Genomic DNA, 218,875 nt, shown 5'->3' with positions numbered 1-218,875 from the left:
GATAGTGGCATAGTTTTCCATTGTGGGGATGTACCTTGGTTTAACTAGTCTGCTATAGATGGAAGTTGTTTCTAGTCTTTTGCCACTGCAAATCAAGTTACAATTGGTAACCTAATTTATACCTATGCAGATATGTCTGTAGGATACACTTTCTGAAGTGGGATTTCCAGCTCAAAGGGTAAACTCATTTGTGATGCTGGTATTGCCAGATTTCCTTCAAAGGGTTATAGCATTCTTCACTCCCATCAGCAATGAGTGAAAGGGCATTTTCCTCACACCCTAGCAAGAGAGTGTGTTGTCTAACTTAGTTGATGTCTGAATTCTAATGGTTTCAGTGATAATCCTTTTTAGGGAATCAGGTGGGAGCTAGGAAAAGAACAGTGCTTAAAAAGTCTGCAAAGAAGCATAGCACAGGGAGATCAGCTCTGTGCTTTGAGATAACCTAGAGGGGTTGGGATAGGATGGGAGGGAGGCTCAAAAGGGAGGGGACATGGGCACATGTGTATGCATACGGCTGATTCTCTTTGTTGTGCAACAGAAACTAACACAGTACTGTGAAGCAATTGTACTCCAATAAAGATCTATTTAAAAAAAAAAAAAAAAAAAAAAAAAAGTCTGCAAAGAACCACCGAGGAATGCTAAAATTAGCAGGTGAAAGTCTGATGAAAAACGATGTATCTTATATACTCAAAGTACCTTCTTTCAGGATACTTGTTTAACAAAAAGGGAAATATTGTAATTTTACAGCAGAGAAAGAAACTCGGCAGTCCTGATCTTAACCAAGTGATCAAAATTAACATCACCAGTAATGGGGCAAATTGATATCATGTGCTTCCTGATACGATGCACTAAGAAGGATACAATGTTATTTCTTTAGTATTCCTACCAAAAAAAGTATAACTTGAATCTAATCCTGAGGAAACCTCAGATATACTCAAATTGAGAGACGTTCTTTAAAAATAACTGGCCCAGGGACTTCCCTGGTGGTGCAGTGGTTAAGAATCCGCCTGCCAATGCGGGGGACACAGGTTCGAACCCTGGTCCAGGAAGATCCCACATGCCGTGGAGCAACTAAGCCCGTGCACCACAACTACTGAGCCTGCGTTCTAGAGCCCAGAGCCACAACTACTGAGTCTGCGTGCCACAACTACTGAAGCCCACGCGCCTAGAGCCAGTGCTCTGTAACAAAGAGAAGCCACCGCAATGAGAAGCCCGCACACCACATTGAAGAGTAGCCCACGCTCGCCGCAACTAGAGAAAGCCTGCACGCAGCAACGAAGACCCAACGGAGCCATAAATTAATTAATAAATTTATTTAAAAAATAAAAATAACTGGCCCGTACTCTTAAAAAATTCCACAGTCATGAAAGACAAAATAGAGCAACTCTTCCAAACTAGAGGAGACCAAAGAGACATGACAATTAAATGCAATGTGACCCTGGACCAGGAAATGGGGGGTGGGGGGGAATGGACTTTTGGGGGCTATGAAATGTTTCCCAGTGTGTGATCCAGGGATCCAAGGAGGTTCACAAAACCTTTCAGTGTATTCATGAAGTCATAACTATTTTATATAAACTATTTAAATAATTAGATGTAATTTAGCAAGACTATAAAGAGATCCTGAGACCAAAAATTTTGAGAACAACTGCTATAAAGAACATTAGTGGGACACTTGGCAAATTTAGAATAAGATTTATGGATTTGAAAATGGTACTATATTACTGTCAATTTCCTATCTTTGATCTTATACTGTGGTCATATAAGGGAATATCCTGGTTTTTAGGAACCTCAGTCTTCATAAGGGTAAAAAGGCATTATATCTGCAAATTATTCTCAAACAGTACAGAAAAATAATAGGGAGAGGGAGTCAGAGAGAGGGAGAGGGAGAGAGAAAGAAGAATACCAAAAGCAAAGCAAAAAGCAAATGTGGTAAAATGTTAACAATGTGAGCATTTGGGGAATCTGGGTGAAGAGTATACAAGAATATTTTGTACTATTTTTGCAACTTTTTTATTACTTTAAAATTATGTTAAAATAAAAAGACTTTGTGTCTTAGTCTTGCAAATTAAGAAATTTTTACATTATCACCTCCTGATCTTTCCCTCTCCTGACCCCAGTTCCATGGACACCCACCTGTCTGCCCTTCCCCTTCCCCTATACACACTTTAGTCAGATGGCCAGTAGCATTGATTGGGATGTTTATCTTCATGTCTGGGGTCTGCTGTGAAGCACGGTGCTCCTTGAGGACAAAGTCATCTTTATAACCCCGGGCCCAGCACCAACCATGCCCGGTACGTATTGGCATTTATTAAACATTTGTTAATTAAATGATCATATGACTCAATGAATGGATGAAGAAATTAAACACAACCCCTGATGTATAGTTCTTCACTACCTGGCCAGGTGGTATCTGCACCCTTATCTCTTTTCCCACAGATGTTCACCAGACCCCCTTTACCCCTTGGGCAGGGTCCCCTCACCTGCCTTCCTCCAAGGACCTTCTTTACAAGGCACAAGTCTCACAACTCCTACAAGCTAGAACAATAGGTCTGAACAGCATATTCCCCCCTCAGGATCTTTGTATCTCCTGTTTCTTCTGTGTGAAAAGCTCTTCCCAAAGATATCTGACTCCCTCCCTCATTTTACTCTGGTCCCTTAGTGTCAGTTTATTAGGGAGGCCTTTCCCACCTCCTTTCTACAACAGTAGCCTCCTTACCTCCTCTCATCACTTTCTATCCCATTGCCCTGTTGTATTTTCCTCTGTAACCCTTATTAACACCTGACTGACATGTTATAGATCTATTTTTTATATACTGATTCTTTATGTGATCACTGCATGTCTTCCTGTCTGGAACTCCCAGCCCCTAGAACAGTGCCTGCTGACTCAGGTAGTGCTCCTGTGTTTGCTGAACACAAGTGGTTGAATAGGAGACTTTCCACTTGTCTTTAATCTGGAGTGACAAGGAGCCTCCAACCATTCTGGGGCTTTTTAGGACAGTTCCTTGTAATTTCATACTGTACACGGGCCCTCGAGATGTCCAGGGTCTAAATCAGTCAAGAACTTAGACGCAGCTTCAGTCTAGGTAGAGATTTCCTGTCTAATGAATAAAGAACTCTTTAGAATGCCTGTGACTGTACCAACTTCAAGAAGTCTTCAGTCACACAGAAGGTGGCATACTTGTATCCTGTGAATACAGTTGCAGCAATCCTTATGATACTGTTTTTGGCTATTTAGGAAGAGGGAAATAAACATAAACCTGCCCTTTATCTCCATTAGTTTGACTCCATTTCCCCAATAACTAAAATAAGTAAAAATAACAATATGAATAAATAAAAATACTTCGTTCTGTTTGCTTCTTAGAAGTATGTCAGTAGTTGCATGTATGTTTTTCACCTGCCCCACCCTGTCTCCTGATCCCCCAAGAGAATTTTTCGAAGTATTTCCCACCCAGCTCATCCACCCTAGAAATGTCCTTGGCAGCACCCTGAGGCCCTTGCTCCTGTGCCCCCTCCCACCACTTCAAGGCTGAATAGGGAATGAGTCCACTGTACACGCAGGTGTAACCATTGTGTATCCTTGACTGGGTCACTGACACATCAGCTCTTAGAGGCCTGAAAGTAGCACCTGTTTCAGAATATTTCTCTTCTCTCCCCTATGATTAGATAACGTGGGCTCTTTTTCTCTCTCTTTCCCTAAAAACCTGTGAGAAAGAGGATATTGCACTGAGAGGTAGAAGACTACCTCTCATTCTGGACATTCAACTTGGCTAGTTATATACTATTTTATTTATGTAGAAAATAGATTATCTTCTACCTCCTGGTTTAGTTAACCAGGAAAAAAGAAAAAAATTCCTGCAAAGTTCTCATCAGCTAGGTATTTTCTAAGTTTGAATTTGTGAACATGTTCTCCTTTTCCTTTTCTATAAAGATGAAGAAGAAAGTGAGGGAGTATGGGTAGGAAAGGTGGACCTTCTTTCTCTGGACCTGACTGAACTTTAAAACTTCTATACTAATTAACCAGCACTGGGCTCTACACTTTGCTTAACCCTGGGAGCATGTCATCAGCCTTTGACCTCATGCCTCCCCTCCTCACCAGCTCCATCCCCCATCCTAGCCTCTGGAACCTCATCCAGATTTAGAGGAAAGAACCAGTTCAGAGGGATTGCCTCAAACCACACTATCTCCACTCGCCCAGACCTGTGGAAGATTAGCAACCATGCTTTCCAATGGGATAGGAACTGTAGCTGCTGGAAAAAGGTAAGAGGGGTGAGCTTTCCCTTTGCATGCCCTCACTGGGTTTTCTGACCTCTGAAGGGACTCACCAGGATGACCTCGACACCTTCGAGAAGACCAGGCCCTCTCCCTGGTAGTTTTAATCAGACTTGTTTGGAAGACGTCATTCCAAGTGCCCTCCCTCCCACTCCCTTCTAGGGGTAAGGCCTTACCCTAAGCCACACCTTGGATTCTTAACCCAAGAAACAGGGGATGTCTTCCCTTGTACAGAGATGCTGCATCAGTGTCAGCCCTCACAGCAGTCCAGGAGATGCTCCAAGGGGAATTGCTGGGCCTTCCATACATCTGAAAAGAGGACAAATTTAATCTATGAGGACCTCCTAACTCCCTTTTTGCTCCTCCTTCCACTCAATTCCCCCCTGCCCCACCCCCGTCACATCCCCCATCCCCCCACCCAAGGTCTCAGTGACCTTTGACAAAGGACTGCAGCCCTCAACATCACACACATTCCCTTCTTGATCTGGTTTTTTACAGGAAGCTAGAAATGAGGCTGTGGCTTGACCACCTTGGTTTTTCTTTGTGCTTAACAGAACTCCTAGGGCCCCCTCAGCCTCCACTTGTATTTCCAAATGTAGCTGAGGGACAAAATGGGAAACAGAGGCAAGCAAGCTGAGGAGAAGAATGGCAAGATTCTCTCTGCTTCCTCACCCTGCCTTCCATGGCTCCCTCAGTGCCTCTGCTCTCCCATTCTGTGCCTCTGTTCTTAAAAGGACTGCAGGGTTCACTTCAGATCATGCAAGAAGCCAAGTACCCCTCAGCTGCCCCCAGCTTCCAGCCAGCCCCACGCTTGCCCAGCAGACCACTTTGGTGAGTCCTTTCTTCACTGCGTGCATAACCTGCTTTTCTGCTGGGGGAAGATTGAGAAGACTCAGTACCCTCATGCAGACTCCCCTCTCTAGACCTAAGGGCCCCAAGTCAGCCACAGGAAGTTCCTGGCCCCTCATGTCTTATCTACAAAAACATTACAAGAGAGTTTATCTCTTGGTTTACTTAATTGGGTGTCCCAATTCTCCTAATTTGCCAATTTCATGATCTCATTTTTTAAAAAGAGAAATTAGTTTTATTTACTTTAGCGAATACACGTTGGAAGTTACTAAAACTTCTAGGAATCAGAAAATGCTGAGGGCCTGAACTAAGGCAGTGAGAGAACAAGGAAACAGAATGCATAGAATCTAGGGTGTGACTAATGAGAAGGGTAAGAGGGAGAAATCCAGAGTGGCTCTCAGGTAACTGTGGGTCCCATTTGCTGAGTTGAAGGACACAGAAGGAGAAACGTGTGTGGGTGAGAGTTATGAGTTCAGTTTGTTCGTATTTCACTAAGGAATCTGCAGGACATCCAGGTGGAATTGTCCAGCAAACAACTGGTCTGGAACTCAGTGGAAGGATTAGGCTGGAGCTAGAGACTTCCGGTGTTTTCAGCACATTGATTGTGGCTAAAGTAAATAAAACTAATTTCCCTTCTTAAAAAATGAGATCATGAAATTGACAAATTAGGAGAATTCATTTCTTCTTAACCCTCTCATGTTGCTGAAATCCATCTGCTGAATCAATCAAAATCCTCCCAATCCTTTAACATCCAGGTTAAAAATCCATCTATTTCTGAGTCCTTCCCTAATCAGCTTCTGTTAATGTCTCCTCCAACTGACCTAAGTTTTCATTGGGCACTAAAGTTCTCTGCCATTTTTCTTGTGTGCATGTCCCATCTCACCAATTGGAAACTTTGCATTCTTTATATCTTCCAGCATGAGGCCTTGGGCACACAATACTTTTAATAACCTCAGTTGCTTCAATAGTTGATTCTAATTTCAGCATGACTATGGCCAGGCAAGTGAAACTATCCACTTGTAAGGAGTCCAGGACTGGACTTGTCCCGGGCCCTTGTACTTTTCAAAGATTTTGGCCCTCCTCCTGGCCACAGCAGGTGGGATGGTAATCTATGCTTTACTGGGGCAAATCTGTGGTGGGCAGTGGGACGGGTGATTTCTCAGCCTAGCTTAACTCGGCTTTCTGTCCCCCTATAGGAGTGTATGTCTTCTCTCCTTGCTGCTTATTGGCCTCTGGAGCTGCGTGACCTGTCATTGGAGCCCTGGGGAAGACATCTGCACAGCCAAGCCTCGGGACATTCCCATGAATCCCATGTGCATTTACCGTGCCCCAGAGAAGAAAGCAACCGAGGGCGAGGGTTCAGAGCAGAAGATCCCCGGGGCCACCAACCGGCGGGTTTGGGAACTGTCCAAGGCCAATTCCCACTTTGCCGCCACCTTCTATCAGCATCTGGCAGACAACAAGAATGACAAGGACAACATTTTCCTGTCACCCCTGAGTATCTCCACAGCTTTTGCTATGACCAAGCTGGGTGCCTGTGACAACACCCTCAAGCAGCTGATGGAGGTACAACCCAAAGCCCTTCTGCCTAACCTCCTTGCTGGTACACCCAGGAGAACATCTATGTGTTGGCCTAGAGCCCTTTAGAGACTTTGGGTGGTATCCCAGTCTCTTTATGTTTCTTTTTCTCTTTCTCCTTCCTACCCTTTATTCTTCTTTTATCCATTTATTCATCTAGAAAGCATGAGCTGAGCATTTATGCTGTGCCAGGCACTGTGTTTGAAGGGACTCACAACTATTGGTCAGGGGCTGAGTGGCACTGTGCTCACCACCCATGTTAGCCAGACTTCTTTACCAGACCCACCGCTGTTTTCTTTTGGCTTCTACAGGTTTTTAAGTTTGATACCATCTCTGAGAAGACATCTGATCAGATCCACTTTTTCTTTGCCAAACTGAACTGCCGACTCTATCGAAAAGCCAATAAATCCTCTGAGTTGGTATCAGCCAACCGTCTTTTTGGAGACAAATCCCTTACCTTCAATGAGACCTACCAGGACATCAGTGAGATGGTATATGGAGCCAAGCTCCAGCCCCTGGACTTCAAGGTGAGTTGCAGATGTCATCCCTGACCTCAGAGTTCTTCTCCTCCACTCAGAAATTAAAGAGATAGAGAAGCAGGATCCAAATTAACACTGCTATGGTAGTTGAAGGCAGGTGGAGGTGTTATAATACTATAAGTCAGAGCCCCTGGGATATGTATTCTTGCTTGAAACCTGAGAAATCAGTGTAATCTCTGGATTGTAGAGGCTGCTCTGAAAAAGTTATATAAAAGTCCTGCAACAAAGAAATCTACTTACTTTATTCAATCAGTATTTCTCAAACTTTTTGGACCACATGGGCATCTCTCCTGCCCACCCCCCAACTCCTATGTCACTCATTAGCTTCCCATAGAACATATCTCATGAATACTTATAAGAGTTCGAATTTCCAGAGTCAGAGAAGATAATATTTTGTTTTCTTTTCTCAGACTATATTTCTCCTCTTCTGTTTCTTTATTTCTTCCTCTTTTCTTTCCTTTCTTTCTCTTTCTTCTGTTACCATTTATTAACGATGTGGAAGATTCACGACACTACACGAGATATGTGAGGTTTCCCCAATCTGGGTTAGAGAGATGGCTTAACCAAATGGTGGGAAAGAGCAGAGGGATGATGGACAAAATAAAGTGCTTCACAGGGAAATGGAGAAGCCAATTGAATAGCACAGTTGCGTAGGTTTGTTTCCTGTTCTCCTCAGGGAAATGCAGAGCAGTCCAGAGTGACCATCAACCAATGGATATCCAATAAGACTGATGGGCGTATCACTGATGTCATTCCCCCAGAAGCCATCAATGAGTTCACTGTGCTGGTGCTGGTCAACACCATTTACTTCAAGGTACTCAAAATGTCCCTGGAGAGACCTCAGGGATGACTTGTTTTCCCTCCAGCTTACCTTCTTTCATACCATTGGGCATGTGTCAGTAGATCTTTTTGAGAAATGGTACATGCATGGTCTGGGTAAAATACAAATTTGCTGAGTCTATAGTCATGTCTAGGGCTGTGGCTACTGGCCTGAGGTCCAAAGGGGACCTGGTAGTGTCTCTGGGCCCAAGCAAGGTGTGCGTGGTAATAAATTCTCATATATATGTGACGATTTCTCCTGTCCCTAATTAACTCCATTTTGAAATCTGGAACAAAATGACAGAGTCTATAGACAATCCTCAGTGGTGAGATTTTCTCCATCATCTAGAGCAGCTTCTGCAGTGACTCAAAATTCCTCTTGCCTGAAGCTTCTGAACCTCCTGATGCCAGACTAACGTCAAACTTAGCAGAAGCCTTGTTACATGATCATGCAGACGGCTTTGTCTTTCTCAGAGAGTCAAGAGTTCTAAAGACTGTTCCAACTTTATTACATTTAGGAAGGATGAGGGAGAAGGTCCTGGGAATAAACAGACCATTGATACTCAGGAGGGCCTCCAGCTTAATGCAGGTTGAATTGTGCCCTTCCCAGGTCATGCTCCAGATACACTCTTCTCCCCGACTGGGCCCAGGGGGTTAGCCAGTCACTGCTGTTGGCAATTACTCTGTTGCTTAGGGGGTCCCTCACCCTAAGAATGGAGTAGGTTGCATTTCTACAATGTGTACTTCCCTTTACAATTTATGGAACACTTTGCCTTTTATTAGTCCTCCTGACCTTCATAACATCACAAATGTGAACTTGGGCTGCTCAGACAGATTACTTAATTTAAATTCTGACTCTTCCATTTCTGACTGCAAACTTGAGTAAGTTACTTGAGACTCTTCTATGCCCCAACTTCTGCATCTATAAAATGGTAATAATGATACATCTACCTTACACGGTTACTGAAGGGATTAAGTTAATGCACATAAAATGCTTGGAGCAGTGCCGGGCACACAGCAAGCATCCTACAAATATTAGTGATAACCAGCTCCTAATCTTACAGATGAAGAGCCACCACTCAAAGAGTTAAATGACTTGTCCCAAAATCAAAGAGCCAGAAGATGACAGGGAATGATAATTACAACTCAGAAATGTCAAAGGAGTGTCTTGTATCCCCTCCTTCTTTGAACAGAAAGTTGGCCAGGCCTCACTCTCTGCCCAGCAGGACTCCCAGATGACCCCCTGGGGTTATTACCTCTGTCTGGCTTTATTCATCAGGAACAGAGCCCAGCATTTTGGAGGATGTCCTTTGAGAAAGAGGCTGGTGGGAGGCAGAAAGCAAAAGGCAATTAGATTTAAACTCTAGAAGAGACTTGCAAAGAGGCCAGTAGGTTGTTCTTGTTTTTATTTTTCTTGTTATAAAAGCATATAGTCACTGCTGAAAATCTAGGAAATACAGAAAAGTTCACAGAAAAAAAGCGACTCATGATTCTATCACTCTGACAGTCAGTGTTAAGACGTTTGCATGCATATCCCTCTAGCCTTTGTTCTTAACAATTACACTTACATATTAATGTAATAAAATATTGTGACTACTTCCCATGTCAATATTCTCCTACGGATGTTTTTGGTCTTCTTGCTTTGTGATTCTCCCACCTGGCGTCTTCTTCCAGGGCCTGTGGAAGTCAAAGTTCAGCCCTGAGAACACAAGGAAGGAACTTTTCTACAAGGCCGATGGGGAGTCGTGTTCGGTATTCATGATGTACCAGGAAGGCAAGTTCCGCTATCGGCGCGTGGCAGAGGGCACCCAGGTGCTTGAGTTGCCCTTCAAGGGTGATGACATCACCATGGTGCTCATCCTGCCCAAGCTTGAGAAGAGCCTGACCAAGGTGGAACAGGAACTCACCCCAGAGGTGCTGCAGGAGTGGCTAGATGAGCTGGCAGAGACACTGCTGGTGGTCCACATGCCCCGCTTCCGCATCGAGGACAGCTTCAGCGTGAAAGAGCGGCTGCAAGACATGGGCCTTGAGGACCTCTTCAGCCCTGAGAAGTCCAAGCTCCCAGGTGAGTGCAGGAAGGACTTTCCTCCTCTCTCTGTCCCCAAAGAAGTCTGACCAAAGGTGGAAGAGATGGGGAAAGAGTAGAAAAGGGCGAATCAGGACACCTGGATTCTAATCCCAGTTCTACTGCTAACTCAGGGAAATCCCTTCCCTCTCAAGATGTCAGTTTTCTCTTCTGTAAAATGGGACGTTGGCTCTTGGATCTCCACAGGCCCATATGGCACTGGAACCTTTTGAGTCTGTAACTGATAGAAGAGATGGGACCAGGTAGAAAAGAACTTGAAAAGCATCAGAAAATTCAGAGCAAGGAGACAGATATGATTAAGAGCCAGGGACATCCGGGTCCCACAGAATAGGCATAGCTGACATGTAATAGCCCTTCTTCACCTGATATTCCAAAGGGCTCATGTGAATTCTAAGGTCACATGGACAGATACAGTCACCCCCTTCCCAGTTTTGATACTTTGATAACGGTGTTAAGTTGGTTTGGTTCTTCCAACCCACCATCCTTTAAAAAATATGCATTAAAATCTCTCTCTTTTTTTTTTTTGGCTGCACTATGTGTCTTGTGGGACCTTAGTTCCCGACCAGGGATTGAACCCTTGGCAGTGAGAGCACGGAGTCCTAACCACTGGACTGCCAGGGAATTCCCTAAAATATCTCTTTTTTAAAAAGGAGCTTACAACGTTAGTTAATTGGATTTACCTTTAATGGTCTGTCTTTAAACTAAGTCTGAAAACCACTCCCAAAGTGTTGCTACACTGGAAGGGAAGACATTCCTACCAGATGGAGTGAGTTTTTCTTTAAGAACAGAGTCCTCACCCCCCCACCCCAACCCCCCCATGAGCTGAAGCAGGAGATTAAATTCACGGGAGCCAGGCTGAATAAACCCAAAGTACTTTATTATTTTTAACATGTATTTATTGTTCAGGGTATCATTAAGTGAGGGTCCAGGATTTCTTTCTATTTTTCAAAAAAGCCCCAAAGGACATCTTAATTTAAACTGAATTCCTTTCTGTGGGTTGAAGTCAACCTTCTTCCATTTCACAGAGCTTTCTCTGGTCTTCCTTCTAGGTATTGTTGCAGAAGGCCCGAGGGACCTCTATGTCTCAGATGCATTCCACAAGGCATTTCTTGAGGTGAGTACACCTCTCTTCGCTCTCTATTCTTCTGCTGCTTTTTTTATTCAATACATCAATATCTCATGTGATTAGTAACTTTGGAGTTGTTCCTCCACTGGCTCTTACAGTGTAGACAGCAGATGTGTGAACACTAGAAGACAGCTGTGGAAAAAGGCATGATTGCAGTGTCCCTCAAACCCCAAATCTGTAGTGCCCTCCTCCACGAGGACTGCTACAATATAGCCCTGACTTGAAGCCCTCATGGTCTAATTGTTCCACCCTCCATCCTCTACCTCTCCTGGGAACATAGACATTAAGGGGAAGGTGACACAGGAAAAGCAGCCAGCAAAGGCATTCAGAGGAGGAGAACCAGGAGAGGATGAGCTAATGGAAACCCAGGAAGGAGTGTTAAGACAATGGAAAGCATTTAGTAAGAAGATTTTTTGAAAAGTGACCGAGGTGACTTTTCCCTGAGGAATTTGGACAGAGCAGTAGGGGCACATGCCTAGTTGTAATGGCTGAAGAGCAAATGGAAAGTAAGAAAGGGGAGCTGGTGAGTGTAGATTGTGTCCTAGAGTGTGTTCCAGAAAACCAGAGCTCTAGACTATACTGCAGGTAACAGAAAGTTAGATGGTCAAATAAATGTACATCCTCTTCTTGGGAAATTAACAAGAATTAATGCACATTGGAGTGCCGACATCTGAGCAGTTCCATAGTGAAGAAGATGGTTCAGTATTGCTTCACCTAGTGTTGCCCCAACTAAGATGCCCATGGAAACCTTTACTAGAGTAAGAGTTGTATAAAGCCTTTAGAACTTCTGGTTCTCAAACACTGAGCTATATAGATCAATGGCATTAGCTTTCTGGGGAGCTTGACTCAGGATGGGGTCTGAGAATCTGTATATTTACAAAGTTCCTCAAGGAATTTTGATGCACAACCAGGTTTGGGAACCATTTATACAGATTATTCTTTGGGAGAACCAGGCTACGAGGGAAATGTGATGGGGCAATGTTAGAGAAGGTCACAGGATTGAGGAAATTGCAAAGAAAGAAGATTGTGGTCAGAGAGGAAGGTTTCAGGGCATCGTGCTAGTAAATATAGTTGCAGAGTCCAAGCTCAGTGGGAAATATGTAGTTAGGAGGAAAGTGGAGGGATCAAGGGGCAGGAGGAGGTCAGAGTAATTGTAATGGGAGTGAGGAAGTGTGATAGCTTAAAAATACCGAAGGTTATACAGTCTGAGAGAAGGATAATGTAATTATAATCTCAAAAGTCCAGATGTTCTGAGAGATGGCAAGTTCAAGGTGTAGCCATGGACTGGTTTCCTTAAGTGAAGGTAATGCTCATTGGGTTTGATGAGATGAAAGACGTGGGAGGTTAGAGTATTGAATGGGTCTCCTACCACGATATTTTAATTGTCTAGGTCACATGATATCAGGAGTTAGGATAGACAGAAAGGCTATGGGCTAGGCAACAAAATCCTCAATGTGGGAATATAATCCATAGGACAATAGATGTTAGTGACCTGTAGGACAACAGCAAGAGTAGAGGGATATATCTTAAAGATACTGAGCTCAGAACAGGGGATTTTACATGAGTACTGGATTCATGGTTTTGGAAGTAAAAACAACACCGATACCATATGGATTATGGAAGAAAGAGCACTTAGAAAGGCTGCAAGGGAAGATGAGTCCTCAGGGTTTTAACTATGATTGAGAATCTTCTTCCAAGGACCCCAAATAGAAGTGGTCAGCTCAGACCTCCTTGAGGGCCTTGAGTAACTGTTAAGAAGAAGCAGAAGTTTACATTCATTTTGTCTACTTGAGCCAACTAAACAATGATGCAAGGCTCCTCCATGGCTCTTGGGAACCCAATACACACACCCCAACTGATTGTAGATCTCCTGAGAAGCCATTAAATAAACCAGAATCTGATTCGAATAAAAGGATCCTGGTCTTACAAAAGCTCCAGTCTGCTCATAACTTTAGTACTAGAATGATCATGAAATAGATAGTGTGGCCAGAAGGGAGGTGGTAAGGAAGGAGGGAGGGAGAGAACAGCATCAACCAGCTCCTCAAGACTCAGGAATCTGAAGTGCTTTCATTAGAGGCAGGGACAGAGTTTTAGTGACATTCTGGGTCCCCAAACAAAGTTTTCTAAAGATATCTCCCTCCAGACCTGTGCAGTTCTACTTATCAGCAAGTTCAGATACCATCACTTCAGTCTGTTACTCGAAGAAGTACTCATCTCATCCAGCCAGAGGACCCTCCTCTCTTCATAGGCCCTAGTTCCTGAGTGGCTGCTTACAGTAGTTGTATCTGGGATCTTGATGCTCCAGGAGTGAAACTATCTCAACTATAGTGCTCTAATCTGGAGTCAAAATGTCTTTTAGTATCTAGTACAATACCATATACAATGGTGCCAGCCAGAAATGTGACAACCTCGTATACATCCAGATTTCTGGTTCAGAGATGATCTGAATGGACCCTGGCACTTATTATTCAGCACAAGGCTTGGATGAATACAAGTGCTTACGTCAATATTCAGTGGATGAAAGAAAGACTAAAAGTAGGGTTCCAGAGGGAACCCAACCCGACCCAAGTGTACTTTCACATGGAAAACAAATGGCATTTTGAGGAATTGCTGTGTCGATGGATGATTCACCTGCCTGTAATGAGCTGCAGAGTAGCTAATGTAGCAGTTTGTTTCCTATTTGACCTGCAGGTAAACGAGGAAGGCAGTGAAGCAGCAGCAAGTACCGTCATTGGCATTGCTGGCCGTTCGCTGAACCCCAGCAGAGTGACCTTCAAGGCCAACAGGCCCTTCCTGGTTCTTATCAGGGAAGTTGCTCTGAACACTATTATCTTCATGGGCAGAGTAGCCAACCCTTGTGTTAACTAAAATGTTATCCTTTATAGTTCTTCCTATTTTGGTTTGTGAATAGAAGTAAAAATAAATACAACTACTCCCATATCTCACAATTACGAATGGACTTTGCCACCTGAAACGAAGACAAGGAAAGGAGAAATGGATAGAGATGCTGTTGGGCATTTGGTAAAATAGGCTTTCAATTGTTCTCTACCAGCGAACACATCTGGGTCAAGAAAGTGAAGAAGGGAGATATGTCACTGCTTCATCTTGAAAGATGGTAGGCATCCTGAGAGGGCAGGGGGAGCTTGAAATCTAGGTAATCCCCTCATACTAAAAAAATCCAAAAATTTAAAACGAATTAATCTCTATACAGAAAAGACAGAGATTCAAATCTGAATATTAAATCATTTAATTCTCAAACCACTCACATGCATAATGTTCTTTTACACAGTGTTAAAATAAAGAGGAAAATGTATTTTTATACAAACAGAATTTCAAGTATACATTAATAGACTTTTCAAATTACTAACCAAGTTGCTAAGATTTCATTCACATTGTTCTTAAAGCTGTTCAACGAGAAAGCTTTTGCTAAACTGCTTTAAATATGTTTATATAAACCCATATATTTTCACTTTCTCTGAATCTCCCTCCCCCAACCCAAGTCTCTGCCCACCCTCCTGCCCTCCCCCCTCCCCCTCCCCCTCCCCCGACACAACAGGGCTCCTGGGGCTCTAGGAGGCATGCAACCCCACCAAGAACTATTGGCTTGTCATCAGGGGAAGGACAGAATCTACAGGAGGAGAGACTGAGAACGCCTGTCAAATTAAGGGAGAGAACAGATCTGATACTTAGAAAGGACACAAATCAGGATCATATTTTGTAGCCTGTGATCCACTTGCCTTTTATTAAAAAAAAAAAAAGTCTCAGCCTCCCACAAAACCACCCACAAGTTTCTGATAATTTGGTAGCTGAGAAAATAATTTAACATTGGGTATTTTCCCCAGTGAAACTTCCAAAATCAAGGTAGGCATTTTGAACTTTTTCATTTGGTTGTTTCTTTTTCCCTTTGGCTGGGGGTGGGGGGCAGCTTAAAAATGGTTGATTTCTGTGTTTACCTTATGGAATTTAGTTAATTTCACGAGGTCCACCAAGAGTTCTCCCTCCTCAACTCTCCTCCTGAAGTAATCTGGCTTCAGGGCGAGGAACAGCCACTCTCCTTAGGAATTAAAGTGCATATTTTCAGTAAAAGTGGGGTGGGGGAGGTGTGGTTTACACTTAAGTGATAACGATTAAAAGAGGGTGGGATGAGAGAAAATCCTATTCCTATATATAGGTATTTATAGTTAAGGTCATAATAAAAACAGATATTCTCTAAGGAAATAAGATGTACAAACCCAGTCCAGCACCCTCAGAGGTGCAAGAGTGCTAGCCTGGCTCACCGACTTTTCTGAGGCATCTTTATTAATAGAATAATCGCTTCAGATGAAAGACACAAACCTCAAATGTTAGTTTTTTCAAAGGGAAAAAACAGACCGGTAGGTTCTTCTAGTTAAAAACTCTATCTCATTCCCTTTCAGGGATAACAACATTTTAGAAATTGATTGTCTGTTTTAATATGAATCCTAGATTAACAAGTTGTGAAAAAATGTTAGATAAGTTTGTTGCTTAGAAATATTATGGTAGCCTTTAGAAACTCAGGATGAGGAGGCATAGTTGGTCCTTGCTATCAATAAATATCAGCTGAGGGGAAGTTAAAATTTTCCTGTAATCTCTTTATTTGATAGCTACCACCAGAATCTTACTTTCTGTTTTCCTATAAATGCTTTACTATTTCTTGGGGGACAAACCCAAGAATTTTCCAAAGAGAAGTAAATGCTACATTATTAGCTGTATGAAGAAGTGATGAGAAGGGGGAAATTGTCCTGGATTCTGGCCTCTGAGTCCAGTGTGATCTGCTTTTCACAGTGACCAGTGGGAAGGCACAGTGCCAGGGACAGGTGGATGGGAGACAGCTGTCACCCACCATATAAGCACCATTGAGAACAGGTGGACAGATTTCTTTCCGACTATATCCATCTGAAGGAAACCATATTTCAGCTACATCGACTTTTCTACCTTAGAACCCTCTGTCTTGTCTTGTCTTCTCAGAGACAGAGCATAAGTGGGTCCCACCTGAAATTATGAGAAGCCAGGATATCTAAGGGAAATCTAAGTGGCTTTGCGGGATCTTATTAGTTCTCTGACCAGGGATTGCACCCAGGCCTTTGGCAGTGAAAGCGCCAAGGACCCACTAACCGCCAGGGAATTCCCTAAGTGCTCTTTCAACCTACTTCTCCCTTTACTCACTTATGCTGACGTGCCAAAAATTGAGAGTTCTGATTTTAAGATTTCTTAAAGGAGGAGCCATTGATTCCTGACTCATCTGGCAGATCTATTTAAGTTCTGCCATTAGATCACAAAATAATTCAACAGGCTAAAACAGTGAACATAGACCATAGAGGATGAAAAGTTAACGGACTGAGACATTTCTTTTGCCTCTAGTTTGGGAATGTTTTTCTTTTGTTGTGAATAGGGGGGATGGGACAGGGTGGTGAAACTGCAGTCAGACCAGCTTTTGTTTAGCTCTTTCAGAAAGGATTTCTTAAAGGTTTAAGAGGAATCAGCAAGCCAATCAGTAGGACAGAAGAACTTGGCAGAGCTTCACAGTCCTGATAGAGAATTCCTGATAGGGAATTTCTTTCATTACTGGTGTAAAATATAGTACAAGTTTCTCTCTCTCTATTTTTACCATTACTTCCCCCTCCTCCTCCTCTACTCTCCTTCCCCAAATCTTAAAATCCAGTGCGGTGTGATTTGCATAAAGTTCAACAGTGTTTCACAGTACTCCACCATGTTCCTCAGTATGAAAACCCTAATGGGCTACTCTCCGGATGCAAACAAGTCTCAAAGGCTATTGCTTTTCTATTCCACACAATATAAGGAAGCCTTCACAAATCTTCTAAGGCATAGAAGGCGTTTTTCTCTGACATTGCAGCATATACATGCTAAGCAAACAGCCAGGCCTTAATGTTATTTTAATGAAATTTCATAGCCTGATTCAGTCCTCTGCACTAGCAATTTTTCCTTCCACCCACTTTTTCTTCTCAAACACACCACCTATTTGAAATTGAAATTATCAATTATTTGTAGGCAATATATGAATGAAAATTTCTACAGTGCCGGCAGTCTCTCAGATGAGAGACTGCTATATTTGAACTTGCTCTTAAACACAAATTTCTTTCATGAATTAGAAATCACTTGGTAGCTAATTAGTTTGAATGGTGGTTTTCACTTTTTTAAGGATAATCAAACAGTTCTCCCCTTCCCTTATCACGTGTGAGGTTGCCATGGGCAGGTATCTTTATACCTGGGTGGGAGAATGAAAGATATGAAGACTCGTTTGGGAATTACTGGGTTAAGTCTTTGATATCCTGGAACAAAGATGCTGAAATGACTCACTTCACATTTCATGTAAAACTCAGAAATATTTACGCCTTAGCTAGTGCATTTAATTCACAAAGAAACACGGAAAAGTGAAAGTCGCTTTACATCGAAATCCCACTTAGAAGATAGGCTAAGAAACAATCAAATACATCACCATCACCCCAGAAAGGGCCCTCCTTTTTCTTCATTAACTTTAACAATGCCACCTGCTTACTTTACAAATAAAAATCACCCTAGGTGGCTTGGGCTTGGCTCTCTTAATAAGTTCAAGCGCTCCATTTCAGCTAGCAGAGTTAAAAAAAATCTCCACTTAAATCACATATGCAAGGGAAAGAGGATTCTAGGGAGCAGACTTTGAAAATCTGTTTTGCTGACTTATGCATACTTTGGTATAGAGAGGAAACTGGGTGGATGGCAACATCTCTCTACTGAATTACTCCGAGGACAAATAAATGATCCATTTTACCACTTGAGCCTTGGCCCACTCTAAGTTTTAAACTCAGAGCCATGCCTGGGATACCAATAAAGGTATCTTATGACAAAAGAGAACCAGGTAGAGGTTATCCTGCCAAAGACCATTCAGGACTACCTAGAAAATGATTCTCAACCTTGGCTGCCCATTAAAATCATCTGAGGAGCTTTTAAAGCCCAGGTTGCACAGCAGGCCACTTAAACGAAGGTCTAGAGGAGGCCCCAGGCATCAGTACTTTTTAAAATGCCCCAGGTGATTCTAATGTGCAGCCAAGATGGAGAACTACTTGCCTAGGTCAACTGGTTCTGTAACAGAAAGCACTAAGGTCACTGTTCACCTAAGCCAGATAGAAGAAAGATAAGACTCTATGCTTCCTCCCAGATTAACAGATTTAACATGCCTCAAACAAATTACCTAGGCGTTTCTCACTTTTTTGTTTGTTTTGTATTTCAGTAAATCACTGTGGCTGTAAAACAGGCTGCACTGCTGACAGTATATTATTGACTTAGTAAGACTGCACCTTAAGTATGTGTTTGTAGCAAAACAGCTCGGGACAGGCCTAGGCCAAAACTCTGCGCACAAACAAAAGATAAGCCAGCAGGAGTTAATTCCTGAGTCTAGGATATTAGGAGCATGGCTTATAGGTTGACAATGATTCTATAGTTAGAAAAAAAAATAGCTGTGGTGAATAGATTCACATGATTTTACTGCCTATCTCCCTATAGCATTCATACTGTATTCGGGCGAACGTTACTGTATCAGTTGTCACCAATGAGTACTGCTTGTCTCATTTGGAATTTCACACTGTATTGTCACTTGCCCTACCCAGTCACCAGGAAAGTAAATACTTATCAACTAGTACCTAAAACACAGATGCCAACCTCTAAAAATCTGAAAATGGATCACTCTCTCATTTTCACTCCTAATCAGAGAATCCCTGTTTGGAATTACAACCAGCCAGTGCATTAGAAATGAAAAGGTGTAAAGCATTCTGGGATATTTCTGAAAAGGCCAGTAGTCCTTCCTCAGCTGTAACAAATGTTCACACGGTAGGTATCCTGACTTGGCTCAGTGTACTTGTGCCCCAAACGGCAAATCAGTTGAGTGCTACAACTGCATTTAAAGATTAGGTGGCCTGCCTAGTGGCATTTTACTTCCAAAACTGAATTTCCTGGCACCCACAACAGGCCATCCTGACTATTTTAACAGTATTGGCATTAAAACCAGAAAAATCTCTCTTCGGAGTGTCTAAAAGCAAAACAGGTCATCCAAAAAACTGCATGCAAAACTGCAAGTTAAGATATTGGCAGAAGGCTCATTATCAGGAAAATATGATTGATATTCCAGTCCCCCAAAATGGACTGCAAATGGCAATTTAAAAAAAAAAAAAAAACCCCTCAGGATTCAAACAAAATTTTCACATCATTCAAAGGAGTTGAGTGCACCTTTAAAAACAACAGAAATACTCCACTTCCACGGGCTACTCTTGCCAAATAGACGCCAGTGGATAAAAGCACTAAACCCAAGTGTTCTGTTTGATTTGGGTAATGAAACCAAACATTGACATCTGAACATGACAAGAAGTGAGATACTGCAGTCTCTATATTTTGGGTCTGGCTTTCCTTTGCTTGCTACAGAAAGCTACACTCTATCTTCAGCCAAGTGCTCAGAGGTAGAGGAGCTGAAGTGAGTACAAGAGAATGGGGTGGATGGTGGCTGAGGAATCCAGCCTCCTGCCTAAGGGGCTACAGGGCAATCTTGGAGTATTCTCAGTCTTCAATGGGAGGTAGAATTTTCTACACTGACTTATCTGCCTTCATCAGACACCTTTTTCTCACATACATACATAAAATCACATACACATAGCTGGCAACTCACAATGATATTGCAACTTGCAGCAACTGTACACCTAGCCTAACAGATACTTTCAATCTAAATTTTATATTATCCTCAGCTTTTCTCAGGTAGATGCAAGCCAAATTTGTTCTTTTGAGATCCCTCCTTTTGCCAGGCTTCTAAACATACATTTCACTTTAACGCCTACATCTTTTGTCGCTGAAGAACAGCTGCACTAAGTGGGTGCAAAGTGTTATAACATCTTTATAAATAGAAAGTGCAAGAAACAATTTTCTTAGCCAAAATACAAACAAAGCAACTAAAAGCTCTCATAGCCTACTATGCCAAGAATTTGATTTTTATAATCAATGATACAGCTAACAAAATGCTTCTAAAGCTACCAAAGTCATAGTGAATGAGTAAATATATTTATAAACATACATTTATGAAAAAAGATATTAAGAAAATAGCCAAACTTCCCACAAAAGTTATTTGCATGAACTATCTTTAGTATACCACTCTGTGTTCAATGCACATGCATATACAATTGAATTATATTAGTGTTATTTTTATTGGCCCACTTTTCCAAAAAGAAAACAGGCTCATTTTTTAAAACTTCAAGTTATATGATTTAAAATCATTTTTGTAAAAATATCAAATACCATATAAATTCTAAATATCTTTGCTATCTGGCTGATAGCCATTCTAGAGGTGGATTCCAGCCACACGTAGTGACTCCTGATTTAGCATCTTGGCTTCCAGAGGAAACACATTTTAAGCTTTGTTCCCTGTGTTGTAATTCTGTTTTTGCAGTGGTTCTTTAAGAACCACTGTAGTTAGGATTCTATTTATAGGAAACTCAGTAGATCACCTTCAAAAATGTCAAAACATCTGCCACAAGATATGCTAAAAGCAGAAATCTAAACCTTAAGGAATTTCTCAGGATGTGGTTATTAAATGGTTTAGACTTGTGATGCTGAAAAGAAAGAATAAGTATTTTGTCAGTCTGCAGGTTCCCTTTCTTCTGACTTTGTTCTCTTTTTCAATTTGAGACCACAGTACAGTTGACCCTTGACCGACATGGGTTTGAACTGCATGGGTCCATTTATAGCTAGGTTTTTTTCAATAGTAAATACTACAGTACTACACCATCAGTGGTTGGTTGAATCCCTGGATGCAGAGGAACCACAGAAACGGAGGCCAACTATAAGTTATAGGGGGATTTTCCACTTGCAGAGGTCGGCACCCTAACTCCCACATTGTTCAAGAAACAACTATACTTAGTTTTCGTGCAACCACCAGATGATTTCAAATTTAAGAGTCACAGAGAATCTAGAGGAGGGCCCAAAGAGCTGTAAGAAACTGAATGAGTGGCATCTTCATAGATTATCAAATATTTTTCAAGTGTCCAGTATTTTCACTATAAGCATCTTTGCTGCAAACATTTTCACAGCATAACTAATTGGTCATAAGACAATTTTTGCCCCAAAAGATAAAATAACTGGATGAGTTTTTGGTTTGCTAGTTTGGTTTCGACCGGCATTTCTCCCAGTTAGCAACATTACTGATGCCTTTACTGAGCTGACAGATAATGATGATTTGCCCCAAGAGTTGGTTTCTTATTTTGAAACACTACACTGGAGGATAAAGAGGCCAAAAGCCTCAAAGGTGCAGAGTTGAACCCACATTTCCCACAGAACTTTGGAAAGTCTATGAATGGACATATGACAAAATGCCAAGAACAAACAACAGTGCAGAGGCTTTCACAATGCAATACAAAGCTTGGCTACAAATATGCATCCTGGTATTTGGAAACTGATACCTCTCTTAATGAAGGAAGAAATTTAAGCAAAAAGAAAAAGAACAATGCTGAATGAGGAGATGAATCAACAAGCAAAAAAAAAAAAAAAAGTATAAAATACTAAGAATGAAAGACCTGGAAGACAAGTGCTTAGGTACAACACACAAAATCAGTTATTTGTGCAGGCTTGCCATGAATCTACACACATTTTAGAGGTATTCAAATATTTTGTATTTTGCAATAAAATTTTTTTTAAATTTTGTTATTCATTTTTCATGCTGCATTATGTCCTTTTTAATGTCCCTCTTTTATTTTTTATTTTTATCTTTTATGGCAAAATTGCCTTACAGCGAATTAGTTATAAGGTGAAAATGCTTGCAGCAAAGTTGACTATGGCAAAGATGGTTCTAGCAAAAGTACCTAGAACCAATTTTTCATTCCCTGGGAGTATATTTTCAAAGACTTCTCTGTCACAAAGAGCAGACTTTGAGGTACAGCAGAGTGGAAATATGGATAAAAAAGAAAATGTTAAGACTATTTTATTTTTATTCATCAAAATTTGCCCCAATCATTATATGATAAAATCTAATTAATCCTGATGCCTAAATGAGTCAAACATTCCAACCCTGGTTATTCAACTACAAATGCCGAAGTCTTTCTTTTCTCTTCCCAGAATTTTCTAGAGTCCTAAATTAAGTCTTCAGCCCTGAGTACCCCTTTTATATCCTGTATTTGTAATTCCTGAGGCCTGACCGGGGAACAGAGATCTCTTCACTATATGATAATTGGGGATGACCAGCAAGAAGCCCTCACAACTAATTCTCTAGGAAACCACTATACATGGAATGGATAGATAATACCAAACCTTTCTTCTCTTAGAAAGTGTATTCATTTGGGGATGATCATTTTTAGAGCAGAATCCATTCTCTGCCATTATTTCTTCTGAAGGCAAAAAAAGTCCATTTATAAGCCAGCAGGAATTTAAATAAAGCATCCTAAATTTGACAAGTCTAACCAAAAATTGTAAAAATTCAATGATTTGTTATTCTATATAACAGAAGCTGATAGCAACTGATAATTTTAAAAGATTAACAACTATAAAACTGGGCAACGGATTTTCCCATATGGAAGGTAATATAAATGGAATGAACCTATTCTCCTAGCACAAATTTGTGCCAGAGGTGGTGTGGTGGCAGTAAAGATGTGTAGGATATGTAGGCAAAACTTGCAATCATCTCAAGAATATAATCCATCTAGCCACTCAATAGAAACTCCTGTTGAAACAGATTTAGCAGCCATATAAATTTTCCATACCACAGGAGTTCTTGCCTATTTGTAAATTAAATACAGCTGACATCTCTAATAAATCAAGGTCTGTAACAGCAAGCTTTCTATTCCCTCTAGAGTATTTCTGGTTTAGCATAGACAGTTACTGTGGCTTCACAGGAAAAAAAAAAAAAAAAAACGGCAAATGCTCACAATTTGGAACTTGGAACAAAAGAAAAAATGGAAATTTTGCTATAATATAAATGAAACTCAGGGGGTGGGAAGCTAAAGAAATCTGTTCCAGGTATTTGTCTCATTCTCCTTCTAGCTCCTTTACTGACCCATGGTAGATATAAGAAATGGTTTCTATGGCACAAACAACTGACCTAAATGAACACACAAGAGTTAAGACAAATCAAAAAAACCTCATGCTACCTATAACAGATTAAAGTTGGCCCCAAATCCTTGACACATCTTCCATCAAGTGGTAAGGTATTTCCTCTCCCCTTGAATCTGGGCTGACCAGTCTTTGACCAATAGTGTATGGTGATAACTCTGTGATAGCTCTGGGCCTGGCCTTGAAGAGGACTGGCATCCTCTGCCCAGCCTCTTGGAGGCCTGAGCTGCCATTTCATAACTCTGACTACTATGATGGAGAGATCAGATAGAGAGTCCCTGAGACTCCAGAGAGGGAGAGGAGGCCTGCTGGGCCTATTCTTCTAGCCCTCCCTACCAAGGTGTCAGGAATGTGAGATCATCTTGGACACTCCTGACTGGTCCAGCCACCTGCTGAATACTACCAGGTGACCTGAGCTGTTACCACAGGGAGCAAGAAATTGCCTAGACAAGCCTTTCCTGAATTTCTGATTCACAACATCATGCGATATATAAAGTAGTTGCTGTTTTAAGTCACTAAGGTTTAGGATAGTTCATTACACAGCAATAGATAACTGGAATGCTATCTATCTTTCAATTTTTGCCTTGGTAGTAACTCAATCACTCATTCACAATTAGAACTACCAAATGGGTGACTCCTCTAAATTGGTGGGCAATATCCCCAGAAAATATTCATCATTCAACATCTGCTCAGAGGTCAACTGCTTTATCTCATGAAGAAATCTTCCAATCACTTATTCCTGAATTAAAAGTTCACTAAAAGCAGTGCTGTTACTGGCTATTGTATATTCTAGTTCACTCCAACTCTTATAAGTAAACAGAGTTAACACAATGTACTGGAGATAGCCTGGGCTTTGGAATCAGATAGGTAAATATTGGCTCTGCAGTTTATCCATTGTGTAATCTTGGGCTCAACAGTTTCCTCATCTATAAAATGTAGTATAATTACACCTATTAAAGGCAACATAGTCTACTAAGAATGTCAAGTGTAGTGAAAGACTGCCTAGGTCAACCTCTCTGTGTCTCCGTTTCTTTCTCTCTAAAGTGAGGATAATAACACTATCTACCCTAATGGGATTGTCATAAGGATTAGATGAGTTAACGGTGAGGCACATAGAACTGTGCCTAACTCATAGTAAACACTTAAAGTCTGCTATTTTTAGTTACTACCATTACTACCTCATAGGATTATCTTGAGAATTTACTGCAATTATGTCTCTAAAGCACTTAGTATGGTTAATTCTGTCCCCTTCTTTTTGATCTTTTATCTCTGTAGTGAAAAGTGCAGGCTTTTAAAAGTATACACCAGCCTCTAACCAAGTGGGTTTAGGACTCTCAAGTATAGGAAGCCACATCTAAACTATGTCTAAAATCAATTTTGTTATACAAATTCCAAGCAGATTATCTGGTACCAAAAATTACTTAATGGAACAAAAATTTACTTAATGGAACAGATTCTCCTGTATGCTACCTACCATTTAAGATAAGTGATTTCATAGAACAGGGAACATTTTCCTATGAGATACATACTTTGACTTCCGGCATTATGGATTAATTGAGATTCTAAAATTCACAGTATATTAAATTGTGTTGTTGGTCATATGAGATACTGAACAAATCTCTCTCTTAACTGGGTGGTGAATTCTAGCTTCCTTAACAGGACTTACTGAGTAGACATGAAAAAAGCAAGCATTAGAAGTGTGTTTTTTTTTCCCTAAACTGCTCTGCCTTTGTAACTAAGCTTTGTTTTTAAAACTTCCACTATTTGAGCTAATGGACCTTTCTTAATTACGTTACTATGGGAGGTATTTATTATACAGATAATAGAGAAGATGTAAGATATTTATTTATCTTATATATGCACGCTCTGTGAACATAATGTATATTTCAGGTAATATTTGCCTTCTAAGTCATTGCTGTTCCTTACAATTGAGGGAAAAGATAGTCTGCCTACACAACAAAGCTGGATAGTCTGTACAGATATCTTGCAGGTTTTGATATCACTGTTCCTATCAACAATTACATCCTTTGGAATGTAATTAAGTCGGGTTTGAAAGTACTCAAAATATCCAACCTTGGCTTGTCCTGAGCAAGAAAACATACTTAATGCAAAGTAAAAAGACTGGCCCTGGGAAAAGCACCACTTAAGAATAAGAGTGAAAACAGACACTAAAAAGCAAAGGAGGCAAAGCAACGTAAGACTGATAATTATCAAAGAAGTCATAATGCTTGGCAAACTCCATTGTTTTCAACAGATTCGAATTTAAATGACATCTATTACCAAGACCTCAAATGGTGGTGGATGCAGATGATTCACTGGGCTACCTAAATACGATTTCGTTCACAAGTCCTCTACCCCAGATTAATCAGAATCCCAAATTAACCAGAAAAGCAGCACTCCAAAATCTCAAGAACTCACTATTACTATAAGTGCTCTAAGACAAGGCAGATATCACCTAAGCAAATATTCTGGAACCTTCTAGATGAAGATTATCTATTACTTGGAGGGTGTAACATATAAAACCTACTAATATCCAACTTAGAAAAAAGGCAACTTTAAGAATAAAATGCCTACTGAAGTGGTGCCATATATGCTGCTAGATCACTCATCCAAACTTCGTATGTCTTGGTAGAGCTCACAACAAAGTAAGAATCAAATCCACTGTATTGTATCAGCATGGCCTAGAACACTTACCCCAGAAGTCCATGTATTGTTTCCAAATGGGGAGCAATTATATTCTCCTCTTGCAAGGAATTCTGTTTATTATCATCCTAACATTTTCCATTTTTTCCACATCTGGCATAAATAAGCTATTTGAACAGTAAGAATGAACATTCACAAATCAAATACATAATGGCCCATTACAGATTTAGAAGCATTACAAACAATAACAGAAATTGGAAGGTAGGTCTAAAAAGAACTTTAAATCTTCAGATGTTTCATTATGTTTTAAAACACTGACTTAAAAAAAAAAAAAAAGGAAGATTTTGGCTTTTTACTATTCCACATGGAACAGAGTGAGTTTACTTGAGGAAATGAAGATTTATAGTAAAGGAAATGGGTAGAGGTTTCTAATCTAGAAAAACAGTACTTTGGATAAGAATCAAACCACTTATTCATAACAGAAATTAAATTTTAATACTAGTGGGAATAACTTCATTCTTGCCATCATCATCATGTTAACTTAGAGAAATGGCAAAACACTTATAAAAACATTACTTTTCTTACAGTACTTTATGTAAACATGGTATTCATTTAACCCTACATTATTATACGTGGGAATTATTTTTAAAAATTACTTTCTTAAATCTGTAATTACCATCCTAAACTTTAATGCAGCTTTAAGGCAAGGACAAATCATAAGGCCTACTCTAAATGCTTTAAAGCAATGGGATTCAAGAAGGAGCACAAATGAGACAAGGATCTAGAAAAAGATGGCAACCTCTTTCAAGAAACTGATGCATATATGGCAGTATGAATTTAAAACCTCAACCAAACTATTATTATAAAGGCAAAATGGCAAGAGTGACAAATTGAGAGGCAGTGGTGTAATTGTTTCAAATCTAATTCTGAACTTGGCAAACTTTTGTTTTCAAGCTTTGCAGGCCATGTGGTCTCTGTCAAAGTACTCAACTTTGCCACTATTGCAGAAAGTAGCCATAAACAATACCAAAAGGAATAGGTGTGGATTTATTCCACTACCACTTTCTTTACAGTACAGGTGACCTCAGGATTTGGCCTGGAGGCTATGGTTTGCTGAACCTTGATCTAATTACTAAATCCTAGAGATATACTTTGCTAAGGGGCATCCTCTCAAATTAAGGGATTTACCCGGTTTAATGGCTAGTTGTCCCTTCTCTAAATCTCAGCAACCAAAATACTGAATGAGTAAGTATACAGATAAGGAGAACATTTGAGGAAGAGAAAAAAACCCACATCTGTTGCAGCTGAAAAACTAAAAACTTCCAAGATTCCAACTCCTTCCTGATTAAATGCCTTTCCACTATGACTTAGAAGACTTTTATCTTTGTTCAATTTAATTTCCTTTCCATTACCCATTGCTTTCATTTCTTTAAATTAGATCTTCCAGTCAAATAAAATATCATTTTTACCAGTTAAAACAAAATTAGTGTTAAGTAACAGCTAAAACTTTTCATAAGTTATTTCTTGACTAAAGACTATTCAGCTATTAAGGATGATGTTCACTATTTCACTCTTCCATAAAACCACTTCCAACCAAGGCCTGATTTCAACTATGAAGTTAGTAGGAAAATGGTTTATTTCTATTGTCATGCCATCTTTGGAAAACCCTGTTTCAATGATGTAGAGGGAACTGGAAACATTGAAAAAAAACCCCAAAAAGTAACAAGAAAACTTCCCTTAACTGCTATCTCCCTTCTTTTCCAATTTTTATCCTTCAGGAACGAATTTATTTTTACACATTCAAGATTAGATTTGACCCTCTAGTATAACAGATAGGTTGGGGGTAGTCTGCAACTCACATAAAGTAAAATTCAACTCAGTTCAGAGGTAAATATGGTTCTGAGTAAAGGGAGAACAAGTCATTAGAAAGAGCCTTCTGCCTAAGTACAGTATTACTGTTCATGCCAATGCCATATTTTAAACTGGTATCAGAGTTCTGAGAGAGAATAAAAGGTACCTCTTAGAATGAAAGGAGATTAATATATTGTCATCTCTCTTCTTTTGCTGAGAATATTGGGTAGCTCCTTTGCTATTAAGTGCTACTCAATAAATGAAAACAGTCCCAGTGTTTGCTATTTCATGGCATTAAAGTACTTAATGATGATTTAGCTCTCACTGCTAATGCTGTTCCCTTCACAAGGTGACACGTGCAAGTTAAAATTTGGTAATGAGTTTTCAGCATTAGCTAAAGTCCATTTAGTACATCCTTAAGAGAGGTATCCTCTGTGCACACACCTATATAGCTATTCATTAAGGTAGATAGAACACTACTAACTCCTATGACCCTACAGTGATGTTAGCTAAGAACTAGGACAATGTCACAGTGAACCTGGATAAGAATCTTGGATAGTTATTTAGAGTAATATCTCTTCTAACTAAAATGGAGAAACTGCTTTCAGAAACGTAAATTTGTTTAAAAGTTAGGCTGGCTTGAATTTTCATGAATTTCACGGCTCTGCCCTAGGCCAGTTAAGAGGAGAGAACCAGCAAACACGATTGTGCTGATGTGGTCCTAGACGACCGAGAAGCACTCTATTCACAGTACAGATACAGCAAAAACCTATTAGCAGTGAATAAAAAGGGAGGGGGAACCCATCAAACACTCATAGCATTTCCACATCTATCAGACAGTCCCTACTTCATTTAAAATGTTTGTTGCTAACCCTGGATGGAGTACTGACAAATGCTGCAAAGTTTCTCTTTACAGAAATTACTGCACCTCACTTTTACAATTTGGTAATAGTTTAAATAGCTCTATTTTCTCAAATAACATCTAAGAAACTAACAAAGCAATAAAGAACTTTCCAGCATAATACTTCTGAAAAGTAGGATGGACTTAACAATTTTTGGTAGGCTTAAAAGCTCCATCTAAAGCAGCATATTCTGTACCTCTCACCTCCCTATTTAGTAATGGCAAAATCTGTCCACTGAAAGCATTGATTACCAGCTGAAATGTTTCCTTAAAGATTTCAGTCTAATTTCAACTCTACTTTTTCTATGCCACAGAGCAATAGTTGGTCCCTAAGACGGCCCTAGGCGACAGTCTTCACCCTATCATGCTGTTGCCCGTCTAAAGAGGAGAATGCCATAGTCTATGTCTTCTGAAGACAAAATACGGCTTCAACATAATGTTTAAGGGTAGGCTCTAATCAAATGGTAGCATTGTTGCATTCCTATTGAAAGATGCATTGTTTTTCCAGAAGAAAAAATAACCGTTCATTAGTGATATGGTGCAGCTGTATATGTATGTACAGGTCTCAGATTGCTTAAGAATTACCCTTTGCATTCTAACTTCCTATTATCAAAGCAACGCCATTCTTTCCTACCCACTTTTTCACATACCCAAGCAGTCTCAGGAAGGGAGCACACTACTAACGTTCTCACAAATGGCTCACCACCAGTTCAGGCATGATCAGCCCCTCTCCCAAATCTCTTTTACAATCATCTATGCCCCTGCACCAAAACAATTTCTTAAACCACTACATATTTAAATACTCTGTAAAAAATTAATGATCAATTAAGAGAAGCTAGAGATTTTTCTCTTTTCTATTTGCACTGTAACTTGTAAGCATCTACTTGCCTGCATCCCTTAATAATCCTCCTTCATTCTCTGCACGCAAGACAGGGCATCTAAAGCTCTACATGTTTGGTAAATTCTTTCTGACTCTCAGTGCTGGATTAAGAATCTCAGAAATACCCAGAATTACCAAAAAGGTCCCTTGAAGTTTTAAAAATCTTAGGAATGATTAAGTAACCAAACCTGATCAAAATCAATCCCTTGATCAATTTATTGCAACATGATTGTGCATGATGTTTTCTGGTAAATGCCCTGTAGTGTATTATGAAAAAGCAAAGCTCTTGGAGTCAGCAGCAATTTGCTGATGGTTGGTTTACGAATTACTAAGTTTGCAGACGCAAGACATGGATTTAGTGAGGTTCTTCTATTGGACTGAAAATATAAACTATCACATATGTAGAAGGAAATGGAACTGTAGTTGCAGTAAGAAGCATAATGTTGAATTTCTACAACCACAATATTGCGAAAAAATGTGTTTAAAATGTCATATAAAAGTTATCAAATATGGAGACCTGTGGATTTAAAAATACAATCCAGGCTCATTTCACTGTAAAGTGACATTTTTGATGCATAATATTGCTGTTATGTGAAGCTAGGAGCCGAAGAGGCTGGATGAAACTTTGGTAGTCAGCCTTACGCGTTAATTCATCTGGACTAGAGCCATTTCCTAACACCTGAAGATATATAAGCACTATGGCTTACAAATACCAATCAGGAAGTTGCAGTACGGCTGGCTCTGTGCTGTTCGATAATTGCAGAACAAAAACACTTCCTTCCCTGCTCTCCGCTTCCTCAATACAACACCCAGGCCCCCAAATGCAGAACTACACATTGCAAACACTTTGCTGCTCATTTTACTTCCAGGTGCCTAAAGTGCTTCAGGTGATGCTGCCCATTAGAATACTGCTCCAAGATGGCTGCATACATGAAACAACCAGGCAAAGTATCGGACGCCTTGTCAGGGCAAAGATTAATCTAACCTTTCAAAACAAAAAGAACCACTGGGATTCTTTTTTTTTTTTTCCCCCCTTCTTGAGATAAGAAACTGCATGTTCTGGCAGGGAAGGAAGAAGAGAAATTCCCCCTCATCATCACCATCATGATTACTTCCTTCTCTCTTGTGGCTGGCTGGTTCAGATGACCAAGGCTCCTGCTTCATTTTTCAGATCTGGGCAATTACAGCCACCAGGGTGATATGGACCAAAGTACAGTGTTCAAACATGACTGGTAGATAAATGATCATTTATCATTGTTTTGTTAAAAAAATTTTTTTTTTTTTATAAAGTTAACAAACCAAGGCTGTTGATCCCTGAATTAGAAAGTTGATTTGCTTGATTATTTTCCAAAGTGTGAGGTGGGAAGAAAGAGGGGAAGAGCCTCTAGTGCTTTTGTGTATGTTGCTGATACAACATCTTGCTAACATCTTCTGATCTGGTGTTGTGGCATTTTGTGAATCTAAGTACCAGCCCATGGCCGTGATGCTGGTTACTTACGGCCCAAAGGGGAAGAGGGTCTGCCCCACCTCCTCGCTGTTTCAATCTGGCCCAGTAGTGGACACAGAGCCCTGGGCAGTTTCCCCAGAAGCAACTGTCTCTTCTTGTGAAGGTGACTCTTCCTCGGCTTGTCCCCGAGATGTGACAGTTGTTTCAGGGGAGATGCTATGAGGCCCCTCCAGGGGTATACAGCCAGGGTGGTTTTTGCGAAAGTGCTGATTCAAGATGGCCTGGAAGGGGAAACTTTTGCCACAAACGTGACAGTGAAAGGGCTTGTTGCCTGTGTGCTTGCGGATGTGATACTCCAGCTGATCTTTCCGGGTATATTTCTTGCCACACATGCGGCAGACGAATGGTGTAATCCCCATGTGCAGGCGCATGTGGCGGTCCAGGCTCCCCTTCTGGTTGAAAGATTTGGCGCAGTAGATACAGGTGAGACGGGGGTTATACCGGAACCACCGCTCAGATACTTCCTGCTCTCGGAGATACTCCACATAGCCACTTACTCCCATCATTGCTGACTCTTCTACCTGTACCAGGTGAGGACAATAAGAAAGAATATATATTATTACGTATATAGAGTAAAAGACATCAAATCTATTTTTACCTCTGTTACTTAGCTATATGCTTATTTTTTGTAGCGATCCAAATAGGAAATTAATTACTACGAAAAAGTAAAGATGTTAAGATAGAAATTTAAAAAAAAAATCGAGGCCACTCTATTCCATTACCATAAAAGAACAGGACAGCTGAGTTACTTTCTTGCTGAAAAACTGCATGCTTATTAAACCCCTGCTGAATGTTTAATTTATGGTGATAGGAGAATCTAAGTCCACTAATACCATTCATTTGGACTCTAATTTGCAATTATACTCTAGACAATCAGGTAGGTACTTAGGCAATGTTGGCAACTTAGGCAACTTTCTGTGATGATGGAAATACTTGATAATCCACACCACCTAATACAGTTGCCACCAGGCACATGTGGCTATTAAGCATGTGTAATATGCTAGTGTGACTGAGGAACCGAATTTTTCATTTTAATTGCTTTCAGTTAACTAAAATTTAAATTTAAATAGCCACATGTGACATGGCTAATGGCTACTATATCGGATAGTACAGAATACATTATGGCAAGCACATTGTAAATCATATTTATGGCATTATCATTAATACTAAAATTTAACCCAACAGTAACTAGCTTTATAAAAATGTATATAATTTGTAGGTGACAGTATTCCTTTTTACCCCAAAATATTTTAGTACCACACCAACATATTTTCTTCATTCTAAAGACTAATAAAAGTTTAACTGACCTCAGAGAAAACTGGCAAAAGAGCTGGGAAAGGAAACTAGGCTGAGATATGAATTTACTAACTTGGTTATTCCCTCCTATAACCTCTTCACAATTTGATACTCAGTAAGTATTTACTGAGTGACTATTGTCCACCAAATACAATGACAGGTGCCACAGAGAAAGAAGTACAAGACCTGGTTTCTGGGACCTCCCTGCTGGCGCCGTGGATAAGACTCCGTGCTCCCAATGCAGGGGGCCCGGGTTCAATCCCTGGTCAGGGAACTAGATCCAACACACATGCTGCAACTAAGAGTTTGCATGCCACAACTAAGGAGCCAGCCTGCTGCAACTAAGGAGCCCCCAAGCCACAGCTAAGTAGCTCTGGAGCTGAAACTAAGACCTGGCACAACCAAAATAAATAAATAAGTAAATAAGTATTAAAAAAAAAAAGTCACCAAAAAAAAAAAAAAAAAAGACTTGGTTTCTGATTTTGCCCTCTGAACAAAAAGATGAAACTTCTGAACAAAAAGCAGACAAAACAAAGAGAAGTAGGAGAAATACATATTCCTAATGATGTTGCTAATTCACTTTTCAAACTGTTTATAGTAAAGGTAAGTGTCCTTAAAATACACTGCACAGAAGTTTTATCATCTAATTTTACATACCTATTATTTGTAGTGGTTTGATTTAAACAGATTATTAAAAGTAAAGAGAGGGCTTCCCTGGTGGCACAGTGGTTAAGAATCCGCCTGCCAATGCAGGGGACACAGGTTCGAGCCCTGGTCCGGGAAGATCCCACATGCCGCAGAGCAACTAAGCCTGTGCACAACTACTGTGCTCTAGAGCCTGCGAGCCACAACTACTGAGCCTGCACTCTAGAGCCCGCACACCGCAACTATTGAAGCCTACGCGCCTAGAGCCCGTGCTCACAACAAGAGAAGCCACTGCAATGAGAAGCCTGCGCACCGCAATGAAGAGTAGCCCCCACTTGACGCAATTAAAGAAAGCCCGCATGCAGCAATGAAGACCCAATGCAGCCAAAAATAAATAAAGAGAATAATCTGTGAGTTATATTTCTCCAATTTCTCTTAGTTTATAAAGTATCTCCCCACTAAGTTAAATTTCTTGCATTGAAATAAAATTACTCAAGACATTAAAAAAGCAATTATTATAAAAGTAGCATTAAAACTCTGCTATTGTTACTTAGATTACTAACCCTTTACATCATTGCAAAATAAATGCTTTCTTTTTCTGATTTAATTTCTTTTTTAATGAAGGGAAAATGATATACAGTTTAAAACTTTTTATTAAGTTTTAGACACAACAGTGTGTTGACTCCTCATCACCCAACAATTATCAACACATGAACAATTTTGTCTTTTCTTTACCCTCACCTACTTCTCTCCTTTTTCATATTATTTTTGAAGAAAATCCCAGACATAATTTCATACATAAATATTCTAGTATGCATTTCTAAGAGACGAGGATTCTTTTTTCTTAATGTAATCAAAATACCACTATCACACCTAAAAAAACCACAATAATTCCTTAATATCAATTAGCTAAGACCTTAATTTTGTTTTACTTAATCTGAACATGAACAATCTAAATAGTCAAAATATTTAACATATGAAATAAACATGGTTTCCTCCTATCTGAACGCTGGGAGGGAGAGAGAACAATATATTCCTTTGAATGAATAATTTAAAAATCTTGAATTTATAAATCCTTTGCATTCAAAATTCTATATTAAAATATCACCATTCATAAATTTCTGATTTATTTAGCCTGCTGACTTCTAAAGTCCTTGTGTGCATGGGTGTATATAGCACATATATGTTTTTTATGTATGATGTTTTGAGTAAAAAGCTTATATACACATACACACACACAAAAAAAAAATATATAGGGGCTTCCCTGGTGGTCCAGTGGTTAAGATTCTGCACTTCCACTGCAGGAGGCATGGGTTCAAGCCCTGGTAAGGGAACTAAGATCCTACATGATGTGCGGCGTGGCCAAAAAAAGAAAAAAACAAAAACAAAAATACACACACACACACACAAATATATATGAGCATTTTATTTATTTATTTATTTTTTGCCCACACAGCATGTGGGATCTTAGTTCCCTGACCAGGGATGGAACCTGTGCCCCCTGCATTGGAAGCACAAAGCCTTAACCACTGGACCTCTAGGGAAGTCCCTATATAAGCATTTTAAATATATAGGAGAAAATTCCATACGTGTAGCAGAGATAAAGTACAATGCAAAGAGGAGAATATGTAAAAGTTGACTCTGGATTAAATGGAGAAAAATGAATCTAATTAGCAAATAATCTTATACCGTTTTCTTGATTATCTAAAAGTGTGTGTTGTCTCCTTTCACATGTTAGCTAACAATGCTCTTCAGTATTTCCAACAGAATAGAGGTGGTTCTCAGCAGGTTTGGGAAGCAGTATGAGGTCAAGCATTGAATGGTAAGGCTTTAGATGATTTCTGATTTATTTCATATAACATTTCTTTCTGCTCCAATTCCCTGGATAATCAAAACTGAACTCACATAAAGAATGAGGGATTGGGACCTCCCTGGTGGCGCAGCGGTTAAGAATCCACCAGCTAATACAGGGGACATGGGTTCGATCCCTGGTCCGGAAAGATCCTACATGCTGTGGAGCAACTAAGCCCTTGCACCACAACTACTGAGCCTGTGCTCTAGAGCCCGCAAACCACAACTACTGAGCCTGTGTGCTGCAACTCCTGAAGCCCGTGCACCTAGAGCCTGTGCTCCGCAACGAGAAGCCACCGAAATAAGACGCCTGTACACCACAAGGAAGAGTAGCCCCCACTCGCCACAGCTAGAGAGCCTGCGCGCAGCAACGATGACCCAACACAACCAAAAAAAAAATAATGATGAGGGATTATCCCACTAAAAGGTCCTGGGTGACCATGGGCAGAGCATAGAATAACTTCTCTGAGGTTTAGTTTCCCCATCCATAAAATAAAAATGTTAGAATATGTTTTGCCAATTCCACTGGATTCTCATGGGAATCAAATATGATAATAATACCTTGAGATATCCCTGAATGCCTGATGTTATACTTTACAGAAATTAAGGGTGCTGGAACCTGGGTTCAAACCTGCATCCTACTTACTGTTCGACTTTGAGCAAGTTATTTAACTACTCTGTGCATCAGTTTCTTCATCTGTAAAACGAATATAATTAGCATCTACCTTATAGGTTGCTATGAGCATTGAATGAAAGTGCTTAATGTAGCTCAATAAATGTTAGCTATTATTAAACATTACAAAAATTCACAATATTATTCATAATCTTGAGGATACCTATTCCCTAAAAAAAACTGCCTAACTTTAAGGAAAACAATGTCATAGCAGTATTATCCACAAACAGAAAGTGAATGTATTTTAGTTATCTGTCATGAACCATAATCAGAAAACTCACACATTATGATCAATTTCACCTAAAAATTATTGCAATAAAATTGCAATAGGGCTTCCCTGGTGGCGCAGTGGCTGAGAGTCTGCCTGCCGATGCAGGGGACACAGGTTGGTGCCCCGGTCTGGGAAGACCCCACATGCTGCAGAGCGGTTGGGCCCATGAGCCATGGCCGCTGAGCCTGCGCGTCCCGAGCCTGTGCTCCGCAACGGGAGAGGCCACAACAGTGAGAGGCATGCATAGCACAACAAAAAATAAAATAAAATAAATTGCAATAAAAGATCAAATAAATGAGCATAAAATGTAGATTAGGTCCTTGTCAAAGGTAACAATGTATCTTTGGTAGTTTTATTCCTTTATACTCTAAAAGAAGCAAGGACAAAAATGGCTGCCTCCTGGTTCTCTCTGTCAGGAAGAAGTGGATCATTTCACTTCTCCCAGTTGGCAATTCCCTACTAGATTGTAAACTCTGTAAGCACAGGGATAATTCTATATTGCCGAATATGCCAGGACTTGACAGTGCCTGATATGTAGCTGGTGTTCAAAAACTATTTTTTAAATGAATTATTCCATACAATGAGTAAATTCCATATAAATGAATGCTTCCTGTATTTTCTAAAACAAATACCAGTCTAGATTCTTGACATGGCCTTCACTGCTGTCCACAATCCTAATCTTCAGTTACTAATCAGAGACTAAAATCTGAAGGGACTTATCTGATTGGTGCACTAATTTTATTTAAATACTCCCAAACTGAGGACTTCACAGGGAACTAAATAACTCCTTATTTAGTAGTTGTCTCTTTATTGGGCACCTACTCAGTAATCTTAGCTACTCAGAACTACTTAGAGGTAAAACAACTCCCATTTAGTGGGCACCTGATAAGACAATGTCAGATACTAAGATTAGAAAATGTGGGCTCTGCTGTCAAGGAGATTTCAATCTAGAAGGAGACAAATTAATGTAAATAAGAAAAGAATAATTTATATGAGTCAGTAGAGAATTAGGAAAAAATTATATGGTACCATGTATAAATGCTACAGTGGTTTAAGAAGGGGAGATCAAAGAGGACTAGGCTAGTTAGGACAGATGGAACTAGGAGTTAGGCCTTGCGTGGAGTCAGACACCTGGAAAGAACAGAGTATTCCAGACTCAAGGTGCAGAGACAGAAGTCTGATGGAGTTCTGAGGTACAAAGTCTGCCTGTTTGGGACAGTTAATGCTGATGAATGGTGGGAAAAGCTGGGTTAGAAAGATTATAAATTACTTGGAAAATTAGACCAAGTATTTTAACCTTCATGTGGTAGAAAAAGGAAAAAGCCATAGAATATTTCAAATAAAGGAGTGACCTTAAGTATTCTGTTCCAGTTAAATCACCCTTATAATCAAGAAGCTCCTCAAGCCTACCAAAATTTGTTTTTACTACAACGTAAGTCCATGTCCTGTTTTGGTTCTATGTGGTGGGAAAAAAATAACTGGTGAGTAGACTCGTCATAATAAACTTTCCATGTTAAGACAGCGGTCCCCAACCTTTTTGGCACCAGGGACCGTTTCATGGAAGACAGTTTTTCCACTGACAATGGGGAGCCGCCACTGGTCCGAGGCCTGGGGGTTGGGGACCCCTGTGTTAAGGCATATATTAACTCATCTCTTAATAGCAATTCCAGACAATACTACTTATCTCCTATTTCTTTACAGCCTGTACCTTCTGCTTCAGTCAGGTAAACAACCTTGTAGAATTCCAGTTTTTGTCCCTATCCTAACTATATGTGGAATAAGTCATCTCTTTCTAACTACTTTAAAAACCACACTTAAACTCCCCTGAGTAACACTTTCCTTAAGTGGATATTGATTCCTGTAACTGCCTTTTAAGCACTCCTACTCCCACAACACAGTTACTTAAGTCTATATAGCCTTATCTATATGTGCTTTGTGTATTTGTCTTATCTGTCTTATGCCCACATTAAGTTGTAAGGTCTGTCTCATTGCTGTATTTATTTTCACAATAGTTACCGTCACATAGGTCACAGAGTCATCACATTTTATTTGAGAGATGAAGAGAAGGGCCCTAATAATATGAGTAAACTTACTTTTCCTCCAAGCTCCTAACACTTTCTCTCACACCTTATTAAAATTAAAAAATTCTCCTATAATGGTTGCAGTTCCTTTTCTGATACCAAACAGCATGATAATATACAAGTAAATACAGTTTATAACAATGTCTTACTGCTGTTACTATACTATATACACAATAAACATCTAGTGGTTTAGATAAAAATTAAACAAGATACTATCAGTATAGTGCAGAAGATAAAAAATTAGCTACGCAATCTTAATCCACCAGTGTTTCCTTTTAAAGGGCCACAGTGTTTACAATTTATTGTGTTCTACTTGGTGAGTTCACCAACTTTTTAAAAATCAATCTTCAATGATAGACACCTGTGAGAAAAAATAAACAAAAATATCAACCAACTACATACTTATATTACTTGCTAAAAAGAGTTGCAAATAAAATAGAAGACATCATTCCTATCCTTTCTAGAACATTTTAGTCTTAACAGGACATTTAGGAAGAAAATAAATGAAAGGATACAAGCATACTAAAAAGCAAACAGGACACAAAAATGCATAAGCAACTCATTTACAAATCTACAATACTATATAAACTAATAATTATGTAGTCTTATATCCACACATGTACAAAATCAAACTCTCTCCATCCCAGGTCCTACATTAGCTGCATGTAGTTTTCAGAGGTTATTTTTATTACTCTTAGGACTATAGACTGGCTCCTGTAATCAGGAAAGAGTTTCACAATCTTATCCTTTTCTACTTCCCCAAATCTGCTGACACCAAAAGTGTATTTCCTGCATGCTCACAAGCAAGAATAAAGAGAAAAGTAATCATATACAGTATTTATTAAACAAGGCCAATGTTACCTCTCCTACATCTTTCCTTTCTTATTCATTATACTATGTTCACACACAGTGGCAATTTCTTCAACCACTGCAGCAGTTCTAAATCCACAACTACATACCTGGGAGCTGGGTTGCTTAGGCTCATCCATTCTCCCAGGAGACTCACTTCTGGCTCTGTGTCTCTCCGTCAAGGGAACAACACTGCCGGAGGGGCTAAATCTGTCGGAAGAAGAGCACAAAGGGGACTAATACAAAAGTAGTGTCAAAAGTAGTGTCAAAATGGTGATGTCTGCCTCCTTTATCCCATAGTCTAGGAAGGCGGAACAAACTGAACAACAGATTTCTAAGAAGTCCTTTCATGGAGCCAATACAGAATCATATATGAAATAAGAAAAGCTTGCCCTAGTAAATTTAAGAAATACAAAATGATGCAGCCAATATGACCTGGTGAAGCTAAGGCTAAATGTAAACTTCTATCCTTATATAAGTACCAGAAGACCAAAAAAGAATAAATTAAAACTGGGTCTGTAATTTTGTTTCTTCTATATAACTTTTAGGTTCTTGGTTGATCCTTTCCCCAAGCCCCATGATAATTTTTTATATATTTCAGACTGTTGACGTAGATCATGAAGATCAAAAATCTTTGCATTTAACCTATTATTTCTGATACAGTTCTAAGATGGGGGGGACAAGAGTGCTAACATAGGGTGACAATAAGTATTATGCTCAAGAATATTTTAACTATTAAGGACACAAGAAGGAAAATACTCTAATCAAGACCAACTTAAATGGATATAGTATATACTCTCTGAATTTCTGCGACACACTTGTCTCTCAAGACCAGATGCGAACCAAAATCATAGCTTATTTAGTTATCACTGTTCATACAATTTTAAATTTTTAAGAAAGGAAAAGAATATTACCCATCTTAGTTGGTAATATTTCTTTCAATTGAGACTTTCTTCCAATTTACTTAGATTAAAATTATTGTTATTTCCCCACAAAGAAACGTTCTAACGACTGCAATGCATTAGAAAGCGAAAAATGGGGCATGGGGCATAGGGCATAGTAGCACTGGTGAAAAAAAGAAACTGTCAGGTTTGTGGTAGCAGCTGTCCTCAATGACAAAACAGAAAAAATATCATCAAATGACAAGTGAAAAAAAAGGAATGAAAAACACCCAAAAAGCTTTTCTTTGGAATTACTGTGATTACACTAAAAAGAACAATCACTGCTGGTACCATATTTCGTCTAATTTGGTAGATGGGGGCAAAGAAAGGTAAACAGTGCTACAAAGGAATGTGAAACTTCCAGAGGCCACCTACCTGTGTGAGAACATACCAAGGAAGGGCAGTGCTGTCAGATTCCCAGCTGATGACCAGCTCTCTTCCTGGAATTCCGAAGAAACCCTGGCAATTACTGATCCTAGTGTGACTGCAGATGCTATTCTGATTCATGAAGTGTCTAATTTTACCATAATTCTTACAACACTGTGAATACTTCAGGACTAGGAGCTTCCTGCTTTAAAAAAATTAGACTGCAAGTCTTTTGGCACACTTCCAGTTTCCTCAACATAAACTTTGACTAAGAACATCAAGTAAGGAAGATACTCTTTGTATCACACAGAGGGCCTGCTTTAATTATGTTTGCACAACAGCCATTAGATGGGCAAACAAAACTTACCTGTCAATTTCACTGCTTGTTGGCCTAGCCACCTTGGCTCCTGAAGATCCTAACATGTAATTTTCCTGTCCTACAGAACCATGGCCTGTGGTGTCAATCACCATGGCTGTGACTTCCTCTGCACTACTCCCATCTTCTCCGGAAGGCTGATTCTCAGGCCCAAGCCACTCTTCTAGATTTTCAGTTTTGATGTGTACTGCTCCAAGAACTCTAACTTCATCATCACTCCGGGCCCCTCGGTCTGCTACTCCTGTCTCCACGTACCACTGTCCTGCTCGGTTGATCCGAAGAATGGGCTCCCGGCTCTCTACATCAGAACTCTGTTCAATTATCTGAGGGCTGGTGGACTCCTCAGGAGGACTGAGCTCCCTGATATCCAGCACAGCACTAACCTGACCTCGCCGGTTTCCCTTTGGGGTATTATGTCGGGGACTAAGGGAGCGGTTCAGATTTGGTGTAACTCTGTGAGACTCTGGAGGTCCCTCTGGGTGCTTTGTCCTTGTTTGACTTAATTCAGCTTCAACCTCAGCCACATTGATTTTGAAATGAATGCCCTCCAGGATCTGTGTACATTTGTCTATAATATGCTGCATCTGCAGAAAACTGGCAGCTGTCAGGTAGCTGATGATATCTGCCAGTTGCAGGCATATCCGCCCCGTATAACAGAAAGAAAGGAGCTGTTCAAAAACAGTAGGGTTCTTTATGACTGAAATGGAGACAGTACTCATCTCATTCAAGGACATGTGATCTCGGAAATAGGGGGAGCTGGCAGCCAGTACCACTTTGTGAGCCCGAAAAGCTTGTCCTTGCACGTTGACCACGATGTCACAGAGACGGCCCTGCATGCGCAGCTGGTTTAGATGGCTCAGGACAGAGTTGCTGAAGTCAGGGATCTCCAGTTGTATGTTCCCACTCTTCTCCATGGTCATGCCTGAGGGTGTAGGCAGGCATTCAACCCTGCTGAAAGAGGAAAGGAACTGTCGTTAATAATTATAACCAGTCCCCTCAGGCTTTCCAATTCACACCTATCTAAAAATATTATCTGGTAAAATTTCAAAATCTCCAAATAAATAGAGATACTTTCCTTATGTTTCAACATGGAAAAGAAATACCAACAGGTTTAGTAGTTTAGGTTTCACAGCAAGGCACCATTAAAACCAAAAAGTGATTGTTAGACTTCTAAAAATTCAAGGTATGCCCACATTTTCCTTATTAACAAGCTATATAACATCAAAACTGAAGTTCAACACAATAGAGGGGGTAAAAAAAAGCAGTGTGACAATTTTTATTTACTAAGTGTTAATCATAAGGTATTTGCACACAATATAAAATGCGGTGACAAGTTTTCTTTGGAGAAGGAAAGCAGCTTTTAGAATAAATGTAATTATACACAGGTGGGCTGATTAGATACCCTTAATATTTTACTACTTGATGCATGAGTTATGTTCATTATTTTATAAAGTGACTAATATCCCTCCTGAATATAAGTCATTATTTCTAAGCTGAAGGGTCAGAGCTCCCCACAGAAAGGCTTTGGGTTTAGGACTTGGAGGTAAACTCTAGGTTATGAAAAACTCCAAGTTGTGTAGAGAACTTGAAGAAGTTCACTCTCAGGATTAGGTAAAGGTAGATAAGTCTGCCTCTATCTAAATTCAAAGTTGGAAATTTCAGGGTGGTAATGATACTTTGATTCTGAAATTTAGTTCCCCAAAGCTGGTGAAAAACAGAGCATTTACCAAGTATGGTCAATCTTTTTACATTAAAAGATTTTTGAAAAGTTGCTGCAACACTAAGCCTGTAACTGCATCCAATAGTCTTCACTGGTTGAGAGTAGTCTGTATAAATCCCATTAGAAAGACACTGACTTGAGCATACATAGTTACCTAAGACCTGAAACTTCAGGAACTTATCTGGACAAGCTCACAGAATTGCCCTGCATTTACCACACACTTATCAGTAAATAGGGAAGTGTATACACTGCTTTCAAGAACCAACTTTAGCCAATCTGACCTTTTTCCAAAGCGTTTTTGTTTGTTTTGAAACTTTTAATCCAATAAGAGCCTCTGTCGATGCCATCATGAATTCAGATGTTTATTTTGGAGCCTACACCAGCGCCTTTTTTGTTTGCTCTTCCCGGCAATTCCCCAGTGAGGAGGAAGCCCCTGGAGTAAGGTCTTTCTCTACCGTCGGCACTGGAGGGGTGAGAGCTGTAAGAGGGAGAATCGGGAACTGCATGGGGTTGGCCACTCCGGTACTTGAGTGGCTTTCGTCCGCGTTAGGAAGCATGGGGAACGGGGAAAAAGCAGAGGGGCGAAATGTCACCGAGGAGCGGGGGCGGAGAGGGGAGCAAGGCGTGCGGCCGGGAAGCGAGCAATCAGGTGAGGGTAGAGGACCGGGAAGGGGGCGGCGCCCCGGGACCCTGTCCAGGCGGTAGGCGTAAGCGGGCGGGGAGCTGCCTAGAGGTGGGTGTGTGTATCTGGGTGTGTCCGGGCTGCCGTTGGGGAGGGGGCTGCCCATCCCGGGGTCCTGAGGGAGGGGCCCACGAGGGGGCGGGTCCGGCAGCTCAGCCCGGCCCGGGGCCAAGCGGGTGGAAGGTCTCCGGGTGCCTTGAGGCGGGGTGGAGGGAGGTGGCTGAGCGCCCCAGGAGCAGGCTGCGGCGGAGACCGGGCGAGGCGGCCCCAGTGCAGGGCAGCGGGACTGCTGTGCGGGGCCCGAGCCCAGTCAAGGAGCAGCACCTACCTCCGGGGGTGGAAATGGGCCGGAATGGGCCGGAACACCGTCCCGGAAGTGAAACCCCCCACCCCCTCCCCCGGAGCGGGCGACGTGCCGGAAGGAAATCGCTCACCCTTACACCGCCCCCCTTCCCCCTCCCCAGCGCTTTCCGTCCCTCGCGCCCCCTCCCCTCTCTTCCCCTCCTCCTCAGTCCGTAGGAGGGTGGGGAGCCCTGCGTCACGTGGGCGGTCGTGTCCCCGCCCCGCGGCGCGGCCAGGGGGCGGGGCCTAGGGGGCGGGCTTAGAGGACTGGACGGAGGTGCTGCTGAAGGAGGAAGAGAATGAGAGGGGGAGGAGTTGAAGCCGACGCTGGCGGAAAGTCTGCGTCATGACGTCATGGAATAGACTCCTTATATACAGGCGCCTGGACGCCATCTCGGTCTTTAGAAGGTACGAGACGGATCTTCGTATGTGTGTTTTGTGTGCTGTTAAGTAAGTTCTTAGCCTGAGAGGCCTCCAGCTCTTGGCAGTTAGGATCTTTTTAAGCCGGCTGGCATTTCTAGGCCAGTCGCAGGCCATCGCACGGTTTACAAGGTGAAGATGATGGAGGATTGCGAGTTGGGTGCGGGCGCGACCTAATTATACTCCTCGGGTTGTTGGGCCGAACTGCGGAAAAACTCCGGCTCGCGGGCTCTGCCTCTGATGAAGCCTGTGTTGGTAGGGACATCTGAGACTGTTGATGAATGCCAACGGCTCTGATGGCGGCGCGTGCCGAGTCACCGAGTGGGTCTTTGTTAAAGACCTCGGCCCGAGTCTCCTTCAGCTACTTGCTCTCAGGAAGGCCACGTGGTTCTCTAAAGGCTGCATTCCTCACTGCACCATTATTTCCGTCAGTGGTTCTTAATTATGTGGAATGCTCTCGCGCAATTATGGGTGGTGTAAACGACTTGCTTACGTGGTATGGACACGACGTAAGGTTTAAACTTAGGTTTAAAACAAAATGAATTTTTAAAATACCTAATCTTTCCTAGGAACGGTGCCAGGCATGAATGCAATGTGGCTTTTGATGGCTTCTGGTGGACAGGTAAGTAACGGCTAAATACAGTGGGAAGAATGAAATCTGCTTAGATGTGGTCTTTATGCTAAGCCTGTGATGTTTTAAGAGTAGTGGGCAGAAGGGATTTCTGAAAAATTCTATTCTGAGGCTTAACTGCTTAACGACATTAGTGATTAACTTAGCAGCACAGCATGTTTTATTGGATTATTCTGTCTATTTTCTAGTTGTGTACCAAAGGGATGAGAACCGCTGCTGGGGTGAGTTACTGAGATTCCCTGAAAAAGGGAAGTTAGATTGAAAGTCCAGTGAATGTGCCACAATGATGACAGTTTATTTGCTACTCTTGACTGTGAGGGTGACGAGAATTATTACCACCATTATGCTAACTGAGGCACACAAAATGGTGGTTTAGAGAACATAGAGATTGCACCCAAGTTTATATGAAACTGTTTCTTCCCAGGTCTTAAAGCACAAGCTTAATGCTGTATCCATGGGCAAACAGGTGAGAAACCTTTTTTATAGTCCATGTTTATCTAGTACTTCAAATTCTTTTCTTTTTATAAGGGGTTACAAATTGCCAAGTCAACGTTGGTGCTTATATTACGGTTTTCCTCACCTTTTTTTCAAATGTAAATTGCTGTACTTTAGTTTTATATTTAGTATGAGGGGGGATCTGAGGAAACAGACACTATGATGGTTGCGTAGTTCAACAGACTGAATCATGAAAAAGATAATACCATTTGTCTGATGTATCTGAGTTAGTAAAACTTTTGCTGATGGTGTAAGTAAAATACCACTACTAACTAGTTTCTCTTTTTGTAGGCACTATGCAGGAAGTTAAGCACTATGTAGGCACTAAGCTGAAAGTTCAAGGGGTAAGTAAAATCGTAACTGAAAACATTGCTGACAGGGCAAGCATGACAAAGAATGCCACTAATGGCTTTTTAGGGTTGCCTTCTAATGCACAGGAAGCAGTCTTCCCATAAAGTGTTTGAACAGTGTGCTGAATACATTAAATAAAAGCCAGATCCTTGTACTGTCTTAATTTGTGAGAGCAGCCTGTGTGATGATAAAGCAAATACTGACTGAACATGAAGGTCTTAATTAGCTCTATCTGATTTCAGGCACTTTTTAGATTTGTGGGGAGAAAATTGATTTGGCCGTTATAAAACCACTCTCATTTCTTAGGTGGACTTGAATCCTTGACATGTCCGGGCCAACTTTTTGGTAAGCATTAATGTTAAAAACAATTTAGTAACCTCAACTGTTAACTGAGAATGCTGATAAAGTGGAATGTTTAACTACCAAGCTAATTTCCTATGTCTGGTTTGCAAGTGCATGTTGAGCATGCCCTGAACAGGGTTTTTGTAATGATGTTGAGCAAATGTCTGACCTGAAATGAGCATGTAGACAAATCTAACACTGAAGAACCCTGTGACAAATGTGAGAAGAATTTAACAATAAGATTGACATTTTAATGAAAGGTGTATCATTTCTCTCATAGATCCTGGGTACACGTTTTTATCCATGGATGGCTTGCTTGGGGTAAGACATGAAAACAGTTCTTTGGCTCCTGGCATTTGGGTTTATATTCCGAAAATGTGCTGGTCTTAGTAGTTGTTGACCTATGTTAGTGTTTTCTGGTGTTGGACTGTTGAGAAATAAATAGGCTTTAGTATTAAGCTGTTGTGAAGTGTGTTTAAAGAAATACTTCTTTGCAGGTGCAAATTTTGGAGATCTTTTATATAAAGGTATGTATGTTTTATCAGTCTTACCTAGTTACTGAGCAAGATGCTGTTAGTGATGATTTTTTAAAAATTAAACAGATGGGAATCTCTCTGACAAAGAATGAAGATTTTTAAATACTGAAACGGTATCTGGAAAATTTTTGAAATCTACCTATTAACTACCTATTCAGTTTGATTAAATTTCATTAAATTTTTGCAGGTGACAAGAGAGGTACTGGCTACAACGCAGGGAGCAAGACCTTTTAAGCAAAGGTATAGAAGTCTCAAGTTTGGTTTCTGTGTTTTGTGGTATAAAGCCGATACAATGATGATAACATAGTTCAGCAGACTAACAGTGATGAGCAAATACTGTCTTTCGCTCCTATCTGATGTATCTGGCTGCAACAATTCTGTTTATATACCCATGAAAGTGGAAACCAGCCACTGTCTCACAGAAATATTCAGGGATTTGGATAAGTGTAACAGATGTTCTGTACTGTTAATTTCAGGATTAGGAATTTACATTTTGGATAAGAACAGGCTAACGTGAGGAAATTTTTATGGCATATACTATAGATTACACCAGAATGAATAATTTAGCGGATTATTTTTGATAGTCATTTCTCAGAGCAGTTTTAGATTCATAGCAAAATTGAACAGTAGGTTCCCATATAGCATCCTCCCCATCATCATCTACCACCAGAGTGGGACTTAAAATTTTGAACCTATGTTGAGTTGACACATTTTTTCACCCAGAGTCCAGTAGTACATTGGGGTTCACTCATGGTGTTGTACATTCTCTGGGTTTGGACAAATGTATTGTGACAAAGATCCATCTTGCACAGAATAGGTTCACTGCCCTAGAATTCTTTGAAAAATTTAAAAATCGGCTACAAAAAATGGGAGAAAGGGCAAATTTTAAACAAGGCTTTTATTTTTTATTTTCAAACAGGCACATGTGTTACCCTGAAGATTTCAAGGTCAGTCAGTCTATGGTATATATGGTGAGTTAGAATGTAACCAGTGATGTGATGATTCTGCCAAATGAATAGAATGATATCACTGTAAAACCGTTCCATTTTGATTCTGAGGTTACTTTATCAACAAGTATCACAAGTTTTTTCCCTTCTACTGTGATTTGACATATATGGTCTTTATTTTCAGGGCATTTATGACAGCAGTCATGCAGCTTAACAGTTGACAGGTGAGGCTTGAAAATATCAGTACTGTTTTGTTCCAGAATACATGATGATCTCACCCCAACTTGAACTCTCTCACTGATTGCTTGATGATGTTCAAAGATCTGATAATTCTGTGTATCCCAAATGCAATTAGAATTGGCCTGGAAATGGGACTTAAAATGGTTTCTCTGTTCTTGCAGGCAGCTGGATGGATGCTCATGGGATAGGAGAGGAAACAACTTTCAATTTTTTTAAAAGCCTATTGTATTTATTGGCCATGCTGCACAGCATGTAGGATCTTAGTTCCCCCACCAGGGATTGAACCCGTGCCCCCTGCAGTGGAAGCGCAGAGCCCTAACCACTGGACCACCAGGGAATTCTCCAACTTTGAATTTTAATAAATATTTATGAACCATCTGAAGTGTGCTCATTTCAATTTAATGAGATGAACGAAGGGAAATAGGACATTTTTGTAATTGACCCAACGGCATATTTTTTGCAGAAATTTTCTGATTTAATGTGAAGTGCCTGGGTCAGTTAGTCACAGTTGAAAACCAACCATTGGAATTGTAGCCTGAGGCTGGAAAAGTGAAAGATGAGCTTGAACCACCTTTGTGCTGTGCAAGAAAGTTCCGCAGGAATGAAAATGTTGAAAAAACACAGGAACTTCAATGATCCTTAATTTCCAAAATGGGCAATTAAGTCATTAAGATACATTGTTGAAAATTGCAGAGAAAAGCAGAAACTCTTTTAATGTTAAGTGGTAGGAGTGCAGAAATTGGGAAAAATCTCCATTTGCTGTAGTAAGCACCAGGTTTCAGTGCTATCTAGGAGATGCATATTGAAAAACCTAGAACAGTGAGATCTTTTAAGAATGAGATCAGTAATACTGTGGTTATAATGTCCTTCAGAAAATGGGTACTGGTTTTGCAAATTTCTGGTGGGGGGGGGGAATGTGGTTTGTTCAAGTTAATGAGAAAATTAGTGAACTGGTGAGTTGCTGGTTAGTTCCTAAATACCAAGGAAACCATTAGCTCTGGGAACACCTAAAAAGTAAATGCCTGCCAATCAAATTTCAGCTTGCTTTCTAATTTGGCATTTCAGGTGTGTAGGAACATTAAATTGGGGTTTTAAGTCTTAGCATGCCAAAACGTTTACTTAAACTCCCACTGACTGAGACACTATTCTAAAAACTAGTCAAAACACCAATTTATATAAAAGCAAGTTGACATTTTTTTTTGGCTGTGCTGTGAAACGTGGGATCTCTCTTCCCCCTGAGATTGAATCCGGGCCACAGCAGTGAATGCACCTAATCCTAACCACCAGACCACCAGGAAACTCCCTGCGAGTTGACCAAATATTAAAGTGTTAGTTACCCTTTGGCATCTGGGGGGGTTGGTTCCAGGTCCCCCTGTGGATACCAAAATCCATGGGTGCTCGGGTCTCTTAGAGGTATAATAACTATAGTGGGCCTACTGATCTCCCATGCCAGCTTGGATTATTTCATATTAGAAAATTTCTGTCAACATTGTATGTGCTATTACTCATCAAAATTCTTCATGAAATCTAAGAGGAGCTATTTCTTGAATATTCTAAAACATGACAGTTTGGATTAGCCTGCAGATTTTCAGGGCTTAAAAGATATATAAAAAGTATCCAAAAATATCTTTTAAAACAAGGGTAAGGGGCTTCCCTGGTGGCGCAGTGGTTGAGAGTCTGCCTACCAATGCAGGGGACACGGGTTCAAGCCCTGGTCTGGGAAGATCCCACGTGCCACGGAGCAGCTGGGCCCGTGAGCTACAAATACTGATCTCTGCGCGTCTGGAGCCTGTGCTCCGCAGCAAGAGAGGCCGCGACAGTGAGAGGCCCGCGCACCGCGATGAAGAGTGGCCCCCGCTTGCCACAACTAGAGAAAGCCCTTGCACAGAAACGAAGACCCAACACAGCCAAAAATAAATAAATGAATAAATAAATTTATTAAAAAAAAAAAAAACAAGGGTAAGGTAGTGTAACAAAAATACCTTCAACTTTAAGATACTGGGAAAAAACCCTAAGCAAACAAAGGGTATGTTGGGCCAAGTTACTTAGTAAAAATACAGCATGTTGATCAGTTTTAAACCAAATCCTTAAAAGTATTTAGTGTAAGAAGATAAAACTTACAAACAAAAAAACCCTCAAACTATTCCAACTTCTAAGCAATAAGATTTCAAATTATCTTCATTGCTTGGAAAATATGCTTTTATCTCAAGTTCACTTTAAATGCTTGACATATAATTAAATACCCAGGAAGACTCCTGCTAAATTTGATAATATATGGTGCTAATTCTCTGGGATGACATTTCACACAATGGTTTTCAATTAATGCTGAAAAAAATTACTTGATAACTTTTATCACAACGACTGGCTGATTAGTGGATTTACACTTGATAGGCACACCTTGGAAATAATTGTGAGTTCAGTTCCAGACCATCACAATAAAGCAAGTCACAGAATTGCTTTCCCAGTACATGTAAAAGTTATGTGTACACTATAGTCTAAGTGCGCAATAGCATTATATCTTTAAAAAAGATGTACATTTAAAAAAGTATAGTAGATTTTAATATTGTGTTAAACATACTTTAAAAATATTTGACTGCTGGGAATTCCCTGGCAGTCCAGTGGTTAGGACTTGACACTTCCACTGCCGTGGCCCCGGTTCAGGGATTGAACCGGGGAACTAAGATCCCGTGAGCCACGAGGCGCAGCCGAAATGAAACAAAACTTGACTGCTAAAAGATACTAACCATCTCAGCCTTCAGTGAGTCATGGTAGTAACATCAAAGATCACTGATCACAGATCCCCAATGCAAATATAATAATGAAAAAGCTTTAAATATTGCAAGAATTACCAAAAAGTGACACTGAGACATGAAGTGAGCAAATGCTATTGGAAAAATGGAGTGGATAGACTTGCTAGACTCGGGGTTGCCATTAAACAAAAAATGCATTATCTGTAAAGCACAATAAAAAAAAAGCTAAGTGCAATAAAAGATGTGCCTGTACTCAGTAACTTACATGGCATAAGGTCCAACAAAGGGAAGAATGTGATAATTGCTCAATGTGTAATTCTGCCTATTTGTACTACTAAGCCAAGACTTTGATAGATAATCCACTCATTTGGATTACATGTTTCTATGTATGTGATTTGATCAACCAAAAAATTAGGTACAAAATGTCAAGCTTTTTCCTTTTTTTCTTTAAAGGGCAGCTCAATGGTTTGGGGTTGGTTAGTACAATACAGAGAATACAGAGGATACTTGTAAAATGTCTCTAACACCAATGCCAGTACTCATAAGGATATTATTAATTTTTGTGTTATTCACTTTTCTTTAGAACATAAAGTCATTAACTTGAACTTGCTGTATACACACAATACATACACAACCTTATGCAAAATACTTTTCATAAGTAACATTACATTTTAAAATATTGGAAACCGAATATCTGTGATCTGCATTTTGACTTAGTGGGAAAAGAAGAGAACATTCAACTAGGGAGGATTATATTGATAATAAGACTCAAAAGTGTCTTCCTCTCCCCCTCTCCCTTTGTATTTAACACAGCTTATACAATGTCCTGAGAGATTCATTATGAGAAAAATGTCCATCACAGCTTTAAAACCTCACTTTGGAAGGAACTAATGAGAAAGCAGATTGGAAGGTGAGACTTCATCTTTGTTTTCAAAGAAGTGGTCTTAATTTTTCTTATAGAAAAAGTTTAAATCGGTTCATTGTAAATATATCTAAACTATTAATTTTTGCAGTTTTCAATTATACAAAAGCTAAGAGAAGAGGGCAGTAGAGATCATCTAATCTTAAGTCATGATGTCATCCATTCAAGTCCTTGGCATAATCCCTGGTCAGTAAGAGCACAGAATACCTGTATATGCCACAAATGATCTTTAATATATATCAGAAATTATTTTCAAAAACTGGGAGATTTCTACTATAGCCATGCATTCTTTAACATCTTGTTCATTAGCAAAAATCAGCAATGCAGCTTTCCTTAGGTCTTCATGGGCTAACAATTTATAGAGTTCCTCAGTTACAGCAATCCTTTCTCTGTACTGTCCACAACAGTTATTACAAACTCTGTTAGTGTAAGAAGTGTTCCAGGAAGAACGAAGAGACTCTTGGCCACCAGTATCCCACATTATGAAATGTGTATTATTAATCACTATTTCTTCTACATTGCTTCCTATTGTAAGGGATGCATGTACAACTTCATTCACAGAAAACTGGTAAAGGATGGTAGTTCTCTCTGCATTATGCAGTCCAACAATGATAAGTATGTGCTCCTGGTGGTTGAACAGTCTCCCTATCCTGGTGAAGAGAATACACATTCTTATGCAGCAGGCCCCCTCCAGCCACCAGGGCCACCTGGCCTCTCCCACTCAGGCAGAAGGGAAGGCAGAGATGCGCCAGAGCCTCAGCCTCTCTTCCTTGGAACTGGAGAGAGACCAAAGCCCAGGCCACAGATACTGGCAGATATTTTCTCAAAAAACAAATGAGTTTGGGAAAAAATCTGATGGTATTAGTTGTCAAAGATAAAATTCAAGCTTTCAAATGAAAATTACAATTTTGGAAAGCTTGTATCTGTCACTGTGCACTTATACCTCCATACTTAAAGACTTAGGATGAGATCAGTCATGATGTTAATCAATGTGATTTTTTAGATATTGTTTAATGAAATTTGTCAACACCTGGACGATCTGCATAATTCAGTGATCCAATATTTTTCAAATGATCCATGTGCAGTGTTACAAAACCATGCATAACACAGTTGTATTCAAAATATAAGACAGACCAATGGATTTTAGAAAAATTTACCAATATGATTGCAGATTACACATTGCAACTAACCTTTAAGAAACTTGTCAAGTTTTGGTGTAGTATCAAAGAATATCCATAATTTTCAGAGAAGGCTATTGAAATACTCCTCGCTCTTCTAACTTCAAATTTATGTAAGACCAAATTTTCTTCAGCTATTTCAACCAAAACAACATATCACAACAGATGGAATGCAGAATCAGATATGAGAATCCAGTATCTTTTGTTAAACCAGAAATCAAAAAGATCTGCAGAAACAGTGTCACTCTTCTCACTAATTTTTGTTTGGGAAAATAATTAATTTAAAAATAAAAATTACTATTTTTGCTAGCATGTAATGGGTTAAATCTTAATCTTAAATCTTAATTCCTCCTACAATAAAAGAGCTATATAGAACTCTTTGGGATCCTCAATAATTTTTAGAGTGTAAGTAGTCCTGAGACCAAAATGTTTGAGAACTGCTATTCTAGGTAAAGATACAGGAGCCTAAAGAGGTTAAATGACTGGGCCAAGGTTGCATAACTAGAGAGTGTTAAAGCCAGGAATTAAATCCAGTTATGTCCAACTCAAGTTCTTTCTACTAAGTCCATCGTCTTAAACACAGAAGACTGACTTAGAAGTGCACTTAATGTATGCCTTACATATGCAATTATTATATAGGTATCCCATCTAATATTTTTATTGTGTACTGGTTATTTCTCATGTCATGAAATAACTCACTTTCCATGAAACAAGAAAAAAGTATCCTTAAGGCAGCATCTTTAGGATGAGTTAGGCTTAACAAAAAATCAGCAGCAAGGAATGTGATCAGTGTCACAGCACAGTTCTGGTTCTTCAGAGAGGGGAACTCTGGGAAAAGACAGTGCAGCTGTATAGATGCATTGTTTTATTCCGCCAAAGCCCATGAGCATAAAATGACATAAAAGCCAAAGCCCACGAGCATAAAACGTCACACTCATCATCTAACACATCTCTTCCCAACAAGGAGAAATTGCTCATAAGACAAAGCTCTCTTGAAGCCAGTAATAACTATCGATATTGTAGCTGGCAGTTGCTTACCTTGTTTTTAAAACTTGCAACATAGAATAAATCTAAATTCCCTAGGAGGCTGGGGAGATTGGACTTGGAACTGAAACCTGGCTTACAGTTTACAATTAGTTTGTGTGTTCCAAAACTCTGGTTGTGTTGTTTCCAACTTTATCAGTAACGAGCTTCTTTATTTTTGAGAAAATATTTAATTAATGGGAATTCCCTGGCAGTCCAGTGGTTAGGACTCCACGCTTTTACTTCTGAGGGCCTGGGTTCAATCCCTGGTCAGGGAACTAAGATCCCGCAAGCTGCGTGGTGTGGCCAAAAAAAAGAATAAATAGTGACATTTCCCTGGATTTCAGAATAAGCTTTTCTTTTTCCTGACAGGCAGGACTGAAGAAAAGCTGAGTGATGCCCAAAGTGACTATGTCTCTGTGATGCCAACACGAGATTGTATGACATCTGGGGACTTGGGGCCTTTGGTGTCTGTAGCCTAGAAAATAGTCTCTGGATTTTGGGTATCTTCTGTAACTCTCATTTCCAGGATAGAAAGACAATATTTTGGTCAGAATTAGGTTCTAAACAGTTAATAGTAAATTTATTATATTTAGAAACTAGGTAATGCAGATGTGGGGTAAATGAATGAAAAGTTGCATTTTCTTACCTAATAAAGGGCATCTCTAGAAATTCCCTCCACTGAGAAAGGGTAGGCAGAGTTGGATGCCTTTCTCATCATAAGAACTCTGCCAGCAAGAATTTTCTGGCTCCAGAGTACATCCACAAATGGGGAGAGACTGGGTTAAAGGACAAACTTTTGGGAAAAGCTCCCCTTAATGGCATCAGTGAAGGTCACACTCTTCACAGCCTATTGAGCATAACAAATTAGACCTGGAAGCAAAGCTGATTTTATTTTCAAACAGAAAGATTGTAGTATCAGACTGCTTACAGCACTGAGAAAAATAGGCTGGAATATAAGACTGATATTTGGTGTAAATTGTAAATCAAAAGAATGTCAAGGCAAAAGTGAAGATAAAGTAGAAAAGAACAATGTCATTAATCAAGGCCTTATTCCCATTTTATAATTACTAATTAATTATAAGCCTTTATTTGTGTCAACAGAACGTATAAGAAAATCACAATGAGTTTCAGTGTTCACTTTTCTACATTTGAGGTTGGTTTAAGGTCAATTAATATTTTCAGTCACTTATAATTGAGGGAAAGTGTTATTCAGGGATTAGTGATTATTTAAAAAAATAGAAATACAAGCAGAATACTGATTAATGAAATTACTGTTTTCCTTTTACCACAGATGTCAGTTTTGTTTAACCTTAAACTATAAAATACATAGATATATCTGTATACTGTCTACAGATGGATAATATCATCATCTTACATTTAAGTAATGCTTTAAAGTTTTTCAAAGCATTTTTACTCACACTATCTTCCACATATATTATCTCCTAGGATTCTGGCAAGAAGAGGCCAGTGAGGGAGCCAGGGCAAGTACTGTTTACATTTCACACATGCAGGAAGGGACGCTAAGAGAGGTTTATACAACTTGCAAGGTAAAGCACTGATTAAGATTTTGTGACTTTTATTTCAGTGATTTTTTACTTTATATCATGTTGCTTCTCACTATATTATGTTGATAGCTTAAATGTCATTATCCAGCTTCCTTTATAGGATTCTCTTGATGAGGCTGGTTGAACTGACCCCTCCATCAACGGACCAGTCTAAAGGGGCAAGAATCTTCCCACATTTCACATATGGTTTGATTAGCTCTGTCCTAAGAGAACAATCTACTATCGGGGTATGAAAAACATGATTAGAAAACACTATGCCATTACGTTACTCTGTCAAAAAGCCATGTTTCACACCTCTCCAAGTAAAAAGAAACTTCAAAAAAGTCCCAAATAAAATAATCCTAATAATGCATGCTCTCGTTAAAATTGGATACCTTTTGTCTGTTTCTTCATTGAGGTGAAGAATGTTGCCTGGATTCCTTCCATTTAAAAACTTGAAGTCAGATCTGTGGCTGAACTCCAGATCTGATTTTAGCCTTGGGGAAGCAAAGAGGACAAAACTCAAAAGCTCAACTTTCTGGATGGCATGGATGATTCAATGAACTCTTTTTTGTTTCTGAGTCTGTTGGCCAGGAGACCTGGATATGATAGGGCTTCAGTTCCTCAGGCGGGATAGAATCTGGGGCATTGCTCATAAGGTCATGCCCCTGGAAAGATTTGGGGAAGGCTATGACATCTCTGATGCTTGGCGCTCCAGTGACAAGGCACATCAGTCTGTCTAACCCTGTAAAATACAAAGTTAATAGATGAGAATGTAACCTAAGGTTGGGGGTGACTTAATTTTTCTATAAAGGTTGTAGAAAACTTTTAAGTAAGAACCTTTAATAAGTTGCAGCTAAGCATAGTTCCCTGCCTTTTTAGAGAACTTTTGTTTGTATGAGAGGTTTCTTTTATCTCATTCCAGAAAAGTGCTCAGGACTAATATTCACATGCTACTGGGATTAATAGTCACAGCAATTAATGAGTCCTGAGCAAGGGCGTACTGAAGGTTGAACAAAATTAGGTGCTGTGCAGGGGACTCCAAAAACACAGAAGGAAGTCCCTATTGTTGAGAGCCTACAATCTAGGTAAGCTACCTAGAACTTCTCACATTCTTCCTTGTTTGATAAAACAAGCAGTGTGAGCAACCAAGGCCATCAGAAAGGCACTGGCTCTCATTAGTTATCTATTTTATACATAGTAGTGTATATATGTCAATCCCAGTCTCCCAATTCATCACACCCTCCCCTTCCCCGCTTGGTATCCATATGTTTGTTCTCTACGTCTGTGTCTGTATTTCTGCCTTGCAAATAAGTTCATCTGTATCATTTTTCTAGTTTCCACGTAAGAACCTACTGTACAGCACAGGGAACTCTACTCAATGCTCTGTGGTAATCTAAATAGAAAGGAAATCCAAAAAAGAGGAGATATATGTATATACATAGCTGATTCACTTTGCTGTATAGCAGAAACAAACACAACATTGTAAAGCAACTATACTCCAATAAAATTTAATTAAAAAAAAAAGGCACTGGCATATTCCTACTTTCGCACAAGCTGAATACGGTGGAGCAGTACTTTTCACACTCTTATGAATTTGTCTGTGAGCCTCCAGGGATTTGAGCAATGTTGACTTAAGACTGTAGTTTCATTCTATTAAAAAATCTTTCAAATGCAAATTATCAGTTAAGTTTTATCTTTATTAATGGTTAAGTATATTTTTAAAGTATATCATCAGGGAATTCCCTGGTGGTCCAGTGGTTAGGACTCAGTGCTTTCACTGCTGAGGGCCCGGGTTCAATCCCTGGTTGGGGAACTAAGATCCTACAAGCCACATGGTGTGGCCAAAAAAAAAAAAGTCATCAAAATGAAAAACACCAAATTAAATTCTTTAGAACCCTTGGGCTCACCCCCTACCCTCTTTACTCCTCCACTCCCCCTAACCTCACCCTTTACCCATAAGTTGAGCGTCCAAATTTGACACTTAGAGCTACAGAATTAAATACAGAATTAATTTTAGCTTGTAAAAGGACAGATTGTTTACCTATGGCAATTCCTCCATGAGGGGGCGCCCCATAATCTAAAGCCTGGAGCAGATGGGAGAGCAATTTCACGTCTTCCTGAAATTCAAAAGATAATTCAATTTAAATACACACTGAGGGTCCACTAGGTGCCACACAATACAATTAGTTGCTAAAGGGAAAATAAAAGTTGAGTTTAAAAAGTACCTTAAGAGGTTTACAGTTTAGCAAGAGAATATGACAAGTCACTGATACTACAACATGCAGGGAAATGCCTGAGGCTCAGTAAATGCAGCTATTATTATGCTGGTAATGCAGACAGGGTAAGACCAATTAAGGACGTGGAGATGTGGCCTCAGAAAGGTAGGATGAAAGAAGGAACAGGATCTGTCAGAGGGACCAAGAGGAGAGAACGCTATTAGAAGGGCAACAATGCTGATGCTGCCAGAAGGTAGGATGGCGTGTGGGCCAACAACAGACCGCTGGATTTGGTGACCATGCAAGTTACTTTTGTGAGGCAATACCTGTAGAAATGTTGAAAATGTGTCTGAAATGGTTCCCTAACCAGTCTACAGATCACAATCAAGTGGCAAGATTTTAAGAAACAAATGCCCAAGCTTCACGTCTAGAGCTTTTTATTTAATTGGTCTGGTAAGGAGCAGTGAGTGTATTTTTTGTTTGTTTTTAATGCTTTCCAGGTGATTCTGTTCTAATGTGCAGAAGGGCTGAGAAACACTGGTGGGTAGGGAAGAAGTGGAAGCAGTGTATTCTCACTGACATTTTGAGAAGCTTGAAAGGAATGAAAAAAATAGGCTGGGAAACACTAGGGGCTTTGGCTTAAGAGGAGAAAAGTTAAGGGAGTTTGCAATGTTTTTAAAGCTAAAGGGGGAATTTGGTGTAGAGTTCTCCAATCCTGTTCTTAGAAATAAAGTTCCTGGGACTTACCTGGTGGCACAGTGGTTAAGAATCCGCCTGCCAATGCAGGGGACACGGGTTTGAGCCCTGGTCCAGGAAGATCCCACATGCCCCAGAGCAACTAAGCCCATGCGCCACAACTACTGAGCCTGCACTCTAGAGCCCGCGAGTCACAAATACTGAGCCCATGAGCCACAACTACTGAGCCCGTAAGCCACAACTACTGAAGCCTGCGTGCCTAGAGTCGTGCTCCACAACAAGAGAAGCCATGGCAATGAGAAGCCCATGCACAGCAACGAAGACCCAATGCAGCCAAAAATAAATAAATAAAATAAATAAATTTATAAAAAAAAAAAAGAAATAAAGTTCCTCTATCCCACCTCACCCCTGTTAGTTAATCCCACAAAATGATCTTTTAGGATCAGACTCTTGGACATTTGCCTTCCTAAAATCTATCCTAGCCTCCTAAAGAGTCATCAACAAACTGCAGATTCTTAGGCTTGCATCTATAGAGACTCTTCTTTTGAAAATTCTGATTAACCCACTCTGTCATTAAAATCTATCCCCACCTCAAATACTAAGTGACATAAAATCCTTTCAAACCTTTCTCTCTTTCTCTAACATTATCAACATTTTCAGTCATTTCAGACTGCATCCTTTTTTGAGCAGTGCAGTGGTTAGGAGTTTAGGAGCTTGGGTTCAAGAACCAACCTGCCTGGATTCGAATCCTGGCTCTGCTTCTGTGCTGTGTGACTTTGGGCAAATTAATTCATCTGCCTCAGTTTCTTATCTTTAAAATGAGTAGAATAAAGGTCTTAATTTAAAAAGTAACTGTGAGGGACTTCCCTGGTGGCGCAGTGGTTAAGAATCCACCTGCCAATGCAGGGGACATGGGTTTGAGCCCTGGTCTGGGAAGATCCCACATGCCACGGAGCAACTAAGCCCATGTGCCACAACTACTAAGCCTGCGTCTAGAGCTCGCGAACCACAACTACTGAGCCTGTGCTCTAGAGCCCACGAGCCACAACTACTGAAGCCCACGTGCCTAGAGCCCGTGCTCTGCAACAAGAGAAGCCACCGCAGTGAGAAGTCCGTGCACCGCAGCGAAAAGTAGCCCCCGCTCACCACAACTAGAGAAAGCCCATGTGCAGCAACAAAGACCCAATGCAGCCAAAAATAAATTAAAAAAAAAAAAAAGTAACTGTGAGGATTAAATGTGTCCATGTGTATAAGGTACCTAGTGCCTGGCATATAGTAGTCACTAAAAAATACATATTATTATTTATTTTTCAAAGTCTAACACTAAAGGTAGAGAAATAAGCTGATACTATTCTATATCTAGTGAATCCTCCATTCATAACAAATTTTAACAAAACAGACAAATATTACAGTTTTTTACAAAGGCCAAATTAGAAGATGATGTTACCTTTAGTACTGTTGCCAGGATGTAATGCTGTAGCTCTGCATCATGAATTCGGATAGAACCACCTCCTATCTCATTGCCATTTAAAACCAAGTCATAGTGTTGGCTACGGACCTAGAAGATTCAAAGAGCCTCTATGTTAGAGAAAATCTCTGGTTTTCTGTTCTGTACGTTGAAGAGCCTGTAGCTACTTAGAGACAATGGCTTAAACCCAGCAATTTCTTCTGGGGCTTCTAGAACTGGGTCAGACTATGAAACCTGAAGTTCTTTGCCTCGTTTCCATATTTCCTTTTAATTTGGAAGTATAGATATGTTACCTTTTGGGGCTCAGTGTAAAGATGGTGGATGTCACTGGGGTGGGGAGCAGTAAATGGGTGATGGGCTGTCTCCAGCTCTTCGGGATTTTCCTCCTTGGGAAAGAAGAGGGGGAAATCCACAACCCAAAGGAAAGAGAACAGAGCTGGGTCACGAAGCACCACTCCTCTTGCTTCTAGAAGGTCAGCACACTCCAGTCGTAATTTTCCCAACAAAGAGCACTGCAAACAGAAGATACAAACGTTGAGCTAACTGCTGTGACAGAGTAGGCAGAAAATGACACAACATGGATTCTAAAGCCAGGCCTTTCTCTGAGAAAGGATTAGCCAATTTACAGATGAGATGCTTTTAGCCTCTCAGGAGAGAAAGATCTGAGGATGATCTGACTGCGACATGGTTGAGAATCATCAGACTCAGCCGACTTGGTGAGTATCTGCCAACACAGTGACTGAGAACACAGGTATCAGAGCTTGATTAACCTGGGTCTGTATCTCACTTTGGCTACTGACTAACTTCTCTGCACCTTTTTCCATAGTAAAATGGAGATAGAAATATCTACTCCAAAGACTGTTGTGAAGATCAAGTCAGATAAGCTCTCTAATACGAACCAGCTATTATGATTATTTCCTTACTGTTCCTGAAGGGTTGTGGTAAGGAACTGATGAGAGCCTGGAACACAATGTTCAATAATGTTGGCTGTTATTAGACAGACAGTATGGATTAGAGGTTACATTAAGAAGGTGACTTCTGGACCTGGACTTTGTGGGTTAGAAACCTGGCTCCTCTCCTCTACCTCCTAGCTGTGTGAGTGTGAACAAATTCTCAACCTCTGTGCCTCAGTTTTCTTATCTTTTAAAATGGTAACAGTATCAATACTTCTCTCAATAGGGTTGGCATGAGGATTAAGTTAGTTAATATACACCAAGTACTTGAAACAGTTGTGGGCAAACAGAGAGTGCTGTGATAAGTGCTAATGATGACAGGCAGGGCATCCCTGAGAAAGGGCAATTAGTCAGAACTGGAGACATGCCTGCAGACATGCACAGGGTGTCACTCTGTAGCCTATTCTATCTGACACTTAGATATCCACAAAGGGCACCTTCACTGTGACATATTCAGAATGCTAATGTTATTCCTCGTAAATCTGCTTTCTAGCATTCTCTCAAGGAAGTCCCAATAGAAATTAGAGTGATGCCTTTCTGGGAAGAGAACAGGAGCAGTTTTAGTTTATGCCAGGGGAAAGTTTAATAGCCAAATGAATTTGCAGCAGGATTTTTAATACAAAATCCGAAATTCTTTTTTAAGAAATGCATTGACAATAAAATTTGTAATTAACTGGTGCATCCCCCAGCAAATTTAACACTACTGGCTCATGGCTGGTATTAAAAACTAATGTTGATAAATGAATTAATTAAAAATAAAAAAGACTGTAGGGAATTCCCTGGTAGTCCAGTGGTTAGGACTCCATGCTTCACTTCTGAGGGCCCAGGTTCAATCCCTGGTCGGGGAACTAAAATCCCACAAGCTGCGTGGTGTGGCCAAAAAAAAAAAAAGAAGGGTGTAATATCAAGAAAAGTTGTAATTACATAGCTTTTCTCACTCTACTATTGCAGGGAAAGGTAAGGACAGTGGATTATATTTAGCTTTGTAGCCAAGCTCTGAAACTTTTCCTTTGGAAGATATAATGATAAATAGGCACAGTGCAAATATAAATTAGAAGAATGGGGCTTCCCTGGTGGCGCAGTGGTTGAGAGTCTGCCTGCCGATGCAGGGGACACGGGTTCGTTCCCCGGTCTGGGAAGATCCCACATGCCGCGGAGCGTCTGGGCCCGTGAGCCATGGCCGCTGAGCCTGCGCGTCTGGAGCCTGTGCTCCGCAACGGGAGGGGCCACAACAGCGAGAGGCCCGCGTACCGCAAAAAAAAAAAAAAAAAAAAAAAAAAAAAAAAAAAAAAAAAAATAAATTAGAAGAATGAACTTGATAAAGTACTAATCAGACACTATAAGGATATCATATTATACTGTACTGTAAGGATGAATATTTATTTATTTTTTGCTGCGCCCCATGGCTTGCGGGATCTTAGTTCCCCAACCAGGAACTGAACCCGGGCCCCGGCAGTGAAAGTGCCGAGTCCTAACCAGGGAATTCCCAAGGACGAATTTTTATCATGTTTGATCTTTACAGTATATCTTCAATATTCATGTTTGAGTTTTATACCACACTTTGTATATTTTATAATGATCTCCAAAGTTAAATCCATTGTTCCATACGTCTCCTGAAGAATGGTGATTTAGCCAGTGCATGGCAGCCTGCACCACCTCCCAGCTGCTGCTCCTGAGGAAAAAGGGTACTGCCTCAACCAAGTAGGGCCAGGGGTATCTGCCAGCCCAGTAGCCCTCCAGCAGTCTGACCTGTCCCTCCACATTTTCAGGAATGCATTATGTACAAAAGTTTGGGACAACCAACTTTTCTTAATCTGTAAAACTTCAAAAATGAAAATATTTTTTCACAGTTGTACAACAAATACCAATAGCTCTCTACCTAAGTGGCTTTCCTAGAGCCAGATCTAATCGCTGTGAGCAATGCCAATGTAGGCTGTTAGCTGATGGAAAAAACTCTAGTTTTTATACAGTGTATTTTATTACAGTGCCAAAAGACATAAAAACTCGTGCAGAGCAGCTCCAATTTATGAAATTAACAGTCAATTTCAAATATGTACTATACACACAGAAGAGAGGCATCATTCAGCATCAACAGCACAGATGCCAGGAGGTAATGTTGCTTACTGCTTTCTTATGCTCTCCGGCAGTTAGCAGGACCACATCCTCCTCTTGGGTCTCCAACAGTCTGATTAGTCCCAAGCCTTGCTCCTCCATTATGAACTTAGCAACTGGAGAATTCCAGTTGTTATTGGTTTTCAAGAATATAGGTAAGACTTCCTGTGACAAAGAAAAAGACTTATACATTTTTCAAAAAGCAGGGTTGATTTATTTTTCCTGGAGTACAAAGATTTCTGGTTTCCAAAAGAAAATGAACGTACATGAGATTATCTCTATTCCCTCCCTGAAGCCCTTCAAAACGATACTAAAGGAATCTAAAAATTAATCTCACCAAAATGAAAAAAAAAAAAAAAAAAGGAATGAAGGGTGAGAAGGGATATCAGAGCGAAGAGATTTCTGAAAATTTTTGGCAGGTTGCAGGCGAGTGGAATAGGAATGACCAAAGAAGCAAGATGCAGGAAGCTCTGGCCTAGAGAACAATGGAGCAGCTTCAGCACAGGAAGGAACTGATCTTACCCTGCAAAATCCTAGAGGTGCAGGGCTCGTAGGAAGAGCCCTGGGGTGATAACCAACTGTCTTGATGCTCACCCAAAACTAAACCTAACCATTTACAAAACCTAACCATTTCTAAACCTAACCATTTACAAAAGCCCCTTTAAACAGCTTTTAAAATGGCTCATATTCTTAAATATGTACAATTAACAATCACATCACTATACACTGAAGAAGCTACAGCATTAAAGAAAAAAAAGACCCAGATAAACAGAAAAAAAAAATGACCCTAGAGAAAAGAGATAATTTAGGGACCAAAAAACTTGAATACTCAAAGATATTAAAAAAGGTATTTTATCAGTAAGATGAGAATAAAATGCAATGAAAAGAAGCAAGAAAGCTGGTGGGAAATAAAAATATGATTGCTTAAAAAAAAAAAAACCAACAACAGAAGAGTTGAAGAAATCTCCCAGAAAGAATAAAAAAGACAAATTTTCCACAGATGAAAGACATGAGCCTTCATATTCAAAGGGCCCTTCAAGTGTGCAACACACTGAATGAAAAATGACTCAAAGTTATACAGACTGTGAAATTTCAGAGCATCAGGAATCAGGAGGCTGAAAGCTTCCAAAGGGAAAAAAAAATTAGGTTTACTATAAAAGAATAAATTCATACAAACATCAGACTTCTTATCAGTAACAGTAGGTATAAAAAAATAAAGCAATGCCTCCAATGAGCTAAGGCTCACTGTCACATGCAGCTATTTAAATTTAAAGTAAAATGAAATAAAATAAAAAATTCAGTTCCTCAGGTATATATTTGCCACATATCAAGCATTCAATAGCCACACTGGCTGGTGGCTACCATAGTGGACAATGCAGATATGAAACAGTTCCATCATTGCAGAAGGTCTACCGGACAGCACTGTTCTAAAGGGATATGACTACCAATTCAGAATTTTATACCAAGCCAAATTATTAATCAAGTGTGAGGTTTTGAACACAAAGACATTTTTAGACCTATAAGGATTCAGAAAGTTTCTCTTTCACATGCTGTCTTAGGAAGATACTTGAGGATATAATCCAGCACTAGTAAGAAAGAGGAAGATCTGGGATCCAGGAAAAGAGTAGCTTCAACTCAGAAGAGGAATGAAGAAAATGCCCAGAAAGACAGCTGTGAAGAGGCACAGAGTAACTAGGTAAGGCCTGTGTATGTGAGCCTTACCTCTCATTGCAGGAGGTACAATGCAAGGTTTAAAATGGATAAGTAGGGGCTTCCCTGGTGGCACAGTGGTTAAGAATCTGCCTGCTCGTGCAGGGGACACGGGTTTGAGCCCTGGTCCAGGAAGATCCCACATGCCTCAGAGCAACTAAGCCCGTGCACCACAACTACTGAGCCTGTGCTCTAGAGCCCGCGAGCCACAACTACTGAGCCCACGAGCCACAACTACTGAACCCGTGAGCTACAACTACTGAGGCCCACGGGCCTAGAGCCCATGCTCCACAACAAGAGAAGCCACTGCAATGAGAAGCCCGCACACCACAAGGAAGAGTAGCCCCCACTCGCCGCAACTAGAGAAAGCCTATGTGAAGCAACAAAGACCCAACACAGCCAAAAATTTAAAAAAAAAAAGGCATTCTGATAAAAGCAAAGGTACTCTGGTATGGGACTGGAATAGAGTGAGCTAGAGTAAACAGTTATTGTATTGAACTATTAATCCTTCTTTACTATTTTTTTTAAACCATGTACATGCAGCATATTGCTAAAAATAAACATTAAAAACAATTCAAGCCAAATCAAGTTAAAACATATTAATACATTTTAAAAATATAAAAATTCAGGAAATTAGGAAAGTAAAAAAGAAAAGAGGAGAAGAAAGAGAAGAAGAAGAAAATGTAATAATAGTCCTATCAACTAAAGGCTGCCAAAGTTAACTCTCAGGCTTATTTTGTGTTCCTGGGTTCCTAAATACAGGTTTCAAACACTAGTAAAATAAAAACAAAGAAAATTGGGAGATATAGGGCTGACAATTTTGAATTTTATCAAAGGCATAAAACAAACCCCAAATATCTACTATTACCATAATTTCATAAAAGAAAACATATTTCTATAGCAAAAAATGAGAAGTATAATCCTTTAAATTCATTTAACTTTATGAAAAGCTTTTTATACCCCTGGCTTTTCTTATTTTGCCTTGACCCATTTTGGAAACCATTATCCTTATCTTTCTTTTTTCTTGAAAAATCCCTTTGAACTTGATGTATGAGACTTGTGATGTGTGGTAGTAGAGGTGGGTAGTCCATTTTCTTTTTTATTCCTCTCTTTTTTTAAAAAAATTGAAGTATAGTTGATTTACAATATTGTGTTAGTTTCAGGTGTACAGCAAAGTGATTCAGTTATTCATATATATATATATATTTTGATTCTTTTCTGTTATAGGTTATTACAAGATACTGACTATAGTTCCCTGGCTATACAGTAAATCACTGTTGCTTATCTATTTTATACATGGTAGTGTGAATTTGTTAATGCCAAACTCCTAATTTATCCCTCCCCCACTTCCCCTTTGGTAACCATGTTTGTTTTCTATGTCTGTGAGTCTGTTTTTTGGTAAATAAGTTCATTTGTATTGTTTATTAGATTCCACATATAAGTGATATATTTGTCTTTCTCTGACTTAACTTCACTTAGTGTGATAATCTCTAGCTCCACCCATGTTGCTGCAAATGGCATTATTTCGTTGTTCTTTTATGGCTGAGTAATATTCCATTGTGTGTGTGTATACACACACACACCCCACATCTTTATCCATTCATCTGTTGATGGATACTTAGGTTGCTTCCATATCTTGGTTATTGTAAATAGTGCTGCTATGAACACTGGGGTGCATGTATCTTTTCAAACTAGAGGTTTGCTCTTTTCTGGATATATGCCAGGAGTGTGATTGCTGGATCATATGGTAACTTTATTTTTAGTTTTTTAAGGAACCTCCATACTGTTCTCCATAGTGGCTGCATCAATTTACATTCCCACCAACAGTGTAGGAGGGTCCCCTTTTCTCCACACCCTCTCCAGCATCTATCATTTGTAGACTTTTTTTTTTTTTGCGGTACGCGGGCCTCTCACTGTTGTGGCCTCTCCCGTCGCGGAGCACAGGCTCCGGACGCGCAGGCTCAGCGGCCATGGCTCATGGGCCTAGCTGCTCCGCGGCATGTGGGATCTTCCCGGACTGGGGCACGAACCCATGTACCCTGCATCAGCAGGCGGACTTTCAATCACTGCGCCACCAGGGAAGCCCTCATTTGTAGACTTTTTGATGATGGCATTGTAGTTTTGGTTTGCATCTCTCTAATAATTAACGATGTTGAACATCTTTTCATGTGCCTATTGGCCATCTATGTGTCTTCCTTGGAGAAATGTCTATTTAGGTCTTCTGCCCATTTTTTGACTGGGTTGTTTGGTTTTTTGATATTGAGTTGTATGAGCTGTTTGTAATTTTGGAAATAAAGCCCTTGTTGGTCACATCATTTGCAAATATTTTCTCCCAGTCTGTAGGTTGTCTTCTTGTCTTGTTTATGGTTTCCTTTGCTGTGCAAAAGCTTATAAGTTTGATTAGGTCCCATTTGTTTCTTTTTGCTTTTATTTCTTTTGCCTTGCGAGACTGATCTAACAAAGTATTATGTCAGAGAACGTTTTGCCTATGTTCTCTTCTAGGAGTTATATGGTGTCATGTCTTATATTTTAAATCTTTAAGCCATTTTGAGTTTATTTTTGTGTATGGTGTGAGGGTGTGTTCTAACTTCATTGATTTACATGTGGCTGTCCACCTTTCCCAACACCACTTGCTGAAGAGACTGTGTGAGTAGTACATTTTCAATCCACAAATACAGTGTTTATACCTGGTTATGATCAGTGAATATATAGTTCTGTATTCTCCTTTTCCTACAAATCATTATAACCTGAACATTTTTCCTACATTACAAACTTTTAGTTAAGAGACAAAATTTTTAAAAGGAACTTTAATATTTATTCCTTTAATTCTACCTTAATTTATTTAATCACACCCATATGGTTTCATTTTATTCCTGTAAATGATACTGTGCATAAGTGTCCTCATACCTAAGATCCTTTCTTTAAAGTATAGAAAATTATTGACTCAAAGGGTGATATTTTAAAATATGACTATTTTTAAAGTTAGTGATTCCAAAATGGCTGAGGTAATTTATACTTCCAGTGACAGTGTAAGAATGCCCATTCCCTGCTCCTCCTCCGTATTTTAGTGCTACTGTTCACCAAGCCAAGAACACAAAGTGTATCTGTCAAAGGAAAGGTATATTCATAATTCTAAAAAGGGTATGGGAAGAACAATGAATACTGTCTTTCTTTCATACCTGCCATGCTTTCATTTAAACCTTGGGCACATGGGGCTCTATTTAATTTTCCCAACTGCATTAAAGTACCAGTGTTTATTTTAAAAGTCTATGGTTGAACTTTCACATTCTGATTAATGGTGAATTCAACTAAGTTGAAGTTTTGGAGTTATACCCAGGGGTAAGATTAACTTTAAAAATAAAAAGAAGAAAAGTAGAATGATCTTAAATAACAAGCCCCTCAAAACTAATGATAGCATAAGAGCTCAAGCAATTAACAGTTAAAAATATAGAATCCCTAAAAGAAAGGAAAAAACCTGCTGCTTACCTGATTAAAATGGTCAGCTGCAAATTTTCTAATGGACTCAATGTCTTTCCTTTTTAAGTATTTCTGATGAAAGAAAAAGTAAACTCATCAGTATGACACTTAGCTTCACAAACATGTTTATGAAATGAAATGGGAAACAAGTATTTTGTGTTTTTCCATCACAATAATAAGATTCAATAAAGATTTAATTTCTGTTGTCAAATGACAAATTTTTTTTTTTTTTTTTTGCGGTACGTGGGCCTCTCACTGTTGTGGCCTCTCCCATTGCGGAGCACAGGCTCCGGCCCGTGCAGGCTCAGTGGCCATGGCTCACGGGTCTAGCCTCTCCGTGGCATGTGGGATCTTCCCGGACCGGGGCATGAACCCGTGTCCACTGCATCGGCAGGCAGACTCTCAACCACTGCGCCACCAGGGAAGCCCTCAAATGACAAAATTTTAAGGCTTGTTACAAGGTGTATTTTTTTTTCTAATTATGCAGGTCTTATTGGAAATAGCTGTGAATGTATTCCACAGAAGACTGTGTATCTATAATATGTTCAAAATGAATCTTTGCAACTGAATTGTGAAGGATCGATAAAATCAATAAGAGGATTCAGAATTTGATTATTTCAGGTCTCTTAAAATTCTTTATATCTTACTTTTCTAAATTATCTCAATGTGTTTCTAAGTGAGACATTATGGCTATCATCATCACTAATATTCATGGAGTACTTAATTAACTATGGGAGATATAAAAAAGGTGAAAACATGGTTCATGACCCTGCAGTCCTTATAATCTACTTGGGAAAGAATTGGACATACTCCAATTGGGGTAAATAATAATAACAAGCAATATATGTTATACCGAGCTTACCCAAACACATTAAATATGTCTGGACTAGAATACAGACACCAAATTACTTTCCACTGAACATATGAAGTGAAAAAAAAAGTAATGAGACTGAATTCTTCTCCCCATTTTAAATATACTAATATGCTATGTATCCAACTGAATTGCCTTTCAAAACAGTAATCTTATTCAAAATACTTTTAGAACTCTTCTTAAATTATTTTCAAAGCAGGTTTACTAACTACAGAAAATAGACATGCCCCATTACTTAAGAGTCCATGCTTACCCAACCCAACCATTCTTTCTGTCTCCTACCCTCATTTCCCTTCCTTTTGCTTTTCATAGCTCCACCTCCTTTCTCTTCCCATTATTAATGCAATAGACCCCAGAGCGTCAGAAGACCAAGAACCAACACGCAAGGGCTATGCTGGAGCTGATATGGGGCTGGGAGCTGTTGGACAAACTGAGGCTGGAGACAGAATAGGAATACTATTTTATACTCATCACTGGTGGAAATAAACCCAAATGAAGTACAGGAGAACTTTACAGCATTATTTAAAAGGAAAAATAAAAGTTCTAGATCTCGAAAGTGTAAACTCATATTCATAAAGTTTTACCATTTTCTACTTATAGTTTTAGAGACACTATTAGACTTTATATGAAAAATGCATTTTTATTTAAAGAGAATTTTTCTTTCTAAAGTTTAAATGTACCAATGTTGAACATATTTACTTCCCAAATATACATTTTAAAGCAAATATAGAATTGTGCTCCACTTACTTCTCCTTCAGGGATACATATGGCTTTGATGGTTCCTTGGGGTTTACTAAGCGCATCTTGAAGAAATCCAACCTCTGTGTTTCTGAACATATCACTGATATCTACAATCTGGAAAATGGATAACAGGAAAAGGTAATTAAATGTGAAGTAATGTTTAACTCAAAACCTTTTTTATTTTTTCAAAACCTTTTTTTAAAAAATAAATTTATTTATTTATTTTTGGCCTCATTTGGCTCTTCGTCACTGCACGCGGGCTTTCTCTAGTTGCGGCGAGCAGGGGCTACTCTTCATTGTGGTGCATGGGCTTCTCATTGCGGTGGCTTCTCTTGTGGCTCGCAGGCTCTAGAGCGCTGGCTCAGTAGTTGTGGCTCGTGGGCTCTTGAGTGCAGGCTCAGCTGTGGTGCACAGGCTTAGTTGCTCCGCGGCATGTGGGATCTTCCCAGACCAGGGATCGAACCCGTGTCCCCTGCATTGGCAGGTGGATTCCCAACCACCGCACCACCAGGGAAGTCCCTCAAAACCTTTTACAGACAATATTTTAAAGAGGAAAGTAGATCTTGTTAATGTTTATAGAGCGCATTCATAGAGTGTTTACCACGGGCTGGGAACCATGACAAGTGTTAATGTACTAATTATTCATTAGTAATAATTCATTTCATCTGCACAACAAGTGTATGAGGTAGGCCCTCTTATTATCCCCATTTAATAGATGAGAAAACCAAGGCACAGAGAAAGAAATGACTTGCCCAAGATAACACAGCTAGTAAGTGGCAGAGCCAGAATTTAACTTAAGTAGTCTGACTTAAGAACCACCATTTCATATTACAAAAGAAGAAACAAGGAGTAGTCAAGCTGGCTGCTGTAAATAGGCAGTTAGAACATTTTTGTGTGCTATGTTTTTTTCATTCTGAGAATTGAGCACTGCCTATTCGTCGACCAAGCAGAACTCAGTTTCTAAGGAATCTGCACTGAGAACTGAGATATAGAAATGTCACCAGCATTACAGTGATGAAGGGCTGTTGCTGTCTAAGAGCAAATAATAAGAGGCCTGCTAAGGAAAACTGCTCTGTGTAAGTTCTACTGTACCCTTAGTTAAATATGTGTAGATCTTAACAATGTGAATAAACGTTTCCATATGTTTGAGCTCTTTATAGACCAGGGAAAAAGAATAAATAACTCTTAATCATTTGCCTTCCAAGTGCCATTTTAGCTTAAGAAAAATTCAAGAGGAAAGAACAGGTTTTTTTTTTTTTTTTTTTTCCTTTCAAGTTACCATTCATATCCATGTAACTAATAACTTGTCAGTAATAAAAATGTTATAGCAAGAACCTTGCTCTTGGAAATGAATCTTGGAACACAGTAGATAGAGAAAAGGTACTGTAATGCTAACATGCTATTATTCTCTCCTGCTGTAGCTGGGTAACAACAAAAGTAACAAGCTAAGGTAACAACAAAAAATATGATGTAACAGTGTGTGTAACTGGTTGTAAACATCAAAGTAGTTCAAAAGACTATAGGACTATTCGGGGGCAGAAACGTACCTTCATCCCAAAGCGAGTGTCAGGTTTATCAGTTCCATAGCTGGCCAACGCCTCAGCAAAAGTCATAGAAGGAAAAGGAACCACCACAGGATCTCTGTCACTGGGCCATGAATACTGGAGCAAACCCTCAATTAGACTCTGGATGCCAGTCTGTTCTACAAAGGACATCTCTATGTCAATCTGAAACCAAAACAACGTATGAAACTAATTTGAAGAGCCACAATATTAGTATATACATACATATTTATATATTTCTCGTTTCAAATTACCATTGGACTCTGTTCTTAATACATGGGGAAGCAGGTTAAATATTACTGTACATCTAATGCTTTACATACATCAAACTGTTAGTTCCCACAACTATCTCATGGCTTAAGGCTCAGAGAGGCTAAGTGACTTGCCTGATTATGTACGGTTACATTACATTTGATCTTAGGTCTGTCCAACTCCAAATCTTATGGTTTTTGTGCTGATTACTGATTTCTGTGCCATACTAATTAATATGATATCATACAGAAACTAAATCATAATAGCTTTGATGACGCTGACCAGATAAATAGATTAAATATTAACATACAGAATTGTCTGTTTTAGTGCACGAGAGATTTTTTTTTTTTTTTGCGGTACACGGGCCTCTCACTGCTGTGGCCTCTCCCGTTGCGGAGCACAGGCTCCTGACGCGCAGGCTCAGCGGCCATGGCTCACGGGCCCAGCCGCTCCGCAGCATGTGGGATCTTCCTGGACCGGGGCACAAACCCGTGTCCCCTGCATCAGCAGGCGGACTCTCAACCACTGCGCCACCAGGGAAGCCCACAAGAGATTTTTTTAAAGAACTTTGTCATATCATGACCATTAAAACACTGTAGGAATCTGTCATTCCTTAGTTTATGACCATATTCTTTATAAATGGATCAAAAATTAAATAACTAATGCCTCAACTGTAGGTTAGTTTAATTAAATATCTGATAGATAAAATGTAATGAGAAATATATATAATTTCTATCCTGGTTTTGACATTCTTGGCTGTAGCAAGGCTGAATCAGTAAGAGATGAGTGAATATAACTTAGTACCTGAGTAAATTCGGGCTGTCTGTCTGGTCTTGATCCTTCATCTCGATAACATCGGGCAACCTGAAAATATCTACAAATGGAAAATAGTGTTAATTGAGTTAGGATTCTAGAAACACACACACACTTTCCCCCAAAAGCTCCTGGCAATGCAGGGTACAAAATAATAATGATACTAAAAGGGCATAAGAAATTTTAAAATTCTTTATGATGCTCTAATCTAATCAGATACATAGTTGACCCATGAGAAGTTAACTGCTCAATATATTGTCTTACAAATATACAATGGCACCTTTGGATATTCATGTATTAGACTGACATGCAAGGCAGTCCATGCTTCTTTATACACACTCTTTTGCTTCAGCCAAACTGAAATACTCACTGCTCCATGAATACACTTGAGCTTTCCTGTGCTATGCCATTCCAACTCTCATCTTCATCTGCTGAAATGCAGCTCTGTCCCAGAAGGCCTAGTTCCCAAAGTTTTTAATGATATTTCCCAAAACAATATAATTTCAAACCTCTTAATACAACTAATTTGCAACGCTCAACATACTTATTTTTGGTTTACATCACAGTTGATTTTAATATCCTATTTTGTCTTACTAGATTCATTAGCTCCTTGAGAGCAAAACCTATTCTTTTTTGTTTTTAACCCCCTACCCCATCTACTAGCATAGAGCTTTGTACACGATGGTCACCCAGTAAATCTTTACATAATGACTACACATTTTTAGGGTATTTTACAAGTATTTTCCAAACTCTCATACATTTTCGAACCTTCTTTTAAGAGATTAGACAATTTTGTGTTTCCTTTTCCCCTTTCTTCCCCCTCTTTTCCTTTTCTGACCAGTACTATCATAAAGAAAGCTCACCTGTCTAAACCACCAACCATCAGAAGCTGCTTAAACTGCTGAGGACTCTGAGGGAGAGAATAAAACTTTCCAGGTTCCCTGGATGGTATTACAAACTCTTTTGCACCCTTTGAATGAGAGAGAGGGAGAGCAGAGATATTATTAAAAAGCAAATTCAAGAACTGGTAGAAGTCAATACTTCATTTCATCAATGAAATCAACTAAAGAGCAAAGTTCCCACAATGACAGATCATTTCTTGCTCATCCTTTAGTCCCCAAAAGGCTTGCACATAGTAGGCTTTAAATATTTGTATACAGCAAGTATTAAATGTATGCTTGTTGAAATGAATGCCCAATTCTGTTACTAGCTAAAAAGGATTTTGTGCGTCAATTCCTATTTAAGTAATTCCTAAATGCTTTTCTAAATTTAAACTATAATTTTATAAGTCCAGAACTGTATAAATATCAGTGTTTGAAAATGTCAGTTCTTAATGAACAATGGATTTATTTTTAATGAACCAATTCATTATTGATTTGTAGCTATAAACCTCAATGGAAAGAAAATGATGTAGGATTAAAGGATTCTGACTAAAAGTACTGACCCATATAATTTGCTCAACTCTTAAAAAATACCTAGTTAGTGTGAACATCCTAAGGCAGTAAAATAAATAAAAGAAATAGAACTAAGGGAATATAAAAGCAAAGTGGTCCAGTTTCATAACTAACAGGACATTATTAGTAGGCTGATTTAGGGAATATACATACCCCTGGAGTCCTTTTAAATAATGTTGGTGTTTCTATATCCACAAACCCTAAAAAGAGAGAAATATCAGAATTTAATAGATGGGAATTTACCAAATATGATGTCTACAATACAGTCCAACAAATCTGAGGCTACTCTTTAATTAGGAATTTTGACTGAAATAAGCTATGAAGCATATTGATTCTGGTTTCTACAAACCCAAGAGGGAAGCTGAAGATTTTCATAAAATCCTATTCTGTTCATAAAGCTGGTAATTTTGTAATGAAATAATTCTGTTTGATAGATTCTGTGTACTGAACTGTTATGGTTTTCCTTGTGTTCTGCTAGTGTAGCAAAAATAACACAAATATAGTAGAAAAAAAACCCAGGACCGACTGAAGAGTCTAGTTTCATTCACATGACATTTTTGAGCTCCCAACAAATAATGTACAAGCATGATAAAGAATTAAGAAAACTTACAGATAACAACCAAAGGGCTGGTCCACCTTCAACAGTGATGGTAAATACTTAGACAACATTAACAGGCACTATCACCTTTAAAAGGCTGTATTCATGACCCAGTAGGGAACTAAATTATGTTTTATGTTACTAAATTATGTTCTAGGATAAAACACATGGAAATTACTGTTTCTTCCCTTACCATGTAGATTACAGAGATATTCCCGCATTTTCATGACCATCTGGGACCTCAGTCGCAGGTTGTACTGCATTTGGACACCACGCAAATCTAAGTAGCGATACCGCAAACGAAGAGCCTCTGTTTTCTAAACAAATTTAAAGATTTTTATGTTTAAATATTTTTCAAATATTAAAAAGATATTAACTTTAGATACAGATTGTGAATTTTTAAGAACTTTAGCTCTATCTTTAGCTTCTACCATTTGTGCACACACACCACCATCCTTAATTCCTATGACTTCTAGGCTTGTTACTAGCACAGATTTTACATTTTTCAGTGAACCATACTTCATTGACTGAAATTTGCCTACCTTACTAAACATTTATTCATTCTTTTTTTTCCGCCTGTTTTCTTTTTGACCACGTGGCTTGCGGGGTCTCAGTTCCCCGGCCAGGGATTGAACCCGGGTCATGGCCATGAAAGCCTGGAATCCTAACCACTAGGCCACTAGGCCACCAGGGAACTCCCTACCCATTCATTTTTAAGCCTGGAGTTTAATTCTGAAAAAAAAAAATGTAAAGATTTCAAAGATCATTAGAAAATATATACCAGGGCCAAAAACAGCCACAACTTTATGACCTGGATGGGACGACAAGTTTAAGAAATGCAAGCGAACAGCAGACAAACCTCTACAGCTGTACTAGTAGGAACACAGTGATAAGGTCTGCTTATTTTCAAGGCTGGAATTCTCTGCATCCCTCCTGTGCTGACAACCTTTTCCCCTGGAATAGTTTATTTCTTTGATACTAGAAATAGAAATAGAAGAACTACCTGTCATTTCTCTTTCTAAAAGCTTAGAGCTGGTGGAAAACTGCGTATTTCCTTTTTTTCCCCACAACAAGGTCAACTCTGTAATTATACTGCTTTTTCTAATTAAAATATTAAGTATTGGGAACTCAATTGTAAGACTAAGTGGCCATGCAATTAAAAAAAATCCTTTATAGATTAGTTTATAAATTAGGTATATATAAGTCTACAACTGTAGACAGTTATGACAAAGCTGAAAATTAGCTGGGCTTACATATCCAGTGTTGTCTAGCTTCCTCAAAGAACATCCTAAATTACAGTAATCATATTTATATGCCTTATAAACATTTTATCACTGTTAGAGGCTTAAACTTAATATATGCAGGATCTCCTACGCCATGTGGCCATTTCTAAGGTAAACATAAATTTCCTCTCAAAATGTAAAACCATAGCAACAAAATAAATGGAACAAAATAACACCTAAGTCTTAAAGACAACCTTGTTTCCAGCTGTCTGAAAAAACATTCTAGGTATTCAGGAGCTGCAACAGCTTAAAGAACTGTTGATATTTAAGAACAGTTCACCAGGAAATTGTAAAACTAACAGAATAATTCATGATATAGCTATAACATGCTTAATTTTGCAGAAGTTAAACTTTTTCTTTAAAAAACTCTGAAAACACTTTACTGGTTATCAACATTTTCTAGATACTCTATTTTATTAGTAACAGATGATGGCACCTTCACAAAGTCCTTAATTTCAAAGGGCAGCTTCTTGCAGGAATTCAGAAGTTTAGCTGTTTTAACTTTGATTTCAATCTCACCTGTTGGCATTTTCTTAAAGAGAGAAAGAGAGAAAAGACCTATTTTAAAAATCACTCATCAGGACATGTACACAATGAATATTTATAAAACACAAGCATTTATTTACATATGTAAAACGCGGGGTGCTTATAGTGTATAGTCTAAAACATAAATGTCTGTGTACGACTTTGACATTCTTATGTATATCTGTGGTTGATGAGCTCATTACCAAATGTCTTAACATGCATATTTACATAGGTGTTTATGTTTGCAGTGAAGATTTTAAAATCTGTAGGTTCATTTGTAGAACCTGCAGGGCTTTAGTGCTGGATATCTAGTAGATACTCAGTCACTGTTGCCTGAATGTGTTGACAGTGCACATGTACACAGGTAAAATTTAAATAGACAGTTTCTAAATTACTAACTGGATTCTCTTGTCCTGGAGGTCGGGAAATTACTGTGCCAGACACTTGCACCACAGATTCCATGGGGGCTTCACATAAAATCTTCTTCACAGAAGCAGCCGACTACAGAATAAGAGGGGAAAATAGTTCCAACAAATAAATGAACTTAAAGGACTCTGCAGCAACTGTAGATTATGGCTTAGAAAAATGTTAATACTCATAGCTTAATTGCAATAAATACTGGGGCTTCTCTTAATGACTTTATTAAAGAATTTGGTAAACTGCATCCCCATTTTGACTCCGTATAATACAGCAAGTAAAACTATTAGTTAAGAATTAAAATTTTTTTTCCTTAAAGGAAAATAAGAAGAATGATTAATGCAAACAATTCCCACATACTTTAAAGGCAACTGTCTCCAGGATTAGCCTTAGGGGCAGTTAAATCCAAGAGCAATAATGGAGTCCAAAGTGAAGGAGTTCTCCTGGGTTAGCTATGCTCATCTCTGCATCCTGATCCCTGAAAGATAACCCATGGCTCTTTACTTACTTCAAACATTAAAAGCAGAGTAAATCTTATTTTTCTCAGGTGTACAAACATTTGTAAATATTACCAAAATAGAAACCAGTGACGTTCAGCAACATGATGAGAGTTCTTTATTTTATCTGAATTTAATGGTAATTATTATTATTATTTTTTTTTTGCGGTACGCGGGCCTCTCACTGTTGTGGCCTCAACTGTTGCGGAGCACAGGCTCCAGATGCGCAGGCTCAGCGGCCATGGCTCATGGGCCCAGCTGCTCCGCAGCATGTGGGATCTTCCCGGACCGGGGCACGAACCCGTGTCCCCTGCATCGGCAGGCGGACTCGCAACCACTGCGCCACCAGGGAAGCCCGGTAATTATTTTTTAAGCAGGTAGTACCTTCACATGGCTCAAATTCAAAGGGTATAAACATATCTACAGTGAAAAGTCTCTCTCCAGATCCTTAATTCCCCTCCCCAGAGATACCCAATGTTATGTGTCCTTCCAGGGACAGTTCATAACATACACACACATACACATGCCCTTTTTAGTACAGATAATATCACTCTACGTGCTCTTCTGTATCCTGTTTTTATATCTAACAATATACCTTGGATTTTTTCCCATATTAGTACATAATAAGCTTCTTCAGTCTTTTCCATAGCTGTATGGATGTACATTATTTTTTACACCAGTCTCTTATTGGGGAACATCTAGATTGTTCTTTCTTTTTTAAAAAAATTATTTATTTATTTTTGGCTGTGTTGGGTCTTTGTTGCTGCACGTGGGCTTTCTCTAGTTGTGGCGAGTGGGGGCTACTCTTCGTTGCAATGCACGGGCTTCTTATTGCAGTGGCTTCTCTCATTGTGGAGTACGGGCTCCAGGCGCACGGGCTTCAGTAGTTGCGGCACACGGGCTCTCAGTAGTTGTGGCTCATGGGCTCTAGAGCACAGGCTCAGTAGTTGTGGCACACGAGCTTAGTTGCTCCGCGGCATGTGGGATCTTCCCGGACCAGGGATCGAACCCGTGTCCCCTGCACTGGCAGGCAGATTCTCAACTACTGTGCCACTGGAAAAGCCCTAGATTGTTCTTTCGATTAAAAATATTTCAGCAGTGAATAACCTTGTATTTGTGTCATTTTGCATCTATGTAAGTCTACGTGTAAGATAGCTTTAAGATCATTGACTACAAGTGGAATGAATGGTTCAAAGGATATATGCATTTATAATTTTGATATTGCCAAATTGCCATCCATAGAGCTAGTGCCAAGTTATACTCCCTCCAGGAATGTATGAGCACTTGTTTCCCCAAACACAGTGTGTTCTCAATCCAGTGCATAAAAAATAACAATTCTGTGTAGCTTTAATTCATATTTCTCTGCCTATGAGTGAAGTTGGGCATATTTTCATATGTCTACAGACATATAGAAAAATAGCCATTTATATTTTTTTCTATAAATTTTAGGTTCATATTCTGCACTGGTATTTTAAAAAAATTTTTAATTGATTTGTAGTAGCCTTTTAGATACTAGAGAAATTAGCCCTTTGTGACATGAATTGCACATATTTTTTCGCAGTTTGTCATTTGTCTTAACGTGGCTTATGGTAGTTTTAATTTTCATTAACAATAAACTTCTTTTTTTTCTCGCGATACGAGGGCCTTTCACTGTTGTGGCCTCTCCCGTTGCGGAGCACAGGCTCCGGACGCGCAGGCTCAGCGGCCATGGCTCACAGCCCAGCCTCTCCACGGCATGTGGGATCTTCCCGAACCGGGGCACAAACCCGTGTCCCCTGCATCGGCAGGCAGACTCTCAACCACTGCGTCACCAGGGAAGCCCATAACAATAAACTTCTTAATTTGAAACCTCAAACATACTTAACCAACATGCTTTATTCTAACCACAGCATCAAAGAGGCTTGGAGATAACAGGAGGAAACTTCTATTACCTCATCCTGAGGAATGATAACTTGAACAAGCCCATGGAAATCTCTTAGGACCAGGAAGATGTTTTGCCTGATTAATGAAGAAAGTGAACATATTAGGATAAAATCTTTGAGACCAAAATTTAAGCAGGCAAAACAAATAAAAAACCCATGCAATTTCACATGTTGCTTTTTTATAATAATATGCATTCATAGTTATATTTGTGTAATTATCTTGTAGCTTATTAATGAAAAAACTTTTTCGTTTACAATTTCAACTTTTAGTAGCTATACGTACAGCTTACTAATGCTATCCAGATGGCTTATTAATGAAAAGGCAGATTTTAAAACTTAAAAAATTTTATTGGCCTAAGTCTTTATAAGAAATTTGAATTAAAATTGGAAACTTTCCATATAGTAAAATCCAAAGGTAATATTTTAGCATATTAGAGACATCTGATTGGTCATTTTTTAAAATACGACAATATAAAATCTCTTATTTTCCTAAAAATAAGATGTAATCTAAAATTTTCTAAAAGAGGTCCAGTACTAACTTAATACCTCTATAAGCCATCAAAAGGTCCCCCAAATCCCAATATTTTAGCATTCAACCAACATTTCTCATACAGTTCTTAGTACCAAGAAGAGGTACAGAAAGCCTCCTCAGATTTTCCTTCAGGAGATAAAATTCACCAAATGTATGGGTCAAATATCCATACATTGAGTGAGGAAAATCACTCAATCTATGTATTTTGGATCTCTTCATTGTGAATTAATGTTCCATTCAGGTATGTTCTGGAATATAGAGATGAACAACAATAATATGTCCTCTAACATTAAGGAATCATTGTTCATGTTTTTAGACTTTTTCTCTACCTAAATTTAGCAAAAACTATGCTTTTTTATGCTATGGAAGCTTACCAGCTTACCCAATTACTGGTCCTAGGCACTCTTCAATCTTAGTAAACCTAGGGACATTTCTGTCCCTTGGTGGATCACACTTATTATACCGTTCAACAGATGTTACTGGTACTTACTGAGAGTGACACTATTTGAGTCTTTCAAAACAAAAATAAAACTGAAAATTCAATGACTTCTGAGACTCCTACAGGAGTTGCAAAGCTTTTATTCTTCTGACTGGTTAAAAATTAATAGCAGTTTAAAATTGCCTTAGGAAAACCACCATCATGCATACGTAAACCACCTGCCTCTATCTACCTTCGGTACTGAATCCATCCACACAAGGTGACTTCTTGGCCTAAGTGAGAAGAACGCAACTCTCCACATGTGTTGGTCCGGGCAACAAAACTACTGAGTTCTTAAAGAAACGAAAAAAAGTAAGATTAAAAATATATCATTTGCACATTGTTTGAGAATAGACTCTCAAATCATACCATCTTTTTTCATGTCAATGGATGAAATTTATAAAGTTGAAGAATGTAATCAATCACTATTAAATTTACCTGCAAATGTGTCAAAAGCTATGTGAATAACTGTCTTAATGTAAATTTTTGCCTTGTGTTAAGAATATAAATATTTTTGATCACCCAGCATCTGCATTAACCTAAAACGCACTGTTCTTACTAGTGCACATTTCTTCCCCAAATGAAATTGGATCTTGGGAATTTCATAAATTTGATGGTGCAGTAACTGGTTGTAGTATGAATCTAGAGTGAAATAGTCACTTGTACATTTGAAAACTCTATTTAAAGTATTCTCAAGTATGAAAGAATTTTTTAGGCTTCTTATTCACAGCACGAGCTTAATGAATAGCCTATTCATGTGGTTACTTTTCTGCTCTTTTTAAATTCCAGGGAGAAAACTACATTATAAGAAATGAAGAGGGTGAATGATGTGCTTCTACACATAAAGCTATCCAGTCGAGACTAGGGGGAAAATGGAATAAGCACTCTTGCTGCAGAGAAAAGGAGGAAGGGCTGGGCTGTTCAGAGGACAAACCTCTTCACTACATTCACCTGGAATTCTCCTCTGTGAACTCAGTACCAGACTTCGGGAGAAAGAACCCCAGATCAGCTGTGTGGTCCTTCTAGTGGGTCTGGATAAACCCCTGTACAGCCGACTTAACGAACAGAACATGTTAGAGCCGCAGGATGGCGAGACGCTCAGGAATCTCACGCTGCAGGTGTTGGATGGCGGTCATAAGTCAGTTTTGGAAATACACACAAATCCCTTAAAATGTTAGGAGTTCCCACTCTCTTATATTTAAGCCCTTGTCCGCTGAACATTCAAGAGCTCGTGTCGGCAAACTAGATAAATCTGCAGTCTTTGGGGCCTTTGGGGAAGTTGGGTAGGGGAAGGACCTTTTAAAGTCTTTGGCCCCTCTCAACGCATCCGTTTCACTTCTATTAACAAACAAAGCTTCGGCCTGAAGTGACAAGCGTACGATTTCATACAGCAGCCAAGGCGGAACACCGCGGCCACGCAGAGGCAACACGGGGCCGGTCAGCAGGCGCACGCCCTTCCCATCCTTCCACGCTTCCTCGAAGGTTCCCGCGGGCAGAACCGGAAAACAGGGAGGAAAATCAGCCCCGCGTTTCAAATCTCCCAAACCTGGTGGCCGACCTCGGGTCTTCAGAAGGAGGAATGAAAGCAAATCCAAAATGTTTCTAGGGCCCGAAACCACATACAGATCGCCGCTGGGAGCCAAGCTGTCCTTAACCCACCCCACGAACAGCCAAGATTACGGTGGAGGGAATCAACCAATCAGAACAGAGGGAATGCCGCCATCTTTACTACGGGCGGAAGTTTGAAGGACCGCTGAGCACCGGTAGAAAAGCGCGGAAGATTAACACCCCGCGATTAGGAAAGTAGACTTTAATGGTTAGAGCGTTCCCGTGCCCTCAGTTAAAATGGCAACCTTAGTTGCTTCACTGACTTGGAATCGCCGCCATGGAGGCGTCCAGCGTCCTGCCGCAGGGCGAGTCGGGAAACGATTTTAAACTGAGGAGGCGGCTGAACGCAAAGTTGCTGCTTCTCAACGGCGGGATTTTGGAGCTGGCGTTGGCCCCTGAGGCCTCAGGTGGAGAGGGGCGCTTTGGGATACACTGTCCCTTGCCCTTTCCCTCCGTGGGCTGAAGCAGACTCCGCAGGAGCGAGGGTCGCGGAGCTGGGTGGCTGAGTCAGCGGAAATGTCCCTCTCGGCGTGAAGTGTCGGGCTCGGCTGGCGCCTGCGGGAGCGGAGGTCTCCTTACTGGGCCCGTTTGCGTCCGTCGTGAACCCAGCTGTGGTGGAGCGAGAGGGAATTTGGGAGCGCCAGGGTTTCCTCCGGACTTACTCTTCGCTGTCATTTTGGCGGCTCTTTTACTTCAGGGGATTTCAGTTTTGACGTAGTTTTGGATCCAGACTTGAAGAATGATTCGTGAAGGGAATGGTTGACAGCGTCATCACGGCATTTATTGGTAAGATGCTTTGTTATTGGTCCAGGCGTGGCAGTAAACTTTGTGTTTTGCCCTGTTGTGTAGTCGTTATCTTTACAATACTTGGGGGTTCAGATGTGTTTCACACGACCTGCTTAGCATTGGCGTTGGGTGACGATGTGCAAAAGTGATTTAAGTCAGGGTCCCTTCCTTCACGGACTTAGCACAAGAAAAACAACTGAGTTGTACTTGTGTGTTCTGAACTGCAAGTGCAAGAGGAATTGGCCGGAGAGCTAGCTCTGTGGATACTTGGAAGCTTCTCCTGAGGAGATGAAACTTAAAGGATAGATTGGATTTGGTCAGACAAATGGGTGTAGAGAAGTAGTCTTAATTGACAATAGGTTGAATTAAAAAGTCCGGGAGCAGAGGCAAACATGACAGGCATGAAGAGCAGGAGGGTGATGAGCAGCCTAGGGGAAGGGGTGCATGTTTGGGTGTAGGGCAGTGGCTCTTAACCGTTTAAAGAATCATCTCCTGGACCTTTCTTCACCCCCTTCTCCCACCAAATACACACGCATACACCATTTTGCATCCAACCTTAGAGGGCTTTTAGATTTAGGAAAGACCCTTTGTCCATGGATCTTGGCGTAGGAACTGAAATAGTAGAAAATGAACCTGGATAGGATCAGATAATATGATCAGGTGCCTTGAAACCCAGGCAGAGGTTTTGGCTTCATTTATTTAGAAGATGTGTGGGAATTGTTACGGGATCTCAAGCAAGGTAATGACAAGATAAAAGTGGTGTCTGTGGAGAAACTAGTCATGGATTGGGGAAAGGGGTTAAGACTGGGAGTAAGATAAGTGGCTATAATTAAGAATGCAAGTGAAGGCCAAATCTGAGAAGGCTAGTATGTATGCTTTTAAGAAATATGTCAGAATTTGATGCTAATTCGGATGTAAACGTGAAGTTGAGGGAAGAGTAAAAGATGACTAAGGAGTATTTTAAGGGGCAGGAAGGAAAATGAGAAGGAAGAGTGGAATTATTACTGAGAAACAGGGTAGTTGGAAAGGAAAGATTGGTTGTGAAATAATGTTTAGCTTTGAACTTAATGAATGTGAGGACAAAGAAGTTTAATGTTTTACAGAAAATTGGAAATGCAGGTGCAAAGGTCTGAAAATAGAGATTTAGGAGTCATATGTAGAATGAATGTTATATGGAGAATGAGTGATTTCAGAGTCTGGGGAGACATGCAACTGTTGGGACTGGAGGAAGGATAGGGATCAGCAAATGAATCAGAAGGAACCATAAGAAACAAGGAGGAGAAATAATTGAGTGTCTGAAAAAAACAAGGTAACAAAGTTTAGAGGAGTAAGGATGAGCACACTTGATGAACCAAGTATTTGGCCATGGTTTTCACAAAAATATTATTGGGAATCTTCAAAAGTGCCATGTCTTTATAGTGATGGATTCATAAGAGAGGTTGCTGAAGATTTCCAAAAAAAATTTATTAGTAAGTGGAGGCAATAGTTGTATACCATATTTCCAGGAAATTGGTCTCAAAACGAATGAGACGAGTAGGATTTAAACAAAACATTTTTAGTGTTAGGAATACAAGAATATGCATGGCAGTGGAAGAAAAGTATCCTGTGAAGTAGAGATTAGAGATGATAGAGGTTTGAAATAAACATGGGAGATGGTGCCCAAGAGAAATGTGAAGGGACATGGAGATCTAGAATATTGGTTGATGGATTGGCTTTAGAAAGCAAGTAAGAGGACCTCTTTCCTTACAGTTGGAAGGAAGAATATTGGGGCAGTAAAATATTAAGTCAAGCTGTATTTTTAACCTCTTAATTATCTGGCAGAGCAAAATTGCACATTATTGAGTATGGAGTGAGAAAGTAAAATAGGTATAAACCATTTTCTAATCTTTAATGCATGGATTGGGCTATTTCACATTTACTGCAGTATTAAATTACTCAAGGGAAATGTTTTCTCGATACCAGTCCTTTCAGAGCTAGTAGTCTTTCTCTCACCTAGATAGACTTTAAAATCCTTTTGGAATTCATAGAATTTCTCTTTTAAGGAGTCAAACTTAGTAGGGCTTATTTTGCCTTGAAATTGATCCCTGTTAAAAGGCGGTGTGCAAGAAGGAGGTAAGAGCACCCACTCTGGTGTTTGACTGTCTCGGTTCAAATTCTGGCTCTGGCATTTTTAGCTCTATGACTTTGGCAAGTTACTTAATTTCTTTATCTTCCTATCTGTCAACTGGGAATATAATAACCCACCTCATACAGTTGTTTGAGGATTAAATGAGACAATATTTGTTAAAGGGCTTAGAAAGTTGCCTGGCACATGATGAATACTCAATAAATGTTAGCAATTATTCCAAATAACAGATTTGAAAGAAACATTCAATGTAGATGGGACTGATTAAAATTCCATTTTGAATACACAATTCTGTATGCATTTAAAGCCAGACTGCTTTAGAGTAGCTGCTATTTAAGTTGTATGGTATATGATCTTTCTCTGGGCATTATCTGAGTTTCGAGAACTATATATTTAATTTATGGAGTTTTGTGCAAGGTATAAAGTGTGTCATACTTTGACATGATGAAATTTAAATATAGGGCTTCCCTGGTGGCGCAGTGGTTGAGAATCTGCCTGCCAATGCAGGGGACACGGGTTCGAGCCCTGGTCTGGGAAGATCCCACATGCCGCGGGGCAACTGGGCCCGTGAGCCACAACTACTGAGCCTGCGCGTCTGGAGCCCGTGCTGAGCAACAAGAGAGGCCGCGATAGTGAGAGGCCCCGCGCACCGTGATGAAGAGTGGCCCCTGCTTGCCACAACTGGAGAAAGCCCTCGTACAGAAACAAAGACCCAACACAGCCATAAATAAATAAATTAATTAATTAAAAAATTTTTTTTTCACAAATGAAGAGCTTTATTTATCATTATATTTAAATTTATATATATTTATTTAGTTATTTATTTATGGCTGTGTTCGCGGCCTCTCGTTGCTCAGCACGGGCTCCAGACGCGCAGGCTCAGTAGTTGTGGCTCATGGGCCCAGTTGCCCCGCGGCATGTGGGATCTTCCCAGACCAGGGCTCGAACCCATGTCCCCTGCATTGGCAGGCAGATTCTCAACCACTGCGCCACCAGGGAAGCCCTGAAAAAAATTTTTGAAAGGGTAACTGTGCCACTACTTGGGAGTAAATTTTATAACTTTTAAATCATAATTCCTTTCAATTTTGGAGTTCCATGAAATACTTCTGTTCAATTAAACCAATACTTGCTTAACAATTAAACAGCATTCAGCATTATACTAGGGTAATTATACAAGAGAAATACAAAGAGCATGATTTCAGTCAAAGTAGTTTAGTTTTTCTGGGAAGAGAAGAAATGCACACCAAAAAAATGGTACAAGTAGATGAATTTGGGCCAAAATGAGTGGTAGAGACTAGGTGATTGAAGAGAGCTGTGTGGGCTGGTGTATTATTAATCTCCAAAGATTTTGTAGAATATTCTCGAGGGATTTTGTTAGACTCATTTAGAGGGCTCTTGGGCTTTTTCAGAATATTTACCCCTGAGGATCTCATTCTGTACACACACACACACACACACACACACACACACACACACACTGCTTCCTAGAATGGGCCACTGATACAGACACAGACAGAAGTGTGTAACATAGGTATTCTGGGGGGAAAAAGGTTAACAAAACCCTACTATTTGAAAAGGTATCACATTCACACATGGTTTTAATGGAGGTGGAATGGAAAAAGAACACTTGAGGTAGGGAATACAGTTGATAAGCAAACACATGAAGACAAGGATGTGTTTATGTCTAGGAGAAGTAGGATAAGGACAAGCTGAATTATGAGTTGTGAATACCCAGCAGAAGAGTAGAATTTATCTAATCACTGTAAAGTTTTTTGCGCAGGTGACTAATAATAAAGTACCATTTCTGAAAAATGGATTACCCTCAGATATGGAATGTTTAGTTGTGGTAATAAGACCTGGCTAAGGAAGTAGCTTTGGGAATGGATGGAGAGACTGAAGAAGGAAAAATTCAAAAGAATGTGCTTAATGATTGTATGTTAAAATATGAAAGTGGGAGACTACTTAAATAAATTTAAATTAACTTAGAAAATTGACAGGAATTTGAAAATGGACCAGCTAGCTTTTGGAAGGAGGACAGAAGGAGTTGAATTTAGTTTTGAACATAACTGTATTTGAGCTATCTGTAAGATGTTCATAAAAATAGCCTATAGCCAATGAGAAATATAGGATTTGATTAAAAAGTCAAAATGGGGCAGGGAGTAGGAGGGAGAGAGAAAGAATTCCTTTATAGTAGATAGAGGAATCAGTGAAACTATGAGCATGAATTAACTTTTTACTGTTTAGAATTCTGGTTTTATTTCTTTTCATGTAGACCATGGATTCTTATGATGTACCAGAATCGACTCCTAGACAGTGTGCATCCTCAAGGCTTAAAGATTACTTTATAGGTGCCACCCCTCTGCAAAAACGATTAGAATCAGTCAGGAAGCAGACTTCATTTATCCCGACTCCACCTCGAAGGAAAATTCCCCAGTGTTCACAACTGCAGGTATGCTCTTTGTGTTCCTTTGTGTTACTAATAATTGAGAATGTCTGTGAATGAAACATTTCAATTGTTGTTACTATTTATAGTATTTTTAGTGTATTCTTACTCCCTGTGGTAATAAAACAAATGAGAAACAGCTATAACAATTATTCACACTATCAGTACCATATTTTTTTTTTTTCTCCTTGAGGTACGCGGGCCTCTCACTGCTGTGGCCTCTCCCGTTACGGAGCACAGGCTCCGGACGCGTAGGCTCAGCGGCCCAGCCGCTCCGCGGCATGTGGGATCCTCCTAGACTGGGGCATGAATCCGTGTCCCCTGCATCGGCAGGCGGGCTCTCAACCACTGCGCCACCAGGGAAGCCCAGTACCATATGTTTTTCAACCTCTTTTTTTTTTTTTTTTTTAATTCTTTCTCTTTATTTACTAGTTTTCAAAATAATGCTAGGGGTTAGTTTCCTAGCATTCTCCAATGGTGACAAAGTTTGTTTTTTTTTTGGTTGTTTTTTTTTTTAACTTTTTATTTTATATTGGAGTATAGCCGATTAACAATGTTGTGATTGTTTCAGGCTGCCACATAACATTGAGCAGAGTTCCCTGTGCTATACAGTAGATCCTTGTTGGTTATCCATTTTAAATATAGCAGTGTGTACATGTCGATCCCAAACTCCCTAACTATCCCTTCCCCCCTGGTAACCATAAGTTCCTTCTCTTAAGTCTGTGAGTCTGTTTCTGTTTTGTAAATAAGTTCATTTGTATCATTTCTTTTTAGATTCCGCATATAAGGGATATTGTATTTCTCTTTCTCTGACTTCATTTAGTATGACATCCTCTAGTTCCGTCCTTAACCTCCTTTGATTTGGGACATTTCCACAATATTTCTTTGTCTTTTATAACATTGACATTTTTGAAGAATATGTTTCCTCCTCTTCCCTTTTTAAATAGAATATTCCTCATTTTGTATTTGTCTGATGTTTTCTCAAGATTAGATTGAAATTATGTATTGCTGGCTGGAATACTGTATAGGTCATGTTGTATCTTTTTGGGAAATAACATCTGGTACATAGGTGATGTTAATTTTGATCATCTTGTCAACGTGTTGCCCAATAATTACTGCTTTATTCCCCCCTGCAACTAGTAAGCGGTCTGTGGGGAGACACTTTAAGATAATACAAATATCCTGTGCCTCATCAAAATTTTGCCTCACACTTAACATCCTTCATCCATTGATATATTTTGCCTAATCCCATCTTTATGGTGATGGTTGAAAAATAATAATTTTCCATCTCTATTTGCTCCATATTTACCAACCAGCCTTTGGCATTCTATTTTAGGCCCTTCTCATTTCTATTCCATTTATTTATCTATTTATCAGTACAGATTCGTGAATTCCTGTTTTTAAAATTTTTCTAATTACTTACTAATTATTTTCATGTTTATATTGTTCTGGATTTGTCTGGTGGCAACATGCTCTGTTTTGATCATTCATAAAAAAACCCTGTGTATTAACATTAGTAATTTGTAATTTTACTGAACTATGAAATAAAGCCCCAGTCAATACAAGTTTTTTTGTTGTTTTATAAATTTATTTAATTATTTATTTATGGCAGCGTTGGGTCTTTGTTGTTGTGCGAGGGCTTTCTCTAGTTGCAGAGAGCGGGGACTACTCTTCCTTGTTGCGGAGCACGGGCTCTAGGCGCGTGGGCTTCAGTAGTTGTGGCTCCAGGGCTCTAGGCACTCGAGCTTCAGTAGTTCTGGCTTGAGGGCTCTAGACCACAGGCTCAGTAGTTGTGGTGCACGGGATTAGTTGCTTCATGGCAAGTGGGATCTTCCCAGACCAGGGCTCGAACCTGTGTCCCCTGCATTGGCAGGTGGATTCTTAACCATTGCACCACTAGGGAAGTGCCGTCAATACAAGTTTGATGGATGCTTTTGAGTCACTTAGCAAGGAACTTGGCTGATCAGTCACCCACACCTTCCTTTTAACTTTTTCTTGTCTGTGTTGTGGGTCTAGTATCTTTTGGCATATGAGAAAAGTTTTGCTTTTTTGTGAAACCTTCTTTAAAGAAAAATTACTAAGGCTTCCCTGGTGGTGCAGTGGTTAAGAATCCGTCTGCCAATGCAGGGGACACGGGTTCAAGCCATGGTCCGGGAAGATCCCACATGCCGTGGAGCAGCTAAGCCCGTGCGCCACAACTACAGAGCCTGAGCTCTAGAGCCTGCGAGCCACAACTACTGAAGCCCATACGCCTAGAGCCTGCGCTCAGCAACAAGAGAAGCCACCGCAATGGGAAGCCCGCACACCACAATGAAGAGTAGCCCCCACTCATCCCAACTAGAGAAAGCCCGCATGCAGCAACAAAGACCCAACACAGCTGAAAATAAAATGTAAATAAAATAAATAATTTAAAAAAACAAAGAAAAATTACTAGTCCTGGTAATGAAAGTTATGGTTCTTAACCAGAAAACAGAGATTGTATATAAATTAAAGACTGGAAAAATAAAAAAACAAACATTGCAACAGTTAAAAAAAAAAAAAAAAAAAAAAAAGACTGAAATGTCCAGTTCAGTGTTTCCTTTTCTCTATGATACAAATAATTTTGCCAGATCTTTTTTTCCTTGGCCGTACCACGTGTCCTAAGGGATCTTAGTTCCCAACCAGGGACTGAACCTGGGCACTGGCAGTGAAAGCGCCAAGTCCTAACCATTGGACCCTCCTTTTTTTCCCCCAAATCTTTTGATAGTAAAAAGTTTACAACTTTTCCATGAGTACTCTAGTCAGAACAAATATTTTTGTCAAGTGGACAACTGTGGTGAAAGTTCCAAAAGATATTTGGGACTGTGGAAGTATGGATTCTATAGAAAAATTCAATTCAGGATAAAACTAGGAGCCTATGTGGGGGTGTATGTGAAGACCCTCAGTACTGCCATAGTGCCAATACAAATGAAGTGTTTTGTTTTTAGTGGTCCCTGTGATTCTAATAGAGCCTAGCCAAAATACTCCCATGTATCTTTTTATTTAATCTACTGAATTAGAGTGATGGAGTGAATTTACTGCCAAACAATTTTAGAAATTACTTAATTAAAACCAATGAAATTAGATGCTCCAGTGGTGACTATTTTTAAACTCTATAATTTGAAGTTTCTAAAAGTATTTAACTGTTCATCCAATAAATATTTATTAAACAGCTGTTCTAGATGACATTGTTCTAGGTGCTAGAGATACAGTAGTGAATAAAATAGGCAAAATTCCTGTTCTCATCAAACTCATACTCTAGTTGTGAAGACAGTAAAAATCAGGCAAGTACCTAATGTCAGACAGTAATAAGTGCTGTGAAAAAAATAAAGCATGTTAAGGAGATACAGAGTGACAAAGCTGGAATGGGTACAGGTGCTACTTTAGATAGGGTGGCCTCTTGAGTGACATTTGGGCAGAGACCTGAATGAAGGAAAGGGACATGCCATGTGAACACCCTGGGAAGAACATTCCAAAGGGAAAGTACAGCAGATGCAAAGATCAGGTACCCAGTAATGGCTTTGTTTTAAATATTTAAGATACTTTGATTAAGTTCTTAGTTACTCATGTTTCCTAATTCTTAAACTTCCTTTGTCTTGATTTTTTTTAGGAAGATGTTGATCCTCAAAAGTTCGCATTCCTTCTGCATAAACAATGGACTTTATATAGTTTAACTCCCTTATATAAATTCTCCTATACTAATTTCAAAGAGTATTCTAAACTTCTGAATGCATTTATTGCTGCTGAAAAGCAAAAAGGACTTGCTGTGGAAGTGGGAGACGACTTCAACATCAAAGTGATTTTCTCTACTCTCCTGGGAATGAAAGGAACACAGAGAGACCCTGAAGCATTTCTTGTCCAGGTATATCATATAAGCAGTACTTGCTTCCTAGGAGAAAAGAATGTGCATTGTCTTGGTTTAGAAATTGTGATATTTTCTTACTGTTTTTAAAATTCTTAAGCTTGTGATTTATAACCTATTTTATGTCTTGTTTGACCAAATTATAGTAATTAGATATGACCAACTTAAAAAAAAAGTTTTTTTCCTTTTACAATATAATTATGTTTATCTTAGAAAACTTGGAAAATACATGAAAGTACAAAGAAAGGGAGAAGTTTGAGCTGCAAAGAAGTTGGGATTCTTCTCCTGGAGCTGAGTAAAACCTACCCCTATCTAGGGCTCCTTCCTTCTTTCCTTCCTTCCTTCTTTCCTCCCTTCCTTCCTTTCTTCCTTCCTTCTTTCCTTTTGAGGTTCTTGGCAGGCAAACCTCTGCTCTTTGTGGGCCCACAGATCTTCTACTTACACAACCCCAAAGACTTGTAGGCTTGAGGAAGTGAGGCTCCATCTGTTTGTGGAAATTTCTCTCAGTAAACTAGTGCATGGTGATGACTCCAGAGTTTCATCCATAGTCAATATAATGGAAAATTCGAAGACTTATGACTCTTTTCAACATGAACTTCAGGATTATATTAGAAAGCAAAGAGTCAGAGGATTACAACCAGAGGTTTGCTTTAGAAAGGGGACAGAAGACTCTGTATACAGAGAAAAGGACCACACTGCACCCAGACCTCCAATGCTGGAGCAGAGATTCCCCTTCAGGAGGCCCCACAAGTCCCCCAGTTCCTACAAAAGGCCGAAAACAGTGGAAAGCCACTTAACCCACACTGTCCAATATTCATCACTTCCGGCAAAGACTGGAACCTGTAAATCACTGTCAGAAAAAAATGACCATTTCTTCAATAACCAGTGGTTTCCAAGCCCACCTGTGCAAGGAATGGCCACTGGCCCCCACACAGCACAACACAGAGAAGAGGCCAGCTGCTTCTCAGAGGACCACACCAGTGTCCATCAGGCAGGAGATCAAGACGGAGGCTGGACGGGAAGGTCCAGGGACGAGGAGGACATGGCGATGAGGAGCAGGTATCGTGGAAGAGGACGCACCACAGGGATGAAGAGGATGAAGATTCCCACAAAGAGAACAGGAGGAAGGCCAAAGTGGCGCCAGGAAGCACAGAGAAGTCCAAGTACAGAAAGGGCACCCATGATTGGGACACCATGAAGGAGGGAAGAAGGTCCAGTAGAGAGAAGAAGCATCCTGGCAAACATAGCACCCAGGAGTGGGACTTGTGGGATGAAGCTATCCTCGGTGGTTGTTACTGATGCTGGAGATTTGGGACCTGGATATTAAATGATATGGATCCATTGGAAAGGCTGGATTAAATGGTATTGAAGCAATTCATTAGCCATACTTCAAAGAAAATAAAATTAGATCCCCCCTGTATCAGACTCTGTTCAAATATAAAAACCCAGTTGGTTTAAAGATGTCAATTTAAAACCCAAATAGAAAAGTATTAGAAGTAAATATAGGAAAATTGTTTTCAATCTTGGAACATGAACGGCTTTCCTGAACAAGACGTTTTAGCCAGGGGCCATAAAAGAAGAAAAAATAATACATGTATTTGCAAAAACACTTAAACTCTGCATGTAACAGAAGATTTTGTTGTGCATTTTCTTAAAAACAGAAATAAAAAGCTATGCGTTGTGCATAGGCATTGAGCAGCTCCAGAAAGATACACGAAACACTGGTAACTGGGCTCTGGGGGCAAGAACTGAGTTGGGGGAGGCGGGTAGACAGAGGTAGCTGATAGACTAACTTTTCAGAGTGTACATTTCTATTTGAATTTTGTACTATATGAGACTACTACCTTTCCAATAAATAAATATTTTAAAGGTAAAAAAAACAAACAAAGAAAGTTAAAAACCACAGTTTAACATTTTGGTATACATCTATTTGTCAGTAGACAATCTGAATAGGCCTAGTCCTATTAGAGAAATTGAATCAATAATTAATAACCTTCCAAAACAGAAAGCAACAGATCCAGATGGGTTCACTAGTGAATTCCACCAAACGTTTAGGGAAGAAATTATACCAGTTGTCTACAATTTCTTTCAGAGATAGAAGCAGAGGGAATACTTCCTAATTCATCCTATGAGCCCAGTATTACCCTAATACCAAAACTAGACAAAGACATTATAAGAAAATTACAGACTCCATCATGAATCTAGATATATCTATTTGGCTGTCTGTATCTATTAAAATTGTGATCATATTGCCCATACTTGTGCATTATGGCTTTTTTTTTTACTAATAATCAGTGCTGTAGATAGTTACTCATGTCATTTTGAGTAACTAAATGTAAATTTTACGTTTTTGTAAATATCTATAATTCTATGGTTTTTAGTGGGATTAAAATCCTAGAAGTAGAATTTTAGCAAAGAAGTAACATTGTTACATATTGTGATATATCATACCAAGTTACTCTCAGAAATGTAACATTTTACATTCCTTACTATATGTAGTATATAAAAGTAATATGACTGTCCTTTGATTTATTAAGAAACCAGATTTATTATTTATGCCTGCTCCTTCTGTTTCTGCTAAATTAACTCATTTTAGTCATTGATAAATGCTGAAACAGTTGAAATTTTGTTTATTTGTATAGATCAGGGGTTAGCAAACTATGGCCTGCTGCTTGGCTTTGTAAATAACGTTTTATTGGAATAAAGCCCCTTTCATTTGTTTACATATCGTCTATGGCTGTTTTTGTATTACAACAGCAGAGTTGTAATTGCTACAGAGACCACATGGCTTGCAAAGCCTAAAATATTTACTATCTGGCCTTCTGCAGAAAAGGTTTGCTGACCCCTGGTATAGATCATAGTATTGGCAAGGATCTCAGGATTACTGGAATTAGATTCAGCTGCATATAACAGAAAGTCTAAATAACAGTGACAATAGAGGTTTACTTGTCTTCCAAAAAAGTGTCCAAAGGTAAGCTTTTCCAGGCTGGTAAATGCTTCATGAAATTATTAATAATCTAAGCTCCTTCTGTCCTCTCTATCATCCTTGGTGCATGGCTTCCCTCCTATGGTCACACTATAATAATCTAAATTGGCTCCTGGAGCTCTAAATACTATATGTAAGTTCAAGGCAAGTAGTAGGAGGAAGGTGGGAAAGTCAGACAGGATGCCTGCCGCTGAGTAAACCGTTAACGAAACTTGCTGACACCCAACAGATACTTCTCTTTACATCCCAGATGGAAGGAAGACTAGAAAAAATTTTTAGTGGGTACTTTGCCACCTCAAGTGAAAGCACTGTTTTACTGTGGAAGGAAAAATAGATACTGGGTAGATAATTAGCAGTCTCTGTCAAGTTGAAGCAGTTGATGCCCAAAGAAGTTACATGGTTGGCATGTCATCAGGCAAGCAAATATTCTTGTGAGGAATAGAAATAACCTCTTGAATTCCTAGTATAGTGTCCTAATAGTTTTCTAATTAAATCTCATTTCTTGCCAGGGTTACAGGACTTATAGGTTATAAAAACGTGATAGACATAATACATCTGGCTTTAAGGTATTTGAAAGTCTCATAACTTCTTGAACAAGGAGAAAAATGGCAAAAATAATTGTTCAAATGATCATCTCTAAAGGGATATAATATAGGGCTGTGATCTTCACCTTGTCCTGGTCAAACTTTAATTAAAACTTCTATTAATATCTGGAAGGTATGTTTGTTATATAATTTACAAATTTAAAGTTTGAGGGGTTAGTCAATCTGCTAGAAAATATAATCAAGATTCTAAAAGATCTGAATGGATTGACACAGTGGGCCAAATTGAAAGAGATTAATATTTTAATAGGAATAAGTTTACTGCCTCAGTGTAAGTTGGGGGGGGATTTACCTATTAATAGCAAAAATGAGTACATAGAGCTAATTTATGTAAAGCTGTCAACTAAACCAGAAAACTACTATTAAGATTATATTAGTAGGAGTATAATCTAGGTTAAAGGTGGTGACAGTCCTGTAATCAGACCTTTTTGAAGTAATTATGTTCACTTATGAATGACTCCTTTGCCAAAGAATTTCAGAGAAGAGTGTCCAGATAGTGTGAGCACTTGAATGTATGTCATAGAAGGAATGGTTGAAGAAACTGGAGATGCTGACCGTAGCAGTATATATGACAAGGATCATCAAATATTTGAAGGGCTTTTTCTGTAGAAGAGAGATTAGATTAGATTTCATCTACATGCACATAAAGAAGAAAGTAGGACCAGTGGTTGGAAACTGTAGGGCCTAACATATGAAAGAACATTTTAAGTGGATAGACAGACCTCCCTTGGGAAATAGTGACGTCTTCCTCAGTGGAATAATTCAAGCACATTGGATTCGGTGACCTTTTACAGTCCCTTCTAAAGGTTTTTTAAAAAAATTATTTATTTTTGGCTGCGTTGGGTCTTTGTTGCTGTGCGTGGGCTTTCTCTAGTTTCGGTGAGCGGGGGCTACCCTTCGTTGCGGTGCATGGGCTTCGCATTGCAGTGGCTTCTCTTGTTGCAGAGCTCTGGCTCTAGGCGTGCGGGCTTCAGTAGTTGTGGCTTGTGGGCTCTAGAGTGCAGGCTCAGTAGTTTTGGCGCATGGGCTTAGTTGTTCCATAGCATGTGGGATCTTCCCGGATCAGCGCTCGAACCCGTGTTCCCTGCATTGGCAGGCAGATTCTTAACCACTGCGCCACCAGGTAAGTTCCCTTCTAAAGTTGAGATTTTTGTTTTCCAATTTTTTAAAGTCTTTATTGAATTTGTTTTATGTTTTGGGTTTTTTTGGCCAGGAGGCATGTGGGATCTTAGCTCCCTGACCAGGGATCAAACCTGCACCCCCTGCATTGGAAGATGAAGTTAAAGTTGAGATTTTGAGACTTTTTTTTTCAGGGTACTGTACCTGGTTATACCATATTGGCACCCCTTTTTGCATTTTGGTTGCACCAAGATCTTGCCATATACCATGTCTGTCCTAATAAAGAGTATTAGGAGAAAGGTCAGTTAACTTGATACACCCTAATAATGATCAGGGAGACTATTACCTCTCTGGTTTTTGGCAGGTAATACTACATATCTTCTTATTTTTAAATGTACTAGTTAATGCTGAGAAGATGCACTGTAGGAGTAGATGTACTTTTGAATTTAATGAACCCATTTGATTTTTCTTCATAGATTCTGTCAAAATCTCAATTGCCATCTGAGCACAGAGAAGGTAAAGTGTTGTGGACTGGTTGGTTCTGCTGTATATTTGGAGACAGTCTTCTGGAGACTGTTTCAGAAGATTTCACCTGTCTACCCTTATTCCTTGCAAATGGTGCAGAGACTAATACAGCCATAATTGGAACCTGGTTTCAGAAAACTTTTGACTGTTACTTCCGTCCCTTAGCAATCAATGCGTTTAATCTTTCTTGGATGGCTGCTATGTGGACTGCATGCAAAATGGACCATTATATGGCTACTACTGAGTTTCTTTGGTCTGTACCCTGTAGCCCTCAAACTCTGGATATTTCTTATGCCATACATCCAGAAGATGCAAAAGCTTTGTGGGACAGTGTTCACAAAACACCTGGGGAAGTTACCCAGGAGGAAGTTGACTTATTCATGGACTGCCTGTATTCACATTTCCATAGGCATTTCAAAATTCATTTATCAGCCACAAGATTGGTTCGTGTTTCAACATCTGTAGCTTCAGCACATACTGATGGAAAAATAAAGGTTAGTTTGAGCAAATCTAGTTAAGTAATTTTTCCTTATTGTTGCATAGTTTTCAAAACGTATGGCAATTGAATTTTCCACATTGAAGAAACACTTTGGGATGTCTGCCAATTGACGACAGTAGAGAGATTTTATTTTATGCTTTATAAATGGTTTACTAAAAAGTCTTAAGCCTTCTATATGCAGCTTTATAGTGGAAGGATACTATACACTGTGTGCCCATAGACTTTGGTAATAATATGACTTATTCTTTAGTAACTTTGAAATTTTCAGAATTTTCTTGTCAACTTTGAAATAATTATCAGAGTAACAGGATTTTGTGTGTTAGATAAGAAACTTATAGTAGAAACAGAACTAAAATATCATCTTTATATTTTAGGCTTTTCTATCCCTACTGGGAAAGAAATAGAGACATTGTTTTAGTGTATATGAAGGCCTTATTAGAGAACGTATCAGAAATAAACTGAGAAAAAAAAAAAGAAAAAACTGAGAGTAGGCACCTAAATATATTTAAGTGTATTATATTAATATATTTAAAATATATTAAAATACAGCCACAATAAACACTCGTGAATATTGGTCTTGTCACTGTGCTAGGAGTTTAACATACTTTAACTCTAATCTTTAGAGCAACCCTATAGTTAGGTGTTTCTATCTACATTTATTTTATTTTTAAAACAAGGAAGCTGAAGCCAAGATAGATTTAAATGACACATGCAAGATAGCTTAGTAAGAGGAAGTCAAGATTTAAACACTTAATCTCTTAGGTTCCAAGAAGTTCATACTCTATCTTATAAGCACTACTTTAATGCTTTTCAGACTGGAGGTCACAATGCAACAGTAGGTTAGGAAGTAATTTGATGGGAAGAAACCAGCTTTAAAAAACAAAAGAAAAATAGAGTGGAAAATATAAAAATGAGAATATATAACATATACTAAGGATATACATTTGCTTGTACTGAGTCATGATGTTAAATTTATTTCTTACTATGGTTCACAGTAATAAATTTGAAATATTATATACTATTCCATCTTACTTTGACATTATAAAGAAATAAATTTGCATTTTAGCACCTCAGAATTCAATTTCATGAAGTCCTTATATTTAAAAATTTTATTTCCATATTCTCACATTCTATTAATAAGCTACATTTTAAAACGATTTTATATAATTGTTCTTATCCATCTATGAATGTAAGGGTGGCCCTGTTTTATCTGGTCTATTCTAAGGGCCTCTCGTAAGGATCTAAGACAGTAACTGTGGCTCCTAGGTTCAAATAATGCCATGACGAAGCTAACATTTATCAAGCACTAACTGTGCCAAGCATTATTAAGCATTTACACATATTGTCCCATTTAGTTTTCACAACAACCTATTTGCATAGGTTGTAAAGAGGAAATTGTGGCACAGAGGATAAGTAGGCTCCTTCAAGATCACACAGCTAATAAGTGGAGTTGGAATTTAAACCCAGTCATCTGACTCAAAAGCTTATGCTTTTAACTGCAACACTGTACTGCCTCTCAAAAGTTTGAAATTAATGTATTAACCAGGTTTCTGCCTCTGCTTAGTTTCTACAAGACACTTTGGCATCATATATCCCTTTGAGAAGAAGGAAGGTATGGAACTCTTTCTAGAAAATGTAGACACTCAATTTGCATATAAGTCTAAGGGGTTCATAGATACTCCTTCCCCCTTCTCTTTAGGCAGATAGTTATCTTATCCATGGAAGCCAGGATAAATAAGAACCCTAGTCTAATTCCAACTAAGCAACATTGACTAATAGTTGTAAATTTATTAAAGTCAGGTCATCTTTATTAAGTAAAGTTTATTTGACTTAGAACAGCAATGGTTTGGGTTTATATTCATAGCTTAGCTTGTAGATATGGAATTTAAAATAAGCCTGGAATATTTATCAAATATCAAACTGCTTTGCTATAAGTAATTGTATTTTAATTTTAAATGTCTTTTTTTTTTTTCAGATTTTGTGTCATAAATACCTTATTGGAGTGTTGGCATATTTGACAGAACTGGCAGTTTTTCAAATTGAGTGAGGCCTTGTGGGGACTATAAGTTATGGATTATATACCTTTTTCTCACTGACTATCTGCCTAATTGCTATGCTGAGGGGGACTGCAGGAGAAATGGGCATCTGTGCATCTGTTTTCCTCGCAGTGCCTTGGAGTTACCCAGATGAAAGCCAAGAAGGATCTAGAAGAACAAAGAAGGTGGTAGTGGATGAACCACAGCCAGGTGCTCGTGTAATATAGTCCTGGTTATCTGGCATGCCAGTCTGTAGAATATGCCGAGTTATTAATTTGTTGGCCATCTTTTTATTATGTCAAAATTTTTAGGATTCAAATGAGATACCTCTAATATTGAATATTTCTGATTTGCATCTTTAAAACCTTTAATCCCTAATTTTAAGCATTTTAGACTTGTATTCAGAGAGAATTTCTATGTTCTATAGACATTTTCCTAGCATCATTTTGCTGTAGAGAACCAGCAATCAAAATCCTCCCCAAAGGAAACTAAAGTTACTATACATTTTTTAAGCCACTAATATGCTTCTGTTTTTAATGCTGTTTAATTCTTATTGCAGTGTTGAATTAAATATTCACTTTTAAAAGGAAGCCTTGTGTTTATCAGTGTTTTGGTGACAGATCTTTAATAAATATCTCAGGAATGGGAAGTCATAGGCTTTTTCTCTAGCACAAAGGTTACTCAACAACTATATGGAATCATACAAATTGTAGAGTTGAAAGGCAGCTGTGAATCTTTTTTGAGGGCAGGAATTATATTATGTAATTTTCATGTCCCTAATTTTGTTTTAGCACAGTGCTTGCTAAATATCTGTAGATTAAGTGAATTAATTTAAACCAACTCTTATATTTTACAGATGAAAACTACAAAATTGCACAACTTAGATGTGCACAAGATGTTATATCTAAAACTCTTCTTTTTACTCACTGAGCAGAGGAAGATTTTGTTTTACTTTAGAAACAATGTTTTTTAAAATCTTCTTTGAAAGAAAATAACTATAATAGGCTGTGATTCAAAAACAAGGACTAACTTCTGGAATGGGGTATTATTTCACATATACTAGGCACAGCAGAAGTAGTGAAAAAAGCATGGGCTTTGGAATCAGCCATTGGAATGGACATTCATTGTCCTTTGGAATCAGACATTCATTCATTCAACTAAAATTAAGCTCCCACTGTCTACTCAGAATTTTATTGGGTAAAAAGAGATATAGTAGTAAAGATAAAAAAGATCCTTGTCTTGTGGAAATTATATTCTAGTAGAGGAAGGCAAAAGATAAATAATTTCAGATGGAGATAAATGCTATAAATAAGGCAGTGCAGTATGAAAAAGGGTGACTGGGATAGTGCCTACTTTATATACAGTTGTCAAAGAAGGTCTCTGAGGAAGTGACATTTGAGCTGAGTCCTGAATGATGAGAGGGAACCAGCTGTTTGAAGATCTGAGGAAGCATGTGCTAGGCAGGTGAAACTGCAAGAGCAAAGGCCTTGAGATAGGTAAGAGCAAGCTCTTATTTGAAGAGTAAAGGAAGTCTGTGTGGCTGGAGCATGGTAAGGGTGGAGTAGTATGAGATGAAACTAAAGAGATTGTGCAGGGACTTCCCTCATGGTCCAGTGGCTGAGACTCTGTGCTTCCATTGCAGGGTCGTGGGTTCGATCCCTGGTGAGGGAACGAAGATCCCACATGCCATGTGGCCAAAATAATAGTAAGTAAATAAATAAAATTAAATTAAAAAAAAAAGACTGTGCAGCAGAGACTTCTTCCATCGTGATAAGTCTCCCAATTTCTGGCTGGGCATGTGGTTGCCCAGAATAAAGATGACATTTTCTAGCATTCCTCATAGGTAGGTATAGTCATATGACTAAGTTCTGACCCAATGGCATAAAAATGCCAGTGTCATGTAGAGCTTCTAGGAATCTTGTTAATAAACAGTAGGCCTGTACCCCTTGCCCTTATTCTTCTTCCAATTTTGCTGTTTGGAACACATAAAATGACTGGTACTGTAGTTGCTCTTTTAGGTCACTGGGATAAGGGTCAGGTCCTAGGGACAGCAGAGCATGGCCTGGAAGGAGTTTGTGCCCTGAGGACTTCTTGAAGCTGAACTCCAGTGCCAACCGGGATGTTCTTCCTCCAGACTTACGTATCAGAGATGTAAACTTCTATCTTGTTTAAGCTATTGTTACTTTGGTTCTCTTGCTCATAGTCAAACCTAATGCTAACTGATACAGAGAGGAAGAATCCACATCATCTAAGTTTTTACAGGTACTACGAAGAGACTGGATTTTATTCTAAATGCAATGGGGAACCACTGAAGTTTTATGCAGAAGAGTTATATGATCCAATTTGTGTCTTACAAGATTTTATAAGATATGATGGAGAATGAGTTGTAGGTGGACAAGAGTGGAAAAGGGAAAACAGGTAAAATGTTGTTAGAAATGGTACAACCTCATGGAGAAGTTAGCAATATCTAACAAAATTATGTGTGATTTACCCTTTGACTAGTAATCCCACTTCTGGGATTCTATCCCCAAAATTCACTAGCAAAAATATAAAAGGAAGCAGAAACGAGGCTATTTATTCCAACAGTATTTGTAATAGCAAGACTAAAAACAATCCAAATGCTCATCAGAGAGGGATTGGTTGAATAAATTATGGTATAGCTGCACAGTGAACTACTACTGTGTAATTATAAAAGGGTTTGAGGAAGATATATAATACTGCCATGGAGTTCTCTCTAGGATATATTGTTATGTGAAAGAGCAAGATGAGGATAGAGTGTATAGTATGCTATCTTTTATGGAAGGAATGGGGGTGGAATATGAGTATGTGTGTATATTTCCCTACAAAAACAATGGAAGGATAAACCAAAAACTAGTAAAAGTGATTGCTAATGGAATGATGGGAACCAACTGTGTAGAGGGGACAGAATGAAAGTTAGGACTCATCTGAATGTTCCTTGTTTATAGTTTGGAACCATATAAGTGTTTTATGTAATTATGAAACAAAATTAGATCAAAAAGAAAAAGCAATCCTTAAAAACTGAAAACAAATGAACCTAACTATATTACGTTCAGACCATAATCACACAAAGAATCGTTTTTAGTATCTCTAAATCCTTGTATTTTGACTGTATATCATCAGTGGGCTATATCCTAGGAAAAGAAGAGCAGCAAAGGAATCTTAAATTGCATTGAGTTGTCTTATTTTTAATAATATTGGTATTGTTATTTTACCACTTTTCATAACAGGATAAAATATATGTGACTATAACAATGTTAGAAACCAAGATTTCTAACATTGTAAGAGAAAAAAATATACAATTATAAAATCAAGTAAGTTAAGTAGAAACTCTGTAATATTAACTTTGAATTGGAAATATCGGAATGAACTCATTTATTTTTGAAATGCAAATTTTAATTTTGATGAAGCCCAATCTGTCAAATTTTTCCTTTTGTTTCTTGTACTTTGGGTGTTGTATCTAAGAAATCATTGCTTAGTTCAAGATCCCGAAGATTTACTCCTGTGTTTTCTTCTAAGCATTTTATAATTTTAGCTCTTAAATTTAGATCTGTAATCCATTTTGAGTTAATTTTTATGTATGGTGTGAGGTAAGCATTCAGATTCATCATTTTGCATACAGATATTCATTTGTTCCAGCATCATTTACTGAAAAGGCTATCTTTTTCCCATTGAATTGTCTGTTACCTTTCTTAAAAATCAGTGGCCATAGATGTTTGGGTTTATTTCTGGACTCAATTCTATTTCATTGATCTAAATGTCAGTCCTTATACCAGTACCACACTGTCTTGATTACTGTAGCTTTGTACTATGTTTTGAAATCAGGAAGGTGAGTCTTTCAGCTTTGTCCTTTTTTCAAGATTGTTTTGACTCTTCTTGATTTTTTGCATTTTCATAAGAATTTTAGGATCAGTTGGTCAATCTTTGTAAAAAAGCTGGGATTTTGATAGTGATTGCCTTGAATCTGTAGATCAATTTAGAGAGTATTGCCCTCATAATGATATTAAGTCTTCCAATCTATGAATGTGTGATATCTTTCCATTTATTTAAATCTTTCAAAATTTTCTTCAACAATGTTTTATTGTTTTCAGTGTCCAAGTTTTGCACTTTCTTTTGTTAAGTTTATTTCTAAATTGTTTTTTATGCTATTGAGAATGGAATTGTTTCCTTATTTTCATTTTTGGATTGTTTGTTGCTAGTGTATAGAAATATAATTGATTTTGTATATTGCTCTTGTATCCTATGATCTTGCTGAACTTGTTTATTCTAGTAGCTTTTTCAGTGAATGCTGTCAGATATTCTATATATAAGATTCATGCCATTGAAAAAAGACAGTTTTACTTCTTAATTTCAATCTGGATGCCTTTTAGTTCTTTTTCTTGCCAAATTGCCATGGCTAGAATTGCCAGTTCAATGGCCGGTAGAGGTAGTGAGAATGTACAGTCTTATCTTGCACTTGATCTTAGTGGGAAAGTATATTTCACCATTAAATATGCTGTTAGCTGTAGGATTTTCATAGATGTCCTTTATAAGGTTAAAGATGTTCTTTTCTATTCCTAATTTGTTGAAGGTTTTTTTTTTTTGCGGTACGCGGGCTTCTCACTGTTGTGGCCTCTCCCATTGCGGAGCACAGGCTCCGGATGCGCAGGCTCAGTGGCCATGGCTCACGGGCCCAGCCGCTCCGCGGCATGTGGGATCCTCCTGGACCAGGGCACGAACCCATGTCCCCTGCACCGGCAGGTGGACTCTCAACCACTGCGCCACCAGGGAAGCCCAGTTGAAGGTTTTTTTTGGTTTTGTTTTTCTTTTCTTTTTTCGCCGCACAGCTTGTGGATTCTTAGTTCCCTGAGCAGGGGTTGAACCCAGGCCCTGGCAGTGAAAGTGTTGAGTCCTAACCACTGGACCGCCAGGGAACTCCTGAAGGTTTTTATTATGAATAGATGTTGGATCTTGTTAAATTATTTTTCTGCGTCTATTGGGATGATTCATGATGTTTTGTTTTTTTTTTTTTACTTAAAACCACACCTTTCACTTCTGGCTTCTGCACGTAAGAAGCTTGGAAGTCGCCACTCTGTCCTAACAGGTAAAGAGATCAACAGATGGAAAAATCAACTATTCTTGGGTCTGTAAGAAAGGGGAGGACACAGAACAAACTGCTGCCTCCATGATTGGAGAGACAAACAGGCCAATATGGGGAATCATGGCTTACAGGAGCAGTGGCTCATGAGCAGAAACCACTGCAGGAACCAGTGCCAGGGTTGGAAAACATGAATTACAGTTGATGAATTGCTGGAGGCTCAGTGTGGATAAACCTGAGAATTAAAAACTCCAGGGGAACCTGGTCATAGGGGAGCCCTCACATTATTGTGAGATTTACCTCCAGGAGCTCAACCAGGTTCTTACAGTAAATATCAGAGAAAAATTCTCATGCTTCTGGTAGAGGGGAGGGAAAAAGAACAATTTTGAAATATACCAGAGCAGTTGGTTTTTCTTAACAAAGTCTGCCCTTAGGGGAGATTAGTTATGCAGAGCCTAACTGACCTGGGGAAAGGGAAATATCTAACACTAGCCTGCTCTAACCATTCTGTCCACCTAAGTGGGGAGAAAAAACTGAGAAACTCTTGTGAAGTTCACAGTCCATAGGCATAGGCTCACTAAAAGCCTGAGACCTAATCACAGGACTACAGAGCCCTTCTCTTCTCCCCATACCTCACTACCCCCTTACTAAAAGCCTATTTACAACAGTTTTCTTTACCTGGTTCATCATGTCTGGCTATCAAGAAAAAAATTACAAGGCGTATCAGAAGGCAAAGAAAACCCCCCCAAAAAAAACAATTTGAAGGAACACATCAAGCAAGCATCAGAGCAAGACATGGCAGATGTTAGGATTATCAGACTGGGAATTTAAAACAACTATGATTAATATGTTAAGGGATCCAATGGATAAAGTATTTCTATGCAAGAACAGATGGGCAGTGTAAGCAGAGAAATGGAAATCCTAAGAAAGAACCAAAAAGAAATGCTAAAGATAAAAAATACTGTAACAGTAATGAAGAATGCCTCTGGGGACACCCTCTGGTGGCTCAGTGGTTAAGAATCTGCCTCCCAATGCAGGGGACACAGGTTTGATCCGTGGTCCAGGAAGATCCCACATGCCACAGAGCAACTAAGCCCGTGTGCCACAACTACTGAGCCTGCGTGCCCTAGAGCCCATGCTCTGCAATAAGAGAAGCCACCACAATGAGAAGCCCACGCACAGCAAAGAAGGGTAGCTCCTGCTCGCTGCAACTAGAGAAAACCTGCGCGCAGCAACAAAGACCCGACGTAGCCAAAAAGAAAAAAAAAAAAGAATGCCTTTGGTGGGCTTATTAGTAGATGACACAGCTGAGGAAAGAATGTCTGAGTTAGAGAATATATCAATAGAATCCTTGAAAAGCAAAGAGAGCAAAGATTGAAGAAAGAAACCCAAACAAACCAATAGCCAAGGTCTGTGGGACAACTGCAAAAGGTATAACATACAGTTGACTCTGAACAACATGGGTTTGAACTATACTGGTTCACTTATACACAGATTTCTTTCAATAATAAATACTATAGTACTATGTGATCCAAGTTTGGTTGAATCTGTAGATGTGGAACTGCAGAGACAGAGGAACCATGGATATGGAGGAATTGTGTGTATGGAGGGCCAACTATAATTATATATGGATTTTCGACTGTGTGGAGGGTTGGTGCCCCTAACCTGTGTTCAAGATTCAACTGTTAACACACAATGAGAATACCAGGAGAGAGAAAGTAACAGAAGAAGTATTGGAAACAATAATGACTGAGAATTTCTTCAAATTAATGCCAGACACCAAACCACAGATCAAGGGAGCTTAGAGAACTCCAAGCAGGATAAAAAAAAACAAAAAACAAACAGTATTGAGGCATATAATATTCAATCTACAGAAAGTCAAAGATAAGGAAAAAGTCCTGAAAGAAGCTAGAAGGAAGAAAACACCTTACCTATAGAGTAACAAAGATAAGAATTAATCTGCCTTCTCCTCAGAAACTGTGCAAGCAAAAAGACTGGAGTGTTAAAAAAAAAAAACCAGCAACCTAGAATTCTGTGAAATTATCTTTCAAAAATGAAGGAAACACAAATATTTTCCTGGGCAAGTGAAAGTTGGAATTTGTCATCAGTAGAACTTCCTTGCAAGAAATGTTAAAAGAAGTTCTTCAGAGAGAAGGAAAATAATATATGTCAGAAACTTGGATCTGTATGAAGTGATGAAGAACATCAAAGAAGGAATAAGTGAAGGTAAAGTAAAAAATTTTATTTTTCTTATTCTTAATTGATATAACATGACAGTTCAAAATAATACAACAATATTTGATTATGTATGCTTATATATAATATACATAAGTATGTGTTTATATATAAATACATTACATAACATATACATATAAATATGTATTTATATATGTCTATATATAAGTGAAATGTATGACAACAATGATACAAGGGACATAATAGGCTGTCCAGGTATTACATATGTCCTTAAGAAGTATTTCTAAATATTATTTAATTTGAATATCTTTATAGAGAAATGTAAGTTTGACTACTTTTACAATGGGGTGATATACATATACATAGAATAGAGACTACAGAGACTAGAGAAGAATTTCCAAAAATGATTGAGCAAAGGAACAAAAAAGCAATTTAACCAAATGAGCAAATGGAAGGACGGGAAAAAGGCAAACTCCAAGGTATAATTGTAAACATAAAAAAAATGATAATTAGGGAAATTTTAGTATGGACTGGGTATTAGGTGATGTTAAGGAATTGTTAATTTTATCAGATGTGATAGTGTTATTATAAGTAGACCTTATATGTAAAAATTAAATATTCAAGTGTGAGTGAAATAACATGATGCCTGGGATTTGCTTTAAAATACTCCAGTGATGGTGGGAGAAGTGAGAGTGGGAAGGAATAGATAAAACAAGATTAGCAAAGTATTAACAAAAATTGAAGCTGGATACATGGGCATTTGTGGATTTGTTATATTCTTTTTTTTCATGTATTTGCTTCTCCCAGAGTGAGAGATGAGAGGGAGAGAAAGACACCCAATATGAAAGCAGGGTCTCATAACCTAATCTGGAAGTGACATACCATCACTTTTGTAGCATACAATTAGACTCACAGACCAGACCAACCTTAGCGCAGTGCAGGAAGGGATTACACAGAGATCAGAAGGCAGGGATCACTAGGGGCATCTTGGAACCTAGCCACCACACCGGCACAGAAAAAAAGACTTGGGGAATAAACATCAGAAAAGAAAGCTAAGAGAGGAAACTATTGGCAATGAGGTCCTTTATGATGGTACCTGCCAGCTGCCTGCTTCTCCTGTCTTATTTTTGGACACTTGCCTTTTTTCATTTTATTCTCCTGATAAACCAAACTGCTTTGATTTCCCCAAACAGTCCATTTTGTCTCATTGACTTTATTGTGTATATCTTGCACATGCTACTCTGTCTGGAATGCCCTTTCCACTCTTGCTACTTAGCAAAACTACTCTGTCTTTCAAACCTTTTTCAGCCATAACTTCCTTTCTGATCACTCTTCCAGTCTACACCCCGCCAGACTATTTATTTATTTATTTGGCTGCGCCAGGTCTTACTTGCAGCATGCGGATTCTTAATTGTGGCATGCGGGATCTAGTTCCCTGACCAGGGATCTATATCTATCATCTATCTATCTATCTATCTATCTATCTATCTATCTGTCTATCTATCATCATCATCTATCATCAAGCTAGCTAGCTAGCTAATTTTTTAAATATTTATTTATTTGGCTGTGCTGGGTCTCAGTTGCCACGTGTAGGATCTTTAGTTGCAGCATGTGGGACCTAGTTCCCTGACCAGGGATCGAACCCGGGCCCCCTGCATTGGGAGCACAGAGTCTTAACACTGGACCACCAGGGGTCCCTATCTATCTATTTATTATAGGAACAGTTGCATGCAGTTATGGAAGCTGATCAGTCCCATAGTCTGCCTCTGCAAGCTGGAGAACGAGGAAAGACAGCAGTATAATGCAGTCCAAGTCTGAAGGCCTGAGAACTAGGAGCTCTGATGGTCGGGGGCAGGAAAAGATGGACATCCCAGCTCAAGAAGAGAGAGAGAATTCTGCCATCTTTTCCTCTTTTGTTCCATATGGCCCCAAACAGATTGGATGATGTCTGCCCATATTGGTGAGTGTGGAAATCTACTCAGTCTACTGAATCAAATGCTAAGATCTTTTAGAAACATCTTCACAGACACACCAAGAAAAAATGTTTTACCAGCTGTCTGGGCATCCTTTAGGCAAGTCAACTTGACACATAAAATTAACTACCACAGTGGTCCATACAACTTTCACGAAATTCTCATTTTCTCTTGAAAGCTAGAATTTTATCGTTGATGATAAAATGCAGTCAGTTGTTTTCCTTGAAGTGACAGCCTCACTGTGTTCATTTTCCACAAAATGTTCACCACCACCCGAGTCTGAATAACTTTGTCTCTCAGTCATTCTTTCAAAAAGAAGTGGCTTGTTCAGCTTGCAACTCAAAACAATCACACAAAGATTTTTCTTGTGACAATCACTCTTTTGGTATGCAGCAGCAATATTTCATATATCTAAGGGTTGACATATCTTAAGTGAAATTGACTTTTTTTTTTGAACTGTAAGTGGATGGTGGTGAATATTATAACTAGTAGTATAGTTTGGTGCCACTGCCTTGAACTGTGCGAACACGTCAGCAACTTTATCTACCATTGTTTTTGCATCAAAAGTGCAAATGTCATCACAGTAAAAAAAAAAAAAAAAGGCAAAACACTTCCTAGGATTACTAAGGAAAAAGCTTTGACTCATGGATACTCTGAAAGAATCTTGAGTACTTCAGGGTTCACTTTGAGAGCCACTAATCAAACTCAAAGTTTGAAACTGTAAGCTTTTTTTCTTTTTTAATGTCTTTATTGGAGTATAATTGCTTTACAATGGTGTGTTAGTTTCTGCTTTATAACAAAGTGAATCAGCTATATGTATACATATATCCCCATATCTCCTCCCTCTTGCATCTCCCTCCCTCCACCCTCCCTATCCCACCCCTCTAGGTGGTCACAAAGCACCGAGCTGATCTCCCTGTGCTATGCAACTGCTTCCCACTAGCTATTTTACATTTGGTAGTATATATATGTCCATGCCACTCTCTCACTTCATCCCAGCTAACTCTTCCCCCTCCCCATGTCCTCGAGTCTGTTCCCTACATCTGCATCTTTATTCCTGTCCTGTCCCTACGTTCTTCAGAACCTTTTTTTTCTTTTTCAGATTCCATATATATGTGTTAGCATACCGTATTTTTCTCTTTCTGACTTACTTTACTCTGTATGACAGTCTTTAGGTCCATCCACTGCACTACAAATAACTCAATTTCATTTCTTTTTATAGCTGAGTAATAATCCATTGTATATATGTGCCACATCTTCTTTCACCATTCATCTGTTGATGGACACTTAGGTTGCTTCCATGTCCTGGCTATTGTAAATAGAGCTGCAATGAACATTGTGGTACATGACTCTTTTTGAATTATGCTTTTCTCAGGGTATATGCCCAGTAGTGGGATTGCTGGGTCATATGGTAGTTCTATTTGTAGTTTTTTAAGGAACCTCCATACTGTTCTCCATAGTGGCTGTATCAATTTACATTCCCACTAACAGTGCAAGAGGGTTCCCTTTGCTCCACACCCTCTCCAGGATTTATTGTTTGTAGATTTTGTGGTGATGGCCATTCTGACTGGTGTGAGGTGATACCTCATTGTAGTTTTGATTTGCATTTCTCTAATGATTAGTGATGTTGAGCATCCTTTCATATGTTTGTTGGCAATCTGTGTATCTTCTTCGGGGAAATGTCTATTTAGGTCTTCTGCCCATTTTTGGATTGGGTTTTTTGTTTTTTTGATATTCAGCTGCAAGAGCTGCTTGTAAATTTTGGAGATTAATCCTTTTTCAGTTGCTTCATTTGCAAATATTTTCTCCCATTCTGAGGGTTGTCTTTTTGTCTTTTTTTTTTTTTTTTTTGTCTTGTTTATGGTTTCCTTTGCTGTGCAAAAGCTTTTAAGTTTCATTAGGTCCCTTTTGTTTATTTTTGTTTTTATTTCCATTTCTCTAGGAGGTGGGTCAACAAGGATCTTGCTGTGATTTATGTCCTAGAGTGTTCTGCCTATGTTTTCCGCTAAGAATTTGTTAGTGTCTGGCCTTACATTTAGGTCTTTAATCCATTTGGAGTTTATTTTTGTGTATGGTGTTAGGGAGTGATCTAATCTCATACTTTTACATGTAGCTGTCCAGTTTTCCTAGCACCACTTATTGAAGAGGCTGTCTTTTCTCCATTGTATATTCTTGACTCCTTTATCAAAAACAAGATGACCATATGTGAGTGGGTTTATTTCTGGGCTTTCTATCCTGTTCCATTGATCTATATTTCTGTTTTTGTGCTAGTACCATACTATCTTGATTACTGTAACTTTGTAGTATAGTCTGAAGTCCAGAAACCTGATTCCTCCAGCTCCGTTTTTCTGTCTCAAGATTCCTTTGGCTATTCATATCTTTTGTGTTTCCTTACAAATTGTGAATTTTTTTGTTCTAGTTCTGAGAAAAATGCCATTGGTAGTTTGATAGGTATTGCACTGAATATGTAGATTGCTTTGGGTAGTATAGTCATTTTCACAATGTTGATTCTTCCCATCCAAGAACATGGTATATCTCTCCATCTGTTTGTGTCATCTTTAATTTCTTTCATCAGTGTCTTATAGTTTTCTGCATTATAGGTCTTTTATCTCCTTAGGTAGGTTTTTTCCTTGGTATTTTTTTTTAACATCTTTATTAGAGTATAATTGCTTTACAATGGTGTGTCAGTTTCTGCTTTATAACAAAGTGAATCAGTTATACATATACATATGTCCCCATATCTCTTCCCTCTTGCATCTCCATCCCTCCCACCCTCCCTATCCCATCCCTCTAGGTGGTTACAAAGCACCGAGCTGATCTCCCTGTGCTTTGCAGCTGCTTCCCATTAGCTATCTATTTTATGTTTGGTAGTGTATATACGTCCATGCCACTCTCTCACTTTGTCCTAGCTTACCCTTTCCCCTCCCCCTATCCTCAAGTTCATTCTCTAGTAGGTCTGGGTCTTTTTTTTTTTTTAACATCTTTATTGGAGTATAATTGCTTTACAATGGTGTGTTAGTTTCTGCTTTATAACAAAGTGAATCAGTTATACATATACATATGTTCCCATATCTCTTCCCTCTTGCATCTCCCTCCCTCCCACCCTCCCTATCCCACCCCTCTAGGTGGTCACAAAGCACCGAGCTGATCTCCCTGTGCTATGTGGCTGCTTCCCACTAGCTATCTATTTTACGTTTGGTAGTGTGTATATGTCCATGCCACTCTCTCACTTTGTCACAGCTTACACTTTGCCCTCCCCATATCCTCAAGTCCATTCTCTAGTAGGTCTGTGTCTTTATTCCCTAGTTTCTTCATGACATTTTTTTTTTCTTAGATTCCATATATATGTGTTAGCATATGGTATTTGTCTTTCTCTTTCTGACTTACTTCACTCTGTATGACAGACTCTAGGTCCATCCACCTCACCACAAATAACTCAATTTCGTTTCTTTTTATGGCTGAGTAATATTCCATTGTATATATGTGCCACATCTTCTTTATCCATTCATCTGATGATGGACACTTAGGTTGCTTCCATGTCCTGGCTATTGTAAATAGCGCTGCAATGAACATTTTGGTACATGACTCTTTTTGAATTATGGTTTTCTCAGGGTATATGCCCAATAGTGGGATTGCTGGGTCATATGGTAGTTCTATTTGTAGTTTTTTAAGGAACCTCCATACTCTTCTCCATAGTGACTGTACCAATTCACATTCCTACCAGCAGTGCAAGAGTGTTCCCTTTTCTCCACACCCTCTCCAGCAGGTCTGCATCTTTATTCCCGTCTTGCCCCTATATTCCTTGGTATTTTATCCTTTTTGTTGCAGTGGTAAATGGGAGTGTTTCTTTAATTTCTCTTTCAGATTTTTCATCATTAGTGTATAGGAATGGAAGAGGTTTCTATGCATTAATTTTGTATCCTGCTACTTTACCAAATTCATTGATTAGCTCTAGTAGATTTCTAGTAGCATCTTTAGGATTCTCTATGTATAGTATCATGTTATCTGCAAAAAGTGACAGCTTTACTTCTTTCCCAATTTGGCTTCCGTTTATTTCTTTTTCTTCTCTGATTGCTGTGGCTAAAACTTCCAAAACTATGTTGAATAATAATGCTGAGAGTGGACATCCTTGTCTTATTCCTGATCTTGGAGGAAATGGTTTCAGTTTTTCACTATTGAGAATGATGTTGGCTGTGGGTTTGTCACATATGGCCTTTATTATGTTGAGGTAAGTTCCCTCTATGCCTACTTTCTGGAGGGTGTTTTTTTTTTTTTTTTGTGGTACGTGGGCCTCTCACTGTTGTGGCCTCTCTTGTTGCGGAGCACAGGCTCCAGACGCGCAGGCCCAGTCGCCATGGCTCATGGGCCCAGCCGCTCCGCGGCATGTGGGATCTTCCCAGACCGGGGCATGATCCCGTGTCCCCTGCATCGGCAGGTGGACTCTCAACCACTGTGCCACCAGGGAAGCCCTCTGGAGGGTTTTTTTCATAAATGGGTGTTGAATTTTGTCAAAAGCTTTTTCTGCATTTGTTGAGATAATCATATGGTTTTTCTCCTTCAAGTTGTTAATATGTTTTATCACATTGATTGATTTGCATATATCGAAGAATCCTTGCATTCCTGGGGTAAACCCCACTTGATCATGGTGTATGATCCTTTTAAGGTGCTGTTGGATTCTGTTTGCTAGTATTTTGTTGAGGATTTTTGCATCTATGTTTATCAGTGATATTGGCCTGTAGTTTTTCTTTCTTTGTGACATCTTTGTCTGGTTTTGGTATCAGGGTGATGGTGGCCTTGTAGAATGAGTTTGGTAGTGTTCCTCCCTCTGCTATATTTTGGCAGAGTTTGAGAAGGTTAGGTGTTAGCTCTTCTCTAAATGTTTGATAGAATTCACCTGTGAAGCCATCTGGTCCTGGGCTTTTGTTTGCTGGAAGATTTAAAAAAAAATTTTATTTTATTTTATTTATTTTTCTGGCTGCGTTGGGTCTTCATTGCTGAGCACTGGTTCTTCTCTAGTTGTGGAGAGCGGGAGCTACTCTTCGTTGGGTTGCGCAGGTTTCCTATTGCGTTGGCTTCTCTTGTTGCGGAGCACGGGCTCTAGGCTCACAGGCTTCAGTAGTTGTGGCACATGGGCTCAGTAGTTGTGGCTCCCGGGCTCTAGAGTGCAGGCTCAGTAGTTGTGGTGCACGGGCTTAGTTGCTCCATGGCATGTGGGATCTTCCCAGACCGGGACTCAAACCTGTGTCCCCTGCATTGCCAGGCGGATTCTTAACCACTGTGCCACCAGGGAAGCCCTCCTTTTTCATTTCTAATTCTATTGATTTGAGTCTTCTCCCTTTTTTTCTTGATGAGTCTGGCTAATGGTTTATCAATTTTGTTTATCTTCTTAAAGAAACAGGTTTTAGTTTTATTGATCTTTGCTATTGTTTTCTTCATTTCTTTTTCATTTATTTCTGATCTCATCTTTATGATTTCTTTCCTTCTGCTAAATTCGGGCTTTTTTGTTCTTCTTTCTCTAGTTGCTTTAGGTGTAAGTTTAGGTTGTTTATTTGAGATGTTTGTTGTTTCTTGACCTACTGTTGTATTGCTATCAACTTCCCTCTTAGAACTGCTTTTGCTGCATCCCATAGGTTTTGGGTTGTCATGTTTTCATTGTCATTTCTTTCTAGGTATTTTTTGATTTCCTCTGTGATTTCTTCAGTGATCTCTTGGTTATTTAGTAGTGTATTCTTTAGCCTCCATGCATTTGTATTTTTTTACAGACTTTTTCCTGTAATTCATGTCTAGTCTCATAGCGTTGTTGTCAGAAAAGGTACTTGATATGATTTCAATTTTCCTAAATATTCCAAGGCTTGATTTGTGACCAAAGATACGATCTATATTGGAGAATGTTCCATGAGCACTTGAGAAGAAAGTGTATTCTGTTGTTTTTGGATGGAATGTCCTATAAATATCAATTAAGTACATCTTGTTTAATGTCTCATTTAAAGCTTGTGTTTCCTTATTTATTTTCATTTTGGATGATCTGTCCATTGTTGAAAGTGGGGTGTTAAAGTCCCCTACTATGATTGTGTTACCATCGATTTCCCCTTTTATTGCTGCTAGCATTTGCCTTATGTATTGAGGTGCTCCTGTGTTGGGTGTGTAAAGATTTACATTTGTTATATCTTCTTCTTGGATTGATCCCTTGATCATTATGTAGTGTCCTTCTTTGTCTCTTGTAATAATCTTTATTTTAAAGTCTATTTTATCTGATATGAGAATTGCTACTCCAGCTTTCTTTTGATTTCCATTTGCATGGAATATTTTTTTCCATACCCTCACTTTCAGTCTGTATGTGTCCCTAGGTCTGAAGTGGGTCTCTTGTAGGCAGCATATGTATGGGTCTTGTTTTTGTATGCATTCAGCCAGTCTATGTCTTTTGGTTGGAGCATTTAATCCATTTACATTTAAGGTAGTTATCAATATGTATGTTCCTCGTAACATTTTCTTAATTGTTTTGGGTTTGTTATTATAGGTCTTTTCCTTTTCTTGTGTTCCCTGCCTAGAGAAGTTCCTTTAGCATTTGTGGCAAAGCTGTTTTGGTGGTGCTGAATTCTCTTAGCTTTTGCTTGTCTGTAAACATTTTAATTTCTCCATCGAATCTGAATGAGATCCTTGCTGGATAGAGTGTCTTGGTTGTAAGTTTTTCCCTTTCATCACTTTACATATGTCTTGCCACTCCTTTCTGCCTTGCAGAGTTTCAGCGGAAAGATCAGCTGTTAACCTCATGGGGCTTCCCTTGTATGTTATTTGTTGTTTTTCCTTTGCTGCTTTTAATATTTTTTCTTTGTATTTAATTTTTGATAGTTTGATTAATATGTGTCTTGGGATGTTTCTCCTTGGATTTATCCTGTATAGGACTCTGCGCTTCCTGGACTTGACTATTTCCTTTCCCATATTAGGGAATTTTTCAACTATAATCTCTTCAAATATTTTCTCAGTCCCTTTCTTTTTGTCTTCTTCTTCTGGGACACCTATAATTCGAATGTTGGTGCATTTAATGTTGTCCCAGAGGTCTCTGTCATTCTTTTTTCTTTATTCTGCTCTGTGGTAGTTATTTTCACTATTTTATCTTCCAGGTCACTATCCGTTCTTCTGCCTCAGTTTTTCTGCTATTGATTCCTTCTAGAGAATTTTTAATTTCATTTATTGTGTTGTTCATCATTGTTTGCTCTTTAGTTCTTCTAGAGCCTTGTTAAATGTTTCTTGTATTTTCTCCATTCTATTTCCACGATTTTGGATCATCTTTACTGTTGTTACTCTGAATTCTTTTTTCAGGTAGACTGCCTATTTCCTCTTCATTTGTTTGGTTGGGTGGGTTTTTATCTTGCTCCTTCTTCTGTTGTGTGTTTCTCTGTCTTCTCATTTTACTTAACTTACTGTGTTTGGGGTCTCCTTTTCACAGGCTGCAGGATCGTAGTTCCCGTTTTTTTTGGTGTCTGTCCCCAGTGGGTAAGGTTAGTTCAGTGGGTTATGTAGGCTTCCTGGTAGAGGGGACTGGTGCCTGTGTTCTGGTGGATGAGGCTGGATCTTGTCTTTCTGGTGGGCAGGACTGCATCCGGTGGTGTGTTTTGGGGTGTCATTGACCTTATTATGATTTTAAGCAGCCTCTCTGCTGATGGGTACGGTTGTTCCTTTCTTGCTTGTTGTTTGGCATTGGGTGTCCAGCCCTGTAGCTTGCTGGTCATTGAGTGGAGCTGGGTCTTAGCGTTGAGATGGAGATCTCTGGGAGAGCTTATGCTGTTTGATATTACATGGAGCCAGGTGGACTCTGGTAGACCAATGTCCTGAATTGGGCTCCCCCACTCAGAGGCTCAGGCCTGACACCTTGCCAGATCATGAAGACCCTGTCACATGGCTCAGAAGAAAAGGGAGAAAAAAATAAAATAAAATATAGTTATTAAAATAAAAAGTAAGAAAAATTATTAAAAATAAAAATAATTCAAAAATAATTAAAAAAACAAGGAAAGAAGAGAGGAGCCTAACCAAAAATGAAATCCACCATGATAACAAGTGCTAAAACCTATATTAAAAAACAAACAATAAAAACAGACAGACAGAACCCCAGGACAAATGGTAAAAGCAAAGCTATACAGACAGAATCACACAGAGAAGCATACACATATACACTCACAAAAAGAGGAGGAAAAAAGTATATATCTATATATAAAAAAAGAAGAGAGCAACCAAATCAATAAACAAATCTACCACTGATAATAAACTCTAAATACTAAACTAAGATAAACATAAAACCAGAAACAAATTAGATGTAGAAAGCAAACCCCAAGTCTACAGTTGCTTCTAAGGTCCACCACCTCAATTTTGGGATGATTCGTTGTCTATTCAGGTATTCCAGAGATGCAGGGTACATCAAGTAGATTGTGGAGATTTAATCCGCTGCTCCTGAGGCTGCTGGGAGGAATTTCCCTTTCTCTTCTTTGTTTGCACTGCTCCTGGGGTTCAGCTTTGGGTTTGGCCCCGCCTCTGCATATATGCCGCCTGAGGGCATCTGTTCTTCACTCAGACAGGATGGGGTTAAAGTAGCAGCTGATTAGGGGGCTCTGGCTTACTCAGGCCAGGGGAAGGGAGGGGTACGGAATGCAGAGAGCCTGTGGTGGCAGAGGCCTGCGTGACGTTGCTCCAGCCTGAGGCACACTGTGTGTTCTCCTGGGGAAGTTGTCCCTGGATCGCGGGACCCTGGCAATGGTGGGCTGTACAGGCTCCTGGGAGGGGAGGTGTGGATAGTGACCTGTGCTTGCACACAGGCTTCTTGGTGGCTGCAGCAGTAGCCTTAGCATTTCATGCCCATCTCTGGTGTCTGTTCTGATAGCCGTGGCTTGCGCTCATCTCTGGAGCTTGTTCAGGTAGTGCTCTGAATCCCCTCTCCTCCTGCACCCCAAAACAGTGGTATCTTGCCTCTTAAGCAGTTCCAGACTCTTTCCCGGACTCCCTCCAAGCTAGCTGTGGCGCACTAGCTCCCTTCACGCTGTGTTCATGCCACCAACCCTAGTCCTCTCCCTGGCATCTGACCTCGGAAGCCCGAGCCTCAGCTCCCAGCCCCCGCCTGTCCCAGCCCCCGCCTGCCCCAGCCGGTGAGCAGACAAGCCTCTCGGGCTGGTGAGTGCTGGTCAGCACCGATCCTCTGTGCAGGAATCTCTCCGCTTTGCCCTCCACACCCCTGTTGTTGCCCTCTCCTCTGTGGCTCCGAAGCTTCCCCCCTCCACCACCCACAGTCTCCACCCGTGAAGGGGCTTCCTAGTGTGTGGAAACCTTTCCTCCTTCACGGCTCCCTCCCACTGGTGCAGGTCCCGTCCCTATTCTTTTGTCTCTGTTTATTCTTTTTTCTTTTGCCCTACCCAGGTACGTGGGGAGTTTCTTGCCTTTTGGGAAGCCTGAGGTCTTCTGCTAGCATTCAGTAGGTGTTCTGTAGGAGTTGTTCTACATGTAGATGTTATTTCTGATGTATTTGTGGGGAGGAAGGTGATCTCCACGTCTTACTCCTCTGCCATTTTGAAGGTCTACTTGAAACTAACTGTAAGGTTTTTGAAGGCAGGGACTGTTTCTGTTTAGTAGGAGTCCAAATATATATTGATCTAAATTCACACTGAAGATACATGTCCTCTTTTCCTAGGAATTCAGAATCCCTTTAGTAAATATTCTGACTTTCTAGGATAGGGATATTAATAGGTTACTGACAGTTATTGGAACACCCTGAATATTTAATGTTAGTATAATACCATCCGTCTTCTACATTTAAAAGTTCCTAACCATGACTAAATAACTTAAAGGTTACTATTGTTAAGGACACTTAAGACAACTCTAGTTGAAGAGTTTTGTCATTTCTAGGAACTATTCTTTTTTTTTTTTTTTTAACATCTTTATTGGGGTATAATTGCTTTACAATGGTGTGTTAGTTTCTGCTTTACAACAAAGTGAATCAGCTATACATATACATATGTTCCCATATGTCTTCCCTCTTGCGTCTCCCTCCCTCCCACTCTCCCCATCCCACCCTTCCAGGCTGTAGGAACTATTCTTATCAGTCACTTCCAGTACAGAGACCTCAAAGCAATTTAAAGAGCCAGTGTCACAAAGTACTTAGACAACCAGCCAGTGATATTTGGGTTTACTGGTCTGTTTTTGCCTCTTCCTTCTTCTCTGTTTCTTTCCTTATCCCAATTTTTTTCTTTTCCCATCTGTTTCCTAAGTTAATATAAAGTTTGAAATGCTTTTTCCCTGCTTTCACTCAAATATTGTTCAGGAGGGACCTTTTCTACTTCACAGTTGTCAAGAACTAGTCTCTGCAGTGTAGATTATTTGCAGGTAAAATATTGGAGAACAAAACTGGGGAACAGTGACATTAGAAATGGGAATGTGGAGAGCACTATAGAGAAGAATGGGTTTGGAATCAGGGGATGTGCATTTGAGGTTCAGCATCTACCATGTCATTTTAACTTTTCTAAGCTTCAATTTACTTATTTATAAAATGAAGATAACCACCAACCCAACCAAAGTTTACTTCATAGTATTGTGGAAATCACTATGCAAATAAGTTAATAAATATTCTATTTTACACCAATGTCTTTTATAGAATAAGTACACTTCACTCAATAAAACTGGAGCACCTTCAGTGTAAGGAAAAAAAAGACCCTTTAGACTCAGATGGTCACTTTGGCCAGTGCTATAGTTCCTGGGTCTCTACTCTTGAATCACTGCCATGTGAATTGCTCTCACTGGGGATTTCCCTGCTTATGGAAAGTCTAATCCCTAGAATTTTGTTGCTGTTACTATTCCCCTCCTTTTCTTCAAATATATGAAATAGTAGAGTCTTTGGAAATATGTGATTTTGTCTTGAAGACTGACTGTTAGTGATGCAGTACCGTAATGATCTCATAAAAATTTTTATACCTTTTCAATGTTGCATACCAGACCTTAAAATTAAGGTCTATTAGTATATTTAGTTCCAGGACATGTTTCAGGTAGGTCTGCAGTGGCTGTGTGGCATAGAAAGAGAAATGAAGTAGGAGTTAGGGGAACTGATTTCAAATGTTGGTTCTATCATTGACTATTTACGCTTAGGCAGGACTTCCTTGGTTTTCATTCTTAAAGCAGAGCAATAAATGGGTTTAGACCAGATGATGATGATGATTTTATTTAGCCATTTAAAAAAAATTATTTTTTGCTGCGTTGGGTCTTTGTTGCTGTGCGTGGGCTTTCTCTAGTTGCGGCGAGTGGGGGTTACTCTTCATTGTGGTGCACGGGCTTCTCATTGCATTGGCTTCTCTTGTGGAGCACAGGCTCTAGGCACAGTGGGCTTCAGTAGTTGTGGCACATGAACTCAGTAGTTGTGGCTTGAGGGCTCTAGAGCACAGGCTCAGTAGTTGTGGCACATGGGCTTAATTGCTGCGTGGCATGTGGGATCTTCTCAGACCAGGGCTTGAACCCGTGTACCCTGCATTGGCAGGAGGATTCTTGACCACTACGCCACCAGGGAAGCCTGATGATGATGATGATTTTTTTTTTTTTTTTGTGTTACGCGGGCCTCTCACTGCCGTGGCCTCTCCCGTTGCGGAGCACAGGCTCCCGACGCGCAGGCCCAGCGGCCATGGCTCACGGGCCCAGCCGCTCCGTGGCATGTGGGATCTTCCCAGACCGGGGCACGAACCCACGTCCTCTGCATCGGCAGGCGGACTCCCAACCACTGCGCCACCAGGGAAGCCCGATGATTTTTTAATTAATTTATTTTTGTCTGTGTTGGGTCTTCGTTGCTGCATGTGGGCTTTCTCTAGTTGCGGCGTGCAGGCTTCTCATTGCAGTGGCTTCTCTTGTTGTGGAGCACGGGCTCTAGGCGTGCAGGCTTCAGTAGTTGAGGCACATGGGCTCAGTAGTTCTGGCTCACAGGCTCTGGAGCGCAGGCTCAATAGTTGTGGCGCACAGGCTTAGTTGCTCCGCGGCATGCGGGATCTTCCCAGACCAGGGCTCGAACCCGTGTCCCTTGTGTTGGCAGGTGGATTCTTAACCACTGTGCCACCAGGGAAGTCCCTGGACCAGATGATTGTTAAAAGTCCTTCTAGCTCAAAATCGTTTGATTCCAAGTTCCACACCAGAAAATAAGTTTGGAGGTTAGGTAATATACTACTATTATATAAAATATATAATAAAAATTCATAATTCTAGCTGGTAATCCCTTTATTCCTTCAGGTTGTAAGTACTTTTAACTTTATAATAGGAAGTGTAAATGATACAGAAACAGAAAATCTAAATTAAGTAGCAGAGATACAAGCATTAACCAAAATTTTTTTATGGTAAGTACTACCTTTATTTTAAAAAGTTATACATGCTAGAAAAAAGCATAAATGATGCATGTAAACAATTGTTTACCAAATACTTATTTTTTTTCCTTATAAAGGTGCAAATGATCTTTAAATGTAAACACAAATGTTGCCAAACATTTTTGTAGTGAGGGGAGGGAGAAGAAGGTTATTCCTTATGGTTGTGGTTAAAGTCTTTTTCAAAGCTTTTCCTGCAAGATACATTGGAAAAAATTGGTGTATGATCACAATAACAAAAACACTTTAACCACTGAAATCTGTATTCTTTTTTTTCCTTAAAAATGTTAACTTTTTACCAGAAAGTGCAATTTGAGAGTAGTGGTAATAGTGGCTTTATAGAATGAGGATAATGATATATAGTTTTTATAAAAGAACCAAGATTTTATTAATTAAATGCCTCAACTGATTTTATACTCGTTAGCATACTATTTCATGAACTGAAGAATTCATTCCCTTGGAGACTGTGATTACAGGTCAGCCTCAGCTTCAGCAGGCCTGAGCATCAAGTGTAAATTGCATAACAGTATTCACTGCTGGGGAGAGGACATTTCTCCCTGCTGGTCCTTAGTAGCAATAGGAAATAGAAAGGAAAGTTGCTTCAGTCAGTAACGTTTTTGAGCAAAAACTTGGAGAGTTACACGTGATTCTACTGGGGGATTCTCAAGACAGTATATGAGAATCATATACTGTTTTTGTAGAGGCACTGAGCAGAGCTCTAGATCTAGCAGGAACTCTATGGAAATAATTGAAAAAAAGACTTTATAGTGGCAAGCAAGTCCATAAGGAAGGAAACAAGATGTGAGCTTCTACTGATGAAAACTTTGGCATCTGAGTCCTGGTCTTATTGATTTAATATTCCTTTTGAATTGTTCTAGTTAAATGAGATGTTTCCTTTGTTTTGTTTTTTAGATTTTCAAGTCTTCTGGTGCTTACTGCAAGAATGATGCCTAACTAATACACCTTGCATACCTATCTTTGTCACTGATAAGTCCCTGTAAGTAGTGGAGTCTTGTGGATGGAGTGCTTAGAACTGACAACTAGATCCCATATAGACCTCTTCCCTTATTAGTAGTTTCAAACTTAATCAGTATCTTCAAAATAAGGTTTTACTGCTTGAAATGTTTTTTTTTTTTTTTTGTCTTTCCTTTTTTTCTCTTTTGGTGGGAGGAAGGCTAAATCCCAAAACAAAAAACCAAAAACCCAGCAACAAAAATCCCATGATAAATTAAAACCAAAAATAAATATTCTTCTGCACAGAACTGAAAATTATTGTGCAAAGGTGGCGTCTTGCAGGTGAAGTACTTTCAATGTATCTGTATTTCCACATGTTGAGGCACCGGCAAATAATAAAATTTGTTTAGTGTATTCTAGAGCTGTACAAAGCTCCAAAGTCAAAGCTCTCCACAATACAGAGGAGCAAATGCATGACTGTCTTCTATATGGTCACCATATATGGGATTCACAATGTGTCATTTTTATAACTCCTACACCACCTCCAAGCCGACGGTAATTCATCCCGCCATATAACCTGCAAAGAAAGAAACACAATCAGATTTCTAAATAGAAAAAGCACTATTTCTTCCATAATGTAGATGTTAATAAAACACAATTCTTTGTTTTATATCACAACTAATATTTTTAGCTTCATACATCTCTTCCAAAGAGTAGGAGCTGGAATTGAGCACTGGCAAGTAGCAGAATTATTTCAGACATTGACTGAAATTCTCTGACTTTTAGGACACTGTTTTAAGAGAGCACCATATCCACTTTGCCTTGTAACTTTATAACTCTACATGTAGACTGACTTATAACAATTACACAGAATCACATATTCTACATTTTTGTGTCTAATTTTGACCCTGGCTATAATATTTTCCCACCCACATTTTGCTTTTGCCTAAACTTCAATGATTTATTTCTATCCTTTTGTTTTGTATGTACTCTTAGAAGTCTTCTCAAACCCTTTATGGAACAAAGCTGGATATGATTAAATAAAGTCTGCATCTAGTTTTTGATATGTGAACAAGATCATCTTCAAATTTAAGGATTTCCATGGAAAAGAATATTAGATCCTCTGTCAACTGTAAGTATTGATTTTAAATTGGCTTTAAATTTGGGATATGTAACTACAAAAATTTATATAGTAATCCCTCAACAGATGGTCCTTAAGAATTTCATGAATATTACTTGGTCAAATATTACTAACATATATTAGTAACAGTTACTGAGAAACAAGTCCTTACATAGGATCATAGTCATTAAGTGGCAGAAATAAACTTGGCTGTCTTCCCAAATTATGCTTACCCAGATTCCCACTAAAAATAGAAAGCTGTATATGGAAGAAAATACACCATAAGTGAGAGGCTCCTATTCATGAAAACCTGCCATTCTCTTTCCCTTAACCTCTGTTGGGTTTTGCTGAAATGTTACCTTTTCAGTGGGGCCTCCCTGGGCTACCTTTTAAAGTGGATAATCCTCCCTGGACTCCCTGCCTCTCTGCTATTTGCCATAGCACTTCTACCCCTGGTATGGCACTATCTCCCTTGTAATGTCAGCTCCAGGCGGGCAGGGAATTTTGTTGTGTTCACTTTTGTATCCCCAGGGTCTAGAGCACTCAGTAAATCTTTACTTCATGAACAAGGTTGTGAAAATGTGATGTATAAGCAAAAAGTGCTACAGTGTTATTAGTCTGACTTTAGTATTGTGACCACTGAGCCATGCAGAGCATGAGAGAGATGCAGAATCCAAAGAATGTCATTCAGGTATCTGTCAAAGTTGTGGCTTTCCCTGTTTCCCAGAGATGAAGACTATAAAAAGAACCCAGTAAATTCATTAGTTGAATCTTATATACTAATGAAAAAAATCTGGGTGATAGTTACAGGCTCAAAATTAGAAAATGTATACTCAGAATGCAGTAGGAATGGACTACAAGACTGCCCCTTCTGGAATATAAAAGTGACTATAAAAGACGTCAACTTATCTTTCCTGGTCATGAGAAAAATCTTTCAGAATGTCTTCTGCCTCAGATATCATATCTAGACTGCTATCTGTGGTTTATGTGCAACCTCAACCACTGAGATGGTTACACCAGACGTGTTTAGGCAAATAAGCCCAATTCTCTGAGAAAGAACTACTTAGAAGGTAAAACTCTTTTTTTTCAAAGCTAGTATTTAAAATAGATATTAGTATAGATATAAAGTACCTCAAACCCATACTATTAATAATATTTTATATTAAAAATGAGAATTAACTATATATTTGACCTTTTAAACTTGTAGTGTTTAAGAGACTTTGGCATATCAGAGCATCTATCAGATTAGTTTTGTCAGTCAAGCTTAAAATGTGTGATTGAGCAAAGATCAAGTTTAATATGTGTGACTGAGCAAAGATTTAGACAGGATTTTAAGTTGAAAGGTTTAAGAGAATTTTGCTACATTTGTAAAAGTTTTTGAATATTTAAAATAAATGCAAGAGTCACCCAATTTATGTGAATTTATAAGAACTACTTAAGTATTTAGGAAGGATTTGTTAGACAATTAAGGATTTAAAAGCAAAGTAAAATTAAGCCTATGAATACAGCTTAACTTAAACTCTCCTAAGATGTAGCCTCCTTGCTAAAAGTGACTGTTACAATTTACTAGACATTAAAATAGAGTAACAACATATTTAAATATTTTTAAAACTCAAGAGAAAAAATCAGTTTTAAAATGAAATAAAGTATTATTTTTCAAACGGTAACTGCAATTTGCTTTTCCTGGGCATAAAAATTGCAATGACAGATTGACAGCCAAAGGTCTAGGTTCTAATTCTAACTCTGTCACTAACTTGCTTAGGCAGGTCTCTTTATTTCTCAGTGCTTTAGTTTCCTCAGCTGAACGTGACGGAGCTAGAGGGGAGATTGTTTTTTCTGTTTTTGCTACCTCCAATTATAAAACTGGACAGTTACCAAAGAGAGGAATTTTGTAAGATGTCAGCCACTTTAGAGCAATGAAGTCAAAATAAGCCATCGAATATGGGTAACTTTGAGCCCTTTTCAAAGTACTGCAAGAGGTAATTCAATATACTGACCATCTTGATTTTGATGGTCATGTTTTATCTCAAGCCCATGATTTTCAAGTCAGCAGTGAGGTGATTTGCAACATAGCTTAAAGGTTACCTCCATGTATTGGCATCAGGATCAAAAACTTCAATGGTCTTCAAGTACGTTGTGCCATCAAAACCTCCTACAGCCATGAGCTGTCCATTCACTACTGCCAGGCCAACCTATGGGACCAAAACACAGTGGCTGCTGAAGAAACTGCTCTCTATTAGATATGGATGAATCTATATATCCAATCCAATCCAATATCAATGAATTCGAGTGAAGTTAGATAAGGTAGTAGATAAGACAGGGCGATGCCTTTCAAAGAAGCAAATGATTACAAGATAAATTATAAGATGCAAACTATTGTATATAGAATGGATAAACCACAAGGTCCTACTGTATAGCAGAGGGAACTATATTCAGTATCCTGTGATAAACCATAATGGAAAAGAATATTAAAAGAGAATGTATATATGTATAACTGAATCATTTGCTGAACAGCAGAAATTAACATAATAGTATACATCAACTATACTTCAATAAAAGTAAATAAATCATAAAAATAATTCTCTAAAGATATGATTGGATATAAGATATTTAACTTGAGATAATAGTAATCAAAAGAAATTAACTTTTCTTTCCAGTACAAAAGTGACAGGGGTTGTTTTGCCTATACAGTGCTGTATAGGCACTGTCCCATTGTATTATACTTTACAGATCAGACTTCTCCTTCTGCACAGCCCTCTCTTGGTGCTTTTGCTTTTCAAAGTTTTCAGTAGCCGGGCACTTACTCCACTACGGCGGGATGTCATAGCCACCACTGGAGACCACTGGTTGGTTCTGGGGTTGTATCTCTCAGCACTGCTAAGCTCTGTAGTGTCATCTCTACCTCCTACGGCATAGATCATATCCTGATACACTGCACAGCCTAGGTGTTTCCTCCGGGTTCCCATAGGGGCTATGGTGTGCCATCTGTTTTCCTGAGGATTATAACGCTCCACTGCAGGGAAAAGAAAAACCAGTAAGTGACCATGCAATCATTTCCTTTCACCTCTAGTTTTCTTCATAGCTACTTCACTTTGTGATAACATATTTTCAATAAGCAATCTGATTTTTGCTTCTGAGAAGGAATCATCTACCTTTGGATAATACTACTATATTCTCATCAGGGACTGATTTCTTTTAGGTATGGTTGATGGAAAGGGCATGTGTTGGAGTCAAGGTACCTAGTTCTAGTTCTGGCTATATGACTCATTAGCTATGTGACTCGTGGCATCTCTCCTTATCTTTAAATGACAGGATTAGACTATAAACCAGTTTATAAGTTTTTATTTATTTTTAGATTATAATACAGAGGATTTTATTTGTTTTTTAAGGAAAGATGGTTGGGGGAGGGAAATAATATTAAGAAAATTGTTGTTTTATTCATTATAAATTCCTAGCAACTTGTGAAATGAAGGGAGAAAGAAATACTTTGGAAATATACTAGTAGACTATGACTGCAGAAGGAGCTGAGGAAGAGCTAACAGTTGAACTCTCCTAGAGGGAAAATAATTTTCTTAATAAATGATAGGATAACATGAACTTTTTATACTTTTTGTAAGGGGACTCTCCTAAGAAAAATGTATTGGTTTGGGGAAACCAAACTGACTTTGGAAGGAACTGACCTGTGTTGAGTGGAGATGTCCCATCAGAGCCACCTACAGCGTATAAGAACCCTCCTAACACAGCCACAGCCACGCCTAGTCTCCTAGTACTCATAGAAGCCACCCGAGTCCACTTGTTCTCCTTCGGATCATACCTGCGGTAAGAGAAACCAAAGACTGCACGCATGTTTTTATTAAGTGAAGCCTTTTCCATAAGGTATGAAATTATGCTAAAGATATGTTAGATACATAGATTTGCTAAGGTCAAATGTACAGAGAGAATCTAACATATTTTTACATAGTTATCAGTACTCTGACTTATGAACTGGGGCTAGAACTCTGAAAACTACATTTCTCCTTTGCCAGGCTGGCTCTCTACTAGATTCTGCCAAAAGGAAGGACTAGACACTTTCTGTTTGCTTGCCAACCCTGTCAATATTGTCTCAACATTGGCCTTTCACTCTGACAGTAGCAGTTAATTTCAGTTTCTAGACTTTTTCTGGCACTTCCAAAGCTAGCCTTGTTGGGGGTTTCAGTCACAGCTCTGTGAGGCAGCTCCTCTGAGCTCCTGAGATAACAGTACCAGTGTTCTGGTTATCTATGCTGTGTAACAAACCACCCCAAAACTCAGTGACTTTCCACAATAATTATTTTACTAATTCTTATGTTTCCATGCATCAGGAATTTAGGAAGGGCTTCACAGGGGAAGTTCTGGCTCAGGTGTCTCATGTGGTTGCTGTCAAATTGTGGCTAGAGCTGGAACAGCCAGGTGCTGAAGCAGCTGGGCACTGGCTGGGCATGTCTCCATGTAGCCTCAGGGTCTCTCCATGTAGGCTAGTTGGGCTTCCTCTCAGCATGGCGACCTCAGACAGCCAAAGGCTTCAAAGGTGAGTGCCCCAAGAGTTACAAGTGAAAGATGTATCACCTTTTATGACCTAGCCTCACAAGTCACATAGAGCTACTACCATATACTGATAAGCCAGCCCAAATTCGAGGGGAGCAAACACAGACCTCATCTCTCAGTGAAGAGTTTCAAAGTCAGATTGTATGAAGAGCACGTGAGATGTCAGGTATTGTAACCATCTTCGGAAAATACAGCCTTCCAGAACTAGCCAGGCAGATAACCCTCCATGGAGATGTGAGTCACAGCTGTTCAGGGCACCCTCTCCTCAGGTGCTGATGGTCCTAGTTCTATGGGACCTCTCCTCCAAGCTTCTAGGCTCTAATAACTCTAATCTCTTTCCTTATCTTCCCAGACCTAGGGTTCCTACAGTTACTTCAGTGTCCTTTTTTCTTTTTTTTTTTCAGCCCTTCAATATGTGCTAGCCAATTTTTTTTTTTTTTTTTTTTTTTTTTTTGCAGTACATGGGCCACTCACTGTTGTGGCCTCTCCAGTTGTGGAGCACAGGCTCCGGATGTGCAGGCTCAGCGGCCATGGCTCACGGGCCCAGCCTCTCCACGGCATTTGGGATCTTCCTGGACCGGGGCACGAACCCGTGTCCCCTGCATCGGCAGGTTGACTCTCAACCACTGCACCACCAGGGAAGCCCTAGCCAATTTTTTAATGTTAAATTCTCTTTACTAAAATAGCTGATATGGTTTCCATTTTTTTTAACTGAGCCCTGATTGATAAATTATTGGTGTTCAGAAATAAATATGACAAAAATCACTTGGAATTGTGCTGAGCATTTTATTACATAGGTGAAAAATTCTGTTAGTATAGTAAGTATTGTATAGCAAACCATATCAATATTACAGGATATAAAATAAATAATACTAAAAATAGCCCTTGTTCTTAAGAAGCAAGCTGGGGAGACATAGCACATTCTTAAGGAAAAACCTCCAAACAAATTCTGAGAATGTAGTAACTCACAGAGATGAAAGAAGCAGAGATATAAGTGCTGCAGAATGAAGGCCCTGGAGAAAGGTTATGGTTAGTCAGTAAAGGTATCTTGAGGTTCATGCACTTTGAATAAAGTTTAGTTTTCATCACTTTTAGAAAATTCTCAGCCAAATATTCTGTCTTCAAATATTGCTTCTGCTCTTATTGCTATTTTCCTTCTGGGACTCCAATTACATATGTGTTTTAGTCTATTTGTGTTCCCTGAGTTCCTTATGGTCTGTTCTTTACATTCTGTTCTTCTTTTTGGATATTTTCTATTAATCTGACTTTGAGTTTACTAACTCTGTCTTCTGCTGTGTCCAGTCTACTTCTACTCTGTCTATTTAATCTCATTCAATGAGTTCTTCATTTTAGATACTATATTTTCCAATTGTAGAAATGTACATCTTATTTTTAGATTCCAATCCTATATTAAAATTCTCCAACTTTTTACCCATTGATCTTTTCCTCTATTTTATTCAATGTATTTATTATACTTATTTTAAAGTCTTTTTCTGTCATCTCCAAATACGGATTATCTATAAGTCAGCTTCTGTTGTCTACTTTTTCTCTCAATTATTTGCCATATTTTTCTGTTTCTTTATATGTCTCATATATTTTTTTATTGTATGCTTGGCATTATCATAAAATAATGGAATCCTAGAAACTGAAATTGATATTATACCCCCGGTTGACAACACCTATGCCCCAAACAATGGATTCACTCTTTCTTATATTAGGCAGACACGGTGAAATGTTGAACACCTCAATCCAATCAGGAATTAAGCTTTACAATTCACAGATTTAATGCAATCCCTATCAAATTACCAATGGCATTTTTCACAGAAATAGAACAAAAAATTTTACAATTTGTGTGGAAACACAAAAGACCACGAATAGCCAAAGCAATCTTGAGAAAGAAAAACGGAGCCAGAGGAATCAGACTCCCTGACTTCAAACTATACTACAAAGCTACAGTGATCAAAACAGTATGGTACTGGCACAAAAACAGAAATATAGATCAATGGTTCAGGATAGAAAGTCCAGAGATAAACCCATGCATCTGTGGTCACCTAATCTATGACAAAGGAGGCAAGAATATATAATGGAGAAAAGGCAGTCTCTTCAATAAGTGGTGATGGGAAAACTGGACAGCTACATGTAAAAGAATGAAATCAGAACACACCCTAACACCATACACAAGAATAAACTCAAAATGGATTAAAGACCTAAATGTAAGGCCAGATACTATAAAACTCTTAGAGGAAAACCTAGGCAGAACACCCTCTGACATAAATCGCAGGAAGATCTTTTTCGATCCACCTCCTAGAGTAATGAAAATAAAACCAAAAATAAACAAATGGGACCTAATTAAACTTCAAAGCTTTTGCACAGGAAACTATAAACAAAACGAAAAGACAACCCTCAGAATGGGAGAAAATATCCAAAATACACAAACAGCTCATGCAGCTCAATATCAAATAAACGAACAACCCAACCAAAAAATGGACGAAAGATCTAAATAGACATTTCTTCAAAGAAGACATACAGATGGCCAAGAGGCACATGAAAAGATGCTCAACATCACTAATTATTAGAGAAATGCAAATCAAAACTACAATAAGGTATCACCTCACACCATCAGAATAGCCATCATCAAAAAATTACAACAATAAATGCTGGAGAGGGTGTGGAGAAAAGGGAACCCTCCTACACTGTTGGTGGGAATGTAAACTGGTACAGCCACTGTGGAGAAAGTATAGAGGTTCCTTAAAAAACTAAAAATAGAGCTACCATATGATCCAGCAATCCCAGTCCTGGGCATATATCTGGAGAAAACCATAATTCAAAATGGTTCATGCACCCCAATGTTCATTGCAGCACTATTTACAATAGCCAGGACATGGAAACAACCTAAATGTCCAATGATAGATGAATGGATAAAGCAGATGTGGTACATATATACAATGGAATATTACTCAGCCATAAAAAAGAACAAAATAATGCCATTTGTAGCAACATGGATGGACCTGGAGACTGTCATACTGATGGAAGTAAGTCAGACAGAGAAAGACAAATATGATATCGCCTATATGTGGAATCTAAAAAAGGCTACATATGGACTTATCTACAAAACAGAAATAGAGTTACAGATGTAGAAAATAAACTTACGGGGCAGAGTCAAGATGGCGGCAGGGGAGGACATGGAGTTCACGCCTCCCCACAACTAGGGCACTGGCCGGACACTGGTAGGGGACCTCGACGCTCAAGGAGATGGGAGGAACCCCTGAGAGGCCGGGTAGGACGTCGGGGGGAGTAAGGGGGGATGAGAAGTGGAGGCCAGACAGGACCGGCGCCCCTGAGGGGTGGCTGGGAGGGGGAAGGGGTTCCCATACCTGGAGGAACGCTTGGGGGGCTTGGAGATCAGGGGGAGCAAGTCTAGCGTTTCCCCTACCCAATCAGGCCCCGGGAAGCCTGCAGGGTTCCTGGGCCAGGTCCTCTGCCCTCTGAGGCCCCCTCTGGGCCATGCTAGTCCTAGGGGCGTAGGAGGGAGGCAGGGGGAGAAGAGGAGAGGAGGACAGGGTGGAGGCTTCTTTTTTTTTTTTTTTAATTAATTAACTTATTTTTGGCTGTGTTGGGTCTTCATTGCTGCACGCAGGCTTTCTCTAGTTGCAGCGAGCTGTGGCTATTCTTTGTTGCAGTGCGTGGGCTTCTTATTGCAGTGGCTTCTCTTGTTGCGGAGCATGAGCTCTAGGCTCATGGGCTTCAGTAGTTGTGGCACACGAGCTCAGTAGTTGTGGCTCGCAGGCACTAGAGTGCAGACTCAGTAGTTGTGCCACATGGGCTTAGCTGCTCCACAGCGTGTGGGATCTTCCCAGACCAGGGCTTGAACCCACGTCCCCTGCATTGGTAGGCGGATTCTTAACCACTGCACCACCAGGAAGCCCCGAAGCCCTCTTTGATTGGAGAATCAGGGAGGCACAGAGGGCGTTTCCCCTGCCCACTTGCCCCCGGAAAGCCTGTTGGGCTTCCTGGTCTGGTCCCCTGCCTTCTGGGGCCCCCTCTGGATCTGTGGGTCCTAGGGGCATAGGAGGGAGGAGGCGGGGAAGAAGAAGAGAGGCGAATGGGGCGGGGCCCTCCAGGGATTGGAGGATCGGGGGGAACTCGCCTAGCGTTTCCCCTGCCCTCTCGGGCCCAGGGAGCCTGCTGGGGTCCTGGACCTGGTCCTCCACCCTCCAAAGCCAGAGGCACTCCTGGGCCCCTGCTGCTGCACTGAGCCTAAGCCCCCACCCTCCTAGGGCCTTATCCAGCCCTGTGGGATCTAAGCATAGGCCCCACCCACCACCTAAACCCCACCCCCCAGAGTCAAGGCCTTTTCCGCTTTTTTTTTCCTCCTTTTTACTATTGTGGTTCTGTTTTACCTTCTGGTTGTTGTTTCATCTCTATTTTTATTTTTTAATTCTTTCTAACAGAAATAAACGAAATAGAAACAAGTAAAATAGCAAAGATCAATAAAACTAAAAGTTTGTTCTTTGAGAAGATAAACAAAATCGATAAACCTTTAGCCAGACTCATCAAGAAAAAAACAGGGAGAGGACTGAAATAAATAAAATTAGAAATGAAAAAGGAGAAATCACAACTGACACCACAGAAATACAAAGGATTATAAGAGACTACTACAAATGACTATATGCCAATAAAATGGATAACCACGAAGAAATGGACAAATTCTTGGAAAAGTACAATTTTCTAAGACTGAACCAGGAAGAACTAAAAAATATAAACAGACGTATCACAAGTAATGAAATTGAAACTGTAATTAAAAAGTTTCCAACAAACAGAAGTCCAGGACCATACGGCTTCACAGGTGCATTCTATCCAACATTTAGAGAAGAGATAACACCGATCCTTCTCAAACTCTTCCGAAAAATTGCAGAGGGGGGAGTACTCCCAAATTCATTCTATGAAGCCCACCATCACCCTGATACCAAAACCAGACAAAGATACTACAACAAAAGAAAATAACAGACCAATATCACTGATGAACATAGATGCAAAAATCCTGAACAAAATACTAGCAAAGAGAATCCAACAACACATTAAAAGGATCATACACCATGGCCAAGTGGGATTTATCCCAGGAATGCAAGGATTCTTCAATATACGCAAATCAATCAATGTGGTACACCATATTAACAAACCATATGATCACCTCAATAGATGCAGAAAAAGCTTTTGACAAAATTCAACACCCATTTATGATTAAAAACTCTCCAGAAAATGGGAATAGAGGGAACCTACCTCAATATGATAAAGGCTGTATATGACAAACCCACAGAAAACATCATACTCAATGGTGAAAAACTGAAAGCATTTCCACTAAGATCAGGAACAAGACAAGGATGTCCACTCTCGCCACTCTTATTCAACATAGTTTTAGAAGTCCTAGCCATGGCAATCAGAGAAGAAAAAGAAAGAAAAGGCATATAAATTGCAAAAAAAGAAGTAAAACTGTCACTGTTTGCAGATAACATGGTACTATACATAGAAAATCCTAAAGAAGCCACCAGAAAACTACTGGAGTTCAATGAATTTGGTAAGGTTGCAGGATGCAAAATTAATGCACAGAAATCTCTGCCACTCCTATACACTAACAATGAAAAATCAGAAATTAAGGAAACGTTCCCATTTACCATTGCAAAAAAAAGAATAAAATACCTAGTAATAAACCTGCTTAAGGAGGCAAAAGACTTGTACTCAGAAAGCTATAAAACACTGATGAAAGAAATCAAAGATGACGTAAACAGATGGAGAAATATACCATATTCTTGGATGGAAGAACCAATATGGTGAAAACAACTATATTACCCAAAGCAATCTCCAGATTCAGTGCAATCCCTATCAAACTACCAATGGCATTCTTCACAGAACTAGAACAAAAAATTTTATAATGTGTACAGAAACACAAAAGATCCTGAATAGCCAAAGCAATCTTGATAAAGAAAAATGGAGCTGGAGGAATCAGGCTCCCCAACTTCAAACTATACTACAAAGCTACAGTAATCAAGATAGTATAGTACTGGCACAAAAACAGAGATATAGATCAATGGTTCAGGATAGAAAGCCCAGAGATAAACCCATGCACATATGGTCACCTAATTTATGACAAAGGAGGTAAGAACGTACAATGGAGAAAAGACAGCCTCTTTAATAAGTGGTGCTGGGAAAACTGGACAGCTACATGTAAAAGAATGAAGTTAGAACACTCCCTAACACCAAACACAAAAATAAACTCAAAATGGATTAGAGATCCAAATGTAAGACCAGACACTATAAAACTCTTAGAGGAAAACATAGGAAGAACACTCTGACATAAATCACAGCAAGATCTTTTTGATCCACCTCCTAGAGTAATGGAAATCAAAACAAAAATAAACAAATGGGACCTAATGAAAATTAAAAGCTTTTGCAAAGCAAAGGAAACTACAAACAAGACGAAAAGACAACCCTCTGAATGGGAGAAAATACTTGCAAATGAATCAATGGACAAAGGATTAATCTCCAAACTGTATAAAGAGCTCACTATTAAAAAGACAAACAACCCAATCAAAAAATGGGCAGAAGGGGCTTCCCTGGTGGCGCAGTGGTTGAGAGTCTGCCTGCCGATGCAGAGGACACAGGTTCATGCCCCGGTCTGGGAAGATCCCACATGCCGCAGAGCGGCTATGCCCATGAGCCATGGCCGCTGAGCCTGCACGTCCGGAGCCTGTGCTCCGCAATGGGAGAGGCCACAATGGTGAGAGGCCCGCGTACTGCAAAGAAAAAAAAGAATGGGCAGAAGACCTAAATAGACATTTCTCCAAAGAAGACATACAGACAGCCAAGAGGCACATGAAAAGATGCTCAACATCACTAATTATTAGAGAAATGCAAATCAAAACTACAATGAAGTATCACCTCACACCATCAGAATGGCCACCATCAAAATATCTACACACAATAAATGCTGGAGAGGATGTAGAGAGAAGGGAAATCTTTTGCACTGTTGGTGGGAATGTAAATTGATACAGCCACTATGGAGAACACAGTATGGAGGTACCTTAAAAAAACTAAAAATAGAACTACTATATGACCCAGCAATCCTGCTACTGGGCATATACCCTGAGAAAACCATGAGTCAAAAGGACACATGTACCCCAGTATTCACTGCAGCAGTATTTACAGTAGCCAGGACACGGAAACAACCTAAATGTCCAACGATAGAAGAATGGATAAAGATGTGGTACATATGTACAATGGAATATTACTCAGCCACAAAAAGGAATGAAATTGAGTTACTTGTGGTTAGGTGGATGGACGTAGAGTCTGTCATACAGAGTGAAGTAAGTCAGAAAGAGAAAAACAAGTATCATATATAAATGCATATATGTGGAATCTAGAAAAATGGTACAGATGAACCTATTTGTAGGGCAGGAATAGAGATGTAGACATAGAGAACGGACATGTGGACACAGCACGGGAAGGGGAGGGTGGGATGAATTGGGAGATTAGGTTTCATATAAATACCTTACCATGTGTAAAATAGATAGCTAGTGGGAACCTGCTGTATAGCACAGGGAGCTCAGCTCGGTGCTCTGTGACGACCTAGATGGGTGGGGTGGGGGGAGGGGGGGGGAGGGAGATCCAAGAGGGAGGGAATATAGGTATACACATAGCTGATTCACTTCATTGTACAGCAGAAACTAACACAACATTGTAAAGCAATTTCACACCAATAAGAAAAAAATAAACCTATGGTTACCAGGGGGAAGTTGGGGGGAGGGATAAATTGGGAGATTGGGATTGACATATACACACTACTATATATAAAACAGATAACTAATAAGGACCTACTGTATAGCACAGGGAACTCTATTCAATACTGTGTAATGGCCTATGGAAAAGAATCTAAAAAAGAGTGGATAGATGTATATGTATAAAGATTCACTTTGCTGCACATCTGAAACTAACAGAACATTGTAAATCAACTATACTCCAATAAAAATATTTTTCAAAAAAAAGGAACTGAGCTTTAGTTAGACTCAGTCCACCTTTGTTTTTAAATGTCTCAAGGATGAGATGTCTTGTATTTGTTGCAGGCCCCTCCCTATAGTAGGACTTTATCTTCTAAGCACTGTAAGATTGTATGAGATTTCACTTAACCTGGTCCACTACTCTCCTGTGCTATCCCAGCACTCAGCAAACGTCCCACTGGGAAAAACAAAAGTATGTTCCAGAATCCAATCTGTCATGCCAGCCTACATGATTGTCAAAAGTTCCCCTGATTTATCCTCCTCCAGGAGAACCCCTCTGCCTAGACCAAGTCCAGTATTCAACCCATGTTAAAACTTGGCAAATGTTTTTGGGAAGAAAATAGCTGATGATCTCAGCTCACATAAGATGGGCTCTTTCTTCAGTGGACTCTTAGCTCATCTAGTCCTTGTTACTTCTACATGTCTCTGATGATTTTAAAAATATGATATTTGTACTTTGTCATTTTTTCCTAGTTGTTGCAGTGGGAATGATGGCTGTCACTACTTATTGCATTCTACTTAGAAGCAAAAGCCTTTGCATAACTTTTTAAACCCTTTTATTGTAAAATAAAATATTGATACAGAAAGCCACACAAGAACAAATGTATAGTTTAGTAAGTTACTATAAAGAAAGTCTACTTATAACCACCATCCAGGCCAAGAAAAATAACTTTGCCTGCCACACTGGAAGCCCTTCCACGTGTCCCTTTCCAATCTCAAAACCTTCCCCCAGGCAGGGTAACCATTATCCTGACTTTTACAGTAATCACTTCCTTGCATTTCTTTATAGTTTGATCAGCCACGTGTACATCCCTAGACACTTACTCTTACTTATTAATTTCTTTTTGTATTTTTATTTACTTAGTTTGTATTTTTTATTTTTTGGTCGTGCCACGCAGCATGCAGGATCTCAGTTCCCCGACCAGGGATCTAACCCGTGCCCCCTGCCATGGAAGCGCGGGGTCTTAACAACTGGACCACTTTTTCATATTTTTAAAAAGTCTCCTTTTTTCTACAGGTTTTTCCTCTATTCTCCTTCTCCCTCCCCCACTCCCAGAATTCATTCATGTGTTAGAACCTGGGCATTTGACCTGCAACTTCGCCCACAATATGGATTTGATCGACTGTACACTTATAGTGCAGCTCTACACATTGGCCTGTCCTCTGTATGTTCTGCAAACTGGCAGCTGGATTCAGAGGTTAGATCAAATCACGTTTGGTCCCTTTGGCAACACTACAGAAGGCGGTGTGTTAGGAGCTGTTATTAATTCCTAGGTGCATTAATTTACTGAGTGTTGCAATATGGTGATATTCTATCCTTTATTTTCTTTTGCTGGAATACTTTATAAAAAGAAACAATCCTCTTATCTATGGATCCTCTCTCTCTCTCCCCGCTTCTTGCCTCTCCTTCTCTCTCACTCTCTCTCTGCTTCTGTTTCTTTCTCTCTCTCTCTCTCTGCCTCTGTTTCCTACTATTTTATTACCCAATTCATATGTGATATAGTTGGTAAAAGAAAGCCTGGATATATGCTTACTAGTTTTCAAGATAATAAATAAAATCTTCCAAAGGTAACTAATTAGGTTTTTTTAAAATACCAACAGGAACCCATAGATTTAAATATATTTATTTGATTTTAATCAATTACAATTATCTCTTTTAAGGTTAAAATTGTGTCATCTTTGGTCAGTGGAACATCTTCAAATTGACTCTTGAATCTTTTTGATATCTAGTAGTCTTTGATAGCTTGCTTGCTATCTGGTATGAAAAGATGGTCCAGGCTCATCTATACATTCCCTGTCCTAAATCTGGAATCAGACATTTCTCTAAGAAGCCCTGGTTTCTTCTAGTGGGAAAAGGAATTTCAAGACAGTCAGGGAGTGGAGATGTTCACTGACTTGGCTGGTCATTATTTCTAGGCCTCTTCAGTTGATAGAGCTAGAATATAATTTTTTTTTAAGAAAAATTTAACTCAAATTCAGCACAAGGTGTTTTACTTAAACTCTTCTATTTTACATCCATATTCTTCCGTATCTTCCTGGTTTTCAAGGACACAGAAGAGGACAGAATCAGAATAACCTATACTCATTTCCTTTATTCCACATTATACACATAGCAGTCTTAAAATAGCAATATTATCATTTCACTATTCCTGAGAATTAAAATTTCTTTCTGCATATCTCTTCCCATTCTTCCCCCACTTTAAAAAATAGTTGAACTAATTTACATTGAGTGACGATACAGCCAGGGCATGCTACACTCTCTTATAACCCTTATTTAGTCATAGTTCTCAGATTTACTGTATGTTTCATGTTCACTATTAGTCCTCTGTCAATCTCTCTCTAGTAATTTTTCTGAAGCTTGTTCTCTAGTAGATTCCTCAGGAACTCATGGGAACAACGTTTCCTGATTTCTTACATGTTAACAGTTTGTCTGTGCCTTTTATACTTCAAGGTCAGTTTCTCTAGGTAAAAAATCATTGGCTTATCATTGGCTTACATTTTCTTTGGATATCTAAAATATGTTACTCCATTTTCTTCTGGCATAAAGTATTGCTTCAAAAAAAATCTGATAATAGGGGCTTCCCTGGTGGCGCAGTGGTTGGGAGTCCGCCTGCTGATGCAGGGGACGTGGGTTCGTGCCCCGGTCCAGGAGGATCCCGTATGCCGTGGGGCGGCTGGGCCCGTGAGCCGTGGCCGCTGGGCCTGCGTGTCTGGAGCCTGTGCTCCGTAATGGGAGAGGCCGCAGTAGTGAGAGGCCCACATACCGAAAAAAGAAAAAATCTGATAATAATCTAAATTTTTTTCCCTTATAAGTAACATGTATTTTTTTGTTGATAACTAAAGGATTTTTTTCCTTTTTCTTTAAGGTCCAGTAATTTTATTAGAATATATCTTAGTGTTCATTGTTCTGGGTCAGTATTCAGAGGATATAGTGTATTATTTCAATAAAGCATTTCAATTTTTAAAAAGTTACAACAGGAAAATAATTTTGAATCACAGTTTTTAGCATCTGCTCTGTTCCCTTGTTTTCATTTTCTTCTTCATGGACTCCTATTATCTGCACAGTGGATTTTTACCTGTCTTCAATATTTGTTGCTGTCTCTCAAATCCTTTTTACCTCTTTATTTCTTTTTGACTTTAAAACTTTCCTCTTTTTCACCTTCTATTTGTCTTTTGGCATTATCTGTTTTGCTTATTTGTTCTAATTTAACCCTTCATTCTAAAGTGATTTTTTCTTACATTTCTAATATTTTTTTGAGTTTTGTCATCTCATTTCTGAGCTTTTCAGATTCTGACTTGTGTGTTTTCATATCTTGCACTGTTTTCCTAATGCCTTTTAGCATATTTTTGAAATAGTTGATTACAGTTTTGATCTGTTCTGTAGTTGTATCTTTCTGGTATGCTTTCATTCTCTATAGAGACGTAATTGCTGCTTATTCTCTCTTCATATATTAACTTTAATGGGATCTAGCCTCAATACCTTTCTGTTCCTCAATTTTACATGAAATGAGTTTTCCTGAACTCTTAGAAGAAAGAGTGGTTTGTGCTAATATTTCCAGTTTCATGGAGTTCCCTCTTTTTTTTTTTTTTCATGTAGCATTAAAAAATATAGTGGTTTGCCTCCTGAGATGTACTGGCTTTATTCAATACTCCTACTTTTAACCTGGCCTTCTTTTCACTGTATCTGTTGTCCTTGTCCTGCTCAATTTTGACTCTGCTCCCAGAAGTGTGGGCCCTGTCCTGGAAAGCCATCTTGGCTGGTCAATTTTGAGGGTTCCTAGTGACTAGATGGCTCTAGCACAACTGGTTCTCAACTGGGGTGATTGTGCCTCCAACCCCACCCCCCAGGACATGTGGCAACGTCTGGGGACATTTTTGGTTATTACAACCAGGCATGTACTAGTGGCACTTAATCGGTAGAGGCCAAGGATGCTGTTAAACACCCTATAGTGCACAGGACAGCCCCTCCCCCACCCAACAAAGAATTCTTTGTTGCATCTCCCTCCCTCTTGCATCTCCCTTCCACCCTCCCTATCTAAAATATGTTACTCCATTTTCTTCTTTGTGGCCCAGTGGTTGAGAATCCGCCTGCTGATGCAGGGGACACGGGTTCGAGCCCTGGTCTGGGAAGATCCCATGTGCCGTGGAGCAGCTAAGCCCATGCACCACTACTGACCCTGTGCTCTAGAGCCTGCAAGCCACAACTACCAAAGCCTGTGCACCTAGAGCCCGTGCTCTGCAACAAGAGCAGCCACTGCAATGAGAAGCCTGCACACGGCAAGGAAGAGTAGCTCCCACTGTCCACAACTAGAGAAAAGCCCATGTGTAGCAACGAAGACCCAACGCAGACAAAAAGAAAAAAAAAAAGTATACAGTAAATTATGGCAACCCACCAAGATTTCAACTTCAAGAATTAATCAAAAACAAAAAAAAAAAGAAAAAAAAAAAAAAAAAAAAAAAAAAAAGAATTAATGAGAGGGGCCAGGGACTTCCCTGGTGGTCCAGTGGGTAAGACTCCATGCTCCCAATGCAGGGGGCCTGGGTTTGATCCCTGGTTGGGGAACTAAGATCCCACATACCGCAACTAGAGAGCCGGCATGCCTCAACTACTGAGCCTGCATGCCGCAACTAGAGAAGCCCTGCTACAAAGACCCTGCGTGCCACAACAAAGTCCCAGCGCAGCCAAAATAAACAAACAAATAAATAAAAACTTAAAAAAAGAATTAATGAGAAGCCACATACAAAATACCTTGGAGTTTTATAAGGTATGCTACACAAAGAATGATTGCTTTAATCATTTTTTCTGGAGGAAGTCTGAGCAAAGTTATTCCAATTATTGGGGAAAAAAAATCAGAACAGATTTCAGAAGTGGTATCCTTGATATCATATATAAAATGAAATTTAAAATATGATTCCAACACTTCAATGCTAGGCTCAGTCAGTGTAACACATAATTTAAAAAATTGGGTTATATCTTTCATCTTCCTAGACTTTAAAGTTAACTGAAAACTTTTGCCTTAAAGCCCATGGGAAATCTACTGAATAGTGAATCCCTAGTGTCCTAAATTGTTTCTTTTAAAAAACTGAAAATGACTTTAAAAAAAATCACCTCTCAACGATGTTGAGGCAAGACACTCCATCCTGGCCACCCACAGCATAGAGAAAGCCTCCAAGCACAGCCACACCAACACTTGTCCTGCAGGTGCTTGTAGGAGCAACATCACTGCTCCATTGGTTTGTTTTGGGGTCATACCTGCAGAGAACATGTCAAGAACACAGTTCGTATTACACAAAGAGGGCTGTGTTTATACATGCAATGATATATGATATATATATTCTTTCCCGAAATATGGGCTGATAAATAACTAAATATGTGATAGTCTAATTTATATATAGTTTTTGAAATTCAGTTTTACTTAAAAAGTTACATATAAATATATTTTCTTTAAAATTTTTTTTCAGAATGTTATAGATAAAGCTAAAATTCTCTTTGAGTTCCACCCAACTTCTGTTCTTTTCCCATTTTGATTTGGTGTACATCCTTCAAGATTTTTCGGTAAAATTCTTTTAAATAGGTATATATCTATCCACATATATATATTTCTTTATATGCAAGCATGTTTTCTGTACATAAGTAATGCCACATATTATGCATTGCTTTTTCACTCAATATATTTCTGAGATCTATTCATAATAGGTATAGCTCTAGATTTCTCTTGAACTATTTAATTATACTGTGTGTGCCATATATTATTTAAATCATATTTCTATTGATGTATCCTTACATTGTGACATTTTGTTATTAAAAACAGTGATCACCCTTGTATATTTCTCCTTGTGCAATGGATGATGAGAAGCAGAATCATGGAGCAAAGAGTATATTCATTTTTTTTTTAACATCTTTATTAGAGTATAGTTGCTTTACAATGTTTGCTTAGTTTCTGCTGTATAACAAAGTGAATCAGCTACACGTACACATATATCCCATATCCCCTCTCTCTTGCATCTCCCTTCCACCCTCCCTATCTAACCCCTCTAGGTAGTCACAAAGCACCGAGCTGATCTCCCTGTGCTATGCAGCTGCTTCCCACTAGCTATCTATTTCACATTGGGTAATGTACATATGTCCATGCTATTCTCTCACTTCGCCCCAGCTTACCCTTCCCCCTCCCCATGTCCTCAAGTGCATTCTCTATGTCTGTCTTTATTCCTGTCCTGCCCCTAGGTTCATCAGAACCTTTTTTTTTTTTTTTTTTTAGATTCCATATATATGTGTTAGCATACAGTATTTGTTTTTCTCTTTCTCACTTACTTCACTCTGTATGACAGAATCTAGGTCCATCCACCTCACTACAAATAACTCAATTTTGTTTCTTTTTATGGCTGAGTAATAATCCATTGTATATATGTGCCACATCTTCTTTATTCAATCATCTGTCGATGGACACTTAGAATGCTTCCATGTCCTGGCTATTGTAAATAGAGCTGCAATGAACATTGTGGTACATGACTCATTTTGAATTATGGTTTTCTCAGGGTATATGCCTAGTAGTGGGATTGCTAGGTCATATGGTAGTTCTATTTTTAGTTTTTTAAGGAACCTCTATACCATTCTCCATAGTGACTGTATCAATTTACATTCCCACCAACAGTGCAAGAAGGTTCCTGTTTCTCTGCACCCTCTCTAGCATTTATTACTTGTGGATTTTTTGATGATGGCCATTCTGACCAGTGTGAGGTGATACCTCATTGTAGTTTTTTTTTTTTTTTTTTTTTTGAGGTACACGGGCCTCTCACTGTTGTGGCCTCTCTTGTTGCGGAGCACAGGCTCCGCACGTGCAGGCTCAGCAGCCATGGCTCACAGGCCCAGCCACTACGCGGCATGTGGGATCTTCCCGGACCAGGGCACAAACCCGTGTCCCCTGCATCGGCAGGCGGACTCTCAACCACTGCGCCACCAGGGAAGCCCCCTCATTGTAGTTTTGACTTGTATTTTTCTAATGATTCGCGACGTTGAGCATCCTTTCATGTGTTTGTTGGCAATCTGTATATCTTCTTTGGAGAAACGTCTATTTAGGTCTTCTGCCCATTTTGCGGTTGGGTTGTTTGTTTTTTTGATATTGAGCTGCATGAGCTGCTTGTATATTTTGGAGATTAATCCTTTGTCAGTTGCTTCGTTTGCAAATATTTTCTCCCATTGTGAGAGTTGTCTTTTCGTCTTGCTTATGATTTCCTTTGTTGTGCAAAAGCTTTTAGGTTTCCTTAGGTCCCATTTGTTTATTTTTGTTTTTATTTCCATTTCTCTAGGAGGTAGATCAAAAAGGATCTTGCTGTGATTTATGTCATAGAGTGTTCTGCCTATGTTTTCCTCTAAGAGTTTTATAGTGTCTGGCCTTACATTTAGGTCTTTAATCCATTTTGAGTTTACTTTTGTGTATGGTATAAGGGAGGGGTCTAATTTCATTCTTTTACATGTAGCTGTCCAGTTTTCCCAGCACCACTTATTGAAGAGGTGTCTTTTTTCCACTGTATATTCCTGCCTCCTTTATCAAAGATAAGGTGACCATATGTGCGTGGGTTTATCTCTGGGCTTTCTATCCAGTTCCATGGATAAATATTTCTATTTCTGTGCCAGTACCATACTGTCTTGATTACTGTAGCTTTTGGTATAGTCTGAAGTCAGGGAGTCTGATTCTTCCAGCTCCATTTTTCTTTCTCAAGATTGCTTTGGCTATTCAGGTCTTTTGTGTTTCAGTAGAAATTGTGAAACTTTTAGTTCAAGTTCTGTGAAAAATGCCATTGGTAATATGATAGCGATTGCACTGAATCTGTAGATTGCTTTGGGTAGTACAGTCATTTCCACAATGTTGATTCTTCCAATCCAAGAACATGGTACATCTCTCCATCTCTTTGTATCATCTTTCATTTCTTTCATCAGTGTCTTATAGTTTTCTACATACAGGTCTTTTGTCTCCTTAGATAGGTTTATTCCTAGGTATTTTATTCTTTTTGTTGCAATGGTAAATGGGAGTGTTTTCTTTATTTCACTTTCAGATTTTTCATCATTAGTGTATAGGAATGCAAGAGATTTCTGTGCATTAATTTTGTATCCTGCTACTTTACCAAATTCATTGATTAGCTCTAGTAGTTTTCTGGTAGCATCTTTAGGGTTCTCTATGTATAATATCATGTTATCTGCACACAGTGACAGTTTTATTTCTTCTTTTCCGATTTGGATTCCTTTTATTTCTTTTTCTTCTCTGATTGCTGTGGCTAAAACTTACAAAACTAAGTTGAATAATACTGGTGTGAGTTGGCAACCTTGTCTTGTTCCTGATCTTAGAGGAAATGGTTTAATGGTTTCAGTTTTTCACCACTGAGAATGATGTTGGCTGTGGGTTTGTCATATATGGACTTTATTATGTTGAGGTAGGTTCCCTCTATGCCTACTTTCTGGAGAGTTTTTATCATAAATGGGTGTTGAATTTTGTCAAAAGCTTTTTCTGCATCTATTGAGATTATCCCATGGTTTTTATTCTTCAATTTAATTTGGTGTATCACATTGATTGATTTGCATATATTGAAGAATCCTTGCATCCCTGGGATAAACCCCACTTGATCATGGTGTGTGCTCCTTTTAAGGTGCTGTTGGATTCTGTTTGCTGGTATTTTGTTGAGGATCTTTGCATCTATGTTCATCAGTGATATTGGCCTGTAGTTTTCTTTCTTTGTGATATCTTTGTCTGGTTTTGGCATCAGGATGATGGTGGCCTCGTAGAATGAGTTTGGGAGTGTTCCTCCCTCTGCTAAATTTTGGAAGAGTTTGAGAAGGATAGGTGTTAGCTCTTTTCTAAATGTTTGATACAATTCACCTGTGAAGCCATCTGGTCCTGGGCTTTTGTTTGTTGGAAGATTTTTAATCACAGTTTCAATTTCAGTGCTTGTGATTGTTCTGTTTATATTTTCTATTTCTTCCTGTTTCAGTCTCAGAAGGTTGTGCTTTTCTAAGAATTTGTCTATTTCTTTCAGGTTGTCCAATTTATTGGCATATAGTTGCTTGTAGTAATCTCATGATCCTTTGTATTTCTGCAGTGTCAGTTGTTACTTCTTCTTTTTCAGTTCTAATTCTGTTGATTTGAGTCTTCTCCCTTTTTTTCTTGATGAGTTTGGCTAATGGTTTATCAATTTTGTTTTATTTCTGATCTGATCTTTATGATTTCTTTCCTTCTGCTAACTCTGGGGTTTTTTTGTTCTTCTTTCTCTAATTGCTTCAGGTGTAAGGTTAGGTTGTTTATTTGAGATTTTTCTTGTTTCTTGAGGTGGGATTGTATTGCTATAGACTTCCCTCTTAGAACTGCTTTTGCTGCATCCCATAGGTGTTGGGTTGTCATGCTTTCATTGTCATTTGTTTCTAGGTATTTTTTGATTTCCTCTCTGATTTCTTCAGTGATCTCTTGGTTATTTAGTAGCATGCTGTTTAGCCTCCATGTATTTGGATTTTTTAGTTTTTTCCCTGTAATTTATATCTAGTCTCATAGCATTGTGGTCGGAAAAGACAGTTGATATGATTTCAATTTTCTTAAATTTACCAAGGCTTGATTTGTGCCCCAAGATATGATCTATCCTAGAGAATGTTCCATGAGCACATAAGAAAGTATATTCTGTTGTTTTTGGATGGAATGTCCTATACATAAAAATTAATGTCCATCTTGTCTAGTGTGTCATTTAAAGCTTGTGTTTCATTATTTATTTTCATTTTGGATGATCTGTCCATTGGTTAAAGTGGAATGTTAAAGTCCCCTACTATTATTGTGTTGCTGTTGATTTCCCCTTTTATTGCTGTTAGCATTTGCCTTATGTATTGAGATGCTCCTATTTGGGGTGCATAAATATTTACAATTGTCATATCTTCTTCTTGGATTGATCCCTTGATCATTATGGTAGTGTCCTTCTTTGTCTCTTGTAATAGTCTTTATTTTAAAGTCTATTTTTTCTGATATGTGAATTGCTACTCCAGCTTTCTTTCGATTTCCATTTGCATGGAATATCTTTTTCCATCCCCTCACTTTGTCTGTATGTGTCCCTAGGTCTGAAGTGGGTCTCTTGTAGACAGCATATACACGGGTCTTGTCTTTGTATGCATTCAGCCAGTCTATGTCTTTTGGTTGGAGCATTTAATCAATTTACGTTTAAGGTAATTATCGATATGTATGTTTCTCTTACCATTTTCTTAATTGTTTTGGGTTTGTTTTTGTAGGTCTATTCCTTCTCTTGTGTTTCCTGCCTAGAGAAGTTCCTTTAGCATTTGTTGTAAAGCTGGTTTGGTGGTGCTGAATTCTGTTTTTGCTTGTCTGTAAAGGTTTTAATTTCTCTCTTGAATCTAAAAGAGATCCTTGCTGGGTAGAGTAATCTTGGTTGTAGGATTTTCCCTTTCATCACTTTAAACATGTCCTGCCACTCCCTTCTGGTTTGCAGAATTTCTGCTGAAAGATTAGTTGTTAACCTTATGGGCGATTTCCTTGAATGTTATTTGTTGCTTTTCCCTTGCTGCTTTTAATATTTTTTCTTTGAATTTAATTTTCGATAGTTTGATTAATATGTGTCTTGGCATGTTTCTCCTTGAATTTATCCTGTATGGGACTTGCGGTGCTTCCTGGACTTGATTGACTTTCCTTTCCCATGTGAGGAAAGTTTTCAACTATAATCTCTTCAAATATTTTCTCAGACCCTTTCTTTTTCTTTCCTTCTTCTGGGACCCCTATAATTCGAATGTTGGTGCGTTTAATGTTGTCCCAGAGGTCTCTGAGACTGTCCTCAATTCTTTTCATTCTTTTTTCTTTATTCTGCTCTGCAGTAGTTATTTCCACTATTTTCTCTTCCAAGTCAGTTATCTGTTCTTCTGCCTCAGTTATTCTATTAATTCCTTCCAGAGAATTTTTAATTTCATTTATTGTGGTGTTCATCATTGTTTGTTTGCTCCTTAGTTCTTCTAGGTCCTTGTTAAACGTTTCTTGTGTTTTCTCCATTCCATTTCCAAGATTTTGGATCATCTTTACTATCATTACTCTGAATTCTTTTTCATGTAGACTTCCTATTCCCTCTTCATTTGTTTGGTCTGGTGGGTCTTTACCTTGCTGCTTCATCAGCTGCATAGTTCTCTGTTAGTGGAGCTGGGTCTTAGTGTTGATTGATATTCCGTGGGGCCAGGAGGTCTCTGGTGGTCCAGTGTCTTGAACTTGGCTCTCCCACCTCAGAGGCTCAGGCCTGACACCAGGCCGGAGCACCAACACCCTGTCAGTCACATGGCTCAGAAGAAAAGGGAGGAAAAAAGAAAGAAAAAAATAAAGTAAAATAAAATAAAGTACATAAAAAAAAATTATTAACATAAAAAATAATAATTATAAAAAGAGAGCAACCAAACCAATAAACAAATCCACCAGTGATAACAAGTGTTAAAAACTAAACTAAGATAAACATAAATATCAAAAACAAGTCAGCTGCAGACAGCAAACCGTAAGTCTACAGTTGCTCCTAAAGTCCACCACCTCAATTTTGAGACGATTTGTTGTCTATTCAGGTATTCCACAGATGGAGGGTACACCAAGTTGATTGTCGGGATTTAATCCACTGCTCCTGAGGCTGCATGGAGAAATTTCCCTTTCTCTTCTTTCTTTGCACAGCTTCTGGGGTTCAGCTTTGGTTTTGGTCCCACCTCTGTGTGTAGGTCACCCTTAGGCATCTGTTCCCCACCAAGACCTGAGGCACCTTTTCCCCATCCAGACAGGAGGGGGTTAAAGCAGCGCCTGATTAGGGGGCTCTGGCTCACTCAGGCTGGGTGGAGGGAGGGGTACAGTAGTCATAATGGGAATGTGGGGCGAGCCTGTGGCAGCTGAGGCCAGTGTGACATTGCAACAGCCTGAGGCATGCCGTGTGTTCTCCTGGGGAAGTTGTCCCTGGATCACAGGACCCTGGCAGTGGCAGGCTGCACAGGCTCCCACGGCGGGTGGTGGATAGTGTCCTGTGCTTGCACATTGGCTTCTTAGTGGACGGTGGCGGCAGCCTTAGCATTTCATGCCCATCTCTGGGATCCAAGCTGATAGCCGCAGCTTGCATCCATCTCTGGAGCTCGCTTAGGCAGTGCTCTGCCTTCTATGGGCACAGAGGGAAGGAATTGCCTCTCTTTGTGCACCCAAAACAATGGACTCTTGCCTCTTTGGCAGGTCCAGACTTTTTCCCAGACTCCCTCCTGGCTAGCTGTGGCGCACTAGCCCCCTTCAGGCTGTGTTCATGCAGCCAACCCCAGTCCTCTCCCTGGGATCTGACCTCTGAAGCCCGAGCCTCAGCTCCCAGCCCCCACCCTCCCCAGTGGGTGAGCGGACAAGCCTCTCAGGCTGGTGAGTGCTGGTCGGCATCGATCCTCTGTGCAGGAATCTCTCTGCTTTGACCTCTGCACCCCTGTTGCTGTGCTCTCCTCCGTGGCTCTGAAGCTTCCCCCCCCCGACCCCCTGTCTCCGCCAGTGAAGGGGCTTCCTAGTGTATGGAAACTTTTCCTCCCTCACAGCTCCCTCCCAGAGGTGCAGGTCCCATCCCTATTCTTTTGTCTGTGTTTTTCCTCTTTTCTTTTGCCCTACCCAGGTACGTGGGGATTTTCTTCCCTTTTGAGAAGTCTGAGGTCTTCTGCCAGCATTCAGTAGATGTTCTGTAGGAGTTGTTCCACTTGTAGATATATCTTTGATGTATTTGTGGGTAGTGAGGTGATTTCCATGTCTTACTCCTCCACCATCTTGAAGGTCCCCCTCTTCATTTTTAATTTAAAAAAAATACTATCAAATTGTTCTTTTTGTAGCTATATATTTGTTTTTAATTTCATTAACTTTTCTTTCCAGTTAATTTCTATTTTCTTGGGCTTTGTTGCTCTTTTTATAACTTTTTTATTTAAAAGCATGATTTATTTTCCCGTCTTTCTTATTTTCAAATGAATGCACATAAGTTATAATGTATATAAATCTGCCTCTGAATATTACTTTAGTTGCAGACCACACATTTTGATATTCATGGGCTTCACTGTTATTAAGTTGTAAATATGTAATCATGTCCACCCTTATTTAGTTAACTCAATTTGTTTTTAAGTGTGCTTTTTTTTTAAAAAACTTCTATGGAGCTGATCCCTCTGTTGTTTTTTCTTTCCAACTATACAATCTGTATCTCTAGATCTTGATATGCTGCAGGGTTTCATAGATATGTTTGGTAAGTATCAAGAACACAGCTGAATGAAAAAGGATTGGATGAGAACAAGAACCTAGAAGTTATTAAAAAATAAATTATTGTAGGTTTCTAATGTGCCAGGCATTGTCACAGATATGGGAAAAGACATTTCAATAAACAGTTACAGCCAATGTGATATGTACAAGTATGTTCAAAATACTTGTGAAAGATCAGAGGACTGAGTAACTAACCTGTCTCTATGGTGCCAGAGAAGGCTTTATATAAGAAGTAACATTTGAATCTTGAAAAGATATTCCAGGGAAGAACGAACAGCATGCATATATATAGGCAAAGAGGCACGAAAGAGGACAGCATGTCTAAGGAACTGCAAACAATTTGGTGGGTCTGCACTAGCGTGTTTAGGGAATAGTGGTGTGCCAGGGGAGACAGACTGGAGAAACAGGTGGAGGTCAGATCATAAAGGACTTGTATGTCACAGTAAGTGGTCTAGGCTGCCAGCTAGTGCCACAGACACAAAACTAAAGCAACACGTTACATCTGTTTCAAATTAACATCTCAAACAAAACAATATGAATAGGAGAGAAAAAAATTTCAAATTGACCCTACTTACCTTTCAACACTATTGAGATAAGAGGACCCATCATGGCCTCCTACTGCATATAACAGGTCATCAAGAACACTGACCCCAACTCCACATCGCCTTTTGCTCATTGAAGCTACCATTCGCCATTCATTGGTCTGTGGATCATATCGTTCAACACTGGAAATGGCATCTCCACTGCACCAACCACCAACTGGGGAAGTAACAAATGGTCAGGAGAATACCTGTCCTAAAGCATAGAATGTATCACTCACTGCTAACTCTTATTTGGTTAAGTCCTAATGCTTGGACTTACCAAACGCCTCTAGAAGCAGGTTAAAACATAAGTTATGATTTTTACTTATTCCACTGGGATTGCTATAATCTTTAGAATTTTCTAAATAAGTTAGTATTAGGTCCATTTTACAGAGGAGGGCAAGGACACCAATTCAAATTATATTGGGAAGTAATGTGGCATTTAATGGCTAGAACATTGAATTTAGTTAGAAAACTAGGGCTTGACTGTTGCCTCTACATAAGTGTAATGTATTATCAAAAACCAAAAGAAGAACCATACCTCAGAAGCCTGTTTAAAAAAAAAAATTCTTTTATTCTATTAGGTGAGAGGGATTTCGGCTCATCTGCTCATGACCTCATCTTGTGACTAAATACAAAAATTCTTACGACTTATAAAATGTTTTGCCTTCTGTTTAATCTGCAGCCTGTACTGAATTCTACAATATCCAACATGACATTCAGGATCAGAAAACATTTTGAAGAAATTACATTTTTCATAAGTAAGTAATACTCAGAATAACAGGTTCAAACTGAGCTCAATAAAGCTTCTCTGAGTGTTCCCTGAAAAAAAGTGTAATTATAGCAGATAAATTTAATTTGTTATTCTTTAAAATCATCTCTATTTCAATCTAAAATAAGAGCTAGATTCTGGAGCTTAAAAAGTGAAGTCTAAGGATAACTTAACCTCAAAACATTTGAAAACTAATGGTTTCTTGGAGGTCTCAATAACTTCCTGAGCCAGAATAAAATGCGAATGTTTCTAACCTTCTTCTGGTGGATTTGAAAACTCATTCCTTATTTCAAATCTCAATATGCTGTATACATTTTATTATGATTTCATTTAAATTAGGATATTCAACTAATACTAAATCACAGTAAGTTTTGTCTATATTAATTTGCTTAAATTTGAATTCTGTTCTGGGATATATGCCTGGAGTTTCAATATCAGAGAAAACATCTTAACTTCCAACATAAAATTTGGCTGCAAATGTGAGGGTTATAAGCACTTGAGACAAATCAAACAGCCTAATTATTAAACCTCAGGCACAATTTATAATGAAAGCTATTAAAACCAGCTGTTTATTGGATTACACGGCTCCAAATCAAGTTAATATCACTTCATAATCTGTGTTCTTTGATACTAAAGAAAAAAAATAGGCCGTTAGGAAATCAAATTTAAACCTTTCCTGTGACCTGGGGAAAAAAGCAAAGGAAAAAGTTGTTCAATTCCACTGCCTCATGGCAATTTTATGTGCATTATGATTTCCAAGGCAGCAGGTGATGGCATAACGGGGACAGAACTAGCTAAGTTATTATTATAAGCCAGTACACTGTACTTAGCAAGATAAAGTGTATGCATAGTTTCTGCTGTGAGAACTCTCAATTTGTGTTAAGTGATGTACTTAAGAAAAAATATTGCTGAAAAGGTGACATATAGTTTTATATGCGTGAGATGTTGACTGTGAAAAGAATTACTTCACAGACAGATTTGATCAAAAAGTGTTACCTTAAAGTAGGCAACTTTCACAAAGTGTCTGGAATAAGGATCAGTGAACTGAATACTAAAAAAAAAAAAAAATCCCCAACAAAAAAGAAGCACAGAATTGAGAAGCATCAAGAAACCTAATGTAAAACAAGAGGACAAACCAGAAGACATCAGTAGGAGTAAAATGCTGAGTAATAAAACTACTGAGATTATAGATTTGATCTTAAGCTTCCAGGATGAAGAAATGAAGACTCAATTTTCCAAAGTTAAGTGAGAACTGGTAATTTGGCATTCCAAAGATATTGAAAAAATTGCAATAAAAACCAAAGCAAATTAAGGATTAAGTTTTAAGTAGAGACAGGTGGGTCAAGATCTAAAATAATGTCAGTGGAACAGTATCACTCAAGAATAGAGGTCAGATCTGGATAGCATAAAAAGACTGAGAAAGCAGGGAAAACCAATACAGTTGTAAGAAAAAGACCTAATGGTTTTTCTCTACAAATGAAAAAGGAAACTTTTAGTTTAATAGTGGAAAAGAGGTGACAGACGATTTAACTTTTCTTTTTTTTTTTTTTTTTTTGCGGTACGCGGGCCCCTCACTGCTGTGGCCTCCCCCGCCGCGGAGCACAGGCTCCGGACGCGCAGGCCCAGCGGCCATGGCTCACGGGCCCAGCCGCTCCGCGGTACGTGGGATCCCCCCGGACCGGGGCACGAACCCGCGTCCCCTGCATCGGCAGGCGGACTCCCAACCACTGCACCACCAGGGAAGCCCTAACTTTTCTTCTTTATGTTTTTCTGTGTTAACAAATATTTCTATATTTCATGTGTATTAACTTCTATAATCAGAAAAACTTTTAAAAAAGTGTTATTTACAAATAGGTTATTGTGGGACTTCACTGGTGGTCCAGTGGTAAAGAATCCACCTTCTAGTGCAGGGAACACGGGTTCAATCCCTGGTCAGGGAACTAAGATCCCACATGCTGCGGGGCAACTAAGCCCACACCACAACTACTGAGCCCGTGTGCCTCAACCAGAGTGCCCGTGTGCTGCAAACTACAGAGCCCATATGCTCTGGAGCCTGTGCACCACAACTATAGAGCCCAGGTGCTCTGGAGCCCACGCCACAACCAGAGAGAAAACCCGCACCCCACAACTAGAGAGAGGGCTGTGCACTGAAACAGAGAGCCCGTGCTGGGGCTTCCCTGGTGGCGCAGTGGTTGAGAGTCTGCCTGCCGATGCAGGGGACATGGGTTCATGCTCCGATCCGGGAAGATCCCATATGTCGCAGAGCAGCTAGGCCCGTGAGCCATGGCCGCTGATCCTGCGTATCCGGAGCCTGTGCTCCTCAACGGGAGAGGCCACAACAGTGAGAGGCCCGCGTACCGCAAAAAAAAAAAAAAAAAAAAAAGAGCCCGTGCTGCAATGAAAGATCCCACATACCGCAACGAAGATCCTACATGCCACAACTAAGACCCGACGCAGCCAAAAATAATAAATAAATTAAATATTAAAAAAAAAATAAAAATAGGTTATCTTTCATGCACAAACTGACATTAGCAATCCATTATTGTTTTCCAATTTTCCTTTTCCATTAATCATGATGGGTCGATGCTAATTTCTCACTAGTGTTCCTCAGGATCAACAGCATGCAATTAATCTTTATTGATGCCTGCTCTGACAAGATTGCTATACAATCTGGAAACTACAAAAATAAATCAGAAATGGTCCTTGCTCTGAAGTAGTTAAAAATATAGTAGAGGAATCAGATACCCAATCAGCAATATGAAATTATGAGATTACTAGCAAGAGTTTGAGATCATGGGGCTTCCCTGGTGGCACAGTGGTTGAGAGTCCACCTGCCGATGCAGGGGACATGGGTTCGTGCCCCGGTCCGGGAAGATCCCACATGCCGCGGAGTGGCTGGGCCCGTGAGCCATGGCCACTGAGCCTGTGCGTCCGGAGCCTGTGCTCCGCAACGGGAGAGGCCACAACAGTGAGAGGCCCACGTACCGCCAAAAAAAAAAAAAAAAAAAAAGTTTGAGATCATGAAATTGATCCAATGTAACTGGCTTCTAAAGAAGGCAAAGTGTGATTTCATTAATACCATGATTTAATCAACAGAGGCAAATGAGATTTTAGTGAAGATGGTTACACTTTGAAAACATGGCACCTGACAATTTATAATCATGTTATATTGGAAGAATATGGTAGGAACCAGCAGGATAAAGATGGCAGCTGTTGAGTAATTCAAGTCAAGTTTAAATTTCTATTTAATGGAGTTACATTATTGTCTTTCAGCATCCCCAAAGGTGTACCTTGTCTAGTTCCACTGGATTGGTAACCCCCACTGAATCCATAAAGAACCCTGGACCTGAAATGTATTGTACTTTCCATAAACCTATTTGGCTTTGTTTCTAGCTTTTGATCATAGGAAGGTTCTCTTCTGTTCCATTTTCTCCTGAGTTCCCATTATCCTCCCCTCTTCCTTAATCTAGTTCTTAATTCACTGCCAGAATGTTCTGAGGCTGATGAAACAGTAGTATACTGTCATCCCTTCTCCAGGTACCATAAGAGCCAAATAAAATAGTTAATAGATCTTGATAACAATGGATATACCTCCACAAAGATGGCCCTACTAGTACTAGAATTCCTGAAACCAACATGACATCATGAAAATAAACCTTAGGTACCAAATAATTAGATCTTGCATCCTTCTAATTAAAAAAAAAATAGATAACTGACTTTCATAATTGGGGAAACAGAAACGCTGATGTAATTTATAGCATTCTTGTATGTATAGGGAGCTGGCACATAAACTACTTTTATAAATAAAAGACATTTAACAATATAATTTATCTAGTTTAACCGACAAAGCTAAACAAATGTTATAAAGACCTCCCTGGGAACTTAACCAGATCTGGCAATGAATTTATTCACCGATTTATGGCAACTATAGATGGTATGTGGGAGTGAGGAGGCAGATGTACATAGGTGTGAGCATGCAAGCAAGTAGACTCACATGAGTATGTGAATATGTACCTGTGCATGCATATATAGGAATGAAAGTCATAGGAATAAATAAGAATGATAATAGAAATAACTATTAATAACAATAAACAAGAGACATAGGATACTGAGAGTATGGGAGAATTCAGTACATGATGAATTAATAATCAAGTTTGAAATCTAAAACAGGAATGAAGGAATCTTTCAAAAGAGAAGGAAAAAGCCCGATGAGGATTAGACAGAAAAAGAAAATGTGGCATCAATTTTCTTCTTGAAGAAATGCTACAGTCCTCTATGTGAAGAAATTTAGATGAAAACATTTAAAAAGGAGATCTCAAACATAAATTATCAAATTTTTCTTCTAAAAATGTAAGGGAAGATACATTCCCACAGGCCAAGAGAAAATAAAATTAAAGGGAAAAAGATAGGCAAGTGGTTAGGCTGAAGGGAAAGGATACTATGCCCCAGTGATTACATAGAATTCCCTGATGAAAAGGAATAGAACACTTAACATATCAAACAGAATCCGAGGAAGCCTACACTTAAGAGCCATGGAATTACTGAAATGTGGGAGCATAAATACAAAGAATACAATAGGTTCCAGCTAGTTCCATGAATCAGGATTTGAAAAAAAATTTGAAGAGAAAGAACTTGCTATAGACTGAATGTGTCCCTCTGAAATTCATATATTGAAATCTATTCCTCAATGTGATGGTATCAGGAGGTGAGGCCTTAGGGAGGTGCTCTGCCACCATGAATAGAATTAGTACTCTTATAAAAGAGACTTCAGAGAGTTCCCATGCCCCTTCCTCCACATGAGGACATAGCAAAAGATGAAAAGATGGAGTCTATGAAGAAGGACAAAGTGGGCCCTCACCAGACACCAAAATCTGCCGGCACCTTGATCTTGTACTTGCCAGCCTCCAGAACTATAAGAAATAAATTTCTGTTGTTTATAAGCCACCCAGTATATGGTTTTCTGTTATAGCAGTCTGAATGGACTAAGACAGAACTAGTGAGAAGTTTTACCAAACAGTGAGAAAGTTGTTATTCAAGTGACTAAGAGAGCTGAATTTATGTGCACAGAAGTGAAATATCTAAGATTGAAAGTTCTCAGATATTTAGGGGCAGACAGTGGGAGCAGAATGATACAGCAGGATGTCTTGGGCTCAGTCTAGCTCAGGAGAGCTAGGAAACAGTGTAACTGTTTAATGTAAGGTAATGTTTCTTGACAGTTCCATGTAATTATGAGGTGACTGGCACACTGGAATATAAAATTCATGCATATGATTTATTATAACAAAACATCCACTGCATGACATTTTTAGATTTATATAAAAATGCAGCACTCTTTTGGAGAGCACCAGTGTTGGATCATGAGTTAAGAGTCAAGATACATCATAACTTATTTTTTGTTTGTTTTTAAAAGGTGTGAACATTTTTTTTTTACAATTAAAAAAGTATATTTTATTTTTTTGGCTATGTGCTGCACAGCATGCTGGTTCTTAATTCCCCAACGAGGGACTGAACCTGTGCCCCAGGCAGTGGAAGCACAGAGTCTTGACCACTGGACCACCAGGGAAGTCCACATCATAAATTATTATGCATTTCTTACAGATATCACAACCGACCAAAGGATACTCAAATGACAGTCTCTCAAGTGGGAAAATATTCGGTTTAGTCACAGTGTATTAAGATCCAAACCTGCAAAGAGTACTTCTCCACATCGAATAGGTTTCCGTGGTCTTGTCCTTGGTCCTTGCATTAGTGGTCGTTCTTGAGGCAATAGAAGATAGTTTTTAGCCTCATCTACCAAGTCTCTGTGGAAAAATTCTGCCGTTATTCCAGATGTCTAAATAATATTGTTAGTCAAATCCCAATATGGTTAAGGAATATGTAAGATGGCAAAGGGGAGCAAGCATACATCAAACCAAATCATGAATGCCAGCCAACATTAAAAAGGTAACAAACATGCGAGCAATGATGCCAGTCACACTGTGAGCTGTGAATTGATTGGTATTTCCATCATGACTTCATATCTTACTGCAAATTTAGCCTAAAACTCAACATGCTTGATGCTAACAATAACTTATGGGAGACTAAAAATTACAAGTTAATTATCAGCCTGCATAGTTACTGCTTTCTAATGAACTTTACTAGATTTTGCAGGACACTGGCAAAGTAGCACATCAGCCATGACACTAGATATTTGCTAGATTAAAGTAACAAAACTAGGTCAAAAATTGGATTGCTAAAAAGAAACACTATTGTCATTTAATATTAATTTTCTATCTGGTACTGTATGAATAGTTTATTCTCAACAAGTCTACTGAGGATGAACCCAGTTTTTTTTTTTTCTATTAAGGTACTTTATAAGAACCTAGTAATTACACTTGTTAAATACAATATCCTAACTCAAACTATTTATGTACTTATTTCACTTGAGTCCTTTGAGTGATTCAATGTGTGACTAGTGCAAAGTCAATCTGTCACTCTGTTCTTTCTCAACTCTGAAAGTGTCTCCTAAATTACACTATATTTTCATTTCTCTATTTACTTTATATTACATCGAGTAATTTATTCCTGCTGGACCAGTCCCAGGCATGACCCAGTAATGTACTTCCAGTATATGGCTTTGCTAAGGCCTCATCTGAGTTTATTTATGCTAAAAACAAAAACAAACAAAACTCCCCCAAAATCCCAAGCTGATGGCCAAGAACTTTTTCTAGCTTCCTCAGCTAAAAACAAAGACTGTGATCTCCTAATTACTGGTTTTTAATTAAGTTGTTCAAGGGTTCCTAGAAAGAGTACTATAGAGCTAATACTTAGTGGCCAACACAAAATTAATAGTAACAATAATAAGGGCTTAATACATATTAACTCATTTAATCTCCACCACAGCCCTGTGGAATAGGTACTGTTATTATCCCTATTTTATAGATAAAGTAACTGTACCAGAAAGAGGTTTAAGTAACTTGAATAAGGTCACACAGCTAGTAAAGAATAAGGTCAGGATATCAGGAATGGGCTTCTTTTAAAAGTGACTTTAGAAGTATCTTTAATTTCTGCATTGGAATCAGTACAATCCAATTTCTATTTTATGGGAGAGGGGCACCTTTGTATTGTTTCTTCAGATTTCAGCAGCCATAGTTCATGTGGTTTTCCTTCTGCTGTTATAAATATTTTGGGGGAATTAATTGCCACTTGTCTTTAAGTTTAAAAGGTAAACACCTAAAACCCTCTCTAACATCTCCTGTTAAAGGAACACACTTCAGATTATAGAAGAAATGCAAATGAATCTATATGTCCTATCTCTGTTCTAGAGATTCCTGATTCTAGAACAAGTTTCTTTAGTCACAAAAGGAGATCCAAAGGTTGGTATAGTTTAAAGAGAGTTCTGACTCACTCTTTCATTTTTATATATGGAACATGCTGGGAAACAATAGTTAAAAACACCGTATAGTTTAAGATTTGAAACTGAACCTTAAAATCTGTCAAGTGGAAAAGTAGTTTATTAGATTTTGTATATAGTACAGAGATAGCCCAATAAAGTAGGTGTTCTGTTTGTTTGTCATGTAAAAGCATTTAGAGTTTCTTTCAGTCAAAAAAACATTATGAAACTGCTTCATCAAGCTCTAGTGGAAATCTTTCCATAGCTACTTTAGGGGTGTAGTAGACCTTTAACTCTGTCCACGATCTCAGAAAGCAAGGCTGATCCTATTCCCTAACCAGGCATATGTGATGGAATGAAAAAGTGCTCCTCATACACTTTTTTGATGGAGTCAAGAGCATTATTTATCTCAAGAAAAGATGTATTAGCAGAGAACTGCCTCTTCAAACTCAAGCTTGCATTAAATCTTAGAAATCTACCTCTTTATTGCCACTTCTACACCAATAAATACCACACATAAAAAAACTAATGGAATGGAATACTGTAAGTTCAGTCATCTCTTTTTCCATCTCCTTTTGACCCTAGCCCAGAAGAAAAACCACTTAAATACTGCCTTGATTTCAGCACTAAAAAACACAATATTTAGGAAGCAATATAAATAAGGAAATTAGGAGAGGACAGGAATGTTTGGTTGTTGATTTTTCCCATCCAGGGTCATTCATACCTGCATTCTTCATCACTTTTGATGAGGGGATCAGAGCCTACAGTACCCACCAGAAACTTGGGACTAAGCAAAGGCAAACGAACATGCTGCAGCACCTATGAGATAATAAACACTATTAAAGGCACAAACTCCCATCTGCAAGATATTTAAGAGAATACATAACCCATGCTCCCTACTGTGTTTCCAACTAGTTTGAGATCTAATTGGATTAATTAATTGATCTAACTAATAAACAATGAAGATGGAGGGAAGGCATAAATACCAAATTTATTCTAACAACCAATTCAGTAATTAGAATAATCAGAAAATTGAAAGCACACTAATATCACTTTAGAATGCTACTTTATGCTTTCAGAAGTATGTTGCTATAAGCTCTTCTATAATTAGCTCACATGGCTGTAATTAACAATCTAGAAGAATATCCCATTAAATTGCTAAGGACTATCATCATAATAACAAGAACATTAAATATTTCATTTAGTGACCACTTATGACCCATTTAATTCTTTACTCTTCAAACTGTGGTGGGATTTCCAAGCCATAGGGAAGGGAAGCATGATAATTGCTATCCTTGCTCTCTTTTGTTCATTTTGTATCATTTAAGTTCTGATTTGTGCTATGGCCCAAACCTAGAGTTGATGCAAAACAGAAGAAGGAGCAAAAAGTTCATAATGATAAACGCTTAAAATGCTTCTTAACACTTATCTCCTTGATTATTGGAAAGAGATGGTCTTTTTTACAGTCTAATATGAAGGCTAGTGAAGACTGTTTCTTTTCTGCAAGTCAAATACATATTATTTCATCCAGTACCAAACAGTTACTTAAAGAAGCATTTCCATCATACCTGGGGTAACTGAGGACGTCTTTCTTGAATACTGTATTTAACCCAGGCCATCACTGCATTGAACACCTGTTCTTCACTGCGAACATTTAGTTCATCACTAGATATTATATCAATGAGTTGATTGGCTGGAAGCAACATGAACTCTTCACTTTCCATTACCTGTTTGAAGTTCAGTAAGAAAAAAAAAAAAGAACTCTGATCAGATTTGATTGTTTTAATATTTTTCTTCAGGGTTGTAGGGCAAAACTCTATTCCACAATGGAGCTGAAGTTCAAAATAGTACCAGAGAACAAGAAAAGTTTAAAAAGAAAACAGAGATAGGTGGAGCACAGAGGATTTTTAGGACAATGAAACTATCCTGTATGATACTACAATGGTGGATACATATCATACTACAATGGTGGATACATATCATTATACATGCGTCAAAACTCATAGAATGTACATCAAGAGCGAACCCTAATGTAACCTAATGTATTAACTCATAGAATGTACACCAAGAGTGAACCCTAATGTAACCCTAATGTATTATCACCCTTTGGGTGATAATAACATGTCAAGGTAGGTTCATTAGTTGTAACAAATGTACTTCTCTGGTGCAAGATGTTGATATTGGGAGAGGTTATGTGTGTGTGGAGAAGAAAGGGTACATGGGAACTGTACTTTCTGCTCAATTTTGCTGGGAACCTAAAACTGCTCTAAAAACACAAAGTTTATTAATTTTTAAAAAGGGAACATAGAATACAGAGGGCACAATTAAAACTTAGGAAAAATAATAATTTGTGATTTAAGCAATTTAAGAAAAATGATACTTTTTTCCAAAATGAAGTATGAAGATAAAAATTTATATTCAAAATAAACTAAACTAACTATACCAAATTAGAACTCCCAGAAATATAAGAGGCATATAAAAAAAATCAGGAAAAGCTTTCAGAGGAAGGTTAGTTGCTGAAAGGGCAATGTCTGGGGCAGAAACACCCAAGGGGCCAGTTTGAAAAAAGAATGAGCATGTCAGCATTTCTACAAGCAAGAATGAACATAACGATGAGAGCATTAGACCCAGGAAAACCCCTCTGAGGACCAAACCACTCTGATATGTTCATATTCTCATATATATATATGAAACTACAAACACACCAATTATTTATCTGTACCCAAGGCTTTAGGGCATTGTCAGAATGGAGATGAAATGGCAACATTGCTGTGCAGTCCAGCCACTAATCCCCAAATCTTGTAAAGCTTGTCATCGGTATGTAGAGTAAAAGGGACAAGGTGCAATGCAGAGAAGGGAGATGGTCACTGCTATACTCCATGTGGTTTGTTCTCCCCTTCAGAAGAGTATGCTACATGTGATGTCTGTTAGTGTAGGAAGGATATGGTTTTAAGAGCTCAAATTTCCACCATGCAACCTCTGATGCAGACGATGTATTCTCTCGGGACAGGGTTATTTTCATGCTCATCAAAAAGTCAGAATATTTAGCAGGAAACGAGATAAGCCATAACAATGTGAATATGTGATTAAGAATTTTCCCCCAAGTACATTAGAAAAAATGCAAATCTCAAAATAAAAGTTAAGGGCTATAAAGTCATCTGTACTTATAGTAGAAAACACTAATGAGTACTTTGAGTTTTATGGCACAAGTCTTCATATCATCTGAGTGAGAGACTTTCTGGGGTTCAGGAATGAAATAGGAAACCTTTAAATTTTAGGTGAGGTTGCTTAGCCAGGTCACTTAGTTAGAATGCCTGCATTGTACTCTCTGTGGCAGGGTTGTTGGATTTAGCAAATAAGAGTACAGGGCATATTTATACTAAAAACTATTTGTTGTTCATCTAAAACAAATTCAACTGGCCATCCTGTAGTTTTATCTGACAGCCTTATGTTGGGGGCTATAAAGTCAAGAGCCAGATTTGGGGCCTAGCTCCAAATAAAGTATGCTGGCCTTCACGGCATACAAAATTTTAGCCATAGTTGTATCTTTCTTTCCTCTTATTTTCTTTTTACTCTGATTTCTTTACTTAAGACAAGTGGTATTGTAAATCTTTGTGAAGTACGTTAACATTCTTTTAGGATCTTGTCAGAGTATAAATTTTTTCCCCAATTTAGTGATTATAAAACAAATATATAAATATCAAGGAACACCAAGATGGCAAGAAGACACAAACATCTGTGTGAGAAAATGTTTTTTGGCACTAAGAGCAAAGAGTAAAAATAATATTTTTGATGAACAAAGTCTGATTAAAACGTCACTTCTCTTTTTTCCATCAACAAGAAAAAGATGTTAATGATCTACCATTAGGGCAAATCTAGCACTGAAGTCTATCCTTGAACCAAACAACCAGGTTAAGAAAATAATGCTTTAAAATACCTGCTTTTAAAATAAGAGTTTGCAGGAGATCTAATTTTAAGTCCCACACTATTATGGTAATGTGCTTACTTTTAGTTTCTTCAGATAAATGTAGATAGAATCTGAAGAATGAATAAAGCTGAAAACAATAGGAATGAATAAGGAAAGTATTCTAGAGTTGTAACAGAAATGAATGGTGAATTCAGTGATGCTGAGTTGAAAGAAAAAATTTTAATTTATGAGCAAGCGTAACACCGTATGAATTAAGTTATGCCTAATAAAATAGAAGGAAATTAAATATAGATTTAAGTTCGAAAATAACTTAAATGAATCACAAGTTTTCAGCCCCAAATGGTAACTTTCTTTGCATCTACACAGAACCATTCTAGTCCATGATCAAGGGTAAGGTCTCCTCACTGGGATTTCAATATATCAGTTGACTTTGGAGGCAGGGTTAGAACTGCAGGGATTTCTTAATCTGGGGTCCAATGACTTTGGCAAATTATTTTGGAAATCCTAAATGATGGCAAATCTTTATTTTTTGGAGAATGGATTTGATATTTAAAAATAGTGGAATGAAGTTAAGAGTCAAATCTGTTAAAGAAGTTGTGTGAAGGAGTTACTCTGAATGAGAAATTAAGTGTGACTATAAAATACTGACTCAATAATTAATTTTAATGAAGTATAAACTCCATTTAGTTATGGTGTATTCCTCTTTTTATATTTTATTGGAATCAATTTAATAATATTGTATTAAGGACTTTCTCATCTAAATTCGTGAGAGATATTGATCTGTAGTTTTATTTTAGTGTCTGCGTTTCTGACATCAGGGTGATTTTGACCTTGTTTGGCAACCTCCACCACTTTTTTCTGAAAGATTTGGTATAGGATTAGTATTATTTCTTTCTTAAATGTTTGATAGAATTCACCTTCTGGGACTGGTGTCTTTTTTTGTGGGAAGGTTTTTAAATCATTGGTTTAAAATTTCTTTCACAGATATAGGGTTATTCTGGTTTTCTGTTTCTTAAGTTTTTGTAATTTGTGTTTTTCAAACAATTTGTCAATTTCATGTTGTTGAATTTATTGGCAAAACATTGCTCATGATATTCCCTTATTGTCCTTTTTAATGTCTGAGGGATTTGAAGTGATGTCCTCTCTTTTATTTCTGATACTGGTAATTTGTATCTTCTCTCCGTTTTTTCTTTATCAGTACAGCTAGAGGTTCATCAATTTTTTTCAAAGTACCATTGATTTTTGCTTCATCCTTTATACTTTGTTCCTTCTACTTTGGGTTTAATTTGCTCTTCTTTTTTTCTAGTTTACAAAAGTAACCACTGGAACAAAAATACAAACCTTCCTATATACTAAAAGATATTAAAATGAAAAGCAAAGAAGACACTATACAGAGAAATAGAGTAAAAACAACTAAATCAGATACTATTTACAAAAATATAATATAACAGAGTTGAGAACAAACGTATCAGTCATAGCAATACATACAAGTGGGTTTTAACTGCCTATTTAAAGAAAAAGATTTTCAAACTGGCTCATAAAGCAAAACCCAATTCAAGAAAAATACCTAAAACATCATGATGCAAAAAGACTAAAAGTAAAGGGATGGGCAAAGATACATCAAGCAACTGAAAACAATAAGAAAACAGGAACAGAAAGCCAGATATCAAACAAAATAGAATTCAGAGAACAAAATAATTGAATCTGACAAAGGAGGACACTTTACAAAGCTAAAAGTTACAATTTATAAGTAAGATACAAAAGGATTATATATTCATCAAGCAACATAGTGACAACAAATATAACTACAGATAATGCAAGGGGTAATAGATAGAAACACATTAATAAAAAGAGACTAACATATGTGGACAAAAAATAAGAATATAAAAGAGCTAAGAGGGGAGAGTAGCCAAGATGGCAAAGCAGAAAGACCCCGAGCTCACCTCCTCTCATGAGCACACCAAAATCACAACTATCTGCAGAAGAACCATAGATGAAAAAGACTGGAACCTACTAGAAAAGATCTTCTACAACTAAAGATATAAAGAAGGAACCACAACGAGACTGACAGGAGGGGCAGACTCGTGATATAATCAAATCCCATAGCCCAGGGAATTCCCTGGTGGTCCAGTGGTTAGGACTCTGCACTTTCACTGCCGAGGGCCCGGGTCCAATCCCTCACTGGGGAACTAAGATCCCACAAGGCATGCAGTGCAGAAAAAAAAAAAGAAAAAAAAATCCCATAGCTCTAGGAGGGCAACCAACAAACTGGAGAATCATCATATTGCAGAGGTTCTCCCAAAGGAGTGAGAGTTCTGAGCTCCATGTCAGACTCCCTAGGCCAGGAGTAAGGCACTAGGAAGAAGAACCCCCAGAGCATTTGGTTTTGAAGGCCAGCGGGGCTTAATTGCAGGAGCCCCACAGGACTGGGGGAAATAGAGACTTCACTCTTAAAGCGTGCACACAAAAATCTCACGTGCACTGGGACCCAGGGAAAAAGCAGTAATTTGATAGGAGCCTCTGCCAGACATACCTGCTGGTCTTGGAGAGTCTCCTAGAGAGGTGGGGGGGGGGGTGTGTGACAGTGGCTCACCCTGGGGACATAGACACTGGTGGCAGACCTACTGGGGAACATTCAAATGTGTGAACAATGCTACTGGCAGTTGCTATCTTGGCTCATTAGCAACAAGACCTGGCCCCACCCAATAGCCTGTAGGTGCCAGTGCTGGGATGCCTTGGGCCAAACAACTAAGTGGGCAGGGACACAGCCCTATCCATCAGCTGCCTAAAGACTTCCTGAGCCCATGGCTCTCTCTAAACACGCCCCTAGACACAGCTCTGCCCACCAGAGGGCCAAGGCCCAGCTCCACCCACCACTGGGCAGGCACCAGCCCTTCCCACCAACAAGACTGCACTGGCCTCTAGACCAGCCTCACCCATCAGGAGGCAGACACCAGAAGCAAGAAAACTATGATCCTGTAGCCTGTAGATCGAGTACACCAACAGCAGGCCAGACCATACCCTGGAATCAGCTGGGACCTGGCCCTGCCCACTAGCAGGCCAATGCAAGGTTTGGGACACTGTGGACCCATACCCAGCTGTGTCAGGAAATGCCCCCATATTCCCCAATAATCTGAAATGAGCTCGGGGATCCCTGGGCCCTACAGCAGACTCCAGGAGCCAGCTCTGTCTTCTGGTAGTCTGGCTTCTGGTAGTCTGGTCCCAAAGACCCTGGTCCCAAAGTCCCAGGGTCTTTGGGACCCTGACTCCACCCACCAGTGAACCATAACCCTGGGGCCCCCTAGGTTCTGCAATCATCTGCCTTGTGACCATGCCCTACTAAACAGCAGCCAGCAGCATCAACACAAGGCAGAGCTTGGCAACCAACTGGACTAGGGGCCAACCAAGCCTAACAGTCCACACACATAGTCAGCCCTTCACAACAGAAGGACCCACACAGCCCTCTTACAGGGAACCCCTAGAGCATACAGCTTGGGTGACAAGAGGGGAGTGTACTGCTGGGATGCAAAGGACATCTCCTAGAGTAGGGCACTTCTTCAAGGTTGAGAAATGTAACTAACACACCACATACATACAAATAAAATACCAACTTAGACAAAATGAGGTGGCAGAAGAATATATTGCAGATGGAAGAACAAGATAAAACCCCAGAAGAACTAAGTGAAGTGGGGAAAAGCAATCTACCTGAGAAAGAGTTCAGAGTAATGATCATAAAGATCAAAGAACGCAGGAGAAGAATGGATGCACAGAATGAGAAGTCAGAAGTTTTTTTAAAAAAAAACAAAAGACAACTTTACTTATGAGACTTCCCTGGTGCTCCAGTGGTTAAGATTGAAAATATAAAGAAGAACAAAACAGAGATGAAGAATACAATAAATGAAATGAAAAACACTCTAGAAGGAATCAGTAGCAGACTAAATGATACAAAGGAACGGATCAGTGAGCTGGAAGATAGAGTAGTGGAAATCACTGCTGTTGAACAGAAAAAAGAACAAAGAATGAAAAGAAATGAGGACAATTTAAGAGATCTCTGGAACAACATCAAGTGCAATAATATTTGCATTATAGAGGTCCCTGAAGAAGGAGAGAGAAAGAAAGGGCCTGAGAATATATTTGAAGACATGCTAGCTGAAAACTTCCCTAACCTGGGAAAGGAAACCATCACCCAAATTCAGTAAGCTCAGAGAGTCCCACACAGCATAAACCCAAAGAGGAACACACCAAGATACACTGTAATCAAAGTGACGAAAATTAAAGATAAAGAGAGAATATTAAAAGCAACAAGGGAAAAGCAACAAATAACATATGAGGGAACTCCCATAAGGCTATCAGCTGATTTTTCGGCAGAAACTCTGCTGGCCAGAAGGGAGTGGTACAATATATTTAAAGTGATGAAAAGGAAAAACCTACAACCAAGAATACTCCACCAGCAAGGCTTTCATTCAGATTTGATGGAGAAATCAAAAGCTTTAAAGACAAGCAAAATCTAAGAGTTCAGCACCACCAAATTAGCTTTATGACAAATGTTGACACATTATTGACTGGGGGACTTTTGCAGAAACTAACACCTGTGGCCAGTGATTTGCTATATAAGTGAATATTGAAACACCTGCATTTGAGTAAATATCAACTTTTTTGCACTTAATGTATTTATTTGAAACTTTGTACATATCTTACTAAAGCATTCTAATATTTCATTAGAGTGTGATGGGCAATATAGCAGGAACCTCTGTGCAGGGGAAAAGAACATCTCTTACAAATATACTGTGTTTCACTGTGCTTTCCCCTGGAAGAGCAGACTTACACTTTCTGGCGGCATTTTTATTTATTTTTTAGTCCTGTTGGTATTATTATCTCTAGAATATGTTCTTTTATTTTACCTGATAGTTGACAAGGTGGCTCTTTTAGAAATGCCACAAGAAGGACCAGGTGTGGGACTACCACTACATTCATCAGAATGCCCAGTTACCCATTCTCTAGCTACTGCTGACAAAAATTGCTTGTAAGTCATTTTATTCTGTGCATTAAGGCTACAATAAACTTTAAACACATTGAATAAACTGTAATTACTCAAATAGAAACCCACTTTCTTATACCGTTTTCGAGTTTTCCAGAGGATACTGAAGTTTGCCAGATATAGATCAGATCAATCAACTCCTTTCATATATTTATTATACTCTAGTATACAAGTGGGCTTAGTTATCTGATGGCCAGTCCTCCTGTCTTCCTTTCCTGTAGGTGCTGTGGAGTCTTCATGAATAGCTGTCACCATGCGGACTAGCCTCTTGTCTTTCCATGTAAGAAGAATCGCTTCTCCCTTCCATAAGAATGTCATTTCTCCCCTCTGTAGACTTTTTAAAATTTCTCCTTTAATTGGTTTGGTAGACCATGATTCTCTCTTATAGTCCCACAAACTCTGGTTTTATTTTTCAACAATATTTCAGATGTGGACACACTGTTGTAATAATTGTCTTGGTAAATATGGTGCCATGAACCAAGATAAAGTTGTATGACTGATAATTTTGTTTCTTGCAGTTTCTTTCCTTCACCTGTTTAAATTTCAAGTTTGCATGTATACCCAGTTTCACTTTAGCTAACCATCCTGAGCAAAACTCCATATTTTGTAAGTTTTCTGGAATTATACGTTTTGAATCTGAGTCGTCCTCTCCACTTTATCATTGCCTCATCAAGTGATAGCTCTTGTTTGGGTATAAAGATCGACTGAAATTTTGGTAGAAAATAATCCAAGAGAGGTTTAACTTTTGAAATTCTGTCTGCAGGAAGTGGAGTTTCTGATTTATCATTAAAGTGAAGAAATGTCATCATTTGTTCGAACCTTCTTCTCATGATAATCTTTGGAAAGATATGTACTTCACGTAAGGGATCAGTCGATCAGTATTCTTTCCAGTGTGACTTTCTTATTTGTCCCATCAAAATTAATAATCCAAGAATCTTCTTCATGTCACTATTGATTACATCAGTCCATTTTAAAGCCTTCTCATACTTTTTATATGATTTTTCATTCTGTTGGTGATACAAGTTTGAGAAGTGACCAACTCGAAAAAGTCGTTACCAAAAATTAGCTCTGTTATTTCACTAACACTTTGCGGGATATTACATTCAACAGTTACACCTGACACACCTGTAAAGTCTTCTAATTTTCATGAAATGTTGTCTTCAATACACTCTTCTGTGGAAGCAAAGGAGCATTTTCCAGAACCATGAGTTTCATTTTCACTTTCTGTATCAGAATCAATCACTAAGGTTTTTTTTTGTCTTTTTGTTGGTCTAATATTCACATCGTCTGAATCAGAACTATATTCTGAGGAGCTATCATCTTCTAACACACTAGCATATATGTCATTTGGACAGTCGGAGAAAGTATCTGCATAAAATTCACTGAAAAATTATTCTTCATTCAAATTTTGTGATGAGTCATTTAAAAAAAATTTATGGTAATGAACTTGCATTTATAACATACACAAGGTTGGAACAAAAACCTAACGAAGCAAAATGTGAATAAAAACAATCATAAGTTGTAAAATGAACCCTTGATCAATTTTAAGCTCTAACAACTTCGCATGGTGATGTTAATTATATCACTCTCTAAAAACACATTGATACGCCTCTGGTCAATAACGTTCAGGTAATGAAAGATGCATTAATAGGTCTCCAGTCAATAAATTGTTAAAGGAACTTCATTAGGTGAAAAAGAAAAGGCCACAAATAGAAACAAGAAAATTATGAAATGAAAAAGCTCACCGGTAAAGGCAAACATACAGTAAAGGTAGGAAATCATCCACACACAAAGCAAGTAGGGAGGTTAAAAGACAAAAGTAGGAACTTCCCTGATGGCTCAATGGTTAAGAATCCGCCTGCCAACGCAGCGGACACAGGTTCAACCCCCGCTCTGGGAAGATCCCACGTGCCATGGATCAACTAAGCCTGTGTACCACAACTACTGAGCCTGCACTCTAGAGCCCATGAACCGATGTGCCACAACTATTGAAGCCCACGCACCCTAGAGCCCGTGCACTCCAACAAGAGAAGCCACCACAACAAGAAGCCTGCACACCTCAACAAAGAGTAGTCCCTGCTGGCTGCAACTAGAGAAAGCCTGCATGCAGCAACAAAGACCCAATGCAGCCAAAAATAAATTTATTTTTAAAAAAAGACCAAAGCAGTAAAATCATCTGTATCCACAATATGCAGTTAAGGGATACACAAAACAATTAGATGTAAAATATGACATCAAAAATAGTAACTCTGAGGGGAGGATAGTACAAATTCAGGGTATTTAGAATATATCTGAAATTAAGAGATCAGCAAGTTAAAACAACCGTGTTTATATATAGACTGCTATACAAAAACCTCATGGTAACTGCAAACCAAAATTCTATAATAGATATACACACAAAAAAGAAAAAGGAATCCACAACAGAAGAGAACAAAAGAATAAGAAAGGGGAAAAAAAGACCTACAAAAACAAATCCAAAACAATTAACAAAATGGCAATCGCAACATACACACCGATAATAATCTTAAGTGTAAATGGGCTAAAGGCTCAACCAAAAGACATAGACTGGCTGAATGGATACAAAAACAAGACCTGCGTATGTGCTGCCTACAAGAGACTCACTTCAGATCTAGAGACACATACAGAATCAAAGGGGATGGAAAAATATATTCCATGCAAATGGAAATAAAAGAAAGATGGAGTAGCAATACTTATATCAGACAAAACAGACTTTAAAATAAAGACTGTTACAAGAGACAAAGACAGACACTATATAATGATCAAAGGATCAATCCAAGAAGATATAACAATTGTAAATATATATACACCCAAATATATATGTCGAATATTAACAGACATAAAAGGAGAAATCAACAGTAATACAATAATAGTATGGGACTTTAACACCCCACTTAAAACAATGGGCAGATGATCCAGATAGAAAATCAACAAAGAAACATAGGCCTTAAATAACACATTAGACCAAATGGATTTCACTGATATATACAGAGCATTCTATCTGAAAGCAGCAAAAAACACATTCTTTTCAAGTGCACATGGAACATTCTCCAGGGTAGATCACATGCTAGGACACAAAACAAGCTTCAGTAAATTTAAGAAAAGTGAAGTCATGTCATGCATCTTTTGTGACCACAACACTATGAGACTAGAAATCAATTACAAGAAAAAAAACTGCAAAAAACACAAACACATGGAGGCTAAACAATATGCTACTAAACAACCAATGGATCACTGAAGAAATAAATCATAGAGGAAATTAAAATATACCTAGAGAGAAATGAAAACAGAAAGATCCAAAACCTATGGGACGCAGCATAAACAGTTCTAAGAGAGAAATTTACAGCGATACAAGCTTACCTCAGGAAACAAGAAAAATCTCAAAAAAACAACCTAACCTCACACCTAAAGGAACTAGAGAGAGAAGAACAAACAAAACCCAAAGTTAGTAGAAGGAAAGAGATCATAAATCAGAGCACAAATAAATGAATTAGAGAGTTTAAAAAAAAACAATGAAACTAAAATCTGGTTCTTTGAAAAGATAAACAAAACTGATAAACCTTTAGCCAGACTCATCAAGAAAAAAAGGGAGGGGAGATCAACATGGTGGAATAGAAGGACATGCAGCTCATCTCTTCCCACAAATTAATCAAAATACATTACATGTGAACAGTTATTACAGAATAACTACTGAACACTAGCAGAAGATCTCATACAACCAAAGCTGCAAGAAAAGATCAACATGTAACCAGGCAGGAGGAAAGGAAAATAAATAAAGGGAATTGAGATGGGACCTGTGCCCCTGGGAGGGAGCTGTGAATGGGGAAAGGTTCGCTCACCCTGGAACCTCCTTTACCTACTGGGAGATCAGCTGGGACAGAAAGGAAGCTTCAGAGGCTCAGAGGAGAGTGCAGCGGCTGGCTTGTGGCAGGTAGGCTAGAGAGAGACCAGCACAGAGAGTCCTGGACACCATGGTGTACTTCTCAGCCCAAGACACACTCCTGCTGGTGTGTACAGTGGCTGGGTGCTGCAACTTGGGCTTCAATGACTTGGTTTGGCTGTGTGGAGACAGCCTGAAGGTCATGTAGTGTGGTGTGGGCCACAACTTGGGGTGTGGGCAGGACAGAGCCCGGGTCTGTCACAGGAGCTCCATTATCAACTTGCACACAAAGGGAGGGGCACGGCCTCATCATAGCATCCTCATTCTCAGTGTGCTCATGACGGACACAACTCTGCTGCTATAAGCAAGCATTGGTGGGTTGCCCACACACAGGCGGGGCTCAAATCTGATCCAGTTGCCGGCAGGGGCGTGACTCTGGTGAATTTATGCAGCTGGCAGTTTTGTGAGCGAAGTGCCTGTGGGACATGCAAGTGGATTACTGTTGCTCCCTCGTCTGGGGCAGGTCAGGCATTAGAAGCAGTGGACTTTGTGGGCGTGCACATGCGGAGGCAGGGCTGGGATATGGGCTGATTCCCAGCACTCCCAGATGGGTCAAGGTGTGCAACTACGGCAGGTCTGGGTGTTGCAATTTCAGCGGATTTGCACTGGCGGCTTTGTGAACACAGTGCCTGAGGGACTTGATTGCCCATGTTCCCACAACTAAGGTGGGGCCGAGGGCAGTGCCAACAACACTGTACTTTGTGAATGTGCACAAGGGGTGACAGGCAATGTCAAAGAGTAAATGTCTTGGTGAACAGCTCCTGCAGAGGAATACTCAGTAGCTCCTTTCCCAGTGACAGTGCTCCAGTCCAGCTTATCTCACACCACAGCTTAGAACCGATTCTAGGGGCTTCTACTCCAACAATTGGGGAGCCAACCCTGCTGCCAACAGGGATGTGACATCCAGCGCAGGCTCTGGTCACCACAACACCAATCACACTCCCAATCAAGGGCATAACAACCAGCACTCCCTGAGGAAAGACATGGTAGGCATCCATATCAAAAACAGCCCTCACATCAAAAATATTAGATTCATGCAGGCTACACAGGGATGTTCCCTGTGTACAAAAACAGCTTTTCAAGACCACAGTAGATAACTGTTTCTCCTAAATTCATAGAGAAATATAAGTAAAACAAAGAGGTAGGAACTACTCCCAATTAAAAGAACAAGAGAAAATGCCCGAAAGAACAATGAAACAGATCTCTCCAGTCTACTAGACTCTGAATTCAAAAAGGAGGTAATAAAAATGCAGAAGGAATTAAGAAAGGCTATTGATAGAAATGAAGATCACTGTAACAAGAAACTTTGAAGAGGAGCCAATCAAAATTAGACAACTTAAATGCTGAGATGAAAATTGAGCTAAAGGCAATAAGAAATAGCAAACTAAATAATACAGAAGAAAGAATGAATGATTTGGAAGACAGAATAATGGAAATCACTGAATAAGAATAGCAGACAGAAAGACAAATGAAAAAAAAAATGAAAACAACATACGAGACCTATGGGATAATACAAAGTATGCCAACTAGGCATAACAGGGATCCCAGAAGGAGAAGAAAGAGAAAAGGGGATAAAAAAATCTCTGGAGAAATTATGGCTGAAAGCTTCCCAAACCTAAAGAAAGAAATAGATATCCAGGTACAGGAAGCACAGAGGGTCCCAAACAAGAGGAACCCAAATAGACCTACACCAAGACATATTATAACTAAAATGGCAAAAGTTACAGATATAGAAAAACAAAAAGTCAGTTACAAGGGAATCCCCATAAGGCTATCAGCTGAATTCTCTACAGAAATGCTGCATGGTGGAAGGGAGTGGCAAGATATATTCTAAGTCATGAAAGGGAAAAACGTTCAACCTAGGAAAATCTACCCAGAAAGATTATCATTTAGAATAGAAGGAGAGATAAAGAATTTCTCAGACAAGCAAAAACTAAAAGGATACAGCAATACTAAACCTTTCCTAAAAGACATATTGAAAGGTCTTCTCCAAATAGAAAAGAAAAAAGAATCTATAGGAAAGAAAAAAATCACAATAGGAAAAGCAAATATATGAAAGGACTGTAGATCACTTACCAGTACAGAGGTTTTTTTAAAAAAATCAAAATATTTTGTGAAAGCAATTACAATTACAGTAAACAGCAAAAGGATAAACATGAAGATGTAAAATAGGACATCAAAATGATAAAATGTAGGGGAGGGAAGTAAGAAAATGTAGATTTTTTTTTTAGACTGTGTTTGAGATTATGTGATTACCAGTCTAAAGCAAGTAGATCTAGTAATGGGTTAGCATACTTGAAAAGCAGGGTAACCACAAATCAAAAACATACAATAGATTCCAAAAAAGGAAAAAGAAGAGAACTCAAGCATAATAGAAAAGAAAACCATCACACATAAAAGGAAAAGCAAAAGAAAAAGAAAGGAATAGAGAAGAAATACAAAATCAACTGGAAAATAAGCTTTAAAAGGGCAATAAATACATATATATCAGTAATTACCCCAAATGTCATGGACTAAATGCTCCAATCAAAAGACAAAGAGTGGCAGATTGGATAATAACATGAGAGCCTACAATATGCTGCCTATAAGAGACTCACTTTAGGGTGAAGGACACACACATGGAAAAAGATACTTCAGGCAAATGGAAATGACAAGAAAGCAGGGGTAGCAATACTCATATCAGACAAAATAGACTTTAAAACAAAGGCCATAAAGAAAGATAAAGAAGAACATCATATAATGATAAAAGGATCAATACAAGAAGAGGACGTTATACTCGTTAATATACATGTCCCCAATATATGAGCACCTAAATACATAAAACAAATACTAACAGACATAAAGGGAGAAAATGATGGGAATACAAAAGTAGGAGACTTTAACATCTCACTGACATCAATGGACAGATCTTCCAGACAGAAAATCAATAAGGCAGTGGAGACCCTACATGACACAATAGAACAGTTAGATTTAATTAATATCTTCAAGACATTACATCCAAAAAAACCCAGAATACACATTGTTTTCACGCACACATGGGACATTCTCTAGGAAAGACCACATACTAGGAAACAAAACAACTCTTTTTTTTTTTGTTTTTTGGTACGGGGGTCTCTCACTGTTGTGGCCTCACCCGTTGTGGAGCACAGGCTCCGGACGCAGAGGCTCAGCGGCCATGGCTCACGGGCCCAGGTGCTCCGCGGCATGTGGGATCTTCCCGGACCGGGGCACGAACCCGTGTTCCCTCTATTGGCAGGCGGACTCTCAACCACTGCGCCACCAGGGAAGCCCCAAAACAACTCTTAACACATTTAAGAGTATAGAAATTATTTCAAGGCTCTTTTCTGACCACACAGTATGAAGCTAGAAATCAACCACAGAATGAGAAATGAAAAAAAAAAGATTATATGGAGACGAAAATACATGCTACTAAAAAACCAATGAGTCAACAATGAAATAAAAAAGGAAATTAAAAAATATCTTGACACAAATGACAATGAAAACACAACCATACAAAATCTATGGAGGCAGCAAAAGCAGTCCTAAGAGGGAAGTTCATAGCAATACAGGCCTTCCTCAAAAATAAGAAAAATCTCAAATAAAAAACCTAACCTACCACCTAAAAGAATTAGAAAAGAAGAACAAGCAAAACCTAAAGTCAGCTGAAGGAAGGAAACAATAAAGACCAGAGAGGAAATAAATAAAAGAGAGATTTAAAAAAACCAGCAGAAAAAACAAATAAAACTAAGAGCTGGTTTTTTGAAAGGATAAACAAAATCAATAAACCTCTGGCCAGGCTCACCAAGAAGAAAAGAGAGAGGTCCTAAATGAACAAAATATGAAATGAAAGGGAAAAATAACAACTGATGTTGCAAAAATACTAAAAAATCATAAGAAAAAATATGAACAATTATATGCCAACAAGTTGGACAACCTAGAGGAAATGGACAAGTTTTTAGAAACGTACAGCCCACCAAAACTGAATCAAAAAGAAATAGATGTGGCTTCCCTGGTAGTGCAGTGGTTAAGAATCAGCCTGCCAATGCAGGGGACATGGGTTCGAGCCCTGGTCTGGAAAGATCCCACATGCCGCGGAGCAACTAAGCCCGTGCACCACAACTACTGAGCCTGCGCTCTAGAGCCCACAAGCCACAACTACTGAGCCCATGTGCCACAACTACTGAAGCCCACGTGCCTAGAGCTCGTGCTCTGCAACAAGAGAAGCCACTGCAATGAGAAGCCCGTGTGCAGCAACAAAGACCCAATGCAGCCAAAAAGAAATTAATTAATTTTAAAAAAAGAAGAAATAGATGATTTGAACAGACCAATCACTGGAATTTAAATAGAATCTGTAATTTAAAAACAAAACAAAAGGGAAAAAAAAAGCCCCAAACCAAAAATTCCCTGCAGACAAAAGTCCAGGACTGGATGGCTTCTCTGGGGAATTCTACCAAACATAAAAAGAACTTATAACAATCCTTCTTAAACTCTTCCAGAAGATTAAGGGGGACAGAACACTCGCAAAGTCATTCTATGAAACTATCATCACCTTGATACCAAAACTAGACAAAGACACTACCAAAAAAGAAAATTACAGGCCAATATCTTTGACGAATATAGATGCCAAAATCTTTAACAAAACATTAGCAAACCAAATCCAGCAACACATAAAAAGGGTCATATATCATGATGAAGTTAGATTCATCCCAGGGTCATAAGAGTGGTTCAGCAAATCAATCAATGTGATACACCAGATCAACAAAAGACGAAAACCACATGATCATCTCAGTAGATGCAGAAAAACTATTTGACAAAATTCAACGCCCATTCTTGATAAAAACTCTCACCAAAGTGAGTGCAGAGGGAACATATCTCAGCATAATAAAAGCTATTTATGAAAAACTCACAGCCAACATAATTCTCAACACTGAAAAGCTGAAAGCCTTCCTGCTAAAATCTGGAACAAGATAAGGATGCCCACTCTTGCCACTTTTATTCAACATGGTATTGGAAGTCCTAGCCACAGCAACCAGACAAGAAAAAGAAATAAAAGGTATCCAAATCAGAAGAGGTAAAATTGTCATTATATGCAGATGACATGATACTATATATACAAAAACCTAAAGACTCCACACAAAAACTACTAGAACTGATAAACGAATTCAGCAAGGTAGCAGGATACAGGATTAACATACAGAAATCTTGCATTTCTTTACACTAACAATGAAATATCAGAAAAAAAAGTTTAAAAAAATCCCTTTGAAAATAACATCAAAAAAATAATAAAATATTTAGAAATAAACCTGACCAACGAGGTGAAAGATTTACATGCTGAGAAGTATAAAACATTAATAAAGGAAACTGAAGATGATTCAAAGAAATGGAAAGATATCCCATGCTCTTGGAAGAATTAGTATTGTTAAAATGGCCATACTACCCAATGGAAGCTACAGATTTAATGTGATCCCTATCAAAATACCAATGGCATTTTCCACAAAACTAGAAAAAATAATCATAAAATATATAAATATAAGGAACTACAGAGGATCTAGAACTGCCAAAGCAATCCTGAGGAAAAGAGCAAAGTTGGAGGCATAACCCTCCCAGATTTCAGAAAAACTATATTGGTATATATACCAATATACCAAAACTATATATACCAATATATATAACAATATACCAAAACTATATTGGTATTGGCACAAAAACAGACATATGGATCAATGGAACAGAACAGAGGGTCTAGAAATAAACCTGCACAGCTATGGTCAATTAATCTTCGACAAAGGAGGCAAAAATATACAATGGGAAAAAGACAGTCTCTTCAGCAAGTGGTGTTGGAAAAGTTGGACACCCACAAGTAAATCAGTGAAGTTAGAACACACCCTCACACCATACACAAAAATAAATTCAAAATGGCTTAAAGACTTAAACGTAAGACATGAGACCATAAAACTCCTAGAAGAGATTACAGGCAAAACATTCTCTGATATAAATCGTACAAATATTTTTTTAGGTCAGTCTCCCAAGGCAATAGAAATAAAAACAAAAATAAACAAATTTGACCTAATCAAACTTCCAAGCTTTTGCACAGCAAAGGAGACCATAAACAAAACAGAAAGACAACCTACAGAATGGGAGAAAATATTTGCAAATGATGCAACTGGCAAGGGCTTAATTTCCAAAATATACAAACGGCTCATACAGGTCAATATCAAAAAAACAAACAACCCAATCAAAAAGTAGGCAGGGCTTCCCTGGTGGCGCAGTGGTTGAGAGTCCGCCTGCTGATGCAGGGGACACGGGTTCGTGCCCCGGTCCAGGAAGATCCCACATGCCGCGGGGCGGCTGGGTCCTGAGCCATGGCCGCTGAGCCTGCGCGTCTGGAGCCTGTGCTCCACAACGGGAGAGGCCACAGCAGTGAGAGGCCCGTGTACCACAAAAAGAAAAAAAAAAAAAGTAGGCATAAGACCTAAATAAATATTTCTCCAACAAAGACATACAGATGGCCAACAGGCACATGAAAAGATATCCACACTGCTAATGAGAAATGCAAACCAAAACTACAATGAGGTATCATAACAATGGTCAGAATGGCCATCATTAAAAGGTCTACAAATAATAAATGCTGGAGAGGATGTGGAGAAAAGGGAACCCTCCTACATTGTTGGTGGGAATGTAAACTGATGCAGCCACTATGGAGAGTATGGAGGTTCCTTAATAAACTAAAAATAGAGTTACCATACGATCCAGCAATCCTACTCCTGGGCATATATTCAGAAAAGACAGAAACTCTAATTCAAAAACACACATGCACCCCTATGTTCAGAGCTGCACTATTTACAATAGCCAAGACATGGAAGCAACCTAAGTGTCCATCAACAGATTAATGGATAAAGAAGATACGGTGTATATATATAATATGTATGTATACCCTATATTATATATATTCCATTATATATAATGGAATATTACTCAACCATAAAAACGAACAAAATAATGCCATTTGCAGTAACATGGGTGCATCTAGAGATTATCATACTAAGTGAAGTAAGCCAGACAAAGACAAATATTATATGATACCACTTATATGTGGAATCTAAAAAAATGATACAAATGAACTTATTTACAAAACAGAAACAGACTCACAGACATAGGAAACAAATGTATGGTTACCAAAGTGGAAAGGATGGGGAAGGGATAAATTAGGAGTTTGGGATTAACAGATATACCCTACTATATATAAACTAGATAAACAACAAGGTGCTATGGTATAGCACAGGGAACTATATTCAGTATCTTGTAATAACCAAAATGAAAGAGAATCTCATAAAAAACTGAATATATAGATATATAAAATTGATATATATATATAGACTGAATCACTTTGCTGTACACCAGAAACTAATACAACATTGTTAATCAACTACACTTCAATTAAAAAAGAGAGAGAGAAAAAAAGGGAGAGGGCCCAAGTCAATAAAATCAGAAATGAAAAAGGAGAAGTTACACCTGACACCACAGAAATACAAAGGATCATGGAGACTACTATGAACGACTCTATGCCAATAAAATGCACAACCTAGATGAAATGGACAAATTCTTAGTAAGGTACAATCTCCCAAGACTGAACCAGGAAGAAACAGAAATTGAAACAGTACTGAAATTGAATCAGTAATTTTAAAACTCCCAACAAACAGAAGTCCAGGACCAAAGAGCTTCACAGGTGAATTCTACCAAACATTTAGAGATGACTTAACACCTATCCTATTCCAAAAAATTGCAGAGGAAAGAACACTTCTAAACTCTTCTATGAAGCCATCATACCTGATGGCTGATGCCTGACACCAAAACCAGACAAAGATATCACACACACAAAGAAAATTACAGGCCAATATCACTGATGAACACAGATGCAAAAATCCTCAACAAAATAATGCTAGCGAACTGAATCCAACAGTACATTAAAAGGATCATACACCATGATCAAGTGAGATTTATCCTAGGGATGCAAGGATTTTTAAATATCTGCAAATTAATGTGATACACCATGTTAACAAACTGAAGAATAAAAACCATACGATCATCTCAAAAGATGCAGAAAAAGCTTTTGATAAAATTCAACATCGATTTATGATAAAATAAAAACTCTCCAGAAAGTGGGCATAGAGGGAACATACGTCAGTATAGTAAAGGCTACATACATGAGAAACCCACAGCTAACAACACCCTCAATGGTGAAAAGCTGAAAGCGTTTCCTCTAAAATCAGGAACAAGACAAGGATGCCCTCTCTCACCACTTTTTTTTTTAATTTATTTTTTTTGGCTGCGTTGGGTCTTCATTGCTGCATGGGCTTTTCTCTAGTTGTGGCGAGCAGTGGCTACTCTTCATTGTGGTGCACAGGCTTCTCAATGCGGTCGCTTCTCTTGTTGTGGAGCATGGGCTCTAGGCACGCGGGCTTCAGTAGTTGTGGCACATGGGCTCTAGAGCGCAGGCTCAGTAGTTGTGGTGCAACTTAGTTGCTTAGTAGTGGGCTTAGTTGCTCTGTGGCATGTGGGATCTTCCTGGACCAGGGATCAAACCGTGTCCCCTGCAGTGGCAGGCAGATTCTTAACCACTGTGCCACCAAGTCTCTCACCACTTTTATTCAACATAGTTTTGGAAGTCCTTGCCACAGCAATCGGAGAAGAAAAAGAAATAAATGGAACCCAAATTGGAAAAGAAGAAGTAAAACTGTCATCGTTTGCAGATGACATGATACTATACATAGAAAATCCTAAAGATGCCTCCAGAAAACTACTAGAACTCATCAAAGAATTTGGTAAAGTTGCAGGTACAAAATTAATATACAAAAATCTGTTGCATTTCTGTCCACTAATATGAAGTATCAGAAGGAGGAATTAAGGAAACAATCCGATTTATCATCACATTGAAAAGAATAAAATACCTAGTAATAAACCTACCTGAGAAGGCAAAAGATCTGTACTCTGCAAACTGTAAGACGCTGATGAAAGAAACTGAACACAACACAAACAGATGGAGAGATATACTGTGTTCTTGGATTGGAAGAATCAATATTGTTAAAATTACCGCACTACCCAAGGTAATCTACAGAGTCAATGCGACCCCTATCAAATGACCAATGGCATTTTTCACAGAACTAGAACAAATAATTTAAAAATTTGTATGGGAACACAAAAGACCCCAAATAGCCAAAACAATGTGGAGAAAAAAGAACAGAGCTGGAGGAATCATGCTCCCTAACTTCAGATTATCCTACAGAGCTGCAGTAATCAAAACAGTATGATACGTGCACAAAAACAGACACATATATCAATGGGACAGGACAGAAAGGCCAGATATAAACCCACGCCCTTATAGTCAATTAATCTACAACAAAGGAGGCAAGAATATACAATGGAGAAAGGACAGTCTCTTCAATAAGTGGTGCTGGGAAGACTGGACAGCTACATAAAAGAGAATTAGAACATTCTCTGAAAAATAAACTCAAAAGAATTAGGAGTTTGGGATTCAAATATACATACTACTATATATAAAATAACCAACAAGGACCTACTGTCTAGCACAGGAAACTATACTCAATATCTTGTAATAACTTACAATGGAAGAGAATGTAAAAAAGAATAATAACTGAATCATTTTACTGTACATCTGAAACTAACACAACATTGTAAGTCAACTATATTTCAATAAAAATTTAAAAAATAAACAACCACCCCCACAAAAGTTCTATGAATACTACTATGAATTAAACTGGCTGCTTTTGAAAAAAAAATTTTTTTAAACCCCTCAAAATGATTAAAGACCTAAATGTAAGACCAGATACTATGAAACTCCTAGAGGAAAACACAGGCAGAACACTCTTTGACACAATCACAGCAATATTGTTTTGGATGCGTCTCCTAAAGTAAAGGAAATAAAAGCAAAAATAAACACATGGGACCTAATTACACTTAAAAGCCTTTGCATGCCAAAGGAAACCATTGACAAAACAAAAAGACAACATACTGAATGGGAGAAAATATTTGCAAATGATACGACCAATAAGGGATTATATACATTGAAGCATTCAGGAGTAAAGGAATATGATGTATGCAGTATACTCTCAAATTGTTGAAAGAAAAATATTTATATAATAAGGACAAAATGATAAAGAAAATGTGTCAAAATGTTAACAACTGGTGAATCTTGGTAAAGGGAACATGAAAGTTTTCTTTTTCCTACAACTTTTTATACATTGGAATTTTTTTCAAATAAAGTTTAAAAATTATTTTTCCAATTTGATAGGTTAAGAAATGTTTTGATGTATGTTTCTTTAGTTATGTGTAATGGTGAGTATCCTTTCATATGTTTATTTTATACCTGAATATCTTTTTTACACATCGCTTATTCATATCCTTTGCCTATTTTTCTAATGTATTTTTTATGGTTTTTCTCATTGAATTTGTATGAGTCTTATGGGAATTAGTGTTTTTTCTGACACATATGCACAAAATAGGTTTTCTGAGTTTGGCATTACCTAATTTAGTTTATGGTACTTTTTTGGTTGAAAAATATTTAATTTTTTTTTTTTTTTTTTGCACAGGCTCCGGACGCGCAGGCTCAGCGACCATGGCTCACGGGCCCAGCCGCTCCGCGGCATGTGGGATCCTCCTGGACCAGGGCACGAACACGTGTCCCCTACATTAGCAGGTGGGCTCTCAACCACTGCGCCACCAGGGAAGCCCAAAATATTTAATTTTTATGCAATCAAATTTATTAATCTTTCTATATGGCTTCTGGATTATATCCTGCTTAGAAAGGCCGTTTTTACCCCCAGACTACTAATGCTTTCTTCTAGTACTTTTAGAATTTAATTTTTTAGGTTTAATTTATTTATCAGTTGGGAATTCCATCTGTTTAAAGAGTTTATTTTTTCCCCAAATCACCAGTTTTACTAAAGACACATATTAAACAATTTTACTTTCCTCCACTGACTTGAAACATCTACTTCTGGACCCTTCTCAGTGCCACTGATCTGTTCCTTCTTTAGTTCCAAACTGTATTGTTTTAATATTTCTTAAAGCCAATGATTCTAATATTAAATTTTGGAAACTACCTGGCTGTTCCAGCATAAATAGTTATCCGTTGGTATCTGAGGAGGATTGGTTCCAGGATTGCCCTCTACCCCACTCCCCTGTGCCCCCAGGATACCAAAATTCATGGATGCTCAAGACTCATATAAAATGGCACAGTATTTGCATAATCTACACAATCCTCCCATATACTTTAACTCATCTCTAGATTAACTTATAATACCTAATACAATATAAATGTTATGTAAATAGTTGCCAGCACCTGACAAATTCAAACATTATCTTTGGGAACTTTATGGAATTTTTCATATTTTTGATCCACAGTTGGTTGAATCTGTGAATGCAGAACCAGCAAATATGGAAGGCCAACTATATGTACGTGTGTGTGGTGTGTGTGTGTGTGTATCCTCCTTAACCAATCCCTTCCTTTGCATTTCATGACCCCCACGTTGCTGGTTTTCCTCCTTTCTCTACGCTAGTTATTCCCAGCTTCCTTTGTCAGTTGCTTTTTTGCTAATCATCCTTCAATATTTGGAAAAATTTTAGGGCTTTTCTCTTCTCTCTTCCTACTAGGTGATCTCATTGGCACTGATTTTTTTAACCTTGTTTATGGTGATTTTTGTAAAAAAGTTTTATATTTATATAAAATATTAAAAAGTTTTAAATTTATATCCAATCAAATATATCATTTTCTTTTATGGCTTCAAGGTTATATCCTGCCTAAAAAGGGTTAAGCCATGGTTTAATTATTATGACTTCATTACTATGTTGATGACTCCTAAATTTTAGTCTCAGCCTAACTTCTTTTCTAAGATACAGATGCACATAAACAGTGAGCTGCTCAGTATCTCTATTTAGCTATCTCACAGGCATCTCAAACTGAATATATCTAAAATGGAATCCATGATTTTACCTCCTCAAACTGTTCCCCTCTCCATTTCTAGTACAGATTCCCAGAAATGAGATTGGCGAGTCAAAGAGTGTGAACAAAAAGTGTGTAATTTTGATATATTGCCCAGTTTCCTTCCAGAGGGGTTTTATCAATTTATACTTACACTAGCAGTGTAGCTATTTCTCCATGGTCTTGTCAACAGGGTGTGTAATCAAACTTCTGGATAACTGCAATCTAATAGATTACAAATTTGTAATCTGATAGATAAAAAATAGTACTTTGGTATAGTTTTAATTCGTTGTTAAGTTATTATGAACAAACGAGCAGATTTTCGTATGTTTAAGGGCAATCTGAACTTCTTGTTTACTGCCCATTTTTCTGTTAGGTCACTGGTCTAGGTTATTGACCAATAGGAGCTCTTGATGTATTAAGGATATATCATCTGTAATATGAATTGAAAATATTTCCCCCCAGTTTGTCTTTGATTTTTGTCTTGATATTATTTTGTTTTACCATGCACAAATTTTTAATTTTTATATAGTAAAATCTATCAATATTTTCTTCTATGCTTTCTGGGTTAGTCAATTAGAAAGGCCTTCTTCATTTCAAGATTATAAAGGAATTGCTTCATGTCGTCTGCTACTATTTTCATGGTTTCACTTTGTATTTTTTAAATCTTTGATCCATTGGAAGTTATCCTGTTGGACAGAAGAGTGGTATTAAAGAATAAAATGAACCATGTCTTTCCTTTGCTTAAAACCCTTTAATGGTTTTCTTTTCTTTTTTAAAATAAATTTATTTATTTATTTATTTTTGGCTATGTTGGGTCTTCATTGCTGTGTGTGGGCTTTCTCTAGTTGTGGCGAGCAGGGGTTACTCTTCATGTGGTGTTCAGGTTTCTCACTGCTGTGGCTTCTCTTGTTGCAGAGCGTGGGCTCTAGGCGTGCAGGCTTCAGTAGCTGTGGCTCAGGGCTCTAGAGCACAGGCTCAGTAGTTGTGGCGCACAGGCTTAGTTGCTCCACAGCATGTGGGATCTTCCCAGACCAGGGCTTGAACCTATGTCTCCTGCATTGGCAGGTGGATTCTTAACCACTGCACCACCAGGGAAGCCCTTTTAATGGTTTTCTATTGGTCTTAAGATTAAATTTCAAATTCTTAACATGGTCTATTAGCTCCATTGTGATATGGCTCTATTCTTTCTATAAAATCATTATGTTACATCCTCCCTTTTGCCCTCTGGATCTCACTGGGTTTCTTTCAGTTCCTTGAACTTGTTATGCTTCTTCATGTTTCAGAATTTTGTATGAAGTGTTCCAGAACCAAAGTTAAATCTCTCTGTAATACACTGTTAAATCATCCAAGGCTTCTTCTCTGTAGCACCCATTAACTGTAATTATGAATTCAATGGCTATCTTCCCTGCTAGATTATAATTTCCACTAGAACAGACATTCTAGGCATCTTGTTCATTACTGTAGCCTCTGTTCCCAAGCACAATGGCTGAAGTATAGTAGCTTTACAAATACTTATTAAATGAATGAATAAATGAAAAATAACAGGTTTAATAAAAAACTCCTTCTAATAACATCCAATTCATTTTTCTGATTATTAGTTCAAACAATCTCTGATCTACAGTTTATTCTGCTGAACACTCATATAATCAGGAAGGAAGTGCTTTATAAAAACGACCAATACCAACTATCCTATCAGTAATAAACTGTATTCTGGCTTATAAATTAGCCTTTTATGAATATGTCTAGGGAAATCAATCCCTGAAAACTTTAGTTTTTGCTAAAAGAACACAAAATTGTCCTATAAAATAAAAACCAGGCTTAGAATTTGTAACATTTCTTTGATATTATGAGTTAGAATTAGCAGTAAATACCTAAACACGTATGTGTTAGCAGAATGGTGAACCCATATTGTTCTTCTGACAAATACACTGTGAATGCATCACACCACCAAGTACAACTCACCTCTTGAAAGTTATGTTGAGTGAACTTGTCTGCTATCCTTAGCAACTCACGACATGAATGTGTGTCAGCAAAAGCCCGAATGCCCAGGCAGTTAGAAGGATCTAATTGTCTCTTTAAGAATTCACAACAGGCTTCCTGTATTTCTGCCAGCTGAAGGAGGCAAGCAGCTGGCAGAAGGGTCTGAACATTGCCCTCTTCCACAGTTATCTGGGAGGTATATGCAAAGTCTATCAGTAGTTCCATAGCCCTCTCATCTATGTCTCGGATCACAACTTCCGTCTGACGGCTCTCTGCCAATTCTCCTGTAAACATAGCTCGGAAGTAGGGACTACAGGCTGACAAAATGACTCGATGGGCATATATCTTCTTAGCGCCCACAACTAGCACCACATCACACAGCTCCCGGTGCTTTCTCAGAAGGTTAATCACTTCCAAGGTTTGTCGAGGGTGCTTGTCTGAGATATAGGGCATGCGGGCAGGTTGGGGAACCCCTTCTGGCAGTTTGTTGGGGTCTCCAAGGGTGCAGCGGCTTGTTACATCCATTCCAGTCTCTCCTGGTCGAATGTTGGTACACCTACAGAGATGGGGGTGGGAGAGAGAAGAGAAGATGGCAATATTTTTAGAAGCTAATTCCTGCATTTCACATGTATATTGTATGTAGAAATTCAGGTGCTAACTTACTAGGTAAATGCCACAAACTTAAATTATTGACAAATAATTAGAACTAAGACATTTGGATTTTCATAATCATCACACTGTATCTATCAACATGGAGAAAAAAAGAGAATCTATGCCCCTCAATTAAGATGATAACTATGCTTTTAACAAATATTTACTAGTTCTTATATTTTACAGAGCATTTTGCTATGGACTGAGGAAAATTCAAAGAAATATAAAGAGGTAATCAGGGAACCTAATTATCTAGAAGGAGAGACACATGAATAGCCGAAAGCGGGCAACCAGGATAAAAAATGTGGTTCAGAAAGGCAAAGTCTATACTTATTTGTTTATACTGGAACATAGACCTGGCATAAGCTATCAGGTTATTACAAGGGTATGTATTTTTGTGTGTGTGAAGTAGGAATATTACATTGCATTTTTCCAGAGCTTAGGTGAAATATCCTACACACATGCTTCAGATCGTTATACTCCTGTTTCTGATTCTCTACTTACTAAGCAGTCTTCTGACTCATGTGAGTCTCAGAAACTAATCATCTATGACTGTACTGAGATAGTCTAATACTGGCCTGCAAGAGACAGTATCAGTTTACTACCCCTAAAGCTGTAGCACTGACAAGACCTACAGTATAATAAAACACTAGAGTGTTGACAGAATCCCCTGGGAAGGAGAGGAGAATATAAAAGGACATTTTAGGAAGAAGAAACTACACTTAGCTCTTCCTTTCTTCAGCAGCAACCTGTTTTTCCCAAGTACTTATAAATTCAATATTTCTACGCTTGGCCTCAGCCTACAGGTAACTGTATTCTATAGTACAAACTGTTCATAATTCCTGACATCTGGTAGAAACAGCACTGTTTATGCTTGACAATTTAAAACTGAAACATAAAACTGAGTTAAAGGATAATTGTTACCACCCATGTAAACAAGCAAAAAAGCTTTCAGCCACAGTACTTAATGGTCTCTTGTTTGTAGTAGATGCTGAAACAATACATCACGTGGTTAACAGTGTTACACCATTAAAGACAAGACCATTTAAAATTTTTCCATTATAATACTGACATTGTATGTTGAAATTAAAGAGTTTTTGTTGTGACCTTAATTATGTACACAAAGATGGTACTGTTGAACTCAGACATAAACAATTTTTTATTTCACCTAAGTACAATATGAAAGCTAATTTCTACATATCTACTTTTTAAAAATAAAACAGTATGCAAATAAAAACACTTATGATTGTATTAGATTGTATAGATTCTGACTTTCAATAATTGGTAATTTCTCTATGCTTATCAACTGTCTGGTTTGCAAACTTGGAAGGAATTCTCTTAAATGTGGTCATTCTCAAAAGTTCTGTTTTCTCTGCTCTCTATACACATTCTTGGGGAAGTGCATTTAATCTCATGGTTCCCATCACCCATATGTGAATGGCTAAAGCACATAGGCTTTCACTAGTTGTGTCGAGCAGGGGCTACTCTTTGTTGTGGAGCACAGGCTCTAGGCACGCGGGCTTCAGTAGTTGTGGCACGCGGTCTTAGTAGTTGTGGTTTGCAGGCTTAGTTGCTCTGCAGCATGTGGGATCTTCCTGGACCAGGGCTCGAACCTGTGTCCCCTGCACTGACAGGCAGATTCTTAACCACTGTGCCACTAGGGACGTCCCAGGCCAAAAATCTTGGAGCCCCTTCCCTTCCACATACCCTCAAACCCAAACCATCAGCAAATTCTGTCATTCTACCTCCAAATAATACCTAGAATCCAACCATTTCTCTACCTTTCCACTAGTCCCACCCTAATTCAGGCTATCCTCACACTTCTTTATATGATAATAGCCTCATAAGTGGTCTGCTTGCTTCCACCTTTGCTGATTTATATTCTCTTCTCTAAACAACCAAAATGATCCTTTAGAAAAGTCAGACTATACCTTTCCTCTGCTCAAAATCCTTTAAACACTCATATCAGTAGCAAAAAACAAAGCCTATAGAGTTTACGAACTTCTATATGACTCCTCCCCCGGCTAACTCTCTGAATTCGTCTCCCACTTTCCCCTTACTCATGGTTCTCTAGTCACACAGACTTCCTTGCTATTTCTGGGACACGCCAAGGCCTCTCTTGCTTCAGAGCCTTAATCCTCCTTCCTGAAAGGTTCTTCCCCAAATATCTGCAGAGCTCATTCCCTTATTTCTTTCAGATCTCTGTTCAAATGTCAACTTATCAGACCACCTTATACGAAACAGCATCTCTTACTTTTACTACCCTATACTCTTTACTGTGCTTAATTTTTCTTCTTGAATAATTACCTCCTGATATAATGTATTGGCTTTCTCTCCCAACCAGAACATAAGCTCCATAAAAACAAGGCCTCTGTTCTCTTTTACTCAATGCTATCCTTCAACACGTGGATCCAGTGCTCATTAAATAGCTGTCAAATTCAGCTTTTCTTCCTGCCAAAATAAACTATACCCTCCAAACTTTCCTGTCTGGTTCTCTTGAAAGAATGCCCAGTTTGTAGCCAGGCAAACATAGATTCAAACCTTAGCTGCATCATTTATTAGGTATAATCTTTGGCAAATTACTTAATGTCTCTGATCCTCAAGTTCATCATCTGTAATTGTGGGGATAATTACACTTACCTCACAAGGAAAATGACAGTGTTGGGATTTGTCTGAATGTAAGTCCTCTGACTCCAAAGTCAGTGCTTTATCCTGAACTGTTTTGGTCAACTAGATGGAGCATTTGAAGCAGAAATGATCCTGGCAATCTGGTTTACGTGGTTATTGTTCTTAGAAGGGAGAAAAGGCAAGCATGCTGCCACATGGCTGGACTATGCTGCTCTTTTAGGAGAATGAGGAGCAAGAACAAGGATCACCGAGACGATAAGGGGTGCCTCATTTTAAATCTTCTGAGAAGTTGTATTTATTTCTAGCAATTTAATTCTAGACGTTATATTTAATTCTATACATTAAGTTATTTCTTCTGTGGTTCTGCTATTTGTTTTTGTAAATGTTTACTTTCAAAAAATCTAAGCCCACATCCTCCAACAGTCTCATCACATCCAAAGGGTTCTACTGGCAGAAATGGTTCGTTTTTTCTACCTTCCCCCCCCACCCTGCCCCGTACATCCCCATACATTTTTCTGGGCATCTTTGAGGGGAAGTTATAATAAGTGTCCCAGAAATAGGTTGTGTTCATACCTTGTCACATCTATATTCACAAATTCTTTGTTTGGAGTCTGATGGATTAAGTACTCTAATGATTTGAGGGGTGGGGTGGTAAACTAAAGTGTGAACTGCTCCCCAGCAAGAGGAAAAAACCCTAGGAAAGCTATTTTTTTAACCACTTTTTAAAAATTGAAGTATGGTTAATTTACAATGTTGTTAGTTTCAGGTGCAGAGCAAAGTGATTCGGTTATACATACATATATGTATACATACATATATATATATGTTCTTTTTCAGATTATTTCCCATTATAGGTTATTACAAGATATTGAATATATTTCCCTGTGCTATACAGTATGTCCTTATTGTACATCTATTTTATACTGTGTATATGTTAATCTTAAACTCCTAATTTATACCGCCCCCCCCCCCCACTATCTGCTTTGGTAACTGTAAGTTTGTTTTCTATGTTTGTGAGTCAATTTCTATCTTGTAAATAAGTTCATTTGCTTTCTTGTTTTTGTTTTTTTGTTTTTTTTCATTAGGAAAGCTTTTAATTAAAGGCTTGGGGGAGCAAGCCTGATTGTCCAAGTGAAAATTCATCTGGAAAAACCAGAGGATCTCAAATTATTTGCTTTTCTATCCCAATAGTGAACTAATGACATTACAAATATATATATATTATATAATATATACATAAAGAAATTGAACTCAACATTTTTATTAACTTAATTTTCAAGACTAATTTACATATGTTTTAAGGCTGAAGGAGCTAGGTGGAAGGATTATTCTGGACTCCATCCACAGTTAACAAACTAAGGAGACCAAATAGAGCTTTTGCCTTCTCCCACAAAAGGACTGCCAATTGCTTCATTTGCAAATATTTTCTCCCATTCTGAGGGTTGTCTTTTCATCTTGTTTATGTTTTCCTTTGCTGTGCAAAAGCTTTTAAGTTTCATTAGGTCCCATTTGTTTATTTTTGTTTTTATTTTCATTTCTCTAGGAAGTGGGTCAAAAAGGATCTTGCTGTAATTTATGTCATAGAGTGTTCTTCCTCTGTTTTCCTCTAAGAGTTTTATAGTGTCTGGCCTTACATTTAGGTCTTTAATCCATTTTGAGGTTATTTTTGTGCATGGTGTTAGGGAGTGATCTAATCTCATTCTTTTACATGTAGCTGTCCAGTTTTCCCAGCACCAAGAGGGAGGAGATATGGGGATATATGTATATGTATAGCTGATTCACTTTGTTATAAAGCAGAAACTAACACACCATTGTAAAGCAATTATACTCCAATAAAGATGTTCAAAAAAAAAGGGGGGGTGGAAGGACTGCCCCTTCCTGTTAGGCTGTTACATTAAGTTTTAAAATACTGTTTCTCTAACACCAGCTATGCGGGGGTGCTTGGTAAAAGCACAGATTCTTAAGGGGGGCTAGAGAATCAATATCTCTGGGGGTGTAGTTACAGAGTCTGCATTTAGCAAGCAGGTTATTTTAACACAAATTAAAGTTTGACTAATAACTGGCTAATAAATTTGACTAATAAATAAAATTTCTTTATTAGCGGAAACTGTTGGCTTTTACAACGAGACTGTTGACCTAAGTCGAAAGGAAATAACAACATGGAGAAAGTAATGATTCAAAATGTAGCTATAAAGGAAAGAAAAAAAGTAAGAGCGAAGTCTTGTCAAACATACAAAATGAAATAAAACAAGAAGGATTCACATTTACCAAAATGTCAATAAATCTAAAAAATCAGACATTATGTATGAAATCATTTTAAGAAACTGTAGGGACTTCCTTACAGTTGGTCCAGTGGTAAAGAATCCGCCTTCCAATGCAGGGGACCCGGGTTCGATCCCTGGTCGGGGAAAAAGATTCCACATGCTGCAGCGCAACTAAGCCCGCGCGCCACAACTACTGAGCTCTCACGCCTCAACAAGAGAGGCTGGGGGCTGCAACCTACAGAGCCCACATGCCCTGGAGCACGCACACCACAAGTAGAGAGAAAACCTGCATGCCACAACTAGAGAGAAGCCGGCGTGCCACAACGAAGACCCAACATAGCCCAAAAAAAAAAAAAACACAAAAAACTAATTACTACATTTGAAGTTGTACATATAATTGGAAGGAAAAAGCTGCTATTAAAATTTTTTCAATTATTCTTTCACATTCTGTGGGAAAGGGCAATGTTTATTTCAGAGACAGATGGTGCTTTTAAGAAAACATCTATTTGGGCCTTTTAATTATAAAACGCAAGGTGAGGGCTCTTTGGGATGATAAAACCATTAGATGTACTTCGTCTGCAGTATTTTTTGGTTTGTTTTTAAATTTAAATTGAATTTGAATATCATTAGGAGGGCTTGGAATCTTAGTTCACCACAGACCCCACCACTCTCTCTTATGTGAAAGCCATGCACTTATATGAACTACGTATAAGATATACGAGGATTTTGTTTTTTAACCTCTGTTCTAGAGGCAGCAAGATTGTAACAAAGAGAACTAAACTACTCAGTATAATAAAGTAACAGTAATTTCAAAGGGAGAAAGTTTTAGGGCGAGAAAGAGAATTAGAAAGGAAAAGAAACAGAGACTGATTAAAACTGGTGGCAGGTTGTGATTTAAGGAGAGAAACAGCCAGTGAGAAAATAATGAATGGCCAAACCTTTATGGTCTCCTTCATTATCCCTAAACTTTCAGTAAAATCCTGAGGTATTCAATGGCAGTGGTCAATGAAGATGAAGAGAGAGACAGTGAGTATGCAGTATTTCTAGAAAGAAGCTTGGCTGTGAAAAGAGACATAAACTACTATGTCTGTTTAAAGAGAGTAATAACTGGAAAATGATTATATATTGATGCAAAGAACCAAAAGGAGGGAGAAGTTTTAAAATATATGTAAAGAGGGAGAGAATAAATGATGGAGCAAAATTCTTGAGAAGTGGGGGTATTTCGAAACAAAATACAGAAGAATGGATCTTAGACAAAAGGGAGAGAGCTCACCATAAGAGGTCAGATTAAGGGCGTGGGAGGAAACATAGTGTGGAAACAGATACATTTATTTTCGGGTAAGGAGGTGTCAGGAGCTTGAGGAAGTTCATACCTGATGGCCTCTGTTTTCTGTGAAGCTGGGATTTGGGGGAGCAGGTCACTTGCTGCCACTGAAAGGAGTGTTAAGAGGGTTATGAGAAGAATGGGTAAGGATGTGAAATAGCTACTGTGGGGAATGAGTAAGCATTGATTAGGGACTCACAGAAATACTGTTGGATGACATTGTTGGCCCAAATGATATTAAAGACTCTGAATACAGTAGCATGAATTCCCTGTGGCTGGTTTTATCCAGCAGTAATCAACAGCCCAAATTACAGAATATAAATGTCTGCCTTAATCTAGAATGGGTAAATGCCACGGACAAACTCGGGAGTTCAGTGAGTGGTGGCTAGAAAATGGTTAAAGTGGTTGCAGGAGTAAACTGTAAAAACACAAGAGACAAAAGTGTGTTGATTATGATTAGGTCAAAGAACAGCTGGAATGGGCATTCAAGAGGTTATGGTCAGAAAACAAGTTATCAGGACTTAAAACGATTTCGGAGAGAGATTTTCTGAGTGATAGTAGGAATGAATTTTTGAAGTGAGTGAAGGTAAAAGTCCCAAGAATTTAGGAGGTCAAGGAAATGCAGGCTAGATAAATGCATGGGTCATTCCCATGAATACTGATATCTCGAATGATAGAAGAATCAAGTCATGTGCATGTAGGAAACATAAACCAAAGAACAAATAAAATATCTTAAATATTCTTCATGTTTGCTAAAGGAATGCTACAACTTTAGTACCTCCCTAAGTACATTTAATAACAGCATTTCCACATACCCCAAATATTTGAGTCAACTTAAATTTCACAGCTATCATGGCACTCGTTCCTCAGATCTACTTCAAAAGTAATAGTCTTAATTGAGGAAAGAGTCATGTTCTATAAGTGACTATGATAATTTGAAATCAAACACAATAAAAAGTTTAGAAAAACATAGCCTTCTAAAGCATTTATAATCAAGTTTTATCTCTTAGTCCAAAGACCTGCAGAATCTTTCCTTAGCTTGGAATTGTGCTCCTTATCTATCAAATGAGCATCTCTCCCTTTATACTTCAAACATTTGTTTTAATTTGGAAATTAACAGCCTGCTCTTAGAAGATTCAGCTGAGTTGACCCTCATTTAAAGTCCTAAGCACACACGAATAGGGAGAGCTAGAGACTTGAGCATACAAATCCTTAAAACAGAAATAACATCTCAAGGTGCCAGTGAAGCTTATTAGAAGAGCATCCACTAGGCAGTACATTCCCTACCACACCAGAAAGCCAGGCAGTTAATTCCTTAATCTGAAAGTAGGTCATGAATACTTCAGCCTTAAGGCATCACTGTTTATTGGATGAAATGAGGGTCAGCATTGGGTGCCTTGGCCCAGCAACCAAGGTAAGATGGAGAAAGGGCAATTGGCCATGCAAACAAGCTGGTCTCCCTTTATGTCAGGAAAGCAAGTCTTCCTAGGTAGATACCTCTCAGCAACTTCCACTGACATTTCATTGGCAGCACTGTATTACATAGCCAACCCCAAATGCAAAGAATATTAAACATATCAAGTATAATATTTTTTCTTGTGTCTATATAGTAGGAGGAAAGAAAGGAGAGGTGCTGAGTAAGCCAACTTGGCATGGCACACCAAGAAAGAGCCAAATCAAGCAGGTGTATCTTATATTATTATTTTTTTAAATTAATTAATTTATATTTTGGCTGAGTTGGGTCTTCATTGCTGCGCACGGGCTTTCTCTAGTTGCGGCGTGTGGGCTTCCCATTGCGGTGGCTTCTCGTTGCAGAACACGGGCTCTAGGCACACGGGCTTCAGTAGTTGCAGCATGCGGGCTCAGTAGTTGTGGCACACAGGCTTAGCTGCTCCGCGGCATGTGAGATCTTCCCAGACCAGGAATCGAACCCATGTCCCCTGCATTGGCACGTGGATTCTTAACCACTGCACCACTAGGGAAGTCTCCTTATACTACTATTTTAAAGCATACATTTTAGGCTAAGTAGAATAAACTGGAAATTCTAGACAAGAGATCTGAATGGGATTTGTCTTTTGATGTTGAACTCAAGGAGCTCATCTGTGATCTTCACCGTGAGTGAACGTTATCAATAAAATCTCTAGATACAATTAATAAAACAAAACCCAAAGAACCTAAAGCTTCTTACCCATTTATGAATCTTCAATGGGTTTTCATCTTAGGCCCCACCTTAAACACCCTTGGTACTCCCTAGGATTTTGCTTTTGGCATCTTCCTTTTCTGTTCTACCCTCATTCACACCTACAACTTCAAGAATCTTCTGCATACTGATGACTCACAATTGTTTTTTTTTTTCCAGCCCAAACTATTCTTCTGCCCCAGATCCATAGTCCAATTACATGCTGGCTATCTCTACCTGGCTGTTTCCTAGACATAATAATCTTGAAGAATACAAAAGAGAACTATTCTTGGCTTAGTAAAACCTGTTCCTCTTCCTGTATTTTTTTTTTTTTTTTGTGGTACGTGGGCCTCTCACTGTTGTGGCCTCTCCCGTTGCGGAACACAGGCTCCGGAAGGGCAGGCTCAGCGGCCATGGCCTACGGGCCCAGCCGCTCCGCAGCATGTGGGATCCTCCATGACTGGGGCATGAACCGGCGTCCCCTGCATCGGCAGGCGGACCCTCAATCACTGCACCACCAGGGAAGCCCCTCTTCCTGTATTTTTGATCTCATTATGGCAGCCCCTAGTTGCCCAAGCTAAGATCTTTGGAGTCATTTATATCGTTACCTTTTCCTCACTCTATATTCACCAAATCCTTTTGATTTTACTATTAAACTCTTAATTCCATCCTCTTCTCTCAATCCCCGCTGCCACTGATCTACTTCAGGGCCTCATCAGCTTTCATCTAAACTACTACAACTCCTTTAAATTAGTATTTTTTGCCATTATTTTTTCCCTCTTTCTGGTCTACATCCTATCTTCTTAAATATCAGCCCAAAAACCAAATCTGATTTGTATAACAACATCCATTGCCTCTTAAATACCTAAAGGGTAAAGTTGAACTCTTTCCCACGGTTACAGCCTCATTTTCCATGATTTTCCCCCCTTGTTTCCCCTTCTTCCTCCCTCATATACTCTGCACTCCAGATATACTTACCATTCCATACATGTTATACACTTCCAGGTCTTGGTGTCTTCTTGTGTTTTTGTTTTTGTTTTTGGCATATCTGTTCCTTCTGTTTATGGTGTCTTTATTATCTCCCTTCTTTAATTCTAATCCTTTAAAGTACATTCTTTAAAGCAAATTCTTATCCTTTCTAAAAGATCCAGCTCAAATATCACCACCTCTGTGAAGGTGAGCTTTCCTCATCTCCACAGAGCACAGGTTTACATCTCTACTAAAATGCTGTTCATGGGACTTCCCTGGTGGCACAGTGGTTAAGAATCCGCCTGCCAATGCAGAGGACACGGTTTCGATCTCCTGGTCTGGGAAGATCCCACATTGCTGCGGAGCAACTAAGCCCGTGTGCCACACTAGTGAGCCTGTGCTCTAGAGCCCGTGAGCCACAACTACTGAGCTCGTGCACCACAACTACTGAAGCCCACTTGTCTACAGCCTGTGCTCCGCAACAAGAGAAGCCACCGCAATGAGAAGCCCGTGCACCACAATGAAGAGTAGCCCCCGCTTGCTGCAACTAGAGAAAGCCCATGTGCAGCAACAAAGACCCAACGCAGCCAAAAAAAATAAAGTCCTGTTCATGTCGTATTATGGTACCTGTTTACATGTCTTTCCATCACTTCATCTGTATACCTACAGTATACAGGCATAGAACAAGTACTATATAAATGTTTGGTGAGTGAATAAACCAATTCCTAATAAAATCAGGCTCAGTTTCCTATTTGTATATTTAAGAAAAGATGGAAGAATTACATTGCAAAATGTTTTAGTATCTCTAAATTAAATCAATGATTAAAAAATAGTATCTTGGGAGACGGGCACACTGTTGGTGAGACTTCAGACTGGATAATCTCTAAGGAGAGGAATATGTTAATATTAACCAAAATCTTGAAATGCATATACTCTTTGGGCAATTTTACATCTAAGAATTTATCCTATACTTACAGAACTGGGCAAAAACTACATACAAGGATATTCACTGCAGAATTGGTTGTAACAGCAAACCGTTTGAAATAAACGTCTCTCAAAGGGACTGGTTAACTATGGTACTTACAGATAATAAAATACTATGTAACTATTAAAAAGAATAAGGTGGGTCTATGTATTTGTCATATCTACAAGATAATGTGTGAAGTGAAAAAAGAAAGATACAGAAGACTGCGCATGATGTGTGAACATTAGTGTTTTTTAAAAAGGGGAGATATTCTATATATGCTTGTATATGCATTACAATACTAAAAAATGCATAAGAAACTGCTTTCAAGTGGTTCCTCGGGAGAGGAAAATTGGGAGCTAGGGTCAGCATTGGGAGACTTACTTTTCATTGAATATCTTATCTTTTAAATTTTGTAGCATTTACCCATAATAGGTAGTTAAATAAATGAATGCAATGAAGCTTTACTAGTAAAATGCCAATCAGTTTCATAAAGCTTTATGATTAAGCATCGGAATACCCTAACAGCAATTTTCAATCTTTTCTTGTTCATAGTTTTTCCCCCCTCATGGGAAAAGTCTGTAGATACGGTTCAGCTGTTCAGTCATTCAAACAATTATTCAGTGATCATTAGGTGCCAGGGATACAAAGATACAGAAGACATATGACAGTCAAAGAGCTCACACTCAAAAAAAAAAAAAAGAGCTCACACTCTAGTAGTGAGAACAAACATGTATTCAAATAATCTCAATATAAACAGTTATTTCTCATTCAAAGCTTCTCCAATAGCTGGTAAGTATAAACCCAACATTACTTTCCAGAGACTGCTTTCTGGGTTGCAGCAGCAAGAATGACAGCCCAATAAGGAAAGGGTGTGACCAAGACTTAACATAGGTAGCAGGTAAAAGTAAAACCAGAGAGCAGCGGTAGGCCAGGCTCTGGCCAAGTGATGGTGATGAAAAAAGAACTGTAACTTAACAATTAATGGCATCAGAATTCTCCAATACGTTTAAACAACTGGCAATGTTATATAAAAAAAGCAAGAAAAAAAGGGTAGGTATGAGTGATTAAGCAAATATTTTATACAGAAATTACTGATAAACCAAAAACATTCTCATGCTGTGCCTTCTCTTTTTGAAAAATAATAAGCTTATATTAAACAATTACATAAGATATGACATTTATGGCAGCTGAGGATGAGAAGCAATCAGTGGTTCTTGCAATCATGTTAGAAGTTGAAGTGATGAAGCATTTAATATATGTGTTGTTAATTTCTTCATGTACTTTCAGTCAAATATTATTCCTACTTTAGAGTCAGACACAAATAAGATAATGGTATTTGTTATATCCATAACATCTTTTCATCTGGCGATCTCAAAGCACTTGCAAGCATTCATTAATTCCCAATATCCTGGTCAGATATATTACAGAAGTAAACTGGGGCACAAAGAAGGTGAACAGGTCAAGGGCAATCAAAAAAATCAGTAACTGATTTGGAAAAAACATTTATATTCTGGTTCTTCCTCCTGGTTCTAAGTCATACCCCCATCACAAAATGCTTCTTCTCTTAAAAGGGTCTACCAGAGCTATTTATGTTTGATGTTAAACAAAAATGATTAAATACAGTTCAATAAATGTAAAATGAGTTTTACAAATGAAGAAATAGAAGTGGGCTGATTTTCGATAAGGATTTGAGTCCTATTTGTTGGAACAGATTGAGAAAAAGCATTACCAAATTTCTAAATTCTAGGGTTAGGAGAATTGTCTATGTTTTCCCACACACTGTTGTATTTTTCTATGGACTAAGTTATGTCCAATAACTTTTTTAGTCCTTGACCAAACTTCCCTGCAATGCAGCTATTTTAATTAATAGAACAAATGTATTAATGAACATCAATGAAATAACCAAAACCATAATTAGACATTCAGTACAGCGTATTATAAGCAATCATTAGTCTTATATGGCAACAGAACCCTCTACATTCTATGGTTGAAGACTATAATAAACCCATACAGTATCACAGTACACTTAGTGATTACCACAAAAAATTACCATGCAAAAAGGAAAACTGAAGTGTTAACTATATAAAACTCACAGCACTCTTTAGCAATTTAGGTTTTATATCTTACTCTATTTAAAAAGCTATTAATTCCTGATACTACTCTTGATTTATTTTAGAACAAGAATCATTAGTTACAAGCAGAATTTGGTAAGATTTGAAAACGTTTAAAATTTTTTTTAAATGAAGCCCTGGATTATTATGTGAATTGCATTTAGTGAAACCGAAGGTTTTCTTCCTAAATGCCTACCTGCGCATTGGCTTTCCTTCCATGCAACATGAAAAGTACCCTTCACCACACTCTAAAGCCGAACCTAAGACAATAGAAAAGCAGTACTTAAAAACTATTTCTGATCTTTCCGATAACAATCTCTATACAATAATTTCGTTCAGTGATAAAGAACTTTATATCCTATTATACGACAGGCCTTTTGCACATGCACAATTATAACCCTTACCTAGTACCTTTAAGATGACCATCTTTACTCTGAATGCTAAAAAGATTCTATGTGAATGTGAGGGTAAGTGCGCTAAATAGTCCCGACTGCCAGGTTGGTCTTGTCTCTCTTCAAAAAGTGCTTTGGAGACATTTAACTTTGACCTATCAAGTATATCTACAGAGTATTCACCAGATACCCATAGCAGTACTAACATGATAGATCGGATAGGGAACACGCTGGTTTAACAACGGATCTGAAAGCTGTTAAGTTGTCCCGAAGGGACAGGAGTAGGAGCAGTCACTTGCCTTTAAGAACAAACAACTCCACTTTCGATAGCCCGGGCAGATAGAACAGGGTAGAGAAACTATGGCTGCAGACTAACATTCTCTTTACAAGCCCTTCCCTCAATTCCCGAAACAATGTCCACCACCCACTTGGCAAGATTTCGCTAGGTCCCGAGGGTTAAGTGGGACTCACGATATCCACTTCCTTCCCCGCAAATTCCAACCCCTGTCTAGGGAAGTTGTCCAGGGTGCGGAACCCCACGCCCTCAGGCAGAACGGCCCAGCGGCTCCCCTGGCTCCGGGGTAGGGCTGTCAGCCAGCTCGAGCGCAGTCTGGTGCCCCGCAAGGCCCAGCCCCAGTCCCCCAACAGTCCCTTCCTGGTGCCGACTGACAGGCGGCGGGAGACGCACGGCCCCTACCCAATGGGCAGCTCGGCAACTTGGGACCACAGATTTGCAAAGCGAGTCCTGGGTGCTGTCCACTGTCCCCTACTCTAAGGCTGCTAACCTACCGGCTCCGACACTTCCTTCTCTGCAGTAGGCTCCTCTGCCTCCTCCGCCCGCCGCCTCCTCTCTGGCCTCTTCTCTGCCTCGGGTAGCGCAAGGAGGATGCCGCTCCTCGAGCTTATTTCCCCCACACCCCCCGCCCCACTTCAGCAGCAGGAAGTAGTCCTGTTTCTAAATCGTTCCCTCTGGAACCCACATACCCTGCCAAGAGGTTCCGGCGCAGATAAGGAAGTAGATGCGCCCTTTGTTGGGGGCTTACGTCCCTTCAAAGACTGCCAGTCCTCGTTACCAGTTCCTTGTATCCCCACGGTGACCACTGTGCTAGTTCACCGCTGAATTGGCAATATTTAAATACTGAAGGCTTCTTTCTTCTCCCCATCAGAAGCCAATAGAAAGATGGGAGGAGTCACGGAAAGCCAGGAATTTTGATTTATTTGTAGCTGGTGCGTTTCCTGTTGGCACAATCTTTTCCCTTATTGTGGATAGAATGATTGACACATGCGTACATTCAGTCGACATATATCTATTAGGCCCCATATATCTATTATGCTCCAGATTTCCCAGTTTAGCTTTCAAGACACCAGGGTTTTACTCAGGATTTTAAGGCTATGTCAGCTTCCCTTTCACTTAGTATTCTACAAGAGACACTTCACCAAACACTTCTCTGAACTCACTTTAGTATTACTGAGGAAAAAAAAAATCTTTGTCAGTTTGTCCTTTGCCTGATTTTCCCATAGCACACAACCACCTAATTTTCACTATATGTTTAGAAAACAAACAAGTGATAGGGTGGGGGATACAATTTCAGTAATATCAGTGAAAGACTGTTGCTGGTTTCCTGATAACTATTATAGGCTGAGCATGAACGTAACCAGATTTTCTTTAGCTGTTCTTCACATGGAATCTACACAGATTTTTGCAGTTGTGTCTGAAAGGGAAAGAATGCATTTTGTTAATTAGCTTGTAGTAGGAAATGCATGGTCTTTAGATCCAGACACCGATAGTTTCAAATCCTAGTCCTGTGATTCACCAGATTTGTGATCTTGGTCAAATTTCTTAATCTCTTAGGCATTAGTTTCTTTTGTATAAAAGGGAAATAATACTCTTTTTATACAATTGTTGAGAGAAGTCAATTATAATGAAGATCATGTGTGTCTGGCACTTAGTAGGCACTCAACAAATGTCAGTTTTCTCTCCTCTTTCTTTAAATGGACTCAACTGAGCACTTATTGCATGCCAAGTACCATGCTAGGCTTTGGAAATACAGTCGTGAACAAGATAGACACCATCCTGAAGCTCTAGTGATCATTTATGTGGTTATGATGGTTGACTTTCGAACAACTTTTTCATTATGAGTAATTGGTCTAAACCATCTCCATGCAAATTACCAATACCGACTAATGAGAAATCAGAGGAAATCTAATGGGGACTGTGGGGTAGGATTTCCTAGCATTTTTAGAAGAGATGCAGGAAGAAATAGCATCTTTTCCATTTGGCCATTGTTGTGCCTGGATGAGACACCTGGAAGACCACAACCGTTTTGCAACTATGAGGGAAAGCAGAGGAGAATGAAGCTAGACAATAAGGATGGTAGAACAGAGAGACTGAAAGAATTGGGGTTCTTGAATGTAGTTTTTAAACTACTCATTTTCCCTTGCCTGGACACTTCCCTATTGCTGGACTTGTAGTTATGTGAGATAATAAAATTCCAATAAGCGAGTTGGGGGTTTCTATTAATTGCAGCCAAAAGCATACTAGTTTGTGTAAAAGGATACAGACAAAATAAACAAGTAAACAAATAAGTAAAATAATTTCAGTCAGTGGCAAATGCTATCGAGGAAGGAGCTAAACAGGTGATGTTATGGAGAGTGACTATTTAGGGAAAGGAGAGGCTGCTTTAAGTAGCATGATCAGGTAAGTGCTCTCTGAAAAGGTGGGTTGAGACCTGAAAGGTGAGGGAGAAGCAATCCAGGTGGAAAGCTGGGAGAAGAGTGTTTCAAGCAGAGTGAATAGCAAAGGGAAATGACCTGAGACATAAATAAGCTCATCCTGTTCAAGGAACTTAAAAAAAGCCACTGTGACTAGAAATAATATTAGATATGAGGTAAGAAAGATAGGCGAGAACAAGATCATATATTGTCTTGTAGGATATTGTAAGAAGTTCAGATTTTATTTTAAATTCTATGGAGGTATTTGGCGATATTTCAGCTCAGTTTAGGTTTAACAGCTGATCCTAAATTCAAAACCTTGAAAATTAGAGGAGGAAAATGTGGAAGTTCCATATTAACTATAGGGACAGTCACATGTGAGAAAGAATACAGATCAATATTTCCAGAACTGTTCTTGCTATGGCTGATGGAAAATAAAGGCAGATTTTATTTGATTAAATTGGGGACTTTAAAAAAGAAAATTTTCCTTGGTAGAATTCAATCATACAATTAATTAATGGCTATAATCTAAAATAACTGCTGTCCATAGCTAATCATTAGTCCCAGAGTGTGTTAATGACTTATAAAGGAACCAAATGTAGGCACTAAGATAGCTCTCAGTTTTTGCTTTCTCATCTGGGAATTTAAGGTTGACTTCAGGTGCAAAATAATAAGACTAAGCCAGAAAGCAGTGAGTTTTGAGTTGGGGATAGGAAATCCTAGGGAGTTTTAGGATATCAGGAGGGGTATGTGGTTGGTTTTATGTAGATTTAATTTAAATCTATGATTTAAAATCCATGAACTTGGATATCTTGTGTAAGCAACCCAAATTGTGCTTATATAAACTCATCTGTAAAATGGAAAACAATTTTACAATATTCATAGTGCTATAGGAACTATTAGATAATAATCACCACAAATTCTACAAAAATAGCCTTAAAAACAAAACACTAGGAGAGAGAGATTATCCCCACTCTATAGATGAGGACGTTGAGGTACATATGTGTTAAATGACTGACTTAAGATTCTGCAGCTAGTTAGCATTAAACTAGTAGGTGATAAAGTATAGAGTTAAATAAAATCAATCTAATGCCACTCCCCCTCATCTTATAATTTAAAAATTTGTCATATGAATTGTAGGAAACTCTTCTGCACAAAATGAAAAGGCAACCTACTAAATGGGAGAAAATATTTGCAACACATATATCTGATAAGGGGTTAATATCCAAAATATATAGAGAACTCATACAACTTACTGGCAAAAAACAAACAAACAAAAATCAATCTAATTTAAAAATGGGCAGATGACCTGGATACACATTTTTCTAAAGAAGACATACAGATGGCCAATGGGCACATGAAAAGTTGCTCAGCGTCACTAATCATCAGGGAAATGCAAATCAAGACCATAATGAGATATAATCTCACATTTTTTAGAATGGCTATTCTCAAAAAGACAAGAAATAAGTGTTGGTGAAGATGTGGAGAAAAGGGAATTTTGTGTACTGTTGTGGGGAATGTAAACTAGTGCAACCACTATGGAAAAGAGTATGGAGGTTCCTAAAAAAATAAAAAAATAAAAAATAGAACTACCAATTCTACTTCTGAGTATTTATCTGAAGAAAATGAAAACACTAACTCGAAAAGATATATATACCCCCAAGTTAATTGGACCATTATTTACAATAGCCAAAATATGGAAACAACCTAAGTGTCCATCAATGGATGAATGGATAAAGAAAATGTTATATATATAATGGAATATTATTCAGCCATAAAAAATAATGAAATTTTATCCATTTGTGACAACATGGATGGACCTTGAGGGTATTATGCTAAGTGAAATAAGTCAGACAGAGAAAAATACCATATGATTTCATTTATACAAGCAAACAAAAATCTCATAGATACAGAGAACAGACTGATGGTTGCGAAGGCAGGAGGTGTGTGAAATGGGTGAAGTAGGTCAAAAGGTACAAGCTTCCATTATAAAATAAGTATGTCATGAGGATGTAATGTACAACATGGTGACTGTAGTTTATAATGCTGTATTGCATATTTGAAAGTTGCTAAGAGTAGATCTTAAAAGTTCACATCTCAAGAAAAAATATTTTGTAACTATGTATAGTGATAAATGTTAATTAGACTTACTATGGCGATCATTTTGTAATAAATACAAGTATCAAATAGTAATTCTGTAGACCTGAAACGAATATAATGTTATATGTCAATTATACCTCAATTAAAAAAACCCCACAAAAATAATTTTTAGAAATTAAGGAGAGAAAACTTTAAATGAAATGGTATTGCTTTTGTCTTTAAAAAAAAAAAAATATATATATATATGAATTGTAGGCAGATTGTTACTGTTTAAATGGCAAATATGTTAATGTTTGAACCTCCTTTAAATGACTTGCTTTAATCATGCTCTTTGAAAACTATAATCATATTCCATCCTTACTTAAAATATAATATAGACTCTCAGTTATCCACAGGATAAAATTTAGACTCATGATTAAATTAAAGCCTATCAAAATCTATAAGACTAGTCAGCACCTAATTCAGAGGTTCTAAATCTGAGTGCTGTGTATGCCTTCAGTATACTGTGAACCCTCTGCATTTATTTTTTTTCTTTTTTAAAAATTTTTAATGGAGTATAGTTCTTTACAATGTTGTGTTAGTTTCTACTGTACAGCAAAATGAATCAGCTATACGTATACATATGTCCCCTCTTTTTTGGATTTTCTTCCCATTTAGGTCACCAGAGAGAACTGAGTAGAGTGAAGGCATGTGATGTGATTGCCTCCAGAGTCCCATTGTTTTCATTAAGGAGAAAGTGACCTAACTTAGTTTAGAATTTCAAATCTGTTCCCTGCCTCCTACTAACCCTCCAGTCATATGATGAATAAGTCATTAGCTAAGGAAAAACAAAGTTATTTCACAAAATGGGTTTATTTTGTAGTAGAGGAGCAATCTAACATTTAAGCAACACTAACCACTTACAAATGGGTACCATTTAAACTAATTATTAATGGCTTATAAGGTAACCAGAAACTAAGGTCCATAAAAATGGAGGCAGACTTTAGAGCTATTCCCAGATGTGAAGAAATAGAAGATTTTAAAAAAGTAGAACTCTAAGCATGCTGTGAGCATATTTCTGAGGAAAAACATAGTAAATCCCCTTAGATGAGTTTTAGTCAGATACCAGTTTCTCAAGACTGCAGATAAAGAGTAAGAGTGAGAAACTCTTTGCCAAGGACAGCTACAAATCTGAGTTTTTCATGACCTCATGATACATCTGATTATAGCCCTGGGTTAGAGCCCCAGGGATTTGTATAATCCTGAGTAGCTAGCTGATCGTAATCTGAGACATTAAATTTAGAGAATTTACTTACTTGGATACGTCAGATTCCCTCAAGGCTCAAGGAGGAGCCACCCATGCAGACTTTTCTATACATAAAAGTGAAGGAGAATCCCTAAAAGAACTGGGTTAATTCTGTTTGCTTGTCTGTTTTTCATAATGCACTGTGGGCCATCCTGTTAGTCAGAGTAAAGCAGGTATGGAATCATAACCCTACCAACATAGGATGGGTGAGAAATTTTCTCCTATACATTGCAGTTTGACGGAGCCCATTTAAATGCAAATCCTAAGGCAAAGGCCTCATACACAATTCAGATCTCCATGTTGAATAGAGAATTCACATGAGAATCTGTACATATTTATATGTATTTAAATATGTGTGTGTGTGTGTATATATACAGGCACACACATATATATACATGAAAAATAAAACATACCATTGTAAAAACTATGAAAAAACTTCATCAATAAAGAAAAAAATCACAATAATCACTGAAGAATCTACTTAGGAAATACACCTAATAAGTGTTTAGAGTGTGCTCAAACTTCTGCCAGGTGGAACCCTTTCAATGCTATCAAAAATATATATATTTTAAACACCAGAATATACATGCCCCAAATAATACCTAATCAAGATCATGTCTTATCCTGGTCCAAGAAGAAAGTTAATGATGATGTGCTGTCTCGACTTATGAAGAATAAATGTCATGATACATGTGAAGTACTTAGGAAGTACCTGGAACATCACAGATGTTCAACAAATGCAATTACCTAGATTTCTTTTTCTTTTCTTTTTTTGCAATACGCGGGCCTCTCACTGTTGTAGCCTCTCCCGTTGCAGAGCACAGGCTCCGGACGCACAGGCTCAGCAGCCATGGCTCACGGGCCCAGCCACTCCGCGGCATGTGGGATCTTCCCGAACCGGGGCACGAACCCGTGTCCCCTGAATCGGCAGGTGGACTCTCAACCACTGTACCACCAGGGAAGCCCCAATTACCTAGATTTTTAAATGAAAAATTTAAGGGAAAGCTCAGTGACTCACAGAAGAGGATGAAATGACTATGAAATAATTAAGATATAAAAATGTTTCTTAAAAAAAGAAAGATGGAGTAACAGGGACTGAATTTCCCCTCCCACTAAGAACAACTAAAAACTGGAGAAAATATATGAAATAATAGTTTCAGGCAGCACAGAATATGAACACTGAGAGTGGACACAAGCAAAGCGAAGCTTATGATTGTCCCAGATTCTTTCTTGGAGATTTGGCCACAGATCAGGAAAGGAGAATCCAGGCAGAGCCTGACAATCTCCTTCAATTGATGAGACAAATTTAGGAGTCTGGGCAGACCAAGGCAACCCAAGTTTCCAGGGCAGAGTACCAAAGAGGAAAGAGCTACATGGAGAGTTCCAGACAGCTTCAGAGTATTTATCTTGAATCTTTGTTTTCCCAACTTTATTGAGATGTAATTGACATATAACATTATGTAAGTTTTAAGGTGGGACCCCCTTGAATCTTTTTTTTTTAAGATTTTTTTGATGTGGACCATTTTAAAGTCTTTATTGAATTTGTTACAATATTGCTTCTGTTTTATGTTTTGATTTTTTTAGCCACGAGGCATGTGGGATCTTAGCTCCTGACCAGGGATTGAACCCACACCCCCTGCATTGGAAGGTGAAGTCTTAACCACTGGGCCGCCAGGGATGTTCCCCCTCTTGAATCTTAATCTGAGTATCGATCAATATATACAAGTGAAGACACTACCTGAGGCCTGGGAAAACACTAGGATTAGAAGGGACAATCTGTGGAATGTACATAGGGGTGGGATTATTCTCACCAGTCAGAGTGAAAAATCCCATAATTCACAGGACATAGGGTAAAATACTTAGAAGAGTGTAGCCTCAGTAGTGGGACAAAATTATCCCTTGATTAAAGATTGCTCTGATATTGTGTAACAAAACTTGAGCATAAGTCTTGAGAGAACAAATTGTTTTCAAATAGTTTAACTGCATTCCAGAACAGAGTTTAGGAATATTTATAAAAATACCAAAATAAACAACACTGAACAAAGTAAAAGTCACAATATTTGGTATCAAATAAAAAATTACAAGGCATTCAAAGAAGCAGGAAAATATGACTCATAATGAAGAGAAAAGTTAGTCAGTGGAAACAGACACAGAAATGGCACAAGTGATAAAATTAGTAGACAAAGATAATAAGAGTTATTAAAACTATATTCCATACTTTCAAGGAGTTGGAGGAAAGATTGAACATATTAAGAATATACACAGAAGATATTAGAGAAAGAATCCAGCTTCTAGATATGGAAGCAAAAACGTGTGAGATGAAAGATTCACTGGATCAGAATAAAAACAAATTAGACAATGCAGGAGCAAAGATTAGTAAACTTGAAGACATAGCAATAGAAACTATCAAAAATGTAACAGAGAAAGAGACTGAACAAAATGAACAAAGCATCATTGAGCTGGGGAACAACTTCAAGTGGCCTAATATATGTGTAATTGGAGTTCCTGAAGAAGAGACAGGGGTGGGATAGCATAAAAAATATTTTAAGAGATATTGGTTGAGAAGTTTCAAAATTTCATGAAAACTGTAATTCCACAGATGCAGGAAGCACAAGACATGTGAAGCAAACTACATCAATGAATACCTTAATCAAATCAATTAAAACCAGCAATAAAGAGGAAATCTTAAAAGTAGAAAAAAGACACATTATATGCAAAGGAACAAAAAAGAATGACAATAGACTTTTTAATAGAAAACAGTGCAAATCAGAAGACTGGTGCAGTATCTTTAAAGCATTGAAAGAAAAAACCTGTCAACTTAGAATTCTGTACCCAGCAAAAATGTCTTTCAAGAAACAAAGGCAAAATCAAGATTTTTTTTTTGACACATAAAAAAGCTGAAAGAACTCATCACTAGCAGATTAGCAGTACAAGAAATGTTAAAGGAAATCTTTCATGCAGAAGGAAAATGATATGCAGTAGAAATCTGGACCTACATAAAGGAACAAAAACTACCAGAAATGGTAAATATGTGGGTAAATGTGAAAGAATATTTTCTTATATTTAATCTCTTTAAAAGATTAATGACTGTTTATAGCAAAAATAATAACAATGTATAGTTTGGTTTATAATATATGTAGAAGTGAAATTAATGACAACCATAACATAAAGGTGAGGAGGGGGGAAATGGAAGTATATCGTTGTAAAGCTCTTATATATTTACATACATGAAAGCCTTATAATTTATTTCACAGTAGACTTTAATAGTTAAAGATGTATACTATAAACCCTAAAGCATCCACAAAATACTCCAACAAAACAAAGAGTTACAGCTAATAAACCCACAAAGGAGATAAAATGGAATAATAAAATATATCAAATTTATCTAAAAGAAGGTTAAAAAAAGGAAAAAGGGAATGAAGAGTGAATGGCACAATTACAAAACAAATAGCAAGATGGTGAACTTAAAAGCCTACCATATCAGTAATTTCACAGTAAATATAAATTGACTAAACACTCCAATTAAAAGGTAGAGAAGGGGCTTCCCTGGTGGCGCAGTGGTTCAGAGTCCGCCTGCCGATGCAGGGGACACGGGTTCGTGCCCCGGTCCGGGAAGATCCCACATGCCGCGGAGCGGCTGGGCCCGTGAGCCATGGCCGCTGAGCCTGCGCGTCCGGAGCCTGTGCTCTGCAACGGGAGAGGCTACAACAGTGAGAGGCCCGCGTAATGCAAAAAAAAAAAAAAAAAAAAAGGTAGAGATGATCAGATTGGATAAGAAAAAGCAAGACAACTATATATTGTCTGTAAGAAATTCACTTTAAATTAAAATGTATAAAGCATATTATAATGAACATGTTATATCCACTGCTTAGTTTAAGAAATAAAATGTCACAAATACAACTGAAGCCCCTTATATAAGCTTCTTGATTCTTTATTCTCCTTTCATCACAAGGTAAACATCATTCCAATGTTAAAGTTATTGCTTTAACATTACTATGCATTTTCTTTGTATTTATTTTTACTACATATTTATATGTAGTGTGTATGTGTGTGCATGTTTTTAAGATTTATATAAATGATACCAAAGTGTATGTATTCTCCTGCAACTTGCTTTTATCCCTCAACATTATATGTTAAGATTTATCCCTATTGATCAATAAAGGTTCCATTGTAGCGGTTTATAAATGTGATGCTGGACCAAGAGCATCGGCATCACTCGGCAGTGGAAATTCTTTAGCCCCACCACTGACCTCCTGAATCAGAGACTCTGGAGGTGAGGGCTGGTAATCTGTGTTTTAATAAGACCTCCAGGTGATTATAATGTATGTTAAAGTTTGAGAACCACTACTCTAATTTATTTATTTTCACTGCTGTATAGTATTCTATTGTGTGAATATATCACAGATTTTAAAAAAACTATTATCCTACAGATGGATATTTTGGCTGTTTCCAGTTTTCCCTATTATAACTCTACAGTATTCATATTGTATATGTATATACATATACATATTGTATATGTCTCTTGTGTACACCTGTAAGAGTTTCTTTGGGATACGAAGTAGGAATAAACCCGTTAGGTTGTATGCAATGCATTTCTTCAACTTTACACTAGCCAAATTGCTCTGCAATGTGGTTGTATGGCAACAACAGCAAGTACTACTACCACTGCTACTACTGCTGCTGCTGTTCCTGGCAAATACTTACATAGCATGCACTGCATGCCAGACATTTTTTCTAACTGCTTTTCTTAGATTAACTCATCAATACTCCCATTAGTCCTCTTGAGGTAGAGACTATTATTACTGTCATTTCAATCATACAGGTGGCACCAAGACATTAACTAACTTGCCCAAAGTCAAGTTAAGCCAAAGAGGCAGAGCCAGGACTTGAAACCATGCAAAATGGCTCTAGAGTCTATGCTTTCAGCCATAGTGCTATGCTGCCTCTCCCACTAGCAGTGTCTGAGGGTTCTTGTTGGTCTATATTATCATTAGGCCTGGTGTTACCCAACATTAAATTTGTTTTGCCAATATGATGTGTATAAAATGGTAATTCACTATAGTTTAGATGTACATTTCTCTGATTACTTAATGCAGTCAAGGCATCTTTTCATGTGTAGCCCATATTCAGATTTCTCTTCTATAAATTGCCTGTTGTGAAAAATGTCTTCAAAGTGACCCTTAGCTTCTTCTACAACGTGAGGAAATTATAATGAGGAGGATATAAAAATGTTAAGGACTGCTGCTAACCAATGACTGAGTTTTTAAATACTTGGCCAGGATAAGAGTACTCTCTCCTATTTTTATAAAGCTATGATTCATTCTCTACCCCACTGCAATCCGATTTGTGCTTCTGCTAACTTTTTCTTTTTAAAGTGGAGCATTAAATGTAAACCAACCCTTTCTATTTATGTCAAAGTCTAAAAACATCCATTTAGAAATATGAATACAATAAACCTGACATTTGCAACAACCAAAGGATTTTTGTCACCCTTAGTAAGACTACGCCCTTGGGAAACCTGCATTTCTAGTTGAAAATATCCCTGAAATAGATTTTACCTGGATTGGGTGTGAGGCAGTAATAACAGCCAAACAAGTCATCAGGGGCTGCTGAGGTTACCTTATAATCTTTCAATTAGAAATTACACCTTTTTTTTTTTAGAATAGAGGTTATCAGGTGCTGGAAGGAGGGTGATGGGAAGTTATTGTTTAATGGGTATAGAGTTTCTATTTGGGATGATAAGTTCTGGAGGTGAACAGTGGTGATGGTTGTACAACACTGTAACTTACTTAATGCCACTGAATTGTACACTTAAAAATGGTTAAGATGGTAAATTCTATGTATATTTTACCACAAAAAAGTCAATAAATAGAAAAAAAGAAATTATATCTTTTTTGCTGTGTATAAAATATTATGCTTGGACTCAAGGTTTAGCAGTAAATAAGACTCCCAAGGTTCCTTGTTTTATGGAATTTCATTCTTGAGGAGACAGGTGTTCTAAAATGAAACCATGACTTACACAACTAATTGTTTAATCACTATTGGGATAATTGTCTGAAAGAGACCTCTAGCATGCTAAAGAAGATATATAGTAGGGAGCCCAGATCTGGTCTGGAGGATCAGGGGCAGTGAGATGGACAGTCTCTAAGATGGCTCCTGTCTTGGTTCAGGCTGCCATGACAAAATACCACAGACTGGGTGGCTTAAACAACAGTTCTGGAAGCTGGGAGGTCCAAGATCAAGGTGCCAGCTGATTTGGTTTCTGGGTCCCACATCCTTATAGGCCTTATCTTCAAATGCAGTCACATTGAGACTTAGAGCTTCAACATGTGAATTGGGAGGTGGTGGGGCACAAATTAGTCCATAATAGCCCCCAGTGTTCTCTGCCTCATGGTATTCATGCCCTTGTGCAATTTCCTTCTTTGACTGTGAGCTGTACCTAGTAACTAACAAGTAGAATATACTAAAAGTGATGGAATGTTACTTCCAGGATTAGTTTACAAAAGGACTGTGGCTTCTGTTGTGGATGTCTTCTCTCACTTGCTTGTTCTGACGGAAGTCAGCTGCCATATTGTGAGATGCCCTATGGAGAGGTCCTCGTGGTAATGAAGAGAGAGAGACCTCTGGCCAACAGTCAGTGAGGAACTGAAGCCCTCAATCCAATAGCCCACGAGGAACTGAATCCTGCCATCAGCAACGTGAGTGAGGTTGGAAGCAAATCTGTTCCCAGTTGAGAGTTCAGATGAGATTTCAGACTTTGTCAATAGCCTGACTGCAACTTCATGAGAGATCTTGAGGCAGAAGCATCCAGCTAAGCCATGCCTGGATTCCTGATACACAAAAATTGTGAGATAATAAATGTTTGTGTTTTTAGTTACTAAATTTTGGGTAACTTGTTATGCAGCAATAGGTAAGTAGCACAGAAGATTTCCTTGAGGGAGTGACTCTTACGTAGGAATATGAAGGATGATGGGAGTTACTAGGTGACAGAGTTTGAAGGGACGGAGGAGTGTTCTGGACAAAGACACAGAAGCCAGAGAGGCAAGGACATCTTGGCAAGAGTTCACTGGAGAGAGCAGTGTGAGACAAAGCTGGTGAAATGGGAAAGTGCTTTGGAAAGTTCAGGAACATAACAGGAGGAATGAGCACAAATCAGACAATGAAAGAGCATTTTCCTAGTTGCCTAGATGCATCCATAGAATTATAGGGTGGAGAGCATCATGATGAGAGCCAGGAGACCTGAGTCCTAGTGCTAACTCTGTGACCTCAGTCAATCACTTGGTCATTCTGGTCCTCAGTTTTCTCATGTGTAAAATGGAATCTGAATTCTTTACAACTCTCATTCAAGAGTCATTATAGTTATATGAAACTATATGAGGAAAGCCATAAGACACTCCTGAAAGAAACAAAAGTAGGCTTGAACAAAGAGAAAGACATCCTATGTTACTGGAGAAGAAGACTCAGTTTCATAGAGATGACAGTGCTCCATAAATTAATTTATAAATTTAATGCAATCCAAGTAAATCAATATCAGAGTTTTGACAGAGCTAGAAAAGTTGATTATAAAGTTCATATGAAAGAATAGACAAATGAGAATGCCCAGAAATAGCCTAAAAGTAGAAACAGCAAAGGGGAGGGCTAACCCTAACATATTATGACAACATGTTCTGAACCTCTATAATTAAAACTGTGATTTTGGTGTATGAACAGACAGATGAATAAAGCAAGGTAGAAAATCCAGAAATAGACCTCAGAACACATGGATATTTAGCATGTGATAAAGGTGATATCTCAAATCAGTGGGGAATATATGGACTGTTGCATAAATTATACTATACTATGGAAAAAGATAAAATTGAATGCATTCCATATAAGGAGTTGAACCCCAGTGCAGTCTCAACAAAGGTCTCTGAAGACACTATGGGAAGCTCAGAAGCAGGGATGGCCCCTCAGAGTTTTCACAAGTTGGAATAAAGGAGCTGGGTCTTTCTATCCCACAACCCCCAAATGTATCAGAAGTTTAAATGCAAATAATGAAAGTATAAAAATAGTACAGGAAAAAAAAAATAGTACAGGAAAATGCAGATGAATTTTTTTATTAAGTGTGGAGGAAAACTTCCCTGTGATTCAAAATCTAGAGGCAAAAAGATAAATTTGACTGCATAAAAATTTCCATGGAAAAAATATTACAAATGAAGTAAGAAAATGACAATTAGGAAAAACATATTTGCAATATAGGATTCATAATGTATTACATCCATGGCTCTAAAAAATGGAGAAAAAAACAAATAATAAAGATACTTGGGCAATATATGGACAGGCAGTTCACAGAAATAGAAATGGCCCTTAAACACTTGAAATTATATTCAGTCTTATTCATAATAAGATAAATGCAAATTATAGCTGTACTGAGACATCAGGCAGGCAAAAATCCAGAATTGGACAACATGTTTGTTGGCATGACTGTGGGGAAAAAGGCATTCTCATTCATGGCTAGTATGTGTGTAAAATGATCGAACTTCTATGGAGACGCATTTGGCAAGATTTAGCAAAATTATATTTGCATTCACCTCTGACCCAGCAAACTCACTATCCCAAAGAAACACTTGCAAAAATTAAAAAAAATTATGCACCAGGCTATTAACTGCAGGATTCTTTGTGGGAGCAAAAGAATTGAAACAACTCCAAGGCTTCTCAATAGGGGACTGATTGAATAAGCAATGGGATATCCACATAATGAGGATTATGCTGCTAAAAAAAAGAAGTGAGGACAATCTCTGTATACTTACGCAGCATGATCTTCAGGGTATATTGTTAAGTAACAAAACCTAAGTGAACAGTGTTTACAATACGCTAAGTTTGATTTAAAAAGGGGTAGAAATATGTGCAAGTGTATATATGTGTATTTACTTATTTTTTTTTAAAAAATGGAAAGATAAACTGAGAATTAATAAAAATGGTTAGCTAGCGGGGAAAGGAGGGAACAGGGTAGAGGAATTAGAGATGGAAGCCAGATTCCTCTGAAAGTATTCAATTCTATATTTTTATTTATTAAACGTTCTTAATAACTAAAAATTCATTTAAGCAAGTTACATTTTTATTTAAATAAAAATTTATTTTATTATTTATTATATATTATTAAATAACATTTATTTTTTATTTCAATAAAATTAAAGGCATTTTATTTAAATGTCTTTAACAATTTTAAAACAAAATTTAATCAGAAGAGAAAAAAGCAATACCTGAATATTGAAAAACAAATGGGCCAAACTGTATGACAAATTGGTGGCATATAGTGAATCCTGTAATGCACCAGTCAGACATCTTTCGGGGAATGAGGGACACGATCCACCAGCCAGTAGAAGTGCTAGTGGCAGAGAGATCTCAGCTGGCAGCCCTTTCTGGGAAGCACCTTGGTGGAAGAGAGGGGCTTCCTGACCAAGGTCTCACTTCCTTCCTGGGGCAGCCTGCAGCCAGTAGCTGGTTGACGCAGGGGTACAAGGTACAGCTCCTTTGCCCCATCTTGGGACAGCTCTGAAGGGCCACCCAACTTCAGAGCTCCCCAGATGGTCTGCATCGACCTTTGTTGAGACTATATCGCAGCCCAGATTCTACTTGTGCCCTGTTTCTTTACCTTTCTTTCCAGGTGTTGCTCTCGAGAGCACTCCCTAATAAATTTCCTGCATGCAAACTCCATCTCAGCATATGCTTCCTGGGTCACCCAACTATGACAGTTGGTGCCAGGAATGCCAGGAGTGGGTCAAGAAGCAGTCACTAAGATGGTGGTGTTGGATCACCTGCTGCCAGGCTGGCAGAAGATATCATCACTTCTAGTAGAAAGTGTATAAATAGTCCCTGATGCAATTGCAGTGCATACGTTAAAAACTTTCACTATTAGCAAACTGGTGGGGAGGAGATATTCTAGTGGGTACAGTGTATCAGGTGTTAGAGATATATAGAAGAAATATGGGTGGATGTTGCTAAGCTTATTTGATGCTATTTAATGAAATACTGAGAGTGATTCATTGGTTATTAAAAACTAAACATGAAAGCTAAAGGATTTCCCTGGTAACAAATATAGAAGCTCTCATCTTCTGCAACTGGAGAGCAGGAATAGCTGAGGACCAGGTCCAGGGCTTAATCATAAGTGTAGCAGAGCCTCAAAGGAGCTTAAACTCTCAATATTGGCAAGTCTGGTATGCCAAGGACGTGGTGCTAATTAGGAAAAAGTGGGACCTTGACATATGGAATGGGGATATCTGGGTTCATGCACCTAACATATTTAATTCCCAAAGGTCCATGAACACTTTGAGCCAAGGAAATGACTCCCACCTCCCTAGGGCTAGTGATCCTCCTTTCTGCAGGACAACTCGAGCCCTTTCGGGGTCAGCTCTACCTTCCAGGCCAATACGGTAACTAGAGTTAAGTCACTGGGGATGTGATGGACCTGACGATGAAGGAAAGGGACTATACGTTAAGGTGCTCAAGATCCAGGAGGGTACATATGATGGTGGAGTAAAAGGGACTATATCCTAGGAGTTCAGGATGTGGGTGAATACACATGGGACTGAATTCTGAGAGTGCTGGATCAAGAGGGATAGAATACAGAGTTGAGTAAGGGAGTTTAATTAATTTGGAAGCACTCTCCTGGGATACAGGATTTAACAACCTGGCAAGGATCTCAGGAGATGGTGTAAACATGCTGTCAGAATGGTTTCATACACATGGATAGTGATGGCCCATACTAAATGAGGTAAAGATGCCTGAATTTCCATGGAAGGCAGTAGAACAAGGGATTAAAAAGTTCAAAGAAGTGAGCATGCTAAAATGGATATACGTACTAAATATATAAGCCTGGAAAACTCACCAGGCAATAATGTTCCATGGGACAGACCAGAGGATACACCATTTACCAAAGTAATAAGGAAGGTGCTAGAGAGAAGGGAACCCAGAATCACTAATAAGTTCAGTAGTGGCTCTCCTCTGTAGACCAGATTGATGGTAGGAGATGCCAATACAAAACTGGGCTCGCTGATTGCATTGGGGATGTTAGAGATGGCTTGAGAGGCTGAGCTGATGCTGCATGACCCATGGCCCCACCATAAAGCACATTATCAGCACAGACTATGCAGCATGGTCCAAGGCCTCCAGGTAAACAAAGACAGGCAGGACATACCAAGGGTTTAGATGTTACCTCCAAGAAGCTGGGGGGAAAGGGTCAACTTTTCTTTGGACAAGGTTAATCCTTTTACTGTTCATTTTCTCACCAGAACTTTTTATCCTCATGTATCTTTATCCTTCCATCACACCCACTTCAGATCAAGCTGGATGTCTGAGCATTGCTGGAGAAAAGCACTTGACTCTGCAGGTTGGGGGTCACTTAAATTCATGGTCTTCATCCTCATTCACCTCTTCAATGCCATCAACATTTTTTTTTTTTTTTGCGGTACGCGGGCCTCTCACTGTTGTGGCCTCTCCCGTTGCAGAGTGCAGGCTCCGGACGCACAGGCTTAGCGGCCATGGCTCATGGGCCTAGCCGCTCCGCGGCATGTGGGATCTTCCCAGACTGGGGCATGAACCCGTGTCCCCTGCATCGGCAGACGGACGCTCAACCACTGCGCCCTGCCATCAATATTTTTAAACTTTATTTTGCCAAATCTTCAAGCCCCTCACTCATCTCTTCCTCCCTCAGTTTAAGCATACTTTGTTCAAGGCCATCAGGCTTGGTTTCTTTAACTTCCAATACCATAGTCTAGAAAAATTATCTGTATCCACACCACTGCTACCTTTTCCATTTCAGAATTAGAGGACCAAGCCACGTTCCTCCTCTCTGAGGCCAACCCTCCCATCTATACCTTAACCCTTTTCCCTCTAATTTCCTTTAGGATCTTACTTCACCTGTCATCTCCTTTCTTAATCTTCTCTTTCTACTAGTTCCTTGATATCATCCTATAGATACACTCAGGCTTCTGTGATCCTCCCGCTGCCAAGACATCTCCCTTAATACCTTGTCTTCCTTTAACTTCTGGGCAATCTCCTCCCTCCACATCTTAGTCAAACTTCTCAAAAGAGTAGTGTATATTCACAGCCAGCACTTCCTCATTTCCAATTATAGTTGTTAAATTGATGACCCTGATGTTATATCTGACAAATGCCAAAATTATCTTACATTAAAAATAAAGATATTTCTTGCATTTAGAGAGTCAAAAACAAAAAAGCCTTTAAAAAAAGAAAACTTAGTGGTTCTACTTCCTGACCTCTCTCATTCATTCCTCAGTCCACTGAAATCTAGATTTTGCCTACCACCCTTCACTAAAACTGATCCCACAAAGGTTACTCCTAAGTGCCAAATTCCATTGTCATTTTTTCAGTCTTTTTTGAAACTATTTCCTTGGCTTCTATGTTGCCACACTCATCTGGGTCTGTTCATTCTCAGATCATTCTTTCCCTATCTTCCTCTGCTTACTTCTTATGTAATTGCTCCCCAGGGCTTTGTCCTCAGCCCTCTTTTCTTTTATTCACTCATCTTGGATGACTTCATCTTCTTTTTAGGTTTTTGATAACATTTATACTCCAATGACTCCCAAATCTATATTTATATCCTGGTCTTGTCTACTAAGCTTTGGATTCAAATATACAGTAACTGATATCAGGCACACTGATATTTCTACCTTTTCTAAGACTGAACTCATTATCCTGATTCTGACCCAGCCCTTCCTCAAAATCTCTCTTATTTAGGAAACCACAAGCCACAAACCACCTGGTCACACAAGATAGAAACCTGGGAGTCAGCCTTGACTCCTCTTTGTGCCTGCAGTCTTATCCTCTCCAAACCATTCTCCCCATTGCTGTCTGATCTCGTCTAATCCCCCTAACTACATCTCTTGCCTCTCTCACAACCACATATTCTCCTGCTATTTTAACCCACTTAGGTATTCACTAATGCACTTTGCTGTTTATTTTGTGCCTCGTGCATTTTTACATTTCTTTTGGGTTGCCTTTTTCTACTCCTTTGCCTGTTGAATTTCTAGTTATCTTTTGAGTTTGGATTTTCACTCTGTCATCCTCTCTTATATATTTATTATTCCAAGGCTTGGGTCATCTGATAAGTATGCCTTATATAGTTATATTTAAGTCACTAACTCAGAGATGGTGAAATGGAGAGGGTGACAGAACATTAGGGCATTTTACTAGAAACCTGCCTCCAGGTTAACATTGATCAACTAACCAATAATATTCAAGCACGGTGGTCCATCCATAAGTGAAACTCGTAACTGCAATAATATCCATTCCAAATTTCAGGTATTTACCCCTAGGGATAGCATGTTTCTAAAATAAAGCCATCCTATATATACCCCCCCTCCATATTATGGGACATTGATGTTACAAGTAACAAAAATCCAATCTTTTTTTGAATTAGAAAAAAGTAATTTATTGACTTACACAATTGAAAAAGGGGGATAAAAAATGGCTTTGGGTATTTCTAGCTCCAGGGCTCAAGGAATGGCCTCAGGATTCATTTCTTGGCTCTTTCGTTGCTCTGTCAAGCTCTCTCCACATAGTGGCAAGATGGTTACTGGCAACTCAGGCTGTCTCTCATCAACCCCTGCTGAAGAAAGAATGCCTATTTACCTACTGCTCTGGCAAAAATTCAGGATTAGCTTTGATTACACTGATCTGTGTCCCATGCTTTTTCCTGACCTAATCACTGTGCCCAGGGGTGTAGAAAACACTGCTTGGCTGGGACTTGATCTGGAGTGGGACTGGCCCCACCCAAACGACCTGGGCTGAGAGTGTGTGAAAGGGATTGCCTACTAGAAAACTGTGTGCTGTAACCAGAAGAGGAAGGATGGGCAGGCAGAAACAATGGATGTTCAGTACGTTCTCCTTCAGGTTTCAGCTGTGAAGATTAGCTATATGCAGAAATAGTCCTTTAGTCATACAGTAGGAGTGGTATTGTTACTTTCTAATTACTGCCAAAACAATGGCTCAAGTTAGATTATTTTAAAATTAAATTATCAGTTTGGACAGGCATCCTCTAATACATAATTAGTTTATAGCTAACCAGTGGCAAACCTGTGGTAATTTAAACCACACTGACCTAGGTTCAAACCCTGGTTCAGCTCTTTTCTAGCTGTGTGGTCTTAGGTAGATGACCCAACTTTGTTGAGTGTCAGTTTGAAGAATAATTATACTACCTTCACAGAGTTGCTCTGAGGATTAGGGATTATTTATAAGAATCACTTACATAGTACTCAGCATATGATAGGCCTTTAGTTAATGAAATATAAATATTAATATAGTACATTAAGTTACCTTGGAGTAACTTTAACTTTCTCAACTAATTTATCCTGTTATTTCACCGGAAATTAACTTGTATAAAGAACATGATTCTCAGTCTATGAACTATGGAATTTAAGAAATATAATAATAATTAAAATAATTTAAATTCTTTTTTAAAAATAGATGTATTTTTATTTTTGGCTGTGTTGGGTCTTCATTGCTGCCCGCGGGCTTTCTCTAGTTGTGAGCAGGGGCTACTCTTCATTGTGGTGCGCCGGCTTCTCATTGCGGTGGCTTCTCTTGTTGCAGAGCACGAGCTCTAGGTGCGTGGGCTTCAGTAGTTGTGGCACACAGGCTCAGTAGTTGTGGCTCACGGGCTCTAGAGTGCAGGCTCAGTAGTTGTGGTGCATGGGCTTAGCTGCTCTACGGCATGTGGGACCTTCCTGGACCAGGGCTCGAACCTGTGTCCCCTGCATTGGCAGGTGGGTTCTTAACCACTGCACCACCAGGGAAGACCAATAATTTAAATTCTAATCAGAGGACCCATTCTCCTAGAGTGGAAAAAATGAATTTCAATCAATTTGGAAACCTCTCTACCATAATTTTTTGGAGCTGACCTGATTTTAGGGGAGCTGGAAGAGTGCTTATCTCATCTGCTCCTTAAGTAATTTGTACATCAGGCCTTCACTGTCTTATCTGGACCCCCATTGTTAGTACCTACAGGTTGTTGTCGACATGTCTCTCGTACATCCATTTACCCCCTTCAGATCCAATAGCTCTTTATCCCAAGCTTTGGGTGGCGGGCATGGGAGTTAGAGGTGATTGTAGGAGTCTATCTGCTGCATCTGGGCCACACTGGAGGCGGGAATCTCCTTTGTAAGGCTGTTTCTAACCTAGTCTGCCCCAATGAATCATGCAGCTGTTTCTGACATGAAGTTAAGAACAAGGCCCCTTTACTTTTAGGTTTCTCAGACCTATTTAGTGTATTCCCATACTTTCTAGCATTCAGAGTACTAAAAGTAATCTTTAAGAACTCTATTTAATTTTTAGTTATTTAATTCAATTTAAGACTTTCAAGAAACAATTGTATTTGGGACTCCTTCACAACCAATGAAGATTAATTAAAAACATAATCATGCACAGTCATGCATCATAAGTCATCTTGCATTCAGACATTAAAAGACTCTCCCCAAACCAAAGACTATGAAAAAGAACATATTAAAAGTGAAATGCCTAAAATGTCTTGCTCCTCCACCAACTTCAGTAGGAAATGAGTGTTTAGTAGAGCAAATACGCAGTATTGGTGATTGCCGGAGCAAGCTAGCAGCTGACAAAGCTTCTAGACAACTGTCTCTGTCTACAAAGTCATCTCTACAATTCTGATTACCACAACTTATCTGAATAAAAAATTTTAATACTACAGTTTAAAATTTTTTCAAAATTCCTCTTGTATTTCAGAAGTTCAGATCTATGATAGTGATGTTTTGCTTGGGCCTTTGGCCAAATATTCACTTTAAAACTAGGCTATTCAGCCTTCAGCTAAAATGTTTGTAGTTTCTCTAAAATGGTACCTCTTCCTTTCCTTGTAGAAATAGATGATGAAAGAAATGAAGGTTTTTTTCCTTTTCAGTACAAAAACTTCCCGGTCTTCCCTCCGTGATCGATATGAACATTTACATAATTTCTGGGTACGCTTACCTCTTCTCTACTGGTTTCTTTCGATGCTCCTATCCCACCTACATTCCTTTCCCCCCTTTTAAAAGACTGTTTTGGATCTTAAATTCCTGAATCAAAAGAGACACAGTTTCCAAACTGCTTCCGCTCCTGCCATAGTGGGCGCTTGTGAGGTCCCAAGAAACGCCTTTTGTTGGCGACAATGACTGTGAACCATAGGAGAAAGATCCTCAGTAGACTAGAAAATTAAGCAAGTTGTCCGTTTTATATTTACAATCTTCCGTTGTTTTAGAATGCATCCTCATATTTCCTGAAA

The 218,875-nt window shown here is 38.8% G+C and overlaps 6 protein-coding genes, 2 long non-coding RNA genes, 10 other non-coding genes and 1 pseudogene across 26 annotated transcripts; 15 read left to right on the top strand and 4 right to left on the bottom strand.

Annotated features, from left to right (window-relative positions):
- The first annotated feature begins 4,045 nt into the window (after positions 1-4,045).
- Positions 4,046-14,410, top strand: SERPINC1 (serpin family C member 1). 2 transcript variants are annotated; one of them, XM_032647855.1, is made up of 7 exons: positions 4,046-4,257; positions 6,315-6,684; positions 7,008-7,223; positions 7,912-8,049; positions 9,729-10,119; positions 11,190-11,254; positions 13,958-14,211. In XM_032647855.1, exons 1-7 carry the CDS (start codon positions 4,217-4,219, stop codon positions 14,132-14,134), a joined length of 1,398 nt encoding a protein of 465 aa, XP_032503746.1. In that variant the 5' UTR covers positions 4,046-4,216; the 3' UTR covers positions 14,135-14,211. The 2 variants fall into 2 exon arrangements, with proteins under 2 accessions (XP_032503746.1, XP_032503750.1); XM_032647859.1 differs by lacking the exon at positions 4,046-4,257 and adding an exon at positions 5,065-5,100 and having other exon boundaries at positions 13,958-14,410.
- An 89-nt stretch (positions 14,411-14,499) lies between these two features.
- ZBTB37 (zinc finger and BTB domain containing 37) lies at positions 14,500-43,449 on the bottom strand. 4 transcript variants are annotated; one of them, XM_032647822.1, is made up of 5 exons: positions 43,221-43,449; positions 42,492-42,688; positions 40,482-41,441; positions 38,918-39,017; positions 14,500-31,662 (listed from the first exon to the last, which is right to left on the bottom strand). In XM_032647822.1, exons 3-5 carry the CDS (start codon positions 41,408-41,410, stop codon positions 31,174-31,176), a joined length of 1,518 nt encoding a protein of 505 aa, XP_032503713.1. In that variant the 5' UTR covers positions 41,411-41,441; positions 42,492-42,688; positions 43,221-43,449; the 3' UTR covers positions 14,500-31,173. The 4 variants fall into 4 exon arrangements, with proteins under 4 accessions (XP_032503713.1, XP_032503723.1, XP_032503704.1 ...); XM_032647832.1 differs by having other exon boundaries at positions 42,492-42,710; positions 43,221-43,270; XM_032647813.1 differs by lacking the exon at positions 43,221-43,449 and having other exon boundaries at positions 31,088-31,662; positions 40,482-41,438; positions 42,492-42,628.
- LOC116761735 lies at positions 31,062-48,812 on the top strand. Of its 2 annotated transcripts, XR_004352092.1 has the most exons (9): positions 31,062-31,073; positions 43,650-43,684; positions 44,224-44,276; positions 44,474-44,506; positions 44,710-44,751; positions 45,072-45,124; positions 45,438-45,476; positions 45,754-47,180; positions 47,358-48,812. It is a non-coding gene; the product is annotated as an uncharacterized LOC116761735 (long non-coding RNA). The 2 variants fall into 2 exon arrangements; XR_004352091.1 differs by having other exon boundaries at positions 43,650-44,751; positions 47,358-48,810.
- LOC116761719 lies at positions 42,776-46,583 on the top strand. The gene has a single exon (XM_032647883.1). It carries the CDS (start codon positions 42,797-42,799, stop codon positions 43,409-43,411), a length of 615 nt encoding a protein of 204 aa, XP_032503774.1. The 5' UTR covers positions 42,776-42,796; the 3' UTR covers positions 43,412-46,583.
- LOC116745472 lies at positions 43,881-43,960 on the top strand. Its single transcript, XR_004347436.1, has one exon. It is a non-coding gene; the product is annotated as a small nucleolar RNA SNORD74 (small nucleolar RNA).
- Positions 44,338-44,399, top strand: LOC116745602. The gene has a single exon (XR_004347499.1). It is a non-coding gene; the product is annotated as a small nucleolar RNA SNORD75 (small nucleolar RNA).
- On the top strand, positions 44,562-44,643 carry LOC116745354. The gene has a single exon (XR_004347400.1). It is a non-coding gene; the product is annotated as a small nucleolar RNA SNORD24 (small nucleolar RNA).
- Positions 44,935-45,004, top strand: LOC116745580. Its single transcript, XR_004347488.1, has one exon. It is a non-coding gene; the product is annotated as a small nucleolar RNA SNORD77 (small nucleolar RNA).
- On the top strand, positions 45,308-45,369 carry LOC116745479. Its single transcript, XR_004347437.1, has one exon. It is a non-coding gene; the product is annotated as a small nucleolar RNA SNORD44 (small nucleolar RNA).
- On the top strand, positions 45,615-45,679 carry LOC116745590. The gene has a single exon (XR_004347493.1). It is a non-coding gene; the product is annotated as a small nucleolar RNA SNORD78 (small nucleolar RNA).
- On the top strand, positions 46,042-46,125 carry LOC116745373. The gene has a single exon (XR_004347410.1). It is a non-coding gene; the product is annotated as a small nucleolar RNA SNORD79 (small nucleolar RNA).
- LOC116745483 lies at positions 46,294-46,374 on the top strand. Its single transcript, XR_004347439.1, has one exon. It is a non-coding gene; the product is annotated as a small nucleolar RNA snR60/Z15/Z230/Z193/J17 (small nucleolar RNA).
- Positions 46,995-47,070, top strand: LOC116745465. The gene has a single exon (XR_004347435.1). It is a non-coding gene; the product is annotated as a small nucleolar RNA SNORD47 (small nucleolar RNA).
- Positions 47,214-47,291, top strand: LOC116745370. The gene has a single exon (XR_004347408.1). It is a non-coding gene; the product is annotated as a small nucleolar RNA SNORD81 (small nucleolar RNA).
- Positions 48,813-51,000: 2,188 nt separating the features above from the next.
- LOC116761722 lies at positions 51,001-51,564 on the bottom strand (annotated as a pseudogene).
- Positions 51,068-80,914, bottom strand: DARS2 (aspartyl-tRNA synthetase 2, mitochondrial). Its single transcript, XM_032647798.1, has 17 exons — positions 80,148-80,914; positions 79,390-79,489; positions 78,196-78,262; positions 75,750-75,851; positions 75,262-75,357; positions 73,736-73,859; positions 73,098-73,144; positions 72,354-72,460; positions 71,482-71,551; positions 70,411-70,590; positions 68,870-68,977; positions 67,261-67,323; positions 62,077-62,229; positions 59,293-59,511; positions 58,979-59,089; positions 56,661-56,736; positions 51,068-55,361 (listed from the first exon to the last, which is right to left on the bottom strand). Exons 1-17 carry the CDS (start codon positions 80,266-80,268, stop codon positions 55,147-55,149), a joined length of 1,959 nt encoding a protein of 652 aa, XP_032503689.1. The 5' UTR covers positions 80,269-80,914; the 3' UTR covers positions 51,068-55,146.
- A 59-nt stretch (positions 80,915-80,973) lies between these two features.
- CENPL (centromere protein L) lies at positions 80,974-98,387 on the top strand. Its single transcript, XM_032647871.1, has 5 exons — positions 80,974-81,590; positions 85,988-86,164; positions 89,787-90,038; positions 95,222-95,764; positions 97,745-98,387. Exons 2-5 carry the CDS (start codon positions 85,991-85,993, stop codon positions 97,814-97,816), a joined length of 1,041 nt encoding a protein of 346 aa, XP_032503762.1. The 5' UTR covers positions 80,974-81,590; positions 85,988-85,990; the 3' UTR covers positions 97,817-98,387.
- Positions 98,388-119,406: 21,019 nt separating this feature from the next.
- On the bottom strand, positions 119,407-197,450 carry KLHL20 (kelch like family member 20). 4 transcript variants are annotated; one of them, XM_032649794.1, is made up of 13 exons: positions 197,295-197,437; positions 196,310-196,373; positions 189,937-189,994; positions 183,003-183,576; positions 157,684-157,842; positions 156,840-156,934; positions 154,429-154,544; positions 147,966-148,149; positions 139,239-139,382; positions 125,195-125,328; positions 124,319-124,527; positions 123,600-123,706; positions 120,436-120,971 (listed from the first exon to the last, which is right to left on the bottom strand). In XM_032649794.1, exons 4-13 carry the CDS (start codon positions 183,543-183,545, stop codon positions 120,887-120,889), a joined length of 1,776 nt encoding a protein of 591 aa, XP_032505685.1. In that variant the 5' UTR covers positions 183,546-183,576; positions 189,937-189,994; positions 196,310-196,373; positions 197,295-197,437; the 3' UTR covers positions 120,436-120,886. The 4 variants fall into 4 exon arrangements, with proteins under 4 accessions (XP_032505659.1, XP_032505676.1, XP_032505685.1 ...); XM_032649768.1 differs by lacking the exon at positions 189,937-189,994 and having other exon boundaries at positions 119,407-120,971; positions 197,295-197,444; XM_032649777.1 differs by lacking the exon at positions 189,937-189,994 and having other exon boundaries at positions 197,203-197,300.
- LOC116762609 lies at positions 125,222-165,749 on the top strand. Its single transcript, XR_004352296.1, has 3 exons — positions 125,222-125,333; positions 148,657-148,732; positions 165,303-165,749. It is a non-coding gene; the product is annotated as an uncharacterized LOC116762609 (long non-coding RNA).
- Positions 197,451-218,875: the final 21,425 nt, after the last annotated feature.

This window comes from Phocoena sinus, chromosome 1 (genome assembly GCF_008692025.1).
Source record: "Phocoena sinus isolate mPhoSin1 chromosome 1, mPhoSin1.pri, whole genome shotgun sequence".
Lineage (NCBI taxonomy): Eukaryota > Metazoa > Chordata > Mammalia > Artiodactyla > Phocoenidae > Phocoena > Phocoena sinus.
This window is presented reverse-complemented; position numbering and strand designations above follow the sequence as displayed.

Excerpts from the sequence above, each read along its gene's own strand:
- SERPINC1 (XM_032647855.1), top strand. The coding sequence starts at position 4,217 with ATGCTTTCCAATGGGATAGGAACTGTAGCTGCTGGAAAAAG. Across the intron at positions 8,050-9,728 it reads TCAACACCATTTACTTCAAG|GGCCTGTGGAAGTCAAAGTT; the intron begins GTACTCAAAATG and ends GTCTTCTTCCAG. Across the intron at positions 10,120-11,189 it reads TGAGAAGTCCAAGCTCCCAG|GTATTGTTGCAGAAGGCCCG; the intron begins GTGAGTGCAGGA and ends TCTTCCTTCTAG.
- ZBTB37 (XM_032647822.1), bottom strand. The coding sequence starts at position 41,410 with ATGACCATGGAGAAGAGTGGGAACATACAACTGGAGATCCCTGACTTC. Across the intron at positions 39,018-40,481 it reads ACAAGCAGTGAAATTGACAG|ATTTAGCCCCTCCGGCAGTG; the intron begins GTAAGTTTTGTT and ends TTCTTCCGACAG. Across the intron at positions 31,663-38,917 it reads CTAAGCAACCCAGCTCCCAG|GTAGAAGAGTCAGCAATGAT; the intron begins GTATGTAGTTGT and ends CACCTGGTACAG.
- LOC116761719 (XM_032647883.1), top strand. The coding sequence starts at position 42,797 with ATGTCACCGAGGAGCGGGGGCGGAGAGGGGAGCAAGGCGTGCGGCCGG.
- DARS2 (XM_032647798.1), bottom strand. The coding sequence starts at position 80,268 with ATGTTCTGTTCGTTAAGTCGGCTGTACAGGGGTTTATCCAGACCCACT. Across the intron at positions 79,490-80,147 it reads TTCACAGAGGAGAATTCCAG|AACTCAGTAGTTTTGTTGCC; the intron begins GTGAATGTAGTG and ends CGTTTCTTTAAG. Across the intron at positions 71,552-72,353 it reads ATGGTTGGTGGTTTAGACAG|ATATTTTCAGGTTGCCCGAT; the intron begins GTGAGCTTTCTT and ends TTCCATTTGTAG.
- CENPL (XM_032647871.1), top strand. The coding sequence starts at position 85,991 with ATGGATTCTTATGATGTACCAGAATCGACTCCTAGACAGTGTGCATCC. Across the intron at positions 86,165-89,786 it reads CCCAGTGTTCACAACTGCAG|GAAGATGTTGATCCTCAAAA; the intron begins GTATGCTCTTTG and ends GATTTTTTTTAG. Across the intron at positions 90,039-95,221 it reads CTGAAGCATTTCTTGTCCAG|ATTCTGTCAAAATCTCAATT; the intron begins GTATATCATATA and ends TTTTCTTCATAG.
- KLHL20 (XM_032649768.1), bottom strand. The coding sequence starts at position 196,332 with ATGGAAGGAAAGCCAATGCGCAG. Across the intron at positions 183,577-196,309 it reads GAAGGAAAGCCAATGCGCAG|GTGTACCAACATTCGACCAG; the intron begins GTAGGCATTTAG and ends CCATCTCTGTAG. Across the intron at positions 120,972-123,599 it reads CCTGATGCCAATACATGGAG|GTTATATGGCGGGATGAATT; the intron begins GTAACCTTTAAG and ends CTTTCTTTGCAG.